Source organism: Dendrobates tinctorius, unplaced genomic scaffold (assembly GCF_039654945.1).
Source record: "Dendrobates tinctorius isolate UK_male_01 unplaced genomic scaffold, ASM3965494v1 ptg000325l, whole genome shotgun sequence".
Taxonomy (NCBI): Eukaryota; Metazoa; Chordata; class Amphibia; order Anura; family Dendrobatidae; genus Dendrobates; species Dendrobates tinctorius.
Window position 1 is genome coordinate 56,707 of NW_027361992.1, and position 288,358 is coordinate 345,064.

At 44.0% G+C, this 288,358-nt stretch overlaps 1 protein-coding gene across 3 annotated transcripts; it reads left to right on the forward strand.

Annotated features, from left to right (window-relative positions):
* The first annotated feature begins 4,950 nt into the window (after positions 1–4,950).
* On the forward strand, positions 4,951–242,711 carry LOC141074138 (constitutive coactivator of peroxisome proliferator-activated receptor gamma-like). 3 transcript variants are annotated; one of them, XM_073561674.1, is made up of 12 exons: positions 4,951–5,075; positions 12,347–13,386; positions 27,680–27,854; positions 42,370–42,471; positions 57,968–58,140; positions 88,361–88,453; positions 160,138–160,344; positions 207,223–207,334; positions 221,912–222,031; positions 226,555–226,635; positions 229,089–229,178; positions 242,317–242,711. In XM_073561674.1, the coding sequence occupies exons 2-12, from the start codon at positions 12,367–12,369 to the stop codon at positions 242,349–242,351; spliced, it is 2,208 nt and encodes a 735-aa protein (XP_073417775.1). In that variant the 5' UTR covers positions 4,951–5,075; positions 12,347–12,366; the 3' UTR covers positions 242,352–242,711. The 3 variants fall into 3 exon arrangements, with proteins under 3 accessions (XP_073417775.1, XP_073417774.1, XP_073417776.1); XM_073561673.1 differs by lacking the exon at positions 4,951–5,075 and adding an exon at positions 5,082–5,440; XM_073561675.1 differs by lacking the exons at positions 4,951–5,075; positions 88,361–88,453 and adding an exon at positions 5,082–5,440.
* Positions 242,712–288,358: the final 45,647 nt, after the last annotated feature.

Below are 288,358 nucleotides of genomic sequence, written 5' to 3' on the forward strand. Positions count from 1 at the left end.
TCGGGTTTCACGAAACCCGATCCGACCAAAGTCGCTCAACTCTACTTCAAAGGCTTCCTAAGCGTTTAAAAGGTCTTTAGTCTGTTTTAGTAGGCTTCACAATCATGGGGAAGATAGCTGACTTGACAGATGTCCAGAAGGCAGTCATTGACACACTCCACAGGGAGAGTAAGCCACAAAAGGTCATTGCTAAAGAAGCTGGGTGTTCACAGGGTGCTGTATCCAAGCATAGTAATGGAAAGTTGAGTGGAAGGAAAAAGTGTGGTAGAAAAAGGTGCACAAGCAACCAGGATAACCACAGCCTTGAAAGGATTTTTAAGAAAAGGCCATTCAAATTTGGGGGAGATTCCCAAGGAGTGGACTGCTGCTGGAGTCATTGCTTCAAGAGCCACTACACACAGAGGTATCCAGCACATGGGCTATGAGTGTCGCATTCCTTGTGTCAAGCCACTCATGACCGATAGACAACACCAGAAGGGTCTTACCTGGGCCAAGGAGAAAAAGAACTGGACTGTTGCTCAGTGGTCCAAGGTGTGGTTTTCAGATGAAAGTAAATTTTGCATTTCATTTGGAAATCAAGGTCTCAGAGTCAGGAGGAAGAGTGGAGAGGCCACAATCCAAGCTGCTTGAGGTCTAGTGTGAAGTTTTGACAATCAGTGATGGTTTGGGGAGCCATGTCATCTGCTGGTGTAGGTCCACTGTGTTTTATGAAGATCAAAGTCAGCGCAGCCGTCTACCAGGAAAATTTAGAGCACTTCATGCTTCCCTCTGCCGACAAGCTTTTTGGAGATGGAAATTTCATTCTCCAGCAGGACTTGGCACCTGTTCACACTACCAAAAGTACCAATACCTGGTTAAAAAACAACAGTATCACTGTGCTTGATTGGATAGCAAACTTGCCTGACCTTAACCCCGTAGAGAATCTATGGGGTATTGTCAAGAGGAAGATGAGAGACACCATACCCAACAATGCAGACGAGGCGAAAGCTGCTATCAAAGCAACCTGGGTGTCCATAACACCTCAGCAGTGCCACAGGCTGATCCCCTCCATGCCACGCCGCATAGATGCAGTAATTGATGCAAAAGGAGCCCTGACTAAGTATTGAGTGCATTTACAGAACATACATTTCCGTAGGCCAACATTTTGGATTTTAAAATCTAATTCAAGCTGGTGTTATAAAGTATTCTAATTTACTGAGATAATGACTTTTGGGTTTTCATTGGCTGTAAGCCATAATCATCAACATTAAGGCCCGGTTCACATAGCGTTATGGCAGTCCGTTTAATGGATGTGTTAAATGGATTGCTCTAACGCTAGTATTCTTTTGATAGCGTTTGAGCGATCACGTTAGCGCAGCTGCTCCTTCTGAACTAGCTGTGTCGGACCCTCGAACGCGGTAGACCGCGTCCGAGGGTCCATCACAGCATAATGGGACATCGCTAACTCATGCCGATTATGACATACGTTAGCGATGTGCTAGGTGAACCTAGCCTAGCAGAAAGAAACACATGAAATAGATCACTCTGTAATGACTCCATATGATGTATGAGTTTCACTTTTGTAGAAAAAAAAATATATAAAGTGCTCCCAGTGAGAGAAACAAAACAGGAATCTTGTGGGTATGATACCTTTTAATGGCTAACAAATAACAGTAGAAGATGTTACAAAGCAAGCTTTCGGGACTACTTACGTCCCTTCATTAGGCTGATAGAACAAAATATTACCAAACCACTTTTTTCATTTTACTTTTTGTAGAAGGACTGAAATAAACTTTTTGATGATATTATTATTATGCATTTATATAGCGCCATTTATTCCATGGAGCTTTACATGTGAAAAGGGGGAAATATGTAAGACAAGGGACACACAAGTAAATAAGGAGATGGGACACTGCCCGCGAGGGCTCACAGTCTACAGGGATGGGTGAGGATACAGTAGGAGAGGGTAGAGCAGGTCGGGCGGTGGTTCAGTAGACCGAGGATCATTGCAGGCTGTAGGCTTGTCGGAACAGGTGGGTCTCCAGGTTCTTCTTGAAGGTTTCCATTGATGGTGAGAGTCTGATGTGTTGCGGCAGAGAGTTCCAGAGTATGGGGGAAGCACGGGAGAAGTCTTGTATGCGGTTGTGGGAAGAAGAGATAAGGGGGGAGTAGAGAAGGAGATCTTGACATGATCGAAGGTTGCGTGAGGGTAGGTACCTGGAGACCATGTCACAGATGTATGGAGACAGGTTGTGGATGGCTTTGTATGTCATGGTTAGGGTTTTGAATTGGAGCCTCCGGGAAATAGGAAGCCAGTGAAGGGCCTGGCATAGGGGGGAGGCTGGGGAATAGCGGGGAGACAGGTGGATTAGTCGGGCAGCAGAGTGTAGGTAGGATGGACTGGAGTGGTGCCAGAGTGCTAGAGGGGAGGCCAAAGAGTAGGAGGTTGCAGTAGTCGAAACGCGAGATAAGATGATATTCTAATTTAGTGAGAAACACTTGTAGACCTGTGAGCAGTTCTTTACAAAATGTATTGCAAAAAGTCAACTGCACTCCAGACCAGCGCAAATCTGGAAAATTATTTTAGCAACATCACCAATACCATCTAATAAAGGCCTGCACAATATACAGTACATCCAGTGCGATGTCTTTCAGACACAAATATTGTACATTTGAACAGTTTGTGATTAGGATAGGGGCAGAGCAGCGCTCCTCAGCACTGCTGACCTAATCATACTACTGCTGTCGCCGACGCCACAAAGGTGGTGACGTTGCGGGAAATGGTAAGCGCTTTATGGCATAGCAGAAGATTAAATATCCTATTACGGCTGTGGGGGAGTTTGGTGTTACTGTGAGTGTACATTATGAGGCAATGGGGAGAAAATTGTGAAGGGGCATAGTATAGTGAGGGGGAGAAAGGGGACATAATGGATAAGAGTAGTGTGCATGGTTATTTTGGAGAGGGGCAGTGTGGGGGAGATTTTTTGAGGGGAGAGGCAACATGGGGGGACAATATGGAAAGAGACAGTGTGGGAGGACATGAAGAGGAGAATGTGGGGGGAGGGATTTTTTTTGGAGAGGGGAAGTGTGGGGAAATAATATGAAAAGGGACAATGTTGAGGGGACAATATAGAGGGGTAGTTTAGGGTGGATTTTTTTTAGAGGGGGCATTGAGGGGAGGGACATTATGGTGAGGTGCGACATTATGGTGAGGTGCAATGTATAAGGGACACTTTGTGCAGGAAGCATAGTAAGAGGCAATTATTTATTCAGGAGCACAGCAAGAGATATATTTTTATTCATGGCACATTATAATGATGCTTTTATTTTTCAAGGAACTATGTTTGGCAGTGCGGAAGAAAACCAGAGAAGATGGAAGTCTGGAGAGATGAGCTGTGGGCATGAAACCTCATCATGGTGTCTGCACTCCAACAAAATGGTTGTAGACAAGAGATGGGAACCACTTTAGTGAAGATGTCACCTATATGGTATCTGGATGTAAATGTTTATTTGTAATAATGACTAAGTAATCAGTACTGTGATTCTTGTATGGGCCGCAGTCTGATGATGACTGATAACTCCCAGTATCTCCTAACCATTGCTTAGGACATACTGGGAATTGTAGGTTCATGCGATACAATTGTATACTGGGCTGACCTGACACTGCAATTCATCACTGTACTAAACTTGGTGTACTGATGGTGGTTTAGGTGATGTATTGTCCTGTACTGGTGGTGGTGGTGATTCTGGTGTTGCATTTGTGCACTCATGATGGCTCTCATCACTAGTAGCAATCCATAACATGCTTCATGTTAAAACTGAAAACTCCTCTGAATATAGTTTTAACATTATTATGAGGAGTTGGTTGAGCTTCTACTCCAGAAACTCAGTGTAAGTTTGGTCCACACTTATTTTTTTGGAGCAAAACTCTCCAAATCCTTCTCAAACTCTTAAAATTTATTGTGATGTATTAATAGCTGTTCTAGTGATGTGTTCATGTAAGTATGCCTTTAACATTTTTATCCAGGCCTTGGGATTGGTTCAATATGAAAAGGTCACTCTTGGACCAACCCAGACCTAAGATCACACGCCTCACCAAAGAGAAGCAGTTCCAGCCATCACATAGGGGTGAGGTAATTGTTTGACCACCAGCTATAGCAGGATGATTTAAGCCGATAATCTTGTATGGCCCAAGATTGATGTTATAAAAATTCAGATCGCCCTTGGCAGAAAAACGGTTCCCAATCCCTGTCGTGGGATCTGTTTCTATGGACTTTCTGGAGTTGGGGATGTTGGGGTAACATTCACAGGCCTCCAGTCCGGCGGTCACTGACCTGGACTGAGTCGATCTTCCCATAGTCACAACAGTTCTGTACCACCAAATATTCGCATGACAAGATGTAGTGCAAATGTTGAGGCTTGTGCACACGTAGCTTTCGGTGGTGCGGATTTTGGAAAAAACCGCAGGTCATAAAGACCTGCGGATTAGCCCTGCGGTTTCACACCCCTACAATGGAGATGTGAAACCGCAGCGGATTCAGCACAAACAATTGACATGCTGCGGATTGTAACCCGCAGAAATATCCGCAGCATGTGCACAGCGGTTTTGGTTTTACCATTGGAAACAATGGTACTGTACAACGCAGCAGAATCCGCACCGTGTGCACAGAGCCTTATGGCTGCACCTTCAGGCTCTTTTCAGTGTCCCCATGTGCTCTAAAGATGACAGCCAGGAGAAATCATACAAAACCCATCGCTACCGACCACCACCAATCCAGGAGACCGCGGGACCCCACAGTGGCATGGAGGAATGCCGAGGAGGGGGGGCATTTGTAACAAGTGGCTGGCATTTTATTATCTCTTCAAAGCAAAAGTGGACTAGACAGGAGAGTAAGGTGCCCTCCAATGCCACAACACTCGCAGTGCCAGACCTGGGCAGCTCCTTGGCATCGCGGGAGACACGCAGTGCCAATCCCCATCCTCATGGCAAGCCTCTCCTGGCTGCCACCCGCAGCACCGCGCTCTACAGAACGTGCGCCGTCACGTGATTGCCTGACGTCAGACGCTCCTGGAAGACGGCGCCGTGCTGCAGCAATGTAAGCTATACGGGGGGCGCCGGTGGGTCCCGCGGGCACGCTTATGTATGAGCTGACACAGGATTTCCCGGTGTCCCCGGGTCGCGCCCAGCACTGCTGTCCTGACTGATCCCAGGCCGCTGTCTATGAGGAGCCACTCTTCCTTCAGTCTCACACTGCAGTGCTTCTCCCCGAGCCTCCATCATATCTGTCTCGCCATTCTAATACTGTGTGCCCTCACTGGTCATCACCTGACGGCTGAGGCCTGTGATTGGCTGCAGCGGTCTAGTGCCTCTAATAGACTGTCACCGGATGACTGCCTGCAGCACCTGACCGTGCGAGGCCCCTACTAGGAGCCGCTGTCACGCCTGCGCTGTCTTTCCCAGGTGAGCTGTAAATGTCCAGAATGGTCATTAGTACGGCTGGGTTCACCTCACGTTTAACCAGCCCGTTCAACGCACAGCGATTGCATTATGCTATACCTGCTAGCGCAGATGAGTGACAGAGCCTCAGACGCTGCAGCCCGTGTCCGAGGCTCCGTCACTGAATGACGGCACGTCGCGAACACATGTCGCTCTGTGGCATGCGTCCCGATGGCAATGGCAGCGTTAGCAGACTGCCACAGCGCAATAAGAACCCGGCCTAATGCAGCCTTCCCATGCACTCTGTATACATCCAGCGAGTGCAGACAGGCCGGCTCTCTCGGCATCTCACTACTGCCTTTATTTCACTGTTACATGAACATTTTAAAGGGGTTTCCCATTGCAGAAAATCTTTGTTTCTGGGTGCAGTTCTAAAAAACAAACTGTGCTCTCACCCTTACTGGGTCCAGTTCTGAGTCTCCTCCGCTACTCCCAGTATTGGCTGCAGCAATGCTCTCACATCAACAGCGTGGTTGCCGATCCATGAGCTCAGCCGCTGAGCGGGGCATTCCATCTGCGTGGCAGACCTCACTGATTGGCTGTTGAGTTACCGTCAGCACTGACGCCAATGCCAAACACTTGGTGCAGCAGCAGAGACAGCACCAGACCTGAGGACGATTAGTAAAGCATGGTTTATTTTTATAGCAAACTGCAGTCGGGGATGGAGATTTTCTGAAAGGAGACGAGCCCTTTCCATGATCACGTAACTAATCGCCTATGTTCTGTCAGACACAAAAATGATGTTAGAAAGTTGCATATATAGGTTGCGGTTTTTGCCACCTTCTCTGAGAGTAGTGTAATGTGAAGGCAGAGACCCTGATTCCAGTGGTGTGTCTTACTGGGCTGCTTGCTGTAGTTTTGATTAAATCACTGTTTTATCATCGGGAGATTATCCCTGGAGGACTAGCAATCCTGCTGTCATGTTGTCCCCCATATTCAAGAGCTGTTTATAACATCACCACCACGACTGATTGGCAGCTTTCTGTGTACACTGTACATGGGCAGAAAGCTGCCAATCAGTGGTGTTGGCGGGACTATACAGAGCTCAGTATTCAGAGAACTGCTAGCAGGGCTGCCACTAGGAATTTCGGGGCCCCATACTGGCGCAATTTTCGGGGCCCACTTGAGACTCCGCCCAGCCTCCACCCCAGCCCCGCCTCCACTCCTCGAACTGTCCACAGTCCCACCGCTCTCTCTTGGAAAAACTCCACTTCTCGCCAATCACACATTAACAGTTCCCATCACCAGATCACACATATAGTCGGCAGCTTTTGTTTTGGCCAAAAGATTTTTTTAAACCGCCACCATAACAGGGTAGACACTTTTGGCCGTGCTCTACTCTACTGTAACCTATTAAATATTTGTTAAAATAGGCAATACAATTTAGGTATATTTTTATTTATTTTTCAATATTTAAAATGACCAATAATATCACATACAAGGGACAAATACCACCGCACCATGACCAGACCACATATTACCACTACATGGTGACTGAATAATATCACATACAAGGAACAAATACCACCACACCATGACCCAATCACATATTACCTCCACAGTGACCGAATAATACCACTTGCAAGGGAAAAATACCGCTACACCATGTCCAGACCACATAATACCATCACATAGTGAATGAATACTACAGTACTGATCAGTAATAGAAAAAACAATACTATCACCATAAGTGCCATTATACACAGGAGATCTGTACTTTGTAATACCTGTACACACACTGCATACTGTGATCAATGACATTATACACAGGAGCTCTGTATATAATGTATAAGTAATATAGTGATCACTGGTGACGTTATACACAGGACCGCTGTACATAGTAGTAACACACTGACTCACCAGTGACCTCTCTAGGTGAAGTCCTTCATCTTTGCTTTTCATCTTTCATCCAGCACAGATCGCCATCACATCTTCCAGCCAGGGCTCGTCTTTGCAGGAAATAACACAGATATCTAGAGCTCCACTTGCAGAACACATTACTTATTTTTTTCCCAACTTCTACATTACATCACATGAAGAAAAAATTGCGACATAGTATCACTCTACACAGTAAAAGGACCACCCCCCATTTAAAACAGTATACTCAAAAAATAAAATAAATACATCACTGCGGTAATAATATCCCTTAATTAGCCCCTATGGTAATAATATCCCCCATCCTGGCCCCCGTGTGTCTCATTCCTGGCTTCAGCCATATGTTCTCTCATCCTGCCTTCATGAGTATCCATTCTGCCCCATATGATCTCCCCATCCTGCCCAATCTGTCTCCATCTGTCTCCAACCCTGCCCCATCTGTCTCCAACCCTGCCCCATCTGTCTCCAACCCTGCCCCATCTGTCTCCAACCCTGCCCCATCTGTCTCCAACCCTGCCCCATCTGTCTCCAACCCTGCCCCATCTGTCTCCAACCCTGCCCCATCTGTCTCCAACCCTGCCCCATCTGTCTCCAACCCTGCCCCATCTGTCTCCAACCCTGCCCCATCTGTCTCCAACCCTGCCCCATCTGTCTCCAACCCTGCCCCATCTGTCTCCAACCCTGCCCCATCTGTCTCCAACCCTGCCCCATCTGTCTCCAACCCTGCCCCATCTGTCTCCAACCCTGCCCCATCTGTCTCCAACCCTGCCCCATCTGTCTCCAACCCTGCCCCATCTGTCTCCAACCCTGCCCCATCTGTCTCCAACCCTGCCCCATCTGTCTCCAACCCTGCCCCATCTGTCTCCAACCCTGCCCCATCTGTCTCCAACCCTGCCCCATCTGTCTCCAACCCTGCCCCATCTGTCTCCAACCCTGCCCCATCTGTCTCCAACCCTGCCCCATCTGTCTCCAACCCTGCCCCATCTGTCTCCAACCCTGCCCCATCTGTCTCCAACCCTGCCCCATCTGTCTCCAACCCTGCCCCCAGTGTCTCCAACCCTGCCCCCAGTGTCTCCAACCCTGCCCCCAGTGTCTCCAACCCTGCCCCCAGTGTCTCCAACCCTGCCCCCAGTGTCTCCAATAATGCCCCGTATCTCCATTCTGCCCCCTGTGTCTCCAATCATGCCCCGTGTCTCCAATCATGCCCCATGTCTCCATCCTGCCCGCAGTATCTCCAATACTGCCCCCGTGTCTCCAATCATGCCCCGTATCTCCATTCATGCCCCGTATGTATCTCCATTCTGTCTCATGTCTCCAGTCATGCCCCGTATGTCCATTTTTCCCGCTGTATCTCCAATCCTGCCCCCGTATCTCCAATCATGCCCCCATGTCTTTCATCCTGCCCCCATGTCTCTAATCATGCCCCGCATCTCCATTCTGCCCCGTGTCTCCAATCATGCCCCGCATCTCCATTCTGCCCCGCGTCTCTAATCATGCCCCGCGTCTCTAATCATGCCCCGCGTCTCTAATCATGCCCCGCGTCTCTAATCATGCCCCGCGTCTCTAATCATGCCCCGCGTCTCTAATCATGCCCCGCGTCTCTAATCATGCCCCGCGTCTCTAATCATGCCCCGCGTCTCTAATCATGCCCCCGTATCTCTCATTCTGCCCCCGTGTCTCTCCAATCCTGCCCCGTCTCCAATCTGCCCATGTGCCTTCAATTTGCCCTGGCAGGATGAAGACACATGGTCCATGTGTCTCCATCCTGCCGGGGAAACATATTGGACGCTTTCAATAATTAAATTAAAAAAAAAAAAACAACTTTCTTCTTACCTGGCCGCTTCTTGCAGTGAAGATGCAGCTGCTGCTTTAAGCTGAAAGACCTGTGGTGACGTCATCGTCATGTGATCAGGGGGCGGGGCTGATGACGTCACCATAGGTCCTTCACCTCTTCCACTATCCACTTCTGCACAGCTCTCATCTGATGTCAGCCGCTATTGCGGCTCTTCTGATATGTGCGCAGCACGCCGCAGCGCACAGCACTTAGGGCCCGGCCGCAACGCACAGAACTTGGGGCCCGGCCGCAGCGCACAGCACATAGGGCCCGATGACTTGAAGCACAGGAGGGTGGGCCCCTGACATGCGGGCCCCTCTTCTGTACTGCTGTTCACCAGGCCCCATACAGCAGTAAGGGCTGTCATGCCCTAATGGCGGCCCTGACTGCTACATCTGCAGCAGATAAGGCCTTCTTCACATGTCTGTTTTTTTGTGGCCGTATGCAGTCCATTTGTTAAGGGCCACAAATACAGACATACACATACCCAATGTATTCAGTGTTGGTGCGCACATGTCAGGGTTTTCATATGGACGTGTGTCCTTGTGAAAAATCCACAGACATGTCATTTTTTTGCGCAGCACGAACAAAATGCGTGCCAAACACGTGCACACTGATGACACAGACAACATTGATGTGTCATCAGCATGACACATACTGGCGCCTTGGAAGAAGCGGTACAATTCACGCTGATCCCAGGCGCCAGCAGTTGAAGGCAACTCTCATCATTGTTGCCTGGTTGCGCTGAGATAATGGGAATTGTCATCAGCGTGACACTTAGCGGCGCCTGGGAAGAAGCTGTACCGTTTGCACTGATACCAAGCGTCGTCCAGCTGCTGAAGGCAGCTCCCATCATTGTCGCCTGGTCGCACTGAGATCAGCGCAACCAGGCGACATTGAGGTGAGTTGTATTCAGCAGCAGCTGTGCACCTCCTCTGTAAAATAAAGAAATAAAAGAACCATGCAATTTTCATAACCAGCAGAGGGAAAGCACACAGCTCCCAATCTATTAATAGGAGCTCATAGCTGTTTACTTAGCCTCTCCTGGTGAATTTACAGGGACCCCAGAAAAAAATGATGTAGGGTCCGGCTATAAATTCTAACCAGCAAAGGCTAAACAGACAGCTGTGGATTGATATTAATAGCCTGGGAAGGGGTCAGAGATATAGCATACGCCAATTATGGCGCTTTGCTTCGCTCTTCCCACTTGCCTTGTGGCGGTGGCAAGTGGGGTAATAGGGTTGGGATTCATGTCACCTCTGTATTGTGAGGTGACGTCAAGCCTGGGGGTTACTAATGGAGAGGCGTTTGTAAGGCGCCCCCATTACTAACCCCATAGTAAGTTTGGAAATAAATACACATCAAGAATAAAGTAATTTATTTGAAATGAAACAAAACACCCTGTTTTACACACTTTTTTTTTAAATAAAAAAGCACAGTTATACTCCCTTTACACCTATTTTATTGAAGCTCTTGTACCCTGTAAAAAACATTAAATTATAAACAAAATTACCCACCTTACCCCTAATCTACCGATGCCCAAAAACTAAATCGACAACCATATCCCTCTCCTGTCCAAAGTGAAGATAAGCCATACTGTCCCACGCTGCAGTCCAGCTCTGTGACATCTGGTTTTCAACATGAACTGCGCCATGATGCGACCGCCAAGGTTGAAAACCATGAGACAATGAGGGAGGTGCTGCAATCACAGCATCAGTGATGAGCGATGGCATCATAGCGGTTACCACCGGTCACAGAAGGTGCATTCCCACCCGCAGTTCACTGTGAGTCGGGACGTTGAACTGCGGTGACCTCCATGGGATCACTGCAGGCACTTTGAGAAAAGTCTTACGATGCTCTCTGTGATCCCATGGAGGTCACCGCAGTTCAGTGGGTCGGCTCACAGTGAACTGCAATCGCAGCAGCTCATTGTGTCCTGGTTTTCGGCCTCGACGATTAGATCATGGCACCATTCATTTTGAAAACCAGATATCGCAGAGATGGATTACGGCGTGGGACAATTGCTAATTTTCACTTCAGACAGGTGATGGATATGCTTGTTTATAATTTATTTATTTTTTACAGGGGACATGTGTATCGGTGGATTAGGTGTAAGGTCAGTATTTTTGTTTATTATTTACTGTTGTACAGGGGACAAGGGCTTCAATGGAATAGACATAAGGTGAGTGTAACTTTTTTAAAATAAATGTGTAAAACGGTGTTTTTTTTTTTTTTTTCAAATAAAGGATTTTATTCTTGTGGTATATTTATTTCAATACATGTTATGGGGTTAGTAATGGTAGCGACCTCAACCATATTACCCCATCTGCCACTGCCACAGAGCAAATGGGAGAGTGAGGCTAAGTGCCAGGCTTGGGGTATCTTATGGATGCACCATTTCTGGGGTGGCTCTGATCAACCTGTTTTATTATCAACCCTGTTTGCTAGTTTGAATTTATAGTGGCACCTACTGTCATTTTTTTGAGGAGTCCCTGTAAATTCATCAGGAAAGGCTAAGCAAACAGCTGTAAGCTGTTATTAATAGCCTAGGAACCTTATGGGGTATTGTACCTTGTCCTAGGTAATTAACATCAGCCCCCAGCTGTGGGCTTTCCTTCTGCTGATCATGAAAAATTGCACTGGAGACTATACCATTTTTTTATTTAATTATTTTACCAGGATGTACACAGCGAGTGCTGAATACAACTCCCATCATTGTCACCTCGTTGCGCTGCTCACAAGGAGACCAGGCGACAATAAAGAGAGCTTCCTTCAGCAGCCGGCCGGTGCTTGGGAACAGCATGAACTGTACCGCTTTTTTCCAGGCGCCGGTCCATGTCACACGGGATGTGACACACAAACAGCAAACATGGATGTCACAATACGGACCACGGATTTCACCAGTGCCGTTTTCTCCTGTACAGGAATCACCGAAATGTGTGAAGGAGGCCTAAACCAGTGATTGTATCAAAATGACAGTAAGCAGCCCAGTAAGTGACAGATTGCTGCACCCAGAGTCTATGTTCCTACGTTATGCTGCTCTCAGATGGGGTAATAAAATCCTTCTGACAGATTCCCTTTAAGTACCTTTCTTAAGTTGGACAATCTCTTTTACACATAATATATTTCCATATGTTAAATATGTTTTTTAATGCATCTAGTTTTCAGTGTTTGGCAAGCCATGGGCATCAAAGGACTGCAGAGCTTTGCACAGAATTCGTGTCTCAATGTTTGCAGCATGGTCAGCCTGAGGACTATGGCCACAAGCTACAAGTCTTCTTATCCAGGCAATGTTCCCACCATTGTTGTAGATGCCATGGGCTGTCTACGTAGCTGGTACACACCAGATGCCTGGATTCACGGAGGACAGTGGAAGGAGTACCTTGCTAATTTACAGCACTTCATTGCCACTTTTCAGAGTGCCGGAATTTGTTTAGTGTTTGTTTTTGATGGGGTCATCGAACAAAAGAAACGCACAGAATGGGTGAGAAGACGAATGCGTGACAGCATTGAAATATCCAAAATATTTCACGTCCTCAAATCCAGGAGACAGCAGCCTGATCGCAACATGTTCTTTATCCCATCAGGAATATCTACGTTCACACGCTTCGCCTTGAAGGCTCTGGGCCAGGAAATCATCTGCTCACAGGTTGAAGGTGATTATGAGGTGGCAGCTTATGCTCTCAAACACAACTGTCTAGGAATTTTAGGGGAGGATAGTGACTATCTCATCTTTAACACAGTCCCATATTTTTCCATTAATAAGCTTCGCTTGGACAGGCTCGTCACTCTGATGTACTGCCGGGAAAGCTTCTGTGGAGAATTGGGGCTTCGCATAGTAGACCTACCACTCCTTGCTTGTCTTCTGGGAAATGACATCATTCCCGATAACATGGTGGCACAGTTTCACAGTAAATGTCTAGGTTCATACCGTTCACAAAGCAATGAACGCAACAAAAGGGCTAATGTCATTAGGGCTGTGGCTACTTTTATTTCTAAGATACAACTTGCGCCACAAGGTCTTAAAGAAGTGGAGAAGATGCTGCCTCCGGGATGTAAGCTGACTTTATTGGAGAAAGGAATCCAGTCCTATGTTCTACCACAGCAATTCTCACCTTGGCTTTCTAGGAGTCCCCAATCCTATCACTGCTGCCCCGACAAGTCAAGAACAAGCAGTTGTCAGGATCAAGAGGTTTTACAGGTAATTTATGCTTTGCGCTATTATTTTCTGGGACTGTAATATTAGCACATGCCATGCACTGTAATAAAGCCATACAGCTCACTCATAAGCAGGAAAACCCTTTTTATATGGAAGCCTGCCTAGCCCTCAGCAGATTGCCTGGCTGCGGCTTTACACACCTATAGCAGAAATTTAGCAAGTTTGGATTTCTGGCAACTTGTGATGTGGTGGCAATTTTCTGGTCGTAACTAGCTGTCCATAGCGCACAATGAGATTGTTTCGGAAATGGATTTCCCAAGAACAAATGCTATATTCTGTTAATATTCACTTTATAATATACCTCCATTTCCAGTCCTGATCGCAGGTATAGTGTTAGGTCCTGTTTCTTAGGATTCTCCATGCATTGCTCCCAGAATCCCTTTCCCATATAACTGTGATTCTACATTTTCAGGTACATCATGTACAATGGACCCAGATCACCAAGTACATCTGCTTAGCATGCACTAATGATTTTCAGATTACAATCATCTGACGTAACAGTATAAAGTCTTCACTATAACTAAGGACTCGTACAGTTCTATTAATGGCCCTGCTTGAACCCTTGCCCCTAAGCTTGATTCCTCTTCTTGGTAATTCCTACTCATTTCGATCATTTTCCAGATTTATTCCTGATGTTCTACTTATAGTGGCTGCAGTAGAGTGGGTTAAACTATAGCATGGTATGTCCTAAGGAAAGGTATTGTGAGCACCTTCACTTCCACTTCTTCGTCATGTTTGACAGGTTGTAAAGCTCTCCTGGGCTGGAAATGCCTTTCATGTCTTTACATGTATGGCAGCTTGAAAGATTAACAGGTGTCAGGAGTTAAAGATAGATGAAATCCCACATGAAAGCATGAAAAGAAATGAATCAATATTTCAGCTCCTACAAAACCTTTTGTGAATCAGGTTGCACATAATACATAAACACACATTGAGCTGGAATTCCCATTATTCTGGAGTAGGTGGTACCACCATGTAGGTCCTGGGGCACAGAGTAGGTGTATAGATTGTGCAACTTCTAAATATGTCTCATCAGTCAGGCCTTCATATTCCTTTACCCAGGAGCCAACCTGCCTAGAGGTTTGCTGCTGGCGCCTAACTTATTGGGCCTTTCTATTCATGTACTTTTTTTTGTTTTCTGACTTTAAGCTCTTGCATTAGTGGTTTGTACCTAGTGATCAATAATGGCAGAGACCAAGAAACAGCTAAAAGGCATCTATCAGCACGACTGCTGTCAGGAATAGCTAGGAGTAGATATCTGTTGAAATATGCCTGTACATAGCGTTTAGTTGCTCTATGACTTTTGAAAGCCAGTTTTACTTGAGTCTGCCATTTCCCAAGTGCTCTGGAGGTGAATCCTAGCTCTGGAGGTGCACCCTAGTTTTGTACTGAGCATTCCCCAAGCCTTCCCTCTCACCGCTTGATTGAAGGCTGAAGTGTCTAACTACAGTGGCATGTAAGAGTTTGGGCACCCTTGGTCAAAATTACTGTTATTGTGAACAGCTAAGCAAGTTGAAGCTATAATCTTATTAATTGATAAACTTTTAAAAGGCTTAAGGTTAAAGATGACACATTTCCTTTATATTTTAGGCAAAAAAAAAATTGTCATTTTTATTCATTTTAAAAATTACAAAAAGAGGAAAATGGGCAGATGAAAAAGTTTGGGCACTCAGGGAGATTTGTGTGCTCAGATAACTTTGACCAAGGTTTCAGACCTTAATTAACCTGACTTGTTCACTATCATCGTTATGAAAGGCCAGGTGATGCAGATTTCCCAGCTTTATAAAAACCCAACCACCATGGTTTCTTCTAAGCAGCTTCCTAGCACTCTGAAAATGAAAATCGTGGAGTCCCACAAAGCAAGAGCAGGCTATAATAAGATAGCTACTGTATATACTTGTACATAAGCCAAGTTTTTCAGCATATTTTTCTGTGCTGTACACGCCCCCCTCGGTTTATACACGAGTAATTGTCAAAGAAAGCCGGTGGGGGAGGTTGAGCGGTGGAGCAGCGGGTGACGGGGGCAGGAGTCGGCGGCTGCGACTGTAACTGTGCCAGCTGCTAAAGAGAAATTAATATACATTTCTCTTACACAGTGACACCCGCAGCCGCAGGCTTCCAGACGACAGCATACTCAACCACCAGCGTGCCCTCGGAGCATCAGCATCTCGTTCATTAAGGTAATGAATATGCACGCTTCTCCACTCCCATAGGCGTGGAGAGCATATTCATTACCTTAATGAGCGGTGCCACGTGATAGCTCAGCACAGGAAGCACTACTGGAAGCCGGAACGAGGTCCTGCGCCTGCAAGGGCACGCTGGAGGAGGGTGAGTAGGATGGTGTTTTTTTTGGTAATCGGAAGCATGCATACCAGGTCAGGACGGGAGAGCCACGCATACATGAATAGGGACGGTGGAGCCATGCATACCAGGATAGAGATGAGGGGACAATGCATACCTAGCTCATACTCGAGTCAATAAGTTGACCCAGTTTTTCGTGGCAAAATTAGGTGCCTCGGTTTATGCTCTGATCGGCTTATACTCGAGTATATATGGTAAGTGTTTTCAGGTTGCCCTTTCCTTATTTCTAAATGTAATTAAGAAATGGCAATTAATAGGAACAGTGGAGGTTAAGGTAAGGTCTGGAAGACCAAGCAAAATTTCAGTGAGAGCGGCTTGTAGGATTGCTAGAGAGGCAAATCAGAACTCCCACTTGACTGCAAAAGACTTTCAGAAAGATTTAGCAGATTTTAGAGTTGTGATACATTGCCTTACTGTTCAGACACCTGCACAAATATGGTCTCCATGGAAGAGTCATCAGAAGTAAACCTCTCCTACAACCTCATCATAAAACTCAGCGTCAGAAGCATGCAAAAGAACATCTAAACAAAACTGATGCATTTTAGAAACAAATCCTGTGGACTGATGAGGTTAAAATAGAACTCTTTGGCCACAATAATCAAAGGTAGGTGTGGAAAAAAAGGGAACACTTTTAGGAAAAGAAAATCTCGCCAACCATTAAGCATGGGGGTGGATCAATCATGCTTTGGGGTTGTGTTGCAGCCAGTGGCACGGGGAACATTGCACGAGTAGAGGGAATTTGTAAAAACAAAAAAACTAAAGTTGAAAAGAGAATGGCATCTACAAATAGATAATGATCATAAACGCATGTCAAAATCCACAATGGACTACCTCAAAAGGAGCAAGCTGAAGGTTTTACAATGGCCCTGACATTTCTGTGATTAGAACATCACTAGCTGAAGAGCCCGGCGCTGCCCGGGCATAGTAACCAACTACGGTTAGTTATAACAAATTATAATGATTATATCTACAGTTGTGGCCAAAAGTATTGACACCCATGCAATTCTGTCAGATAATACTCAGTTTCTTCCTGAAAATGATTGCAAACACAAATTCTTTGGTATTATTATCTTCATTTAATTTGTCTTAAATGAAAAAACACAAAAAGAATTGTCCTAAAGCCAAATTGGATATAATTCCACACCAAACATAAAAAAGAGGGTGGACAAAAGTATTGGCACTGTTCGAAAAATCATGTGATGCTTCTGAAAAATATTCAGGATTGAGAGTCCTCAGTAGTTGATACCTTTTAATGGCTAACTGAAAAGATGGTAACACATTGCAAGCTTTCAAGACTACTCAGGTCTCTTCATCAGGCTAGACAGGTGAAGAGACCTGAGTAGTCTCGAAAGCTTGCAATGTGTTACCATCTTTTCAGTTAGCCATTAAAAGGTATCAACTACTGAGGACTCTCAATCCTGAATATTTTTCTATCTACTGGCTAACACGGTACAAAGATATACATCTTTCCTGTATGTGATTCTTCTCTAATTTGTGTAATTAATAGCACCTGTAACTTACCTGTGGCACCTAACAGGTGTTAGCAATAACTAAATCACACTTGCAGCCAGTTGACATGGATTAAAGTTGACTCAACCTCTGTCCTGTGTCCTTATGTGTACCACATTGAGCATGGAGAAAAGAAAGAAGACCAAAGAACTGTCTGAGGACTTGAGAAACCAAATTGTGAGGAAGCATGAGCAATCTCAAGGCTTCAAGTCCATCTCCAAAGACCTGAATGTTCCTGTGTCTACCATGCGTAGTGTCATCAAGAAGTTTAAAGCCCATAGCACTGTGGCTAACCTCCCTAGATATGGACGGAAAAGAAAAATTGACAAGAGATTTCAACGCAAGATTGTGCTGATGTTGGATAAAGAACCTCGACTAACATCCAAACAAATTCAAGCCGCCCTGCAGTCCGAGGGTACAACAGTGTCAACCCGTACTATCCGTCGGCGTCTGAATGAAAAGGGACTGTATGGTAGGAGACCCAGGAAGACCCCACTTCTTACCCCGAGACATAAAAAAGCCAGGCTGGAGTTTGCCAAAACTTACCTGAAAAAGCCTAAAATGTTTTGGAAGAATGTTCTCTGGTTAGATGAGACAAAAGTAGAGCTTTTTGGGCAAAGGCATCAACATAGAGTTTACAGGAGAAAAAAAGAGGCATTCAAAGAAAAGAACACGGTCCCTACAGTCAAACATGGCTGAGGTTCCCTGATGTTTTGGGGTTGCTTTGCTGCCTTTGGCACTGGACTGCTTGACCATGTGCATGGCATTATGAAGTCTGAAGACTACCAACAAATTTTGCAGCATAATTTAGGGCCCAGTGTGAGAAAGCTGGGTCTCCTTCAGAGGTCATGGGTCTTCCAGCAGGACAATGACCCAAAACACACTTCAAAAAGCACTAGAAAATGGTTTGAGAGAAAGCATTGGAGACTTCTAAGGTGGCCAGCAATGAGTCCAGGCCTGAATCCCATAGAACACCTGTGGAGAGATCTAAAAATGGCAGTTTGGAGAAGGCACCCTTCAAATATCAGGGACCTGGAACAGTTTGCCAAAGAAGAATGGTCTAAAATTCCAGCAGAGCATTGTAAGAAACTCATTGATGGTTACCGGAAGCGGTTGGTCGCAGTTATTTTGGCTAAAGGTTGTGCAACCAAGTATTAGGCTGAGGGTGCCAATACATTTGTCTGGCCCATTTTTGGAGTTTTGTGTGAAATGATCAATGTCTTGCTTTTTGCTTCATTCTCTTTTGTGTTTTTCATTTAAGACAAATTAAATGAAGATAATACCAAAGAATTTGTGTTTGCAATCATTTTCAGGAAGAAACTGAGTATTGTCTAACAGAATTGCAGGGGTGTCAATACTTTTGGCCACAACTGTGTATATGTATGTGTGTGTGTGTATATATATATATATATATATATATATATATATATACACTCACTGGCCACTTTATTAGGTACACCTGTCCAACTGTGTGTTAAGACTTAATTTCTAATCAGCCAATCACATGGCGGCAACTCAGTGCATTTAGGCATGTAGACATGGTCAAGACAATCTCCTGCAGTTCAAACCGAGCATCAGTATGGGGAAGAAAGGTGATTTGAGTGCCTTTGAACGTGGCATGATTGTTGGTGCCAGAAGGGCTGGTCTGAGAATTTCAGAAACTGCTGATCTACTGGGATTTTCACGCACAACCATCTCTAGGGTTTACAGAGAATGGTCCGAAAAAGAAAAAAAATCCAGTGAGCGGCAGTTCTGTGGCCGGAAATGCCATGTTGATGCCAGAGGTCAGAGGAGAATGGGCAGACTGGTTCGAGCTGATAGAAAGGCAACAGTGACTCAAATTGCCACCCGTTACAACCAAGGTAGGCAGAAGAGCATCTCTGAACGCACAGTGCGTCGAACTTTGAGGCAGATGGGCTACAGCAGCAGAAGACCACACTGGGTACCACTCCTCTCAGCTAAGAACAGGAAACTGAGGCTACAATTTGCACAAGCTCATCGAAATTGGACAGTAGAAGATTGGAAAAACGTTGCCTGGTCTGATGAGTCTCGATTTCTGCTGCGACATTCGGATGGTAGGGTCAGAATTTGGCGTAAACAACATGAAAGCATGGATCCATCCTGCCTTGTATCAACGGTTCAGGCTGGTGGTGGTGGTGTCATGGTGTGGGGAATTTTTTCTGGGCACTCTTTGGGCCCCTTGGTACCAATTGAGCATCGTTGCAACGCCACAGCCTACCTGAGTATTGTTGCTGACCATGTCCATCCCTTTATGACCACAATGTACCCAACATCTGATGGCTACTTTCAGCAGGATAATGCGCCATGTCATAAAGCTCGAATCATCTCAGATTGGTTTCTTGAACATGACAATGAGTTTACTGTACTCAAATGGCCTCCTCAGTCACCAGATCTCAATCCAATAGAGCATCTTTGGGATGTGGTGGAACGGGAGATTCGCATCAGGGATGTGCAGCCGACAAATCTGCGCCAACTGTGTGATGCCATCATGTCAATATGGTCCAAAATCTCTGAGGAATGCTTCCAGCACCTTGTTGAATCTCTGCCACGAAGAATTGAGGCAGTTCTGAAGGCAAAAGGGGGTCCAACCCCTTACTAGCATGGTGTACCTAATAAAGTGGCCAGTGAGTGTATATATATATATATATATATATAGCTGAGTGTATAGCCCCGCCCACTCCACATAGTCACATTCACTATAATATCCCATCAGCCAGAGCCACAGGACTACTACCCCTAATATCCCACATCGTCCCGTCAGCCAGAGCCACCGGACTACTACCCCTAATATCCCACATCGTCCCGTCAGCCAGAGCCACCGGACTACTACCCCTAATATCCCACATCATCCCGTCAGCCAGAGCCACCGGACTACTACCCCTAATATCCCACATCATCCCATCAGCCTGGGGTCAGAGCCAGAGCGCTGAGTGGAACGGTCCTAACTTTCATACTGGAGATCCCTTTAAGAGAGGCCTGGCGTCAGAATCAGAGCACTGAGTGGATTTGCCCTAACTTCCATACCAATGATCCCTTTAATAGAAGCCTGGAGTGAGAATCAGAGCACTGAGGGATTTACCCTAACTTCCATACTGGAGATCCCATTAAGAGAGGCCTGGGGTCAGAATCAGAGCACAGAGTGGATTTGCCCTCACTTCCATACCAGGGATCCTTTTAAGAGGGGCCTGGGGTCAGAACTAGAGCGCTGAATGGATTTGCCCTAACTTTCATACCAATGATCCCTTTAACCCCTTCACGACCTTTGACGCCACGTAGGCGTCATGAAAAGTCGTGCCAGCACGACCCATGACGCCTATGTGGCGTCTTGACTTTAAAGCCCTCCTGCGGGTCGGGTGATCTAGGTCACTGAAAGGTCACCCGACCCGCAGATACAGGGGGCTTTGTTCTTCACCACAGGGGGCGTGGCTTCGCCCCCACGTGGCTACGATCGCTCTGATTGGCTGTTAAAAGTAAAACAGCGATAGTAATATTTCATCAATGAAAATTGATGAAATATTACAATCCAGCCATGGCCGATGCTGCTGTAGCATCGGACATGGCTGGAGACACCGATTCCACCCCCCCCACCGGCGATCGCCCCCCTGCAACTGAATGACAGTGGCGATCTGCCGCCGCTGTCATCATCTGCCCCCCTCCCATTCCCTCTGCTCCCCGCCAGCCTCCGATCCCCCCCTCACCCCCCCAGTACCTCCTGATTCCCCCCCGTCCCTCCTGGTGTCCCTCGGGTCCGGATGATGGGCGCCGCCACCTTGGAAAATGGCGGGCGCATGCGCAGTGCGCCCGCCCGAATCTGCCGGCTGCAGATTCCATTCTTTCATTTTGATCACTCTCACAGTGATCAAAATGAAAGAAAAAGTAAATAAACCCCCCGATTATCACCCCCATAGGTAGGCACAACTAATAAAATAAAGAAAATATTTTTATTTTTCCATTAGGGTTAGGGTTAGGGTTGGAAAGAGGGTTAGGGTTGGAAAGAGGGTTAGGGTGGAATTAGGGTTAGGGTTGGAATTAGAGTTTGTGTTGGAATTAGGGTTAGAATTAGTGTTAGGGTTGGAATTAGGGTTAGTGTTGGAATTAGGGTTAGGCTTGTGCTTAGGGGTGTATTGGGGTTAGGGTTGGAGTTAGAATTGAGGGGTTTCCACTGTTTAGGCACATCAGGGGGTCTCCAAATGCGACATGGTGCAACCATTGATTCCAGCCAATTTTGCGTTCAAAAAGTCAAACAGTGCTCCCTCCCTTCCAAGCCCCGACGTGTGCCCAAACAGTGGTTTACCCCAACATATGGGGTATCAGCGTACTCAGGAAAAATTGCACAACAACTTTTGGGGACTAATTTCTCCTGTTACCCTTGGGAAAATAAAAAATTGGGGGCTAAAAAATTATTTTTGTGGAAAAAAATGATTTTTTCATTTTCACGTCTCTGCATTATAAACTTCTGTGAAGCACTTGGGGGTTCAAAGTGCTCACAACACATCTTGCATACGTTCCTTGGAAGGTCTAGTTTCCAAAATGGGGTCACTTGTGGGGGGTTTCCACTGTTTAGGCACATCAGGGGCTCTGCAAACGTAATGACAACCGCAGACTATTCCATCAAAGTCTGCATTTCAAAACGTCACTACTTCCATTCCGAGCCCTGACGTGTGCCCAAACAATGGTTCCCCCCCACATATGGGGTACCAGCGTACTCAGGACAAACTGGACAACAACTTTCGGGGTCCAATTTCTCCTGTTACCCTTGTGAAAATAAAAAATTGTGAGCTAAAAAATCATTTTTTGAGGAAAAAAAAATTATTTTTTATTTTCATGGCTCTGCGTTATAATCTTCTGTGAAGCACTTGGGGGTTCACTGTGCTCACCACACATCTAGGCAACTTCCTTATGGGGTCTAGTTTCCAAAATGGGGTCACTTGTGGGAGGTTTCCACAGTTTAGGTACATCAAGGGCTCTGCAAATGTAACATGATACATGTAACATGTAACATGATACCCGTGCCATGACCATGCCATCAAAGTCAGCATTTCAAAATGTCACTACTTCCCTTCCGAGCCCTGACGTGTGCCCAAACAGTGGTTCCCCCCCACATATGGGGTACCAGCGTACTCAGGACAAACTGTACAACAACTTTTGGGGTCCAATTCATCCTGTTACGCTTGTGAAAAAAAATTGCGGGCTAAAAATCTTTTTTTTTTTGAGGGAAAAAAATGATTTTTTATTTTCACGGCTCTGCGTTCTAAACTTCTGTGAAGCACTTGGGGGTTCAAGGTGCTCACCACACATCTAGATAAGTTCCTTGGGGGGTCTAGTTACCAAAATGAGGTCACATGCGGGGGGTTTCTACTGTTTAGGCACACAGGGGCTCTGCAAATGTAACATGACACCCTCAGACCATGCCATCAAAGTCAGCATTTCAAAATGTCACTACCTCCCTGCTGAGCCCCGACGTGTGCCCAAACAGTGGTCCCCCCCCACATATGGGGTACCAGTGTACTCAGGATTAACTGTACAACAACTTTTGGGGTCCAATTTATCCTGGTACCCCTGTGAAAATAAAAAATTGCGGACTAAAAATATTTTTTTTAAGAAAAAAAAACATTTTTTATTTTCACAGCTCTGCGTTATAAACTTCTGTGAAGCACCTGAGGGTTCAAAGTGCTCACTATGCATCTAGATAAGTTCCTTAGGGGGTCTAGTTTCCATAATGGTGTCACTTGTGGGGGAGCTCCAATGTTTAGGCACACAGGGGCTCTCCAAACACGACATGGTGTCCGCTAACGATTGGAGCTAATTTTCCATTCAAAAAGTCAAATGGTGTTCCTTCCCTTCCGGGCCCTGCCGTGCGCCCAAACAGTGGTTTATGACCTCATATGAGGTATTGGTGTACTCAGGAGAAATTGTCCAACAAATTTTAGGATCCATTTTATCCTGTTGCCCACGTGAAAATGAAAAAAACTGAGGCTAAAAGATAATTTTTGTGAAAAAAAGTACTTTTTTTTTTTTTACGGATCAATTTGTGAAGCACCTGGGGGTTCAAAGTGATCACTATGCATCTAGATAAGTTTCTTGGGGGGGGTCTAGTTTCCAAAATGGGGTCACTTGTGGGGAAGCTCCAGTGCTTAGGCACACAGGGGCTCTCCAAACGCGACATGGCAAGCGCTAAATATTCCAGTATATTTTCCATTCAAAAAGTCAAATGTGCTCCTTCCCTTCCGAGCCCTGCCGTGCGCCCAAACAGTGGTTTATGACCACATATGAGGTATCGGTGTACTCAGGAGAAATTGCCCAACAAATTTTAGGATCCATTTTCTCCTGTAGCCCATGTGAAAATGAAAAAAAATAATGATAAAAGAAAATTTGTGTTGCAAAAAATAAAATGTCCATTTTTTCCTTCCACGTTGCTTTAGTTCCTGTGAAGCACCTGAAGGGTTAATAATCTCGAATGTAGTTTTGAGTAGCTTGAGGGTTGCAGTTTTTAGAATGGTGTCACTTTTGGGTATTTTCTGCCATATAGACCCCTCAAAGTGACTTCAAATGCGAGGTGGTCCCTAAAAAAAATGGTTTTGTAAATATTGTTGTAAAAATGAGAAATCGCTTGTCAACTTTTAACCCTTATAACTTCCTAACAAAAAAAAATTGTTTCCAAAATTGTGCTGATGTAAAGTAGACATGTGGGAAATGTTATTTAGTAACTTATTTTGTGTCACATAACTCTCTGGTTTAACAGAATAAAAATTCAAAATTTGAAAATTGCGAAATTTTCAAAATTTTCGCCAAATTTCTGATTTTTTTCACAAATAAACGCAAAAATTATCGACCTAAGTTTACCACTATCATGAAGCCCAATATGTCACGAAAAATACAATCTCAGAATCGCTAAGATGCGTTGAAGCGTTCCAGAGTTGTTACCTCATAAAGGGACACTGGTCAGAATTGCAAAAAATGGCCAGGTCATTAAGGTCAAAATAGGCTAGGTCATGAAGGGGTTAATAGAATCCTGGGGTCAGAACCACAGCGCTGAGTGGAACAGTCTTAACTTCCATACCGGGGATCCCTTTAAGAGAGCCTGGGGTCAGTACCAGAGCATTTGAAATCAATTACCCTGGCATCCATACCGGGGATCCCTTTAAGAGAGCCTGGGGTCAGAACCAGAATGCTGAGTGGAATTGCCCTAACTTCCATACCGGGGATCCCTTTAAGAGAGCCTCGGGTCAGTACCCGAGCATTTGAAATCAATTACCCTGACTTCCATACCGGGGATCCCTTTAAGAGAGCCTGAAGTCAGAACCAGAATGCTGAGTGGAATTGCCCTAACTTCCATACCGGGGATCCCTTTAAGAGAGGTCTGGGGTCAGAACCAAAGCGCTGGATGGATTTACCCTGACTTCCATACCAATGATCCCTTTAATAGAAGCCTGGGGTCAGAATCAGAGCGCTGAGGGATTTGCCCTAACTTCCATACCAATGATCCCTTTAATAGAAGCCTGGGGTCAGAGCGCTGAGGTATTTGCCCTATCTTCCATACCGGAGATCCCTTTAAGAGAGGCCTGGGGTCAGTACCAAAGTGCAGAGTGGATTTGCCCTCACTTCCGTACCGGGGGATCATTTTAAGAGATCCTCGGGTGAGAGCCAGAGCGCTTAGTGGAATTGCCCTAACTTCCATACCAATGATCCCTTTAAGAGACCCTGGGGTCAGAACCATAGCTCTGAGGTCCTAATTCCATACCGAGGATCACTTTAAGAGAGGCCTGGGGTCAAAACCAAAGCGCTGGATGGATTTGCCCTAACTTCCATACCAATGATCCCTTTAAGAGAGGCCTGGGGTCAGTATCAGAATGCTGAGGGATTTGCCCTAACTTCCATACCGGAGATCCCTTTAAGAAGATGTGCCTATGGAATGGAGGATGTGTGATGGGGATATGGGCACGGGAGGGGGGATTCATTTCTGTCATGTACTCACTGCTCCTTTCTGGGGGGCAGACAATGGCTGGGAGCTTATGTTCCCAGGGAAGCTAGATTTCTCCCACCATGTCAGTGTCTGCTGAGGTGTTGTCGAGTGGGAAAACTGTTGCTTATAGCAACCAATCACAGCTCATCGTCTTGGAAAGAATTTTCCAAGGAAGAATGGATGAAAATCCCTCAGGCTATGTGCCCACGTTGCGTGTTAAAACGCTCACTAAAAACCGGACTCCTTCCCAGAAATCGTGCGTTTTTTTCCACGCGATTCTGTTCGTAATTTTGCCGCGATTTTCTCAAGCACTTTCCAAGCGATTTGAAGCATCGCTTGGAAAGTGATTGACAGGTTGGTCACACTCGTCAAACATAGTGTTTGACAAGTGTGAGCAGCTTTTTACTATTGAGGCTGCCTATGCGGCCTCAATAGTAAAAGATAAAATGTTAAAAATGATAAAAAAATAAAAAATCGGGGTATATTTACCTTCCGACGTCCTGCACTGCCGTGCCGGGCCACAGTGTTCCCAGCGATGCCTTGCGAGACCTGTGATGACGTTGGTCTCGCGTTACTATAGCGATCTCGCGAGACCACGTCATCACAGGACCTTGCCGCAAGGCATTACTGGGAACGCTGAGACCGGGAATGCAGCGCGGGACATCGGAAGGTAAATATACCCCGATTTTTTTTATTTTTTATTCTTTTTTTTACAGGGGTATGGTACCCAGGGCCTGGAGGACAGTCTCCTCTCCTCCACACCGTGGGTACCAACCGCACATGAGACGCTTAACTTCCCGCATGGTGGGCATAGCCACATGCGGGAAGTAAGCGGTTCTCATGCATTCCTGTGGGTGCGGAATCGCGGCAATTCTTTGCGATTCTGCACAAAATGACCATGCTGCGATTTTTTTCCGCGATGCGATTCCGCCACGGAAAAAAACGCAGCATTAGCACAGCATGTGCAGAATGCCATAGAAATGCATGGGGGGCGTTCTGTACACGATTTTTAAACGTTTTCGCACCGAAAATCGCGGCAAAAACGCTTAAAAATCGCATCGTGGGCACACAGCCTCAAACAAGAATTGAAAGACTCTTGGCTGGCTACTAAAAGCATTTACAAGCTGTGATACTTTCAAAAGGGGGTGCTACTAGGTACTTAACATGCAGGGTACCCAAATTTTTGCATCTGCCCATTTTCCTTTTTTTTCATTTTTAAAATGTAAAAGATGAAAATATATATATTTTTTGCCTAAAATAAAAAGGAAATATGTCTTCTTTATCTTTAGGACTTATACAGATGATTTCATCTACAACTTGCTTAACTGTTCGTAATAACAGTCATTTTGACAAGGGCGGCTCACCTTGTACATGCCACTGTAGGGGGCACATTACAGCTGTTAATCAATCTGAGAGTCAGAGAAGTTAGCAATGTTAAAGAGTAAAGGCCCCTTTACATTTAGCGATGCACCAGCGATCCCGACCACGATACGACCCGGTCAGGATCGCTGGTGCATCGCTAAATGGTCGCTAGTGAGCTGCCACACAGGCAGATCTCACATCGACATAGCAGCGATACAGCGGTCGATACTTACCCTTCAGACACGGCGATCCTGACGTCCTCCCGTCCGCGTCCACACGTCGCTCGTCGGCGCCAGCAGGAAGCCCAGCAAGAAGCGCCCGACGAGAAATGGAGCTGCGCGATCAGCGATGGACAGCGGGGGAGCCGGTCGGAGGTAAGTATCACACGTAGCGATATCGCTGCTGCGTCACCAAATCGGTGATGCTTTAGCGATATTGCTATGTGTAAAACCCCCTTAACAGTCAGTCTAAATATTATTTAATAAATCAGTGAAAAATATCACTGAAACGAGAAATCTGCTTCTTTCTCCTCCTGTGCTGATCTTTCTCTTTCTCTGTATTAATTGAAGACAGCCATTCCCATTATGGAGATCTGAGTTAAGTTAGTGCTTTTAAAATTATAGAGGGGGGGCTAGAGGCAGAAACAGACCTTGTCAGAGATGGATGTTGGGGTTTTCTGCTCACCTCAGCTCTTACCATCCTTTTACTTCTTTCTCTCAATTTCATGTTTTCCCATTAGCTTTTCCTCTGTATAATGGGATTGTGAAATGTTACTTGCTAGCAGAATATTTTCATGTAGACATATTGTGTGCAGATCAGCTCATTTCCTCTTAAAGCCTACATTCCTATGTTATGATTTTGGATTGTAACTTGCTTGCAGAATATTTTCATGTAGACATTTCGTGTGCAGATCAGCTCATTTCCACATGAAACATATGTTCCTATGTTCTCATTGTGGATTGTAACTTGCTTGCAGAATATTTTCATGTAGAAATATTGTATGCAGCTCATCTCATATTCACATTAAGCCTACATTCCTATGATCTTTCATCTGTACAGATTGCCATAGAGGAACACTACAAAGGAGACAATGTCATGATCTGCAATGTTCTGTGTTTTGGAGAAAGTGACTGCAGTAACACCTTGGAAGATGAAACTGACCCTCATATCCCTTGTCAAGCGCAGGTCTACAGAATTGCACGGCAGCATATTTATGCCATCCTGCTTGGTACTGGTAAGCATGGCAGTCAAGATAAAGGTCCAGCTACTCTCTCTGTTTATATTGGATCCATTTTGTTGGCCTTGAGATTTGGAGAAAGGCAGTATCCATGTTACTCATGTGATGGGATTGGTAGTAGTATTCTGCGCTGTATATTTACATAGCATTTCTACTTATTCTCCATGATGTGTATACCGATCTCAGCATTTAACCCCTCAGCCAAAGCAGCAATGGATGCGGCTGTGGAGTTTGAAATCGGGAAAGTTCTCCTACCATCATCTGATGTATGTGTAGCTCCCACAGCACAGAGGTGGGATGCCACTGTTTGTACTATGGCAATTGGAGGCCTAACAAACACCTTTATGTCTGCCATATTCTCATGCTTATTATAACCTTCCAAAAGGTCCACTAAGCTGCCTGTTATTGTATGGGTGCGTTATCATAAACTTATTTTTTGACTGTGTGCTGTCCATATAAAAGAAACGTACCTCACAGCACACAAGGACCAATAGTACTGAATGTATACATTCACATGAAATGTGAAAGAATTACAGCATGCGCTGATCAGGTTTGATGTACGGACTGTCTAGCGCACATAAATAGCACACAGCTCCTGTACCTGTCAACCGGAATACGGAGCCAATCACATCTGCAATTTGTGGATGTGACTAATCCAATAAATTTAGCAGCCATGTAAACTTAGTCTAACACTTGGTTTGGATGATGCACTACATTACATTACATAAGCAGTGCAGTGTATTATCGTGGTGATCAAAAGATCATATATATTCATGTTATCTTGTAAGACTAATATATTATTAAAAAATGAAAAGGACCTTTTTTAAATCAGAACTTTCAGCAAACTTTGCATAATTCAAATACAGGCGAATATCTGTTTTGTATTATATGTTTCTTTCTAAAAGACCCCTTTTCTACTCCCCCTGCAAACTGAATTTATCATTCACTCTAAAAAGACAGTTCAATTCCATCTTGCCCAGATAAGAGGGATTGCTAGCTGTCAGCCGTGTCAGTTGACATGGCCCAATATAGTATACAGAGAGGGGAAGGAGGAGGAAGGGGGAGAGTGAGGAAATAAGCAGTACAGGCAGCGCTGCCGCATGGCTCCCCCGATCCCCTTGTTTTATGCATGGCTCCCCCGATCCCCTCGTTTTATGCATGGCTTCCCTCCCCGTCCCATCTTGTATGCATGGCGGGGCTCCCCCATCCCATCCTTGTATGCATGGCTCCGCTTGTCTCCCCCCGTCCTCCCCATCCTCCGTCCTCCTTGCGCTGCCTCTGCACGTCCCTGCATCTCCGTTGTCCCTGCGGTAGCGCTGCCTGTACTCAGCTCATTAACGTAATGAATATGCACTCTCACCTATTGGAGTGGAGACGCGTGCATATTCATTACCTTCATGTGTGGTACCACGTGACCGCTGAGCACAAGAAATGCAGCCGCATCGGATAACGGAGATGCAGGGACGTTCAGCGACGACGCAAGGAGGGTGAGTATGATGTCACAGCTGCCGGCTCCTGCTGCTGCTCCGCTGCTACCATACCCCGCTGGCTTTCTGGACAATGACTCATGTATATTCCGAGGGGGGGGCATTTTCAGTACAAAAAAATGTGCTGAAAATCTCAGCTTATACACGAGTATATACGGTAAGTCATATAATGGCTAGATATAGTTTTATTCCTCAAGTACAGTGCCTTGCGAAAGTATTCGGCTCCCTGGAACTTTTCAACTTTTTCCCACATATCATGCTTCAAACGTAAAGATAACAAATGTAAATTTTTGGTGAAGAATCAACAATAAGTGGGACCCAATTGTGAAGTTGAACGAATTTTATTGGTTATTTTAAATTTTTGTGGAAATTCAAAAGTTGAAAAGTGGGGCGTGCAATATTATTCGGCCCCTTTACTTTCAGTGCAGCAAACTCACTCCAGAAGTTCTTCGTGGATCTCTGAATGATCCAATGTTGTCCTAAATGGCTAATGATGATAAATATAATCCACCTGTGTGTAATCATGTCTCCGTATAAATGCACTTGCTCTGTGACAGTCTCAGAGTTCTGTTTGAAGCACAGAGAGCATCATGAAGACCAAGGAACACAACAGGCAGGTCCGTGATACTGTTGTGGAGAAGTATAAAGCCGGATTTGGATACAAAATGATTTCCAAAACTTTAAACATCCCAAGGAGCACTGTGCAAGTGATCATATTGAAATGGAAGGAGTATCATACCACTGGAAATCTACTAAGACCCGACGGCCCTCTAAACTTTAATCTCAAACAAGGAGAAGACTGATCAGAGATGGCAGCCAAGAGACCCATGATCACTCTGGATGAACTGCAGAGATCTACAGCTGAGGTGGGACAGTGTGTTCATAAAACAACAATCAGTCATACACTGCACAAATCTGGCCTTTATGGAAGAGTGGCAAGAAGAAAGCTATTTCTCAAAGATATCCATAAAAAGTGTTGTTTAAAGTTTGCAACAAGCCACCTGGGAGACACACCAAACATGTGGAAGAAGGTGCTCTGGGCAGATGAAACCAAAATTGAACTTTTTGGCAACAATGCCAAACGATATGTTTGGCGTAAAGGCAACACAGCTCATCACCCTGAACACACCATCCCCACTGTCAAACATGGTGGTGGTAGCATCATGGTTTGCGCCTGCTTTTCTTCAGCAGGGACAGGGAAGATGGTTAAAATTGATGGTAAGATTGATGGAGCCAAATACAGGACCATTCATGAAGAAAACCTGTTGGAGTCTGCAAAAGACCTGAGACTGGGACGGAGATTTGTCTTCCAACAAGACAATGATCCCAAACATAAAGCAAAATCTACAATGGAATGATTCACAAATAAACGTATCCCGGTGTTAGAATGGCCAAGTCAAAGTCCAGACCTAATTCCAATCGAGAATCTGTGGAAAGAGCTGAAAACTGCTGTTCGCAAACGATCTCCATCAAACCTCACTGAGCTCGAGCTGTTTGCCAAGGAAGAATGGGCAAGAATTTCAGTCTCTCGATGTACAAAACTGATAGAGACATACCCCAAGCGACTTGCAGCTGTAATCGCAGCAAAAGGTGGCGCAACAAAGTATTAAGTTAAAGGGGCTGAATAATATTGCACGCCCCACTTTTCAGTTTTTGACTTTCCACAAAAATTTAAAATAACCAATAAATTTTGTTCAGCTTCACAATTGTGTCCCACTTGTTGATTCTTCACCAAAAATTTACATTTGGTCTCTTTATGTTTGAAGCATGATATGTGGGAAAAGGTTGAAAAGTTCCAGGGGGCCGAATACTTTCGCAACGCACTGTACATACACAGAAGACCGCTTTTTCTGAAAGTTACTTGACAATAAATTTACCCTTCAATTTTTAAAAGCAAAACAAATCTTACAGCCCAGATTTTCTGACAAAAATTGTTTAGTTTGTTTATAAAGCACTTTCCCCTAAAATATTCAGATTTTGGTATTTCCTTGTTTGTAATAACATCTATTATTAATTATGTCAATATTTCTTCTAGAATTGCTGTTTTTGCTCATTCCGCCTTACAAAAATTTGAATTAAAAGGTTATTTTTAAAAAATAATTTTCTTGTGCAGAAGAAGTCAACCAACTATATACTGTAAATTTGGTATCATCATAATTATCGACCTGTGCAATAACATGGTGAATGTTGGAAAAAAAATCTAGATTTATTGCCAGTCTTTTGTTCATCTCTCCTACCAACAAATGGAATATAAAGTTGTATGTACCTCAAAATGAGATCAATGGAAAAAAAACAGCTTGTCCCCCCAAAAAGCAAGCCCCTTAGGGTGTGTGCACACGCTGCGGATTCTGTTGCGGTTCCGCAGTGGTTTTGGCCGCTGCGGGTCCGCAGCAGTTTTTCCTGCGGTGTACAGTACCATTATTCCCTATGGGAATAAAAAACCGCAGTGCAGACGGTGCGGATTTTTCCGCGGTTTTGAAACCGCAGAAAGAATTGACATGTCAATTCTTTCTGCGGATTCCGCTGCGGTTTGCCATCTCCTCCATTGTGGAGGTGATAAACCGCAGGGCAAAACCGCAGAGCAATCCGCAGGTAAAACCGCAGGTCTTTTGACCTGCAGATTTACCTGTGGATTTTACAAAATCCGCGCGGCCAAATCCGCACTGCAATCCGCAGCGTGTGCACGTACCCTTATTCCTAATACTTTCTGCAGAAAAATTAACAAAATGTTGATGACAGTCTAAGGCAACACCTAAAAAAATGATTTTGTTTAAAAAGTGATTTTTGTGTGCAGAAAAATGTAAGACATAAAAAACTATATACAGATAGTCTTGTGGTTGTGAAATTGAACCACAGAATAAAATGAACATGCAATTATTACTCATTCATTGGGTAGTTAGTTTCCCAGATGAGAAAAGCAATCAGAGTTTCTTCAGTGGTTTTGATCAGGCTGTCATCAGAGTTGGGCAGTGTCAGTTTTTACCAACATAGTTTGGTTAGAGTTTCATTAGTTTTACTCAAATGGAGAAAAAAAGTCTCCAGCTTCTATCAAACAGTGCATGAAAAATACACAGCACACGGATGGTATCTGAGTGCTACCGATATATTCAGTGACCTATAGACTTCCATTGGTGAGTAGGAATCGACATTTGGATCAATATCACGCAACTTTGTGTTTTGTGTTGTCCACTACCCCATAGAATATCATAAGCACATATTCTGTCTGTGAAAAATAAGTAAAAGCTGATGCATGAATGAGCTATTAAGCTGTCTGATGACTTGTGTGTTAAAAAAGGTAAAGAAGCAGTATAATGTGTACTACAAAATGACATAATTACAGTAAAGCTACAGCTTGCCATGCAGAAAATAAGTCACCACAAAGCTCCAAGGACCGAAAGATGTAAAACTTAAGATAGGACATCAACATTGGGTGGGTGGAAATCCAATACCTAGCATCACTATTTATCAGCTGTTAGCAGGTCCCCTGGCAGTATAGCGGCGCGACACCACAGCAGCACATATTGTGCAGTGGGTTCTGTATGATCTGCAAACCACCGATCAGTGATGGTCCTAGATGAGCTACACTAAGGATAAGCAATCAATATAAAAGTCCCGGACAACACCTTTTCACGACATGTGCCGTACATGTACTTCGCATGTCTTGACCCTCATTTTGATATGAGCTCCGACTCTGGGCATCTTACCCGGAACACGTTAGCTGTTTTGAACAGCTGACATGTGCCCCTAACAGCCGTGGGTGGAATTGCAATCCACCTGCGGCTGTTAACCTGTTAAATGCCGCTGTTAGTCTCTGACAGCGGCATTCAATGTAATTCCGCCGGATATGCATCACTAATCCCACCCATCGGGGCCCGTGTCACGTGACCTCGTGACGCAAATGGGTTGGCATGACAACCTGTGGTCAGCAGCATACCCCTGTGGTTGTCATTGCCGGATTGTTATGAGCGCCGCCCAGTGGTCGGCACTCATAGCAAGTGAGCATTTCTGCTACACACAGGCGATCTGATCATCGTCTGTGTGTAGCAGAGGCGATCAGGTTATCCCATCTTCTAGTCTCCCATGGAGATTATTGAAGCAAATGAAAAGTAAAAAAAAAAATTAAGTTCAAATCACCCCCTATTTGCCCCATTCAAAATAAAACAAAAAAAATAAAAATACACATATTTGATATTGTCGTGTTCAGAATTGCCCAATTTATCAAGATATAAAAAGAATTAATCCAATTTGTAAACGGCGTAGCAAAATAAAAGGTCAAAATGCCATAATTATTTTTTTTTTGGTCGCCGCAACATTACATTAAAATGCAATAACGGGCTATTAAAAGATTTTATCTGCACCAAAATGGTATCAGCCCTAACCCAACCCGAGATCACGAAAAATGGAGATGCTACGGGTCTCGGAAAATGACGCAATTATACACTGGGTGCAGAATTATTAGTCAAATGAGTATTTTGATCACATCATCCTTTTTATACATGTTGTCCTACTGCAAGCTGTATAGGCTTGAAAGCCAACTGCCAATTATGTAAATCGGGTGATTTGCATCCCTGTAATGAGGAGGGGTGTGGTCTAATGACATCAACACCCTATATAAGGTGTGCTTAATTATTAGGCAACTTCCTTTCCTTTGGCAAAATGGGTCCGAAGAAAGATTTGACGGACTCTGAAAAGTCAAAAATTGTGAGATGTCTTGCAGAGGGATGCAGCAGTCTTGAAATTGCCAAACTTTTGAAGCGTGATCACCGAACAATCAAGCGTTTCATGGCAAATATCCAGCAGGGTCGCAAGAAGCGTGTTGATAAAAAAAAGGCGCAAAATAACTGCCCATGAATTGAGAAAAATCAAGCATGAAGATGCCATTTGCCACCAGTTTTGCCATATTTCAGAGCTGCAATGTTACTGGAGTATCAAAAAGCACAAGGTGTGCCATACTCAGGGACATGGCCAAGGTAAGGAAGGCTGAAAAACGACCTCCTTTCAACAAGAAACATAAGATAAAACGTCAAGACTGGGCCAAGAAATATCTTAAGACTGATTTTTCTAAGGTTTTATGGACTGATGAAATGAGAGTGACTCTTGATTGGCCAGATGGATGGGCCCAAGGCTGGATCAGTAAAGGGCAGAGAGCTCCACTCCGACTCAGATGCCAACAAGGTGGAGGTGGGGTACTGGTATGGGCTGTTATCATCAAAGATGAACTTGTGGGACCTTTTTGGGTTGAGGATGGAGTGAAGCTCAACTGCCAGACCTACTGGCAGTTTCTGGAAGACACCTTCTTCAAGCAGTGGTACAGAAAGAAGTCGGTATCATTCAAGAAAAACATGATTTTCATGCAGGACAATGCTCCATCACATGCATCCAAACACTCCACAGCGTGGCTGCCCAGTAAAGGTCTAAAAGAAGAAAAAATAATGACATGGCCCCCTTGTTCACCTGATCTGAACCCCATAGAGAACCTGTGGTCCCTCATAAAATGTGAGATCTACATGGAGTCAAAACATTACACCTCTGGGGACAGTGTCTGGGAGGCTGTGGTGGCTGCGGCACGCAATGTTGATCGTAAACAGATCAAGCAGCTGACAGAATCTATGGATGGAAGGCTTTTGAGTGTCGTTGTAAAGAAAGGTGGCTATATTGGTCACTGATTTTTTTTTTTTTTGTTTTGTTTTTGAGTGTCAGAAATGTTTATTCCTAAATTTTGTGTTGCTCTATTGGTTTACCTGGTGAAAATAAACAAGTGAGATGGGTATATATTTGGTTTTTATTAAGTTGCCTAATAATTCTGCAAAGTAATAGTTACCTGCACAAACAGATATCCTCATAAAATAGCCAAATCTAAAAAAAAAACCCACTCCAACTTCCAAAAATATTAAGCTTTGATATTTAAGAGTCTCTTGGGTTGATTGAGAACATAGTTGTTATTCAATAATAAAAAGAATTCTCTCAAATACAACTTGCCTAATAATTCTGCACAGTGTGTGTGTGTGTGTGTGTGTGTGTATATATATATATACAGTCATATGTAAAAGTTTGGGCACCCCTATTAATGTTAACCTTTTTTCTTTATAACAATTTTGGTTTTTGCAACAGCTATAATATACACAGTGACACCATCTGCAGCAAGATGATGCTGCAGGTCTTTGGAGATGGTCTGTGGATTGTCCTTGACTGTTCTCACCATTCTTCTTCTCTGCCTTTCTGATATTTTTCTTGGCCTGCCACTTCTGGGCTTAACAAGAACTGTACCTGTGTTCTTCCATTTCCTTACTATGTTCCTCACAGTGGAAACTGACAGGTTAAATCTCTGAGACAACTTTTTGTATCCTTCCCCTGAAAAGCTATGTTGAATAATCTTTGTTTTCAGATCATTTGAGAGTTGTTTTGAGGAGCCCATGATGCCACTCTTCATAGGAGAATCAAATAGGAGAACTACTTGCAAGTGGCCACTTGAAATACCTTTTCTCATGATTTGATACACCTGGCTATGAAGTTCAAAGCTCAGTGAGGTTACAAAACCAATTTAGTGCTTCAGGGAGTCAGTAAAAAATAGTTGGGAGTGTTCAAATCAAGAAAATGATAAGGGTGCCCATACTTTTGCACTGGTCAAATTTTGTTTAAATGCAGATTGCACATTTTCTGTTAGTACAATAAACCTCATTTGAATCCAGAAATATAACTGAGTCCATCAGTTATTAGATATATGAAACTGAAATAGTTGTTGCAAAAACCAAAATTGTTATGAAGAAAAAGGTTAACATTAATAGGGGTGCCCAAACTTTTACATATGACTGTATATGTATATATATATATATATATACACAGTCATGGCCAAAAGTATTGACACCCCTGCAATTCTGTCAGATAATATTCAGTTTCTTCCTGAAAATGATTGCAAACACAAATTCTTTGGTATTATTATCTTCATTTAATTTGTCTTAAATGAAAAAACACAAAAGAGAATGAAGCAAAAAGCAAAACATTGATCATTTTACACAAAACTCCAAAAATGGGCCGGACAAAAGTATTGGCAAACTCAGCCTAATACTTGGTTGCACAACCTTTAGCCAAAATAACTGCGACCAACCGCTTCCGGTAACCATCAATGAGTTTCTTACAATGCTCTGCTGGAATTTTAGACCATTCTTCTTTGGCAAACTACTCCAGGTCCCTGATATTTGAAGGGTGCCTTCTCCAAACTTGCTTTTTAGATTTCTCCACAGGTGTTCTATGGGATTCAGGTCTGGACTCATTGCTGGCCACCTTAGAAGTCTCCAGTGCTTTCTCTCAAACCATTTTCTAGTGCTTTTTGAAGTGTGTTTTGGGTTATTGTCCTGCTGGAAGACCCATGACCTCTGAGGGAGACCCAGCTTTCTCACACTGGGCCCTAAATTATGCTGCAAAATTTGTTGATAGTCTTCTGACTTCATAATGCCATGCACACGGTCAAGCAGTCCAGTGCCAGAGGCAGCAAAGCAACCCCAAAACATCAGGGAACCTCCGCCATGTTTGACTGTAGGGACCGTGTACTTTTCTTTGAATGCCTCTTTTTTCTCCTGTAAACTCTGTTGATGCTTTTGCCCTAAAAGCTCTACTTTTGTCTCATCTGACCAGAGAACATTCTTCCAAAATGTTTTAGGCTTTTTCAGGTAAGTTTTGGCAAACTCCAGCCTGGCTTTTTTATGTCTCGGGGTAAGAAGTGGAGTCTTCCTGGGTCTCCTACCATACAGTCCCTTTTCATTCAGATGCCGACGGATAGTACGGGTTGACACCGTTGTACCCTCGGACTGCAGGGCAGCTTGAACTTGTTTGGATGTTAGTGGAGGTTCTTTATCCAACATCCGCACAATCTTGCGTTGAAATCTCTTGTCAATTTTCTTTTCCGGCCACATCTAGGGAGGTTAGCCACAGTGCCATGGGCTTTAAACTTCTTGATGACATTGCACACGGTAGACACAGGAACATTCAGGTCTTTGGAGATGGACTTGTAGCCTTGAGATTGCTCATGCTTCCTCACAATTTGGTTTCTCAAGTCCTCAGACAGTTCTTTGGTCTTCTTTCTTTTCTCCATGCTCAATGTGGTACACACAAGGACACAGGACAGAGGTTGAGTCAACTTTAATCCATGTCAACTGGCTGCAAGTGTGATTTAGTTATTGCTAACACCTGTTAGGTGCCACAGGTAAGTTATAGGTGCTGTTAATTACACAAATTAGAGAAGCATCACAAGATTTTTCGAACAGTGCCAATACTTTTGTCCACCCTCTTTGTTATGTTTGGTGTGGAATTATATCCAATTTGGCTTTAGGACAATTCTTTTTGTGTTTTTTCATTTAAGACAAATTAATTGAAGATAATAATACCAAAGAATTTGTGTTTGCAATCATTTTCAGGAAGAAACTGAGTATTATCTGACAGAATTGCAGGGGTGTCAATACTTTTGGCCATGACTGTGTATATATATATATATATATATATATATATATATATATATATATATATAGATGTAGATATATATATATATATATATATATATATATATATATATATAGTATACAGACCAAAAGTTTGGACACACCTTCTCATTCAAATAGTTTTCTTTATTTTCATGACAATGAAAATTGTAGATTCACTCTGAAGGCATCAAAACTGTGAATTAACACATGTGGAATTATATAATTAACAAAAAAGTGTGAAACAACTGAAAATATGTCTTATATTCTAGGTTCTTCAAAGTAGCCACCTTTTGCTTTGATTACTGCTTCGCACACTCTTGGTATTCTCTTGATGAGCTTCAAGAGGTAGTCACCAGAAATGGTCTTCCAACAGTCTTGAAGGAGTTCCCAGAGATGCTTAGCACTTGTTGGCCCTTTTGCCTTCACTCTGCGGTCCAGCTCACCCCAAACCATCTCGATTGGGTTCAGGTCTGGTGACTGTGGAGGCCAGGTCATCTGGCGTAGCACCTCATCACTCTCCTTCTTGGTCAAATAGCCCTTACACAGCCTGGAGGTGTGTTTGGGGTCATTGTCCTGTTGAAAAATAAATGATGGTCCAACTAAACGCAAACCGGATGGAATAGCATGCCACTGCAAGATGCTGTGGTAGCCATGCTGTTTCAGTATGCCTTCAATTTTGAATAAATCCCCCACACCAGCTCACCTCCTCCTCCATGCTTCACGGTGGAAACCAGGCATGTAGAGTCCATTCGTTCACCATTTCTGCGTCGCACAAAGACACGGTGGTTGGAACCAAAGATCTCAAATTTGGACTTATCAGACCAAAGCACAGATTTCCACTGGTCTAATGTCCATTCCTTGTGTTCTTTAGCCCAAACAAGTCTCTTCTGCTTGTTGCCTGTCCATAGCAGTGGTTTCCTAGCAGCTATTTTACCATGAAGGCCTGCTGCACCAAGTCTCTTAACAGTTGTAGAGATGTGTCTGCTGCTAGAACTCTGTGTGGCATTGACCTGGTCTCTAATCTGAGCTGCTGTTAACCTGCGATTTCTGAGGCTGGTGACTCGGATGAACTTATCCTCCGCAGCAGAGGTGACTCTTGGTCCTTTCCTGGGGCGGTCCTCATGTGAGCCAGTTTCTTTGTAGCGCTTGATGGTTTTTGCCACTGCGCTTGGGGACACTTTCAAAGTTTTCCCAATTTTTCGGACTAACCTTCATTTCTTAAAGTAATGATGGCCACTCGTTATTCTTTACTTAGCTGCTTTTTTCTTGCCATAATACAAATTCTAACAGTCTATTCAGTAGGACTATCACCTGTGTATCCACCAGACTTCTGCACAGCACAACTGATGGTCCCAACCCCATTTATAAGACAATAAATCCCACTTATTAAACCTGACAGGGCACACCTGTGAAGTGAAAACCATTTCCGGTGACTACCTCTTGAAGCTCATCAAGATAATGCCATGAGTGTGCAAAGCAGTATTCAAAGCAAAAGGTGGCTACTTTGAAGAATCTAGAATATAAGACATATTTTCAGTTGTTTCACACTTTTTTGTTAATTATATAATTCCACATGTGTTAATTCATAGTTTTGATACCTTCAGAGCGAATCTACAGTTTTCATTGTCATGAAAATAAAGAAAACTCTTTTTGAATGAGAAGGTGTGTCCAATCTTTTGGTCTGTACTGTGTGTGTTTGTGTAAATATATATAATTTTTTTTTTTTGACAAATTTTAGATTTTTTTTTACCACTTAAATAAAAAAAGAACTTAGACATGTTTAGTATCTACGAACTTGCAGTGACCTGACCTGGAGAATCATAATGGCAGGTCAGTTTGGTGAACATGTTAAAAAAGCAAACAAACACAAAAACTTATGGAATTGCACTTTCTTGCAATTTCACCGCACTTGGAATTTTTTTCCCGTTTTTCATGGTAAAATCAATAACGCCATTCAAAAGTACAACTTGTCCCGCAAAAAAAAACAATCCCTCACATGCCCATATTGATGGAATAATAAAAAAGGTATGGAGAGCAAAAAACAGAAACACAAAAACGAAAATGGGCTGCGGCGTGAAGGGGTTAAAAACAGTGCCAGTTTTTATTGGACTTTGTTTTGTATTGCACAAAAGCTGCATTCACTTACATGGGGATGTGCTGTAATAGCTGTCACAGCCAATGGGCTAGGTTTCTAAGTGAAGCGTTGCTTAGTCGCTTGCTGCTCCTGCATTATATAGGGGCAGAGCCCCAATTCCAGATATGTATAACTTGATAAGCTGCTTGGTGCAATTTTGATAAAATCCCTGTTTTCTCTGCTGCAGATCTAGCAGTTCTCTAAATGCTGAGCGCTTTATAACCCCACCTACACCACTGATTGGCAGCTCAGTGTACACAGAAATCTTCCAATCAGTGGTGTGGGCGGGGTTATACAGAGCTCATGAATAGGGAGGACAACATGGTATCAGGTATGCTAGTCCTCTAGTGTTAATCTCCTACTGACAAAATTGTTGTCTTATCAAAACTATAGCAAGCAGCTCAGTAAGTAACAGATCGCTGGAACCTGGGTCTTTGTCTCTTCTTTACGTTGCTCTCAGATTAGGTGGCAAATACCTGGTGACAGATTCCGATTTGATGTATATTTACATCCTTCCACGTGAGATGTTTTGAAGTCATACCTGACAAGGAAAGGTTGTTCTCCTGTATACATGTGAAGCAATGCCCTATTCTACGTATGCACCTGGTCGTGCCATAGTCATGATGTGTAGAGGTGGCAGGGCCTAACACAACAATCTGAGAGGAAACTTCTGCATGCTTGATGGGAGCCGTGCATTTCTTTGCACTTACATCAGTGTTTTCTTATTATGTCTGCGGAGCTGGGACTCACTTTACTGATGTATAGGGGATTGTTGTATTGTTAAGTAAACCCTTCAGCAGGAAAATGTCTTATCTTTCATCGGTGTAACACAGGCGTTAATGACTCGCACTGTAAGTTAAACATGTTCGTTTTATGTTTTTCCTCCCACAAGAAATTGAGGAATATTCCGAGGTGTTTTCATGGATGTGTTAGGCTCAGCCGTGTTTCCAGCAATTGTTGTCAAGACTCCACTGAAATGTACAATTAGTGTTGATGGGGCTACAATAACATTAAACCATCTGTCTATTTGGATCGGAAATCTAGAGGACTGGTCAAATAAACAGAGCAAGTAGACTAAGGCCCCTAATCATCATTTGTGGAGGTTGTTAAATCACTTTTCTTTTTTGCCTTTGGTGTTCATTGTCGTTTTTTGTGCCAAATTCTTCAAAATGGTTCAACAGGGTTAAGAGTTCTGCCGAAGTAAAAATGTTTTTTATTGCCTTTAACTACCTTTGAACTGCCAAAAAAAGCTAAACATCCAGGCAGTCCTCATTCTATTCTGCAGTGACATTCTAAAACATCTATGCATAGTGGGAGATGCATGCACCTGTACAGCTGTGGGAGGTGAGCACTATATCGAGAAGAAAGATACGGTTTATTACCATCTCTGACTTCCTGATCGCTATGTAAACAGCACTGAATAAGCTCTGTGCATACAGTAATGGGAAGGACTAGCGGCGCTTCCTCCTCTGGACTCAGTGGTCATGCGATCGCTGGGTATAGGAAGGAAGCAGGAGCTCATCGGTTCTAGGAGACCCGGTCAAGTCATCTATGAGGAGGCTTCATTTCCCCTCTAACTGGGTCTAATATACCAGTTACAGGAGAAAACTGATGAAAAAAAGGATTTAATTGATGAAATAGCCACCACAAGGTATTTTATGATCTTCTAGGAACCCCAATATGTGAAATAAAAGAAAAATAAAAAGGAGATAAAAATAATAAAAAAAACTCACTGCCAATCAAAAGCGCTGTTACGAATGCAGCCCACATCATAAAAAACTGTGTTGAATGTATAACAATAATTGTTACAGAAAGGAGTAAAATGTTAAAATGTATTACAGTGGTATTTTGTGGTCATAAAAAATGAGCAAAATGGATACTTATTTTCCCACCGATATCAGCTAATTGTGCAAAAAAATGAAAAAGAGAGCATGAATATAGCATAAAAATTAAACCCCACGCGAAGAAAAAAATGCAAAAATGATTTGAGTATTCAAACAAGAAACAGCTCTTTAAACCCCGTGTGCGAATTAACAAAAATGGGCCTGGTCCTTAAAGGATAACTGTGGTTTACAATTTTATGTCATAAATCAATAGTACACGTGAAAATAAGCAACTTTATAATATATCTTATCAGAGAAATCTGCTTCTTTCTCTGCCAGAATTGATCGGTCATTATCAAAATTCTCAATTCTGAGGTAAAATCTGTATTCAGTGAAGACACTCTCCCATTAGAGAGGAGATGTCGGCTGGTGCTGGTGAGATTCTACCACTCATAGTGGTGGGATTAAGCATTAGTGGGCCCATCGTAATAAGCCCCTGCCATGACCACAGCTTCTCGAGCACTACTAGTAATAATAGTTACTGCTGTTTGGTATCTGTCTGTTTGATCAGTTCTTGTATTTCTCTACTTCTAGGTTCTCCAGATAAATGTGCTGGGGTCCATGAATGGTATGTATACCACGGAAATATGCTGGAGAAACCAGAGTTTGTTCCCGCAGTTCCACTTTCCATAGCAGGTGAGATATCACAATTAGTTTTTTCCCCTCTTTTTTTAAAAGTAATGGTAAAGTGATTGGAACACTACAGTGACCAAAAAGTGGTCCTCTAATGATCCTCTGATTTGGAGTCTTCTGAGAAGCTGCCCGCTGACTTAACAGCTCTTTTTTCTAGCAATCTCTACAAATGTTATGTACGTGTCTGTATTTCATGAGTATTTTACATCAGTATGTCTAAGGGTACCGTTACACTTAGCGATGCACCAGCGATCCCAACAACGATATGGATCGCTGGTGCATCGCTAAGTGGTCGCTAGTGAGCTGCCACACAGGCAGATCTCACCAGCGACATCGCAGGGGTCGGGCGTCGCTACTTACCTGTCACACCAGGCGATCCTGACGTCCTCCCGCCCGCGTCCACGCGTCGCTTGTCGGCGCCACAGGAAGCGCCCGACGACAAATGGTCCAGGACCTTCTCGCGCGATCAGCGATAACCAGCGGGGAAGCCGGTCGGAGGTAAGTATCACATGTAGCGTTATGGCTAGCAATATCACTTCTACGTCACAAAACCAGTGACGATACAGCGATATTGCTCGCGATATCGCTATGTGTAAGGGTACCGTTACACTTAGCGATGCACCAGTGATCCCGACAGCGATATGGATCGCTGGTGCATCGCTAAGTGGTCGCTAGTGAGCTGCCACACAGGCAGATCTCACCAGCGACATAGCAGGGGTCGCTACTTACCTGTCAGACGCGGCGATCCTGACGTCCTCCCGCCGGCGTCCACACGTCGCTCGTCGTCGCCACAGGAAGCGTCCGACGAGAAATGGTCCAGGAACTTCTCGCGCGATCAGCGATAACCAGCGAGGGAGCCGGTCGGAGGTAAGTATGACATGTAGCGATATCGCTAGCAATATCACTGCTACGTCACAAAACCAGTGACGTTACAGCGATATCGCTATGTGTAAGGGTACCGTTACACTTAGCGATGCACCAGCGATCCCGACAACGATATGGATCGCTGTTGCATCGCTAAGTGGTCGCTAGTGAGCTGCCACACAGGCAGATCTCACCAGCGGCATAGCAGGGGTCGGGGGTCGCTACTTACCTGTCAGACGTGGCGATCCTGATGTCCTCCCGCCCGCGTCGGCGCCACAGGAAGTGCCCGACGAGAAATTGTCCAGGACCTTCTTGCGCGATCAGCGATAACCAGCGGGGGAGCCAGTCGGAGGTAAGTATCACACATAGCGATATCGCTAGCAATATCACTGCTACGTTGCAAAACTAGTGACATTACAGCGATATTGCTAGCGATATCGCTATGTGTAACGGGCCCTTAAGCCAAAACCAGGAGAGGAACAATCAGAGGAAAAGTATAATAGAAACTCGTCACCACTTCTGCATTTATCACCCACTCCTGGTTTTGGCTCCCAAATACTGAGGTAAAAAACTCACATAATACTCCATGTGTGAACTTGGCGTAAACTCGAACTCGCCAAGTTTTTCAAGCGGAAGCCGTTTCAGGAAACTCTGGTGTCTTTTTTGGTCGTTTCCTGAGCGTTTTTCCAACTATTTGGCGATTGGCGAGTTTTTGGAATGTTTTCCTGTGGTTTCTGTGAGGTCTATTTTACTGTTGTTTTACAGTAATTTTTTCACTCCATTGAATCATGAAGAAACCACTAACATTTTTTCCTAAGCAAAAGTCATGTCAAAATGCTCCAAAAGATTTAAGGACATCTTCTGTGTTTTCCCATAGACTTGTGTCACATAGTGCAGAGTGTCTTCTGAGCAGAAAACGCAGAAAGAATAAGGCTAAGTGCACACGTACCGGAACTCTCGCGGAAATTCCCGCGAGAATTCCCGAATTCCATTCCGCGGGAAAATCGCATTTTAAATTCCCGCGATTTTCCCGCGGAAAAACTAGCATTTTGCAAGCGTAATTAGCTTGCAGAATACTAGCGTTCTCCAAGCGATCTGGAGCATCGCTTGGAGAACTGATTGACAGGTTGGTCACACTCGTCAAACAGTGTTTGACGAGTGTGACCAACTTTTTACTACTGAGGCCGCCTATGCGGCATCAATAGTAAAAGATAGAATGTAAAAAAAAAATAAAAAATGGTGTTATTCTTACCCTCCGACGTCCCGCGCATCCGTTCCCAGTAATCCTTTGCGAAAATGCCCGCGATGACGTCAGTTCTCGCGAGATCGCGACGTCTCGCGAATGACCGCGAGACTTCGCGATCTCGCGAGAACGGACGCCATCGCGGGCATTTTCGCAAAGGATTACTGGGAACGGGAGCGTGGAGAGAGGCGGGAATGCTGCGCGGGACGCCGGAAGGTAAGAATAACAATATTTTTTATTTTAAAATTCTATTTTTTACAGGGATATGGTACCCAAAGCCCGGAGGACAGTCTTCTCTCCTCCGGACCGTGGGTACCATCCACAAATGTTCTGCTTACTTTCCGCATGTTGTGCACAGCCACATGCGGAAAGTAAGTGGAACAATGCATTCCTATGGGTGCGGGATCGCCGCGATTCCGCAAATTAATGAGCATGCTGCGTTTTTTACCGCAAAGCGATTCCGCCGCGGTAAAAACCGCAGCATTAGCACAGCATTGCGGAATCCCATAGGAATGCATGGGATGCTTATTTTTCACGTTTTCGCGGCAAAATCGCGCGGTTAAAACCGCCGCGGAAACGCGAAAAAAACGCCACGTGTGAACTCAGCCTAATTGTGGTACTTCTTGGCGTTTTTAGAAATCTGAAGTGGTTTAAAGCCTGATCATATGCAGAGCATATAGAAATGTATATGTTCATTCTTTTAAGCATTTTCTTTAATTTTGAAAACTGTACATATGTTCTGATTTCAGTTTCCGTTGTCTGATTTCAAACCAACAATATCATATCAGAAACTTCTCTTGTGTAAGCAGTAATAGAGATGTTGGATTCTGGCTAGGATCTTTAGCTAAATCAGCATCAGCCATTGCAGGTGATTTACGAGCTGTGGATAGTCTGATCAGCTGTTGATTGACAGCTTTCTGGTGACTGGCTGCCACTGTCAGGTGACATGAAGAGCATGTCATCAAGGAACCATCCGAGGACATACTCTTCTAGTCAACTGATTGCTGCAGCCAAACACTGGTTACAGACCTGCTCTGACTACAGAACGGAGCAGGCATCGCTTCTGAAGCTGTCAAAGACCTACAGAGCGGCCTACACTAGTCCCTTTTTTATTTTAAGCTTATCCATGCCGTGAAGTGGCTATCCAATACTTAGACAACGCTTTTGAAATGTTGTTGAACCCCTTTGTAGAAAGGCTTCCACACTGGCGCCATTTCAGCATCTGGTCTCCCGGTGCTTGCATGACATTGTTATGCAATTTGAGCACTGCAGCCAATCAGTGGCTACTAATGGGCTGCAGCGCTCACACTTCCCTTGTATGAAATTCTGATGAGCTATAGAAGTGTGAGTGAAACGGCCCACTAGCAGTTACTGATTGGCTGAGAGATCCGACACCTACATCGCTGGTACGACTCCGGTGTGGAAGGGTAGTATAAGGTTTTTTTTTTTATTTTACACTGGGGAATACAGTATATAAGAAGAGGTTGTTGACTAGTGGACAATCTCTTGAAAATGTTTTTCTCTATGTCAGACAACCCTTTTAAAGCAGATCTGTCATCTAACATTGCTGACCTGTGTAAGGGCAACATATTACAAGCAAAAAGTAATTTCTAGTAGGCAAAACAGCCTAAGATATTGTACAATGATAGTAGTACTTGTAACATTGATGACACTCTGCACAGGAGTCATTAGTTTATGTAAATTGATTTAGAATAGAAATATAAGGCTCTGTGGAAATTCAAAAACTGAAAAGTGGGGAGTGCAATAGTATTCGGCCCCTTTACTTTCAGTGCAGCACGCTCACTCCAGAAGTTCATTATGAATCTCTGAATGATCAAATGTTGTCCTAAATGACTAATGATGATAAATATAATCCACCTGTGTGCAATCAAGTCTCCGTATAAATGCACCTGCTCTGTGATAGTCTCAGGGTTCTGTTTGATGCACAGAGAGCATCATGAAGACCAAGGAACACAACAGGCAGGTCCGTAATACTGTTGTGGAGAAGTTTAAATCCGGATTTGGATACAAATTGATTTCCAAAACTTTAAGCATCCCAAGGAGCACTGTGCAAGCGATCATATTGAAATGGAAGGAGTATCATACCACTGCAAATCTACCAAGACCCGGCCGTCCCTCTAAACTTTCATCTCAAACAAGGAGAAGACTGATCAGAGATGCATCCAAGAGGCCCAACATCACTCTGGATGAACTGCAGAGATCTACAGCTGAGGTGGGACAGTCTTGTCCATAAAACAACAATCAGTCATACACTGCACAAATCTGGCCTTTATGGAACAGTGGCAAGAAGAAAGCCATTTCTCAAAGATATCCATAAAATGTGTCCGTTTAAAGTTTGCAACAAGCCACCTGGGAGACACACTAAACATGTGGAAGAAGGTGCTCTCGTCGATTAAACCAAAATTGAACTTTTTGGCAACAATGCCAAACGATATGTTTGGCGTAAAGGCAACACAGCTCATCACCCTGAACACACCATCCCCACTGTCAAACATGGTGGTGGCAGCATCATGGTTCGGGCCTGCTTTTCTTCAGCAGGGACAGGGAAGATGGTTAAAATTGATGGGAAGATGGATGGAGCCAAATACAGGACCATCCTTGAAGAAAACCTGTTGGAGTCTGCAAAAGACCTGAGACTGGGACGGAGATTTGTCTTCCAACAAGACAATGATCCCAAACATAAAGCAAAATCTTCAATGGAATGATTCACAAATAAACGTATCCAGGTGTTAGAATGGCCAAGTCAAAGTCCAGACCTGAATCCAATCGAGAATCTGTGGAAAGAGCTGAAAACTGCTGTTCACAAACGATCTCCATCAAACCTCACTGAGCTCAAGCTGTTTGCCAAGGAAGAGTGGGCAAGAATTTCAGTCTCTCGATGTACAAAACTGATAGAGACATACCCCAAGCGACTTGCAGCTGTAATCGCAGCAAAAGGTGGCGCAACAAAGTATTAAGTTAAAGGGGCCGAATAATATTGCACGCCCCACTTTTCAGCTTTTGAATTTCCACAAAAATTTAAAATAACCAAAAAATTTTGTTCAACTTCACAATTGTGTCCCACTTGTTGATTCTTCACCAAAAATTTTCATTTGGTATCTTTATGTTTGAAGCATGATATGTGGGAAAAGGTTGAAAAGTTCCAGGGGGCCGAATACTTTTGCAAGGCACTGTACATATATTGTTATAGACATGTTTATTTTCTTTCTTTGTATTGGAACAGCACAAAAACAGAGAAAAAAAATTCAAATTGGACATAATTTCACACAAACTCAACTTATATTTGGTTGCACACCCTTTGGAATAAATAACTGCAGTCAATCACTTGTGTGCATTTGAACAACAGAAAAAAAAAACAGAGAAAAAAGGCAAATTGGACGTAACTTCACACAAAACCCCCAAAATAGGCCATACAAAATGGTTGACACCTTTCCAAAATTGTGGGTAAACTACTATTTTTCAAGCATGTAATATTTGTTCAAACTCATCTGTGGCAAGTGACATGTGAGGGCAATATGAAAATCACATCACAATAATGTAATAATAATAATAATAATAATTTTTATTTATATAGCGCCAACATATTCCGCAGCACTTTACAATTAAGCGGGGACATGTACAGACAATAAATTCAATACAAGTTAAGACAATTCAAACAATGACATTAGGAGTGAGGTCCCTGCTCGCAAGCTTACAATCTACAAGGAAATGGGGGGACACAGTAGGTGAGAAATGCTTGTTAATTCAGGTCTGGCAATTATAATAGGGATTTTCATATAAAGCTGCATGATCCGGTCATCAGCCCGTGTGTTTAAGTGCAATAGACAAGTATCAAGTGCAGTTATCATGTGCATGAAGGGTGTGGAGACAGATGAATAGTAGGGTGCAGATTCAGAATAATATTTGGAAGGAGGGAACAGGGCAAAGTTAGCTTGCTGAGTAGTTGATGTGATAGGCTTCTTTGAAGAGATGGGTTTTCAAAGCGTGCTTGAATAGGTCAGGGCTAGGTATCAGTCTGATCGTCTGGGGAAGTGCATTCCAGAGAGCTGGAGCAGCACGAGAGAAGTCTTGGAGACGGAGGTGCGAGGTTCGGATTACGGGGGATGTTAGTCTTAGGTCATTTGTAGAACGGAGGGCACGTGTAGGGCGATAGACAGAGATGAGAGAGGAGATATAAGGCGGTGCAGAACAGTGGAGAGCTTTGTGGGTGAGAGAGATGAGTTTATACTGGACCCTGTAGCGAATAGGTAGCCAGTGTAATGACTGGCACAAGATGGAGGCATCGGTGAAGCGGCTGGACAGAAATATGACCCTGGCTGCCGCATTCAAGATGGATGTACAAGCCATCCCGCCACATCACGGCAACCCTTGTGGGATTGCCCTTTTTCTTTTACTGAAAACAGAATAATGCCTACAAAGAAATGAACACAGTATCTACGGGCAAATATGGTGGAAGGTTACAGATGTTTTGGGGTTGTTTTGCTGCCTCTGAGACTGCGAGCCTTGACTATGTGCAAGGATTCATGAAATCTAAAGATTACCAAAGGATTTTGGCGTTGCAATGTAGTGCCCAGTGTCAGAAAGCAGGGTTTGCTTCCTAGGTCATGGGTCTTCTAGCAGGAAAATGACCCTAAACATATTTGTAGAAGCACCCAGAAATAAATGGAAACAAAGATCTGGACAGTTGTGACGTGGCCAATAATGAGTCTGAATCTAAATCCCATTGAACACCTGTGGAGAGGTCTTAAAATTGCTGTTAGGAGACGGCGCCCTTCAAATATGAGAGACCTGGAGCAGTTTACAAAAAATAATGGTTCAAAATTCAAGTTGAGAGGTGGAAGAAGCTTGTTGATGGTTATAGGAAGCGATTGATTGCAGTTATTTATTCCAAAGGGCGTGCAACCAAATATTAAGTTGAAGGTGCCAACAATTTTGTCTGGCTCATTTTTGGAGTTTTGTGTGAAATTATGTCCAAATTGCCTTTTTTTCTCTGTTTTTTTGTGGTGTTCTAGTACACACAAAAGAAATAAACTTGTGTATTGCAAAACATGTGTAATTGCAGTAAATTTCTGGGAGAAATGCTTCATTTTCTGGAACAATTTCAATGTCAAACATTTGAGAACGGTTTTCGTTCTTGTAATTTCAAAATATTTGCAAGGACAGGTAATTACCTACTCGAAAACAATCCTCTGTCATGTGGTCATTGTCAAAATTGATCTTTTATGTTTCCCCATGTTTGGTTTCCACCAGTACAAAGCCTCATAGCTTCAACAATGCATCCCACATTCCTTAAAAGCATGAGCTTTACACAAGTTCACTGTCGTGGGCAGACATTCGGCCCGAGCCTGCCTCATGAATGAAACCAAACTGACTCCAGGTATTTCAGACACCGAAATAAACACCTATCTTTAACCTTTCGAAGGCTGGTTTCACACTTGCGTTTTTTGCGCTGTTTTTTAGCGCAAAAAAGCATGCATTTTTCCCCCCTATCTTTTACATAGGTGCGCATACACATGCGTTTGTACGCGTTTGTATGCGCATGCGTTTTTTTGTAGTGTGCGTTCGGGCGCACAAAATGCATCCTGTTGCATTTTTTGTGCGTCCGACTTGCCCCAAAAAATGCATGCGCACGCATTGCGTTTTTTTTACAGCAAAACACCCATTATAGTCTATGGGTGCGCATACGTGCGCTTTGTAATGCGCACAAATGCGTAAAAAAAACTCACCAAAACCCGCAAAAAAACGCACACAAACGCATGATGCGTTTTTTCATGCGTTTGTGTGCGCAAAAAACGCGCAGCAAAAAAGCGCAAGTGTGAAAATAACCTAAGGCTAATTTCACATTAGCGTTTTTTTGTGCATCGTGTGCAATAGAAATGCATGCAAAAACGCATCATGCGTTTTTGCATGCGTTTGTGTTTTTATGCACATGCGTTTTAACAAGTTTCTAGCCATATAAAACAAATAGTTTACAATATACACGGGCGCTACCTAGCTATAAAAAGTAGCTCAGATGCAGCAGGTAGGGAGACAGGGCTGTGTCGGTTCCTGTTTGAAACTAAAAACTGTAAAATTGTATACCTTACCGCGCTATACTGAGCAGGTGTATGGGACCAACAAGGTCTATAGTAGACAGAATACCAGAGGGGGGGGGGGGGAAGAAAGGGTGGAGATTATAAACCAATACCCCCTCTGGTATTCTGTCTACTATAGACCTTGTTGGTCCCATACACCTGCTCAGTATAGCGCGGTAAGGTATACAATTTTACGGTTTTAAGTTTCTAGCCATGTTTACTCTTAAAACGCATGCGTACGCAAACTGTAATGCGGTTTTTTTACGCATTCCGTGCGCAAGCGTACACATGCGTTTTTTTGGACAGCCCCAAAAATGCAACATGTTGCATCTGGCGCGTCTAGACGCACATCTGAAAAAAAACGCATGTGCACGATAACGCAGCCGAACGCATGCAAATACAAGACCATGCCCACGCCATGTTAAACGTAGGTGCGCATGATGGATGCACACGATGCGCAAAAAAAGGCTAATGTGAAAAAGTCTTAGGCTATGTGCACACGTTTCGGAATTGCCGCAGAAATTTCCTTGGGAATTCCATTCCGCGGGAAATATGCGAGAAAACCGCATTTTAATTCCCGCCTATTTCCCGTGGAAAAACTAGCGATTTGCAAGCGTAATTAGCTTGCAGAATGCTAGCGTTTTCCAAGCGATCTGTAGCATCGCTTGGAAAAGTGATTGACAGGTTGGTCACACTCCTCAAACATAGTGTTTAACGAGTGTGACCAACTTTTATTCGGTTGTCCATGACAGCACCACCTGAGAGAGGGGATCCGCCCTTCAGGAACAGGAAATCCTACAGATACATAAGGGCGGCACCTCTCCCACGCATCAGTTGGTTTCCTGTTCCTGAAGGACAGGATTCCCTACAGATCGTATCATCATGGACGAGGAATCCCCAGGCCGGCTGTCCGACTCAGGTAGCGGGTGGGTCTCCTACCTCGGTCAGTGCGGGGTCCCTGGAAGTGCCACGGTGGGTCCGGGTAGGGCTCCACGACAGTGTGCGGAGCAGGTGGGAGCGGGGTCCGGAGGATGCCCGTCTCCAGGGCCAGCGCCGAAACGTGAGTATGTGCCCCCGAACCCCCGTCCTGGTCCTGTTGTTCGCCGCTGGGTGGTGGTGGTGCAGGTGCCGGCAGGAGCAGCGGGGAGGCGTGGAGGGGGGGAGGGAGGAAAATGGAACCCCTGGCATATCGCCTGTGGACCCGGATTTCCGGGGGGAGGAGCATAAAAAGCCACAGAAACGCTGCAGGGCTACTTTGGGCCCATTTGCAGCAATGGATGAGCTGGAAGCTCCCGTGGCCCAGCTGGACCGAGAGCAGGAACGTACCTCTGAGAGGTCCCAGACAATCTCCCAGCAAAAGAAAAAACGAACTGGACAATCCGGCCACAGAAGTTCCTCCAGGCCGAAGGATCCAGCTCGCCCCCCCCCCCCCCGTGATTCGTTACCTACGCCTACTGCTCAGGGTAAGAGATCTTAGTGAATGTGCCCTGATGCAGTGTTCCCCTTATGTTTTTTCCTCCTATAGGGGAAGAAGTGCGCTGACAAAGCGAAAAACAGGGAGTGTGCCCTTTGCAATTGCCCCTTGCCGGATGCCTACCCTAAAAAACTGTGCCAGTCATGTATACGGCAGACGGTGGCAGAAGAAACCCCTGACTTCTTTTTGAGTCTAAGGGAAATTATCAGGACGGAAGTTAAAGCTCTAAAGTCTGTATCCCAGGGGGAGTCATCTAAGAAAAGAAAGAGAGCAAGCTTCTCAGGGTCAGACCCTCAGCTGACCCTAGAGGGAAGGAAGATTCCTCAGAGCTCTCCACTTCTTCGTCTGCGTTCTCTTCAGAGGAGGACACCAGTCGTTTCTGCTTGGGTCTAGGACAAGTGGATAAATTAGTCAAGGCAGTTAGGGCCACCATGGGGGTAACAGACGCCAAACCAGAACGGTCAGCACAGGACCTAATGTTCGGCAGTTTAGACCCCAGGAAGCGTAAGTCGTTCCCGTTAAACGACAAGGTCCAAAACCTGATCAATAGGGAATGGAAGAAACCAGAAAGGAAAGGCTCCCTACCACCGGCTTTTAAACAGCGATATCCCTTTGAGGACCCTTGGTAAACAAATGGGACAAAGCCCTGAAATTGGACGCAGCAGTGACTAAAGCGTCCAAAAAATCCGCTATTCCCTTTGACGACATGGCTTCTTTAAAAGACCCACTAGATAAAAAGGCAGACTCCTAACTGAAAGGGACATGGGAAATGTCAGCTGGCGCCCAGATCTATGATGGTTTGAATAGACCAGCAGGAGTCACAATTAGAGGACAGAGCCTCGAGGGAATCTATCTTGAAGACCCTACCTACCATCCAGAATGCGGCAGCCTTTTTTACCGACGCTTCGGCAGATTCTGCAAGAATGGCGGCCAAAGCCGTGGTTCTATCAAATGCAGCCCGAAGGGCTATATGGCTGAAATGCTGGCCCGGGGATATCCAGGCCAGATCCAGGCTTTGCTCCATCCTGTGTGAGGGGGAATATCTATTCGGTCCAGTCCTAGATGAACTCCTGGAGAAAGCCGGCGACGATAAAAAGAAATTCCCTTCCCTGCCCACCCCTTCCTATAGACGTCCCTTCGCTAGGAAGAGATTTTTCCATAGAAGATCATCCAGAGACCGGGGCAGATGGGAAGATAAGAAGTAAAAAGGTACCGGGTTTATGTTTGGAGGGTGACGCCAGGAAGCATCCTATGAGACCAAGAAACCTCCCCAATGACTAGCGGCTCCGGTGGGAGGTAGACTATCAGCCTTCTACCAAACCTGGTCACGGATCTCAAACAGTAACTGGATCCTGGGGTTGATAGCCTCAGGTCTAAGGCTAGAATTTTCCTGTGCCCCCCCCCTCGAACAGTTTTAAGGTCACCCCGCTCAGGTCTTCCCTGTCGGAACAGGCTGCCCTAGAGACCAAAATCCATGACCTATGCAATTTAAAAGTACTGATAAAAGTACTAGAGGCAGAGAAGGGCGAAGGCTTCTACTCCCTGCTATTTTTGGTCTGTAAACCGGATAGTTTTTACAGGACCATAATAAACCTGAAGGCACTCAATAGATACCTAATCATTCGGCCATTTAAAATGGAAACGATCAATTCCACAATAAAGTTACTGTTTGAAAACTGCTTTATGGTGGTGTTGGATTTAAAAGACTCCTACTACCATATACTCATCCATGCGTCTCATCAGCGTTTCCTCAGGGTGGCGGTTCATTTAGAGGGGTCGGTACCGCATTTCCAATATGTTGCCCTTCCTTTTGGTATAGCAGTCGCCCCCCGAGTGTTCACTAAAGTGATAGTGGAGGTTATGGCCCATCTACGAGAAGCAGACATCCTAGTAATCCCCTACCTGGATGACTTCCTTATTGTAGGCAGAACAGCAGACCATTGTCTGGATCAATTGCAAAAAGCAAAATCAGCTCTGGAACGGTTAGGGTGGCTACTAAACATTAAGAAGTCCCGTCTACAGCCCATGAAAGTTCAGCAGTTCTTGGGCCTAATCCTAGATTCGCAGAATCAGGAGTGTCGTCTTCCACCCGAAAAATTAGTTCGCCTACGACATCAGGTCTTGAACGCCTCCAATGTCCCTGAGGAAGGCAGTGTCCCTCCTGGGTTCTCTCTCGTCCTGCATCCCCACGGTCCGGTTGGCCCAGTTCCATACAAGGGTGCTACAGGGCGAGGTTTTACGTCATCAAAAAATCCTGGGCGGTTATCTAGAAGGCCAGTTGACTTTGTCCCAACATGCTATAAGATCCCTTGGTTGGTGGCTAGACGAAAACAATCTAGCCAGAGGGGTGCCCTGGGAATATAACGTAACCCGGGTAGTCACCACAGACACAAGCCCTACGGGTTGGGGGGCTCACATGGGGGAGGTCTTAATCCAGGACCTATGGGATTACCATCAGTTGGAAATGTCCTCCAACCTGAAAGAACTAACAGCTGTAGAGCAGTCAGTTAAAATCCTCTTGTGTATCTACAGGGTCACCATGTTCGAATATTCTCCGACAATCAGGTCACCGTGGCTTACATCAACCACCAAAGTGGGACTCGTTTCAGACCCCTGATGAAGGTAGCAGAACGGCTGTTTCAATTGGCAGAGCAACATCTTCACCTGTCTTTAACAGCTCTGCACATAAAAGGAAGAGAAAACACCACAGCGAACTTCCTAAGCCGCAACCTTCTAAGACAAGGGGAATGGTCCTTAAAAACCTCCATCTTCGACCTGATCGTACAAAAATGGGGGCAGCCAGAAGTGGACCTCTTCGCCACCAGAGAGAACAGGAAAGTGCCTCAATTTTGCTCTCTGAATCTCAGAGAAAAGCCACTGGCAGTAGATGCTCTTCTGATCAAATGGGACTTCAGGCTAGCATATGCCTTCCCTCCCCTGTCTCTACTACTCCTGGTGATGAGGAAAGTCAGGAAGGACAAAGCGAGGATTATTGTGATCGCCCCGTTTTGGCCCAGAAGGGCATGGTTCTCATGCCTCAGGACCATGTCTGTGTCCGACCCATGGGTCCTACCAAACATCCCAGATCTCCTATCCCAGGGCCCAGTTTACCAGCCTCAGGTGGCTGGCCTACATCTGACGGCGTGGATTTTGAACAGTCACTACTAAAGGAGAAAGGTTTCTCCCCAGCCCTAATTAACACCCTGCTCAAAAGCAGAAAACCAATTACAACCAAAATCTACGTTAGGATCTGGAAAAGTTTCCTTCAGGGGTAGTAGCTGGGCAGTCCACACTGATAGCGCAGATGCTAGAATTCTTACAAAGAGGTCTTGACATGGGGTTTTCCACCAGCACCCTTAAGGTACTGTCACACTTAGCGATGTACCAGCGATCCTGACCAGCGATATGACGCGGTCAGGATCGCTGGTACATCGCTAAGTGGTCGCTAGTGAGCTGCCACACAGGCAGATCTCACCAGCGACATCGCAGGGGACGGGGGTCGCTACTTACCTGTCACACCAGGCGATCCTGCGTCCTCCCGCCCGGCTCCACGCGTCGCTCGTCGTCACAGCAGGAAGCGCCGCAGGAAGCTGACGACGAGAAAAAGTCCAGGACGTTCTCGCGCGATCAGCGATAACCAGCGGGGGAGCGGGTCGTAGGTAAGTATCAGACACAGCGATATCGCTAGCAATATCGCTATAACGTCACAAGTTATAGCGATATTGCTAGCGATATCTCTTAGTGTGACATGCCCTTTAAAGTACAGGTATCAGCCTTAGGGGCCCTGTTTAACTGCAACATCGCCAGTAACTATTGGATGAATAGGTTTATTAAGGCAACAGGCAGGTCCAGACCGGTAATAAAAGATATATTTATGCCATGGGACCTAAACCTAGTCCTCACGGACAAAAAAACCTGTCTCTTAAAGTGGCTCTTCTAGTAGCGTTGACATCAGCCCGTAGAGTAAGTGACATCCTGGCACTATCTAGACTTCCTCCTTACATACAATTCAGGGACGACAGGGTAATTATTACACCCGATCCAGCATACCTGCCTAAAGTAGCCTCCAGTTTCCATAGAACTCTGGAGATAGTCCTTCCATCCTTCCTCCCTAATCCCACGAATGATAAGGAAAGGAAACTACACACTCTAGACGTTAGGAGATGTCTCCTAGAGTACCTGGCAGTTACCGACCCCTGGAAAAAAGATAATGCCTTGTTTATCTCCTATCAGGGCACTAGAAAGGGCCTTAGGGCTTCAAAAAGCTCGCTAGTGAGGTGGATTAGGGAGGCCATTTCATTAGCATACACGTCAAAGGGCAAACCGGCTCCTGGCAAGCTGAGGGCGCATTCCACCAGGGCCATGGCAACCTCGTGGGCAGAGAGATCAGAAGTCTCGATCGACCAAATATGTAAGGCAGCTACTTGGTCCTCTCCGAGCACCTTTTACAATTATTATAGACTAGACCTGGGTGCTTCCTCAGACCTCTCCTTTGTTGTCAGGGTTCTGCAGGCTGTAGTCCCTCCCTAAAGTAATTATTATTCTCTGTAATTCTCTCAGGTGGTGCTGTCATGGACGACTGAACGGTATTTTTCGGAGTCCATGACAGCACCCGTATATTCCCTCCCTTTAGTTTAAATTTGGGTGTGCACTTCTTCCGCTTATATGTACACTGGTAATGAGTAGTTGTGTAAAGTATTGTACATAAATTATGCTACTAACCTTGGTGGTCCTCTTGTGCTCTGAAAACCAACTGATGCGTGGGAGAGGTGCCGCCCTTATGTATCTGTAGGATTTCCTGTTCCTCAAGGGCGGATCCCCTCTCTCAGGTGGTGCTGTCATGGACTCCGAAAAATACCGTTAACTGGTGAGTAACTATGACTTTTACTATTGAGATTGCCTATGCTGCATCAGTAGTAAAAAGATCTAATGTTAAAAATAATTAAAAAAAAATAAAAATCGTGTTTTTCTCACCTTCCGACGTCCCACTCAGCGTACCCGATCATCACGATGCTCCCGGAAGGTCCCGTTCCCAGTGATGCATTGCGCCAATGACCTTTGATGACGTCGCGGTCTCGTGAGACCGCTACGGTGTCGCGAGACCGTGACGTCATAAAAGGTCATTGGCGCAATCCATCACTGGGAACGGGACCTGCCGGCAGCATCGCTGAGGCCTGTTGACGCTGCGAGGGACATCGGAAGGTGGGCACAGTCACATGTGGAAAGTAAGCAGAACAATGCTTTCCTATGTGTGCGGATTTTCCTCGATTCGCACAAAGAATGAGCATGCTGCACCGCGGAAAAATCCGCAGATTAGCACAGCATGTGCGGAATGCCATAGGATTGCATGGGATGCTTTTTGTTTTGCGTTTTCGCGGCAAAATCGCGAGTTTAAAATCGCCGCGAAAACCCCCAAAAAAGCTACGTGTGAACACAGCCTTAGAGGCAGGGTCAGATTGCAATCAGGTATGGGATTGAATTGTTAGGAAGGCATTTAGCATGCTTAGTACACAGCCATTCAGCTCTTGACAGTTCCCGCCAGCATTCACAGCGCATGCATTGTACGTGAAATGTCCTTAAGTATTGTGTTATTAATTTTTGTAAGGTAGTTTTTCCCTGTGCTTTAGAGTTTTTCCAAGTTTTGGTCGTATCTTTGACCTTTCTTTGGCCGTCCTTTAAACACTCATAAACAGGCATATTCATGATGATGTACTTTGTAGATTGAGCAATTTTTTTTCTGTGTTTTTGATGATATTGACTCTACTAAAGCAAATGTATTTTGTGTACATACTGTAAGCTTGAGCATTTCTCTTCCATGTGTAGGTGGAACTCCGACTGCTCGGGAGCTTTGGCTTTCTAAGAACCCTGACATTCAGAGACAGAGATTCTATACATGTATGGCATGCTTCCATGTGGAGAGATGGACAGAGGGACTGAGGAGCTTGGACAGCCAGCTTGCTGCAACCTGTTGCCTGCTGATATATTTGACAGTTCAGGTAATGTCAGCATTATAAAACCTATAAAAGACAAAATGAAAGGAAAAAACCCAGCTATAATTAAATAAGTAAAAAGCAAAAGTGCATTATGTACGTAACAGTTATTATTGGCTAGTTGTATAGTGTTGATGGGATCCCCCCTCTTCACAAAACGTAGCCAACAGTTCTACACCGTGTTCGAAATTATTATGCACACCAGAGTTTCCAATCATTTTATCAGTTGTAAAAAACTGAAAATGGTCATTTGTAGGATTTGCACACTCCCTCTCCATTTGATCCTGGGGAAGATGGTGGGGGTTCACTGCATTTGGAAGGGATGCTAAAGACTATCCAGTGCACAGAATGGTCATTGAGAAGGCCCATGGTACTGAGTCCCAGGAGGTCGGCGTGGTCCAGGATTCATTGCACCCAATTATCAAAGGCCGGAACTTTGAGTTTTTTTGGAACTTGTGGGGGAGGGGCGAAGACCTTGATTGCACGGGTAAGAAGCAACTTGGCTCCAAAAAGTTTCATCAACTCCAGAGTCTGACGGGTTTCCCTTTTGTGTGATGGAAGAAGAGGAGAAAGTAGGCCACACACACTACTAAGCATCATTTCCTTTTCTTGAGGCATTTCAACTGAAGTTGGATCAGCCTGTAATTTGATTTTCTACTTTGATTTTGAGTATGATTCAAATTCCAGACCTACATGGGATATTGATTTTGATTTACAGTGATCATTTTTCTCCTTCGTCTCATTGGGGGACACAGAGACTGTGGGTGTGTGCTTCTGCCGCCTGGAGGCCGACACTAAGTGTACAAAAAAAGAGTTAGCTCCTCCTCCGCCGCATACACCCTCGCCCCTAGGCCGGGCGTAACTCAGTTTTTGCTTAGTGTCTGATGGAGGCACACGCAGTCTGGAGTTCCAGACTAGATTTTTTTTTTTTTTTTTTTCCCTTCCTTCTTTTCTATGAAGATAAGATAGGGGCGACGGATCCTATAGAGAGGATCCGATCTCCCCAAATCACCAACGGGCGACCACGTGTGAGTAACCCTCCACGTGTCCTCTCCCGCACCGAGGGACACATCTGGGACTTTTTTCCAGACATCTATTTTTTAACGAAAGAGGGGCAACGCGTCCTGATTAGAGGACTCGGTTTCCCCACAAACTTCATCAGGCGCGTGTGAGCAGAACCAGTGGTCAGCCTCCACGTTGTTCCTCTCCTACAGCAGCAGTGTATGGAGGCCCCGTCCACCCCTTGGTTGTGAGTCCAGGGGGTTGAATCGGAGGCGCAGGTGAGAGCGCCCAGGAGCGGGGGTTCCGGTACAGGGGAAGAGGCCGCGAGTAAAACCGACAGAGCCAGACCCCCCCCCCCTGCACGGCGAATGGTCCTGCTCACCTATTTAATATATGGGTCCGCTCCGGGAGCGCACCGCAAATTGGCGCTGGTGAGTAGCGGTAGCCAGGGCGTTGCACCCGGGCTCCGCACGCCGCGTGTATCGGAGCGGGCCGCGGCCCCGCTGCAAGAGGAGCCGCGAGTATCGCGCGAGGCCGCGCGCCGACTTCCGGTGGTAGCCGGAAGTCCCGCCCGCTGACTTCCGGTGGTAGCCGGAAATCCCGCCCGCTGACGCGGCGGTGGCGGCGGCGAATGCGGAGACGTGCGATATAGGGCAGGAGGTCAGAGAAACGGCGGGCGCACAGATCCCAGAGACTTCCGCCCTAACACCTCGCATCCACGCAGGGGTACTGCAGACAGGAGCCGGTGGGTGAGTGTAACTCCGTGTGGAGAACCACGCTGCTTGTCAAGGAAGAGGTTACCCTCCTCCTCCTTCTACTCTGCCTTCAGCCTGTGCAAGTATGTCTGCCAAAGGGAAAGCTCACTCTTTCCTTTACGCGGTTTGCGTGTCCTGTGGGGTCAGGCTGCCAAAGGCACAGGCGGGTAAATATTGTGAAGCCTGTGAGTCGGAGCGCGCCCAGGAGCCCCCCACTGTTTCTGAACCCAGGGGTCAGGACCCCCCGGAATGGGCGGTGTCCTTATCGCAGTCTATGCTGTCCCTTACAAGGGCAATTGAATCCCTTCAGGGCCCGGGCAGGAACAGGGAGGGGGGTCTGCCAGCGGAAGAGAGCTCGTCCTCGTCTCAGGACCCTCCAACCATTAGAGGTCGCTCCAGTACCAGGCAAGCTCATATCAAGAGGGTTCGTTCCCCGTCGGCCGGACCCTCCGGGGCTTCGGCGGCGGGTATTAGGGCATCCCGTTCCCCGTCACTAAGCTCTGGGAGCGATCAGGATGAAGGAGCGGAGGAAGAGGCCTGGAATCTAGAGAGTCTGGGGTTCCAGGATTCGGTGGACAGTCTCATTGAGGCAGTCAACCAGACTTTAGAGATCGAGGACGATTTGCCCACAGCCTCAGGTCACAAGGTCTCTTTTAAGAAATCCAGGCGACCACATAGAAGATTTGCCACGCATCCGGAGTTTGAGGAGCTAGTCCAGAAACATAGAGATCACCCGGATAAGCGTTTTGCAATGCAAAAAGCGCTGCAGGCAAAGTATCCGTTTCCTCCTGAGCTCCATAAGGCTTGGGTAGAGTCGCCAGTAGTGGATCCTCCGGTGTCACGTTTAGCATCAAGATCGCTATTGTCGATACCCAGTGTTTCCTCTATAAAGGACCCAACTGATCGCCTCATGGACGGACTTGCCCGCTCGGTATATGAGGCAGCAGGGTCGGCTCTGGCCCCCTCCTTTGCGGCGACTTGGGTGGCTAAGGCCATGGTTTCGTGGGGGGACGCTCTGTATAAGGCCCTCCAGGACAGGGATCTCCCCGCGGAGGTCTTAGAGGTGGCAAATCAGATGTCAGGAGCAAGTGATTATCTTGTCAGCGCCTCACTGGACGCGGCCGAGTGTTCGGCGGTGGCGGCGGCGAATGCGATCGCCATTAGGCGTGCATTATGGCTGAGACTGTGGAAAGCGGATTCTATCTCTAAAAAATCCTTAACCTCATTGCCGTTTCAGGGCAATCGACTGTTCGGTGAGAAGCTGGATAGGCTTATCTCAGAAGCCACAGGGGGGAAGAGTAGTTTCCTTCCGCAGCAGAGAAGTCGCCCGGCATTCAGGCAAACGCAAAGGCGTTTTCGACCCTTTCGTAGCCCCTGGGGGGGGACTTCGGCCAGGGCATACTCCTCCGCAAACGATGGCCAGAGTAGGGAAAGACAAGTCTCTTACAGGGCCAATCCGCTGGGTAGAGGCCGAGGCCATTTACCCAGAGCGAAGGGGGCCAAGCCCCAAAAACCTCCAGCTAAATGACTGGAGGCACTCCGTACCTACGGACGACAGAGTGGGCGGACGCCTACTAAGGTTCAGCCACGTTTGGGTCGCAGTGACACGCGACTCTTGGGTGGCAGAACTTGTATCGTCCGGGTACAAGATAGAGTTTGTCGGACGGCCACCTCAGCGATTCTTCCGTTCGCGACTTTCCATAACAGATTCGCAGGCGAAGAGTTTGTTACAGGCTGTAGCGTCGCTACAGCACAAAGGGGTCATCGCCCCAGTGCCGCAGAGCGAAGAGTCGCAGGGGTTTTACTCCAATCTTTTTTCGGTCCCCAAAAAAGACGGGACTGTGAGGCCGGTTCTGGATCTAAAGATCCTAAACAGATTCATCAGGGTCAGGCGATTCCGGATGGAATCCCTCCGCTCGGTCATTGCAGCCATGGATCCAGGGGAATTCCTGGCCTCAATCGATGTGCAGGATGCATATCTGCATATTCCGATATTCCCCCCACACCAGAGGTTCCTGCGATTTGCGATCGGAGGACGTCACTTCCAATTCGTGGCTCTGCCCTTCGGTCTGGCCACTGCCCCCAGAGTCTTTACAAAGATAATGGCGGTGGTTATGGCCATCCTGCATGCACGGGGCATAACGGTGTTACCTTACCTGGACGACCTTTTGGTAAAGGGGCCGTCGTTTCAGGAGTGCCAGGACAATGTCAGTATTACTCTGGATACCCTGGCCCGTCTGGGCTGGCTGATCAATTGGAGCAAGTCGTCCTTGGTTCCAGCCCAAAAAATTGTGTTCCTAGGCATGATTTTCGACACCTCCCGGGGGCTGGTGATCCTCCCTCAGGACAAGGCGCAAAAAATCAAGCAAGGGATACGGAACCTTCTACAGCCGGGCTCCAGGTCCATCCGGTATGGCATGAGTGTTTTGGGCAGAATGGTGGCGGCGATAGAAGCAATCCCGTTTGCCCAGTTCCATCTCCGTCCGCTTCAGCATGCGCTCTTGACAGCATGGGACCGGAGGCTGCTGTCTCTCAGTCATCGGTGCAAGTTGTCTCCGCTGGTACGGAGTTCTCTCCGGTGGTGGACTCGCGACTCGTCTCTGGTCCAGGGGAAACCCTTTCCCCCGGAACAATGGTTGGTGGTGACGACCGATGCAAGCCTGCAAGGTTGGGGAGCAGTTTTCCAGAGTCACATAGCCCAGGGGCGGTGGTCCGTTCAGGAGATAGTTCTCCCGATCAACATTCTGGAGATACGGGCAATACGATTGGCCCTACAACATTTCCAGTGTTTCCTGAGACACCAGCCGGTGCGCGTCCAGACGGACAATGCTACAGCAGTAGCATATGTCAACCATCAAGGGGGCACGCGCAGCCAGGCAGCCATGCGCGAGGTCGGACTGGTACTACGTTGGGCGGAGAAGAACCGCGTGGTAATTTCAGCGGTGCACATCCCAGGAGTCGAAAACTGGGCGGCAGATTTTCTCAGCCGACAGGGGGTCGCGGCAGGGGAATGGTCCCTGCACCCCGAGGTCTTTCAGCAGATCTGCCAACGGTGGGGGACACCAGACGTGGACCTTATGGCATCCAGAGAGAATGCCAAAGTACTAAGGTTTGTTGCTCGATCCCTCGATCCGCAGGCAATCGCAGCAGACGCGCTGGTGCTCCCGTGGAGCCAGTTTCGTCTCCCGTACTTGTTCCCCCCGCTGCCGCTGCTTCCAAGAGTTATCAGGAAAATAAGGAGAGAGAAGGTTCCAGCAATTCTGCTGGCCCCGGACTGGCCCCGGCGGGCCTGGTACGCAGATCTGGTCCAACTAGTGGTGGACGTACCCTGGCGTCTTCCAGATCGGCCGGACTTACTGTCCCAAGGGCCGATCTGCCATCCGAACTTAGGGGCCCTGTGTTTGACGGCGTGGCCATTGAATCTTGGCTGTTAACACAGGCAGGATTCAGACGCGATGTGGCGGCCACGATGGTGAGTGCCCGAAAGCCTTCCTCGGCGAGGGTGTATCATCGAACTTGGGAAGTTTTCTTCCGTTGGTGTAGGGATCGTGAAGTGGCTCCTCTGGTTTTTTCGATCCCCAACGTACTGGCTTTTCTACAGGCAGGGCTGGACGCAGGGTTGGCCCCGAGTTCCCTCAGAACGCAAATCTCGGCCCTGTCGGTACTTTTCCAACGAAAAGTCGCTTCCGTCTGGCAGGTTAGGACGTTTATGCAAGGGGTCGCACATTTAGTACCCCCCTATAAGGCGCCGACGGAATCATGGGACCTGAACTTGGTGCTCAGAGCCCTTCAGGAGGCCCCTTTCGAACCATTGCAAGAGGTATCCTTGCCTTACCTGTCCAGAAAGGTCGTTTTTCTAGTAGCCATAACGTCTATTAGGCGGGTTTCGGAATTGGCGGCCTTATCTTGTAAACCACCGTTCCTAACCTTTTATAAGGATAAGGTAGTTTTAAGGCCAGCTCCCCCCTTCTTGCCGAAGGTTGTGTCTGCATTTCATATCAACGAGGACATCGTCTTACCTTCGTTTTGCCCGGCACCGGTGCACAGGGTAGAGAAGGCTTTGCACACCCTGGATCTGGTAAGAGCTCTTAGGAGGTATGTGACAAGGACGGCGCCATTCCGCCAGACAGATTCTCTATTCGTGGTTCCAGAGGGACGGCGGAAGGGGCTCGCTGCGTCCAGAGCGACTTTGGCCAGATGGGTTCGCCTGACGGTCCAAGAAGCTTATCAAATCAGTGGCACGCCGGTTCCGGCAGGGATCAAGGCTCACTCGGCACGGGCAGTGGGTGCCTCATGGGCACTACGACACCAGGCTTCAGCGGAGCAGGTATGCAAAGCAGCTACCTGGTCCAGTTTACATACGTTTGTCAAACATTATAACGTACATACCCAGGCATCCTCGGATGCAAGCCTGGGAAGAAAGATTCTCCAGGCAGCAGTTGCGCACCTCTAATCAGGGGCGCAAATTAGCATGGATTGGGTGAGCTAAGATCCCGCCCAGAGGACTGCTTTAGGACGTCCCACAGTCTCTGTGTCCCCCAATGAGACGAAGGAGAAACATGGATTTTTGTGAGTACTCACCGTAAAATCCTTTTCTCCGAGACGCTCATTGGGGGACACAGCACCCACCCTATCAGCCAGTTGGCATTTACTTATTTTGAGTTTTACAATTCCTTGTACAAGGTTTAGGGTGGCCCCCTTTTTCAGACATATAGTTTCTTGCCTGAGTTTAAGGCGCGTTCTCCTACTGCTTATGCACTAAACTGAGTTACGCCCGGCCTAGGGGCGAGGGTGTATGCGGCGGAGGAGGAGCTAACTCTTTTTTTGTACACTTAGTGTCGGCCTCCAGGCGGCAGAAGCACACACCCACAGTCTCTGTGTCCCCCAATGAGCGTCTCGGAGAAAAGGATTTTACGGTGAGTACTCACAAAAATCCATGTTTATGTTTCATTGTTCTCAATGCATTCCATTATGTAATGCATAAAGATTTGCAACTGGGATTTTCTATTCAGTGATATCTAGGATGTGGTATTTTAGTGTTTCCTTTAGTTTTTGAGCAGTGTGTGTGACTGTGTGTGTGTGTGTGTGTGTGTATATATATATATATATATATATATATATGTTGAAAAAGGGATAAAGCAGCACAAACAATATAAGAAAAAAGGGGGTGCACGCTCCCAGGTATATACCAAACCTTTAAAGCATCAATCAAAAATTGAAAGCAAAGGCGTGCTGCTTTCAATTTTTGATGGATATATATATATATATATATATATATAGTCATGGCCAAAAGTATTGACACCCCTGCAATTCTGTCAGATAATACTCAGTTTCTTCCTGAAAATGATTGCAAACACAAATTCTTTGGTATTATTATCTTCATTTAATTTGTCTTAAATGAAAAAACACAAAAAGAATTGTCCTAAAGCCAAATTGGATATAATTCCACACCAAACATAAAAAAGAGGGTGGACAAAAGTATTGGCACTGTTCGAAAAATCATGTGATGCTTCTCTAATTTGTGTAATTAACAGCACCTGTAACTTACCTGTGGCACCTAACAGGTGTTAGCAATAACTAAATCACACTTGCAGCCAGTTGACATGGATTAAAGTTGACTCAACCTCTGTCCTGTGTCCTTGTGTGTACCACATTGAGCATGGAGAAAAGAAAGAAGACCAAAGAACTGTCTGAGGACTTGAGAAACCAAATTGTGAGGAAGCATGAGCAATCTCAAGGCTACAAGTCCATCTCCAAAGATCTGAATGTTCCTGTGTCTACCGTGCGCAGTGTCATCAAGAAGTTTAAAGCCCATGGCACTGTGGCTAACCTCCCTAGATGTGGCCGGAAAAGAAAAATTGACAAGAGATTTCAACGCAAGATTGTGTGGATGTTGGATAAAGAACCTCCACTAACATCCAAACAAGTTCAAGCTGCCCTGCAGTCCGAGGGTACAACGGTGTCAACCCGTACTATCCGTCGGCATCTGAATGAAAAGGGACTGTATGGTAGGAGACCCAGGAAGACTCCACTTCTTACCCCGAGACATAAAAAAGCCAGGCTGGAGTTTGCCAAAACTTACCTGAAAAAGCCTAAAACATTTTGGAAGAATGTTCTCTGGTCAGATGAGACAAAAGTGGAGCTTTTAGGGCAAAAGCATCAACATAGAGTTTACAGGAGAAAAAAGAGGCATTCAAAGAAAAGTACACGGTCCCTACAGTCAAACATGGCGGAGGTTCCCTGATGTTTTGGGGTTGCTTTGCTGCCTCTGGCACTGGACTGCTTGACCGTGTGCATGGCATTATGAAGTCAGAAGACTACCAACAAATTTTGCAGCATAATTTAGGGCCCAGTGTGAGAAAGCTGGGTCTCCCTCAGAGGTCATGGGTCTTCCAGCAGGACAATGACCCAAAACACACTTCAAAAAGCACTAGAAAATGGTTTGAGAGAAAGCACTGGAGACTTCTAAGGTGGCCAGCAATGAGTCCAGACCTGAATCCCATAGAATACCTGTGGAGAGATCTAAAAATGGCAGTTTGGAGAAGGCACCCTTCAAATATCAGGGACCTAGAGTAGTTTGCCAAAGAAGAATGGTCTAAAATTCCAGCAGAGCATTGTAAGAAACTCATTGATGGTTACCGGAAGCGGTTGGTCGCAGTTATTTTGGCTAAAGGTTGTGCAACCAAGTATTAGGCTGAGGATGCCAATACTTTTGTCCGGCCCATTTTTGGAGTTTTGTGTGAAATGATCAATGTTTTGCTTTTTGCTTCATTCTCTTTTGTGTTTTTTCATTTAAGACAAATTAAATGAAGATAATAATACCAAAGAATTTGTGTTTGCAATCATTTTCAGGAAGAAACTGAATATTATCTGACAGAATTGCAGGGGTGTCAATACTTTTGGCCATGACTATATATATATATATATATATATATATATATATATATATATATATATATATATATATATACATACATATATATACATATATATATATACACTCACTGGCCACTTTATTAGGTACACCTGTCCAACTGTGTGTTAAGACTTAATTTCTAATCAGCCAATCACATGGCGGCAACTCAGTGCATTTAGGCATGTAGACATGGTCAAGACAATCTCCTGCAGTTCAAACCGAGCATCAGTATGGGGAAGAAAGGTGATTTGAGTGCCTTTGAACGTGGCAAGATTGTTGGTGCCAGAAGGGCTGGTCTGAGTATTTCAGAAACTGCTGATCTACTGGGATTTTCACGCACAACCATCTCTAGGGTTTACAGAGAATGGTCCGAAAAAGAAAAAAAATCCAGTGAGCGGCAGTTCTGTGGCCGGAAATGCCTTGTTGATGCCAGAGGTCAGAGGAGAATGGGCATACTGGTTCGAGCTGATAGAAAGGCAACAGTGACTCAAATTGCCACCCGTTACAACCAAGGTAGGCAGAAGAGCATCTCTGAACGCACAGTGCGTCGAACTTTGAGGCAGATGGGCTACAGCAGCAGAAGACCACACTGGGTACCACTCCTCTCAGCTAAGAACAGGCATCTGATGGCTACTTTCAGCAGGATAATGCGCCATGTCATAAAGCTCGAATCATCTCAGATTGGTTTCTTGAACATGACAATGAGTTCACTGTACTCAAATGGCCTCCTCAGTCACCAGATCTCAATCCAATAGAGCATCTTTGGGATGTGGTGGAACGGGAGATTCGCATCAGGGATGTGCAGCCGACAAATCTGCGCCAACTGTGTGATGCCATCATGTCAATATGGTCCAAAATCTCTGAGGAATGCTTCCAGCACCTTGTTGAATCTCTGCCACGAAGAATTTAGGCAGTTCTGAAGGCAAAAGGGGGTCCAACCCGTTACTAGCATGGTGTACCTAATAAAGTGGCCAGTGAGTGTATATATACATATATATGTGTGGATATATATACAGTGGGAAAAAAAAGTATTTAGTCAGTCAGCAATAGTGCAAGTTCCACCACTTAAAAAGATGAGAGGCGTCTGTAATTTACATCATAGGTAGACCTCAACTATGGGAGACAAACTGAGAAAAAAAAATCCAGAAAATCACATTGTCTGTTTTTTTTTTCATTTTATTTGCATATTATGGTGGAAAATAAGTATTTGGTCAGAAACAAAATTTCATCTCAATACTTTGTGATATATCCTTTGTTGGCAATGACAGAGGTCAAACGTTTTCTGTAAGTCTTCACAAGGTTGTCACACACTGTTGTTGGTATGTTGGCCAATTTCTCCATGCAGATCTCCTCTAGAGCAGTGATGTTTTTGGCTTTTCGCTTGGCAACACAGACTTTCAACTCCCTCCAAAGGTTTTCTATAGGGTTGAGATCTGGAGACTGGCTAGGCCACTCCAGGACCTTGAAATGCTTCTTACGAAGCCACTCCTTCATTGCCCTGGCGGTGTGCTTTGGATCATTGTCATGTTGAAAGACCCAGCCACGTTTCATCTTCAATGCCCTTGCTGATGGAAGGAGGTTTGCACTCAAAATCTCACGATACATGGCCCCATTCATTCTTTCATGTACCCTGATCAGTCGTCCTGGCCCCTTTGCAGAGAAACAGCCCCAAAGCATGATGTTTCCACCACCATGCTTTACAGTAGGTATGGTGTTTGATGGATGCAACTCAGTATTCTTTTTCCTCCAAACACGACAAGTTGTGTTTCTACCAAACAGTTCCAGTTTGTTTCATCAGACCATAGGACATTCTCCCAAAACTCCTCTGGATCATCCAAATGCTCTCTAGCAAACTTCAGACGGGCCCGGACATGTACAGGCTTAAGCAGTGGGACACGTCTGGCACTGCAGGATCTGAGTCCATGGTGGCGTAGTGTGTTACTTATCGTAGGCCTTGTTACATTGGTCCCAGCTCTCTGCAGTTCATTCACTAGGTCCCCCCGCGTGGTTCTGGGATTTTTGCTCACCGTTCTTGTGATCATTCTGACCCCATGGGGTGGGATTTTGCGTGGAGCACCAGATCGAGGGAGATTATCAGTGGTCTTGTATGTCTTCCATTTTCTAATTATTGCTCCCACAGTTGATTTCTTCACTCCAAGCTGGTTGGCTATTGCAGATTCAGTCTTCCCAGCCTGGTGCAGGGCTACAATTTTGTTTCTGGTGTCCTTTGACAGCTCTTTGGTCTTCACCATAGTGGAGTTTGGAGTCAGACTGTTTGAGGGTGTGCACAGGTGTCTTTTTATACTGATAACAAGTTTAAACAGGTGCCATTACTACAGGTAATGAGTGGAGGAAAGAGGAGACTCTTAAAGAAGAAGTTACAGGTCTGTGAGAGCCAGAAATCTTGATTGACTGTTTCTGACCAAATACTTATTTTCCACCATAATATGCAAATAAAATGAAAAAAAAACAGACAATGTGATTTTCTGGATTTTTTTTTCTCAGTTTGTCTCCCATAGTTGAGGTCTACCTATGATGTAAATTACAGACGCCTCTCATCTTTTTAAGTGGTGGAACTTGCACTATTGCTGACTGACTACTTTTTTTCCCCACTGTGTATGTGTGTATATATATATATATATATATATATATATATATATATATATATATATATACACACTGTGTATGTGTGTGTGTGTGTGTGTGTGCGCGTGTGTGTGTGTGTATGTGTATGTATATATATATATATATATATATCTACAGTATATATATAGAAACGCCTTATCGTATCTGTCTGTAACCGAAATCGCGGGCCGCTGATTGTAACGGTAAGCTGCGCCTGCCACTGGCGTCCGCGACCAATCAGCGGCAGGCGCAGGCCTTAATCTGTAAAAAAGAGAATTAACTAAAAAAAAAAAGTTATTCTCGCCTTCCGACGGCCTCCTGTCTTCTTTACATGCGCCCGACTTCGCGTTCCCAGCAGGGCTGTGGAGTCGGTAAGCCACAGTTGCGACTCCGACTCCTGGATTTTATCAGGCTCCGACTCCGGCTCCGACTCCGACTCCTTCATAAATGGCCAATTCATAACAACAAATTTACTGTTGTAAAATATTAAACATCGTGCTTATTCAGTTTCTCACCATCATATAAGTAATCAGACCACTTAGAGCAAAAACTACATTTATTAGAATACAATTAGAATATAGCAAATAACTTTTATAAACTTTTCTAAACTGTAAGTAAATATGCAATAAACACTTTTATGCAGTTAATAAGAAGAAATCTATAAACTTGTCCTCAGAAAAAGTATTGCCTCTGTCAGATCCTCCTTCACGGATGCCCTCAAATCTGATCTAATTATTTTGAGAGCAGAGAACAACCTCTCTACACTAACTTGTGTTGGTGGCAAAGCAGTAACCACTCGGGCAACATCTCTGACAATGTCAGGATACAGAGGAATCGCTTGTTGCACTGTTATTTTTGATGAACGGTCAAATTTCTCAATTTCTTTTAGTGCACATGAAAAATTCTGCTGAAATGTACTGGCTGTGTTCCTTGATGGGGATGACTCTTCTATGCGGGAACGCTTTGCACGGTCCTTGTGATCCAAATATTTTTCAAAATTAAATTCTTCATCAGTTGATGATGAGGGTGAAGATGTGGCAGGACGACCAAATTCTTCTTGTTCCTCCTGACTGTTCTGCAACCCTTTCATCCTTACTGCTGTTTCAAACAGAGCTTCTTTTCCTTTACTTAGCTGTTGATCATCTAGAAGAATCCGATGCATTGAGTCTACATAAACAGCTGCCAAAAGAATGTTATTTCGTAATAGTAGCTCCTCTCTCCGTTTCATTGATGTAGCAATGCCACTTGCAATTAACCCTCCTCTTTGGGACAGGCGAAACATCAGGTTCTTCCACTCCTTTAAGAAAATATCTGGAGTTAAGTCCTCTGCTTGTAATTTTTTAGTCACTGTAAATGGATGCTCTAGCAATTTTTCCAGCTCAGTCACCTGATTCCACTGACTTTCATTTAGCGTCAGTTGAGGGTTAGCCATGTCTACAAGAAAGGTTTTCAGTTCAACCAAGCGCTGAATCATTAAGTAAGTACTGCACCATCGTGTGGCTTGATCAATAATTGCCCCTTTTCCAGCACGTCTCTTCAAAATTGAGTCAACTTTAGGGGTTCTGGCAACAGTAGCCAATTTTCTCACCTTGCCAATCAGTGCAGCAGCATGTCCTTCTTGCAGACTGTCTCTTATAGCCAGCTGTAGCGTATGCACAACACAGCGCATGTGATGAATGAAAGAACATATTGACACAGTTTCAACAAGATCATCTAAACTATCATGTTGCTGTTCATCTGAAGCAACTTCAGTTTGCTCCTCAGTTACAATACTGTGTTCCTCTATTTCAAGCATTTCTGTGTCTGTGGACCCAGAATGTTCTTCTAGCTGCTGGTCACCATCATTACTCTCATTCATTAGCTTAATAGTACTTATCATATTTGAAGCATTGTCAGTTATGACAGAAAGAACTTGCTCTTTTTTAAGTTCATAGTCTTGCAGAACCTTTTCCACCAAGACCTGGAGAAACTCACTGGTGTGATGAGCTTTTGTGTCTTTTACTGCCAATGTCTTGGTAACTACCGTATTTTTCGCTTTATAAGACGCACCTGATTATAAGACGCACCCCCAAATGTGGTGAAGGAATAGAGAATTTTTTAATAAATGGGGTCCGTCTTATAATGCCAGTGTCCGTCTAACAAATCATATAGGGTATATGTCCCTCATAGCCCCCCCACCCTAAAATTAGCCCCCTTAATCTGGATATGGCCACCTTATATTGAATATAGCCCCCTTGTGCTGGCACACGGGCCCCCTGTGGCTGGCACACATCACCCTGTGGCTGGCACACTGGCCCCTGTGGCTGGCACACATCACCCTGTGGCTGGCACACTGGCCCCCTGTGGCTGGCACACATCACCCTGTGGCTGGCACACTGGCCCCCCTGTGGCTGGCACACTGGCCCCCCTGTGGCTGGCACACATCACCCTGTGGCTGGCACACGGCCCCCAGTGGCTGGCACACATCACCCTGTGGCTGGCACACTGGCCCCCCTGTGGCTGGCACACATCACCCTGTGGCTGGCACACTGGCCCCCCTGTGGCTGGCACATTGGCCCCCCTGTGGCTGGCACACATCACCCTGTGGCTGGCACACTGGCCCCCCTGTGGCTGGCACACATCACCCTGTGGCTGGCACACTGGCCCCCCTGTGGCTGGCACACATCACCCTGTGGCTGGCACACATCACCCTGTGGCTGGCACACTGGCCCCTGTGGCTGGCACACATCACCCTGTGGCTGGCACACTGGCCCCTGTGGCTGGCACACATCACCCTGTGGCTGGCACACTGGCCCCCTGTGGCTGGCACACATCACCCTGTGGCTGGCACACTGGCCCCCCTGTGGCTGGCACACTGGCCCCCCTGTGGCTGGCACACATCACCCTGTGTTAGATATCGCCTCCATGCTGCTGCTTTTAGTAAAATAAACTCTTTCCTTACCTTCTCAGCGCTGTCCCTCCTCGTGTCTCCCTCAGTGTGGTTGAGCTCCTCCTCCACTTCCTGGTTCTCAGAGCCGGTCATGTGATCAGCACAGCAGAGTGCTGATGACAGCAGCAGCAGAGACACCGGGAGATCAGCGCTGGAGGAGGTAAGGAAAGAGTTTTTTATTTTACTATGGGCAGCAGCATGGGGGCGATATCTAACACAGGGGATCATGTGCGATCAAAGGAGGGCGCAGGCAGCTATAATATGCACCGCTCCCCCAGCCAGTCACCGTGGTGCGGTTTCAGCACCATGGTGATGGACAGCGGCAGTGCATATTATATGAGCGGGAGCAGGAGATCAAAGGCTCCCTTCGGCAGCTTTTACCAGCTCACAGCACCGCTCCAAAGCTGCCCCCACCTCCCCTGGACCCTGCAGTACATATATATATATATACACCCCCTCCCCCGTATATTCGGATTATAAGACGCACCCCCTACTTTCCCCCAAAATTTGGGGGAACAAAAGTGCGTCTTATAAAGAGAAAAATACGGTATTTCATTTTTGTCACAAACAAATCGGACATTGATGGCAAAATAGTTCACTCTGTGATGTGTGCAGGCATCCATTTTAAGAAACAGAAAGCGTCCCTTGAGAGTTTTTTTAAGTTCTTCCTTTTGTTTAAAAGCTTCTTCGATTACTAATTTTCTAATACTCTCTCTCTCCAGAGAAACACCAAGCTTGCGGGCCATTTCCCCATTCAGACACATAAAAGCTGATCGTGAAAATAATGAAATAGGCACACTATCCTTTACAAGAAGCTCTATGATCTGTTTTTTAAATGTATCTACTGTCATTGTCACAGTATCTTTGTCACTGACAAAATATCTTGCAACTGATGGCTGCAAAGTTCTCTGCTCCTTTGTTTGGCTGGAAGAGCTGGGCACTGGTTCATTGGTTTGGATGCAGTCTTTCTCATCCACTGCTTTCAGTACTTCTGGATGAAAGCGCTGTAAATGTCTCTTTAGATTAGAAGCTCTGGTAGGAGCATTTTTATCTTTGCCTGAATATGCACTCATCTTGGCTTCACTGCATTTGTTTTCGTCTGGATCATTTGTCATACACTGACAGACATAATGTTTTCTATCTTGAGTGATGGTGAAATGTTCAAATACAGCTGATTTAATGTGATGCTTCTTTGACATTCTCAGGTTTTTAATTCTGCATTCACAATCCAAATGACAATTGTTTTTCCTAAAAACAATTGCACAAAATTATTGCCAGGTCGTACAACTGATATAGTGGTCAGTAATACTGTTATTATTCCTCATGTACTCACAGTTAACTGATGCAAAGTTTGTTGAAAGGATAATACTTCTTACAGTCTTCCTCTTCTGAGTAGCAGGCAGCTGTGAGATGCTTGGAAGACGCACACCTAGTATGATCTAGTCTAGAGGAGGAGCTTTACTACTAAGAATTTGCAACACATTTTCACTTTCAGTTTCATACATTGTAAGTAGGGGGGTTGGGGCAGCATGAGGTTAACCAAGTATAAGATTAGATAAGGGCAGTGGAGAACAGTGACACACAAGAAGTAAGAAATGTCTCTATCTCCAGCAGAACTGCTTATCACTGTTGTTCATAGTTTGATAGAACATATATATTTGAGTAACATTTATAAAATTCATATGAAAGTTCAATTATGAAATATCAATACATTTTTTTTAAAGCTGGAGTCGGTACATTTCTACCGACTCCGCCTCCGACTCCAACCAAAACTAACTCTGACTCCGACTCCGACTCCACGACTCCGACTCCACAGCCCTGGTTCCCAGTAATGTTTTGCGGCTTAGACTGCTGATGACGTCACTCTCGCGAGAGCGAGAAAGAAGGCCGACGTCACTTGGTCACGGCTATAGGGCCGCTTTGCTGATTGGTTGCGGACAGAGGGCCACGACGCTGATTGGTCGCGGACAGAGGGCCACGACGCTGATTGGTCGCGGCTACACGGAAAGGGGGGTGAGGGGACCGTGCATACCAGGAAAGGGGGGTGAGGGGACCATGCATACCAGGAAAGGGAGGTGAGGGGACCATGCATACCAGGAAAGGGGGGGTGAGGGGACCATGCATACCAGGAAAGGGGGGTGAGGGAACCATGCATACCAGGATTGGTGGGTGAGGGGACCATGCATACCAGGATAGGGGGTGAGGGGACCATGCATACCAGGATAGGGGGTGAGGGGACCATGCATACCAGGATTGGGGGGTGAGGGGACCATGCATACCAGGATTGGGGGGTGAGGGGACCATGCATACCAGGATTGGGGGTGAGGGGACCATTCATACCAGGATTGGGGGGTGAGAGGACCATGCATACCAGGACTGGGGGGGTGAGGGGACCATGCATACCCCCAAAAGGGGGGTAAGAGGACCATGCATACCAGGTTTGGGGGGTGAGGGGACCATGCATATCAAGAAAGGGGGGTGACGGTGAGCATACATACCAGGATTGGGGTGTGAGAGGGCCATGCATACCAAGAAAGGGGGGTGAGTTGACCATGCATACCAGGATAGGGGGGTGAGTTGACCATGCACACCAGGATTGGGGGGTGAGAGGACCATGCATACCAGGACTGGGGGGTGAGGGGACCATGCATACCCCAAAAGGAGGGTAAGAGGACCATGCATACCAGGATTGGGGGGTGAGGGTACCATGCATATCAGGAAAGGGGGTGAGGGGACCATGCATACCAGGATAGGGGGGTGAGGGACCATGCATACCAGGAATGGGGGGTGAGAGGACCATGCATACCAGGATTGGGGGTGAGGGGACCATGCATACCCCGAAAGGGGGTAAGAGTACCATGCGTACCAGGAAAGAGAGGTGAGAGGGCCATGCATACCAGGATTGGGGGGTGAGAGGACTATGCATTCCAGGATTGGGGGGTCAGGGGACCATGCATACCAGGATAGGGGGTTGAGGGGTAGCACGCATATCAGGATTGGGGGTGAGAGAACCATACATATCATGATTGGGGGGTGCATTATTGCATTATTATTAAATCTTCAGAAATAAACTGCATATACTAGAATACCAGATGCGTTAGAATCGGGCCACCATCTAGTGTATATATATATATGTGTGTGTGTGTGTATATATGTATGTGTGTGTATGTGTGTGTGTGTGTGTGTGTATATATATATATATATATATATATATATATATATATATATATATACAGTGCCTACAAGTAGTATTCAACCCCCTGCAGATTTAGCATGTTTGATAAGATGCAAATAAGTTAGAACCTTCAAACTTCACACAAGAGCAGGATTTATTAACAGATGCATAAATCTTACAAACCAAAAAGTTATGTTGCTCAGTTAAATTTTAATAAATTTTAAACATACAAGTGTGGGTCAATTATTATTCAACCCCTAGGTTTAATATTTTGTGGAATAACCCTTGTTTGCAATTACAGCTAATAATCGTCTTTTATAAGACCTGATCAGGCCGGCACAGGTCTCTGGAGTTATCTTGGCCCACTCCTCCATGCAGATCTTCTCCAAGTTATCTAGGTTCTTTGGGTGTCTCATGTGGACTTTAATCTTGAGCTCCTTCCACAAGTTTTCAATTGGGTTAAGGTCAGGAGACTGACTAGGCCACTCCAACACCTTGATTTTTTGCCTCTTGAACCAGGCCTTGGTTTTCTTGGCTGTGTGCTTTGGGTCGTTGTCTTGTTGGAAGATGAAATGACGACCCATCTTAAGATCCTTGATGGAGGAGCGGAGGTTCTTGGCCAAAATCTCCAGGTAGGCCGTGCTATCCATCTTCCCATGGATGCGGACCAGATGGCCAATCCCCCTTGGCTGAGAAACAGCCCCACAGCATGATGCTGCCTCCACCATGCTTGACTGTAGGGATGGTATTCTTGGGGTCATATGCAGTGCCATCCAGTCTCCAAACGTCACGTGTGTGGTTGGCACCAAAGATCTCGATCTTGGTCTCATCAGACCAGAGAACCTTGAACCAGTCTGTCTCAGAGTCCTCCAAGTGATCATGAGCAAACTGTAGACGAGCCTTGACATGACGCTTTGAAAGTAAAGGTACCTTACGGGCTCGTCTGGAACGGAGACCAGTGCGGTGGAGTACGTTACTTATGGTATTGACTGAAACCAATGTCCCAACTGCCATGAGATCTTCCCGGAGCTCCTTCCTTGTTGTCCTTGGGTTAGCCTTGACTCTTCGGACAAGCCTGGCCTCGGCACGGGAGGAAACTTTCAAAGGCTGTCCAGGCCGTGGAAGGCTAACTGTAGTTCCATAAGCCTTCCACTTCTGGATGATGCTCCCAACAGTGGAGACAGGTAGGCCCAACTCCTTGGAAAGGGTTTTGTACCCCTTGCCAGCCTTGTGACCCTCCACGATCTTGTCTCTGATGGCCTTGGAATGCTCCTTTGTCTTTCCCATGTTGACCATGTATGAGTGCTGTTCACAAGTTTGGGGAGGGTCTTAAATAGTCAGAAAGGGCTGGAAAAAGAGATAATTAATGCAAACATGTGAAGTTCATTGTTCTTTGTGCCTGAAATACTTCTTAATACTTTAGGGGAACCAAACAGAATTCTGGTGGTTTGAGGGGTTGAATAATAAATGACCATCTGAATAAACTTTTCACAATTTAAAAAAAAATTAAACAAAGAAATAACATTCTTTTTTGCTGCAGTGCATTTCACACTTCCAGGCTGATCTACAGTCCAAATGTCACAATGCCAAGTTAATTCCGAATGTGTAAACCTGCTAAATCTGCAGGGGGTTGAATACTACTTGTAGGCACTGTGTATATATATATATATATATATATATATATATTATATATATATATTAATATTCTATAAGGGGTCAAGTATTGGGAGACATGTCTTAGGCTAGGTTCACATTAGCGTTTGAGTCCGCAGCGTATCATCCGCAAATGCATGCAAAAATGCATGTAAAACGCATGTTTAAGCATCGTTTTTTATTCGCATCATCTTACGCATGACGGTAAAAAAAACGCTGTGTGTGCATGCGTTTGCATGCGTTTTGGCATGCGTTTGCGTTGTTTCTGCGCATGCGATCATAGAATCATAGAATCGTAGAGTTGGAAGGGACCTCCTGGGCCATCTGGTCCAACCCCCTGCTCAAAGCAGGATTCGCTAAATCATCCCAGTCAGATGTCTGTCCAGCCTCTGTTTGAAGACTTCCATTGAAGGAGAACTCACCACTTCTCGTGGCAGCCTGTTCCACTCATTGATCACTCTAACTGTCAAAAAGTTTTTTCTAATATCTAATCTGTGTCTCCTCCAATTCAGTTTCATCCCATTGCTTCTAGTCTTTCCTTGTGCAAATGAGAATAAAGTTGATCCTTCTACAATGTGACAGCCCTTTAGATATTTGTAGACAGCTATTAAGTCTCCTCTCAGTCTTCTCTTTTGCAAACTAAACATTCCCAAATCCTGCAACCTTTCCTCATAAGACAGGGTTTGCAGACCGGTCACCATTCTGGTCGCTCTTTTCTGAACTTGCTCCAGTTTGTTGATGTCTTTTTTAAAATGTGGTGCCCAAAACTGGACACAATATTCCAGATGAGGTCTGACCAAAGAGGAGTAGAGGGAAATAATGACTTCACGTGATCTAGACTGTATGCTTCTGTTAATACATCCTAGAATTGCATTTGCCTTTTTTGCTGCTGCATCACACTGTTGACTCATATTCAGTCTGTTATCTATTAGTATACCCAAGTCTTTTTCACATGTGCTGTCACTTAGCCCTATTCCTCCCATTCTATATATGCTTTTTTCATTTTTATTGCCCAGATGTAGTACTTTGCATTTCTCCCTGTTAAAAACCATTCTGTTAGTTGCTGCCCACTTCTCCAGTTTATTTAAATCTTTTTGAATCCTCTCTCTCTCTTCTCTAGTATTAGCTATCCCTCCTAGCTTTGTGTCATCAGCAAATTTAATCAGTTTACCCTCAATTCCTTCATCGATGTTTCCAATTCTTTTCCTGTAGTTTCCTTGACACCAGACACCCAATAGGCGTGTCTCATGGGATTTTCTACACATATAGACACACTGCACTGAGGAAATCCTCGTCTTTTGCTGCTGTATCCAGCTGCAAGATGGATCTTAGCGTGGAGAGCTTCCTTCTTCATCTTGATTTGTCATTGAAATTGGCTCTTGCCATTGCTTTTGCTTGTAAAAGAGAAAGAAGAAGAGAAAGACGGAGAAGATGTCGTCATCGCTATTGGCAAGACCCCATCTTTGAAGTCCAAGAGGGCCGTGGAGCCTACCACTCTTTGTACACTGAGCTGCGTGAAAACACAGAAGTTTTTCGAGTACACAAGAATGTTGGAACAGAGCTTCAATGACTTGCTGCATCGTGTCTGAGGATCCATCACTGGGCAGGACACACAGCTACGTCGAGCAATTCCTGACCCTGAGGTACGTAATTTTGAAAAACAAACACATGCCGTTGTTATTATTATTGTTCTGAAAGCCATGTACTTAATTTTTTTTTTTTTCTATTTTCTGTTCGGCAGATTCCTGGCTACCGGAGAGACCTTATCATCTCTACATTTTCAATTCTGGATTGGAGTGTCCACGCTTTCTGGAATTGTTGAAGACACCTGCCGTGCTTTGTGACATTCTGCATGAAGAATTCCTCCCCCAACCCACAACTGAACTCTGGCTGGAAAATGCTGCAAAATTCCAGGAAATTTGTAATTTTCCAAACTGCTTGGGGGCTGTGGACGGCAAACACATTCGGATTATGAAACCGGCTGGAAGCGGATCCGAGTATTTCAATTACAAAAAATACTTTTCCATTGTTCTCATGGCGATTGCAGATGCTGACTGTCGATTTGTCGCTGTGGACGTTGGCTCGTTTGGACGAGGAAATGACTCACAGACTTTCAAAAGCTCTGACATGGGCCAATGTTTGTATAGTAATGATTTCAATTTTCCACAGCCACGACCTCTTCCGAACACTGAAGGCCGCCAATGCCATTTGTTGTGGTTGAGGATGAGGTGTTACAAATGTGTGCCAACCTGATAAAACCGTACTCAAGTAGGGACTTGAATCACACCAAAAGGATTTACACCTACCGACTGACAAGGGCACGAAGAACTGTGGAGTGTGCCTTTGGATTGCTGGTCTCTAAAAGGTGCATTTTGGGAACAGCCATCAATCTAAAAATTGAGACAATTCTTGAGGTTGTAAAAGCGTGTGGTGTTCTGCACAATTACATCCTTGCAAAAGAGCGATAACAATTAGAACTTGACAAACGTGTTCATACCACATTGCAGGATTACCAAGATCAGCCTCTGAGGACTACAGTGGAAGTTGCACAAATGAGAGATAAATGTGCTGCCTACTTTGTTTCTGATATTGGACATGTGGCATGGCAAGACAAAATGGTTTAAGCCGCTAAGTAAAATGTACCTGTAATGTTTGCTGACGTTAATACTAACAACTTGACTGTAACTTTAATAATAAACACCTTTACTGTAACACCTGTTAATTCTTCACTCAACAATACACACATGTTTAAAGAAAACACAGGGTAGCAGATATTGTGAGCTAAAATATTTTTTATTAACAAACATAACACCAAGAGGAAATTTGACAAATAACAAAAAAAAAAAAAAAAAAAAAAAAGCTTTACTTTTGGGATCTGTGGGAGGGAGTTACATTGTAGACCTGGGGGGTGTCGGGCTGTGAAGGTAGACTAGGAGTGGTTGGGGAAATTGTTACAGGGGAAGTGGCAGTCAATTGGAGGATTGGGTCAGAAACATTGGCAGAGGACACATTAGGAGGTGGATACAAGTTGGAAGGGATTGACACATTGGATGGGATAGAACCAAGGGAGGGTGGGGAGAGACTTGGAAACAGAGACACATTCAGAGGTGATTATGTTTCGTTGCTACTTTTCTTTTCCTGGCCTTCGTTGTGCTGGTCCCTCTGTTTTTTTCCTGTTCCTGGGGTGCTTAACTCTGCTGCTTGGTGGAAGTGGAGGGCTGGGCTACTGCACTCGGCTGCGTGGTGGAAGTGGAGGGCTGGGCTACTGCACTCGGCTGCGTGGTGGAAGTGGAAGGCTGGGCTGCTGCACTCGGCTGCGTGGTGGAAGTGGAAGTCTGGACTGCTGCACTTGGCTGCATGGTGTAGCTTGGATACTGTTGGAACAGTGCTAATGGCCAGCGGTGGTTGTGGTGGTGGATAGGTCACTTGGTGAGTAGATTGGTATCCAAGCCCTTGTGATGTTGGGAAAGGTGCTGGCGGATTCTGCCACTGATGCTGTGCTGAAGCTTGTTGGAGGTGTGGCTGAAAACAACTTTCTGGACATGTTCAGTCTGAAGTACGCATGCTTTTCGAATGCATGCGTACGCATTTCCTTGCTTTCCAAGGCGTTCCTATAGACAGTAATGCGTTGTTTTGACCCACTTATCCGCATGCCTGCGCATATTTGACAGATTTTTTACACCGCAATGCAACATGTTGCGTTCACTGCGCACCGCCGCACACCGCGAAACAACACATCCGCATGCAAACGCATGTTCCTGCGTATTCCTGCGTACACCATAATAAAGATCAGTACACATGATGCATGCGGACCTGTGCAGATCATATGCTGCGCGCCAAAATGGAATTGTGAAACCAGCCTAAGTCACTGAATTCAGGTTTTTCTTTCAGTCTCATTACCACAGTGTATAACGTCAGTCCCTCACCAAGCAATCTGCCTGACATATACGTATGCATTTATCTTATAGTATTTTTTAATAAATGGTTATATTGGGTCTTTACTTACTTCATGAGGTTTTCCTGAATGTTATAGATCTTTAACCTCTTGGCTACATGCACTATACATGTATAGATCTGTGAGCAGCATAATGTAACAACAGAGATCCTGATTCCAGCGGTGTCACTATGCTGCTTGCTGTAGTTTTGATCAAATCACAATTTTATCAGTAGGAGATTATCATTAGAAGACTAGTAAACTTGCTGCCAGGTAGTCCTCCATAGTCATGAGCTCTGTATTATCCCACCCCACCACTGCTTGGCTGCTTTTTGCCTATTAACATTTGACACAGAAAGCTTCCAATCAGTGGTGTGGGAGGGGTTATATATAGCTGAACATTCAGAGAACTGCTAGATCCGCAGCAGATAAAATAGGTATTTTATCAAAACTGATACAAGAAGCCCAGTAATGTTAACTTCACACTTGTGTACTGGAGCTCTGCGGATGGCTGCGTATGTCTTCCTTAAAGCTCTGCCCACTTCCACACTTCTTCCGTTTAGGTCCATCTACTTCTGCATGCGTCCTGCGTACCCATCTTTAACATTGGGTACGTGAGACATGTGGATGTATGCGGATGCGTTGTTTTGACACGGCCACCGACCGTACGGGAAAGTAAAGATGTTAAAGATAGGTACGCAGGACACATGCAGAAGTAGGCGGACCTAAATGGAAGAAGTGCGGAAGTGGGTGGAGCTATAGGGAGGAAGTACGCAACTGTCCGCTGAGCCCCGGTATGCAAGTGTGAACTTAGCCTTAGTGACACACTGACGAATAAAACGGTAACAATGTTTGAACATTTGACTTTAATATCTCACCATCCACTGTTGCTTCAAGCATGAGACTGTCATCATTTTATAGACAATCTTGGCTATCTCTTACATAAATGTGACTTCCAACTATTTAGCATATGATTAGTTATGCAGATAATAATATTTATTTATATAGCACCAACATATTCCGCTGCGCTTTACAGTTTAACAGTTTCAAAACACAAGTCATTAGTAACAACGTTAACAATACAATAATTAAAGCAAAATTAGCCAACTCTGTTCGTGAGAGCTAACAATCTACAATGAGGTGGGGGAGATACAAAGTACAGGTGTGTATTTACAATGATGGTCCAGCCATCTTGAGGGAGTGAGGGGATAGATGGAGATGGTGAATGGGCTACACACACACACTTACACATAAAATGACTGATTAGTGACCGTAATAGGCCGCTCTCAACAAATGTGTTTTGAGGGAGCACCTAAAGCTATGCAATTTGTGTATAGTCCTACTTTCTTGGGGTAGAGCATGCCAGAGGATTGGCGCTGCGTGGGAGAAGTCTTGGAGTCGAGAGTGGGAGGTACAGATTAGTACAGAGCTTAGTCTAACGTCGTTTGCAGAGCGCAGAGGTCGGTTAGGCTGATAGACAGAAATGAGAGAGATGTAAAGGGGTGCCGCACTATGGAGACCTTTGTGGGTGAGAACAAGTACTTTGAATTGGATCCTATAATGAATGTGCAGCCAATGTAACGATTGGCGAAGAGCGGACGCGCCCAAGTACCAATTAGCCAGATGGATGACCCTGACTGCAGCCTTAACTATGGACTGGAGAGGGGAAAGTCAAGTAACGGGGTGGCCGATTAATAGAGCGTTGCAGTAGTCCAGGCGGGAGTGGATCAAGGCGACAGTGAGGGTTTTTGTTGTTTCCATGGTGAGAAAAGGGCGGATTCTAGAGATGTTCTTTAGGTGTAAGCGGCAAGAGATTGTATAAGGGATGTGAAGGAGAGATTGGTGTCAAACATAATACCCAGACAGATTCTTGTCATGTCACTTCATTGTTACTGTTTTGCTCCTGGTGATGGAAAAAGCTTCCTGTATACTACAAAATAAAACTTGTTCTCACATTCCCTAATAACTCAGTGTGTTATTAGTTTGATTTCAAAACAAAAAGTCACTGGTTCATATCGAGGAGCAGCCATGAAGAAGATTTCCCAAGAAAAGAGAAACGGCATCATCCAGTTCACCAGTAGCGGTCTCTTGGCCAAGAAAATAGGCAAACTGCATCATGTGAGTACCAGGACAGCTGGAAGAATACGAAATGAAGTCTGTCCATCCATTCAGAAGTCAAGAGGTGGACATCCTGGCAAAATATTGGAGTCGAAAAGTCGGCTCATCACAAGGTCTATCAGTTCTTGCACGACAAACATGGCAGTGGAGGTGGTTCTTATTCTTAATAGTGAGATCACAGATGTCCATGCAAGCACTGCTCGGCGCACCATACACAAGTCAGAAATGGTGGCTCAAAAAAGGTGAAGAAACCTCGACTTCAATATCATAAGAAGTGTTTGTTTTTAGAAGATTGGAAATCGGTGTTTTGGAGCGATCAGACAAGTCAGTGAACTAGGCTCTGAAGGGTGCAAAAGGGTTTGGAAGAAACAAGTGAAAAAGGGGCTAACATATCAAGAAACTGAAGGAACTGTCAAGTTCAGTGAAGGAAGTTGATGATATAGGGTTGTTTCACAGCCAAAGGCTTTGGATTCTTGGCCATGTTTGATGGTGGTCTCAATGCTGAGCTATATGTGAGTATCCTACAGGACGAGATACTTTTTACACTTTAGTACTATGGGTATGAGAAGGATGACATCATATTTCAGCAGGACAACGACTCGAAGCATACGTTGAGGTTGGCAAAGAAATGGGTCAAAGACAATGAAATAGAGGTGCTGGATTGGCCCCCACTGTCTCCAGAACTCAACCCAATCGAACACTTGTGGGTAGAGTTCAAGAAAAAATGTATACAGTACATACTCAAGTGATTCGACTGATATGCACCAACTTTGGGAAGAAACCTGGGATCATATTTTGGTTGAGACATGCTTGAATCTAATTGAGATCATGTCCAGAAGGATTCAGGCAGTGTTGAAACCCAAAAGGTTGCCTTACAAAATATTGATAAAATGATAAAAATGTAAATTTAGATTACATATTTTTGATAAAAAATGACAAAGTACCTCATTTTTTTCCATGTGTAGCAAAAGTGGAATTCATAAATTGCAGACTACTGTTGCATATGAGTTTAGCCTATTCATAACTGCTTTCATAACGGCTTCAAATCATAGAATCATAGAATGTTAGAGTTGGAAAGTACTTCAAGGGTCATTGTGTCCAATCCCCTGCTCAATGCAGGATCCACTAAACCATCTCAGACAGACGACTGTCCAGCCTCTGTTTGTAGAACTCCATTGAAGGAGAACTCAACACCTCTTGTGGTAGCTTGTTCCACTCATTGATCACCCTCACTGTCATTTTTTATTCTAATATCTGATCTGTATCTTCCTCCTCTTCAGTTTCATTCCATTGCTTCTCTTGTTTCCGTGTGCAAATGAGAATAATGATGATTCCGTCTTCACTGTGGCATCCCTTCAGATATTTGTAGACAGCTATTAAGTGTCCTTTTAGCCTTTTTTGCAAGTTAAACATTTCCAGATCCTTTAACTGTTCCCCGTAGGACATACTTTGCAGTCCGCCTACCATCCTACTAGCTCTTCTCTGAATTTGCTCCAGTTTTTCAATGTCTTTTTTTAAAATGTGTTGCCCAGAACTGGTCACAGTATTCCAGATGAGGCATGACCAAGGAGGAGTAGGGGGGGGGATAATTACTTCACCTGATCTAGACTCTGCTTCTCTTAATACATCCTAGAACTGTGCTTGCCTTTTTTTGCTGCTGCATCACACTGTTGACTCATGTGCAGTCTGTGATCTATTAGTATACCCAAGTCTTTTTCACATGTCCTGTTGCTTAGTACTATTCCTCCCATTTTATAGATGTAATTTTTGTTTTTCTTGCCCAGATGTAGAATCTTGCATTTCCCCCTGTTAAATGCCATTCTATTAGTCGCTGCCCATTGTTCAAGCTTATTTAGATCCTTACCTCATCCTTTCTCTGTCTTCTCTAGTGTTAGCTATCCCTTTTAGATTTTCATTGTCTGCAAATTTGATTATTAGTTTACCTTCAGTTCCCTTTACCTTAAGTTCCCTTATCTATATCATTTATAAAAATATTAAACAACACTGGGGTCAGGACAGGGCCTTGTGGTACCCCACCTGAACATTTTTTCCAATAGGATGTGCAACCATTTATTACCACTCTTTTAAGTATGATCACTGAGCCAGTTATGAATTCATCTAACTGTAGCCTTCTCAATCACATACTTGGTTATTTTTTCAATAAGGATAGTATGAGATACTTTATCAAATACTTTGCTGAAGATGAGATATACTATATCTACCGCATTTCCCTGATCCACCCAATCGGTGATTCCATCATAGAAGGAAATATTCTGGCATGACTTGTTTGCTACAACCCATGCTGGCTCTGGTTAGTTACTGTATTCTTACATACTTGTGTACTTACATACATGCTGTTTAATAATTTGTTCAAATATCTTTCCTGATATAGAAGTAAAGTTCATTGGCCTGCAATTTCCTTGCTCTGTCTTCTTTCCTTTTTGAAGGTAGGGACAACATTTGCCCTTGGCCAGTCTTCTGGGACTTTTCCTGTTTTCAAGGATTTTTTTAAAGATTCTGGCTAGTGGTTCTGCAGTTTCCTTTGCTAGCTCTTTCAGTACCCTAGGATGTAATTCATCTGGACCAGGAGATTTAAATTAGCTAACCGTTCCCTCACCATCTCTCTGTTTTTGGATAGAGTGGATTCTTTTATTCCTTCAGTGTCACCGTGAAGATCAGTTGATGTTACAATTGCTTTCTTAGAGAACACAGATGCAAAATAGGAATTTAAAAGTTCGATCTTCTCAACATCATTTTTGACCACTTCACCCTTTTCATCCTGTAAAATTCCTATAGTAGCTTTGACTTTTCTTTTGCTTTTGACATACCCCAAAATCCTTTTGCTGCTTTTGGTCTCCCTTGCAAGCCTTAACTCATTACTGGCTTTAGCTCTTCTAACTCTTGCCCTGCATTCACTGCAAACACCATTATATTTTTCTTTAGATATGTCCCCCTCTTTCCATTTGATATACATTTCTTTTGTCCTTGTTAACAAGAGATTAAGTTCTGTATTCATCCGCTCTGGTCTCTTTAAATGCTTCCATTTAATTTAAACTTACATCGTATGGTTCACGTGGAGCTGCCAGGTTATCATGGCTGCTGAGGCCTGATGAAAGCCCCGGCTGCCATCTCCATCCTCATGTGAAGCTCTGCCAGTGTCTGGCCTTTATAAGAGAACTGCAATTACACTGCCTACTCTGATACAGCAGTGTAAAGTTCACACAATCAAATATAACAGGTTTATATTCCATACAGAAGACTAAAAAATAAAGTATAAATTAAAAAAAATATAAAAAATAAAATATGAAAAAAATAAACAGATGTGGTATTGTTGTGTTGGGAAAAGTCCACTCTATCAAAATGTAAGCATTTTTTAAACCATGTGTCAGACTGAAAAAATAATGAAATGCCAGAATTGCTATATTTAGGTAGCCGCAATTACTTACAAATAGACAGTAAAATGTAATCAAAATGTCATATGTACCCTAAAATGGTATCCGTGAAAACTACAGCTCAGAGTGTAAAGAAAAATTACTCCTCATCTGCCCCATGGACAGGAAAATGAAAGCGTAAATGAAAAGGAATCTGTCATGTTAAAAAGGGCATCTGATCTGCTGGCAGAAAGTTATACAGCAGGATGAGCCAATCAGATCAATAACCAGTTTTGTTTCTAAAGTCTCAGTAAAGCCATCATCTTTTTCCTTGATATTTCTGGTGCTTCTATGTATACTAGATGTAGCAGTGACATCACGATGGGTGCAGCTCTGTCGCTCTGGGGGTGGCGGCCCACCCACCTACGTGCAGTCACAGCCGGCAGGAAAGATGGTGGTTTGCGGCCTGTGCTGGAGATGGGGTGCTGCACCACCAGAGGACACCCGCACCGCTTCTCCAGCACAGGACGCAAACCCCCATCTTTCCTGCCGGCTGTGACCGCACGGAGGTGGGTGGGCAGGCAGCGGTGGGATCCGGCGCGTGTAGTCAGGCGGCGGGTCCTAGCGGCGTTCCGATGGCGGGTCCTGGCGGGGGTTCGGCGGCGGGTCCAGTGGCGGCAGCGGGGGAGGGTCCGGCGTGGGTGTCCCAGCGGTGACCTGCTGGTGGTACTGCGCAAGGGCCTGGTACCACCAGCGTGTGCCATATTGGAATACCCATCACTTGGGTATTCCAATATGGTGGTCGGCGTACTTCCAGTGCGGTGCGGTGGATTGTGGGATTCAAGGCCGTCTGGATGGAAGTGGATGACGGACCATTTTAGGTAAGTATCTATGTATATGAGTCCAGTGGGCGGTCCTACTCAGTGATGGACAGTCTTCTCGGTGACTGTGCATGCAGAGATGGCAGTCATACAAGCCCCACAGGTTTCACTGCATGCGATACAAGTTATTCTGAATCTTTTCTAAGAAAACTATGTATCATTCTGCTCAGCTTGTCCCCTATTATCATGCTGTCCACAGTTCGAGCGTGACACAGTCCCTATAAAGGTCTCAGAAAATGGGGACACAAAGAACATTTTTATTACAAGGTTCAAGACTTTTTTAACCAATAAAAAACCTAAATGTTTGTTATCGCCAAAATTGTACTTACCTGAAGAATCATAATGCCATGTTAATTTTAGCGCACAATGTACCCGTAAAAAGAAAATCCAGAGAACAATGATGGAATTGCATTTTTTTCAGCATTTCACCACACAGTTTTTTTTCTCATTTTTCACTACATTATATGGTAAAATTAATGTTGTCAATCAAAACTGCAACTCACAAAAAAAAAATATTTAGATGTAAAAATATAAAAGTTATAGTTCTTGGAGCAAGGGGAGAAAAAAATAAAAGCTAAACATTAAAACAAATGCTCAGGTCCTTTAAGAGTTAAAGTGAAACCTGCCGGATTCTTGATTGAATCCATTACAGTGGATTGTCACAGACAGAGTGTAGTTGGGTGTGGACAGGCCTCGGCTTATCTCCATTCATGAAGGTAACCTTTAGTGATATCTCAAGTGCCTTCCCCTGCAGCTATGAATTCGCTATGCTGGAGGGCTTCTGTCTGGTGCCCACACAACAATGGCGGGTTTCTTTTCCTTGGCTTTGGCTCACAGCAGTGTTTTTTTGTCTCTTCTCATCATCAGGTGGAGAGTCTGACTCTAACAGATGTGGAAGCATTTCTAGCCCAAGCCTTGTGCCTTCCAGGGACATCTGCATCACAGCTCTGTAGCCTGCAGGTATAGACACAACATAAACCCTAGATAGTATTTATTATAACCTCATGTTGAACTTTGCTGCGACACAGGGCGCTTTGTGGCATTTAGACATCTCCAGCCTTCACAATGATCATATTTTCTTCATAGACCAGTGCCATGATCTTCCATGTCTTTTCCATGTTAATTCAGGACTAGATATAAATACAGAACAGTGTCTACTCCCCTCCTGCGGCAGCGCTGTTCCAGTGAAGGCGTAGTGTCTCATACAGGTGCTGCACCCAACGAGCGGCCGCTCATCAGCTGTAGCCTCTAGTATTTAATGAGAGCGGACGTCCACCCAGCTGGACTATGTGGAGCTGAAGCCACAGATCGGCCGCTCATTGCCTGGAGTCTGTACGAGTCACAAGTCACATCGCTCTCCAGGAACAGTGGTGCAGACATCACTGGATCAATGCCATTAGAGAAGTGAGAATACACTGTTCCTACTTTAGTTGGAGTCCTGATTTGATTAAGCTGTAGTGCAAGCACCCTTTAAGGGAATTTCCATGATTTGGACAACCCCTTCTCAATCCCTAGGTTCCCCCAAGTAAACTAATAACAGCTGTACTCCCCTCTGATGTCAACACTGTCTCTTCCGGGCCTTCTGAGGCATTGTGTCTTGTGAACCCTGTGGCCAATCAGTTTTCGACACAACAATGCCCCAGGAGAGCCAGTGCTGTCACTGCTGGCATGGCGTCGACACCTGAGGTGAGTATAGCTGTCAATATTTTACAGTGGGATTCATGGGATTTGGGAAGGGGAAGTCCGAGTAGTGGACAACCTTTAAGTGTTTACACAACCCGACTTGTAGCACTAAACCACCTGATGGAAAACGTCTTTGCTGATTGCCAGTCAGTTAGTAGCCTGTTTAGACACAGACCACATTTATTACTCACAGAACGGTCAGAAATAAGTCGCACAGTGTGCATGGGCTGCCATTGTTTTATACGGACCAGTGTGTGTGCTGAGAAACTGATTTTTTAAGCAAACCAAAAGGTCATTAGTTCTGACCAGTTCACACCAGCGTTTCTATCTTTCCTCTTGTAATCAGCGACTTGTTTTTACATGGAACAATTTTGAAGAAACCTGAGTTCCTGAGAATGCTCATTCGGGATAATCATGCAGTGTAATGCAACTTTAATTGTATAAAGCCTAAAAGATATACAGAGGCGTGAACACTTTGTCATCTGACAGTCTGTGCAAATTGCCACTGATCTGGTGTAGATTGCTCTTCCAGATGTCCACTAACAGAAATCTCTAATCAGTGGCCTTGTGGCTTGTGGTGCTGTCCGTACTGTCAGTGAGTGTTTGCCAGACAGACATACATCACGAAAGCTAACCATATATCTGTGACATGTAAGAAGAACACTTTGGCCAAAATGGTGATGGAAAGTATTCGCACACTCAGTATGAAGCAGGCCAGTGACCTCATGTTTCCAGGTGTAGTGATAATGGACACTAGGGAGCTTCTAGGATACACTGTCTCTGGCTGACTTCCATGTGGCCTTCTGAAAATCATCCTTTGTCTGTGAATGTGGTAAGTGTTTGGTATGGTGGCAACCAACACCACTGTAGAAAAACTCTTATTGAAGTTTTGTAAATTCCAAATGATTCAATGAGGGCTTCTTTTGAGTGTTAAGGGGGTTGTACACTAAGCGATATCGCTAGCAATATCGCTAAAACGTCACTGGTTTTGTGACGTTATAGCGATATTACTAGCGATATCGCTATGTGTGATACTTACCAACGACCGGCTCCCCCGCTGTCCATCGCTGATCGCGCGAGAATGTCCGGCTCCATTTCTCGTCGGGCGCTTCCTGCTGAGACTTCCTGCTGTGACGACGAGCGACGCTGGACGCGGGCGGGAGGACGCAGGATCGCCGTGTGTGAATGGTAAGTATCGTGCGCTGCGTCGCTGCTGCATCGCTGTGAGATCTTTCTGTATGAAAGCTCACTAGCGATCATTTAGCGATGCACCAGCGATCCTGGCCGGGTGGGATCGCTGGTCGGATCGCTGGTGCATCGCTAAATGTAAAAGGGCCTTAAGCAATATGTGTGAATATGAAAGGTGTTGGTAATGCAGCTTATTGTGACAATACAAGGGCATCAGATGTCTGGAGAGCTCATTGACTATACATGCCCTATTGTGCACACACCATATACATTTAGCTGAAAAGTCATTGAGATGTAAATGGTGAGTGCCCACACCTCTGTATACAGATAAGTGCCTGACACAAAAGACTGGCCCTACTGGCCCCTGAGCCAACCTCTTAAGCTCACTGACTTCAGTGCATTGTTCCTGGAGTTTGCACAGTGTCATACCTTCTTACCTTCTGGTAGTTTTGTGTCTTGTGGTTTGACAGGCTATATCTTTATGTGTCCATATCCACTGCCTGTTGACACCTACACTAATTGTTCCCATAAAACAACAAAAGTGTAATTTCCTCTACTCTCTAGTTGGTGTGCAGGTTAGATATGTGTGTGTATACATCTGTTTAATGATAGAACACATGTCTTTTGTATTATAATGTTATCCCATCCTATAAGAGGGAGATGTGAAGAGTAACCGTCGGTTTAATTTTTATTACATAAATCAATAGTACACCTGAAAATAAGTAATTATGTAATATGTCAGAGAATCCTTATTATCTCCTGGACTGTCAGTTCTTGGGTAAGATCTGAATTCAGTGAAGACAGACATTTCCATTACTGAGATAGGAGATGAAGTTAGTGCTTATAAACTTCCATCGAAAGAGGAGGAGGGAAGAGTTAAAGGCAGATGAAAATATTCTGCTGCAAAAGGGTATTCCCATCTTCAAGATCCTATTCCAATATATAGTAGGTGTAATAATAATAATATTAACAAACACCTCCAATTAGAAATTAAATCTAATGCTTCTGATTCACTATGTTGCTTACCTCATGTACTCAGGGCATTGCAGTAGTTTAGGTAGCCATTGTTTCATGATGTTATGTCCCCCTCCGGGAACAGCAGCGCCATCATCACTGGAACGACACTGCTTCAGGAGGTGAGTATACATAATTTTGTATTTTTTTGTGGCCACTGAATTGATTAAGCTTGGGTTGTCTATAGTGGATAACACCTTTACCCCTGAGCCTGTTTTCACCTTCATGACCTGAACAAATGTTACAATTCTGACCACTATCCCTTTATGAGATAACTCTGGAACGCTTCAACGGATCCCGGTGATTCTGAGATTGTTTTTTCGTGGCATATTATACTTCATGATAGTGGTAAAATTTGTTCAATATGACTTGCGTTTATTTGTGAAAAAATTAAAAAAAATTGGTAAAAATTTTGAAAATTTTGCAATTTTCACCTTTTAATATTTATGCCCTTAAATCATAGTCATGTCACACAACATAGGCAATAAATAACATTTCCCACATGTCTAATTTACATCAGCACAATTTTTGAAAAATATATTTTTTTTGTTAGGACGTTTATAAGGGTTAAAAGTTGACCAGCCATCTCTCATTTTTCCAACAAAATTTACAAAACCATTTTTTTAGGGACCACATCACATTTGAAGTGACTTTGAGGGGCCTATATGACAAAAACTACCCAAAAGTGACACTGTTCTAAAAATTGCACCCCTCAAGGTGCTCAAAGCCACAGTCAAGAAGTTTATTAACTTTTCCTTCCACATTCCATTAATTGCTGTGAAGCACCTGAAAGGGTTAACATTTTAAATTTTTTCACAAAAATGTTACTTTAGATCAAAAAAATGTATTTTCATAAGGGTCAAAGGAGAAAATTTACCCCAGAATTTGATGTGCAATTTCTCCTGAGCATGCCGATACCCTATATGTGGGGGAAAACTACTGTTTGGGCGCATAGCAGGGCTTGGAAGGGAAGGAACACCATTTCACTTTTTTAATGTAAAATCTGCTGGCATAATTAGCAGACGCTATGTCATGATTGCAGAGCCCCTGATGTTCCTAAACAGTGGAAACCCCCCACAAGTGACACCATTTTGGAAACTAGACCAATCAGAGAACTAATCTATGTGTGGTGAGCACCCTGAATCACCTTTATTGTGAGAGCTATAACTTTTTGTTTTTGCGGGACAAGACAACGTTTTCAGAGATACCATATTTATTACATTCTTCTTTTTGATCGTGTGTTATTCCACATTTTGTTTGGCGGTATGATGACAAAGCATTGTTTTTTGTCTAGTTTTTTTTTTGTTTGTTTTTTACAGTGTCCAGGAAAGGGGTTAACTAGTGGGATAGTTTCATAGGTTGTCGTTCTGGACTCGACGATACCAAAAATATGTACTTTTGTTTTTTTTGTCATAAAATCTTTATGGGTAATATATATATGCAATAGTGCAATAGTGATTTAATAAAGATGGCTTATGTATTTATTTAGGTACTTAAAGAGAATCTGTCAGCAGGTTATTGCTATGTATGTAATAATACAGCAGAAGGAGGTAGGAACAGAGACCCTGATCATAGAGATGTCACTTAGTTTACTGGTTACAGCAGTTATGATAGAATCATAGATTTTTCTGCTGCAGATCTAGGAGCTGTGTATATCCTCACCACACCACAGCTTTCTGTGTACATTATGTAGTGACAGAGAACTGCTAATCAGTTCTGGGGTGTGGTGGACTAGGATGCATGATTACAGTTGTCTTGTAGTGATAATCTCCTGCTGATAAAGCACTGATTGTGACAGGAAGTGACACATCACTGGATTCATGACTGGATTCAGTGTCTCTGCTCCTACTTTCTGGTGCTCTCAAATTACATAGCAAAAACCTGGCGACAGATTCCCTTTAAGATCATAACAGAAAAGATAGAGTATTTCATACATTCCCCATTTCTAGCAGTCAGTGGTCAGTGAAGAGTTTTAGTTCTTATGTGATGGACTCCAGACTTGAGTCTGACAGTTTGATGGACTATGTGTTTACTTAGCAGCTTAGTAGCATACATGTCAAATGAATATCTACATCCAATATTGACTTTTGTTTTCCTATTGTGAATACATTAATGGAAAAGTGACATACTCCACCCTCTGCCTATCCGCCATCATGTTTCCCTCTTTCTTGTGCATTGAAATTGCTCTTGAAATAAAGCAGCTGTGACAAGTTTCTGTTCTGGCAGATGATATCACAGTTTATTTGACGCTTTGATCTAATTTATTGCTGAAGGTATTAATAACGAATATTATTATTGTTCCCGGTTCATTAAAAAAATATATTTCCACTATATTTACATATATGACCTAAAAAGGAAAGCTATCATCAAATAATGACCTATGGCTTAAAGGGAACTTGTCATAATGATTTTATGCCGCAAACTAATGCCACGTTGATTTTATTCTAAATAAATTCTTACTTGTTGAAAAGCAAGCTAATATGCAGTGGGGTGGATCAATGTTCTCCTGCCTCTCCCCCCCTGTCTCTGACACGTTACTGTTATTTCAGTGACTCACTTTCCCTGCAGAGATTTCTCCTCAGCGCCATCAGTGCCTGGGGCAGGACGGGCAGCAAGGCCCTCCCGCCAAGACCTAATGCATTGATCTGTGCATGCGCTGCCCCAAGCACAGACCGTTCGGGCGAGAGACCTTACACTGGCTACTGGGGCTTTTATAGACTCTCAATTCCTGTACTTCCAAGAAGAGTTTTCAGCAAGGCTCCTTGTTATCCAGAGGTAGGTCACAATGACAGGTGCCATCTCTATACACAGCTGATAACACAGAGGATCCACCATTCACAACAGGCGATGTCACACCTCACCCTCACCTCCTTCCCTTTGCACACTCTTATTAGACCTTTCAATATAAAAGATGGGATAGGGGTCTGCGGATGATGTACCTGTGGATTTCCTCAAACAATGTTAGAACCTTTAAAAGTCTCGGTGACCAGTGTGAAAATTGCAAGAGTTTCGCTGTTTATTTTGAATAAAGATTGTGCTGATATGGGAAAAAAACATTGCTAAATTAGAAAAAAAATCACCCCAAAACTTAAGTTAGAAGAACAGGTATTATCCTGATTAATAGCTTCCCTTTAAAGGGGTTGTCAGGCCTTAGGGTACAAGTCTGCTGTCACTCTATGTACTGCATGCTGTGAGGTTTTGCGTTGGGCGCATGACCAGAAGTTCAGGCTAGTGTCAGGTCATGGATGGATGAAGGAAAGGTAGGGGAAGAATTCTCAGGTGACTAAGTGGTTTTTAGCGCTTCAGGACTTTAGTTTTCATGTGGAGCAAAGGCCCAGGAAGCTACACAGTAATGCAGATGCTCTAGACTTCCCTCTTTGGTGACTGAATGGGCCACCAAACGGGGGGAGGGGGGATTGTGACAAAGGAACTGGCAAACTACTACATGTGCATCTCACAAAATTAGAATATTGCCAAAGAGTTAATTTATTTCACTTCTTCAATATGAAAAGTGAATCTCATATTATATAGAGTCATTATAAACATTGTGATCTATTTCATGTGTTTATTTCTGTTAATGTTGATGATTATGGCTTACAGACAACCTCAGTAAATTCGAATAATTAACCAAAAACACATGCAAAGGCTTCGTAAGTGTTTATAAAGGTCCCTGAGTCTGTTTCAGTAGGCTCCACAATCATGGGGAAGACTGCTGACTTGACAGATGTCCAGAAGGCAGTCATTGACACACTCCACAAGGAGGGTAAGCCACAAAAGCTCATTGCTAAAGAAGATGGCTGTTCACAGAGGGCTGTATCCAAGCATATTAATGGAAAGTTGAGTGGAAGTAAAAAGTGTGGTAGAAAAGGTGCACAAGCAACCGGGATAACCGCAGCCTTGAAAGGATTGTTAAGAAAAGGCCATTCAAAAATTTTGGGGAGGTTTAAGAGGAGTGGACTTCTGCTGGAGTAATTGCTTCAAGAGCCACCACACACAGACATATCCAGGACATGGGCTTCAAGTGTCACATTCCTTGTGTCAAGCCACTCATTATCAATAGACAACACCAGAAGCGTCTTACCTGGGCCAAGGAGAAAAAGAACTGGACTGTTGCTCAGTGGTCCAAGGTGTTGTTTTCAGATGAAAATAAATTTTCCATTTCATTTTGAAATGAAGGCCCCTGAGTCTGGAGGAAGAGTGGAGAGGCCACAATCCAAGCTTTGAGGTCTAGTGTGAAGTTTCCACAATCAGTGATGGTTTGGGGAGCCATGTCATCTGGTGTAGGTCCACTGTCTTTTAACAAGACCAAAGTCAGCTCAACCGTCTACCAGGAAATTTTAGAGCACTTCATGCTTCCCTCTGCCGACAAGCTTTTTGGAGATGGAAATTTCATTCTCCAGCAGGACTTGGCACCTGTTGACACTGCCAAAAGCACCAATACCTGGTTTAAAAACAACAGTATCACTCTGCTTGATTGGCCAGCAAACTCGCCTGACCTTAACATCATAGAGAATCTATGGGGTATTGTCAAGAGGAAGATGAGACACCAGACCCAACAATGCAGATGAGCTGAAGGCTGCTATCAAAGCAACCTGGGCTTCCATAACATCTCAGCAGTGTCACAGGCTGATCGCCTTCATGCCACGCTGCATTGATGCAGTAATTGATGGAAAAGTAGCCCAGACCAAGTTTTGAGTGCATTTACTGAACATACATTTCAGTAGGCCAACATTTCGGATTTTAAAATAATTTTCAAGCTGGTGTTATAGAGTATTCTAATTTACTGAGATAATGACTTTTGGGTTTTCTTTGGCTGTAAGCCATAATAATCAACATTAACAGAAATAAACACATGAAATAGATAACTCTGTTTGTAATGACTCTATATAATATGAGTTTCACTTTTTGTGTTGAAGAACTGAAATAAATTAACTTTTTGATGATAAATTTAGTGAGAAGCACCTGTACATACACTTGCGACATTCCGACTAGACGTGTCCAGCCTTGCTTAATACTTTTGCATTGAGAGAGGCCATGCACGTCTAGTGGAAATGTGACTGGAAGTATGCAAATCACATACGTGCGGTCACATGCAGGACGTTCATGGCGTCTGCAGACTTGTACCCTAAGGCCGGACAACCCCTTTAAACCCTTGGGTAATGTTAACTGATTATCAATTATGTAAAAAATATAGTATAAAAAACCATTAACTTTGGTAATTTCTGTATATTAATTACTTTGCCCAGGGCAACAATTATTTCTATTTTAACCTGCAGTGTCTATGCTGCCCTCAGCTTGGGTGTGTGCTTGACTGCTCAGTATTCATACCTTTGTGCTGTAAACGAGGAGTCCAGTGTGTTTGTGAAATGCAGACTCCTCACACATCGCACACTCCACTCCCACTGCCGATTGCCAACTTTTTCCATATTACAGTGCATAGGCAGAAAGCTGTCAATCAGAAAGAATCTCCATCTTCAGGGGAGTCTGTGTTTCAGTATTACACTGGAGTCATTTGCTGCGCAGGCAGTATGCTACAAGCGCTGAACCGTGAGTTTTACAAAACTGCTGAAATCAGCCTGTCTTACACTATTTTATGGTCTGGACTGGTTTGGTTAAGGTGTGTATAAGGATGGCCTACCTTTGACTATAATTGATCCTGTGCTTAACAGTCTATGGTAAACTGATAAACGTTTAGGCCATGCTCATATGTACATGTGAGTTCTCAGGCCAGTCAAGTCCACAAGTGTATACATGACTATCTGTCACAATTGAAACTGTATGGATGAGTTTCGCATGTGCCTCGATTTTCCGTTCACGTGAATCGACCCATGAAATCACAGTGCTCCGTCTGCACACAGAATCGGGCTCTGTTCAGATGTGAGTCATTTCTGTCTCTGTGCAGGCTGACAGTGGCCTGTGATTTCCCAGGACTGCTCAGTTCAATAAATGTGATCTCAGCATCACTGGAATATCAGACTGTAGAGCCGACACTGAGCGTCTGAAGCCACATGATGCCAATGAGTCAGGGGTCAGACTCCTAATGATATCATCCATCTACAGCAACTTGGTGACAGGTATGACAGGTAGCAGGAGATATTCTGTCTATTGCACAGGGCAAAACGTTAGAGATGAGTGACAGCAACCAAAAAAGTAATGACGCTTCCGCATTTTACAGAAAATAAGATGCCCTGGAGATAATGTACATCCATGTCCTGACAGAGGAAAACAGGAAAAAGCTTGCGGTGGCCTTCAGCCTCTCAGATTCACTCATACTTTCGCAATTCTAAAGTCATAAAAAGTGGTAGTAAAGTTATAGTCAAGAAAATGCAATATTACAAAGATACCACATTCGTAGACTCTTGAGGCAGTGGTAATTGAGGGAAAGCTTGTTGTTACACATCTTGAAGAAGTTGTTGCCTTTGCAGCCACTTGCTGCTCTCTGGGGGTGGACTACTTGGACCCAAACTGCTGGGAACTAAAGCAACCCTGATATCAAAACTTTTTAAAGTGCATGACTTGGCTTTTTCCATAGACAACATACGCACCTCCACTCCATTCAGGAAGGGATCGTAGATCCACATGTGTAGTATTCTAAAGACTCAATCTTTGGATCACTGTGTGGGGGGTCCATGTGATCGGATCGGACCTCCAGGGATCAGCAAGTTATCCCCCTATACCGTGTATTGGGTATAACTTTTTTTCCAGGGAGAGTGGGTGAAATAACCCTTTAATAAAAACTTGTGTTATATGTGTGATACACTAGCAAAAGGAAAACAAATTAACAAAGTGCCAAGATGGCTGCAGTATTGATTGACCGCCTCTGTATGACATTCACTGTTGCCATTAAAGGGATATTACAGTTATAGCAAATTATCCCCTAGTGGTTAAGTGAAAACTTAGCTCAGTGGTAGTCCATCGGCTGGAAACTCCATAATAGCTAGAACATGGATCCTGTTTCCTCATGTCGAGTGGCAGGGCATTAGCATTCCTCGCACTCAGCCGATCGGTGTGGGTCCTCCACCTGTTTTATAGTTATCACCCATCCAGGTAAAAGATTATAATTGGCTATAAATCGGAACAAAGTTTTAAATTGTTGATTTTAAGATCATTGGAATTTTGTACAACTTTATGAATGGATCACAGCACTACTATACAAGCTTTACAATACTATCTAATGATCAGATTCCATAACTTCTGGGAGAAACCTTATTCAGATGTCTAAGTATAGTGATCCATACACCAACCATGTTACATGGACATCTGAATGAGGCTCTATACAGATGCTTTTTACAGTTTCACACTGTGTGCACATTTATTAGGCAATTAGAATTTTTTTTTATTCATTTTGTTATTGAACAACTCCAGTGCTGTTGGTTAATCCAAAAGGCTAATAAACCCCAAATCTAAATATTTAAGAAAGAAATATTGAGTTTTTTTTCTTTCCTATGAGAATATCTGTGTGTGGATCATTATTGGGAAACTATCAGAATTATTATGCAGATAAATGAAAAACCTAAATTTTCCCATCAATTGTTTATTTTCATCTGTTACAGTGAGAATAATAACCAAACAACTCACAATGTACAATAATGAATTTCTGACATTACAAACAAAAATATCAGTGACTAATATAGTCGCCTTTCTTATCAGTAATAAGTCATAAACCTTCCATCCATGGAGTCTGTCAGTTTCTTTATCTGTTGATTAAATTTTTGGGTGGCACCAACCACATCCTCCCAGACACTGTTCACAGAGGTGTACGGTTTTCCTTCACCGTAAAATTCTTGTTTAAGAAGAGCCCACAAGTTCTCAATAGCGTTTATGTCAGGTGAGGAAGGGTCTGCGTCATTCTTTTTTCATCTTTAAAGCCTTTACAGGCAGCCAAGTGAGGAGTACTTCAAAGTTGCAGTGGAGCATTGATCGAAGTAAAAATCATGGTGAAGATGTCCTCAAAAAAAGGGCAGTAGGTTTGGGAATTGATTTTCACTCTCATGTCAACAGTCGTTAAAACCTTTGAAAAATCTGTCTACAGATATTACTTTACGAGTCTTGACATTTCAACTTCTATGTCTTGTTCAGCGGTGGTCTGTGTCTCTGAGCACTGAACACCTAGTACTTCTCTGTCTTGTCCAGTGATGGGTTGGTTTCATTGGACACTTTGTTCTTCTGTGTGTTGTTCAGTGGTGGTCTGATTTCATCCTTCCTCTCCTTGGCCATGTCTCTGAGCACTGAACACCTTGTACTTCTGTGTCTTGTTCTGTGGTGGTCTGGGGTTACAGCCTCCCTTACCTTGGCCATGTCTCTGAGCATTGAACACCTTGTACTTCTGTGTCTTGTTCTGTGGTGGTCTGGTTTCAGATTCCCTTACCTTAGCTGTGTCTCTGGGCACTGAACACCTTGTACTTCTGTGTCTTGTTCAGTGATGGGCAGGTTTCAGCCTTCCTTACCTTAGCTGTGTCTCTGGGCACTGAACACCTTGTACTTCTGTGTCTTGTTCAGTGATGGGCAGGTTTCAGCCTTCCTTACCTTAGCTGTGTCTCTGGGCACTGAACACCTTGTACTTCTGTGGCTTGCTCAGTGCTGGTCTGTTTTCAGCCTTCCTTACCTTAGCTGTGTCTCTGGGCACTGAACACCTTGTACTTCTGTGTGTTGTTCAGTGATGGGCTGGTTTCAGCCTTCCTTACCTTAGCTGTGTCTCTGGGCACTGAACACCTTGTACTTCTGTGTCTTGTTCAGTGATGGGCAGGTTTCAGCCTTCCTTACCTTAGTTGTGTCTCTGGGCACTGAACACCTTGTACTTCTGTGTCTTGCTCAGTGCTGGTCTGTTTTCAGCCTTCCTTACCTTAGCTGTGTCTCTGGGCACTGAACACCTTGTACTTCTGTGTGTTGTTCAGTGATGGGCTGGTTTCAGCCTTCCTTACCTTAGCTGTGTCTCTGGGCACTGAACACCTTGTACTTCTGTGTCTTGTTCAGTGATGGGCAGGTTTCAGCCTTCCTTACCTTAGTTGTGTCTCTGGGCACTGAACACCTTGTACTTCTGTGTCTTGCTCAGTGCTGGTCTGTTTTCAGCCTTCCTTACCTTAGCTGTGTCTCTGGGCACTGAACACCTTGTACTTCTGTGTCTTGTTCAGTGATGGGTTGGTTTCAGCCTCCCTTACCTTAGCTGTGTCTCTGGGCACTGAACACCTTGTACTTCTGTGTGTTGTTCAGTGATGGGTTGGTTTCAGCCTTCCTTACCTTAGTTGTGTCTCTGGGCACTGAACACCTTGTACTTCTGTGTCTTGCTCAGTGCTGGTCTGGTTTCAGCCTTCCTTACCTTAGCTGTGTCTCTGGGCACTGAACACCTTGTACTTCTGTGTGTTGTTCAGTGATGGGCTGGTTTCAGCCTTCCTTACCTTGGCCATGTCTCTGGGCACTGAACACCTTGTATTTCTGTGTCTTGTTCAGTGGTGGTCTGGTTTCAGTCTCCCTCATCTTGGCTGTGTAACAATGTTTGACTTTTCAGAGTCAGTTAAGGCTATGATCACACGTTGCGTTATTGCAGTGGTTATTTTTACAGTTTTTTATGCAAGTTTTCAGCTGTGTTTCACAGTATCAGCAAAGTCTTTGAGATTTCAGAAATCTCATGCACACTCTTTGTTTTCTTTTTCCCTGACTGTTTTGTCAAAGAGCTGTATTTTAATTCTTTCAGCGTTTTTTTTTTATCGTTTTTCACCCATTAAAAGCAATGGGTAGTGCAAAAAACACTTAAGAAAAAACAGGTATCAGGTTTTTGGTGCCAAAACCTGATGAAGTTTAATTAGATTATTTTTGTATGCACTAAACTTTATCAGCATTCACAAGAAACAAATGTACCTTGACAAAAACGCAGTAAAAACTAAGCAAATGCTTCAAAAACTAAGAAAGTCCTGCTTTTTGTAAGCAATTTAAATGCAGCTTAAACTTTGTATAAAAACAGCAAAAAATGCAACGTGTGAACATGGCCTATATCTTTTTTTTTTTTTTAGGAAAACAAGCTGCCTAATAATTCTGCATACAGGGAGTTGTATCCTTAGGCCTCACTCTCCCTCAATACACAAATACACATTACCTAATCAACTTCATCTAAAAAGCATTCAAGTTTATACAGCTTGGAATTGGAGATTCGGCACCAAAATGATGAAATGGTTTAAAATACTCATTTGCCTAATAATTCTGCACACAGTGTATGTTGCTCCAATGTAAGCTTATGAAAGCATCCTAGTATAAGCTTTTAAGCTGGTATACTTTTTTATGTATAAATGCAACTTGGCCTCAGATTTGCCACCATTGCTGCTTACACATTTAGATCAAGCCATCCCACCCATTTTTATGTGGAAATTAGTTTAGCAGTGGAGTTCAAAAAAAGGAATATGAGAAATTCTGCACTCGGTTTGCTTTTCGCTCCTTCTCATCCTGTGAGCTCTCTGAATTGTTGAGGTTGCTGTAGAAAAATAATTTCCGTGGGAAATCCTTTTCCTGAAAAGTAATGTAGACCGGGTAGAAGCTAGACTGTTAACCCACAGAAGGTTACACTGTGTTACTTATTCTAAATTCTGTTTTTCTTATTGTAAGTTTTTAATTTTTTCTTTCTTTATGTTTGATGTTAGTGTTCTGGAAATTGTGTTTGAAAACGTTAATGTTTCCTTCCCAATAGTCATTATAAAGAAAGAAGGAAATTGTTAAAATAAAATAGATTAGATTTGTATATGAATACTCAGGTGGTGTTGTTGGCAGAGAATTTACCACACTCACATATACAGGAGAGTGGCCAGCTGTCACACCACTTGCAACCGGCACAAGGCAAGTGGGAAGAGCGAGGCTAAGCGCCAAATTTGGTGCATCTTATGGATGCCCCATTTCTGGGGTGGCTGAGGGCTGATGTAGCCTGGGAGGGGGGGGGCAGTATCCCTGGCTCCTTCCCAGGCTCTCAACCCCTTCACTTCCAAGCCTGTTTTCACCTTCGTGAATGGGCCAAATTTTACAATTCTGACCAGTGTGACTTTATGAGGTAATAACTTTGGAACTCTTCAATGGATCCCAGTTATTCTGAGATTGTTTTTTGTGACACATTGTACTTTATGATAGTGGTAAAATTTCTTCTATGTTACTGGCCTTTATTAGTGAAAAAATTGGAAATTTGGCAAAAATGTTGAAAATTTAGCAATTTTCAAACTTTTAATTTTGATTCCCTTAAATCAGACTGTTATGTCACATAAAATAGGTAATAAATATTTACTACATGTGTACTTTTCAGCAGCACAATTTTTGAAACATAATTTTTTCCTGTTATTAAGTTATAAGAGTTAAACCTTGACCAGCGATTTCTCATTTTTCCAACATAATTTACAAAACCATTTTTTTAGGGACCACATCACATTTGAAGTGACTTTGAGGGGTCTATATGACAGGAAATACCCTAAAGTGACACCATTCTAAAAACTGCACCCCAAAACTCAAATGCTCAAACCCAAATTCAAGAAGTGTATTAACCCTTCAGGTGCTTCACGGCAATTTTACAATGTGGAAGAAAAAACATTTAACTTTTTTTCACAAAAAATTAACTTTACACCCAAATTATTCTATTTTCAGAAGGGTAAAAGGAGAAAATAGACCACAAAAGTTGTTTTGCAATTTCTACTGAGCACGCCGATGCCCCTTTTTTGGGGGAAAATCACTATTTGGGTGCATGACAGGGCTTGGTAAGGAAGGAGCGCAATTTGACTTTTTGAATGTAAAATTTGCTGTAATCATTAGCGGACAACATGTCGCGTTTGGAGAGCCTGATGTGCCTAAACAGTGGAAACCCCTCACAAGTGACACCATTCTGGAACCTAGACGCCTCAAGGAACTTACCTAGATGTGTGGAAATCACCTTGAACCCCCAGGTGCTTCACAGAACTTTTATAACATTGAGCCGTGAAAGTATAAAAATAACTAATTTCCTAAAAAATTGTTTTTCAGCCCCAAATTTTCCATTTTCACACGGGTAAAAGTACAAAATTAGCCCCAAAATTTGTTGTTCATTTTCTCCTGAGCATGCAGGTATCCGATACATGAAGGAAAACTATTGCTTCAGCGAACGTCAGGGCTCAGAAACAAAGGAGTGACGTTTTGAAACTCTGATTTCAATGGAATAGTCTGTGGGTGTCATGTAGCGTTTAGAGCCACTGATGTGCCTAAACAGTTGAAAACCCCCACAAGTGACCCCATTTTGGAAACTAGACCCCTTCAAGGATTTTATTTAGATGTGTGGTGATCCCCTTCAACCAACAGGTGCTTCACAGAATTTTACAGCATGAATCTGTAAAAATGAAAAGTATGTGTTTCCCACAAAAATGTTGTTTTAGCCTCAATTTTTTTCATTTTCACAAATATAGCAGGAAAACATTGGACCCCAAAATTTGTTGTGCAATTTCTCCTTTGTACGCTGATACCCCATATGATGTCGAAAACTTCTTTTAAGGGACAGTGCAAAGCTCAGATAGGAAGAAGCACCATATTGGAGTTTAGATTTTGCTGGACTGGTTTGTGGGTGCCATCAGGGCCGACGTTAGGGGCAGGCAGACAAGGCAGTTGCCTAGGGCCCCCGCTCCCCCAGGGGCCCCCAGCTAGCGGCACATCACGCTGCCGCTATGGGGCCCCTGTGAGGCAGGGGGGCCCGCCTGGCCCTAGCGCCAACTGCCGCCGCCAGCCCCCAGCGCCAACTATCCCCCGCCGCCGCAATGATGGAGGATAGCGTCAGCTGACGCTCCCTCTCCCATCATTCTCCGCTCTGCCTCTGAGACAGCGGGTGCGCGATGACGTCATCGCGCTCTCACTATGTGCCAGGCAGAGCAGGAGACTGAAGCCGGGAGCAGCCAGCAGCACGGGCACGAGCAGGTGAGGAGTGTTTTTTTTTTTTTTTAAATATATCAGTGTGAGTACTGGACTGTGGGGCCATTCTCGGGGGGGGGGGGGGGGGCTCTATACCATGGTGGGCTGTGCTGCTATATACTATGGTGTGTGCTGCCTATATACCATGGTGGGCTGTGCTGCTATATACCATGGTGGGCTGTGCTGCTGTATACCATGGTGGGCTGTGCTGCTGTATACCATGGTGGGCTGTGCTGCTGTATACCATGGTGGGCTGTGCTGCTATATACCATGGTGGGCTGTGCTGCTATATACTATGGTGGGCTGTGCTACTATATACCATGGTGGCCTGTGTTGCTATATACCATGGTGGCCTGTGCTGCTATATTCCATGGTGGGCTGTGCTGCTATATTCCATGGTGGGCTGTGCTGCTATATACCATGGTGGGCTGTGCTGCTATATACCATGGTGGGATGTGCTGCTATATACCATGGTGGGATGTGCTGCTATATACCATGGTGGGCTGTGCTGCTATATACCGTTGGGCTGTGCTGCTATATACCATGGTGGGCTGTGTTGCTATATACCATGGTGGGCTGTGTTGCTATATACCATGGTGGACTGTGTTGCTATATACTAAGGTGGGCTGTGCTGCTATACACCATGGTGGGCTGTGCTGCTATATACTGTACCATGGTGGGCTGTGCTGCTATATACCATGGTGGGCTGTGCTGCTATATACCGTTGGGCTGTGCTGCTATATACCATGGTGGGCTGTGTTGCTATATACCGTGGTGGGATGTGTTGCTATATACCATGGTGGACTGTGTTGCTATATACCAAGGTGGGCTGTGCTGCTATACACCATGGTGGGCTGTGCTGCTATATACTGTACCATGGTGGGCTGTGCTGCTATGTACCATGGTGGGCTGTGCTGCTATATACCATGGTTGGCTGTGCTGCTATGTACCATGGTGGGCTGTGTTGCTATATACCATGGTGGACTGTGTTGCTATATACCATGGTGGACTGTGTTGCTATATACCATGGTGGGCTGTGCTGCTATATACTGTACCATGGTGGTGGGCTGTGCTGCTGTGTACCATGGAGGGCTGTGCTGCTATATACCATGGTGGGCTGTGCTGCTATATACCATGGTGAACTGTGTTGCTATATACCATGGTGGGCTGTGCTGCTATATACCATGATGGGCTGTGCTGCTATATACTGTACCATGGTGGGCTGTGTTGCTATATACCATGGTGGGCTGTGTTGCTATATACCATGGTGGACTGTGTTGCTATATACCATGGTGGGCTGTGCTGCTATATACCATGTTGGGCTGTGCTGCTATATACTGTACCATGGTGGGCTGTGCTGCTATGTACCATGGTGGGCTGTGCTGCTATGTACCATGGTGGGCTGTGTTGCTATATACCATGGTGGACTGTGTTGCTATATACCATGGGGGGCTGTGCTGCTATATACCATGGTGGGCTGTGCTGCTATATACTGTACCATGGTGGGCTGTGCTGCTATATACCATGGTGGGCTGTGCTGCTATATACTGTACCATGGTGGGCTGTGCTGCTATGTACCATGGTGGGCTGTGCTGCTATATACCATGGTGGGCTGTGCTGCTATGTACCATGGTGGGCTGTGCTGCTATATACCATGGTGGGCTGTGCGATACCATGGTGGGCTGTGCGATACCATGGTGGGCTGTGCTGCTATATACCATGGTGGGCTGTGCTGCTATATACTGTACCATGGTGGGCTGTGCTTCTATATACTGTACCATGGTGGGCTGTGCTGCTATATACTATGGTGGGCTGTGCTGCTATATACCATGGTGGGCTGTGTTGCTATATACCACGGTGGGCTGTGCTGCTATATACCATGGTGGGTACACTTTACATTATATTCTATGGGGGAGGCTGTGTTATATAATGAGGTGCTACATTATATTCTATGGGGAGGTGGGCTGTATTATATTCTACTAGCTGAAGAGCCCGGCGCTGCCCGGGCATAGTAACTAACTGTGGTTAGTTATAACAAATTATAATTATCCTCCATCCCATAGTCCCATGCCCATATACCCATCATACATATCCTCCATCCCATAGTCCCGTGCCCATATACCCGTCATACATATCCTCCATCCCATAGTCCCGTGCCCATATACCCGTCATTCATATCCTTCATCCCATAGTCCAGTGCCCATATACCCATCACACATCCTACATCCCATAGTCAACCATTATGACATCATAATGAGCGGCGGGACTTGCAACCTATGATGACATCAGCGTAGCCATGGCAACCATTGTGACATTATAATGAGGGGCGGGGTTTGATACGCACACACTTTTTCCCCAGTATGTAGATAGGGGCAAAATTGTTTGGTGAATTGGAACGCGCGGGGTTAAAATTTTGCCTCACAACATAGCTTAGGACACTCTTGGGGTCCAGACGTGTGACTGTGCCAAATTTTGTGGCTGTAGCTGCGACGGTGCGGATGCCTATCCCGGACAGACACACATACACACACTTGAGCTTTATATATTAGACTAGCTGAAGAGCCCGGCGCTGCCTGGGCATAGTAACTAACTGTGGTTAGTTATAGCAAATTATAATTATCCTCCATCCCATAGTCCCGTGTCCATATACCCATCATACTTATCCACGATCCCATAGGCCCTTGCACCCATCATACATATCCTCCATCCCATAGTCGAGTGCTCATGTACCCATCACACATCCTTCATCCCATAGTCCCATGCCCATATACCCATCATAATTATTCTCCATCCCCTAGTCCCATGCCCATATACCCATCATACATATTCTCCATCCCATAGTCCCATGCCCATATACCCATCATACATATTCTCCATCCCATAGTCCCGTGCCCATATACCCGTCATACATATCCTCCATCCCATAGTCCAGTGCCCATATACCCATCACACATCCTACATCCCATAGTCAACCATTATGACAACATAATGAGCGGTGGGACTTGCAACCTATGATGACATCAGCGTAGCCATGGCAACCATTGTGACATCATAATGAGGGGCGGGGCTTGATACGCACACACTTTTTCCCCAGTATGTAGATGGGGGCAAAATTGTTTGGTGAATTGGAACGCGCGGGGTTAAAATTTTGCCTCACAACATAGCTTAGGACACTCTTGGGGTCCAGACGTGTCACTGTGCCAAATTTTGTGGCTGTAGCTGCGACAGTGCGGATGCCTATCCCGGACAGACACACATACACACACTTGAGCTTTATATATTACACTAGCTGAAGAGCCCGGCGCTGCCCGGGCATAGTAACTAACTGTGGTTAGTTATAGCAAATTATAATTATCCTCCATCCCATAGTCCCGTGCCCATATACCCATCATACATATCCACAATCCCATAGGCGCATGCCCATATACCCATCATACATATCCTCCATCCCATAGTCGAGTGCTCATATACCCATCACACATCCTCCATCCCATAGTCCCATGCCCATATACCCATCATACATATTCTCCATCCCATAGTCCCATGCCCATATACCCATCATACATATTCTCCATCCCATAGTCCCATGACCATATACCCATCATACATATTCTCCATCCCATAGTCCCATGCCCATATACCCATCATACATATTCTCCATCCCATTGTCCCGTGCCCATATACCCATCATACATATCCTCCATCCCATAGTCCCGTGCCCATATACCCATCATACATATCCACCATCTCATAGTCCCGTGCCCATATACCCGTCATACATATCCTCCATCCCATAGTCCAGTGCCCATATACCCATCACACATCCTCCATCCCATAGTCCCGTGCCCATATACATATCTGCCATCCCATAGTCCCGTGTCCATATACCCGTCAAACATATCCTCCATCCCATAGTCAAGTGCCCATATACCCATCATACATATTCTCCATCCCATAGTCCCATGCCCATATACCCATCATACATATTCGCCATCCCATAGTCGAGTGCCCATATACCCATCACACATCCTTCATCTCATAGTCCCATGCCCATATACCCATCATACATATCTTCCATCCCATAGTCCCGTGCCCATATACCCATCATACATATCCGCCATCTCATAGTCCCGTGCCCATATACCCATCATACATGTCCTCCATCCCATAGTCCAGTGCCCATATACTCATCACACATCCTCCATCCCATAGTCCCGTGCCCATATACATATCCGCCATCCCATAGTCCCGTGCCCATGTACCCGTCAAACATATCCTCCATCCCATAGTCAAGTGCCCATATACCCATCACATATCCTCCATCCCATAGTCCTGTGCCCATATACATATCCGCCATCCCATAGTCCCGTGCCCATATACCCTTCATACATATCCTCCATCCCATAGTCCAGTGCCCATATACCCATCACACATCCTCCATCCCATAGTCAACCATTATGACATCGTAATGAGCGGCGGCAGGGCTTGCAACCTATGATGACATCAGCGTTGCCATGGCAACCATTGTGACATCATAATGAGGGGCGGGGCTTGATACTCACACACTGCTTCCCCAGTATGCAAATAGGGGCATTATGACATCATAATGAGGGGCGGGGCTTGACGCGCGCACACTTTTTCCCCCAGTATGTAGATAGGGGCAAAATTGTTTGGTGAATTGGAACGTGCGGGGTTAAAATTTCACCTCACAACATAGCTTAGGACGCTCTCGGGGTCCAGACGTGTGACTGTGCCAAATTTTGTGGCTGTAGCTGCGACGGTTCGGATGCCTATCCCGGACATACACACATACACACACACACACACACACACACACACACACACACATACATACACACATACATACACACTTTGAGCTTTATATATTAGATTTGGTGATACATTATATTCTATGGAGGGGCTGTATTATATTATATTCTATGGGGGGTGATTGCATCATACTCTATGATGAGGCTACATTATGCTATATGAGGAGGCTACATTGTATTCTATGTGGGGCTGCATTATATTGTATGGGGGCTTCATTATACTTTTTGAGGGGGCTACATTATATTCTATGGGGGCTGCATTTTACTATATGAGGTGGGCCACATTGTATTCTATGGAGGGGCTACATTATACTATATGAGGGGGGCTGCATTATATTCTATGGGGGGGTTACATTATATTCTGTGGAGTGGCTGCATTATACTCTGTGGAGTGGCTGCATTATGCTCTATGGGGTGGCTGCATTATACTATGTGTGGACTGCATTATACTGTATCGAGGACTATGGGGAACACATATGAAGAACTATGGGGTGCATTATACTATGGGAAGTGAATACATACATGGATGACTATGGCAGGGCATTATACTATATGGAGCACTATGAGGAGTGTATTATACTAAATGGAGGACTGAGCAGTGTATTTTAATATATGGAGGACTATGAGGAGTGTATTTTACAATATGGAGGACTATGGGCCACATTATATGGAGGACTATTGGGTTTAAACTGTAGATGTGCTGCTGATAAAATGACACTGTATGGTGATCCATTAGTGATAGTTCTTTCCTCGTCATTCTTCCTCAGATGGTGGATCGAGGCCGGGAAACAAGTGTTGAACGATTTCAATACTGTCGATCACACTCATTTAGCGATTTGAAATCAGCGCATGTAAATACAATCGAAATGCTTCTGTATGATGTGCAATATGTTAGCATTTGGGGCCTCATTTTAAACTTTGCCTAGGGCCCCACTTTGCCTAAAATCGGCCCTGGGTGCCATGTCACATTGGCAGAGCCCCTGAGGTGCCAGAACAGCAGAACTTCCCATAAGAGACACTTTTTTATAAACTACGCCTTTCAATGAATTCATCTACGAGTGCAGTGATTATATTGACACAACAGGTGGGTCACAGAACTTCCATTGGGCAATGAATAAAAAAATAATTACATTTTTAACACCTAAATTTTGTTTTAGCCCCAGATTTTACATTTTCACACTGGGAAATAGGTAAAAATGGCACCATAATTTGTCCCACAATTTCTGTTGAATGTAGAAATGCCACATATGTGGATGTACATTACTTCTTAGCCACACGGCAAGACTTGGTAGGAATAGAACGTTATTTGCCTCCTGGAGCGCAGATTTTCCTTTAATAGTATGCAGACTCCATATACAAAGCCCCTAAGTGCTAGAATAGCAGAATCCCCCTCAAGTGACACCATTTTGGAAATTACACAAGCAGCAGTGGATGTTGCTGAGTGAAAATTGCAAATTGTTGGAGTGACCAGTACGTTATAGTGATCAGTATGTTGTAGTGACCAACTTGTGGTTCTGGAGACGTGCATCCATAAATCATGCATTCCCTCATTACGAAAGGAATGCCAACCATGTGGACACTAACTGCAGTTTAGGGACGCTGGCGCTCAGAAGGAGGCGGGACATTTGCATTTGGGAGCACAGAATTTACTGAATTTGAGTTGGGGGGCAAGGAGCCATAGCGCTTTTCCAGAACCTTTGTGCCACCCGTAATGAGGAAACCCCTATATTTCCATTAACAGATGATGGACCTGAGTGGGGACTTGCTTTTTGGTGGATTGATTTGAAGCTTTTGTTAGGAACATTTTACATAACATTTGGGATCACATTTATCCAGTGCTCTACTCTGAGCTCTTATATCAGTGTTTCCATCTAAATCTCAAGGGACGTGATTCAGATGAAACTCCCGAGGGATATATTCTCTATGAGGCAGCAGAGTCACTCTGGACTCCATTTGGCCTCTGTTCAGTGGTGTCTATTCAGAGATGCACAAAACTGCTGTTGACGTCACTTATATGCATACCTAAAGAGACATTCACCCCAGGATCACAGGTCAGACGGCGTCCACAGTGCCTCCATTTGCCTCATTATAGGGAATCTTCTACGGGGGTTCCGTCTGAATCATGTATTTCAAGTCCCGGGGTAAGCGCTCAGCATAGAGTGCAGGATAAATGTCCGCCGAGCCTTACTGAGATCTTTGGGAGGCAGACTGAAAAAATCAACAGCAGGTGCAGAATTTTTACTTTTTTTTTTTTTTCCATCTGTGTTGCTGGTAAAAAATGGATGTCTGTCGGTTTTCACATGGACACATGTGCGCACACCATTGAATACTATGGGTGTGCGTGTGTTTGTATTTGCGGTCTTTAAAAAACGGACTGCATGTGATCATGAAAAATAGACGTGTGAAGGGAGCCTAAGGCTGTGATTGTGCTTTCCGCTTTTCATTCTTGCCAGCATTCAAAAATGCAGTGATTAAGAACATGTCTACTCTTTATCCTAGCTGTGCTTGTCACAAAGTGATTATTTGGTCTTTCCCTGTCTCAGCTCGTCTTTCCCAATTGCATCAAAGTACACTTATGTGCTCAAAGTGTGAGGCTGCTTTCACACATTGTGGCTGCATGGCGAGTTTTGCCACCATTGTGATTAGAACTGCAATGCTTTTGACACAATTTTGGAATGCAATGCTGTATTGGAAATAAAGATGCAGTACGGCTGCAACCCTTATTTCAATACAGAGTAGCATTTTTGGCGTAGTCACAGTACTGTCTTGAAGCACTCTGAATTTAGATTTGCGTTGCACATCACAATCCACTTTTTGTTTCATTAATCTTCTGTGGTTTTGGCATAGAGCCTAACTTGGAGGAAGCCAGTACTCCATAAGTCTCGTCTAGTACAACCATAGCAGCTTCTCCCAAGCCATCTTGTGTGGTGTCTGTAGTTCAGTAAGGGCTCTGGTTATTGCTTACAGAAAGTTGCCATTTTTTCCTTACACAGATTAAATGATGTAAAACTACCATATTTTTCAGACTGTAAGACGCACTTTTTCATCAAAAAATTTTGGAGGAAAATGGGGGGTGCGTTTTATAGTCCGAACGCAGGCTTAACGAGGGGTTGTGGCAGTGGTGTAGCAGTGGAAGCGGCGGCAGCAGACATGTGGAGATGCTGAGGCTTGGTGTTGGCTTTGGACGTTGGTTATTGCACCTGAGCAGGGTCCCTTCTTCAGGATGCCGGTGGCAGAAATGTGGCGATGACATGGCCTGGTTTCCACGGCGAGCAGCATCACCAATTTCCCTGCGGCCATCTTCCTGAGCCATGAGCTGCTGGAGGCGGCATGTGCGCAGATGGAGATCTCTGCGGCCCTTGACTTCTGGAAAATGGCCACCGGAGGCCGCGCGTGCGCAGATTGAGATCTTGACGGTTATTTTCATGAAGTCCAAGACCGCCGAGTCGTCAGTCTGCGCACGCGTGACCTCAGGAAGATGGCCACCGACAAACCGATGATGCACTTGGTTCTGTTCGCCGTGGACACCGGGCCGTGGCGTCGCCACATTTCTGCCTCCTACATCCTGAGGAAGGGACGCTGCTCCATGCTCTGCCTCACCGCCGACATCTGAGCCGCAGCATCGAACCCCGGGACTGCAGCATTGCCCCACTTCTGCTGCTGCCGGCTTCCTGAGGAAGGGACCATGCCTCCTGTTACCCCACTCTACCACCACCGGCCCTCAGGTAAAATACCTTAAATTCGGACAATAAGACGGACCCCATCTTACAAAAATCTTTTTTTCTGCTATTTTCCACCCCAAAATTTGGGGTGCGTCTTATGGTCTGGTGCATCTTATAGTCCGAAAAATACGGTAAGTTTGTTGTATTATACTGATATGTGTATAGGATTATATCCCTAACTCAATATAGCACCAGAACATTACATAAAGTGCTTAAAATTTTCTTTGGACTAAAACGTAAAGGGAATCTGTCAGCAGGTTTTTGTTGTGTAGTCTGAAAGCAGCATGTTGTAGGGATTAAAACACAGATTTCCGCAATTTCACGTCCTCCTGCTAAATCAGGGGTTAGACTATCTTTCAGTACTGTGAATCACAGGTCTTCCATTTAGCCTGTGTGTTGTTTCTCATATTAGATGAACTTCGTTTCCTTTGGCGCTGAAGAGGTTAACCACTCTTTGTATGCTCGTTAGAGACATGCAGATCCATCTCACAGCTGCTCCTCACCTGCTAGTTTTCTCTCTTTATAATACCTGGCCAGACCTTTTCATCCCTGCCTGTGAAAGTTTTGCTTCGTAGCTTGCTGGTGTTGGTGTTCTGAGTTCATAGTTGTTAGGGAAGGGGGCAACTTAAGATATTAACAAGAGCATAGTAAGGTCGGAGACTCGGGCCTCTCTACCTTTAAGAGTACTCCTGGGACAGGGATAGTTAGGGTCCCAGTTACAGGGACAGTTTGAGCCCCCCCTTCCTTACCGAAAACCGTCACCTCGTGAAACAAGCTGCATTTGTTTACAATGATTGTTTTAGCACCAGGAGCTTACCATTTCTAGGACACAGCAGCACGTGCATGCTAGTCTAAAACTCCCCCTCCTGTCATAGGCACCTCACTGTGTATTGACTTTGTACATAGAAGAGCCTGGTGTGGGTGGGGCTAGCTTTCTCACCTCTGCTTTATTGCTAAATCTAAAAGCTTATGCTAGTGTCAGAATGGCTGCACCCAGTAAACTAAGTGATACATCTTTGAATTCAGCTTCTGTTTGCTTACATTACACAGCTCTCGAATGAGTTAGCAAAACCCTTCTGACAGATTCCCTTTAAGTTTAGATATAACTTCTATTTGTGGTGTTTAGTATAGACAAGTTAATACATAACTTCTCCTTGTGAAATAATACTATTATTTACAATGTTACATGAAGAATATTGAAAAAGGTGTTTAAAATTCCGTCAGGAAGCTAATCCTGACACTTACCGAGAAGTGCCAGTGTGCTATTGCTCTGGCATCATATCTGTGCTTTAGTAGCATCTGAGTTGGGATTATTATTACATTCAGGTAGAGCACACTATGCTTGAAACAACTTTTTCTTGTAATTTTATTAGGCTATTTTATATTAAAGGATTGTTTCTGCTTTCCATGGTTATGATTTAATAGAAATAGGCCCGATGCTATTGCATCGGGAGTGCGGTGAAATGAACATCCGCCGGCGGGCGGCTCAGCCAATGAACAGTGCCACTCGGCTTTGGCGGGGGATTTCGCCGGCTGAGCCAATGAGCGGTGCCGTGCGGGATTTGGTATGCATGGTCCTCTTACCCCCCTATCCTGGTATGCATGGTCCTCTCACCTCCCTATCCTGGTATGCATGGTCCCCTCACCCCCATTTCCTGGTATGCATGGCCCTCTCACCCCCCTATCCTGGTATGCATGGTCCACTCACCCCCCTATCCTGATATGCATGGTCCCCTCACACCCCTATCCTGATATTCATGGTCCCCTCACCCCTCTATCCTGGTATGCATGGTCCTCTCACCCCCCTATCCTGGTATGCATGGTTCCTCTCACCTCCCCTAGCCTGGTATGCATAGTCCTCTCACCCCCCTATCCTGGTATGCATGGTCCTCTCACCCCCTATCCTGGTATGCATGGTCTTCTCACCCCCCTATCCTGGTATGCATGGCCCTCTCACCCCCCTATCCTGGTATACATGGCCCTATCACCCCCCTATCCTGGTATGCATGGTCCTCTCACCCCCCTATCCTGGTATGCATGGTCCTCTCACCCCCCCTATCCTGGTATGCATGGTCCTCTCACCCCCCTATCATGGTATGCATGGTCCTCTCACCCCCCTATCCTGGTATGCATAGTCTCCTCACCCCCTATCCTGGTATGCATGGTGCTCTCACCCCCCCCATCCTGGTATGCATGGTCCTCTCACCCCCCTATCCTGGTATGCATGGCCCTCTCACCCCCCTATCCTGATATGCATGGTCCTCTCACCCCTATTAAACTGCACACATGCAAAAATAAACATTTATACTCCCCTTTCTTCCCTGTGCTCCAGCGCTGTCACGTTCTGCTGGAGGCGGGGGGGGAGGAGTGTGGCGCCGGAGTACGCGCATGCCCATACTATGCTGTCCTGCGCCATATTGCTGAAGGCACACTGCAAATGTGTCTTCAGTAAAATGGCACCGGATAGCGCTATGCGCATGCACGATTCCGACACCGCACTCCTGCCCCGGTGTCACGTGAGAAGAGAAGCACTGCGGCAACGCTCCTCCCGGTCAGGTAAGTATGTAATCCCCTGCCCCGCCGGCTGAGCCAACTGTCATGATCCAGGTTGGATTATGACAGATTTTGCACAAGTAACCTTTTTTTTCTCCTTTAAGCTGTTGGCTTAAAATTAGTTTTGCCCCCGATGGCCGTTAGGGTCATTACACTGTGGTTGTTTTAGTTCTAGTTTTGCCCCCGGTGGCCGTTAGGGTAATTGCACTCTGGTTACTTTAGTTGCCCCCGGTGGCCGCTAGTGTTATCGCACGTGATTATGAAGCCGGTGTGATTCCCTGGCTCCTACCTATAAAGGAGTTGCAGGTGTTTCCCTTAACTCTGTTTAAATTCGCCCTGCTGGAGGCGGTGTATCTAGGTTCACAGGTGTTATAGAAATTCGCCCTGCTGGAGGTGGTGTATCCAGTCACACGTGACCTTACATTATCACCAACCTTAACATTTTTCTCTGGTGAGCCATGGGCCAAGTTCAGACCGGGGAGCAGTTGCTGCTGGTCCTCACTGAGATGAGTGAGGAGCTGAATGATGTTTTAAGCAGCACCTGCAGCGGAATTATGGGTCTGAGGCCTATCCTCTGCCTCAATTGGTCCATTTGCGGCTTTGGCGAAGATGCGCCTTGGAGTCCCTGCTGGGGAGCAGGACTGGCTTATACAGGCGGACGTACCCAATCAGGTGGGAGGAGTTGGTGTCCCCAAGGTGCTGCCTGGTGTTCCCCAAGGTGAAGTGGTACGTGCCTGTTGTGAGCAGACTAATGATTTAGTCCTTGGCACTCACGCCGAAACTTCGGTAATATCAGAGAAGCCGTGTCCCCCTGGTCGTGTGGAAGAAGATGACCTGGGAGTGTATATTTCCTCCTCGCCCTTAGACGGTACTATGTCAGCAGAGGTGATGGTTGGCGAGGTACCTGAGGGCATACCGGTGCTTGTTAACAGTGGAGCAGAAGTCAGTCCGGTGGATGCTCAGTTTGTCCAGACTCATGGTTTGAGGTGTGAGGCGCCGGACAAACTCATAAGCGTCCAAGCCATTTACTCTGTCCCACTGAGCCATGGGGGGGTTAAACCAAGTTGTAGAGGACATTGTGCTGCATAGTGGACATCAGGATGAGTCCCAGTCATACTACTCGAGGGAAATCCAGCACATCGTTTTGGGTCTCCCTGGGTCTAAAAAACAACCCGGTCTTAGATTGGCGGACTAGGGAAGTAGTCAGCTGGGAGCAGTCGTGTGAGGGCTGCTGCCTAGGGGCTACTGTTGTGAGTTCATTCTCTGGTTCACCACTTGTGAGTTCTCCTTCCAGACTCCCTCTGGTGGTAACAGGAGGTAGAGAGGCTGATTTGATCGGTGGAGATCTGCCACCTGAGAATGAGGATGACGATTGGATCTCAGGAGTCTCAGATTGGATTTAAGACAGCCGACGCCCTATTCAGTTGCTGGTGATTCCTTCTGGCTTGTCAGCTCTTGGTTTTCAGCTCTGTTCCAGTCATCTTAAGCTAAGTTTTTCTGCTAATGTTCACACTTGATTTTGTTGGTCTATTCAGTTTTTTGGTGTGGTCAGCCAGCCCCTGCTGGGGGCTGTGCTGAATTCATCAGTATTTTGCCAATTGGCTTTTTGTCCCTTACTAGTTCGGTCTCTTTTTGCATAAATGAATGTGTGGCAATAAATTTTAAGGTCCGGACCAGTGTGTGAACGAGCATGTATGGGTGGCCACCAAAAACATCCAGTGGAAGTGTGTTGCGGGGGTCTGGAATTCTCAGGTGATTGGGCCGTATTTGGTGTCGGCCATCATCGGCCCGGAGACTTACCAGCTGGACATACCCACAAACTTGCCCATACACCACTCGTTCCCCTGATTGGCGCTTTGGAGATGGGTGGTGCCTCCGGAACATACATTGCAATACCAGCGGTGCTCGTTCGTCATAAACCTGCAGTTCAGGTAGTTTTTGGGGTGAACTCTGGATCTGGGCGTCCCCACTGTAGGTGTTTTTTTTTTTGGTGAAGAGCTGTCTTGAGGGTCCAGAGGCCCCTCATTGAGGGAGGGTACTGTCATGATCCAGGTTGGATTATGACAGATTTTGCACAAGTAACCTTTTTTTTTTCCATTAAGCTGTTGGCTTAAAATTAGTTTTGCCCCCGGTGGCCGTTAGGGTCACTACACTGTGGTTGTTTTAGTTTTGCCCCCGGAGGCCTTTAGGGTCGTTGCACTCTGGTTACTTTAGTTTAGTTGCCCCCGGTGGCCGCTAGTGTTATTGCGCATGATTATGAAGCCGGTGTGATTCCCTGGCTCCTACCTATAAAGGAGTTGCAGGTGGTCTCACTCACTTTTGGTGATATTGCTCATTTCCAACGAAGTCTGGTGAAGGAACGAACTACAGAGAGGTGTTCCTGGCAGCTCAGGGGAGCTCTGGTGTAATAGCTTCAGGCGGAAGCTGAATTCAGGTGTCGAGCTTCAGGGCTGAAGCTGAACTTTTGTGTTGTACTCTGTTGCTGGGAGCAATAGCAACAGAGCAAAGCTAAGTGGTGTTTTTCCCTGTTTGTGACTTTCCTTGTGTGTGTATTAGTACAGTGGTGGGTTTAGTTTCTGCACCGTCCAGTTCACTAGAAAAGGATAGGTGCAGGGCGAGCTAGGGATTTGAGGTATCCAGCTCGTCGCCAGGTGCGGAACCTGCCTAGGGATCGTCAGGAGTGTAGGGACACTGACTCAGGGGAGTGCAAGAGGTCTCCACGTCCCCGTTCCCTATTGCAGGGCCCTCCATTGTAACGGTTTCCCCGGTGTTTCCCTTAACTCTGCTTAAATTCGCCTTGCTGGAGGCGGTGTATCCAGGTTCATGGGTGTCACGGGTGACATTACACCAATAAGCGGTGCCGCACAGGATTTGAATCCCCCGCCATGCCTCAGCCGGCGGGTGGCTTGGCGGGGGATTCAAATTCCGCGCGGCAGCGCTCATTTGCTCAGCCGGTGGGACGGGGGATTTGAATCCCACACCGTTCATTGAATCCCGGCCGCCATATCGGAATACCCATAACTTGGGTGTTCCAATATGGCGGTGCCGTTTTTGTCACAGCTTCCGGCCGCGGTGGATTGTGGGATAGCGACACAATTGCCGTAAGCTGTGACAGAGCCGATTGGCAATTTTATATTGTGTCAGTCCTGTCTGTCACAATGTGTATCAGTAGTGTTATACAGCATAAAGACTAGTTACAGTATATTAGGTAAAAAACAAACAAAGCTGTGAGTGGTGTTCACAGTGCTTGTGCAGAAGGTCTCCCTACTGCTGATGGTCTTATAGAGGACCTGTCATTAGGTCAAAAGGGACCAGTTTTTGGTTTTCTTTTCCCACAGCTCACGGAGTATTCTGTTTTTTTAAAATCCACCATATGCTTTCAGAGATATGGGCCTTTATATTCATTGCAAATTTTTATGGTCTTTTACAAGGGGGCAGGGCTCACAGGGGCGTGTTGTTCGGCTGCGCTGTATAATTGCTCTTTAAGCAACACCCCCTTGGTAAAGACCACAAACATTTGCACTAAGTATAAAGGCCCACGTCTCTGGACCCATGTGGCGGGCTAGGAGAGCAATGAAAATAAAACGAGCTAAAACTGGTCACTTTACCTAGTGACAGGTCCTCTTTAAAGTAGATCTGTCACCAAGTTTTGCTATGCAAGCTGCACACATTAATACATCGATCTCTTAAGCCTGATGTTTGAAAATCCATGACAGAGTGAACATCCTCTGCGTCCAAAGCGCTGCCACTTCCGGATTGTGTGCACCCCGCCTTAAGCTTCTATTTTTTTTTCCAGATTTTTGAAAACTTTTAACGGAATTTGTAGTCCTCATAGTGGACTTGAACCTGTTACAGTATATTGCTTGCACTCTATACTGCAACTCTTCAGCATTACGGTATGTAATAAATGTCATGATCTCCTATATGCATAGAAGCATGAAGATCAGGGCCTTCAGCAGAGCCACAGAAATCTGAGTATTGGGCACCCGAACAGTGGTGCCTAAGCAGGATTGCTTGACTGTCCGAGATTGATAGCGGCATTTATGTAGTTATAAAGGTAGAGAGCAGCGCCAGTAGAGGCAGTTACTAATGCAGCAGTTAGAAGCATGTACTGGCTGTATAACACAGCCAGCGCCTGCTCTGTTTGGGGTGGGATCAGCTTCTGAGCGCCCGCCAGACACCCATACCTGCATGATGCCTACATACAGTATACTGTAGAGTGGGAAGGGGTTAAAAGGAGCTGTAATCTCATACTTCTGTTTGCTGGCGCTTTTCTTATTTTGACCCCAGTTTTTAGCTGTTTTTTAAGAGTGAATAATAATCAGTTCAGAAGACACAAGAATGAGAATTGCCTGATAAATGAAGAAAGAAGCAGATTTCTCTGATATGTGTTCCAAAATGTTTCTGATTTTCGCTTGTACTACTAATTTATGCAAAGTTTGTTAAAATGACTATGACGATTTAGTGGTAAAGTTAGCAGTGGTGTGCTGACGCATAGGCTGGTCCTAGGTTGGCCAGAAGTAGACATTTGGAGGTGGCTTGGTTTCAATTAGTTTATTACACTTTCTGCTGCCTTGCATTAGATTCTTGTGTTGGTCATTTATTGGTATCGTACAAGACTAGTAATGGTAAGTGCTGATTCTGTGATTAATATTGTCCACGCAATGCTTGTGGTCCCACCCAAACATTCATTTCTTCAGTTTCCGTTCTTATATTAAGAAATAAGCAGAGCAGCATTTATCACATTGTCATGTGTGTGCCCAGAACAAAAGGAAAAAAGTGTGCAACAGGTCATTTTTAACAGGAGCCATCCACATTCACATACTATTGTGCGTGTCTTAATTGTGGTTCTGTCTTCCTAGAAAACCTAACCTGGGAACAATTCATCAAGACTCTATGGGCCCAATTCATCCTTGCATTTCCCCCAATTGAGAGAACCTTCCGCTGAGAATACCCCTCCATGACTTTATGATTAGCAACAAATTCATCAAACAATTTGCACCTTTTTCAAGTCAAATTTTCGGTTTTATTTTACCGTGGCTTTTTTACATGTTTAAGACTAAGTCATGAAATGCAGCAACTTTTTTAAAGAGTTGTAAAATTTGGAGCATATGTACTCCAGCTTTCCACCTTAACCCAGAGTGATTTTATTTTCGCCAGGTTAAAAAAAAAAAATCGCAGTTTTGACACATTTTGTGAAACCTGAAACTTTTTCTCTGAAAGTGGCAAAAATGATGAAAGACAGAAAAAATAGACAATCATGAATCGTGTGCGTTTTAACAATTTGTCACAAAAATGAAAAGTAAAAATGACAAGTAATATTAAAAAAATAAAAGTGATGAGTCAGGCCCTGCTGTGGCACATAAAAGTTTGGGCCCCCATGGTCAAAATAAAAAAAAGTTCATTTTTTTCTCATTAATGTACACTAGGGTGACCACAAAAAATCGATGTCGGAATTTTGTCCGTCTGGACCCCACAAAACGATTCCCCTTTCCAGATATTGAGATAGCCAAAATTTGAGCTCGATCAAACGACGTTAACCCTTGCCGCTCGTCGCTCAAAGTTTGAAAAAATCCAAATTGAGGTATTTTAAGATTTAGGTATTTTGCATAGTCTGTTAGACTATAAAGAATGTGACAACAACATTGCAGAAATAGCCCTGACCAAATTTTCGAACCATTTGTGGAATTTGAATGCAGAGTTGGTGGGATTATCGTTTTTTGATCCCACCATTACAGACAATGAAAAGTTGTTAATGGCTAATAAATTGCTCAGTAGCACAGATGAACCATCAGAGCACGCTAGGGGTGTAAATCCAAAAGTTAGGAAAGAAAAATTAAAAGAGGTAGGAAGTAACCGACTTTAACGACCTTCTGACAAAAGATGAAGAACAAAAGCAATATGTCCTGCAAGTTGTAAGCAAATGCCGAGCATTATATTCTGACGTTTCAAAAACTACTTTAACAAAAGCTCTAGAATAGATTAGATAACTATGTAAAATTATCAACTCATGTAGGTTAGCGTGCTCTGATGGTTCATCTGTGCTACTGAGCAATTTATTAGCCATTAACAACTTTTCATTGTCTGTAATGGTGGGATCAAAAAACGATAATCCCACCAACTCTGCATTCAAATACCACAAATGGTTCGAAAATTTGGTCAGGGCTATTTCTGCAATGTTGTTGTCACATTCTTCATAGTCTAACAGACTATGCAAAATACCTAAATCTTAAAATACCTCAATTTGGATTTTTTTAAACTTTGAGCGACGAGCGGCACGGGTTAACGTCGTTTGATCGAGCTCAAATTTTGGCTCTCTCAATATCTGGAAAGGGGAATCGTTTTGTGGGGTCCAGACGAACAAGATTCTGACATTTCCCCCCCCCCCCATATGAGATCCGGTCACCCTAATGTACACTCTGCAACCCCATCTTGACTGGAAAAAAAGCAGAAATGTATAATTGTTTACAAATTTATTAAAAAAGAAAAACTGAAATATCCTATGGTCATAAGTATTCAGGCCCTTTGCTCAGTATTGAGTAGAAGCGTCTTTTTGAGCTAGTACAGCCATGAGTCTTCTGGGAATGATGCAACAAGTTTTTCACACCTGGATTTGGGTATCCTCTGCCATTCCTCCTTGCAGATCCTCTCCAATTCCATCAGGTTGGATGGTGAATGTTGGTGGACAGCCATTTTCAGGTCTCTCCAGATCTCATTTGGGTTTAGGTCAGGGCTCTGGCTGGAATGGTCAGAGTTGTTCGGAAGCCACTCCTGTGTTATTTTAGCTGTGTGCTTCGGGTCATTGCCTTGTTGAAAGGTGAGCTTTTCAGCCAAGTCTGAGGTCCAGAGCACTCTGGAAGAGGTTTTCATCCAGGATATCTCTGTAGTTGGCCACATTCATGTTTCCTTCGATTGAAGCTAGTCGACCTGTCCCTGCAGCTGAAAAACACCCCCATAGCATGATGCTTCCACCACCATGTTTCACTGTTGGGATTGATATTGGGCAGGTGATGAGCAGTGCCTGGTTTTCTCCACACATACCGCTTACAATTATCAACGAAAAGTTCTATCTTCGCCTCATCAGACCAGAGAATCTTATTTTTCATAGTCTGGGAGTCCATCATGTGTTTTTTTAGCAAACTCTCTGCATATGTATGGCACTGAGGAGAGGCTTCCCTCGGGCTACTCTGCCATAAAGGCCCGACTGGTGGAGGGCTGCAGTGATAGTTGACTTTGTGGAACTTTCTCCCATCTCTCTACTGCATCTGTGGAGCTCAGCCACAGTGATCTTGGGGTTCTTCTTTACCTCCCTCACCAAGGCTCTTCTCCCACGATTGCTCAGTTTTCCTGGATGGTCAGGTCTAGGAAGACTTCTGTTGGTCCCAAACTTCTTCCATTTAAGGATTATGGAGGCCACTGTGCTCTTAGGAACCTTGAGTACTGCAGAAATTCTTTTGTAACCTTGGCCAGATCTGTGCCTTGCCACAGTTCTGTCTCTGAGCTCCTTGGCCAGTTCCTTTGACCTCATGATTCTCATTTGGTCTGACTTGCACTGTGAGCTGTGAGGTCTTATATAGACAGGTGTGTGCCTTTCCATATCAAGTCCTATCAGTTTAATTTAACACAACTGGACTCCAATGAAGGAGTAGAACCATCTCAAGGAGGATCACAAGGAAATGGACAGCATGTGACTTAAATATTATTGTCTGAGCAAAGGGTCTGAATACTTACGACCATGTGATATCTGTTTTTCTTTTTTAATAAATTTGCAAAAATTTCTCTCTCTCTATATATATATATATATATATATATATATATATATATATATATATATATATATATTGGTCCGAAATTGGGTGAACAGTATGTGTAATAGGGTAATGAAACATCATTTCCTAATAAATGGATTGGCCACAGAGGCCCATTTGATTGGCCGGCACGTTCACCAGACTTGACCCCAAAGGATTTTTTCTTTTGGGAGTACTCAAGGACAAAGCTTATAGTCGAAAACCAAAAAGTGTCAGTGATTTGAAAAATTGCATAACAGATGCATTTCAAGAAATTAATACCCAAAGAGACTTGTGCAAAAATGTTTGTCGAAGCGTAAGAGGCAGAGTTCAAAGCTGTGCAAATTGTGATGGAAAACAGTTTGAGCACCTGCATTGATAAAAAATGTAAGGTCTTTTGTATTATTGTTCAGAATAAAATTTAATTGTCAATGTTATGCTTGTGTTAGTAAATATAATTTTATTTATAAATCAAAATAAATGTTAATATTTTCAGTCCACCTACTTTTGGACCACCCTGTGTGTGTGTATATACAGTGTGTGTGTATGTATGTGTGTGTGTGTGTATATATATATATATATATATATATATATATATATATATATATATATATATATATATATATATATACTGGGCGCCCTTGGAGATTTGTGTGCTCGGATAACTGTGACCAATGGTTCAGACCTTAATTAGCCTGTTAGGGTTATGGTTTGTTGACTATCATCATTAGGAAAGGCCAAGGGAATCAAATTTCCTAGCTTTTTAAAAACCCAGCCTCCTAACCTTGTTACAAAAAACAGCAGCCATGTGTTCTAAGCAGCTGCCTAATACTCTGAAAAGCAAAATGTCAGAGGCCCACAAAGCAGGAGAAAGCTATAAGAAGATAGTAAAGTGCTTTCAAGTTGTCCTTTACTCAGTTTGAAATGTAATTAAGAAATCTTAATTAACAGGAACAGTGGAGGTCAAGATAAGGTCTAGAAGACCAAGAAAAATTTCAGTGAGAGCTACTCGTAGGATTGCTAGCGAGGCAAATCAGAACCTCCACTTGAATGCTAAAGACCTTCAGAAAGATTTAGCAGACTCTGGAGTTGTGGTACATTGTTCTACTGTTCAGAGACACCTGCACAAATAATGGCCTTCATTGAAGAGTCATCAGAAGAAAACCTCCCCTGCGTCCTCACCATAAAATTCACCTTCAGAAATATGCAAAAGAACATCTATACAAGCATGATGCATTTTGGAAACAAGTCCTGTGGACTGATGAGGTTAAAATAGAAATCTATAACCACAATGATCAAAGGTGTGTGTGGAGAAAAAAAAGGGCACAGAATTTCAAGAAAAGAACATCATGCCAGCCATTAAGCATGAGGGTCAATCATGCTTTAAGGTTGTGTTGCAACCAATGGCACGGAGAACTTTTCATGGGCACAGGGAAGATTCAATGAAATTTAAACAAATTCTTGATGCAAACATAACGCCATCTGCAAAAATGCCGAAGTTGAAAAGAGGATGGTTTCTACAGCTGGATAATGATCCTAAACACAAGTCAATATCCACAATAGACTACCTCAAAAGGTGCCAGCTGAAGGTTTTACAATGGCCCTCATAGTCCCCTGATCTGAACAACATTGAAAATCTGTGGCTAGACCTCAAAATAGCAGTGCATGCAAGATGACCCAGGGATCTCACAGAACTGGAAGAAATTTACAAAGAAAAATTGATGCAAATCCTTCAAACAATAAAAGGAAATGTGTCTTTAACTTTAGGCCTTTTAGAGATCATTTCATCTTCAACTTGCTTAACTGTTCACAATAACAGTAATTTTGACCAGGCGTGCCCAAACTTTTACATTCCACTGTACGTGTTGTGTGCTTGTAAAGAGAAATAAAGTATGGCTCCCCAACCCATATAGTGAATGGATCAGTATATTCTTGACCACCTGTGGTATTGAAGGTGGTGGTGCCTTAGGGCTTGTGTCGGATGCCACTTTTGGTCCAACTTCTATCTGATAAAAAAAAGGACAGCACTTGGGCCAATGTTATTCAGTGGGGTAGTGCAGATGAACGCTTTTTTTTTTCACTGACTGAATCTGCATGTCAAAATCAATCGCAGCCTGCACAATTTTTCTCTGAACATTGCATGAGACTCACCCATTCAAGGCTATGGGTGTGAGGAAAAAATATCAATGCCATACAGAACCACAGTAGAGCATCTGATGTTTACAGTTACATTACTGGAAACTGGAAACAGCAGCTGTAAATGATTAATAGCTGCTGTAAAAAAAACTTTGTACATGGACTGCACACAGATGACAAGTGAAATAAAAAGCGTCCTACTTTTCTGGATGAAACTGAAAGATTTTTTTATACTGTCGTCTTAATCTACATCCATGAATCATATACATGATTTTTACAGATAGAATTCGTAAGTACCCATTATAGTTTGTTCATATATCCGTTTTTTTGCAAAAATAGAAAAAATCGTCAGCTCAACACCAAGTCATATGTCTCGATCCATGTTGCATGCCGACACTCTGCAGGATCCAGGGTGAAGCAGCCACCGCAGAATCTAACAAGTACAAATAGTGTCCAGCGGTAAATGAAAGTAAAAATTAACTTTTAATTTGTCATACGTTAAAATATGGTACAATGACAATCCAGTACTTAGTACACACTGGCTCAGAAACTGAATAGATCGACGCGTTTTGACATTACGTCTTAGTCATGATCTGACAAATTAAAAGTTAATTTTTAAGTTCATTTACCGCTGGACACTATTTGTACTTGTTGGGCATGTTTTTTTGCGGGTCGTTTATCCACAAAAAAATCACAGAGACATGAGTGACAGATACAAGTCTATGGATTTGTGAAAATCATGGACAGCACATGAATGACATAAGTGTACAATCCATGATATGTCCATGATTAACACTGCACAGAATAGGAAATGATTTGCAATTTATTTAATTATTATTATTTATTATTATAGCGCTATTTATTCAATGGCGCTTTACATGTTAGGAGGGGTATACATAATAAATACAAGTACAGTAGTCTTAAGCAATACAAGTCATGACTGGTGCAGGATGAGAGATGACCCTGCCCGCGAGGGCTCACAATCCACAAGGGATGGGTGAGGATACAGTAGGCGAGGGTAGAGCTGGTCATACAGCGGTTTGGTGGATCAGTGGTTACTGCAGGTTGTAGGCTTATCGGAAGAGGTAGGTCTTCAGGTTCTTTTTGAAGGTTTCCATGGTAGGCGAGAGTATGATATGTTGTGATAGAGAGTTCTAGAGTAGGGGGAATGCGAGGGAGAAATCTTGTATGCGATTGTGGGAAGAGGAGATAAGAGGGGAGTACTGAAGGAGGTCTTGTTAGGATCGAACGTTTCGTGCAGTTAATTACTATGAGACTAGGTCACAGATGTATGGAAGACTCAGGTTGTGGATGGCTTTGTATGTCATGGTTAGGGTTTTGAACTGGAGTGTTTGGGTAATGGGGAGCCATTGCAGGGATTGACAGAGGGGAGGGGCCAGGGAATAGCGGGGAGACAGCAGAGTTTAGAATGGATTGGAGGGGTGCCAAAGTTTTAGAGGGATGGCCACAGAGCTGGAAGTTGCAGTAGTCAAGGCAGGAGATGATGCGGGCATGGACTAGGGTTTTTGCATATTCTTGGTTGAGGAATGTACGGGTCCGTAAAATATTTTTGAATTGAAGTCGGCAGAAAGTGGAAAGGGCTTGGATATGTGGTTTGAAAGAGAGATCAGTGTCAAGTGTTAATGGCCACCTTCATAATTTCCAAAGCTAACATCCATCATGTTGTTTCTATTGGTGATGGTACCTGCTGAACGTGATTGTGGATCTGCTCCTCGGTGCTCCCCTTCCCTCCTGGGACGCTACGTCACAGATCAGGGGGAATGGCCTACTACCGCCTTCTTGTAACAGCCAGCCGCTTGATGACATCTCCTTTTACTCAGTCAGTGGCCAGCCCATGCCAAGCTGTAGTTAGTTTACATGGTTGCCCTCCCCTCAGGATCCATGCCTGCTTATTTCACGGTTTCTTTATAACAGTCATAGCTCTCGCCACACTTCAGGGCAAGCCATAAAGAAGCTGCAAATACAGGCTGTGATCCACTGCTGTACAAGCCATGACATTGCAAAATGTCTACGGCCATGTCACAGGCAAGGAGCAGAGGCGGTCCAGCCAGCTTCAGTGCCCCTGAGCTCCTCCAATACTGCAGAGAGTACGCGGTACTGGTCAGGGGCACAACAGTTCTGTCAATCAGGAAGCTGGGGAGCATAGATAATGACACAACCCTATTAAGCTTCCTTTTTTTGTATATATACAGAAGCAGGATGAGTCTCTAAATAAAATATTCTGGGAATTCTTCCACCTGAAGGGAGTGATTCTGATCAGGAGTGTATTTTAGGGAATTATTGCACTTGCTGTTGCCTGATAAAGATGAACTGTAGACGTAAACACTTACACGAGGATTTTTAGAATAGCTGAACACAGGCAGCTGCGGTGGAGCACGTTGTTTCTTCTAACTAGTGAATATTTCTCTTTTGGTACTTAATATACTGTATTTCCATTCACTGATATAACAAGTGTCATTATTTCCCAGTATGGCCTGACAAGAATTGCTGGGTGTAAATGTATGTCAATTAGCAGTACAAAGCCACAGATAAATAGTTGCCATTGGTGGTGCTGAATAGGGCAGACAATTGTATGTATAAGTTGTAGAAGCCAACCTTTGCCTCATTAAATCTCTATTCTCCCTCTCCTGCGTGTTTGACACAAGTGATTGTTTAGTTTACTGGGAGGTAAGTAGCAGAGCCCAGGTAAGGACCTGTATGTTAGTCCATACTGGGTGCGGTCAGAGTTTACAATGTCTTGGAGCTGACCTGTGTCCACAAGCGGCAGGTGTTGTCCAAAGGGCGGGACAACATTGAGAAAGGCTGCAAGAAAGTAAGCAACGGCACGCGCACCTGCCTGTCATCTGCTCCTGGCTGACTGCACCTGTCAGCAAAACCATTGTTATCTCCTAGGTTGGTATGCAGGCCACAGATCTGCAGAGCTTTCACTACAATGGGCAGATGGCTCTGCAGGAGAGCTGGGGGAAGGGACACATACTTCTATTTCCCTCCGTTTATTGTTTTTTCCCCCTAAAATTGTGACCAATTTCCCAATCTTACATCACAATGGCTATGAGTATCTAGTATGTGTATACACCGCCTATAAATATTACACATTTTCATATCAAAATACAGTATATGTAGGAAAAAAAATACAGTTTAAAACTTCATTTTTAATAGAAAAGTTGCCAAAAATTCCCAAAAATAAGTATTACAAAATATTTGTTGACTGCACGGAGCATATCGCAATACAGTATACATAATATGTCGGTCGAGATCTTAAAAAAATTGTGCAATGCGTTTCCCCTGGGAATCAGCCGGCTTACCAGGGACCCACTTTGAGGTAAAATATTTTGGCGTATATACTAATGTCAGTCTGATCGAGTAGTCATAAAGGTCCCTTTATGTTAGACACTTCAGGTCACACAGCAAACCACCTAAACTATAGCACATGGGAGCCAAGGTAAAAGGTGAGTATATAAACCCTGTAAGGATCACACGCTTTCTGCCAGTGCTTCAGGTATCCACAGGCACAAAGTTTCTCGGTTCAAACAGGTAGATTTATATTATTAAAGTTCATAAATCTCCCTCATAAATGAATCAAACAGCCTTTTCTCCAACATAAAGATAAGCAAAAATAAACAGTCCACAGTGCAATACAGGATCACAAAGTGAGCTCACCTGTTCAGAATTAAGTTCAGCCTTAGTCAGCCTCTGAAGAGATGGACCAGCATAAAATAGGTCCCTCCACTTCCACAGACAGACACCATTGATGCCTTAAAGGGAACTGTCATGTCCTTTGTAGCACGTAAAGTGTCCCCAGTGCGTCATTAGTGCTGCAATGTGCATCACTAGCCCTTTTTTCCCATTAAAATCACCACTGTAATCCTTATAAAATAAACCACATTATATAGTTCTATCTTACCATGTCGTTTAATCATAGCGATGTGCTTCATTATGCTCAGTCAGGTTTGTCTCCCCCCCCCTACATAATTTGAATTGTTCCTGGGGTAGCGCCAACGTCACTGAATATCTATATATGTACAGTGGGTACGGAAAGTATTCAGACCCATTTAAAGTTTTCACTCTTTGTTTCAGTGCATCCATTTTGTAAATTCAAAAAAGTTCATTTTTTTTCTCATTATTGTACACTCTGCACCCCATATTGACTGAAAAAAATGACAAGTAGAAATTTTTGCAAATTTATTAGAAAAGAAAAACTGAAATATCAAATGGTCATAAGTATTCATACCGTTTGCTCAGACAATCATATTTAAGTCACATGCTTTCCAATTCCTTGTAATCCTCCTTGAGATGGTTCTCCTTCATTGGAGTCCACCTGTGTTTAATTAAACTGATAGGACTTGATTTGGAAAGGCACCTGTCTATATAAGACCTCACTGCTCACAATGCATGTCAGACCAAATGAGAATCATGAGGTCAAAGGAACTGGCTAAGGAGCTCAGAGACAGAATTGTGGCAAGGCACAGATCTGGCCAAGGCTACAAAATAATTTCTGCAGTACTCAAGGTTCCGAAGAGCACAGTGGCCTCCATAATCCTTAAATGGAAGACGTTTAGACCACCAGAAGTCTTCGTATACCTGGCCGTCCAGCCAAACTTAGCAATCGTGGGAGAAGAGCCTGGTGAGAGAGGTAAAGGAGAACCCCAAGATCACTGTGGCTGAGCGCCATAGATGCAGTAGGGAAATGGGAGAAAGTTCCACAAAGTCAACTATCACTACAGCCCTCCACCAGTCGGGCCTTTATGGCAGAGCAGCCCGACAGAAGCCTCTCCTCAGTGCCAGACATATAAAAGCCCGCATAGAATTTGCTAAAAAACACATGAAGGACTCCCAGACTCTGAGAAACAAGATTCCCTGGTCTGATGAGACAAAGATAGAACTTTTTGGTGATAATTCTAAGTGGTATGTATGGAAAAAAACAGGCACTGCTCATCACCTGCCCAATACAATCCCAACAGTGAAACGTGGTGGTGGCAACATCATGCTATGGGGGTGTTTTTCAGTTGCAGGGACAGGATGTCTTGTGCAAAGATCTACAAGGAAGAATGGTAGAGGATCCCCAAATCTATGTGTGAAAAACTTGTTGCATCATTCCCAAGAAGACTCATGGCTGTACTAGCTCAAAAGAGTGCTTCTACTCAATACTGAGCAAAGGGTCTGAATACTTATGAACATGTGATATTTCAGTGTTTCTTTAATAAATTTGCAAATATTGGGGTGCAGAGTGTACATTAATGAGAAAAAATGAACTTTTAAAATTACCAAATGGCTGCAATGAAACAGAGTGAAAAATTTAAAGGGGTCTGAATACTTTCCGTACCCACTGTATATCTATGTATATACAAGTGCTTCTTACAAAATTAGAATATCATCAAAAAGTTAATTTATTTCAGTTCTTCAATACAAAAAGTGAATCTCGTATATTAGTCATTCCAAACAGAGTGATCTATTTCAAGAGTTTATTTCTGTTAATGTTAATGATTATGGCTTACAGCCAATGAAAACCCAAAAGTCATTATCTCAGTAATTTAGAATACTTTCTAACACCAGATTGAAAAATTATTTTAAAATCCGAAATGTTGGCCTACTGAAATGTATGTTCAGTAAATGCACTCAATACTTGATCGGGGCCCCTTTTGCATCAATTATTGCATCAATGCAGCGTGGCATGGAGGCAATCAGCCTGTTGCACTGCTGAGGTGTTATGGAAGCCCAGGTTGCTTTGATAGCAGCCTTCAGTTCGTCTGCATTGTTGGATTTGGTGTCTCTCATCTTCCTCTTGACAATACCCCATAGATTCTTATGTGGTTAAGGTCTGGCGAGTTTGCTGGCCAGTCAAACACAGTGATACTGTTATTTTTAAACCAGGTATTGGTACTTTTGGCAGTGTGGTCAGGTGCCAAGTCCTGCTAGAGAATGAAACTTCCATCTCCAAAAAGCTTGTCGGCACAGGGAAGCATGAAGTGCTCTAAAACTTCCTGGTAGATGGCTGCGCTGACTTTGGTCTTGATAAAACACAGTGGACCTACACCAGCAGATGACATGGCTCCCCAAACCATCACTGATTGTGGAAACTTCACACTAGACCTCAAGCAGCTTGGATTGTGTGCCTCTCCACACTTCTTCCAGACTCTGGAACCTTAATTTCCAAATGAAATGCAAAATTTACTTTCATCTGAAAACCACACCTTGGACCACTGAGCAACAGTCCAGTTCTTTTTCTCCTTGGCCCAAGTAAGACGCTTCTGGGTTTGTCTATTGGTCGCAAGTAGCTTGACACAAGGAATGTGAAACTCATAGCCCATGTCCTGGATACGTCTGTTTGTGATGACTTTTGAAGCAATGACTCCAGCAGCAGTCCACTCCTTGTGAATCTCCCCCAAATTTTTGAATGGCCTTTTCTTAACAATCCTTTCAAGGCTGTGGTTATCCTGGTTGCTTGTGCACCTTTTTCCACCACATTTTTTCATTCCACTCAACCTTCCATTAATATTCTTGGATACAGCCCTCTGTGAACAGTCAGCTTCTTTAGCAATGAGCTTTTGTGGCTTACCCTCCTTGTGGAGTGTGTCAATGACTGCCTTCTGGACATCTGTCAAGTCAGCAGTCCTCCCCGTGTATGTGGAGCCTACTGAAATAGACTAAGATACCTTTTTAAAAGCTTAGGAAGCCTTTGCAGGTGTTTTTGTTAATTATTCTAATTTACTGAGATAATGACTTTTGGGTTTTCATTGGCTGTAAGCCATAATCATCAACATTAACAGAAATAAACACTTGAAATAGATCACTCTTTAATGACTCTATATAGTATATGAGCTTTACTTTTTGTATTGAAGAACTGAAATAAATTAACTTTATGATGATATTCTATTTTTGTGAGAAGCACCTTTATGTTCTCCATCGGCAATCCTTGCATGCACCATGATGAGCGGCTACTCACACATACACACTGAAGCTGGTTTTGGTTCCCAGCTTCACTGGCGGTGTGCACATGTGCCTGAGCCACTGTACTCCTCACAGACAGTGATAGACATGACATGCATGCTCACACAGTCAGTGAAGCTGCAAACTAAAATCAGCTTCAGTGCGCACACGCGGGGAGCCGCTCATCCTAGTGCATGCGTGGATTGCCGATGGACAATGCACAAGCGCGAGTCAGCAATTACTTATTTGACAAGCGAGACTCCCCCCATAAACACTGCGCAAGTGCTGCAAAACAATAAACACTGCACAAGCGTGGGATGTACAGTGACATCAGTGCAACCCCGGGAACAATTCAAATTGCGTAGGCGGGGACAAGCCTGACTGAACGCAATGAAGCTCATCCCTATGACTAAATGAGCTGGTAAGATATAGCTATAAGTGTTTTCTTATAAGGATTACAGCAGCTATTTTAATGAGAAAAACAGGTTAGTAGGTTAGTGATGCACATTGCATCACTAACAACGCACTGGGGACACTTTACATGCTACAAAGGACATGACAGGTAAGACGTTCAAATCCCAGAGTGGAAATATGGGAGCGACCAGTCCCACCTAGCTTTTCTGACCACTCCTAAAACGTAGACCCCAAACCCAGGCCTTTTAAAATACCCTCACAGCAATTAATCGTTGGTTGAGCTTTCTTTTCCGGGACTTGCATCACTGAGGCTAGCCACCCCAGTGACACATGCCTCCCATCGAGGACCTTGCCAGCTGCTTTCCTACAATCCCAAAATGTTACATCTCATGCATTTACCAGGTCTCTAGTTGACAATACTAAAACATTATGTCTTTGTAGATTAGTAAAGGCCCCTTTTTCTATAGACAGTCCACAGTCAGTAGAAAGCCATTCTGACATAGTCTTGCAATATTAAAATATTAAGTAGGAGGCCACTCTCATTCATAGTGTCCACAATGCTCCTTAAGTTGTTTTGTTAGGCCTGGCCTCACTTACATGCAAACATGATGGTGATATTTAGGATGTAACCTTTTACTTTGGTCCTAGTGTACTTCGATTTCTGTTATTTTGGTGAGGAGCATTCTGAAGTATCTCCCATTCCATAAGGACCTTGTGAACAATTAAACTCTATGGATCAATCAGATTTGGGGAGGACCTGCTTGTTTCTAATCTATCCTTGCATAGTTCTTGATGTGCAGTGTATTGTTTTTGATATACCTTTCACCTTTCTAACATTGAATGTTATGACTACACAAGCAGACTGACAAAATAATATTTATGTTGTAGGATTTTTGGCTCAATGTGGTTCCCTGAAGAACAGGAGAAACGCATTGGAACAATTTTTTAAATCTTACCAATGGGACTGACTGACAGACATTATTATGCATATTGTCCTTCTATGTTAACAAATGTTTTGTAAAACCATTTTTTTTTTTTTTTAAGTACTTTTTTCATTAGAAGTGCTGGGGTTTTTTTTAATACAGTTGTTTAGCTATGTGAATATTATGTATTATTTTTCATGGAAATTAGATGCACAACACCTTGCTATTGTCGTATTCTAGACACAAAAAACTGCTTGTTCGGTAAGTAGCGATGATTATTTAGAACATCCACATTGTAGCTCCTCCATGAAACATCTTGTTTATCCAGACTAGATTTTTTTTGGGGGGCAGATATTCAGTTCCATCACATACTGTGTATAATGGCTATCTTCGTTTGAGAAGACCACTTCTCAAGAAGACCATTTTTTTATGACATTTTGGGTGGTTGTCGCAAGATGGTTTGACAATAAATCTATACAGTCGGTATACTTATCTATCATTTTTACTGCGTACAGTGTTTTACTGCAGACTAATTCACAGATCAGTTTTTCACATACTAGTGCTATCCTTATTTTTCATGGATAGCATTTGTATCAATGATGTCAATCACCAAAGATGGAGAGTAAAAAAGCCTCATCTGATTAATTTTTTTCTCTCCCGACCATCTTTTCAAACTGTTTGTTGCAACTTTTCAGAGAAAAACATACCTGGGTGCAATTGTACAGCCCGGCTGTAATTCCTGCTCACTGGGATTTGGGCAGGATGAATGAAGAGACAGGTTCCTTCAGTTACACAGCAGCGAGAACACTGTGCTGTGTTCATTGTGTTTTGCTTTATCAGCATGGAGCTGAAACATGGGACAGAAGGTAGTGCCAGCTATTACTGTGTTTGGGCAAATATGGAGTTAAGTCATGGTAAGGAAGTGCCCCTAACAGTGGAGAGTGATGTTTCACAGGAAGCTTTGTAGCTAGCGGTGCTCACTGAGAAAGCCAGGAAGGGCTAGATGCCTTTGTAATGAATTAGGGCAGGGTGGCTCCTTTTCTCAGGAAGGGAGGTCAAAAGTTGACGTCAAGTGCAGTAACAAGGTTTATCATACCGACACTTGTGCCAGAACAGGCTGGGCGGCAGCCTGGTGGCGGTCATGTCACCTGTACAAGTTAAGCGTTTCCTTATTCAGCATGCCTTATTTCAGATCATGTTATCTACAACTCACACCTTATTCATTTTACAAACGAGAGGATTGGTAGCTCGGAAATATACACATAATAATGAAAATATGCTGCTCAAATGAACATTTTAGCCAAAAAAAATCTCTACCAGAAATGTCTACCAACAGCCTGTTTCCCTTGTCCTGTTGATGAAAAAATAAACACTTTGTCCCCAATGTATCAAGATTGGCATTGTTCACACAGGTCTTGATGAGGGAGTACATCAGAGGCGCCTAATTCATCAAGACGCACACACCTTTTAATGAATCCAGTGGCGTTCGCTCTTGCCATAGATCTTACTCTAGTCGGGAGCTGCCGTAAGATTTTGGGTGTAAGGCACCATGAATTAGAAGGGTTGTGGCATTACACCCCAGTTCTGACCCCATTTCGCTTCAGCTCAGCTGGGAAAAACAAACGTGAGAAGTCCAAAATTCACAAAATGTTTGCGCAACCTCAATTTCTGCAAACATTTGTGCAAAAGTGTTTGTACAACACCCTTCAATGATTCAAGGTCTCTGTTTATTGGGAAGGTCAAGGCAGATAGGTTGTATATGGTAGAGGATTAATTGAGAAGAAATTCCACTTCCTATTATACCCGTCTACCCTAAATAGACTTACACTGGCAGTGAAAAGTAAAAAGGACCGTACATACTTTCTGCTATTTGCAATAGCGCAATCAAGAACAATTTAAATAGCTCAACACAACTTATACATCAAGTGATTTCCCCAAAAGCAACACAAAATGACCCTTTTATCCCCTTAAGGACGAGGCGTTTTCTAATGTTCTTTGTTTTTCCTTCCACATCGCCTAAGACCCATCATTTTTTTTATTTTACCATGAACATAGCCATATGAGAGATGAGGACTAATTGTTTATAACAGCTGACATGTCGCGGCTTTGAAGTGGGCTCACCGCCGGAGCCCACCTCAAAGAAGGAGACACCAACCGCTGACGTACTATTCCGTTAGTGGTCAGAAAGAGGTTAAGCTCCATGGGACTGTAGCCAACCTCCTTGGACATGGCCGCAGGAGGAATTTTGATGACAAATCAAAGAGACAGATAATACAAATGGTAACAAAAGAGCCCAGAAAAACTTGTAAACCGATTAAAGGTGAATTTCAAGTTCAAGGAACATCCGTGTCAGATCGAACCATCCGTCGTTGTATGAGCCAAAGTGGACTTCATGGGAGATGACCAAGGAGGGCACCATTGTTGAAAAACAATCATATAAAAGCCAGACTAGAATTTGCCAAACTACATGTTGACAAGCCACAAAGCTTCTGGGAGAATGTCCTATAGACAGATGAGACAAAAATGGAACTTTTTGGCAAGGCACATCAGCTCTATGTTCACAGACGGAAAAATGAAGCATATCACGAAAAGAACACTGTCCCTACTGTGAAACCTGGAGGAGGAGGCTCTGTTATGTTCTGGAGCTGCTTTGCTGCATCTGGCACAGGGTGTCTAGAATCTGTGCAGGGTACAATGAAATCTCAAGGCTATGAAGGCATTCTAGAGAGAAATGTGCTGCCCAGTGTCAGAAAGCTTGGTCGCAGGTCATGGATCTTGCAACAGGATAATGAGTCATGGCCCAACTCACACAGCTAAAAACACCCAAGAATTGCTAAGAGGAAAACATTGGACTATTCTCTGATATGGCCTTCTATGAGCCCTGACCTAAATCCTATTGAGCATCTTTGGAAAGAGATGAAACATGCCGCCTAGAAATGGCTACCTTCAAACACGAGACAACTGGAGCAGTGCTCTTGAGGAGTGGGCCAAAATACCTGTCGAGAGGTGCAGAAGTCTCATTGACAGTTACAGGAATCGTTTGATTGCAGTGATTGCCTCAAAAGGTTAAATATTAAATATTAAGTTAAGGGTACATCATTTCTGTCCAGGCCTATTTCATTGGTTTTATTTTTATTTTAAATTCTGTGGAAGCATGGTTGAAAAGCAATGTCTGACTTTCATTTGTTCTTTTTCATAGATTTTTGATTTATTATTACTTTTGTCAGATTCAAGTTATTTCTGTCACCATTGTGGGTTTTTCTGTCATTAAACGAGGGGTACCAACAATTTTGACCACGTGTATATATCAATACATGGTACATATGTTTTTTTAATGCTTTTTATTAAGTGAGTGAGCCAATTTTGACCTTAATGACCAGGCAAATTTTTGAAATCTGACTACTGTCAATTTATGTGTTTATAACTCTGGAATGCTTCAAAATATCCCAGTGATTCTGAGACTTTAGTTTCGTGACACATTGTACTTTGTTAGTGGTAAATTTAGTTGGATACTTTTTGCGTTTGTGAAAATATCAAAATTTTGCCAAAAATTAGGAAAATTTAGCAGTTTTCAAACTTTCAATCTTTATTTTCTTAAACCAGTAGTAGATTGTGTCTGGGTGCCTGCCTCAAGTAGGCATATACATCAGAAAATGATGCACGGCAGAGCGCATGTTCACTCTGTTGTCACCATTATAATCTATGGCTCCATCGCTGCATACATCTTAATCCCATTTTAGGCTACTTTCACACATCAGGTTTTCAGCGTCAGGCGTGATCCGGCGTCGTGCCGGAATGCCGGATCCGGCAAATGTTTTGTAAAACCTGATGTGCCGGATCCGGTTTTCTGCCGGATCCGTCTTGTTCTTGACAGACAAAACCGGATCCGTCTCATCCGGTTCATCTGTTTTTCTATCCGTTTTTCGACGGATTACGCCGGATCTGGTTTTTAAAATTGACCCTTGTGGCCTTCCGAACGGGATTGGCTACTGGAAAACTATATATAGCATGTTCCTACAGCCCTTCTTTGACAGGTTGTAGAGGAGAAAGTGCAGGTTGGAGAGAAGAGCAAGTTACTGGCGAAGATGGATGTTGTCATTGGAAATATTACCACTAGAAGTTCTGTGACGGTTTCAGTAATGAGGGACAATTTTGCACTATACTTTATGTCACCTCAAGGCAGAGTACACTGGCAGGATGACAGAGTGTGAAAGATTTGTGCCCTAACCAAACTTGTGTACCTTCTGGACCAACAGTATATACCTTTGCCAACCAAAGTTGGCTATCTTGTCATAGTCTTACTATTTTTAGCTTTAGGCCACAGGTGTGTACCTGGTTGTGCTTTATGGAAAGTATTTCACCTTTTTTACAAAAGTTGTGTACATTGTTCGGAAATCACCAACAATAAACACAACTTTTCAGGTGAAATACTTTGCTTCAAACACAACCAGGAACACAACTGTGGCAAAAAGCTAAAATTTACCCACAGTTATATACCTGGTTTTGAATACCTTTTTACCTTTTAAATACCCTGTATTTAACCTTTTTTTTAAACATATTTCGCCGCAGAAAGAAATGACAGACAACCAGTGTAAACAATAATTTAACTTTTATTTAAAATATTTTTTTTTGTGTAAACTGTTTTTAAAGTTAAAAAAACTTTTTTAATAAAGGTTTGAAACCAACCAAATGGGCATTTTTATTACAAAAAAAACATTATAACTCGGTGTAGTGTGGGGTGGAAATACTGCTGGAGGGGCTGCGGGACACTTCGACAATGGGAGTGTGGAGAGAGGACTGGGATCGTGGTGGGGAAGGAACAGTTAGAGGTGATGGTGTGGAAAAAGCTACAGAATGGGTGGACATGTGGGAGGCAGAAGAGGAGGTGGGCGGTGGAGTGGAGGGTTGGGCAGGGACTGTAGGAGCAGATGATGTTGATGGAAAGTTGTATGGGGAAGGAGTTTGGTACGGGGAAGGAGTTTGGTACGGGGCAGGTTGCTGGAAGTGGGGAGATGTCTGGTACTGGGGAGGTTGCTGGTACTGGGAAGGTTGCTGGTACTGGTGAGGTTGCTGGTATGTAATAGGAGGGGGAGGATGGAAAGTGGCTGGAGGGGGTGCAGATGTAATAGGAGGGGGAGGATGGAAAGTGGCTGGAGGGGGTGCAGATGTAATAGGAGGGGGAGGATGGAAAGTGGCTGGAGGGGGTGCAGGTGGAGGAACTACAGTGGTGGGAGGTGGAGGTTGGGAGGTAACCTGCTGTAGAGCACCGTGGCACGAATGCATTACATGCATCTGCTGGGTAGGAGATAGTGTTGCCATGCGCTCCACAACAGACCTGAAAAAGGTGTGGTTTGGCGAAGATCTTGCTTCTGAATGCATGGTTTGCAGAAGTGTCTTCACCTCCAGAATGCTGGAGTTGATCTGCTGAAAGCCTGCGGAGATTTGCTCTGACAAGACTTTTAGACAGTTCTGGAAAGATGCATTCAGATGCAAGAACTCTGGCGCATAACTCTTTTCCTGACCCCTCTGCCGCTGCCGCCCAGTACCCGCAGGTGTACTAGAGGTGGCAGGGGCAGAAGGGTGGGGTAAAGGGAAAGCGATCTCCTCACCAGCAGCTTCATGTAATGTAGGCGGCCACGATGCTCCTGTGCTGGTGGATGGGACAGATGGGTCGAATGTGTGGGAAGGCTGGGAAGGTGCAGATGTACCGGGGCGGTCGAAGTGTCCCTCGGTGCCGGTCTCCTCAGGGATCGCCTCAGAAGGGTCCAATCGTGCAGGCTCCCGAGTGCTGCTCACCGTGCTGTGGAATAAAGAGAAAAAAAAACAATTAAAATACTGACATGGTATGGCCCTGGCTGAAAAAAAAAAGTTACATCTAACATTTTTTTTCACATGTGGTGTGTAATATTTACCTTCTAGTGACCATTGTTTCCCGGAGGAACGACAGGGCTCGTGCGTACTTGTACTTGCTCCTGCGTTCTCCAGATCCACTCGGAGCCCGCATCTCTTTATTGAACTCCTTCTTGAAACGATCCCTCACAGACCGCCACCGATTCACAATTCTGTTCCCTGAAACGAGAAAGGAGTGGTTAGTATACAACATCAGTGTTTCACAAACTCCAGTCCTCATGGTCCCCAGGGGTCATGTTTTCAGGATTTCCATAGTAAATAGAAATCCTGAACACATGATCCGTGGGGACCACGAGGACTGGAGTTCGGGAAACACTGGTTTACATCAAGCAACCGGTACTGTATATACTTACGCTCTTTAATCTGGGCCCGAACATCGAGGTCCTCCCAGCGGCCCACAAGGAGCGAACAGATTTCCTCCCAGAGTCGTCGGGTAACGATAAGGTCAGCGTGGCGGCGGTCAGCCATATTCCAGAGCGGCTCCCTTTCTCTGACGAGATCGATGAGGTGGTCCACATCGAGTCCTCCATCCTCACCGTCAGAGTCGGGAGCACGCTGTGAAGGCTGTTAAAGAAAAAGACAAAAATAACATAATTAGCCTCCACAAAAGAAATGAAATAAAAAGTGCAAAAAAACAAAGCAAAAATATTTATACTTACACGCTGGTGACCGCCGCGTTGCTGTCGCCGACGACCCTGGGAGGCACTGCGAGGACCTCTTGGCCGAGCACCAGATTGGGAAGACTAGAGAAGAAAACAAAAAATGTTATGTCTTTGGATGTAGGCATTTGTTTGCTGTGTGTGGTCTGCAGAACATTGTTTTCTATGTGTTGTGTGTAGTGTGATGTTGTGTTTCTGCGTTTGATGCAAAAAACTTACCAATTGTGAGCCCACTCCAAGTGTCTGTCCACCCCTTCCTTCTTCTTCTGGGAGCTCCTCTTCATCTTGTGAATCCTGTTTTGAAATAAAAGGCAATGAATAGACACATATTACAGAGATGATGGATTTTGGAAATAAAAACTTACCGTCAAACGCTGACGATGCGAGGGAGGGCTCCCAGAAGATGATGTGCTGTCTTCCTGGTGGCCACACTCCATGCCTGTGGGTGGTGTTCCAGCTGCTGCCATTGCTGCTGCTGCTGCTGCTGCATCTATTGGGCGGCTGTTGAATAAAGAGAAACAAAGGGCCAATGAATATCTTGATATTCAATAGCCCTAGTTTGGAGGAATGGGGGATTTGATAATTACCGTCTCTCATCTGCTGCTGGCCTCCCCTCCTCAGCATGTTCCATTTGCTGCTCCATTTGGGGTGGTGGTGGTGCTGATGGTGCTGCAGTGGTCTCCTGCCTTCTCCTGCTGCGCTTGGTTGCTTTCTTGGGTGGCATGTTGGGTGTGGCTGTGGGTCCCACTGTCTTGCTTTTATATATGTCTTGTGGGCAGAGCTACTGAGCATGCTCAGACCAAAAAACCGGATCCGGCCACCGGATCCGGCTTTCGCCGGATCAGGCGCATTGCGGCGCTCAGGCTTTCATTGTGTGAAAAAGCCGGACGCGCCGGATCCGGCGTGTCCGGCTTTTTCGCCGGAGACAAAAAACGTTACAGTAGCCGTTTTTTCCAGACGCCGGATCGCGACACATTGCCGGATCCGGCGAAAACCGGATGAAACGCATGGCCATCTGGCGCGATCCGGCGCAAATGCAAGTCAATGGGGGGGAAACCGGATCCGGCATTGCATTTCGCCGGATCCGGTTTCTGTCAAAAGCGCCGGATCGCGCCTGACGGCGAAAACCTGATGTGTGAAAGAGGCCTTACAGGGGAGTTTGGATGCAAGCCCCAACAGGACCCATGGTTGTGAAAATAAGAGCAATTTGAAAGCACTCTTAGCCCTACTGTGGGACATGAATATTTTTTACTTTGACCATTGGTTTCATACACTGCAGTAATCGTGTACTGCAGTGTATGAAACCTGTCAGTGTCTCACTGCAAAACCTGTTAGACTCTGATGAAAGATGGCTCTAACAGGCCACAGTGTCCTGGGATTATCATATGACTTTAGGGTACCAAATGGCAACGATTGTAGCGTTCATTTAACCCTTTTTTAACCATTTAGATACTGCTGTCACAGTTGACAGCAATATTTTAGGGGTTATCGGCTCCTGTCAGTTTCAAAACCGTTCAGGGCAGATACCACAGGGTGTCAGCTGTCATTTACAAGTGTCACCCATGGGATTTGTGCCTGTTGGGGAAGGCTATTCACTTATTATTTAGCGCAGTTAAAAGGCACATCAGCGGTAGTCAACGGGTTAAAGAGTAATTACAAGGGAATGATTTACAGTAATTTTTTAAAAGAATTTTCAGTTGCCTTAGGGAGCTTTAATCAGATTTCGTCAGATCACTTGTTTTATACTCAGTAATACCAAAGTCAGACAACTGTGGACGACGGTCCAATGACGCCCTGGGTTCAGCTTCCTCACAACAGAATACATGACATTTTCTCCTAGCATTTTCTGATTGAACCCAGTTGTGAAATCTGTGCGAAGCCATTGGCTCAAAAGGGCAAACTCAAACAGACTTGTCGCTAACCACTTTTTCTAGGTGATCCCAGAGGAACGATGACTTTCCCTCCTTAATCTCTAGACATATCTTGGTACGGATATAATTCCATCTTGACCACCATACCCTGCACCTTCCAGTGCTAGAGGAAGCAAAGCAATACCAGAACATAACTGAACCATCTTCATGCATTACTGCAGCAGGGTATTATTTTTTAAGCATATACTTTAGTCTTTCTCTTCCTGACAAAATGATAATAAGCCCAAAATGTTGGCTATCTTGGAGTTCGATAATGTAGACCAGGGTTCCCCAAATCAAGTCCTCAAGGCCCACCAACAGGTCAGGTTTTCAGGATTTCCTTAGTATTGCCCAGGTGATAATTGCATCACCTGTACAATAGCAAGGGAAATCCTGAAAACATGACCTGTTGGTGGGCCTTGAGGACTGGAGTTGGGGAACCCTGATGTAGTCCTTCAATATTTAGTATGTTCCTTAATATGAAAACTGAAACCACTGTTCCTTCTGCCACCAAATCTTGTTGCCCTTGATTATTTGTATAAGATATGATTGAGACTCCACCCGATTTGTAAATGTGTTCTCTTATAAGGTATTCTATTCTGAGACTGCTGTAGTCACTAAAAGTTGCATATTTCCGTCTTTTATTTTGATTAGTTTTGTGCCTTATGTGCACCAAATTCATTATTATATGTGTGCCTTTTTTAAAGTCCATTTCATATGTGCTGGTCTGCTTTTTTTGTTTTCCGCTTTGTGGGCAGAGTTTAGCATTTCTAGCTGATTTTGAAGAGTTTGGGTATGTTTTCACTGTCAGTATTGGCAGCGCTTTGGGCGTAGCACATGTCCGCTCTGTCCAAAGCACTGCCAGCTTTTGTACACGCAGTGATTCCATGCATGTGTTCATTGATACATAGGATGGTGATATTTATCTTGCATACATACAGTTACGTCATATGTCGTATTCCTGAGTTTGATGCAGGCTCACACTAGAAAGTTAGCATTTTTCCCAGCAGTTAATGGTTAATTTAATCAGCCATCATATGCCTGTAACAACCGCGATTGGAGCATAGCTCCTCCTTAGGCCTTAAACTTGTTAAATGCCGCTGTCAAAATACTGCTGTCAATTTCTGAGAGCGCGCTGTCTGGCGGACGCGTCATTCCATGCACGTTATGTGATCGCAGTGCGCCGATGGGTTGCCATGACAGCAAAAGGTCTACTGAAAACCACCTTGCTTGTCATGACAGTCCTGTGAAATCCATTCTGTAGCTGGTGTTCATAGGAGATTGTGATTTCTGCTATACATAGCAGTGATATGTATAGTACAAGTGATCTGACAATCATCGCATCTTCAAGTCCCCTAAGGGGACTATTAAATATAGTAAAAAGTGAAAAAAAAAATTGTAAAGATATGAAAAAATAAAATAACACAAGTTCAAATCACCCCCCTTTGCAGCATTAAAATTAAAACAATAGAAAAAAATGCACATATTTGGTATTGCTGTGCTCATAACAGTCTGATCTATCAATATATACAATAAATTTGATCCCCTTAGAAAACCCAATGTATTCTTGGTATAGCCGTAATCATACTGACCTGGAGAATCATATTGCCAGGTCAGTTGTTCTATTGAACATGGTAAATAAAAATAATAATTTTGAAATTGCACTTTCGATGCACTTGGAATTTTTTTTCCTGCTTTCTAGTGCACCACATGATAAAATGAATGTGATATCAATCAAAAGTACAACTCATTCTTCAAGAAAAAAAACAACCCCTCATGGCAATGTGGACAGAAAAAAAGATACGGCTCTTAGAAGGGGAGGAAAAAACGTAAAATCACCCTTGGGTGAAGGGGTTAACAAGATCGCTTTATGTGCATTGAATGCCACTGTTTTTGCTGCACTTGCTTGGTTTACACCAGATGGATCATGTAATGCTAAGAATAATGCCTTGTTACCTGACGAACACCCTAGGACTTGCACTGCGAAAATATTGGCAGCCTGTGCACTTCATTTTTAATGATCTTTTAGAAATTGTTCAGTGTTTATCGTGTAGAGCTGCCTGTGTAAACAGGTTTTTAACCACTTAATGACCGCCGATACAGGCAGTTAAAGGTACTTATTCCTCTGCCCCGCTTTTTAATGGCACTGAGAAATAAGTGTATAGTGCCCCCCCATCATCCGAAAATAATTCTGGTCGGTTTTTACTATCACTAGTCATGTGATCGCTGTTATTCACCGAATAACGGCGATCACAAAAAAAAAGGAAGATTTTCCATTCATTTCCCTCTCCTCTTATATGATCTAGCATATTAGAGGAGAGAGAAATGGTGTCCCCCAAGAACCCCTGATACTTCTGCCATCCCAGGACCCTCCTGCTCTGTCCCCCAGCCCTCCACGTCATGTTCCTGGAAGAAAAATGGCGGGCACATGCGCAGTGTGCTCGCCGACATCAGCCAGTTGGTACCCGGCAACAATAGAATATTTTTCCTATTTGTTCATTTTTATCACTGTGATAGACCCTATCACAGTGATCAAAATAAAAAAAATCAAACCCCTCTTTGCCACCCCCTTAGTTAGATAAAAATAATAAAATAAAAAAATTGTAAACTTTTCCATTCTTTGCAGTTAGGGTTAGAGCTGTGGTTAGGATTTGTGTTAGGGTTAGGATTGGGGTTGGGTTAGGATTGTGTTGGTGTTAGGGTTTTGTTGGGTTTAGGGGTTAGGGTTACGGTTGTGGTATTGGTGTTAGGGTGGTGTTGGGGTTAGGGTTGTGTTATAGTTAGGGCTGGGATTAGGGTTAGGGTTGGGTTGGGGTTAGGGCTGTGTTAAGGTTGGAGTTAGAATTGGGGGGTTTCCACTGTTTAGGCACATCAGGGACTCTCCAAAGACGATGGTGCCATCGATTCCAGCCAATTTTGCTTTCAAAAAGTCAAATGGTGCTCCCATCCTTCTGAGCCCTGCCATGCTACCAACAGTGGCTTTTCCCCACATACGGTGTATCAGCGTACTCAGGTGAAATTGCATAACAAATTTTGTGGTCCATTTTCTCTTAATACCCTTGTAAAAATAAAAACATTTGGGTCTAAAGTAAATTTTTTTGTGGTAAAAGTATAATGTTCATTTTTTCCTACCACATTGCTTTTGTTCTCGTGAAACACCTGAAGTGTTATCAGACTTTTTGAATGTGATTTTGAGCACCTTGAGGGGTACAGTTGACCCCTCAAAGTCGCTTCAAATATGAGGTGGTCCCTAAAAAATGGTTTTGTAAATTCTGTTGGAAAAATGAGAAACCGCTGGTCAAATTTTAACCCTTACAACTTCCTAATGAAAAAAATGTTTCCAAAATTGTGCTGATGTAAAGCAGACATGTGGGAAATGTTATTTATTAAGTATTTTGTGTGCCATATCTCTCTGATTTACGGGTACAAAAATTAAAAGTTTGAAAATTGCTAAATTTTCCCCACTGCCTCCTCACCATCCCTGGAGCTGCTGCAACCCCCCAACTTACTGGGTCCTTCCCCACCATCCTGTAGCATGTAAGCCCGAAAGGGCAGGGTCCTCTCTCCACTCTGTATCAGTCTGTGATTGTTAGTTTGTTTACTGTAAGTGATATCTGTACTTTGTATGTTACCCCTTCTCATGTACAGCATCATGGAATCAATGGTGCTATATAAATAATAACATTTTTGCCAAATTTCCAATTTTTATAAATGCAAGTCATATTGAAGAAATTTTACCACTAACATGATGTACATTATGTCTCGAAAAAACTATCTCAGAATTAGTAGATTCTGTTTGTGTTCCAGAGCTATAACCTCATAAAGTGACAGTGGTCAGAATTGAAAAAATTGGCTTGTCATTAAGGCCAAAATTGGCTCGGTCACTAGGGGGTTAAACTACCAGTCGGTAAATATTTATTAATCAGTGGTTGCTTTATTGCCAGAAAACTGATCTTTACTCCACCCGTACACAAAAAAGTAAATAAGCGATCAAAAAGTCATATGTAAAATAAATGCCAACCCGTCCCACAAAAATCAAGCCCTAATATGGCTCATTTGTCAAAAAAATAAACAAAGTAACAGTTTTCAGAATATAATGATGCAAAAAGAAATTCATTTTGCTAAAATATTGGTTTAGTATGTAAAAATAGCAAAGCATAAAAAAATCAATATATAAAAAGCAATATAAATCTGGTATCGCTGTAATCATACCGACCCAACAAACAAATTAGTCTTATTTCTTTTAGTCCATGTTGAATGGCCCAAAATAAATAAAATAAACAATGACTGAATTGCTGGGCTTTGTTAATTCTGTGTCCTAAAAATATGAATAAAAAGTGATAAAAAAATATTATGTACCCCAGAATGGTAGCAAAAAAATCTGCAACTCGTCCCGCAAAAATTAAGCCTCCATACAGTTCTGTTTGCAAAAAAATAAAGTTACAGCTTCCAGAATGTTGACAAAAAAAACCCCTACTATTTATTTTAAAAAAAAGCATTTTTACTATCTGGTATCACTATAATCGCACCCACCCAAAGAATAAATCCGCCTTATCACTTGACCCGTGCAAAAATAAAAAGAAGAACTATTCTTGAACTGCTATTTGTTCATTCTACCTCCCAAAAATCTGAATAAGGATTGGCTCACATTTATGGTTAGGGTTTCTGTGTAAATTCTCCAAAACCGCGATTCAGACAAGGCAGATGGAGTCACTTTGGACCGGTCTGTGTTCCAGCAGTGTCCCATCATTTAGACATCTTTTTAGTGCACAAGTGTGGACATGTACAGATCTGTTCACGCCTAAAACAATGGATATCACTGCAACAAACGCTAAAAGGAGTACGATGTGTACATTAATGAGAAAAAATGAACTTTTTTGAATTTACCAAATGGCTGCAATAACAGAGTGAAAAATTTAAAGGGGTCTGAATACTTCCGTACCCACTGTATCCTGCACAAAACCAGCCCCCACTCATGTCCGTCATCTGACACTGGAACTATAGGGGGTTACCACTTTACTGCTAGAAAAAAGACTCTGGAAAAGCGACATGGCCCAAATCCAAATGCCCCCCTCCTTCTGATCCCCTCTGTGCCTAAACCACAGTAAGCTGCCACATGTTTGTCATCATTGTAATGGAGAGAAGGCACTTAATTTATGGGGTGCATATCGCCAGAAGCAAAAGTTGGGCAGAATGTATGAGGGTACTATAGTATATGCAGTCTCTACACTGTATGGGGATACATTGGTCTCTACACTGTATGGGGACACAATGTATGGATACTAGACTGGCAGATTTGCAATTCTCCCCAAAAAACGCCTAGCATGGATGTTACAAAATGGTCACTACAGCCGTAGATGGGTTCATTGAGAGGTGCAGTTTCTACAATGGGGTCACTTTTGTTTTTTTTCTGATGTTCACAAATGTCACCCATAAACTATTCTAGCAAAATCTGTGTTACAAAAGCAAAATAGCACTCCTTCCTTCTCAGCCCTAACGTGTGGCCAAACAGTAATGTCTGACAGCATGGGGTAGCACCACGTTCGGGAGAAATTGTGGGGTCTAGTTTCTCCTATTAACCCTTGTGTCCCTGACAAATTTGCAGCAAATCAAAAAATTACATTTTTACCACAAACCACGTCTCAATGTTTCTAAAATTCTGGGAGGCACCTATGGTTCAAAATACTCACTACACCCCCTAGATGAGTTCCTTGAAGGATCCCAGAATGGGGTCACTTATGGGGGGTACTGCTGTTTTCACATCTTAGGGGCCCTTCAAATGCGACATGGCATTCACAATTTATTCCAGGCAAATAGTGCTCTTTACTTTCCCAGCCCTGCCATGCGTCCGAGCAGAAGTTTTTGACCACATATGTATATTCGCTTTCTGGACAAATTGCTCAACAAATTATGGGATCTGTTTTCTCCTATTTTTTTGTGAAAGTTACAAATTTGGAGCTAAAACAACACTTTTTTTGTGGGGGAAAAAAAATTCAATATATCGACTTAAAGGGAATCTGTCACCCCTTAGTTCGAATATGAGCTGCCGGCACCGACATCAGAATGCTGTAGATAAGCCCCTGATGTAACCTGAAAGAGAAGAAAAAAGAGTTAGATTATACTCACCCCGGCGTCCGTTTCGGTCCGATGGGTGTTGCGGTCCGGTACGGCGCATCCCATCTTCATACAATGCCATCTTTCCTTCCTGTTGTGGCTCCGGCGCACTGCAGAGCAGAGTCCTGCAGTGCGTAGGCACCAGGAGAGGCCCGCGCCCGTGCACTGCAGTATTCTGCTCTGCCCTCAACAGGGCAGAGCAGTGCGCCTGCGCCACGACAGGAAGGAAAGAAGATGACGGCATCGTATGAAGATGGGAGGCGCTGGACCGCAACACCTGTCGGAAAAAAAAAACGGACTGCCCCCCGATGAGTATAATCTAACTCCTTTTTCTTCTCTTTCAGGTTACATCGGGGGCTTATCTACAGCATTACAGAATGCTGTAGATAAGCCCCTGATGGCGGTGCCGGCAGTTGATATTCGAAAAAAGTCGTGTCAGATTCCCTTTAATGCTGTCAAATTCTGTGTGGTACCTGTGGGTTAAAAATGCTCACTACACACCTGAATAAAATCCTTGAGGGGTGTAGTTTCCAAAATGGGGTCACTTGTGGAGTTTTTTTTTTTTTTACTATGTAGGCACATCAGGGTCTCTCCAAGCGCTACATGACTCCAGCAGACCATTCCTTCAAAGTCTGCGTTCCAAAATGTCACTCCTTCCTTTCCTAGCATTGCCGTGCGCTGAAACAGTGGTTTTCCTCCACATATGGGGTATTGGCGTACTCAGGAGAAATTGCACAATAAGAAGTTTGGGACTGAAAGTACATTTTTGTGGGTAAAATGTGATTTTGTATTTTCACAGTTCTACATTATAAAAGTCTTTGAAGCACCTGGGGGTTCAAGGTGCTCATGACACATCTAAATAAGTTCCTTGAGTGGTCGGGGTCACTTGTGGAGGTTTCCACTGTTTAGACACATCAGGGGCTCTCCAAACATAATATGGGGTCCGCTCTCGATTCCAGCCGTTTTTGCATTCAAAAAGTCAAACGGTGCTCCTTCCATTCTGAGCATTGCCGTGCGCCCAAATAGTAGTATTCTCCCACATGTGGGGTATCGTTCTACTCAGGAGAAATTGCACAACACATTTTGGAATCCATTTTCTCCTGTTACATTTGTGAAAATAAAAAAATTTGGAGCTAAATTGAAATTTTTCTGAAACAAAAATGTTAAATGTTCATTTTTAACTTCCAAATTGCTTTAGTTCCTGTGAATCACCAGAAGGGTTAATAAACTTGTTGAATGTGGTTTTTAGCACCTTGAGGGGTGCAGTTTTTAGAATGGTGTCACTTTTGGGTATTTTCTGACATATAGGCCCCTCAAGGTCACTTCAAATGTGATGTGGTCTCTAAACAAAAATGGTTTTGTAAATTTTGTTGGAAAAATTAGAAATTGCTGGTCAACTTTTAACCCTTCTAATTTCCTAACTAAAAAAAAAATTATGTTTCAGAAGTGATGCATGTGTAAAGTAGACATGTGGGAAATGTTATTTATTAACTATTTTGTGTAACATAACTTTCTGATTTAACCCCTTAACCCCCGGAGCTTTTTTCGGTTTTGCTTTTTTCGGTTTTCGCTCCCCTTCTCAGATTCATAACTATTTTTCCATCAGTATGGCCATGTGAGGGATTACTTTTTGCAAGACGAGTTGTACTTTTGAACGACACCATTGGTTTTTACCATGTCTTGTACTCGAAAACGGGAAAAAAATTCCAAGTGTGGTGAAATTGCAAAAAAAGTGCAATCCCACAATAGTTTTTTGTTTGGCTTTTTTGCTAGGTTCACTAAATACTAAAACTGACCTGCCATTATGATTCTCCAGGTCATTACGAGTTCATAAACACCAAACATGTGTAGGTTCTTTTTTATCTAATTGGTGAAAAAAAAAATTCCAAACTTAGCTAAAAAAAAATTGCACCATTTTCCGATACCCGTAGCATATGCATTTTCCGTGATCTGGAATTGGCTGTAGGCTTATTTTTTGTGTGCCGAGCTGACGTTTTTAAGGATACCATTTATGTGCAGATACGATCTTTTGTTCGCCCGTTATTGCATTTTAATGCAATGTCGCGACGACCAAAAAAAGTAATTCTGGCATTTCGATTTTTTTTCCCGCTACGCCGTTTAGCAATCGGGTTAATCCTTTTTTTATTGATAGAACGGGCGATTCTGAACGTGACGATACCAAATATGTGTATGTGTGATTTTTTTCTTTTATTGTTTTATTTTGAATGGGGTGAAGGGGGTGGTTTAAACTTTTATATTTTTTTATTTTTTTCATATTTTTTTTAAAACCTTTTTTTTTTTAAATTTTGGCATGCTTCAGTAGTTTCCATGGGAGGCTAGAAGCTGCCACAACTTGATCGGCTCTGCTATATATAGGTGATGAGCAGAATTACAGCATTGCTATGAGCGATGACCACCGGGTGGCGCTCATAGCAATGCCTCATCAACAACCATAGAGGTCTGTATGAGACCTCAGGTTGTTATGGCAACACATCGCCGACCCCCGATGCGCTCATTTCCGGCCGTGCGGCTGGAAGCTCTAGTTAAAGCCCACTGTCAGCATTTGACAACAGGAATTAACTAGTTAACAGGTGCGTGCAGATCGTGATTCCGCTTGCGCCTATTGCGGGCACATGTCGCGGCTTTGAGGTGGGCTCACCGCCGGAACCCACCTCAAGGCGGGGGGATACTGACAGCTGAGGCAATACTATGTCAGCGGTTGTTAAGGGGTGTGGTGTAATGACCACTGTGTCCACTAGGGGGCGCTGTGTGGATGTCCCAAGAGAGAGGATGAGTGGCAGAATACTGAGTGGCCGTTGTGTATCTCAAAGTGGGTGGCTTTGAGATGAAGGCTTGGTTATGTGCTGATCTTTCGTGCCTATGTGTTAGGGAGAAGCCTTCTGGCAGCTGGAGAGATGGGCGGGTTCTAGCTGCCTACAAATCCACCCAGGGGTGTGTCTGATAACACCTATAGTATAAGGCTATGTGAGTATGTGAAGGACCTGTGATGAGGTCATATCCATGTGACCCGGTGGGCGTGGCTATGGACCATATATGGTGGCCAGGGTAGGTCACATGGAGTGAATGCTGGGACCTGATTGGTCCAGCCTGTGGAGCGGCTGTGTGTGTAATGGCGGCCAGTGTCTGAGAGTCCCTGAGGAGTGAGTGGATTTCTGCAGCCTGGAGAAACAGCCATGTGGGAACCATGACGTGGGTGAGATAAGGATGAGGCTGAATAGCCTGTAGAATGGACGCTATCCTGTAATGCTGTTTATATTGCTGTGGTTTGTGATGACAAATAAACCTCATGGACTGTGATGGTATATGAAAACCCGAGCTGGATCTGATTGTGTGGCTGCCAAGCGAGTGTTCCCCAACCTTGAAGGACAGCGCTTCCTCACAGGGGTTAAGGGCATAAGAATTAAAAGGTTGAAATTTGCAATTTTTTTGTACAATGTGTTGCAAAAAAACTTTCTCAGAATCAGTAGGATCAATTTAAGTCTTCCAGAGTTATAACCACATAAAGTGACACTGGTCTATCCAGTCTGCAATATGTCGAAACGAGCATCCGGCAGACAACACACTGTTCCGTATTAACCGTCTTGGCGGCAGATTACCTTGTCTGTCCGCCTAATTATAGAGTCCTCTACCACCAACACCTGTCTGGCCTTTTGCTGCTCTCCTATGTCTCTCCTTCCTACAGCAGTCATTTTCCTGGTTGCTAGGAGCAACGTCCTGGGCAGTGTTCCCAGACCTGGGCCTGTATTCCTAATATCAGCCAAACAGGCGTCTGTACTAGGTTGTGCCAGATCAGGACTGGGCACCCTGGCACTTTTCCCCTACCGCTTCTTCCAGCTGTTACCCATCTATTGCCTCTGTTTCCTGATCTTCCCCACCTCCACCCTCCTCCATATACTGGCCTCAGCCAGAGCTGCTCAGTGAGCGCTAAACTCCTCCAGGTTGGCAATTCTCGTTAGTGCTATAAGCTGCACATTTAGAGCCGAAGCTTCAACACATATAACCCTCTGAGATCTGGACATAATGGCCCTGTAATGGCTGTTCAAGGCATGCGAACATCTCATAAGATGCACCGTCCATGGAGCACATAGAAAATGTTGCTTTTGCAATCAGCGGAGTTGAGCTGAGCTCTTAGTATCTGCTCTAAATCTTGGAACACAAATAATGCCATGACGTGTTGTGTAACATTGCTTTTAACCCAGTGAAACCTAGTCAGCTATTTCGTGACACAAATGATAAATATTCCGTACTGGAGGCCATTGTCAGGAAAACGCCACATGGTTCATAGTCAGAGAAGTTGTCGGTTCTCTCATTCCAGTCATTCTATGGAGCACAATATTACCCGCTCTACATAAAGGCGGGATTTGAAGCATTTACTATTTTTACCGCCAAAATAAACGCACAAGCTTTTCTATGCTGAAAGATATCACTCTGGGCTTAAAAACATGTAGTCATTCACTTTCACTAACCTTCCGCATACCGAGAGTAACGTGTCCGACACTACAGTGCCAGTAAAACCAGTCATGGCAGCTGTGCACAAGCTTGTTGGCTTACGGCCCTTTCATCTTCTATGTTATTACCTCTCTAGAAATGAACACGCAGTTTCTGAGGCCGCTGCTCTCCATAGTTTTGTTCTAGTTTCCCCCTAGCAAAACTGCTTCACTGAATACATCTAACAAAATGGAGACCTCAGGAACCACCGTCTCAAGTGCACATGAAGTACAGTTTCGTATGTTTACTAGTGGCCGCACCAGACTAGAAATTCTCAGGGGAACAGGTTATAAACAGAGCAAAAAATGTTCCCAAAACATACCTGTCCTTTCACACAAAGGGCACAATTCTTTTAGTCTCCCGTTGAGGGCCGAAGGGTTAACTTCAAGTTGCACAAAAATATCTGTAACCTTTCTAGGTGTTATCAACAACAATTGTGGCGCACACATAAGGCATGCGACAACTGAATGTCTCAGGATTTGACTTGAGGTAAATGTCGCCTCAGAAGAACATGCTGACTCAAGCTGCAGCCGAGGCCTTTCTGGGTGTTCGCTTTTCCTCCTCCATGATAACAGAAACCGCTCCCTGCTCCGGCCCTATGACAGAAAGCGAGCGGCTCCAGGGAGAATAGAAGTCCATTTCCTCCCAGTAGCTGTGTGTTCGGTGAGGCGGCCTGGCAGCATATTAGCGCCATTTACCTACAGACTAACCACATGACATCTGTAAATGTTGTGGGATTAATGGCTTTAAATAAGCAAGTAAAATAAATAAAAAACTTCATGTAAGAATTGCAATTGCCTATGCTTTTAATACAAGTGTATTCAATAAAACAAGGTCGGCGCCTACAGAGAGGAGGCGTAAATGAGGATTGTATACCTCTTCTTTCATCATTTGTGTAGGCCATAGGGAACCCTGTAAGCTGCACTGGGGAAAGACTGCGTGTATTGGGGTCCTGGGAGAGCATGGTGGGCTTTGTTAAGTAAAGCGTCATAGATAATGATGAAAGCCATGACACAGACTATATGGACCGAAATCTAAAGTATTGATGTTTGCATTAAAATTGGTTCCTCTGTGTTTCCACAAGTAAGGTCACCGCTTGCACCTCTAGATGGGACACGCTGCCGTCAGCACTCGCTGCCTGCTTGTGGTGGGTTATTCCTGGGCCCAATTGCTGTTTATTTTCATAACACTCCAAATAGAGCAATGAAGCAAAAGGCAGCAATATCTGTCAGCAATTGCACAAAGTTCACTTAAACTGTTTTTTTTGTTGAAAGAGATCACTTTACACACAAGAGCCTATAAAACTCTACAGGGCTGGGTATAAACAAAAACAGGCCGCCTGTTTACCGCTAAATATTTACTGTGCTGCAGGAGTAGCCAAGATAAAAAGGAGGTAAAACATGTCCTACTGGTTTTCTGTGCTTTTTGAGACCATGAGGAGGCTTCACAGCCGCACCAAGGCAGGAGAGCGATCCACCATCCCAAATGTTTCTAAAGTATGTTTTGGAAATACTGACTGGCACAGACCCAGACGCACCATTAGGAAAATGCATATCGCTCATCGTGCTGAGGGCGATGCTGAGTGAGGACAAAGTCTTCACCTGCTGTAGGAAGCCGAGAATGAAATGGACACACACTTCTACAATGAAAGCAAATTGGATAATAACGAAACCTTGATAGTCTAGATTAAGAGTTAAAGTTTAATCTGATTTATGGCGCCCATTTTCAGAGAAAATAGCCTTTGAACATACAGCCCAGATCCATGGCCAGTGACTACACGAGTCTGGCAGCACATCTGGTTGGCTCTTCCCAGCACCGATAGCGGTGACTGACAGGCCTCTCCTTATGTACACATTAGACCTATTAAAGGGAACCTGTCACTCGATCCTTCCCATACCACAAGCAACATGACACGCAGCTTGGTAGCACCATTGCACCCAGGTATTTTTTCCCTGAAACACTTCTGCATTTCAGAGAAGGTATAGTTTGATGAGCCAGGACAATAGTCATAGACTTGACTAGTCAGGCGCTTCTCCCCATGTGTGTACTTAGTGACAGATCGATCAGAGGTGGACCATTGTTGCAACCTGTGCAGGCGCACAGCTGCCCACATGGTAAGGGGCCTTCTACCCAAAAAGCTGCAAGCAGCACCTATCACCGAGATATAAGCTGGTGTATTAGATGCTGCTTGCAATTTTGTGGGTAGAAGGCCCCTTACCATGTGGGCAGCTGTGCGCCTGCACAGGTTGCAACAATGGTCCACCTCTGATCGATCTGTCACTAAGTACACACATGGGGATAAGCCAACTGGAGGCAGCGCCTGACTAGTCAAATCTATGAGTGCAGGCATCATATATGGCCCTTAGCAGCCCAATAGTTTCTTGTATCACAGAGACATAAACTGGTGTATTACAAGAAACTATTGGGCTGCTAAACCCCATTTTATGATGCCTGCACAAGGGCTGTCTTCTGTCTGCGTCCGCTCCTGCTCTCAATCAGAGTGGTGTGTTTCAGACAAAAATCTACCTTGCTGCAATTGGTTAGCCAGGCTCTAATTTCTGTTTTCTGTGGTTTATGCAGTATGAATCGACTGACGGGTTCCTTTTAACTACTTATTCACACAACTGAAATATAAACAGGGTCCAGGAAATGTTTTCCACTGTTCGCCGTTTCCTCTAATCATTGCAGTGTAATGTGTTTAAAGGAGCAGTGTGATATTTACTGCGATATAGTGCAATCAACACTTATTGTCCTGCTGATTTTGGTTATCTGGGTAAAATATGTTAGATGTCTGCAGTGTAAATAGCAAGGAAACATTGTGTTTAAATTCCTATGTAATAATGGAAAGCGGCTGATGTCATTAATCCACAGGGGTACCTAAGAGGTGTGGGCTTCACATTTCCAGAAAAAAGCATTTTGATTTTTAGGGTGTATATACTGGGATTAGGAATGCACCATGTTGGAAACATGCTGGGGAAGACTATACCGCACTGTAATCTCTTTTTATGTATTTGAAATAAAACTGTTTTTCAACAGTTGAACTGAGCTGGACCACTTGTAGCTTTTTTTCCATGTTGTTACTTGTTTCCAAAGAAGTCACATGAGTCCTATCTGACATTTGTAGATTTACACTGCTGTTCAAAAGTTTAGGGTCACTTAGAAATTTCCTTATTTTTGAAAGAAAATCACAGTTTTTTTTTTCCAATGAAGCTATCATTAAATGATTCAAAAATACACTCTATACATTGTTAATGTGGTAAATGACTATTCTAGCTGCAAACGTCTGGTTTATAATGAAATATGTTCATAGCTGTATAGGGGCCTATTTCCAACAACCATCACTCCAGTGTTCTGCTGGTACTTTGTGTTTGCCAACTGTGTAAGAAGGCTAATGGATGGTTAGAATACCCTTGAAAACCCTTGTGTAAGAATGTTAGCACAGCTGAAAACAGTTTGGCTGTTTAGAGAAGCTATAAACTTGACCTTCATTTGAGCTAGTTGAGAATCTGGAGCATTACATTTGTTGGTTCCATTAAACTCTCAAAATGGCCAGAAAAAAAGAACTTTTATGTGAAACTCGACAATCTATTCTTGTTCTTGGAAATGAAGGCTATTCCATGCGAGAAATTGCCAAGAAACTGAAGATTTCCTACAACGGTATGTACTACTCCTTTCAGAGGAGAGCACAAACATTCTCTAAGCAGAGTAGAAATAGAAGTGGGAGGCCCCGCTGCACAACTGAGAAACAAGACAAGTACATTAGATTCTGTAGTTTGAGAAATCGACGCCTCACAGGTCTTCATTAAATAGTACATGCAAAACGCCATTGTCAACATCTACAGTGAAGAGGTGACTCCGGGATGCTGGCCTTCAGGGCAGAGTGGCAAAGAAAAAGCCATAGCTGAGACTGGCTAATAAAAGGAAAAGATTAATATGGGCTAAAGAACACAGACATTGGACCGAGGAAGATTGAAAAAAAAAAGTGTTATGGACAGACAAATCCAAGTTTGAGGCGTTTGGATCACACAGAAGAACATTTGTGAGATGCAGAACAACTGAAAAGATGCTGGAAGAGTCCCTGACTCCGTCTGTCAAGCATGGTGGAGGTAATGTGATGGTCTGGGGTTGCTTTGGTGCTGGTAAAGTGGGAGATTTGTACAAGGTAAAAGGGATTTTGAATAAGGAAGGCTATCTCTCCATTTTGCAACGCCATGCCATACCCTGTGGACAGCGCTTGATTGGAGCCAATTTCAACCTACAACAGGACAATGACCCAAAGCACACCTCCAAATTATGCAAGAACTATTTGGGGAAGAAGCAGGCAGCTGGTATTCTATCTGTAATGGAGTGGCCAGTGCAGTCACCAGATCTCAACCCCATTGAGCTGTTGTGGGAGCAGCTTGACCGTATGGTACGCAAAAATTGCCCATCAAGCCAAACCAACTTGTGGGAGGGGCTTCTGGGAGCATGGGGTGACATTTCTCCAGATTACCTCAGCAAATTAACTGCTAGAATGCCAAAGGTCTGCAATGCTGTAATTGCTGCAAAGGGAGCATTCTTTGACGAAAGCAAAGTTTGAAAGAGAAAATTATTATTGCAAATAAAAAATTTTTTTTCGAACCTTGTCAATGTCTGGACTAGACTTGGCAACTCATTTGATTACTAAAAGTATGAGTTTTCATGGAAAACACAAAATTGTCTGGGTGACCCCAAACTTTTGAACGGTAGTGTACATTTTGCCCAGACATCAGTGTGGGGAACTAGCAGCTAAAGCTACATCTCCCAGCAGACCTCATGAGAAGGAGATGAGGTAGGGCTACATTCCTATATAATGGATGGATTAGAGAAACAGTTCTATAAAAAAAAAAAAATCAGCCGATCATGATTCGTAAATTATAGACCATTGTGTTGATACAAACTGTAGCTATTATGTAAAACAATATTAAAATTTAATTAGATTACTGTAACAACATAACTCAAGGAGGCTGGTAGAAAGGTTGGAAAATCATGAAAAAAATGGGAAAAAAAAGTCTGCAGACAGGTTTGATTCCGGTATGTCTTTTACAACCACATACCTTATATCCATACTCTGCAATTATGGCTGATAGACGTCGAGGTTTGGGTCTTTCATAAAGCAATGGGTTATAACTCACAAAGTATGATTACATGGCGTGTTTTTCATAACAATACCACTGGGAACCAGCCTGAAAAAAATGCCATAAAGAATGAACGTATGCACAGAAATGTATAAACGACCTACTGTGCACATGTTCCATCTTCTGTAACTTCTTCTAAGTTCTTCAGGCTTTGAGTGATGTGACGTGGCAAAATGAACTGACCAGTCCATTCTTCTGCTTGGAACTCGCCATTATATTATATAGGTTTTATAAAAAAAAACACCAGTGGCAAAGCCGCCTCAAAAGATGTCCAAAGAGATGTCAGAAAAGAGGCTTTGGTGAAAACACCTCTTGCATTTCCCTAAAATGTCTTCTGCTTCAAAAACAGTGTTGGAATGCCGATGTTTAAAAGACTGGATCTCAAAGAGGTTTCACTATATGTGTGGAAAGTAATATGGTTAGAAATGTCCTGACTAATAATGAGTTCCTGATCTGATATGCTAGACTAAGTTAGATGGCAACTTGAGATGTTGGCCAGTGAATCTTGTAATTTGGGTTGGATCCACCAACATTTCTGTCTGTGGCATCAGCCCAATTGTAACAGAATTGTGTGCTGTCATCCGGATTCTGTTTTGCTTCATAGCTATCTCTGCTGTTGAAATTCAACTTACTGAGAGACCCCAATAAACATCAGATGGCGAATGTGTCCGCCAAAAATTCAGCAGTATCAAACAACATTTCTCTAACACGTGTGGGATTACTCGATGGCTCAGTATACAAAATACCTATTCCAAGTAGGCCAAGATCAGAGTAGACCTTGGCCTCTTCCATTCAATCATCAGGTCTGTGGAGTCAGACGGGTGGCGTGGAAGCAATGTACCTTCTCCAGCTTCTAAAATAATATTATCTGATACTAATATTGTATAATTAGTTTATTAACTTTCAAAGTAATTTTGAATAATTTAGAAATGTTAATATTTGAAATGTACAGTATTTTATGTTCTTTTTATCTTTGGCACCTATTGATTAAAAAATGCTATCCAGGGTGTTGTACTGATGCCTTGTGCTACATTGTTACTACAGTAAATTTGGTATTACTAATTATGAAGGAGCGGACGCCACAGCCCAGACAAGCTCTGACAGACCAGTACACAGGAGACATAAGCATATTGCACAAGGCTGGAGCAAACAATGGATAAGATTCCAGAGACTCATACCTGCAAGGTGTGGCGAGGAAAGAATGGTGGCCCTTGTGTGGTTTGTGTGCAATGACTTTGAAGGAAAACACCTGCTTTTCTGTAAAGTGTGTAAGATGTGCAAAGGAAATGGATGAAAGAAGTGCAGTCTGATTCCCGAGTTTATCTCTAAACATACATGAATTTAGCTTTTATATGCAGAGTCCACAGTTTCTCCTTTTTTAAAGACCGAAATCTTGACTTCTACAAGTGAAGCCATTTATAATAAACTAGATGTGTGCCCGATGCTATCGCATCGGGAGGGAGGGCAGTAACATCATGATGGGGCAGCTTTGTGGCGCTGGGGGTGGCGGCCCACCAACTTCCGTGCAGTCATAACCGGCAGGAAAGACGGTGTTTTGCGGCCTGTGCTGGAGATGGTTTGCAGCGCCACCAAAGGGTGGCCGCACCTAGTCTCCAGCACAGGCCTCAAGCCGCGGTCTTTCCTGCCGACTGTGACTGCACGGAGGTGGGTGGGCAGGCAGCGACGGGATCCGGCGCATGTAGTCAGGCGGTGGGTCTTGGCGGGGTCCGGCGGCTTCCCTCTCATTACTCCCCCCTCTTTACACCCACTCATTATACCCCCTTCATTACTCCCCTCTCGTTATATATCCCCTCATTACACCCCTTTCACAGCCTCGTGATCGCAGTGGCGGCCTGGATCTGAGCAGCAGCTGGGATCTGAGCGGCGGCTGGGATCCAAGCAGTGGCCGGGATCGCAGCTGCGTTCGGGATCGCAGTGGCAGCCTGGATCCGAGCGGCAGCTGGGATTCCAGCGGCGGCTGGGATCGCAGCGGTGGCCTGGATCCGAACGGCAGCTGGGATCCCAGCGGCGGTCGGGGTCGCAGCGGTGGCCTGGATCCGAGCGGCGGTCGGGATCGCAGCTATGTCCTGGATCAGAACTGCATCATTTGGGTGTTCCAAAATGGCGGTCGGCGTACTTCTAGTGCAGCGCAGTGGATTGTGGGATTCGGGGACATCTAGACGGAAGTGGATGACAGACAATTGAAGGCAATTATATATATATATAGATGCACATTTTGAACCCTTGATAAATAAAACCGACACTTTTCTTATCTCTTTATTTCCCCATTTATAGCTTCCTTATGTGGACTCCAGAGCTGTCCACCTGGCTTTTCTTTTTCTCCGTGGACTGATTACATTGATGGCATGTAACAGTGCCTGTGGCTACCCCTTTAACATGTTGGATTTGATGCCTTGGAAAACATTTGATGGAAAGCTGTTTCATCAGAAATACCTGTTGTGTCATGACCACAGACCTGTGGATGTGATCTTTGAGAAAAACGTAAGTAGATGCTTGATTTATTGTGGCATTACAACGCAAGGAAATTCCTTGGGTATTAGTGTATATGTTAGCGCTGTGATGGTTACAAAGAAGCAATCTCTGATTCACCAGCTATTAGCCAAGTTTACCTTATTGGCACATATTTACGAGCTGGGCAGTGGCGCAACTAGTTTCTGTAGGGCAATGATACAACATTTGGACTGGGGTCTCCTCATCCTGATAAAATTTTATCTATACAGTGGGGAAAATAAGTATTTGATACACTGCCAATTTTTCAAGTTTTCCCACCTACAAAAAATGGTACAAATAGGTACACTTCATCTGTGCGAGCCAGAATTTAAAAATGGAAGCCAGAAAATCACAGTATGATTTTTACATAATTTTTTGCATGAAGTATTTGACACAAAAATAAAAACAGAACTTAAAGTGAACTTGTCATCAGGATTTTGCTCAGTAGCCTACAGGTTGGTGTCGTTATACTGATTACATTGATACCTGGGATGATGAAATCAGTCTTGTGGTTGTTGTTTAATCTTTATTTTCAGTTTTGAGTTAATGATATGCCCGGCCTGTGGGGGGGGGGGGGGTCTTCATGCGGTGCTTTGCTTAGGAATTCATACTGATGGCTTTTAACATGATTCTTTAATGACCTACCTCCGATTTTACATGGTGCATAAAATTTGCTGGCTTAGAAAAAAAATTAACATCCAGCAAAATAGCTATCTTACCGATAGATACAAGTGTGCATGCGCTGCTGCCAGCATCATTTTGCTGGAGGAAAAAAACATTTGTCTGCAGCAAAACGGCGGCAGCACTTGCACAGTAGCATCTATCGGTAAGATAGTTATTTTGCTGGATGTAATTTTTTTTTTCTAAGCCAACAACTTATATGTATTATGTAAAAATAGGAGGCAGGTCACCTGTCATTATGAATATGAGAACAGAGCATTACATAAAGAGAAACCCCCCCCCCCCCCCCACAGGCCGCCATGAAGCACTAGAATCTCATTAACTGAAAACTACAAATGCAGATCAAACAACAACCACAAGACGGATTTCATCAGCCAAAGCATAATTTTAATCAGTATAACGGCACCAAACTGACCCTGTCTATAGCTTACTGAGCACAATCCTGCTGACAGGTTCACTTTAATATTTAGCACAGAAACCTTTGTTTGCAATTACAGAGGTCAGACGTTTCCTGTAGTTCTTGACCAAGTTTGCACACACTGTAGCCGGGATTTTGGCCCACTCCTCCATACAGATCTTCTCCAGATCCTTCAGGTTTTGGGGCTGGCCAGGGGCAATATTGAGTTTCAGCTCCCTGCAACCTCTTGGGTTGAGGTTTGGAGACTGGTTAGGCCACTCCAGGACCGTGAAATTCTTCTTACAGAGCCACTGCTTTCTTGCTCTGGCTGTGTGTTTCGGGCCATTGTCATGCTGGAAGACTCAGTCATGACCCGTCTTCAATGATTGTTACTAAAGGAAGGAGGTTGTCCAAAATCTCACAATGCATGACCCCATCCATCCTCCCTTTAATATGATGCAGTCGTCCTGTCCCCTTTGCAGAAAATCACCCCCAAAGTGTGATGTTTCCCACACCATGCTTCACGGTTGGGACGGTGTTCTTGGAGTTGTACTACTACTTCCTCCAAACATGGCGAGTGGAGTTGATGCCAAAAAGTTCTATTTTAGGCTCATATGACCACATGACCTTCTCCCATGCCTCCTCTGGATCACCCATATGAGCATTGGTGAACTTCAAATGGGCCTGGACATGTTCTGGCATGAGCAGAGGGACCTTGCCTGCCCTGCAGGATTTTAATCTGTGACTGCGTAGTCTGTTACTAATGGTAATGTTTGAGACTGTGGTCCCAGCTCTCTTCAGGTCAGCTCCCTTCCTGACCTCTCTCAGAATCATCCTTACCCCACAAGGCGAGATCTTGCATGGAGCCCCAGACCGAGGAAGATTGATATTCATCTTGTGTTTCTTTCATTTTCTAATCATTGCGCTATCAGTTGTTGCCTTATTACCAAACTGCTTGTTTGTTGTCTTGTAACCCATCCCAGCCTTGTGCAGGTCTACAATGTTGTCACTGGTGTCCATAGATAGCTCTTGGTGGAGAGGTTGGAGTGGGATTGGTTGAATGTGTTGGCAAGTGTCTTTTATACAGGTAACGAGTTCAAACAGGTACTATTAATACATGTAATGAGTGCAGAGTAGGAAACTAACAGGTCTGTGAGACCATTGCAATAAAATGCAGTTTAATTATTTAACAGTCATACAATATGATTTTATGGTTTTTATTTTTAGATTCTGTTTCACATTAGAAGTATACCTACGATAACAATTACAGACCTTTCCATTCTTTGTAGATGGGAAAACTTGCAAAATTGTCAGTATGTATGTGTGTATGTATGTATGTATATGTGTGTATATATATATATATATATATATATATATATTTACATACACACTTGTGGCCAAAAGTATTGACATCCCTGCAATTCTGTCAGATAATACTCAGTTTCTTCCTGAAAATGATAGCCAACACAAATTCTTTGGTATTATTATCTTCATTTAATTTGTCTTAAATGAAATAAAACAAAAAGAATGGTCCTAAAGCCAAATTGGATATAATTCCACACCAAACATAAAAAAAGAGGGGGGACAAAAGTATTGGCACTGTTCGAAAAATCATGTGCTGCTTCTCTAATTTGTGTAATTAACAGCACCTGTAACTTACCTGTGGTACCTAACAGGTGTTGGCAATAACTAAATAACACTTGCAGCCAGTTGACATGGATTAAAGTTGACTCAACCTCTGTCCTGTGTCCTTGCGTGTAGCACATTGAGCATGGAGTAAAGAAAGAAGACCAAAGAACTGTCTGAGGACTTGAGAAACCAAATTGTGAGGAAGCATGAGCAATCTCAAGGCTACAAGTCCATCTCCAAAGACCTGAATGTTCCTTTGTCTACCGTGCGCAGTGTCAACAAGAAGTTTAAAGCCCATGGCACTGTGGCTAAGCTCCCTAGATGTGGATGGAAAAGAAAAATTGACAAGAGATTTCATCGCAAGATTGTGCGGATGTTGGATAAAGAACCTCGACTAAATCCAAACAAGTTCATGCTGCCCTGCAGTCCGAGGGTACAACCGTGTCAACACGTACTATCCGTCGGCATCTGAATGAAAAGGGACTGTATGGTAGGAGACCCAGGAAGACCCCACTTCTTACCCCGAGACATAAAAAAGCCAGGCTGGAGTTTGCCAAAACTTACCTGAAAAAGCCTAAAATGTTTTGGAAGAATGTTCTCTGGTCAGATGAGACAAAAGTAGAGCTTTTTGGGCAAAGGCATCAACATAGAGTTTACAGGAGAAAAAAAGAGGCATTCAAAGAAAAGAACACGGTCCCTACAGTCAAACATGGCGGAGGTTCCCTGATGTTTTGGGGCTGCTTTGCTGCCTCTGGCACTGGACTGCTTGACCGTGTGCATGGCATTATGAAGTCTGAAGACTACCAACATATTTTGCAGCATAATGTAGGGACCAGTGTGAGAAAGCTGGGTCACCCTCAGAGGTCATGGGTCTTCCAGCAGGACAATGACCCCAAACACACTTCAAAAAGCACTAGAAAATGGTTTGAGAGAAAGCACTGGAGACTTCTAAGGTGGCCAGCAATGAGTCCAGACCTGAATCCCATAGAACACCTGTGGAGAGATCTAAAAATGGCAGTTTGGAGAAGGCACCCTTCAAATATCAGGGACCTGGAGCAGTTTGCCAAAGAAGAATGGTCTAAAATTCCAGCAGAGCATTGCAAGAAACTCATTGATGGTTACCGGAAGCCGTTGGTCTGAGGGTGCCAATACTTTTGTCTGGCCCATTTTTGGAGTTTTGTGTGAAATGATCAATGTTTTGCTTTTTGCTTCATTCTCTTTTGTGTTTTTTCATTTAAGACAAATTAAATGAAGATAATAATACCAAAGAATTTGTGTTTGCAATCATTTTCAGGAAGAAACTGAGTATTATCTGACAGAATTGCAGGGGTGTCAATACTTTTGGCCACAACTGTGTAGGTCCATATATATTTGATGATGTGCATGAGTTCAAGACTTCAGGCAGTCATTGCCAACAAAGGGTTTTGAACCAAGTACTAGAAATGAACATTTTGTTTACAATTATTTAATCTGTCCAAATACTTTTGGTCCCTTTAAAAACAGGGTGGCACATGTTAAGGAGCTGAAACTCCTAAACCCTTCATTCAATTTTAATGTGGATAATCTCAAATGAAAGCTGAAAGTCTGAACTTCAACTGCATCTGAATTGTTTTGTTTAAATTCATTGTGGTAATGTCTAGAACGAAAATTAGAAAAATGTTGTCTCTGTCCAAATATATATGGACCTAACTTTATATATACATATACTAGCTGAAGAGCCCGGCGCTGCCCGGGTATAGTAACTAAGTATGGTTAGTTATAACAAATTATAATGAATATATATATATATATATATATATATATATATATATATAGTGCCTACAAGTAGTATTCAACCCCCTGCAGATTTAGCAGGTTTGATAAGATGCAAATAAGTTAGAGCCTTCAAACTTCACACAAGAGCAGGATTTATTAACAGATGCATAAATCTTACAAACCAAAAAGTTATGTTGCTCAGTTAAATTTTAATAAATTTTAAACATACAAGTGTGGGTCAATTATTATTCAACCCCTAGGTTTAATATTTTGTGGAATAACCCTTGTTTGCAATTACAGCTAATAATCGTCTTTTATAAGACCAGATCAGGCCGGCACAGGTCTCTGGAGTTATCTTGGCCCACTCCTCCATGCAGATCTTCTCGAAGTTATCTAGGTTCTTTGGGTGTCTCATGTGGACTTTAATCTTGAGCTCCTTCCACAAGTTTTCAATTGGGTTAAGGTCAGGAGACCGACTAGGCCACTCCAACACCTTGATTTTTTGCCTCTTGAACCAGGCCTTGGTTTTCTTGGCTGTGTGCTTTGGGTCGTTGTCTTGTTGAAAGATGAAATGACGACCCATCTTAAGATCCTTGATGGAGGAGCGGAGGTTCTTGGCCAAAATCTCCAGGTAGGCCGTGCTATCCATCTTCCCATGGATGCGGACCAGATGGCCAGGCCCCTTGGCTGAGAAACAGCCCCACAGCATGATGCTGCCATCACCATGCTTTACTGTAGGGATGGTATTCTTGGGGTCGTATGCAGTGCCATCCAGTCTCCAAACGTCACGTGTGTGGTTGGCACCAAAGATCTCGATTTTGGTCTCATCAGACCAGAGAACCTTGAACCAGTCTGTCTCAGAGTCCTCCAAGTGATCATGAGCAAACTGTAGACGAGCCTTGACATGACGCTTTGAAAGTAAAGGTACCTTACGGGCTCGTCTGGAACGGAGACCATTGCGGTGGAGTACGTTACTTATGGTATTGACTGAAACCAATGTCCCCACTGCCATGAGATCTTCCCGGAGCTCCTTCCTTGTTGTCCTTGGGTTAGCCTTGACTCTTCGGACAAGCCTGGCCTCGGCACGGGAGGAAACTTTCAAAGGCTGTCCAGGCCGTGGAAGGCTAACAGTAGTTCCATAAGCCTTCCACTTCCGGATGATGCTCCCAACAGTGGAGACAGGTAGGCCCAACTCCTTGGAAAGGGTTTTGTACCCCTTGCCAGCCTTGTGACCCTCCACGATCTTGTCTCTGATGGCCTTGGAATGCTCCTTTGTCTTTCCCATGTTGACCATGTATGAGTGCTGTTAACAAGTTTGGGGAGGGTCTTAAATAGTCAGAAAGGGCTGGAAAAAGAGATAATTAATCCAAACATGTGAAGCTCATTGTTCTTTGTGCCTGAAATATTTCTTAATACTTTAGGGGAACCAAACAGAATTCTGGTGGTTTGAGGGGTTGAATAATAAATGACCCTCTGAATAAACTTTTCACAATTTAAAAAAAAATTAAACAAAGAAATAACATTCTTTTTGGCTGCAGTGCATTTCACATTTCCAGGCTGATCTACAGTCCAAATGTCACAATGCCAAGTTAATTCCGAATGTGTAAACCTGCTAAATCTGCAGGGGGTTGGATACTACTTGTAGGCACTGTGTGTATATATATATATATATATATATATATATATATATATATATATATATATATATAGAGAGAGAGAGAGAAAAAGAATACAGCAGCACATCCATGAATCTAGGCCTTGTGAAAACACAGAAAAACATTACAACCATTCAATTTAGATAATAATCCTCAAAAATATTTTTTTAAAAAAAATTTTTTTACTTAGAGTAATATGAAAATGAAAGTTCTTGGTGCACAAATTGGCCAATTCATGTAAGCCCATCAACCTTGGCAAGGTGACCTCCCTTGATGGGTCCCTGCTCTACCGTACATAAGCCACTTCTGGGCCACCAGCCTACAATTTTGGACAATCATGTCACTACCGGGCTAAGCCTACAATTTATGGGCAACTAGAGCTGATTGCGGCCACCTGCAAGGCCAATGGGAGGGGTGCAAGATCAGGCTGGAGGCAGCCAGCATCCAGCAACTAAATAGACAGAAAAAAACCTGACCAGCACCTCTTAGTGTGAACACATGCAAGCTGCAAAAACTGCACGATATAGAGAAAAAGAATACAGCAGCACATGTACATGAATCTAGGCCTTGTGAAAACACAGAAAAACAAAATAAAATTCATTGTGGTAATGTCTAGAACGAAAATTAGAAAAATGTGTCTGTCCAAATATATATGGACCTAACTGAATATATACATATACTAGCTGAAGTGCCCGGCGCTGCCCGGGCATAGTAACTAAGTACGGTTAGTTATAGCAAATTATAATGAAAAAAAAAATAAAAAATATGTGTATATATATATATATATATATATATATATATATATATATATATATATATATATATATATATATATATATATATATATATATATACTGTGTATATATATATATATATAGCTGAGTGTATTGCCCCGCCCACTCCGCGTAGCCACATTCACTATAATATCCCACATCATCCCGTCAGCCAGAGCTACCGGACTACTACCCCTAATATCCTGCATCATCCTGTCAGCCAGAGCTACTACCCCTAATATCCCACATCATCCCGTCAGCCAGAGCCACCGGACTACTCCCCTAATATCCCACATCATCCTGTCAGTCTGGGGTCAGAACCAGAGCGCTGAGTGGAACAGTCCTAACTTCCATACCGGAGATCCCTTTAAGAGAGGCCTGGCGTCAGAACCGGATCACTGAGTGGATTTGGCCTGACTTACATATCAATGATCCCTTTAATAGAACCCTGGGGTGAGAATCAGAGCGCTGAGGGATTTACCCTAACTTCCATACCAGAGATCCCTTTAAGAAAGCCTGGGATCAGAACCAGAGCACTGAGTGGATTTGCCCTGACTTGCATACCAATGATCCATTTAATAGAACCCTGGGGTCAGAACCACAGCGCTGAGTTAAACGGTCCTAAGTTCCATACCGGAGATCCCTTTAAGAGAGCCGGGGGTCAGTACCAGAGCATTTGAAGGCAATTGCCCTGACTTCCATACCGGGGATCCCTTTAAGACAGGACTGGGGTCAGTACCAAATTGCAGATTGGATTTGCCCTCACTTCCATACCATTGATCCACAGGAGGGGGGAATTCATTTATGTCATGTGCTCTGTGCTCCTTTCTGGGGGGCAGACAATGGCTGGGAGCTTATGTTTCTGGGATGCTAGATTTCTCCCACCATGTCAGTGTCTGCTGAGGTGTTATCAAGTGGGAAAACTTGCTCATAGCAACCAATCACAGCTCAGCTACTTTTAACCAGCTCTGGTGAAATGAGAGATGCTTAGTGATTGGTTGCAGGGAAAACTGTTGTTAATAACAACCAATCACAGCTCAGCTTCTTTTGAACAGCTCTGGTGAAATGAAAGATACATCGTGATTGTTTGGTGATACACACATACATGCATACATTCAGATAGAGAGAGATATATATATATATATATATGCATACATACATACAATGCCTTTGGAAAGTATTCGGCCCCCTGGAACTTTTCCACCTGTTCCCACATATCATGCTTCAAACATAATGATACCAAATGTAAATTTTTGGTGAAGGATCAACAACAAGTGGGACACAGTTGTGAAGTTGAACAAAATTTATTGGTTATTTTAAGTTTTTGTGGAAATTCAAAAGCTGAAAAGTGGGGAGTGCAATATTATTCGGCCCCTTTACTTTCAGTGCAACAAACTCACTCTAGAAGTTCATTGTGGATCTCTGAATAATCCAGTGTTGTCCTAAATGAATAATGATTATAAATATAATCCACCTGTATGTAATCAAGTCTCCATATAAATGCACCTGCTCTGTGATAGTCTCAGGGTTCTGTTTGATGCACAGAGAGCATCATGAAGACCAAGGAACACAACAGGCAGATCCGTGATACTGTTGTGGAGAAGTATAAAGCCAGATTTGGATACAAAATGATTTCCAAAACTTTAAACATCCCAAGCAGCACTGTGCAAGCAATCATATTGAAATGGAAGGAGTATCATACAACTGCAAATCTACCAAGACCCTACCGTCCCTCTAAACTTTCATCTCAAACAAGGAGAAGACTGATCAGAGATGCAGCCAAGAGGCCAATGATCACTCTGGAACTGCAGAGATCTATAGCTGAGGTGGGGGACGGTCTGTCCATAGGACAAAAATTAGTCGTACACTGCACAAATCTGGCCTTTATGGAAGAGTGGCAAGAAGAAAGCCATTTCTCAGAGATATCCATAAAAAATATCATTTAAAGTTTGCAACAAGCTACCTGGGAGACACACCAAACATGTGGAAGAAGGTGCTCTGGTCAGATGAAACCAAAATCGAACTTTTTGGCAACAATGGCAACACAGCTCATCACCCTGAACACACCATCCCCACTGTCAAACATGGTGGTGGCAGCATCATGATTTGGGCCTGCTTTTCTTCAGCAGGGACAGGGAAGATGTTTAAAATTGATGGGAAGATGGATGGAGCCAAATACAGGACCATTCTTGAAGCAAACCTGTTGGAGTCTGCAAAAGACCTGAGACTGGGATGGAGATTTGTCTTCCAACAAGACAATGATCCCAAACATAAAGCAAAATCTATAATGGAATGGTTCACAAATAAACGTATCCAGGTTTTAGAATAGCCAAGTCAAAGTCCAGACCTGAATCCAATCGAGAATCTATGGAAAGAGTTGAAAACTGCTGTTCACAAACGATCTCCATCAAACCTCACTGAGCTTGAGCTGTTTGCCAAGGAAGAATGGGCAAGAATTTCAGTCTCTCGATGTACAAAACTGATAGAGACATAGCCCAAGCGACTTCCAGCTGTAATCGCAGCAAAAGGTGGTGCAACAAAGTATTAAGTTAAAGGGGCCGAATAATATTGTACGCCCCACTTTTCAGTTTTTGAATTTCCACAAAAAAACTAAAATGACCAATACATTTTTTCAACTTCACAATTGTGTTCCACTTGTTGATTTTTCACCAAAAATTTACATTTGGTATCTTTATGTTTGAAGCACGATATGTGGGAAAAGGTTGAAAAGTTCCAGAGGGCTAAATATTTTCGCAAGGCACTGTATGTATGTGTGTGTATGTATGTATGTATGTGTGTATATATATATATATATATATATATATATATATATATATATATATATATATACACATATATATATTTATATAAAGTACAGACCAAAAGTTTGGACACACCTCATTCAAAGAGTTTTCTTTATTTTCATGACGATGAAAATTGTAGATTCACTCTGAATGCGTCAAAACTATGAATTAACACATGTGGAATTACATAATTAACAAAAAAGTGTAAAACAACTGAAAATATGTCTTATATTCTAGGTTCTTCAAAGTAGCCACCTTTTGCTTTGATTACTGCTTTGCACACTCTTGGCATTCTCTTGATGAGCTTCAAGAGGTAGTCACTGGAAATGGTCTTCCAACAGTCCTGAAGGAGTTCCCAGAGATGCTTAGCACTTGTTGGTCCTTTTGCCTTCACTCTGCGGTCCAGCTCACCCCAAACCATCTCGATTAGGTTCGGGTCTGGTGACTGTGGAGGCCAGGTCATCTGGCGTAGCACCCCATCACTCTCCTTCTTGGTCAAATAGCCCTTAGACAGCCTGGAGGTGTGTTTGGGGTCATTGTCCTGTTGAAAAATAAATGATGGTCCAACTAAACGCAAACCGGATGGAATAGCATGCCGCTGGAAGATGCTGTGGTAGCCATGCTAATTCAGTATGCCTTCAATTTTGAATAAATCCCCAACAGTGTCACCAGCAAAACACCCCCACACCATCACACCTCCTCCATGCTTCACGGTGGGAACCAGGCATGTAGAGTCCATTCCTTCACCTTTTCTGCGTCGCACAAAGACACGGTCGTTGGAACCAAATATCTCAAATTTGGACTCATCAGACCAAAGCACAGATTTCCACTGGTCTAATGTCCATTCCTTGTGTTCTTTAGCCCAAACAAGTCTCTTCTGCCTTTTGCCTGTCCATAGCAGTGGTTTCCTAGCAGCTATGTTGCCATGAAGGCCTGCTGCACAAAGTCTCCTCAGATGTGTCTGCTGCTAGAACTCTGTGTGACATTGAGCTCGTCTCTAATCTGAGCTGCTGTTAACCTGCGATTTCTGAGGCTGGTGACTCGGATGAACTTATCCTCCGCAGCAGAGGTGACTCTTGGTCTTCCTTTCCTGGGGCGGTCCTCATGTGAGCCAGTTTCTTTGTAGTGTTTGATGGTTTTTACCAATGCACTTGGGGATACTTTCAAAGTTTTTCCAATTCTTCGGACTGACTGACCTTCATTTCTTAAAGTAATGATGGCCACTCGTTTTTCTTTACTTAGCTGCTTTTTTCTTGCCATAATACAAATTCTAACAGTCTATTCAGTAGGACTATCAGCTGTGTATTCACCAGACTTCTGCACAACACAACTGATGGTCCCAACCCCATTTATAAGGCAAGAAATCCCACTTATTAAACCTGACAGGACACACCTGTGAAGTGAAAACCATTTCCGGTGACAACGTCTTGAAGCTCATCAAGAGAATGCCAAGAGTGTGCAAAGCAGTAATCAAAGCAAAAGGTGGCTACTTTGAAGAACCTAGAATATAAGACATATTTTCAGTTGTTTCACACTTTTTTGTTAATTATATAATTCCACATGTGTTAATTCATAGTTTTGATGCCTTCAGAGTGAATCTACAATTTTCATCGTCATGAAAATAAAGAAAACTCTTTGAATGAGAAGGTGTGTCCAAACTTTTGGTCTGTACTGTGTATATAAATATATATATATATATATCTCCATCCTGGTATAGATGTCTGTTGTGAATTTGCCTTCTGGCCTACCTCTGGTTACTAGTGAAGGTAGTGCTGGTTATATTGACAGAGGGATCGCGAGTTCTCTTTCTGGGCTCCCTCTGGTGGTTACTGGAGGTAATGGAGCTGATCTAATTAACAGAGGCCTGCCACCTGATAATGAGGAGGATGACTGGAGATCTGGAGTTTCTGATTGGTATTTAAGACAGCCGAATCCCTCTATCCCTGCTGGTGGTTTTTTCCTGCCTCCTGAGGTCAAAGTTTCCAGTTCAGTCCCTACATGCTCAGCTAAGTGTTCTTTTGCTTCTGTTCACATTTGATCTGGTTTTGTCTATTTCAGTTTTGTGTGTTCAGCCAGCTCAGGCTGGGGCTGTGCTGAATTTCCATCCTTATGTTACTGCTTGTGCCAGTTTGTTTTTGTCCCTTATTAGATTGGCCTCTTTTTGCTCTGCTTTCAGAATATACAAGAGTGCTGATATGGTGGGCGAAGTCTAGTGACTTCAGTATTTTTCTATCAGATGTGTTGGGCATTTTTTGCAGGGTTTTTTGCGTGATTGCAGACAGAGTCTTTCCTTTCCTGTCCTGTCTAGTTAGTGTGGGCCCCATCGTTTGCTCAGTCTATTTTCCTACCTGCGTTTGTGTTTTCATCATGTCTCACCCACAGTATTTGTTTGGGGGCTATCTATTCCTTTGGGGTCTGCTCTGGGGCAGTTTAGATTTCCCCTTCCTTGCTTTAGGCTTATTTAGTTTTCCGGCTGTATCGAGGCATCTAGGATCATCGTAGGTACGCTCCACGGCTACTACTAGTTGTGTGGATAGGATCAGGGGTCTGCAATCCGCTTAGTTACCAACCTCTCTGGTTTTCTGTGGCTTAGCTTGGTCTTGCTTTCCTCCTCGGTGACCCAATCATAACAGATGTCCCTCATCCTGGTATATATGTGTCTCATCTTGATATATATGCCCCTCATCTTGGCCCCATCCTTGTCTATATATCGCACATTTTGCTATATGTCCCTTATCCTTTGCCCCATCCTTGTATTATATGTCCCCCATCTTGGTACTGTTTATGTCCCCCGTTCTGCTACTGTTTTTTAATGTATAGAAGAAAATAAATCATTATACTCGCCAGGGGCGTACATAGAAGTCATGGAGCTCCATAGAAGAAGTAATTAATGCACACCACATAATCCTCCATACAGTATAATGCATCCCATAGTCCTCCATATAATATACTGAACAGCTCATAGTCATCCATCTAGTATAATGCACAGCCGATAGTCATCCATAAAGTATAATGCACCCCATAGTCATCCATAAAGTATAATGCACAGCCCATAGTCATCCATAAAGTATAATGTACGCCATAATCATAGTAATATGGCCAGTGAAGTAAAAAAAAACAACAACTTCTTTTCGCTCCCCCAATGTGCGCATCCTCTTATGAAGCCAGCAGCTGACTTCAGTATGTGACGAGACTGCACGATATCACTGCCATGCTCCCCGTCATGATGTTGGGTCTTAGAACATAGGCAGGTGCAGAAGGTTGTATGATACCAGTGAGGATAGTATTCAATAGGGGCGCAATAACATTTATGCATTTTAAAAGGGTACACTCAAGTTTACATAGATGTTGCTGCTTCATTCTGTGCTGTTTTTCTATGTTTTGCATTGCCAATACTATTCATGTATCTAATGGTTTAATTAGATTGGCTATGATTTTGTACAAGTATATTCAGTAATCACAATATGTAGTAGCTGTAATAATAATAATAATAATAGCAAATACCTCCAATTAGAAATGTAGTATATTTCTTCTGTTTCATGGATATCTAAGTTACTGAAGTGCCCTGCTTGGGGAAAATGACATATCGAATCAGAAGAACTATACAACATTTCTTACTGGAGGTATTTGCCAATGTTATTATTATTATTATTATTATTACATCTATTAAATATTGTTATAAGATCTTGGAGATGGGAATACCCCTTTAAGTGTGACCTCTTGGAAAGGTCGTATTAGGGTATGTTTCCATGGTCAGGAAACGCTGCGTGTTTGGCACTGAGTACAGCCGCAACGTCAAACACGCAGCGTCCAGATGTTACAGCATAGTGGAGGGAATTTCATGAAATCCCGTCTCCACTATACGTTAAAAGACGCAGGCGGCAGACCCGCGTAAACGGACACGCGGCGTGTCTTTCCAGAACGCATCATGTCTGTTTACAATGCGGCGACGCTCCGTCTCTGCATCGTAAATTTACCATAGACTATCATTAGATACGGTAAAACCACATCTAATGATTACTCACATGCGTAATAATTGCGTAAACGCAGCTTACTACGCATGTCTGTTAATTTAAATAAAGTTCTTACCTGTCCCGCTGCCGGAAGTCCGCGTCCACTGCAGTTTTCGCGATAACACGGCAGTTCTCGTGATAAGGTAAGTTATCGCGAGAACTGCCGTGCACGTGACCGGGGGTTATCTCCGGTCGCTATGCTAGTTCTCACGGTCAGCTGACCATAAGAACTACAGTGTAGATGATCGCCGGGGATCTCCGGTGGTCATCTACAAGCTCTGCTATATCTGGATGTCATGCATCCAGATGTAGCAGAGCTGGACTCGTCGTTGGACACTCGTGATTAAATGGACTACGTCAGAACAGGGAGTATTTTTGGTGTTTTGTTATTTATTTTTTTTTTTTCAGGAGATCGAGGGCTTTGCTTGGATTTGGGCATGCAATAAAAATATGGAAATGTCATGATCCAGGATGGGGTTTTGTCTTTGGCCCGTCCTGGTCAGACAGGGGTTAATTGTTTCTGCCTCTCTCTGGCAGAAGGCGGCTATTTAGTGGCCACTCGACCTAGGTCCGGTGTCAGTTATACTCCTGCCCTCGGCTGAGTTAGTTGACCTTGCGTACGTGTGCCTTGTGCCTGTTAACTTGTTGCTTGTTTGGTGTTGATCCGGTTCCGTCCCTGTTACGAGTTCTGCCTGTCCCTCTTGTACTGCGCTACCCTCTCTGTGTTTGACTCTCTGCCTGTGACTTGACTATTCTCTGCTCGTCCCTCTGGTACCACGCCGCCATCTCCGTTTATGACCTCTGCTTGTCTGACCTGTGTTTCCCTCTCCTCTACTACAGTATCTCTGCAGTAAGTTTATTATATCATCTGCAGCAGTAGGACGCTAAGCCCCGCCCCCTACAGTCACATGATCGTAGGTCCTTGTACTCCTTACTACTTTCAGTGTCGCAGATCCTGTCTGCTTGAACTTTCACTGTAGTATCGGACCCCGGGTCCACCCATAGTGTGGATAAGTCACCCTGCTCAGCCGTGGCAGTTTGCTGACAGGATCCTGACAGGAAAACTGTGTAGTGTTTTATTTCATTAAAATACTTTTTTCTGGCTGTGTCTTTTTTTTTAACCCTTTAACTATAGGATTAATAATGGAGAGGTGTCTTATTGACACCTCTCCATTATTAACTGGGCTTAATGTCACCTTACAATCAAAGGTGACATTAACCCCTTATTACCCCATATGTATTTCTGTGCAGTCGCATGCTCCAGTCCGAGTGCAAGCGGCAGTGCCAGGTATTGACATGCGAGACTCGTGCGAGCTTTCTCGCATGTCTGACTCCGGCCTAACGCAGATTTTGTGTGTGTGTCTCTTTAATTCTTTATGTACAATTTTATTATGTTTATTACTAAACATTGTGCTTGTTATTATCTATAGATAGATTGATCTATCTATCTATAGATATAGCTATCTATCAATATATTTATCTATCTATCTATCTAGCTAGCTATCCCATATCTATCCCATATCTGTCTGTCTATGTATTCTTTTATGGAGTATGTAAGATGTTGGACAAGGAAATGATATCACGATTCTTTCTTTTTTTGTTAAATAGTATATCTTTATTTAGCTTACAAAAACGCATCAAAAATGCAGGAGAACTGCCAGTGACCTCAGGTGCAGATTTGTTGCAGATTTCACCTGCGTCAAATCCAGAGCAAATCCTGAGCCATTCCTGACTGTGGAAACATACCCTTACAATAACAAACCAAGAGAAGGTTACCTATACTTATCTAAAAGGGGTCAGGATTACCCCTTTTTACTTCCCATCCATTCCACCAATCTCAATCCTGTATTACCAGCCAGTGCACTGACATAAACAATGTCACGTGACCACTATAGCCAATCCATGGCAGTGTTTCTTCCACTCTGACAGAATACTAAAGTCGGCAGCAAATCAGCAGCCACATGACATTGGTTATGTCAGGATCCTGATAGGGAGCACAGGGCTGAGATCGGTGGAAATGGCGCAGGTATGTGAGGGAAGTATACAGTTTATTTTATACTACATCCTAGGGCAGAGCCGGACTGGGACTAAAATTCAGCCCTGGCATTTGAAGTTACACAGGCCCACTAGTCACATGGTGACTATATAATATCTTTGTACACTTGTAGGTTACAAGAAGTGAGAGATTAACACGACTATATAACATGTAGTCACAGCTGTGCCCAGTATTTCTGCTCAGTCCTATTTATTGCTTTTAGTCGCAGTACTCCTCTCAAAGCTCTGTCCCCTTTTGTACGCGTGGTGACAGAATTCCTGGCAAAACTGCTATCAATTGGGCAACCAGACCCCCTGGTCATAGCCGCTCCTATCATACCTCCCAACATTTGAAGAAGGGAAAAAGGGACAAAGACTGCAGCAAATTTTAGGTCACGCCCCGGCCACACCCATTTCACAACTAGTCACACCCATGTCCACGCCCAACCGCACCCATTTAGCACTGCTGATCACACTGACTGGTACTGAGGGCACAGTGGCTGGCATGGGCACATTTGCTGGTACTGTGGGCACACTGACTGGTACTAAGGAAGAGAGAAAACAGAGAGAGAGAGAACAGAGAGAAAGAAAGAGGGGAAAGAACAGAGAGTGCGAGAGAGAGAAAATAGAAAGATTAGAGAGAGAGAACAGAGAGAGAGAAAGAAAATGAGGGAAAGACAAAACAGAGAATGAGAAAGAAAGAACAGAGAAACAAAAATAAAGATTCTATAAAGATACTATAGCAGCCCTGCTCCCATTGTAGTGCCCACCTGAGCCTCCCGGTGCAGGACATATGATCCGCTCACATGGCCGGCATCCCCAATTCCAAGGCGATCCTGCTGTCTGCGCTGTCGGAGGACATGGTCATGGATCTGAAGCATTCCTAGTTCTGTCACAATCTCCTCATTAAATTATCTCATTTCCGGTCAGCTTCCAACAAATCACTTCCGGTGGAACGTCATGTGCGAGTTTTAAAATGCTCCTCGGGGCTTCGCTGTGTACTCCTGTGTCCGTGGGAAAAGCCCGCTTTGTATGCCTCGTACACACTTGGCTCCACTCCGTACATCCCGTACACATATGGCTCTACTCCGTACACATACAGCTCCGCTCCGCATACCCCATACACACGCAGCTCCGCTCCGTACACCAAGTACACGCGCAGCTCCGCACGCCCCGTACACACACGACTCCGCTCCGTACACCTCGTACATGTGCGGCTCTGCACGCCCCGTACTCACGTGGCTCCGCAAACCTCGTACACGCGCGACTCCGCTTTGAACACACGCGGCTCCGCTCACATTCACCTCGTACCCATGCGGCTCCGCTCCATACACTTCATAAACACGGCTTTGCTACATCCACCCTGTAAACCCCTCCTGACCCCACACAGAAACTTACCCACATACAGTAGTGCACCATGACAACCAGCATGGCAGAGTCCTGCATACACACGGAGGCTCCTGATCATGTGACCCCTGACTCCTCCCCTCCTGTGACCTCATCACAGGTCCTGTGCGCACAGAGCAGCCAAATGCAGCCTGAGAACGGAGCTGCCTGCGGTGGGGTCAGAAGTGCCGTGCAGCGTCTCATCCTGTCTTTGCAGGAGGGGGACCCCGCATTTGCGTGCAGTGCCCTGGAAGGAGGAACGGATCGAGCGGCCCACTACAGGCACCGGCCCTTCTGGCATTTGCCAGAAGTGCCTGATGGTCAGTCCGGCCCTGTCCTAGGGCTATTAAGAGGGGTCCTGTTGTGAATTCTCTCTCTGGCTTCCCTCTGGTGATTACTGAAGATAGTGGAGCTGGTCAGATTGAGAGTTCTCTTTCTGGGCTCCCTCTGGTGGTTACTGGAGGTAGTGGAGCTGTTCTGATTGACAGAGGCTTGCCACCTAATAATGAGGAAGACGATTGGAGATCTGGGGTTTCTGATTGGGATTTAAGACAGCTGACTCCCTCTATCCCTGCTGGTGATTTTCTTCTTGTGCCTCCTGAGGTCTGATGTCTCCTGCTTTTTCCCTGCATGTTCAGCTAAGTGGTTCATTTGCTATTTTGTTTGCATTTGATCTGGTTTTGTTTATCTCTGCTTTTTGTGGGTCAGCTAGCTCCAGCTGGGGCTGTGCCGAATCACCGCCCATATGTTATTGCATGTGCCAGTTTGTTTTGTCCCCTTTTATAATGGTCTCTTTTTGCTTTGCTTTCAGAATATACCAGAGTGCTGATTAGTGGGGGCGAAGTCGTGCGACTTCAGTGTTTTTGTGCATCAGACGTGTTGGACTTTTTTGCAGGGTTTTTTGCGTGATTGCATACAGTGTCTTTCCTTTCCTGTCCTGTCTAGTCAGTGTGGCCCCATCGTTTGCTCAGTCTATTTTTCTGCCTGCATTTGTGTTTTCATCTTGTCTCACTGACAATATATGTTTGGGGGCTATCTGTTCCTTTGGGGTCTACTTCAGGGCAGTTTAGATTTCCCCTTTCTTGCTTTAGGCTTAGTTAGCTCTCCGGTTGTGCCGAGGCATCTAGGATGATCGTAGGTACGCTCCACGGCTACTGCTAGTTGTGTGGACAGGATCAGGGGTCTGCATCCGCTTAGTTACCAACCTCTCTTTTTGTGGCTTAGCCTGGGCCTGCTATCCTCCTCGGTGACCCATTCATAGCAGGGTCCCTCCGGTAAGGGATAAACCTTTTAAAATAAGAACAGGAAACTTTCTTTTGTTTTACTTTTGCAGTTCAGCCTTTTCACATTTTTTACACTAAGGCTGTGTACACACATAGTGTTTTTGCCGCTTTTTGCCATACAGATTTATCACAACACCTGCAGGGAATCCTGATGGCAGCTAAGTGAATGAAAATCCTGAAGTCTCATACACATGTTGCTTTTTTGTGACTTGCAGATTTAATGTAGATTCAGATCTGCAGCATGTCAATTCTTTCTGCGTTTTTTCAACCAATGACTTCAATGAAGGCAGTCAAAAACGATAGAAAAACGCAAGTCTAAAAATAATTGCAGATTTGTTTTGTATTTGCTGTGTTTTTGTAGCATTTTTTTCTGGTGTATTTTGCTGGCGTTTTTAGACAAAACGTATGCAGTGTATGCAGTAGGTAGATAGAGAGATATAGACATATAATTGTACAACCTTCCGACATATAATAGAATTGCATCCTGTGGAGCTTATTGGTCAACTTTTTATGACTAAATAAATTAATTATTGATGTGGGGTACACTCCCTATTTTTGATAACCAGCAAAGGTAAAGCCGACACCTTGGCGCTGATATATCAGGCTGGGACGGTCCCTGGTTATTTGACCCTTCCCAGCCTAAAAATACAGCCCTTGGCCGCTCCAGGAGTGGAGCATCACAGTAGATGTGCCAATTCTGGTGCTTTGCCTTGGCTCTTCCCGATTGCCCTGGTGTCGTGACAATTTTGTAATGGTGTTGGGGATTGAAGTAAGCTGTATAGTGTCCAAAATCACAAATGACATCAAACCCTAGTGATAGTAATGGAGAGGTGTCTATCAGACACACCCATTACTAGCCCAGTAAAAAAAAAAGAAAAACACACAAAAAATACTTTTGAGATAAACAAACCCCACACTATCCCTCATTCAGAAATTTATTAGAAAAAAAATTCCCATACAAGCCCGAAGTAGTCCACCAAATCCAAAGTAATGTAGAGTGAGCAGGAATGTCTGAAGAGCAGTGACATTACTGTCATCGCCACTCTTCAGTGGCACTGTCACACCTCCCTCTAAAGAATGGTGATGTCAGTAATGAAGAAATGCATTGAAAATGTGTCAAAAATGCTCATTTTTGCAGCTGCGTTTTTCCTGCCAAGAGATGCATAAACAGTTCAGAAATTTCTCCATCCAAATACTCAACGTGTGAACGTAGCTTAACTGTCTATCAAAGAGGTTTTTGCTTTTCAAGATTGTCTCCTGGATAGGCCAGCATTATGTAAAAAAGATAAAATCAGATGGTGCGCACCTTCCCTGTGTCCAACAGTGGTCCTCCATCACGGATGCAGCCAATCCAGTAAGACGCGAGCAGCTGGTACTGGATGTGATGAATCCATCTGATTTTATTACTTATTTATTACTTGTTAATTTATTTTACACACTGCCGGCCCGTACAGGGAAAATTCCTAAAAGTGGAAAACCTTTTAATAGTTGGAAGCAGGTGTACTTGGCCATGATTGCTCAGTTTGGCTTGACGGCCAGGTCTAGGAAGACTTCTGATGGTCCCAAACTTCTTCCATTTAAGGATTATGGAGGCCACTCTGCTCTTAGGAACCTTGAGTACTGCAGAAATTCTTTTACAATCTTGGCCAGATCTGTGCCTTGCCACAATTCTGTCGCTGAGCTCCCTGGCCAGTTCCTTTGACCTCATGATTCTCATTTTGTCTGACATGCACTGTGTGCTGTGAGGTCTTATACAGACAGGTGTGTACCATTACAAATCAAGTCCTATCAGTTTAAACACAACTGGACTCCAATGAAGGAGTAGAACCATCACAAGGTGGATCACAAGGAAATGAACAGCATGTGACTTACATACGAGTGTCTGAGCAAAGGGTCTGAATATTTATGACCATGTGATATTTTGGTTTTTCTTTTTTAATAAATTTGCAAAAATTTCTACACTTCTGTTTTTTTTTCAGTCAAGTTGGGGTGCAGAATGTACATAAAAAATGAACTTTTTTGAATTTACCAAATGGCTGCAATGAAACAGTGAAAAATTTAAAGGGGTCTGAATACTTTCTGTACCCATTGTATACTGTAGTCAGCAGTGAAGTCGTCATTTTTGTAGAGATCTGCAGGTCATGGCACCTTAACCTTATGATATTATTATAGAACAATGGCTTACAGATTTTTTTTTCTGAAAAGAGCAAATTTCCTCTAGGGGGTCCCATCTATTAGAACAGTATTCACAGCTCTTACTACACTTTATGAAGATAATGTACGTTCACGGGGGGAAATTCAAAACTTACCGTAGATAATATTGTTCCAAAAGGTTTACATATTGAAAGCATTCTGGCTAGGAGAGCATGTAGACCAGAATTTTTGTAAAAGTGGATGAGAAAGGCCACCAATAGCTCAGTTTGTTTTATGTGTTTAGTGGTAGATCTTGGAACAATTTACAATTAATATAAAGGAACAAATTGAGATCATCAAAAATAATAAATCAAAGTTGCTTTTGCCAGATGTGAGGTCTATTTGCAACAAACAATTGAGAAATGATAGTTCTCCATTAAAGGAAGAAAACATAACCAATTTTCTTGGAATTTAGGGAACTTTGGTTGTAATTTCCATGAGCAGACTTCTCAGTCACCCAGTCTGAGGTTTCATCATCTGGGGTGAAATATCAGACTCTGAAAGGACCGGCCATGTATCTCCTCAAAGTAGATTCTTTGTCCCTAATGCAAGATCTACAGGTTTAAGCCAGGGTATTTGAACAAATTTTGACCAAAGAGGGAGTTCAGAAACTAGAAGATTTTAGATCAAGAACCATCACCAATCCCAACATATCGTATTCAGACCAAGGGCACCCAGAACAAATAAAGACACCGTATAATACTGGCTGACGTCAGATAGGGGGTACAGTTTTGCTGATAATACTACATGTTAAACAAATATCATAAATCTATCCTCACGTGACATTGCAAAAGATGAAAAAAGCATTTGTCCCTAAAACTCGGTTTAGTTTGATTGCATTTAAGACATTAAATTTATTTGCCTTTAAACTTAAGCGTGCAAACATTTTTAAAAATCATAATGTGCCCTAATGTGATGAGTTATTTATACAAGAGGAGAATTTTTCAGAATTCCTCATTTTGATGCAACTAGCCTAGGAAGGTGAACGTGAGATAGGAAAAGGTCCCTTCACAATTTTAAAGGGAATATGGTAGTAGGATCAACCCTCTTAAGCCGCCTACATGGGCATGCAGGTCATTAGCTAAATACAATTATACCTTGATATCTGCAATCCGAAGTATTATTTCAGACAAATTCACATTTTTCTTCTATGTAAATGAGCTGTTAAGATCTATGTAATGGTTACCAGTGTGAGACATGTAATGGTTACCAGTGTTACCAGTGTGAGACATGTAATGTTTACAAGTGTTATCAGTGTGAAACGTAATGGTTACCGGTGTGAGACGTGTAATGGTTACCAGTGTGAGACATGTTATGGTTGCCAGTGTGAGACATGTTATGGTTGCCAGTGTGAGACATGTAATGGTTACCAGTGTGAGACATGTAATGGTTACCAGTGTGAGACATGTAATGGTTGCCAGTGTGAGACATGTAATGGTTACCAGTGTGAGACATGTAATGGTTGCCAGTGTTACCACCATGAGACATCTAATGGTTACCAGTGTGAGACATGTAATAGTTACCAGTGTTACCAGTGTGAGACATGTAATGTTTACAAGTGTTATCAGTGTGAAACGTAATGGTTACCGGTGTGAGACGTGTAATGGTTACCAGTGTTACCGGTGTGAGACGTGTAATGGTTACCACTGTGAGCCATGTAATGGTTACCAGTGTTACCACCATGAAACATGTAATGGTTACCAGTGTGAGACATGTAATGGTTACCAGTGTTACCACAATGAGACATCTAATGGTTACCAGTATGAGACATGTAATGGTTACCAGTGTTACCACAATGAGACATCTAATGGTTACCAGTATGAGACATGTAATGGTTACCAGTGTGAGACGTAATGGTTACACTGCGCAACAAATATCAGGGAAGTTCTTGTCCCCTGAGAAAATTTTATTGTATCTTATAGATTTTGATATGCTGAACACGAATATGTGCTCCAAAAGACTGTATCACGTAATGTTTTTAAGAAACAACAGTTTATAGTCTACACTATGAGCATTGTATTAGGTCCATTATTCTGTATGGAGCTCCACATGGGATCCATTATTCGGAGTGGCTCTGTAAGAAGCATTTCAATGTCCTGGAGTGGCTTAGCCGGTCTTCAGACCTAAACCCAATATAAAATCTTTGGAGGGAGCTGAAACTCCAATTTGCTCAATGACAGCCCCAAAACCTGAGAGATCTGGAGAAGATCTGTATGGAGGAGTAGGTCAAGAACTACAGGAAACGTCTGGCCTCTGTAATTGTAAGCAAAGGTTTCTGTACTAAATATTAAGTTCTGTTTTCTATTATATCACTTATTTCATGAAATAAAGTGTAAATTGGTGATGTTAAAATCATTCAATGTTATTTAGTCTTATAGTAGTTATATTCTTGAACATAGGAGGCAGTATTATAGTCGTTTTATTCTTTCACTTAGGAGCAGAATTAGAGTAGCTATATTCATGTACATAGTGGCAGTGTTATAATAGTTATATTCCTGCACATAGAGGCAGTATTTTCGTAGTTATATTCTTGTACATAGGAGCAGTATTATAGTAGTTACAGTATTTTCTTGTACATAGTAGCAGTATTATAGTCGTTTTATTCTTTCACTTAGGAGCAGAATTAGAGTAGCCATAGTCATGTACATAGTGGCAGTGTTATAATAGTTATATTCCTGCACATAGAGGCAGTATTTTCGTAGTTATATTCTTGTACATAGGAGCAGTATTATAGTAGTTACAGTATTTTCTTGTACATATGAGCAGTATTATAGTCGTTTTATTCTTTCACTTAGGAGCAGAATTAGAGTAGCCATATTCATGTACATAGTGGCAGTGTTATAATAGTTATATTCCTGCACATAGAGGCAGTATTTTCGTAGTTATATTCTTGTACATAGGAGCAGTATTATAGTAGTTACAGTATTTTCTTGTACATAGGAGCAGTATTATAGTAGTTATATTCCTGTATATAGGGGGCAGTAGTATAGTAGTTATATTTGTGAACATTTGGGTAGTATTATAGTGGTTATATTCTTGTACATTGTAGACGGTATTATAGAAGTTATATTCTTGTACATATGGTCAGTGTTATAGTATTTATTTTATTTTACTCATTTATAGTAGTTATATTATTGTACGTAGGGTCAGTATTATAGTAGCTACATTATTGTAAATTGGAGGCGGGATTATGGTAGTTATATTCTCACATATAGGAGGCAGAATTAGAGGAGTTATATTTTTGTACTTATGGGCAATATTATAGTAGCTATATTATTCTACATAGAGAAGTATTTTATTTTAGTTATATTATTGTGCATGAGGACAGTATTATAATAGTTATGTTATTCTACATAGGAAGTATGCTAATTATGTAAATTGTCTCTTCAGAGAGGAAGAGGGCTAGAACTCTAGTGCCACCTATTGGAAGTAGCAATCCTAAAAGTCAATGTCGACCCTTTAACGAGCCTTGTTACATGACAGGAGCATTGCGGCTTTAAGTCTCCTCATCTCGACATGCTTAGCATGTCATTCTCCGCAAGGAGAAATGATACTTCTTGGACATAGGAAGTAGTATTATAATTGTTATATTCTTGTATATAGAGTGCAGTATTATACTAGTTATATTCTTGTACATGGGAGGCGGTATAATACTAGTTATATTCTTAAACTTATGTGCAGTATTATAAGAAGTATATTCTTGTACATAGGAGACAATATTATAGGAGTTATATTCTTGAACTTATGGGACAGTTTTATAGTAGTTATGTTCTTCATATAGGAGCATTATTATTGAAATGTATTGTATTCTTGTACATATAGGGCAGTACTATGGTAGTCATATTCTTGTACATAGGGAACAGTATTATATTAGCTATATTTTCGTACATAGGAGCAGTATTATAGTAGTTGTATTCTTGCACATAGGAGCAGTATTATAGTAGTTGTATTCTTGCACATAGGAGCAGTATTATAGTAGTTGTATTCTTGTACATAGGAGAATTATTATATTAGGTATATTCTTGTACATAGATGGGCAGTTTTTAGAATTATAGCAAAATATCGTAATGTTTCGTATCATTTCTCAAAAACCTTACATGATAGGAAAAATCTGAAGTCATTTCTGAAATCAGCATGAAAAAAATCTATCAGGAACACTCAAAATTGTCCAAGGGACAAAACCTTGGTAACACAGTGTTACCACTGTGAGACGTGTAAGGCTGTGTGTCCACATAAGCATTTGTTTTTTCGCGTTTTTTAAGCGTTTTTCCATGCAAAAACGCTTAAAAAATGCATACATTAAGCATCCCATTCTTATAATGCATTCTGCAATTTTTGTGCACATGATGCGTTTTTTCTGCAAAAAAAAACGCATCGTGGTAAAAAACGCAGCATGTTCATTCATTTTGCGGAAAAAAACGCATTAACAACTATATTCTATGAGAATGTGGATGCTCCAGAAAAAAAAAAAAAGGTTTTTCCTGGAAAGGAGTCCAGTTTTTAGTCATGAATTTTCTGCATACGTGGGCACATTGACTTCTCTGTGCTCTCCTGATCTCACTGCAGAACTGTGCCTGGTTATAACTGACGCAATGTGTATATGGTAAATATCTCTCTCTGTTTCCTCATCTGGCTGTTTCTCTTTTTTTATGTGCCAGTTTGACTCACTGGGAGAGCAGAGAGCTTTATATTATATAACAGTGGGGTACAGCTGGGCCAACTAGGGGCGACCCTGATTTGGTGATGCATAGTGGCACGAGTGCATGTGCTATTGTAAAGTGATATAGGGCATTGGATCATTTATTTTCATCCAACTTTACTATGGAGCTATCTTTACGATGCATTATGTAATGCGCCATACTTTCAGCACTAGGAATATGTACAGCTTTACAGATCACTGGGTTTTGCAGGGCGCGTGGGGTTGGTGGGCTCCAGGGGTTAATGGTTGGTATACTTTATAGGGAATATTGTTCTATGTTTGCAGCCTCTACCCTTGTGTGCGAGTGTCTTGCATCTTATCCAGTAATACTAAGTCTGGGTTCCAGGCATGTAGGCTTTTCCCTTTCCCCTCTTTTATATCTGTCACTTAGAGGCTAAAGTTATATCATAAGGGAGAGGAAGGTTTCTCATGTTAACTGTTATCTGTCTTGTTAGAATATTAGGATAATAGGTTTTGAAATACAATAGTGTATTAGTTTTGGGTTAAATGGGTATGTCGGCCTGGTGGTCAGCAGGGAGGCTTCTTTGTAGAAAGAAAGACCTGCAAGAAACAATTTTTAAAAAGGGACTCTTCCAGCACAGAATGACTGTTCAAACCAAGAACAGGCGCTCGGTGCCCCCTTGGCATGGCCAAACATTCCAGTACGCCTTCCCACCTGCTTGATTTCCATCTGTCTCCACCCTTTCCTGACTCTATGAAGCCAGAGCTGTCAATCAGAGAAGAGGTGAGGTGGAGATAGAGGGAAAGCAAGCAGGTGGGAAGCTGTACCGGAATGTTTGGCAACTCCTTTGTGCACCAAATGCATGTTCTTTGTTTGAACAGTCATTCTGTGCTGACAGAGTCCTTTAAAACAGATCATGTTTCTAATTTCAGAGACAGTTATTACTCTCATTGGCTACTTAGCATCAATCTGGATTTACATTCAAAAGCGGGTCTTCATAGTCTAAAAAAGTCTTTAGCTTACACAATTTGTATTTGCAGATTTATTCCCAGGGCAGATTCTTTTTTCTTAAGAATATTTAGTGACATTTTTACAATCGCTAATTGGTACTTACCTAGTCAAAATGAAATGCCTGTCTGCTGTTCTCTACATACTTATTTATCTGAATTTGTATACAAGGTTCTAATAATTGAGACGTCAACTTCACACTAGTTCCTTTAGAAGGTAATGCCACAAGGCTAAATGCCACCTCTTGGAGACACCTATCTATCTTAAGGCGGGACCTCCATGTGCTCCAACTGGCTGACTGGCATGGTGGACACAAACCTGCAGGATAGGGTACTACTCCCTCACATAACTCATAGAGCACTACAGATTTCTTCATATCTAGTTTCTGTGCTCGTTCTGGGGAGGCCACAGTTAACAATATCATAACATCAGATCATGCCCCAATTTTTCCAGCTGTCTTTTTTTTGTCCTATCCATGTTGTACATGCGATTGGAATTTAAATGCCAGCCTGTTTAATGACCCAATCTGTACTGCACATTTCACTAACAACAATCAGTCGTTCTTATCTTCTCTCTCAGACCCTACAGTGTAGCCCGCCCATGAGGAGCCTTGAGATACTCTTTACATGGGGCAAGACCGAAGAAGGAATAAGTAGCAAGTAGTGATGGGCCTGTTTGTTTGGAAATCCCCACATGTATTCAGGCTGTCTAGCAGCCACATATTATGCAGCTACAGGCGTCAGAAACGAAATCTCCGAGCACATCCAAATACTCGGAGATCACCCGAGCATGCTCGAGAAATCTTGAGTAACGAGTATACTCGCTCATCACTAGTAGCAAGTATATTAAAGTGTGCAACCGGGACCCGATTGCGCACCTATGCTTGGGTAATAACCTTTATCTGCCTCTGTTTGCATTTGCACTTTACTATACTTACCAATTCAGCAATGTATGGACTAGAAAATTGCACCTTACCTTCAGACTTTTTTGTTGGTATTAACTCGTTATTGTGTCATACTAATTTAAATACCAATACATATAAGCTGGCTCACCATTTTTATATTGTCCTGTGTGCTGTACTTATACTGTATATAGAGGTACTACTATTACATATTGTATCCCAGGCATTATGTTTTTGTTGTGCACCTCTGCATTGGTTCAGCTGGGCAATCTTTCTTTTGAAATATTTTGATATTCATTATTCAATAAAATGTTTGTATTTTTATACACGTGGTATTGTTTACACATTTTTTGCTTATATGATCCATGTTTTCATTTTTGTACATAACCTTTTTGCCCTATACCTTACCTCTTAGTCGCACACTTTAAATCGCTCTTGGTGTCCAATCCAGGTTTAACGTCTTCTGTATTAGCAGATCTTACCGAGGCTTAGGAGGAGCATGGAGCTTTTATTCTTCAAAAATTCTTACAATTTTTGTGCACAGGTTCAGTGCTTCCTTTATGATCACCCAAATAAATGTGGCTGACTATGTCACATCTACTACACTGGCGCCTTGCTTTAAAGGGGTTGTCCGGGCTTTTCACATAATCTCAGTACATATCTGGGCTGCAGAATTATGACAATAAGTAATTTACTTTCTGTCACTAGTTTGCACGGTTTTCTATATATTCTGAACAGAACGTCCAAGGGGGGCGGGGGGGTGTTATGGCATTGAAATGAGAACTAGTCGTAACCTCCTACTCTACTCCAAACATGCCCTCTATAGCAACAACCCCACCCTCCATAGCTACAGGCCCTCCCCGTCCACATGAAGCAGCCCTCATCACACAGTAACAAATCCTCCCCCTCTAGCAGCCTCAGTGCAGAGAGCAGCTGCTCCTGCCCCAGACACACATCATCCTGTATTCTGGGACAGGCTGCTCGTATCAGTATTTGTGTAATTAGAGACACAGTGCTCACACATACACTGCACCAAACTGTCTCATTCACACAGCAGAGGCTTTGTCACACAACAGATTACATCAGTGACTGCTATCCCCTGTGCAGACCCCCATCACTGGCCATCACACAGTCTGTTCTCACTGCTGCCAGCAGCCTGGGACAGTGAGGGAAGGAATTACTGATAATGAGTTATGTATTGTAATCATGGCGTGGCCCAGAATACAGGACGATTTTCCCTCCTCACTAGTTTCACTTTCTATAGATCACTGTTCAGCGTGTGTCTGGGGGAGCAGCAGCTGCTCTCTGCACTGAGGCTGCTAGAGGGGGAGGATTTGTTACTGTGTGATGGGGGCTTCTTCATGTGGACGGGGAGGGCCTGTAGTTATGGAGGGTGGGGTTGTTGCTATAGAGGGCATGTTTGGAGTAGAGTAGGAGGTTATGACTAGTTCTCATTTCAATGCCATAACACCTCCCCTTGGACGTTCTGTTCAGAATATCTAGAAAACCGTTCAAACTAGTGACAGAAAGTAAATTACTTATTGTCATAATTCTGCAGTCCAGATGTGTATTGAGATTATGTGAAAAGCCCGGACAACCCCTTTAACCTATATACGTACACGGATGAGAGGCGCGAGTTAATACCAACAAGACGCTTATTCTCAGAGAATGTCTTGACCTCCCTCTCCGCTTGTTGTCAGTCGAAGCAAAGAATGCCTTTGATCGAGCTTTGTGCTGGCAGTACTCAAGAAATTTGGTCTTGGCCTGCTTTTCCATCGAGGTATAGCCTTGTAGTCTTGTCCTGCGGCACCTGTTAAAGTCAATGGAGCCTTGTAGCCACCCATACACATACAAAATGGGATGAGACGAACATATGTAATAACAATGGAGAATTTTGTGTGGCAATTGGGAAAAATGAACATCCACATAGGGGCGCATCAGAATAAGGCGTTGTTTGTGGATGACCCCTTGTTATAGATCTCCGGCCTCTTGTGTCATTTCCTTCACTTCTACGTGAGTTTGAAAGATAGAGCCAGTTGAGCAATTTTAGTCAATATCATGTGAACAGAGGCTCTCAATGTCTCAGCACTGGAGGAGGTCACACATCCTAAGGAAAACTTCCATTGTAAGTGGAGAAAAGTTCTTGTCCTGTTACATGGAACCTCTAAGAGCAAGGCTTTCGTTTGCCTCAGTCATGTCTTGGATCTATTTTGGACTTTAATTCTGGTTATCTATTCCCAAAAAAGGAAACAAACAAAAGGAATGTCCGAATTCATGAATCAATCTACCTGTAAAGAGTAACACAATAATATATGTCAAAATAAGAAACTGTTATATATATTTTATCAAAGCAATCTGCTTCTTTCTCCTTCTGGATTGTTTACTTATTCACAAAATTCTAAATTTACATGTAAAATGTGTCTACAATGAATACAGACTTTCCCATTGCTGAGATAGAAGATCACAGTTGGTGCTCATAAAGTTCAGTGGAGAATTGTTGCTGTGGTTTCAGGAGAACTTGCAGTAGAAAATCTGTATCTGCCTCTAGCTTCTCTTCCTCCCCTTTCCATAGAATTTTAAAAGCACCAACCACCATTTCCTGTCTCCATAATGGGAATAACTGTCTTCACTAAATACAGATTTTACCTGTGATTTATGAGTGAAAGATCTGTTCTGGAGGATAGAAGCAGATTTCACTGATAAGATATATTACAGAGTTCCTTATTTTCGTAAGTACTCTTAATTTACTAAATAAAAACTAAATTGACGGTTTCTCTTTTAATAGTTACTTTCTGCTGCTTATCATTTCCTGGAGAACCTGTTTATTAGGGTTTCATTCTTGGAAACAGGCGTGCTGTTTTTCATGTGAGATGAATACATTATAAATTTAGGACAAATGTACAGAAGACTTGTTTAGTGTTTTATCTAAAAACACAGCTTTTGTCCTGGGGTGTAATAATCCAGTGCGATGATCTTTGTGCTGACTGCACTGCATAAAATAGACTCTGGCTATTCTTAAAAAGTATAAACAAATAGTGGTAAACATAACACATGTGGATAGGAAAAGATTTCAACAATATCAAGGCAAATTGCCACCTACCACTCACTCATGTGTATTTCACGGACACATTAAGGGAAGACTGCAAAAAAGCATGCTTAGAAAAAAGACTGAAAACAGTCATAGAATCCCATAAAAAATGATCTCTTTATTGAATACAAATTTTAAAATACATCTACTACAATACATAGGGGCAAGAAATTGCACACAACAGGTGGTCACACAATATATAGAGGCATACAGTCCGAACCCTCCGCAACAACATATATTTACCTACATTTACAAAAATTTGGTGTGGGCAGATAGAAATAGAATAAAGTGCACATGGCACGTAGGTAGGATGAATATGGGTATCAAAAAATGTTATGATACTTAATAATCAATCAGCTAGTGCCCATATACCAAAATATGGAAATTACTATAACATAGAATTAGACTCCCATATACCATTGCTCTGGCCATTATAGCATATGGTATATAAATAATTGTGTGCCGTATGAATAACGGCATTTCATCTGTGCATTTGTATTGCTATGGTTAGTGTATGTGAGGTATATGGGAGTCTAAATTCTATGTTATAGTAATTTCCCTATTATGGTATATGGGCACTAGATGATTTTTAAGTATCATAAATTTTAGCAAACCCATATTCATCCTACCTACGCGCCATTTGCACTTTATTCTATTTCTATTCTCAAGAAGAGAGGAGGCATTGGATCAAGACCAGAGACGCCCATCAGACTGGACCGTGGCGTAGGGGAGTATAATAAAAGGTCTCATTGGGGATATACAGTTAGGTCCATATATATTTGGACAGAGACAACATTTTTCTAATTTTGGTTCTAGACATTACCACAATGAATTTTAAACAAAACAATTCAGATGCAGTTGAAGTTCAGACTTTCAGCTTTCATTTGAGGGTATCCACATTAAAATTGGATGAAGGGTTTAGGAGTTTCAGCTCCTTAACATGTGCCATGCTGTTTTAAAAGGGACCAAAAGTAATTGGACAATTGACTCCAAGGCTATTTCATGGACAGGTGTGGGCAATCCCTTCATTATGTCATTCTCAATTAAGCAGATAAAAGGCCTGGAGTTGATTTGAGGTGTGGTGCTTGCATTTGGAAGGTTTTGCTGTGAAGGAAACAAGTAGTCAACGGAGCTCTCCATGCAGGTGAAACAAGCCATCCTTAAGCTGCAAAAACAGAAAAAACCCATCCAAGAAATTGCTACAACATTAGGAGTGGCAAAATCTACACTTTGGTACATCCTGAGAAAGAAAGCAAGCACTGGTGAACTCATCAATGCAAAAAGACCTGGGCGCCCACGGAAGACAACAGTGGTGGATGATCGCAGAATAATCTCCATGGTGAAGAGAAGCCCCTTCACAACAGCCAACCAAGTGAACAACACTCTCCAGGAGGTAGGCGTATCAATATCCAAATCTACCATAAAGAGAAGATTGCATGAAAGTAAATACAGAGGGTTCACTGCTCAGTGCAAGCCACTCATAAGCATCAAGAATAAAAAGGCTAGACTGGACTTTGCTAAAAAAAAAAACATCTAAAAAAGCCAGCACAGTTCTGGAAGAACATTCTTTGGACAGATGAAACCAAGATCAACCTCTACCAGAATGATGGAAAGAGAAAAGTATGGCGAAGGCGTGGTACAGCTCATGATCCAAAGCATACCACATCATCTGTAAAACACGATGGAGGCAATGTGATGGCTTGGGCATGCATGGCTTCCAGTGGCACTGGGTCACTAGTGTTTATTGATGATGTGACACAGGACAGAAGCAGCCAAATGAATTCTGAGGTATTCAGAGCCATACAGTGTGCTCAGATCCAGCCAAATGCAGCCAAACTGATTGGTCGTCGTTTCATACTACAGATGGACAATGACCCAAAGCATAATGCCAAAGCAACCCAGGAGTTTATTAAAGCAAAGAAGTGGAATATTATTGAATGGCCGAGTCAGTCACCTAATTCACTTTTGTTAAAGACTAAACTTCAGACAGAAAGGCCCACAAACAAACAGCAACTGAAAACCACCGCACTGAAGGCCTGCCTGGCAGAGCATCAAAAAGGAGGAAACACAGCGTCTGGTGATGTCCATGAGTTCAAGACTTCAGGCAGTCATTGCCAACAAAGGGTTTTTAACCAAGTACTAGAAATGAACATTTTATTTACAATTATTTAATCTGTGCAATTACTTTTGGTCCCTTTAAAAACAGGGTGGCACATGTTAAGGAGCTGAAACTCTTAAACCCTTCATCCAATTTTAATGTGGATACCCTCAAATGAAAGCTGAAAGTCTGAACTTCAACTGCATCTGAATTGTTTTGTTTAAAATTCATTGTGGTAATGTCTAGAACCAAAATTAGAAAAATGTTTTCTCTGTCCAAATATATATGGACCTAATTGTATACAGCATTCTCGAAAGATATGACAGAAGGTTAACCGGTGCTGGCCCTACTTTATATGGGAAAAACCTGGTGACAGATTGCTTTTAAATTGCAGACTCTTTAATTAAAGGGTATTCACTGAGATGAATGGGTCACCGAGGAGGAAAAAATAAACAACAAGCTAAGTCTCAGAAAACCAGAGAAGTTGGTGACTATGCAGATTGCAGATCCCTGAACTTAACCGCACAACTAGCAGCAGTCGTGGAGCGTTCCTACGTTGGTCCTAGACACCTCATCACAACCGGAGAGCTACATAAGCCTAAAGCAGGAAAAGAGGAAAACTGCCCCAGAGCAGACCCCAAAGGAAAGACATCCCCCCACATGTATTGACGGTGAAACAAGATGAAATTACAAACAAAGGCAGGAAAATAGGCTGAGCAAACGATGGGGCCCGGCTAACTAAAAAGGACAGGAAAGGAAAGACACTGTCTGCAGTCTGCCAAAAAAAACCTACAAAAATATTGTCCAACACTTCTGATAGCAAAATTAACCCTGAAGTCACTAAACTTCTAAACCTATATCAGCACTCTGAAATATTCTGAGACAGAGCAAAAAAGAGGCCAATCTAATAAGTAACAAAAAGCAGATTGGCAAATACTGATTAATAGTGGAAATTCAGCATAGCCCCAGCAGGGGCAAGCTGATTACACAAAAAACTGAATTGACCAACAAGCACAAGTGTGAACATTAACAAAAAACAAACTTAACTTGAGAAGACTGGAAGAGAGCTGAAGTCCAGGACCTGAGAAGCAGACTGAATCACCAGCACCCGGATAGGACGTCGGCTGTCTTATATCCAGTCTGATACTCCAGAGATCCAATCGTTATCTTCCTCATCAGGTGGCAGATCACTACCACTTAAACCAACAGCACTACCTCCTGTCACCACCAGAGGGAGAACGGAAGGGGAACTCTCAACTGGTGGAGCAGAAAATGAGTTCCTGACAGTACCCCCCCCCTGAGGAGGGGTCACCGAACCCTCACCCATGCCACCAGGCCGATCAGGATGGGCCCAGTGAAAAGCACGAACCAATTTATTGGCATGAATATCAGAGGCAGAGACCCAAGAATTATCCTCCTGGCCATTACCTTTCCATTTGACCAAATACTGGAGTCTCCGTCTAACCAAACGAGAATCCAATATTTTCTCTACCTCATATTCCACATTGCCTTTAACCAATACAGGATCAGGAGGTGCCACCACAGGAACTACTAGCTCAACAAACCTCTTCAACAGTGACTTGTGAAATACGTTATGGATTTTGAACGTAACTGGAAGAGCCAATCGAAAAGAAACAGGATTAAGAATCTCCAAAATCTTATAAGGTCCAATAAATCTTGGCTTAAATTTTGGAGATGCAACCTTCATAGGAATATTCTTAGACGACAACCAAACCATATCACCCACTTTAAACCGGGGACCAATGGTCCTACGCCGGTTGGAAAAACGCTGGGCCTTTTCCTAAGAGAGTGACAACTTATCCACCACTTGGTCCCATATCTGCTGCATTCTCACAACCACAGTGTCCACACCTGGGCAGGACGAAGATTCCTCTTGCCCTGAAGAGAATCGAGGATGAAACCCAAAATTACAGAAAAAGGGTGACATCAGAGTGGCAGAACTAGCTCTATTGTTCAGCGCAAATTCGGCCAAGGGCAAAAATGAGACCCAATCATCTTGATCTGCAGATATAAAACATCTTAAATAAGACTCCAGGGTCTGATTTGTTCTCTCAGTCTGCCCATTGGTCTGGGGATGAAACGCGGAGAAGGATAACGGCATTCCCAGATTGGAACAAAAGGCTTTCCAGAATCTGGAAACAAACTGGACCCCTCTATCGGACACAATGTTCTCAGGAATCCCGTGTAACCGAACCACCTGTTGTAAAAACAAGGGCACCAACTCAGCGGAAGATGGCAACTTTGGGAGTGGTACAAGATGCACCATCTTCGAAAATCTATCACAAATCACCCAGATAAGTCATTCTCTGAGAGAGAGGAAGATTAGAAATAAAATCCATTGAGATATGGGTCCATGGCCTCTTGGGCACCGGCATGGGCATCAGCAACCCACTAGAACGAGAACAGGGTTTAGACTGAGAACAAGTCCCACAGGACTGTGCAAAATTCCTGACATCACGAGATAAGGCAGGCCACCAAAACGACCGACTCACCAAATCTCTGGTACCAAAAATACCCGGATGACCAGCCAATGCGGAGTAATGGACTTCAGACATCACTCTCTTTCTCCACTGGTCAGGAACATACAATCTTCCCATAGTGCAACGCTCAGGTTTATCCTCCTGAAATTTCTCCAGGGCACGTCTCAAATCGGGCGAAATGGCAGAAAGAACTATCCCTTCACAATCAGCAAAGAAACTCCTAGAAAGGGCGTCTGCCTTAACATTCTTAGTGCCCGGAAGAAAGACCACAAAATTAAAACGCGTGAAAAACAAGGCCCATCTAGCCTGTCTAGGATTCAAGCGTTTGGCCGACTCCAGATAAATCAGATTCTTGTGATCGGTGAGGACCGCAAATTGATGTCTAGCTCCCTCCAGCCAATGTCTCCACTCCTCAAATGCCCATTTCATGGCCAACAATTCCCGATTCCCCACGTCATAGTTGCATTCAGATGGGGAAAACTTTCGAGAAAAGAAGGCACAGGGATCCATCTTAGAAATCACAGGGTCTTTTTGGGACAACACAGCTCCTGCACCAATCTCAGAAGCGTCCACCTCCACTTGAAATGGAAGTGAGACATCAGGTTGCCGTAAAACTGGAGCTGAAGTAAATCTCCGCTTAAGCTCCTGAAATGCTGAGACAGCCTCAGGAGACCAATTTAGCACATCAGCTCCCTTCTTGGTCAGATCAGTCAGTGGTTTGACAATACTAGAAAAATTACCTATAAATTTACGATAGAAATTAGAAAAACCCAAAAACTTCTGGAGAGCCTTCAAAGAAGTAGGCTGAACCCAATCATAAATGGCCTGTACCTTGGCTGGGTCCATTTCAATAGTCGATGGAAACAAGATAAATCCCAAAAATGAAATTCTCTGTACACCAAAGAGGCACTTCGATCCCTTAACAAACAGGGAATTCTCCCTCAAAATCCGTAACACAGTCCGGACATGTTCCACATGGGATTCCCAATAACTAGAAAAGACCAAAATATCATCCAGATAGATGATCACAAACTTATCCACAAAGTCTCGGAAAATATCATTCATAAAGGACTGGAAGACAGAAGGGGCATTAGAGAGCCCAAAAGCCATCACCAGGTACTCAAAATGTCCCTCCGGAGTATTAAACGCCGTGTTCCATTCATCCCCGTGTTTGATGCGAATAAGATTATACGCCCCCTGAGGTCAAGCTTAGTAAACCAGCAGGCACTCTTAACTCTGGAGAATAAATCAGACATCAGAGGTAACGGGTACTGATATTTAACCGTCATCTTGTTAAGGGAACGATAATCAATACACGGTCTTAATGAACCGTCTTTCTTGGCCCCCCAAAAAATACCAGCGCCTAAAGGTGACGAGGTTGGTCTAATATGACTCTTCTCCAATAACTCCTTAATATAGGATCGCATAGCATCATGTTCGGGTACAGATAAGTTGAAAAGCCGACCCTTGGGAAATTTACACCCAGGCAAAGACGCAGACTTACTCTCACTAAAAACATCAGAGAAATCAGCCAGATAATCAGGAATATCATGAGACTGAGGAGAGGTGGAGAAAACAGGAGTGTCCCTAAGAACACACTGACAACCCCAACTCGCCACATGCACAGATTTCCAATCCAAAACTGGATTATGAGTTTGCAACCAGGGGAACCCCAGAACAATAGTATCATGCAAATTATGCAGCATGAAAAATTTACACTTTTCTTGGTGGTCTGGGGCAACTCGCATTATCACCGGGGTCCAAAACTGAGGTTTATTCTCCGCCAAAGGAGTGGCATCAATACCCCTCAAAGGAATAGGCGTCTGCAGAGGCGTCATGGACAGACCACAATGTTTAGCAAAGTCCAAATCCATCAGATTCAGAGCTGCTCCTGAATCCACAAAAGCCTTAGTGGAAAATGTGGACAAGGAGCAGATCAGAGTAATTGCCAAAAGGAACTTAGGTTGTATACTGCCCACAGCAAATGTGTGTGCAAAACGTTTCTCTCGTTTAGGGCAGAAAGAAATAGTATAAGAGGCGTCTCCACAGAAAAAACACAGCTTATTACGCCTTCTAAACTCCCGACGTTGCGCCCTAGACAAAACCCCATCATATTGCATAGGTTCAGACATTTGTTGAAAAGGTGGCAGCGCCTCCCATGTAGTTTTACGTTCACGTAAACACCGATCAACTTTAATGGCTAATGACATAGAGCCATCCAGACCAGAGGGAACAGGAAATCCCACCATAACATCTTTTACGGTCTCTGACAAACCTTTCCGAAAGAGAGCTGTCAATGCACTATCATTCCATGTAGTAAGGACCGCCCACTTTCAGAATTTTTGACAGAACAACTCTGCAGGATCCTGACCCTGTTTTAATGCCAACAGGGTTCTCTCAGCTTCATCAACGGCATTAGGTTCATCATACAACAACCCCAAGGCCTGAAAAAATGCATCCACATTAGTCAGAATAGGATTTTCAGGTGTCAGAGAAAAAGTCCAATCTTGGGGATCGCCGCACAGCAAGGAGATGACAATTTTAACCTGCCGCACAGAGCTCCCCGATGAGTTAGGCTTCAAAGCAAGAAATAATTTACAATTATTCTTAAAATTCAGAAATTTAGACCGATCCCCAGAAAACACATCAGGAGAAGGAATCTTGGGTTCAGCAGCATGTGACTGAATAAGGTAGTTGGAAATTCCCTGTACTTCAGCAGCAAGCTGCTCCACACGATCAGACAGTTACTTAATCTCCATTAGGAAAAAAATCCTCCTACGGCCCCAGAGAAAGAGGAAAAAATACATAATAAAAAAAAAAAAAAATTCTGACACTTTTTTTTCTTTTTTTTTTATCTTCTTTAACAATTCTTTCCTGCTTTTGAGTACCCTAGAATCTGCGGTATGGCTGGTGATAGCTTGTTTATTTTTTCCTCCTCAGTGACCCATTCATAACAATGAATGGGTCACTGAGGAGGAAAAAATAAACAAGCTAAGTCTCAGAAAACCAGAGAAGTTGGTAACTATGCAGATTGCAGATCCCTGAACTTAACCGCACAACTAGCAGCAGTCGTGGAGCGTTCCTACGTTGGTCCTGGATGCCTCGTCACAACCGGAGAGCTACATAAGCCTAAAGCAGGAAAAGAGGAAAACTAACTGCCCCAGAGCAGCCCCCAAAGGAAAGACTGCCCCCCACATGTATTGACGGTGAAACAAGATGAAATTACAAACAAAGGCAGGAAAATAGGCTGAGCAAACGATGGGGCCCGGCTAACTAAAAATGACAGGAAAGGAAAGACACTGTCTGCAATCTGCCAAAAAAAAAAACTACAAAAATATTGTCCAACACTTCTGATAGCAAAATTAACCCTGAAGTCACTTGACTTCTAAACCTATATCAGCACTCTGAAATACTCTGAGACAGAGCAAAAAAGAGGCCAATCTAATAAGTAACAAAAAGCAGATTGGCAAATACTGATTAATTAGAGTGGAAATTCAGCTTAGCCCCAGCAGGGGCAAGCTGATTACACAAAAAACTGAATTGACCAACAAGCGCAAGTGTGAACATTAGCAAAAAACAAACACATAACTTGAGAAGACTGGAAGAGAGCTGAAGTCCAGGACCTGAGAAGCAGACTGAATCACCAGCACCCGGATAGGGCGTCGGCTGTCTTATATCCAGTCTGATACTCCAGAGATCCAATCGTTATCTTCCTCATCAGGTGGCAGATCACTACCACTTAAACCAACAGCACTACCTCCTGTCACCACTAGAGGGAGAACGGAAGGGGAACTCTCAACTGGTGGAGCAGAAAATGAGTTCATGACAATTCACATCCTAATTGAAGTAGGAGTTTAGGAAGCTTTTTAATATGTTGCCATCATTACAGCTTGCTATCTTCAAAACAGACTGCCAGGTAAAGCCACAAATAAAACTCCACATGAGCTATGGAACTGTGAGAAGCCTAACCTGAAGCACCTCAGGATATTTGAAAGCAAAATATTTGTGTATGTTCAAAAAGAAAAACGTTCCAAGTGGGAATCACATGCAAAGCAAGGAGTTCTGGTGGGCTATAGCAAAACTCAAAAGGGATTCAGAATCCTGCACCCAGAGACCAACACAGTAACAATCAGCAGAGATGTAGTGATTGATGAAATCTCTGTATCGCTTAAATTTCATGAAGTTACACCAATTATTTAACCTAAGAAGCAAGAACAAAAATCTTAAAGAAACTCAAAGGCTAAATCTTAAGATATCTGCATCAGGAGATCTCACTCTCAGAGGTTATGTACATGCAGATTGGGCTGGAGATTCAAGTGATTGGAAATCAACAAGTGGTTACTTGTTCAAGTTAGGAGAAAATTCAGTTTCTTGGTCCAGCAGAAAATAAGTGTCAATGGCATTATCTTCTACAGAAGCAGAATATATTTCTGCTGCTTATACAAGTCAAGAAGTAATTTGGTTGAAACAACTTTTGGAAGATTTTGACAAGCCATTAGCTCAACCAACAGTTATCTATGAGGACAACCAAGGATGCATTCAACTTGCCAGAAGTGAGCTTAGTGGAACGTGGTGTGCTTGAGTTTGTTTATTGCGAGTCTAACAAGATGATAGCTGATGGTATGACAAAGCCATTATCAAGAGCCAGGTTTGTGGACTTCAGAACCGCAATGGTACTAAGGCTGGGCTCACACACAACGTCAAAAAAATCGGTCCGATTTTGACGGACCACAATCGCACAAATGTTTCATGAACAATGGTTCGTCTGTCATCCAATTTTCATGCGAGCATGCGATTTTCTCGCAAGTCACACTTGTCCGTTTGTAATCCGATTTTTTTATCGCCCCCCCCATAGACTTGCATTGGCGAATCCGATAATCGGTGACAATCGCAGCATGCTTGAATTGTCTCGGCCCGAGGAAAACGGCCGAGGAAAAATCAGCTGCTGGGAGCTGCCCCATAGATTAGCATTGGGACGATTGCAATGCGATTTTTTTATCGCATTGCACTCGTCCGTTTTTGTAGCTAGTGTGACTCTGGCCTTAACAGGATAAGTAGTTGTTTAGTGGGGGTGTTGGAATATGTTTGGTGCAACAATTCCATTCCTGTCTGAGTGTTCAGTTGCTAGATTTGTATGCTGTTTATAAAGTTAGAATAAAAAAACTTCCCAGAGGCTCACATAGGGAGAGCATGTGACTGTATTTCCTGTGTCTGTGTATGAGAGAAGCAGCCTGCTGTAGATGCTGCACAGATAGAGATACGCAAATGATTTATTCCTGATCCATTACGCTTATTACATATATTGTGCCTGTTTGTTCCTGAATAAAGAAACTCTGTTGTCACACGCTTGGAGACTGTCCTGAATAATCCGCTGCCAATATTGAACCTGGCAAGGTGAGTAGCACATAGCCAAATTGTACCTGCTGTATAAAAGATTTCCCTCTAAAAGCCATGTATAACTTTGCACGTATTTCTTTTTATTAGTCCAACTTTGCAAATAGTCTTTGCCAAAGATTCTCTATCATTTTGTATCTACAGTTGCTATGAAAACCTGTCACCGTGAGCAGGTTGCGGGATGCAGTGACAGGCAGGAGACAGAGGGTTAGCTGGGTTTTAATCAACAGTGGGATACTCCACACAGGGAGGTAAAGGGTTAAACAGGGAATAAAATAGTTCAATGATGAAATTGTGGGTAGGGGTAATGAACAGTGAAAACAGTAGGGACAGTTCTTGTGAGGTTAACTTATCCTATCCGCTGATCCTCAGGCTGTAGGTGTTGTGAAGCGATGATGGTGCCAACAACGGCTGACACGACGCTTGTCCACGTAGGTCCTGGAAATAATGGTGGTCCGTCTTCTGGCAGCAGCGGTTGGTTTCCGGTACCTTCCACTGAGCCCCTAGTCCATGTACCAGTGTGACTGGAAGGATGGGAGCAACCGCATGGTCTGAGACCAACGTGGTCCGGAAAAGTATACTGGGGAAGCAGAGCGCTGTTAGCAGTTTGACTCTAGGTGTCTCTCACGTGGCACCCGCACAGTGCTCATGGGCCCGGAGCGCTCAGCTTCTTGCTTATTCATGATCAGCGGGCGCACTGCATGTATTTTCTCACAAGTTCTGCTGGCAGCAGCGGGGAGGCTCCAGCGCGGACCTGCGCTGTGGCGGTGCTCAAGGGAAGGAGCGCTCGCCCATGTCTGCTGTACGCAGTCCCTTCCTGCCAAGTCTCCCTGTTCCCGCATGCTCTGTAGCCTCAGAGACTTAGCCACGCCCCCTGCTACTAAGTGCAAAGGTTGGTCCGGTTCTCTAAGATCTCCCCCGGGAAACAGAAGAGACAGCCCCGACAGTTCCGGACCCGGCGCAAAAAAGGTACCCCTGGTCCGGTCCTTCTTGTTACAACCGCGCTAACATGCAACAAACTCTGTGAAGTGTGATCCTGCAGACATTCTCTTCCGTGTGCCCCTTACTTATTACCAGTCCATTGAATTCAACCCTTATTACACTTTAACGCTGAAGAAATAGTGGACAGGTGGAATGGACTGTGACTGCAGCATCAAACCACACGGGGCTTGATTGTAGTCTGCTACCATGGATACCCGTACGTTTGCATATAATTGTAGATGCCAAATGCTAGCAAACGAATGATTCATTTTATATTTTCTGCATTTCATAAAAATTTTTACAAACTCTCTGGTAGCTGAGAGCTTAGTAAAGGGGTATTCTCAAGTTTGAAATGTTTTCCCCTATCCCGAGTATAAAGAATAAGGTTCCGACTGCTGGGTCTCCCAGCGATCCTGAGAATCTGGGTTCCAAAGAGCCTCATGTGAATAGAGCAGTGGTCGGACATGTGCACTGCTACACCATTCACTCTTAATGGCAGTGTTGGAGATTGCTAAGCCCTGTGTTTTGCTGATCTTTGGCACTCCAATTTGAATGAATAGACCGACAGAGAGCATGATCAACTTCCATTGCATTTCCACAGAGCTCTTCGGAGCCCCGCTTTTTGGAATCACTGGAGGTTTCAGCAGTTGAACCCGTTGACAATCATAAAGTTATCCCCTATCTCATGGATAGGGAATAACTTTCTTTCGGACTTGAGAATATCCCATTAAAGATTGTCATGTAGATGTGGCTGCCCTTTTTATTAAAATAGCAGTGGGCAACCACTGACAGATCTTTTTACTAAATATCACTATCAAAAATTTACCCGACCATCCCTAATGCCAGGCTAAAGGATCCAAAAACTCTTACTGTTTCTCTTATTCATTCTCGTCTGGACTATTGTAACTCTCTTCTAATCGGTCTCCCTCTTACCAAACTCTCCCCTCTCCAATCTGTCTTGAATGCTGCAGCCAGGATGATATTCCTCACCAATCGTTACATCGATGCCTCTACCTTGTGCCAGTCATTACACTGGCTACCCATCCACTCCAGAATTCAGTATAAACATATTACCCTCACCCACAAAGCCCTCCATGGCTCAGCACCACCCTACATCTCCTCCCTTGTTTCAGTATACCACCCTACCCGTGCCCTCCGCTCTGCTGATGACCTGAGGTTAGCATCCTCAATCAGAACATCCGACTCCCGTCTCCAAGACTTTACACGTGCTGCGCCAATTCTTTGGAATGCACTTCCCAGGTCAATACGATTAGTCCCCAATCCCCACAATTTTAAGCGTGCCCTGAAAACGCATTTATTCAAACTGGCCTATCGCCTCAACATATTAACCTAATCTATCCCTGTGTGGCACAGCCAAAAGTTTTACCATAACCAGGTTCCCCGCATCATGTTCCCACATGCTTTATGCATCCATTAGCCCTCTGTGTCTGTACTGTTACACACTTAACATTATGGCTGGTCCATACAATCAGGGCAATTGTTACCACCCACCTTTCGTGTCTCCCTTTTTTCCTCATAGATTGTGAGCTTGCGAGCAGGGCCCTCATTCCTCTTGGTATCTGTTATGATCTATGTGATTATTGTTATGCTGTAATGTCTATCGTCTGTACATGTCCCCTCTGAAATGTAAAGTGCTGCGGAATATGTCGGCGCTATAGAAATAAAATTTATTATAATTTGGTTGATATTTGTTCTGTACGACAAGAAGTTAATGGACTGCAGCTTGTAATATGGGTCTATTATGTCATGCCCATTTATCTATTCTCATTAATGCTCAGTATGGAAGGTTGAGTGACACATAAAAGTACTGCATTTTCAGGTTTTTTTTACAGAACCTGGTTTGGGCTTCAACGCTATGTTTACCTGTTTTCACATTAGTTTCATACACGGCAACTCAGAAATCAGGAACAATGCAAAACATATTTTAAACTTGTATAAAAGGGTATTTGTCTTTCTTGGCCGTGATTGGTTCTGCATTCCAGAGGCACCTGTGCAAATACATTTCTGCATGGCATTATGATTAATGGTTTATCATCACAAAGCTTGTCCACCTTTCTGCGGTGGCCCAATAGAACAGTTCTCATATACTTCGTAAGACCTTTTTGGTGCCACTGTGTGTCAAATACTGATAGACATGCAAAAGCTTTGACAGAGGCATACGGAGCCCAGAGTACAGAAGGCCTTTCAAGTAATTCAAGTTTAGGGTATGTCGGACCCTTGCTACAATGTCCTTGTATGGCTAAGTGTTATTAATCCACAGCCAAAACGGTGAAGACAGCTGTAGCTAAAAAGTCTCTGAGGAGTACCCCAGATCGGACCATTATACTGCTCTCATTCCCTTCTTCCTCGCTCTTTTTCCGATTTTGTATTAATCTCTCTTTCTAAATTCTTGGCTGATTAAACATTTCCAGGGAATCAAGTAAAAAATAGATTAGTTTGCAAGAGATCACCCATGTCAAAATATTAGCATTCCCTGCTTGGTCTTGAGCGTGGCCAGGTAGATGGTTGAGTCCAGCGTCGAAAGATAAAATATTCCCATGTTATTAGTAACTCAGTTTAACATGCAAAGTGCAAAGGTATCATCTTGGTTCTGCTTACATGCATTGGGCGATACCTCAGGCTTACTTATAACAAATAACATTCTCCATGATTAAGCCGAACTTAGCTTATACCTTTAGCGTTTGGATTTTAAACTGTGTTCCTAATTAAATGGGATTTTTTTTCCCAAAATTTGCCTGAACTCTCTGCCTTCTATTTGTTTCACTTATTTAGCGGCATCTTATTCCACATCACATTAAAAATGCCATCAGCACTGACCCCATTGGGGAAAACATTTCAAATTCCCTATCAGTATGTCCATGGAGTGTGGGAGGAAACCCACGCAAACACAGGGAGAACATACAAACTCCTTGCAGATGATGTCCTTGCATTGCTGCTGTGCTTCCCCCCTGTTTTGTTTCCCTAGTCGTGTCACTACTCTATATGTACTTAATCATTGAATAGGACACTTAACACCCATCTCTGCATGGTACAGCGAGAGGCCAGGTACTAATTCAGACCTCCTAATGAACTCCTAGGCATAAAAAGACCAGAAACATAAAAGTATAGAATACTAGTTACATTCCAAACTTTCATATAGCAGACAACATCTTGTTCAGCTTCCCCTGGCTATAACATGCTGTAACCTGACATTGGATTTCCCAGTTGTAAACTGCTGCCATCATGTTGTGTTTCACTTAGTTTGGATCCTTTGGGCCAGTGTGTTTCATATTTCAAGAGGTTTTTTTTAGGAAACTAATTTTAGTTCCTGTTGAGGTCAATTGTAAGCTTTATTTGTCCAGTTACTTCGTAAAACGCTCTTTACCTGCAGATATTGGCGTCACAATGCTGCCTGGTCACCCTACTGAAAGTGTGGCTACTGGGAGAAAATGAATTTTTATCCTCCTGGAAGCCGTTGGACTTCAAACATGGGGTCGTGCGCGGCACGAATACAATTATCGCTCATTATATTGTGAGCGGCGTTGTAAGCACACCCCAGCACTTTGATTGACAGCTCAATCTGCAGAGCCAGTCAAGGCATACCCATTTGTGTTTTTTAAGTGTTTTTTTCTTTTTGTCTTGTGATATTTTCTGACATTTTTGCACTGAATTAATCAAAACGGTGAACTCATATCATGAATTTTGTGCAATGTCAAAATTGGTCTTTTTTCATGTAATTAAAGTACTTTCTTTTTTCAGAGCAATTTTTGCAGATAGTTCACACTAGTTTAGATGTGCAGGTCCTTTTTTACTTTTGAATTATAGCCTTTTGGACATGTGCACTCCCACTCTCATCAGCCACAGGTGATTTTAAAGGGAATCTGTCACCTCATTTTTGGCCTATGAGATGCGGCCACTGCCATCAGGGGCTTATCTACAGCATTCTGTAATGCTGTAGATAATCCCCCGATGTAACCTGAAAGATAAGAAAAACTAGTTAGATTATAATCACCCGGGGTCCGGTCCGATGGGTGTCGCAGGCCCTGTCCGGTGCCTCCCATCTTCTAGCGATGACGTCCTCCTTCTTACTTATGCCGCGGCTCCTGCACAGGCGTACTATATCTGCCCTGTTGAGGGCAAAGTAAAGTACTGCAGTGCGCAGGCGCCGGGAAAGGTTAGAGAGGTCCGGCGCCTGCGCACTGCAGTACATTACTCTGCCCTCAACAGGGCAGATAAAGTACACATGCGCAGGAGCCGCGGCAAAAGAAAGAAGGAGGATGTCATCGCTAGAAGATGGGAGGCGCCGGACCGGACCACGACGCACACCGGACCAGACTGGACCCCCAGGTTGAGTATAATCTAACTAGTTTTTCTTATCTTTCAGGTTACATCGGGGGCTTATCTACAGCTTTACAGAATGCTGTAGGTAAGTCCCTGATGGCGGTGGCCGCATCTCATAGGCTAAAAATGAGGTGACAGATTCCCTTTAAGCAGATTAGCTGGTCCATTCCTGCCTCATAAATTGTAGGTGTTTTTGCCCAGGAGAGGTGACATATCAGGTCAGGGACCCAATTTTCGAATGATGCCTTGACTGGCAATTGGGCTCACATATATTGGCCAGTCTGCGCAAAATACCTTCTTTTTTCAGAGCAATTTTTGCAGATAAATATTTCATGTGTACATTATATAGCGCTTTTCTCTATTTTTTCCCATTTTCTATGGCAGCAGTGCAGTTTCAATGTCCTAGAGTAATCCTTCTTGGTATATTATGGTGCAACCCTACCATTTGTTGATTAAATAATTTGTTAGTTTTGAGCAAAAGTTCACATCTTCTTCAAAATGTTGGAAAAGATGGGACTTATTACTTAACGTTCAGAAAATCACTCCAAGACAGGACTGGATTATTGTTGCGCCAAATTTGGCAACTTTTTAAAAAGTCGCACGTAAAGAATAAGCCAAAATTATCTGGAATCACTAAATTCTGCCCACAAAATGAAAGAAAAAACAAAACAGGCGAACACATGAAAGAGACTTTAAAAAAAAGGCAAGTAGAATAATGAATGGGGAGCAAACAGAATAAAAGGCGCAAAACACAAAAAAGGTGTAAAAGTAAAGATGAATCAGGGCTATAATGTGGTGGCAGCAGTTCAGAAGTGTGAAACCTGCCACAAAACATTCAGGCTCATGGTAGACGCTTCTGACAGTCAATTGCTGCTTCCAGAAGAGCAAATACTAAGGGACAACAGTTACAACGCCAGAGGGATAGGGGGCTTGTTCCAAATAAGCGGTCACCGTCTCCTCTCCGGTGGGCAATGCTGTAGTGCAAAATCTGCAGGTGGCGGAATTCCACTAAGTGTATGTCTATGCAGGCCACTGGTTACCAGGAATCACAGTGTGAACAAGTAGTAATTCAGTGGAATATGTAGGTTATTTTTACAATAGAATTCTGAATTGTTAAAATGAAGGGGAATGCTATTGAATTCCTGACAATTTGCCAGTTCTGAGGCCATAGAAATGACATGGCAAACAAGTGCCAGCTGAACTCACCTTTAAATATTCCATCATGCAAAGCATCACTCCGTTATTAAGTGAGTCATATGATAAAATGTAATACATGAATTCTTTTGATTGCAGGAGACTTTAATAAATCAGTTTAAGAGACTGAGAACAATGATCACTGAAGCCTGCGCAGCACAAAACAGGATATTACTTCCTGAGCCGACGAGACCCAGTGGATCCTTACCAGGTAAGCAGTAAGGCCAGCGCAGAGACCAGAGGTAGTCCATGTAGGTGGCTGCCCAGGTCGCCATATGAGAGGGAGTCACCGGACTGCTATGATACTGATTATTAAGGACTGGGGAGCCTTCTGGGGTGATTCAACCGATGTGTCACTTACTGGGCTGCTTGCTGTCATTTTTTATAAAATCACTCTTTTATCTGTTTATCTGCTGCAGATCTAGCAGTTCTCTAAATGCTGAGCTCTGTATAGCCCCGCCCACACCACTGATTGGCAGCTTTCTGCGTACACTGTGCATAGGCAGATTACTGCCAAACAGTGGGGGGGGGTTATACAGAGCTCATGAATACAGAGGACTGCATGGCAGAAGGATTCTAGTCCTTAAGTGATAATCTCCTGCTGATAAAATTATGATAGAAAGACCTGCACTCAGATGTATAGAAGGTTTATTCCATCAGATCATCAAATGTTTTTTTTTATTAAGGATTCATTTTGGTTCTAACTGAGCCTTTATCAAACATAATAAATGGAATAAAACTAGGAAAAACACTTCAATACACGAGTGCTGGTCTTTCTACTATTGTTTATAGGTGGGAAGCCATCCTATGACAACAGCACCGCAATTTTAAGAGTGCCAACTGGATTTATTTATGGACTGCTGTTAATACAGTGATTTTATCAAAATTACAGCAAGCAGCCCAGTAAGTAATACATCACTGGAATCATCGTCTCTGTCTCCACAACGTTTTGCTCTCAGATTAGGTGGCAAAAACCTGCTGACAGATTCCGTTTAAGCAGTAGCAGCAGAATTTCTCCAAACCAGTGATGTGTAAGCACCTACACTATACACAGACCAATGTTTACAATAAAGAAAAATAAGAATAATAAGCTCCCGTACATACTGCCTGTGGCTACCTACAGTGTTGGGGTGGTTGCCTCTGACAGCTCTTGACAAACTGCTTTGACATAACACTTTGGCAGCCTTATTGTAGCGAAGTCTGTGATTAATTCTCTCCATTTGTACAGAGTGTAAACACATTATTTTGCGACCCATAACAACAACACTGTCATTTCATCCATTGTATATGTAGCAGAGCGTGTGCTGTAACAACTTGCTGATGGGACACTGACACATGGTATTGTGCTCGGTCACTGCCATATTTAGGATTCTGCCCACTGAGCTGTCCTTCTGTGCCTTCTTACAAGTTCAAGTAACTTCATGACATTATCACGCCAACAGTAAAGTGTTCTCATGATGTTTCTCATATACTCTGGTCCTCACCGCCCCCAATAGATCAGCATTCCCTTAGTACTGCGCAAGTGCGAGAACCTGGGGCAATTCCTGATGCCTGGCTAATAATCACCTGTGCAATGCTACGGGAATCCTGAAAGCATGCTCTGTGGGGGGCTGTGAGAACTGGAGTTTGGAAGACAGGTTATCACTCCAAGCTGTTTTACAACCGTTAAATATGACCATTGTTTTCTTTGCTCCATGTTTTAAAATTGGTGTCTCAGTGGTGTTTGTACAGCGAGTATTTCCACAGCTCATTCCAAGCTGGGAAGAAAAATGCACTGTTTGCAGAATTATTAGGCAATTTGTGTTTTTCATGACTAATTTTATTATTGAGCAACTCCAGTGCTGTAAGTCCAAAAGGTTAATAAACCTGAAACCTGAATATTTCTTGGAAGAATACCTGTGTGTGCCTCATTATTAGAAAACTATCAGTGCGCAGAATTATGCAGCAAAATGAAAAACGTAAATTTTCCCATCAATTGTTTATTTTCATCTGTTACAGTGAGAATAATAACCAAACAACTCAAAGTATATGAAAATAATTATTTTATGGAATGTCAGAAATGTATCAGTGACCAATACAGACACCTTTCTTTTCAATATCAGTAATAAACCATCCATCCATGGAGTCTGTCACTTTCTTAATATGTTAATGATCAACTTTTTGGGCAGCACTAACAACAGGCTCCCAGACACTGCTCAGAGGGATGTGCTGTTTTCCTTCACTTCCCATTTAAGAAGGGTCCACCAGTTATCAACAAGGTTTAGACCAGGTGAGGAAGGGCGACAAGTAGAGATGGGTAAACCCGAACAGTAAAGTTCGGCGTCTGTACCAAACACCTATTGTTTGAGCATAGACACGGACTTCACCGTATTACTGTTCAGGATTGGCTGCCCGAACACCGGATGTTTGTTGTGCTGTCATGTGCATTACAGCGTGGCAAACACCGCTTCTGATCGGCAGGGAAATCATCCCCGCCGGTCAGAAAGCCGCGGTTCCCACACTGTCAAATGACAGCTTGAGTGCGCAGCTGTGATTAGAGGTATAAAGTTTACCTCCGGTCACTGGTGTCAGCTGATGGCACTACCGCTCCCATGAGCTGATGCCTGCTGACGTTAATAACAGTGAGGGCAGAAGCATCTGATGGGAGTATTTATCAGTCGGCTCCTGCACTGTAAATAAATCATTAAGAAAAAAACGGCATGGGTTCCCCCGTATTTTTGATAACCAGACAGTCAAAACTCACAGCCGGGGGCTGAAACCCTGAGCTGTCAGCTTCAGCAAGACTGGTTAACAAGAATAAAGGGGTCCCCACGCTAATTTTTAAATTATTTACATAGATAAAAAAAAAAGGCGTTGGTTTCCCCCCCCCCCTATTTTTGACAGCCAGCCTTGCAAGAGCAGACAGCTGGGGGGTGGTTTCTCAAGCTGGCAAGGTGCCATGGATATTGCTTCCCCAGCCTTTAAAAAAAAAAAAAAAAAAAGGAATCCGCAGCCACCCACAAAAGGTGCATCTATTAGGTGCGCTAATTCTGGCTCTTTGCCCAACTCTTCCCACTTGTAGCGGTGACAAGTGAAGGTGCATCTATTAGATGCGCTAATTCTGGGTCTTTGCCCGACTCTTCCCACTTGTAGCGGTGACAAGTGGGGTTCGTATTTGTGGGGTTGATGTCACATTTGTATTCTTAGGTGACATCAAGCCCACCGATTAGCAATGGAAAGGCGTGTAAAAGAAACCTATCCATTACTAATCCTATACTTGTATTGTAAATAAAGACACAGCCAGAATAAAGTCTTTTATTTGAAATAAAACAAAACACAGTTTTACTTTTTAATTTAAAAATAACAAATATAGTTATACTCACCTAACGCCTAATTCCACTGAATCTTTTGTATCCTGTAAGAAAACAAAAATAAAAAACAACAATATCCCTCACCTCTTCATTGTTCTGTCCCACGCCATAATCCATGTCTCGGGGAGAAATAGTTTTCAACCTGGATGGTGGAAAGATGCGACCCAGCTGAGAACCACAGGTAACTGAGCTGCTGCGAGCACAGCCTCAGTGACTAGCATTGACATCAAGGTTACTGCCGGTCACTGAGTCTGCGTTCCCAGCCGGCCTGAACTGCCATGACCTCGGTGAGACCCTTGCTAGCACTGTGAGATTTTACTACCAATCAGAAGCGGTGTTTGCCTCGCTGTCATGCACATGATAGAGTGGCAAACACTGGATGTTCTGGTCCACTATTCAAGTTAATGGGGTCCGGGTTCGGGTCTAGGTACTGTTCTGGTATCCAAACTTTTTGTAACTGTTCGGCCGGACCCCTGGATCCATCCATGGGTCTGCCCATCTCTAGCAACAACTCGTTATTATTTCATCTTTAAAAGGAACCTCTCAGGTCTGATAACGCTATTAATCTGTAGATCATAGTCACCGCTCACGGCACTGAGAGTGGCCGCTGTAGGCACGCCCTGGCACTGACCGACAGCTGGCTTTGCAGTGGTGTACTGTAGAGCTGGCAGTCAGTCAGTGCCAGGGGGTGCTTACCGCAGCCACTTACAGTAGCGCCACTCTCACTGCTGTGAGTGGTGACTGTATTTTCGCCAGGCCTGTATTACTGAAAGCCAGAGGATCCTGGAAGGAATACAGTTCATTTTCTCCCAGGTGCCAAACTTTCAGTACAGCGTATATGCACCTCTATAATGCAGGTTAATAGTTTATTGGACATGACAGCTTCTCTATCAGGCCTTTACTAGCTAGCCAAGCTAGGAGAGTGCTTCAATGCACGCGATGGAGCATTGTCCTGCTTAAAAATCATGTATTAACACTGTCAGACCAGAAGAGATTCCAACTAAAATAATACATAAAAAATAAATATTTATTAATGATAAATCAATACAATATAAAAGAAGGATAAAAGGACAGTGAAAAAAACTCCAAAAAAGGGGGGAAGGGAGACGCAAAATGTTAAGGCATGTAATACATGAATAAGGGACCGAAAAACAGAATATGACAAGATGGTGATTAGACCACTAGAGCCAGTATCAAACCTCCCTTTTTTGGAGGGGATATATATATATATATTTTTTAAATATTTATTTTTTATATATTATTTTAGTTGGAATCTCTTCTGGTCTGGCGGCTATCAACCGCAACAGACTGTGTTGATATAATAACGATTACAGATTTTTTTGGACACATAGAACTTAAAAACCATGCTTGAAAGATACAGATATTTTCCTTTACCAATGCTTGAAGAAAGCGTCTTCTAAAACTGGCAGTAGGTTTATAAGTTGAGTTTGAGACCATCTTTAACCAATAAAGGTCCAACTAACTAATTTTATTCTAATATCAACTCATAGCAGTACCCCACCTCCACTTTGCTGGTGAGGAGTTGAAGTGGGGTGTGTGCCCATTACTGATTAGGCCATGAGCCCATTCATCTGGTCCATCAAGAGTCACTCTCCTCTCATCAATCCATAAAACCTTTCAAAAATCTGTCTTCGGATATTTTTTTTTTTGCATGGTCCCTCACCTTGGACATGTCTTTGAGCACTGAGCATCTTGTACTTCTGGGATCTCCTGGGTGGTGCAGTCCTGGAATGTGACAGCAGAGTTTAATCTGCGATGAACCAGGCATGGGTTTGTATCTTCCATTTTCTGGGACCACGAACTCTACAATCCTTAGCACCCTAGTAACTCTAGAAAGCTTGGTATATCATCCTAACACAAGCTATTCACTGTAGTACAAGACATCTAGTTATTGTCCTATACTCGGTAACTTGTCCCCCTAGCTTTTTTCATGTGAGCAATATTTACTACATTTTTCCCCATAAATCAGACATTCTATAATAAAAAAAATTAGTCAAACATTTACTAGAATGTACCAGCAGTTTTTTCCAAAATACTGTGCCTTGGCATACATTTTTATGGTTTGTTTCATTACACGTTGGGTTTTTTTCTCTTTACAATATTCTGAAAGGTGGACTTGCTATACTTTTAAGTATTGGCAAAAAAAGTTTATTTTTTTACCTAATAGTCATATTCTACAGGCAAATAACAACTTGTGCTTTATTTTACTGTATGGGCCGAAGAGTGTGGCTAGAGATGTGTATCGCCCATTCAGGGCTCAATCAAACTACAGTAATTTTTATTGTACACCAAAAGCTGTCCTTGTTTCATCAGTGGTTTTGATCGGGCGATCATCAGAGTTTGAGCAGTGTCAGTTTATACCGTCCAGGTTTCATTAGTTTTTCTCACATGAAAGAAATAAAACTGATAGAGGTTTTCAACTTTATCGTATCAATCAGTCGATGAAAATCAGACACCGCAGTTATGTTCGATTTTTTAATGTGTCCACAAACTTAGCATTGGCGAGTTTGATTCGACACTCGAGTCAATATTTTAACAAGTCTCCGAGCTTTTGTGTGGATAAGCCAGGCCAAGGAATATTCAGGCATGTAAACTACCTGATAGAATATGATAGCTACAAGTGCTTCTCACTAAATTAGAATATCATCAAAAAGTTCACTTATTTCAGTTCTTCAATACAAAAAAAGTGAAACTCATTATATAGAGTCATTACAAACAGAGTGATCTATTTCAAGTGTTTATTTCTGTTAATGATGATTATGGCTTACAGCCAATGAAAACCCAAAAGTCATTATCTCAGTAAATTAGAATACTTTATAACACCAGCTTGAAAAATGATTTTAAAATCCAATATTTTGGCCTACTGAAATGTATGTTCAGTAAATGCACTCAATACTTGGTTGGGGCTCCTTTTGCAACAATTACTGCATCAATACAGCGTCGCATGGAGGCGATCAGCCTGTGGCACAGCTGAGGTGTTATGGAAGCCCAGGTTGCTTTGATAGCAGCCTTCAGCTCGTCTGCATTGTTGGGTCTGGTGTCTCTTATCTTCTTCTTGACAGTACCCCTGTGATACTGTTGTTTTTAATCCAGGTATTGGTACTTTTGGCAGTGTGGACAGGTGACACACCCTGCTAGAGAATTAAATTTCCATCTCCAAAAAGCTTGTCAGCAGAGGGAAGCATGAAGTGCTCTAAAATTTCCTGGTAGATGGCTGCGCTGACTTTGGTCTTGATAAAACACAGTGGACCTACACCAACAGATGACATGGCTCCCCAAACCATCACTGATTGTGGAAACTTCACAATAGACCTCAAGCAGCTTGGATTGTGTCCTCTCGACTCTTCCTGCAGACTCTGGGACCTTGATTTTCAAAGGAAATGCAAAATTTACTTTCATCTGAAAACCACACCTTGGACCACTGAGCAACAGTCCAGTTCTTTTTCTCCTTGGCCCAGGTACGACACTTCTGGTGGTGTCCATTGGTCATGAGTGTCTTGACACAAGCAATCCAACACTTGTAGCCCATGTCCTGGATATGTCTGTGTGTGTGGTGGCTCTTGAAGCAATGACTCCAGCAGCAGTCCACTCCTTGTGAATCTCCAAATTTTTGAATGACCTTTTCTTAACAATCCTTTCAAGGTTGCGGTTATCCCAGTTGCTTGTGCACCTTTTTCTACCACAATTTTTCTTTCCACTCAACTTTCCATTAATATGCTTGGATACAGCCCTATGTGAACAGCCAGCTTCTTTAGCAATGACCTTTTGTGGCTTACCCTCCTTGTGGTGTGTGTCAATGACTTCCTTCTGGACATCTGTCAAGTGAGCAGTCTTCCCCATGATTGTGGAGCTTACTGAAAGAGACTGTGTCTTTTTTAAACGCTTAGGAAGCCTTTGCTGGTGTTTTTGTTAATTATTCTAATTTACTGAGATAATGACTCTTGGGTTAACAGAAATAAACACTTGAAATAGATCACTCTGTAATGACTCTATATAATACATGAGTTTCACTTTTTGTATTGAAGAACTGAAATAAATTAACTTTTTGATGATATTCTAATTTAGTGAGAAGCACTTGTATCGGTGAAAAACACTGATACCATTCGTTTGACAAAAATCACTTTTGCCTGCATTTTCACTACTGATCCAAATGACTGACTCAGAAACTGCTCCATAGAAAGCAAGAGTGATGCATCGGGGAGAGTGGCCGATGAATGACTGCCAGTGCCAACACTTGCTTTGTTAGATAAATGCCTAATAAAGTGGGGCTTATCTGGTGATGGATCACATATAATGTAAAGGGGGTTTTACACTAAGCGATATCGCTAGCAATATCGCTAAAATGTCACTGGTTTTGTGACGTTATAGCGATATTGCTAGCGATATCGCTATGTGTGATACTTACCAACGACCGGCTCCCCCGCTGTCCATCGCTGATCGCGCGAGAATGTCCGGCTCCATTTCTCGTCGTCTGCTTCCTGCTGGGGCTTCCTGCTGTGTGAGACGAGCGACGCTGGACGCGGGCGGGAGGACATCTGGATCGCTGTGTGTGAAAGGTAAGTATCGTGCGCTGCGTCGCTGCTGCATCGCTGTGAGGTCTTTCTGTGTGGCAGCTCACTAGCGATCATTTAGCGATGCACCAGCGATCCTGACCGGGTCGGATCGCTGGTGCATCGCTAAATGTAAAAGGGCCTTAAGACTATGTTATCCACCAATTGAGCAGATGTCGTTCATCTGTATGCAGTCAGTAAGGCTTTGTGAACATTTATCACAGAATTAGAACCTTTCCTGTCTGCACAAATGATACAATAAGAACAGGTTTTTGCATTCTCTTTACTGTAAATGAACACGCCCATTCTCCACAGCATGGTGGGCGCTGGAATCATGATCGGTGATGGCCTTTTAGATATTATGAAATTAACGGTTGACTGACCCAATCTATTCTTTCTCTTCTCTCATGCTGTTTGTTGAGGTGACATGTATAGAAAGTTGCTGAGCCATTAGTTCACTCTCTGGAGGTGTGCGGTGAGTGAAGATGTCAGCGCTGTGCATGAGTTCAGTGTGTGCGTTATCACCATAGAAAGAACTGTTCCCTTTCTGGTTTATGACAAGCAGTTCTTTTGGCTTCTTGGTCTGTCCTGTATTAACATAATTTATGTCTCCCTATTCTTTACACACATGAAACTACTATGTTGTCTTTGACTACGTATTTGTCGTATCACAAACTTGACAAAATGTAGGATGACACACGCATACACAATGCATCAGGACACTGAGACTAATAAATACATGAACTCTAATATTGCTGCAAACATTAAAAATGGAAAGACGCTTAGCATATTTGTTCACCTGTACATTACTGTAAATCTAAAGGTGTGCAGGCCCTATTTTTTCTTTTTTGTGTAGTACATATCAGGGGGGGGTTTCCCTGAAAAATGCCCACAGGAAAAATCCCCACAGGAAAATTGCCCACACAGAAAATTGCCAAATGCAGCATCACAAAGTTTAAGATCTATGATTTTTGAGGTGCAAGGTGAGGATGTTCACATGATATGTGATTAACCTGTGATTTACAGTTGATCTAGTGCAAAACTGCAAAAATGACGAACATCTGTAGTTTGTAGCAGTCTGTCATTATCAGCAATAGATAGATATAGTCTGCTCTCATCTCTCACTGATTCTGCCTTACTCCTCCCACTAGCCCAAAACAGCAGCACATGCAGAACCAGCAGCAGTGTGATCCAGAGGAGCCATCACTGCTATCAATACTCACAAAAGTATCACTGTGTTATCTGTGGAGTTACATGGGACTGCAGGTCACATCTAATACATTATCATCTCAGTGGGAGCCCACCAAAAGCAGGGTGCTGCTGGCAGAGATAGTCGTTCCTGGAAGCCCATAAGGTACAGCAGATAGGTGAAATTCTGCCACTTGTACCACCTTGTGTACTTGCTGAGAATGTATATGTTTTTGCAGTGGTGAAACTGGAGTCCGATGGACCCCAGTGCGAAATTTGGACCTGCCCCACACACACGTTGGTCAGATGTATGGGCCCCTGTATTGTTCTAAATTCTATAAAGACATGAATTGCCCCCTTCATTATGTAGTAAAATGTCCCCCATCCTGGTATATATGCCCATCATCCTGGTGAATATGTCCACATCCTGGTATACAGTATATGTCCCAGTGCAGGTATATATGGTCCCCATCCTGGTATGTATGGTCCACATGGTCTCCATCCTGGTATATATGCCCACTTCCTGGTATATATGTCCCCATCCTGGTTTACATGGTCCCCAATCCTAGTGTATGTGTCCCTGTTCTGCCCCTAATGTATAGTCAAAAACAAAAACATTCTACTCACCTTTCCTCTGCTCCCACATTGCCCAGTGTCTTTTGTAGCCACCGCACTGTCCAGCAACTGACACCGGAGTGTACGCCATTGTCATGCGCCGCTCCGTGTGGCTGCACCTCCAACGTCAGCTCATAGTCACTGCATGTATCGCAGTGTAGCATGTATCGCAATGCAGGGACCCGAGGGATCTCTGCAACACGATGCATGTCATCTGGATCTGCGTCTTCAGTGAGGATGGAGATCCAGCAGAAGCAGGCACCTGTACCCCCATGCCTGGTCTTACACTTCATCCCTGTGACCACAGTCTTTACACCTCTGTGTTTTTTTCTGTTGGTGAACAGATAGTTTTACCAATGTGTGTTCCCCTCACCCTGTGTGGTCTGAGTGGTGTTCTACCCGCGGGGATCGAGTGCGGACGTTCAGTGGGATGAGCCCTGGTTCTTGCAGGCTCTCAAAAGACAGCCAGGTCAGCAGACAAGAGCTCCCACTGACCCGTGTGTCTCCATAGTGATGTCACTGACCAACAGAGGAGCCGGAAGTGCCAGAACAGCGCCGTTCTCCCATTGATTTCAGTGGCAGAGAATCTGGCACGTGTACTTCCTTCCCTGTCCACTTATGACTACCAAGAGAATAAGAGTGAACAGATCCTACATAGTTATGTATCATACACATATACTGCAGGTGTAGGCAGGCATAGGATGAATGAAAATGCAGAATGGATTTGAATAAGGGACTCTAGGCCCATACACATCACACTGAGTGGAATGACAACTCGTAAGAACAGAATCTGTCCTCTGGGACTAGGTATGAGTGGACCGAGCCTGTAGAGCCCAGAGAAGTAAGCTGGGCCCAGAGACCTGTGGTGAAATCCATTCTGCATTTTCTTTGCTGTCTGTGTTGTATATAAATGGAGCCCATTGAAGTCAACTGGCTTTCCTAGATGACACTTCAAATGTTCCTTCCAGCGCTTCCCTACCCCCATTGTTTCCAATTGGCAATCTTGTCATTCCTTTTGGTACAACCCCAGTGAACATTGGTTTCCTGCTGTGCCAGCTAATTGTGTTTTGGTTAGTTAAAGCATGTACTTTAATAGATCTATCCCCATATTTGTTAATTTCTTTTCAATAAAAGTGTATTTTGAGTTCATCTAAAGTATTCTAGTCAGAGGAACAACAAAGTTATGATTTACTTGGGGTTTGAATATCTTGCATTTCATACTATCAACGCAGTGGTGACTTGGAGATGCCGACTGCATCGCTCTTCAGAGTGCCATTCAATTCTCAAAACAAAAGATGACAACGTAGTTCAAGAACCAACAGAACATTAGCATGACTCCTGCCCTCAAAAAGCCGAAGCAAATGTGCTTCTGTGCTGCAGAGGATCTCCCCTAGAATTCTAGATTATTCTTCTGGGCTGCAGAGCATCTCACCTATACCTGTATACTATCCCCCTGCCCTGCAGAGCATTTAACCTATAATTATACTATTCTCTGTCCTGCAGAGCATCTCACCTATAATTCTAGATTATCCTTCTGGCCTGCAGAGCATCTCACATATACTTGCATGCTTATCCCCCTGTCCTGCAGAGCATTTAACCTATAGATCTATGCTACTCTCTGTCCTGCAGAGCATCTCACCTATAACTCGCTACTGTTTTCCTGTGGGTATTCATGTCTGTGGGCATTTTTCACATATCATGTGAACATCCTCACCTTGAACCTCAAATATCATAGATCTGAAACTTTGTGATGCTGCAATTGGCAATTTTCCGTGTGGGCATTTTTCTGGTCACCATCGGGGTGTGCCCACTCAAGGGCTCAGCACCCTTATCCACCCATCTTTCACACAACAGATTTTAATTGCAAGCTATACCTGGTTTTCTTTTCACTCTCTATTAACATGAGGCTGTTTTGGCACATAGAGAGTTGAGACATTAATTGGCTAGGGACCATCCATATTAATAGGTCACCTTGATGTGTAAAATCATAGCATGTTAGATTTGGAAGAGACCTCCAGGTCATCGTGTCCAACTCCCCCGCTCATTAACCATCTCAGACAGACGTCTGTCCAGCCTCTGTCTGAAGACTGCCATTGAAGGAGAACTCGCCACCTCTCAAGGACAGCCTGTTCCACTCATTGATCACCCTCACTGTCAAAAAGTTTTTTCTAATATCTAATCTGTGTCTCCTCCCATTCAGTTTCTTTCCATTGCTTCTCGTGTGCTAATGAGAATAAGGGTAAGTTCACACTGTGCGTTTTTGCTGCATTTTTTCTGTAGCAAAACCTGATATTTTGGCAGGAAAGAAGCTGCGGTGAAAACGCAGGTTTAGGTGCGTTTTTGCTGCGTTTTTTTTTGCTAACTTGTGTCTCTTTGTGCATAAGTGCCCCTGCAAATAATGATACCTGTGTTTTTGCTGCTTTTTTTCAACACACATTCAAGCTAATGGGTGAAAAACGCTGCAAAAAGTCCAAAAGAAGTGACATGCTCTCTGTCCAAAAAAAGCATCAAAGCACAAAATTCTGATGACATAAAAAACCATTGTGTGTGCATGAGATTTCTGAAATCTCATAGACTTTGCTGGTACTGTTAAAAGCAGCTGAAAATCAGGATGATTTTCTCTACACTGTGACAGCCCTTCAGATATGTGTAGACAGCTATTAAGTTTCCTCTTTTTTGCATAGGACATAGTTTGCAGTCCGCTCACCATCCTGGTAGCTCTTCTCTGAACTTTCTCCAGTTTTTATATGTATTTTTTTAAAATGTGGTGTCCAGAATTGGACACAGTATTCCAGATGAATTCTAACCAAGGAGGAGTAGAGGGGGATAATTACTTCACGTGATCTATGCTTCTCTTAATACATCTCAGACCTGTGTTTGCCTATTTTGCTGCTGCATCACACTGTTGACTCAAGTGTAGTCTGTAATCTATTAGTATACCCAAGTCTTTTACTATTCCTCCCATTCTGTAGATGTAATTTTTGTTTTTCTTGCCCAGAAGTAGAATCTTGTGTTTCTCCATGTTAATTAACATTCTATTAGTCGCTGCTTATTGTTTAAGCTTATCTGGATCCTTCTGGATCCTTTCCCTGTCTTTTCTAGTGTTAGGGTGTGTGCACACGCTGCGGATTTTGCTGCGGATCCGCAGCGCTTCTGGCCCTGCGGGTCCGCAGCAAAATCTGCTGTGTTGTACAGTACCATGTCACTCTATGTAAAATGCTGCGGTTTCAAATCCTCAGAAAGAAATGACATGTTGAACATGTTAAAAATGTTGAACAACACTGGGACTCTTGTTCTCCAGGAATTTTCAAAGATTCTGGCTAGTGGTTCTGCAGTTTCTTTTGCTAGCTCTTTCAGTACCCTAGGATGTAATTCATCTGGATCAAGAGATTTAAATTCATTTAAATTAGCTAACTGTTCCCTCACCATCTCTGTGTTTATGGATATCCTGGATTCTTTTATTCCTTCAGTGGCACCGTGAAGATCAGTTGATGTTACAATTGATTTCGTATAGAGAACAAAGATGCAAATTAGGAATTTAAAAGTTCAAGCTTCTCACCATCATTTTTGACCTCTTCACCCTTTTCATCCTGTAAAAATCCTATAGTATCTTTGACTTTTCTTTTGCCTTTGACACACCCCCAAAATCCTTTTTTACTGCTTTTGGTCTCCCAAGCACACCTCGCTTCATTACAGGCTTTAGCTCTTCTAACTCTTGTCCTGCATTCCCTGAAAACAGCATTATATTCTTTTTTAAACTATACCCTCATCTTTCCATTTGATATATATATTTTTTTTTTTCTTTTTAACAAGTGCTTAAGTTCTGTATTCATCCGCCCTAGTCTGTTTAAATGCTTCCAATTCTTCCTTCTTTTCAGGATTGTTAATTGTGCAGTAAGAATTTCATTTAGCAACATCTCCCATCCTTCTTGGACATTTCTGTCTTTTAGAACATCCAGCCATTGGATGTGATTTGATCAAAAAACGTCAAGTACCTTTATGTTTTTAATGTTTGCAGCAATAGTTCATGTATTCATTAGCCGCAGTATGTTAGTACATTGGCCACATAGCGTATTTATGCACCTGTGCATGAATTTAATACTATATGTGTGTGGGCCCCATTTTTTCTTTTTTTAGTATGTAGGCCGAGTTAGTAAAACAGATGCTTTACACTTTGTTTCCTTCTGATATCTTAAAGTGAAAGTGGAGAGAACTGTATATAGCTTATTAGAAGTGTCAACTAAACCTTAAAGGGAATCTGTCAACATGTTTTTGCTATTCCATTTGACAGCAGAATAATATAGGGGCGTAGACCCTAATTCCAGCGATATGTTGCTTACTGAGCTTTCTCTTTGTCTTCTTCCTCTAGATTGAATCTCCTAATTATTGCCCTTTAAACTAAGATTAGAGCTGTACGGCGACTTTCACCACAACTCCTATCTCACTGCCAAAGTTCACTATTTGTACATTGCCAGTGTGCTGCGACCGCAGCAAGCAAGTTGCAAAAAGTCCAACCGTGGGGTCATTTGCAAGTAACTTGTTGCCGCTGCAGTATCTTGGGGGTCACAGTGCGACCACATTCAATTGTATTGCGCTTCAACATTGCAGCAAACAATAGTGGCATAATAGATGTCGGGGAAAGAGTCACCACGTAGCGTCACCACTAGACCACACCGAAATTAGCAACTGGTTAGTGCCTTTCAGCCTTGTCAGTAGGGTGCATTCCTGCATACTCTGATTCTGATAAGTCCGTGCGGGCACACGCAACCGATGAAGGGAATGGTACAGTCCAGCTGATCATTAATTGATACGTTTCCAGGAGGAATATCAGAGGAACGGTGCAATGTATAGTTCTCAGAAAAGATATACTACATTTCATTTTTATTTCATAAGAAATACTAGTATATACTTAAACAGACATGCCAGGGAAGCTGAGAGGTCCTCTTCATTATCCACAATGGGATAAAACAGAAAATAGGGTAGAGGGCAATTTTGTGGACCTGTGAATTTGTCAGGTTTATTTCCTGCGATTCTAATTGATTCATTCTTCTTTATTGCTTGTAGGTTTGTCCAGCTGCTCATTTACCCATAACGACCAGGCTCCTTTTAATCCTCAGTATGGTAACATGGGAAGTGAAAGAAATGAGCGGCCTTTTGTTCCTCATCAGCAAGCACCTAAAGAAGGTACGTCTGAGAACCTTTCTGGTCGGCGTTATATACACTCCTCAACATTGGAAAAGCAACACCCAGAAGGAAAAGTTGTGGATTTCTGGAAATCATAGGATCAATAGACGTGTTAATGGTTTGCAGATAATGGAAAGATAGACGCAATATTTTCAGAATATCTCGACTTATGCAATATCAAACATGAGCGCCACATGCAGAAATCCCCGCACTCAAACGCTCGGCTGCTGTCTGAGGAATGTCCTGCCATGCTGAATGCATAGGGGAAGTCATCACGATCCACAGCTGGCAGCTCCTGTACCAGTTACTGACCAATCACGTCCCAGGAGTGCTTGGTGAGAGCAAGTCCGGAGGTGCTGCAGGCCATGGTGGGACATTTAGATCTCATAGGTTTATCACAGTAGCGCTAGTATCATGTGGCCTGAAAAACAGCTACTGGGACACTGGAGATGCGGCTACACCTCTGGTTTCACAATCAAATCATTGTAACACCAAGCTGTTAGTGTACCTTGAATGAAGACTCCCGGCTACTATAATTATGCCACACCACTCCATAATCCTGTTCTGTAAGGCCAGTGTGATGTTCATTTGTGCCAATATAACTCATTTTTAAAGCTGACCAGCATTGCACATAAGATGCCCCACTAGGCTGCATTTTCACTCTAGTGCTGGGCAATTCATTTTCCTGAGGGGCCACATGAGAGACCATGACCTTTGTGGAGGGCACACAGCCTCCCTATATACACTGCATGAGCCCCACACAGCCTCTTCATGTACTGCATGAGCCCCACACAGCCTCCCCCTATATACTGCATGAGCCCCACAGTCTCCCCATATACTGTATGAGCTCCTCACAGACTCCCTATAAATACTGCATGAGCCACACACAGCCTCCCCCATATACAGCATGAGCCCTACACAGCCTCCCTATATACAGCATGAGCCCCACATAGCCTCCCCATATACAGCATGAGCCCCACACAGCCTCTCCGTATACTGCATGAGCCCCACACAGCCTCCCTATATATTGCATGAGCCCCACCCAGCCTTCCCATATACTGCATGAGGCCCCCATAGCCTCACCATGTGCAGCATGTCACCCCCATAGCTTTTCTGTGTGCAGCATGACACCCCCATAGCCTCCCCATATGCAGCAAGATAACCACAAAGCCTCCCCATGTGCAGCATATCACCACCATAGCATCCCCTGCACGACAGCTCCATATCCTCCCCATGTGAAGCATGTCACCCCCATAAAATCCCCCATGTGCAGCATGTTACCCCCATAGCATCCCCATGTTCTGCACGACAGCCCCATAGCCTCCCCGTGTGCAGCATGTCACCCCCATAGTTTCCTCATGTTTTGCACAACAGCACAATAGAATCTCCATGTGCTGTCTGTCACCCTCATACAATCCACATATACTGTCACCCCCCCATAGAATCCCCATGTGCAGTCTGTCCCCATAGAATCCCCATGTGCTGTCTGTCACCCCCATAGAATCCCCATGTGCTGTACGTCACCCCCTTAGACTCCCCATGTGCTGTCTGTCACACCCATAAAATCCACATATACTGTGTTACCTCCATAGAATCCCCTTGTGCTGTATGTCACCCCTATAGAATCCCCATGTTCATACACGGGGAAAAAAAAAAAAGTCCACCACATACATACTCACCTCGGTCCCGCTCCCAGGCGCTCTGCTCTTTCCTCTGCCTCCGGTGCGCTGACTCTCTGGTGGTACACAGTTGACGCGATGAGATGACGTAATCACGTCAGCTGTTTCACACGCTCATTGGTGGAGGAAGTGGCCGGAGGCCCCTCCTCCAATTCTGACTGCGCCTAGGGAGAAAATGGAGAGGGCCAGACTGAGACAGCCAGAGGGCCAGTTGTGGCCTGCGGGCCGCACTTTGCCCAGGTCTGCTCTAGTGTATTCTATCCTTAGAATATACTGTATGCTCTTATGCACTGTATGCTCCTGTTCACTGTATACTCCTGCGCACTGTATGTCCCATGGACTGTATGCTCCCATATACTGTATGCTCCTGTGCACTATATGCTCCTGTGCACTGTATGCACCTGCGCACTGTATACTCCTGCGCACTGTATGTCCCATGGACTGTATGCTCCCATATACTGTATGCTCCTGTGCACTATATGCTCCCGTGTACTGTATGCTCCCGTGTACTGTATACTCCTGTGCACTGTATGCTCCTGCGCACTGTATACTCCTGCGCACTGTATGTCCCATGGACTGTATGCTCCCATATAATGTATGCTCCTGTGCACTATATGCTCCCGTGTACTGTATGCTGCTGTGCACTGTATGTTCCTGTATACTGTATGCTGCTGTGCACTGTAGGTTCCTGTGCACTGTATGCTGATGTGCACTGTATGTTCCTGTATGCTGCTGTGCACTGTATGTTCCTGTATGCTGCTGTGCACTGTATGCTCCTGTATACTGTATGCTGCTGTGCACTGTAGGTTCCTGTATACTGCAGTGCACTGTATGTTTCTGTATGCTGCTGTGCACTGTATGCTCCTGTATACTGTATGCTGCTGTGCACTGTATGTTCCTGTATACTTTATGCTGCTGTGTACTGTAGGTTCCTGTACACTGTATGCAGCAGTGCACTGTATGTTCCTGTATGCTGCTGTGCACTGTATGCTCCTGTATACTGTATGCTGCTGTGCACTGTAAGTTCCTGTATATTGTATGCTGCTGTGCACTGTATGCTGATATACAGTACTCTGCAAGAGAGATTTTACCTTCTGTCATCAGTACAGGTTGTGTGTTTTTAAATCAGCGCTCAACTCTCCTGCACTCCTCCACTGTGCAGCATGTACGGTAATAACAATAATAAAGGCAGTGCAGAGCTGAGCAGTGTTAGTTGCCTGCAGCCGACAAATCACTGATGGGAAATTGTAAATGCTTCTTTGTTGATGCATATATCAGAAGATAATCCATTGTCATAATGTTTTTTATATTCCTAAACATTTTAATGAATTAGTAATTTACACCAAGTTTATTGAACAAAGTGAGGTGCAGTGATCCTAGAAAATTTGATTAAAAAATGATTTATTTTACCAGAACATATTATGTTACCAAATAGTTTAGTACATGCAATCTGTCCCGTGCTCACACAGTTTTATGAGTTTTCTGTCGCAAATCAGTTGTTTAGGGAAATTGCAAAAAAAAAAAAAAACATTCTAGTGGCCATTCTGTTTATTATGCGTTTATTATAGTTAAATGGTTTGTATGACATTACGAGAGGGGGTGATTTCATTTTTCAGGAACTGTTCCATTACTGACGTTTGTCTGTATCTAGTATACCAGTCACAGTACATGAAGCAGTGCAGTCTCAGGAAAATGCATCTTATTAAAGTGTTAATTTAATTGGTACATCTGCATACTGTACAGAATGCAAAACCAAATTTTCTGACCAGATACGTTACCTGACATTGGAGAAAACCTGTGCTTAGTTATTTGGCATCACTAGAAGTAATTTCAGGCCTGTAGATTGGTTAAAAAGGGAACCTGTCACCAGAAAAAAAACACTATTAACCTGCAGATATGGGGTTAATCTGCAGGTTAATAGAGTTATTAACCTGCCTGCCTCACGCACTTAGCCGAATGCTAAATTAACTTTATTCTCCCCGGCAGCGTTCCGGTTTCAGTCACGGGGGCGGCTCTGGATCAGTTACTGCTCTGGCGACTGTAACCGCGCCCCCAGGCCTGCCTGACACTGTCTGTGCATTGGGGCAGGCTGTCAGTCAGGGTCAGGGGCGCGGTTACAGCCACCAGAGCTGTGACTTACCCCACGCCAGTGCCGCCCCCGTGGCTGAAACCGGAACGCTTCAAGTTAATAGCAGCTTTAAAAGGAACCTGTCAGAGAAAAAAGCTAACACACAGGCCCCCCCTCACAGTACTCCTCCGCCCAAGTGTCCTTTTACATTGAAACCAAGCACATTATATAACTTTCCCCCAATTTGTTTAGTGAGACATGTAGCTGGACATGTATTTATAATATAGGTCATCAATATGAAATCTGTTTGTTCTGACATCTCCAGTTCTCCGCCAGTCACCAAGCAGCTGCCAGATATAAGCCATGTATGGTGTGGCAAACAGCCGCTCTGTACGTTGCCTAGTAGCTACTGCCAGATACTGCAATTTCTCTCCTCTTCCCTTTGTTAATCCACCCATACACATTAGGTGGCGGTTGGCTAAGCGATGCTCTCCTACACAAGAACACTTGTTCGGCCCAGCGCTCCTGTGTTCTCTATGAGTAAGATGCTGGCAGCTTATCTCTGGGAGAATGAAGTCCAAAAATCAGACATGGTCAACATCTTCCCTGACTGTCAGTTGTTAGGGGCCTCCATACATATTAGATTGTCGGATAAACCTGTATCGGTGGGTTCAGCCAACATTAGTCTAATGTAATGGCCCCAATATATGAGAAAGATATTTGTTTTTCATTATTGTGACTAAATTCTAAATAATTCATGGTTTATTTGTCCCTAGCACATTTCTATCCTTATCATGGACAAAGGGGAAGAAATACTTCTTGGCAGAGTGATCCAGATCAGCAAGCAAGTCATCAAGGTAATAAAACATATTAGTGACATCGGCAAATGTATACAGCTGCAAAATACAGAACAAGAGAGAAATAATGTTTGGGTAGGGCCAGACGGTGTCTCCAACAATAGGCCACCAAAACTCCAACTTGTTGACCTGTGGTGGGTAAGCAGAGCTTCAACCACTCTGCCTCCGAACCACCGCTCAACCTTCTGGCCATACCCTCTATGTCAGACCTTCAGACCGCCGTAATCTGACATAAAGCACATGGTTCTAGAACAAGGGTGGGCAATTAATTTTCCAGAGGGGCAACATGAGAGACCATGACTGTTGTGGAGGGCCGAACTAATAGCTTGAAATGAATTCTACTCAATATTAATTTATTAATATTAATTGTATTATTTAATATTGAGCATAATTAAGTATGCTGACACCCCCCCTATATATCTTTGAATCCCCCCCACAGCCCCTTATATACAGCATGAGCCTCACACAGCCTACAACATATGCGGCATGAGCCCCATACAGCCTCCCTATATATGGCATGAGCCCCATACAGCCTCCCTATATATGGCATGAGCCCCAAACAGGCTCCCTATATATGGCATGAGCCCCACACAGCCTCCCCATGTACCCCATGTACAGCATGAGCCCCACACAGCCTCCCCATGTACAGCATGAGCCCCACACAGTCTCCCCATGTACAGCATGAGCCCCACACAGCCTCCCCATGTACAGCATGGGCCCCACACAGCCTGCCCATGTACAGCATGAGCCCCACATGGCCTTCTTATATACAGCATGAGCCCCACAGTCTTACTGAATGAGGCCCCACACAGCCTTCCCACCCATGTACAGTATGAGCCCCACAGCCGCCCCATATACTGCATGAGGTCCCCACAGCCTCCCCATATACTGATTGAGCCCCACACAGCCTCCCCATATATTGCATGACAGTATACCGCATTCCCATAGCCTCACCATATGCAGCATGTCATCCCATAGCCTCCCCATGTGCAGCATGATACCCCCATAGCCTCCCCATGTGCAGAATGATACCCCCATAGCCTCCCCATGTGCACCATGTCACCCCTATAGCCTCCCTATGTGCTGCATGTTCACCCCCATAGAATCCCCATGTTCACCCCTATAGAATCCCCATGCTCTCCCCAATAGAATCCCCATGTTCTCCCTCATAGAACCCTCATGTTCACCCCATAGAATCCCCATGTTCACCCCCCATAGAATCCCCATATTCACCCCTATAGAATCACCATGCTCTCCCCCATAGAATCCCCATGTTCACCCCATAGAATCCCCATGTTCATACACATGAAAAAAAAAACACCACATAGTCACCCCGGTCCCTTTCCCAGGCGCCCTGCTTCTGTTGCTGTCTCCGATGCGCTGACTCTCCAGCGGTACACAGCTGACGCAATGAAATGATTGGTGGAGGAAGTGGCCGGAGGCCCCTCCTCTACCAATGCTGACTGCGGGAAACAGCAAGCGGGCGGGCACGGTGCAGCCCGCGGACCTCAGGTTTTCAGCCCCACGGCCGCATTTTGCCCAGGTCTGTTCTAGAGTAATCTAACAATTGACCATATAGAATGTGCCTGTATTACAGCCATCTCAAAGAAACCGAAGACCTCCTTCACACATGCCTTTTTTTCTGCACCATTCAAGCTTTTACAAACCGCCTTACATTTCTTGAATTTGTCCCAGTGTTTTTCTATGGCCATGTGCACACGATGCAGATATCCAGCGGATCTGCAGCGGATTTTACCGCGCAGAAACGTTGCATATCCGCATTGTGATGTACAGTAGCATGTTAGTCAATTGAAAAAAAAAACGCTGTGCAGACGCTGCGGATTTTTCCGCGCGGTTTTCTTGTGGTTCAAAATATCCAGCATGTCACTTCTTTTGTGCGGTTTTCTGCCTGCTCCATTCTCCAAATCTGCAGGGAGAAATCCACAGGGGAAAACCGCAAGAAAAAAGGAAGAAATCCGCAGGAAAAATGCAGGTCATTTGATCTGTGAATTTCTTCAATTCTGCGCGGAAAAATCCGCAGGGCAGAAAAGTACGTCTGCACTTAGCCTAAATGTATTTTTGGTGGTTCTTTATTTTGTGGCTTTTTGTACTTATGATTTTGCTGACATTCTTGGCCAATGCCAAATGCCATATCTAGAGCCTGCAGTACTTTATCTGTATCTAGCCATTCTTATATTTCATAAATGTTTTTCTAGCATATGGCTGCCACATTTTTGGAGGGAGCAAAAACTTTCAAATCTAGCGACCTAGGATTGTTTTCAGACTTTGGAGTTGCTAGTTATGTTTTTTCTTGTCAGATTTGTGAATACATGTAAGAAATGGGCCATTTTACTTAATGACAGTCTTTCTATACGTATATATATATTTGTGTGTGTTTGTACACAAGTATACTTGTCAGCTTTGCCATACATCTGTGACTTGATTTTACGTAGGACAGTGGTCAGCCTTTAACCCTTCACATGAGCATGATGGCAGAGGAAATATGCATCGTAGGGGTCCTGGACGTGGCAGATACAATTCAGGTAAAATAACTATTGCATTGGTATGTAGTTTATTGGACATAAATTATTGAACACTGTGTTATGTCGGTGCTTGAGCTTAAATGACAGTCCATGACTTTTAAATATACACAGAACACTTTTGTATTTCAAAATTACTTTATTGGGATCTTTCATAACAAATGCATTAATTTATTATAAAATGAACAAACAATTGTAAGAGAAGGGGGACGGGTAGAAGTAGGGAAAGTGTATTGTGATAATGGTTGAATTTTATTAATAGAGGAAGGTGAGGGTGGGAGAATGAGGTAAAGGGGAAGGGTTAGGGGGTAGGGAATCAACATAAACTGTACTATTTCCTTTCTTCAAAAGTTTTAAAATTGTATTATATAACATTGATGTAAGGATTTCTCTGAGTAAAAGTAACATCTAGGCTTGTTCTCTACTGTTATTATTTGACTGGTGATGAGTAGAGATGGGCAAACCTGAACAGTAAAGTTCGGTGTCTGTACCGAACACCTACTGTTCAGGCACGGACACCGAACACGGACTTCACCAGAAAGTCTCCGTGTTACTGTTCGGGTTCAGCTGCCCGAACACTGGGTGTGCATGTGCATGGCAGCGCGGCAAACACCGCTTCTGATCAGTGGGGAAATCATCAAGTGACTGTGTGAGCGCTCAGCTGTGATCGGAGGTATAAAGTTTACCTCCGGTCATTGGTGTCAGCTGATGGGACTATTACGCCCATTATCTGACACCTGCTGCCGCTAATAACAGTGAGAGCAGGAGCGGCTGATGGGAGTATTCATTAGCCGCTCCAGCGCTGTAAATAAATAAATAATTTTTAAAAAAAAACAGCGTGGGTTCCCATGTATTTTTGATAACCAGCCAGGCAAAACTTACATTGGGAACTGCAGCCCTCATCTTTCTGTTACCATGGCTGGTCAGGTGAGGAAAATCTCCAGGAGTGGACCCTCTGGATCGTGGCACCGAGGGACCCCGGGCGAGCTGCCAGGAGGAGCCGACCCCTATACAGGGATCGTTAGGAGCAGGCCCAGGGGTTTGGGTACCACGATAGCCGGTACCGAGAGGGGCGGCTCAGAACGGACTGGAGTAGGGGCACGAGACTGCAGAAGGTAGAACCAGAGTAGGATTGCAGGGCCGGAACACGGATAGCAGGACGAAGCAGGATCTCTGGAGAAAGGACCAGAGTAGTACTGCGGGACTGGAGCATAGACAGCAGGACGGAGCAGGGACACGGGAGGCAGGACCGGAGTAGGACTGCGGGACTGGAGCATAGACAGCAGGACGGAGCAGGAACACGGGAGGCAGGACTGGAGTAAGGCTGCAGGGCTGGAGCGTAGATAGCAGGAACCACGGAATGCAGGACTGCGGGAGACAAGATAGTACACGAGGAAGCAGGGCCCAGTGTGCTAGCAAACACGATGATCAAGTGCCTTCCTCAAAAGAGGACTGTATGATATGCCCCTGTCTGGTCTGCCATTGGTCTGACGGTGCTTCCGGGTCAGGGCATTGCCGGAGCACAAGTGACAGGAGGGAGGCGCGCCCTACAGCGCAGGCGCATTTCATGCAGAGACACTGTCGGCCGCGGACCTGTCAGTAGGGACCGCCGTGGCTGTCGGGCGGCGGGGGGCTGCGGCGCGGGAGCGGAGGCCGGGTGAGCATACAGTGGCGGCATGACACTTTCAGCTTCAACAAGGCCATTTTGAAATGTTTTTTTTTCCTCTAGCTGAATAACATGAAAAAAATGTATTATTGGCACACAAAAAAACATGCAATTTTGCTGTAGAGCAAAAGCACCTGCCTGCAGAAGTGTTTTTTTTTTATAAAGTATATACACATACTCATTATGCAAATTAGGGGGCGTGGCAGTGAGGGATCAGTGACCTGTAAGCAGTCTGCATTATGAACACCTAATCAGAGCACCACATACCCCAGCCCCGCCTTAGGGCACGAGAACCTCATTAACACAAAACTGAAAATAAAGATTAAAGAACAACTAGAAGACGGATTTCATCAACCAAGGTATCATTTTAATCAGTATAACGGCGCCAACCTGACATTGTGTGTAGGTTACTGTGCACAATCCTGCTGACAGGTTCCCTTTAAATAGAATGTGTTTTGCTATTCTGGGAGTCTTATTTTTCATATAAATTTGGCCTTTTGTTGCTGTAGCTTTTTTTTAGCCAGGTGACCGGGATGATCAGTGGGATTGTGTGGAATGGAATATGTAGAATATTCTGGGTAGAATCTACATTTTGTATAAAGTTATCTTTCCTAGCCAGCTATTATCAAAGATGGATAGGTATGCTAATTTGCCTTGACTGGTCTTAAACACTGATCAGAAAAATAAAGTGAATACTAAAATATCAGATCCTAGATTTCACTGAATTGAATAATCCCTTTGCAAATCTTTATTCATTACATAGTGGAATGCGTTGAGAACAATAAAACATAAAAAATGTAAATCAAGATCAATGTAAATCAACATTAATATCTCATGGAGGTCTGGATTTGGAATGATACTCAAAATCAAAGTGGAAAATCAAATTACAGGGTGATCCAACTTCAGTGGAAATGCCTCAAGACAAGGAAATGATGCTCAGTAGTGTGTGGCCTTCACGTGCCTGTATGACCTCCCTACAATGTCTTGGCATGATCATGATGAGGCGACAGATGTTCTCCTGAGGGATCTCCTACCAGACCTGGATAAAAGCTTCAGTCAACTCCATGACAGTCTGTGATACAACATGTCTTTGGGGGATGGAAAGAAGCATGATATCCCAGATGTTCTCGAGTGGATTCAGGTCTGGGTAAGGGGCAAGCCAGTCCATAACATCAATGCCATCATCTTGCAGGAACTGCTGACACACTTCAGCCACTTGAGGTCTTGCATTGTCATGCATCAGAAGGAACCCCGAGCCCAGTGTACTTACATATGGTCTCACAATGGATCTGTGGATTTCATCCCAGTCCCTAATAGCAGTCAGCGTACTGTTGGCTAGCACATGGAGGGCTGTGCAGCCCTCGAAAGAAATGTCTCCCCACAACATTACTGATCCACTGATAAAGCAGTCATGCTGGAGGATTCTGCAGGCAGTACAACGTTCTCCACGGCTTATGCAGACTCTGTCACATGTGCTCAGTGTGAACCTGCTGTCATCCAGGAAGAGCACAGGGCGCCAATTTCAAGTCTGCCATTCTTGGTGTTGTATGGCCAATGCCAATCGACCTATACGGTGTTGGGCTGTAAGCACAACACCCACCTGTGGACGTCGGGCCCTCATACAATCCTCATGGAATCTGTTTCTGATAGTTTGAGCGAACACATGGATGTTAATGGCCTGTTGGAGGTAATTGTGCAGGGCTCTGGCACTGCTCTTTCTGTTCCTCCTTGCACAAAGGAGGAGATGCAGTTCTGCTACTGGATTGTTGCCCTCCTACAGCCTCCTCCACGTCTCCCGGTGTACTGGCTTGTCTCCTGGTATGTTCTCCATGCTCTGGACACTGTGCTGAAAGACACAGCTACCCTTCTTCCAACAGCTAACATTGATATTCCATCCTGGATGAGCTGCACCATCTGAGCAACTTCTGTGGGTTGTAGACACCGCCTCATGCTACTGCACAGTACTTCTAGGGGTGAGAGCAAAGACAAAATGCAAAAAGAGACCAAAACAACAGCCAAAATGGATAAGATTAGAGAAATGGTTTGTGGTCACCACCTGCAGAACCACTCCTTTATAGGGGTTGTACTGCTAATTACCTATCATTTCTACCTGTTGTCATTAGCACAGAAGCAGGAGAAATTGATTCACAGTCGATATTGCTTCATAACTGAATCGGTTGATTTCATAGAATTGTAATTTTTGCAAGCCTTTGGGCTAAAAGTTTAGCATATACCTTTACATCTGTGTTTAGAAATGATATAGGCCTATAGCTGGTAACTTTGGTTGGATCTGCAACACTTTTAGCTATAGCTGCAACTGTGGCCGTTAGCATCTCTTTGGAAAAACTTCCATCTATTGCGGCTTTATTTAAGATATCAGTTAATGGAGAAATAAGTTCTTCAAATGTTTGTAGGTATTCATTAGAATAACCACCAGGACCTGGACTTTTCCTCTTTTCAGTGTCCTGACAACGTAGCAGACTTCATTTTCTGTAAAAGGTCTGTTTAGGTTGATTAGTTCTTCAGATATTGTGGAGAGGTTGACTTTTTTAAGGAAATTTCTTGGGCTGTGGAGTCTTTGTATCTTCTTTTAGATTATAAAGTTGGGTATAATAGGAGGAATTGTTTTCGGAGAGTCTGCAAGGTCCAGCCAGGCTTCGTTGTGTTCTTTTTGCAGTGCTATTGGCGGAGACTCAGCACCTTTATCCTTCTTCCTGGTTTTAATCATCCCAGTGCCTGGAGTGTTCCGGAGTAAGATGGGCATGGGTGTGGGTGGAAATTATTCTTTTTAGGGCACTTTCAGTCGCTTTTTATGGGCTGATCTGTGGAGCCTCAGCACAGTGCAACCATTCAGTAGCACGTCAAGCCACGTCCCTCGCATTGGAAAGGAGTCCAAAATGTCATACGTTGTCTCATTGAAGTTATCGGTGTTGTTGGGGAATATCTGAATGTCTGAGCCATGAGCGGCCAACAAAACATGGTCTGAACCTAAGGTTCTCTTTACATTATCACGATTTGCCATTGGATCAAGGTTTTGGTATGACAACAAGAACAGTTTAGTACAGGTGTTATTTTTAAGACTCCCAACAAAAATCTTACTCCCATTTTACAAGGAACCTGTCATGTCAGAAAATGCTATTTATCTGCAGATATAGGGACACTCTAGTCTGCATGTGAATAGCATCAAAACCATGCCTGGCTGCCATGCAGGGCGCGGTTACAGTCACAGCTCACTATACAGTCAGGGCTCTATAATCAATCGCCAGCATTTTGATGAAACCTATCAATCAAATGATCACCCTTAGAAACCCAGCTTACTAAATAAATTACGTTTCACCTTTTTGTCAGTGGTATGTGTCTGAAAAATATCCTGACATATAGCCACAAATAGAAAACTCTGATGTATGTCATTAAAAGGAAAAAAACTACAGTAGCCAATGTCACCCATAGTCAGCCCGTTATAGGAAATGGTAAGCGACTGTGATTGACTTAGCTGAGCAAACACAGTGCAAATATCGCATTATATGACTGAAATGTGCCACTGGATGTATTCTGTTATTTCTGCTCTGATTAATACAGAATCATCATAAGCACAAAGACAAACAGATGAGAGAGGAAATCCCTTCTCTTCAGAGGTATATCCCTAAGCTTTTTAAAGATATCAGCCCAATCAGTTGTATTGGGATTAGCCTAAATTCCTGCAATACTTTTCCTGTCTTGATGGCTGCTTGTCTTCTAGAAGCCGAGGAATGACAGAGATGCAGAATAGCTTTTATTGCTTATTATTTTATATTCTACTAAAAGTCAGAAAATTGATTTTGCTGTTAATTGCATTATCTTTCCCCCACTTTTGTACAACATGCATACATCTACAGTGATCTATGTGCTCTTACTGCAGATAAAAAAGTGGTTCTCCATAAGGGTATGTTCACACGTTGGGTTTCTCCAGCGTTTTTGCTGTTTTTTTAGTGCTAGTTATCCTCTGCGTTTCACAGTACCAGCAAAGTCTATGAGAGTTCAGAAATCTCATGCACACACCTTGTTTTGTTTTGTTTTTTCCTGACTGCTTTGTCAAAGAGCTGTGTTTTTGCAAAATGCAGCCTGTCACTTCTTTCAGCATTTTTTCACCCATTGAAATCAATGGGTAGTGCAAAAAAAAACCATCAAAAAAGCAGGTATCAGGTTTTGCTGCATTTTTTATATCAAAGCCTGATGAAGTTGAATCAGATAATTTTATGCCCTAAACTTTATCAGTATGCAAAAGAGACTAATACACCCTGACAAAAAAACTCAGCAAAAAATGCAGCAAAACCTTCTTTTTATAAGCAACTTAAACTTTGCATAAAAAAATGCAACAAAAACTCAAGGTGTGAACATAGCCTTAGTAAATGTGTTTTATGGAGGGAAGAAAGCTAAATTAGTGTTATGGTTTTGTGTAAACAGCATCTTTTTCAGGCGGGTCCTGTTATGAATGAGTCACCGTAGGAGGCAAAAACAGAAATACTAGCTAAGTCCAGAAAACCAGAGAAGTTGGCAGCTATCGGATTGCAGACCCCTGAACCTATCAACAACAACTAGCAGTAGCCGTGGGGGGTTCCTACGGTGCCCTAGGCCACTCGATCACAGCCGAAGAACTAAATAGCCTAAAGACAGAAAGGGAAATCTAAACTGCCCCAGAGCAGACCCCAAAGCAATAGGCAGCCCCCAACATATAATGACGGTGAAGCAAGATGAAAAAACACTCACACAGATAGAAAGATAGGCTGAGCAAAAGATGGGGCCCAAGCTAACTAAATAGGACAGGATAGAAAAGCTGCTGTCTGCAATCCGCCAAAACCCTATCAAAACAAGAGCCAACAGACTGATAGGGAAAAAAAGCCCTGAAGACGCTAGGCTTCAAAAAGACTATATCAGTACTCAGGTATTTTCTGAAGACAGAGCAAAAAGGAATTCAGCTCACCCCAGCAGGGAATGGCAGAAATCCAGAAAAAAAAGGCAAAACAAAACCAAAACACAAATGCAAAAAGCAGAGCAGAAAACTTAGCTTTTGAGGAGCTAGAATCCCTCTGAGAAATCACCAGCAAGGCAGAAGAGCGCCGGCTGCCTTATATCCAGTCAGCAATTCCAGTCACCCAGTCATCATCATCCCGCTCAGGTGCTTGGTAATCAGCCTCACTACCTTCACCAGAAGAGGGAGTTCATCAGACCTCAATGGTGAAGGGGAAAATGAACTCACAACAGTACCTCCCCCTTGAGGAGGGGTCACCAAACCCTCATCCACGCCACCAGGGCGATCAGGGTGAGCCCGATGAAAGGCACGCACCAATCTTTTGGCATGAATATCAGAGGCAGAGACCCAGGAATTATCCTCCTGACCATAACCCTTCCACTTAACCAAATACTGGAGTCTCCGTCTAGCCAGACGGGAATCCAGTATCTTCTCTACCTCATATTCCATGTTACCTTCAACCAATACAGGGTCCGGAGGTGCCACCCCAGGAACAACTGGTTCAACAAACCTCTTCAACAAGGACTTCTGAAACACATTATGGATTTTAAATGTGACAGGAAGAGCCAAACGAAAAGAGACCGGATTAATAGTCTCCAAAATCTTGTAAGGTCCAATAAATCTAGGCTTAAACTTAGGAGAAGCCACCTTCATAGCGATATTTTTTGATGATAACCAAACCATATCACCAACCTTAAACTGGGGACCAATGGTCCTATGTCGGTTGGAAAACCGCTGGGCCTTTTCCTGGGAGAGAGATAACTTATCCACCACTTGGTCCCAGATCTGGTGCATTCTTTCCACCACAGTGTCAACACCTGGGCAGGCAGAAGGCTCCACCTGCCCTGAAGAAAATCGAGGATGAAACCCAAAGTTACAAAAAAAAGGTGACATCAAAGTGGCAGAACTAGCTCTATTATTTAAAGCAAATTCGGCCAAGGGAAAAAATGAAACCCAATCATCCTGATCAGCGGACATAAAACATCTTAAATACGACTCCAAGGTCTTGTTTGTTCTCTCCATCTGCCCATTGGTCTGAGGGTGAAAAGCAGAGGAGAAGGACAACTGAATTCCCAGCTTGGAACAGAAAGTCCTCCAAAATCTAGACACAAACTGAACTCCTCTGTCAGATACATTGTTCTCAGGAATCCCGTGCATGCGAACCACCTGTTGCCAAAACAGGGGCACCAACTCAGAGGAAGATGGCAACTTAGGGAGTGGTACAAGATGAACCATCTTAGAGAACCTATCACAAATCACCCAAATAACAGTCATTCTCTGAGAGACAGGCATATCAGAGATGAAATCCATTGAAATATGGGTCCATGGCCACCTGGGGACCGGCAAAGGCATCAACAACCCACTAGAGCGAGAACAAGGTTTAGACCGGGAGCAAGTCCCACAGGACTGCACAAAATTCCTGACATCACGAGACAAGGCGGGCCACCAAAAAGACCGACTCATCAGATCTCTAGTACCAAAAATACCTGGATGACCAGCCAATGCAGAGCAATGAACTTCAGACATCACTCTCTTCTTCCACTGGTCAGGAACATACAACTTTCCACTGGGACAACGCTCAGGTTTGTCCTCTTGGAACTCTTCCAGAGCATGTCTCAAATCGGGCGAGATGGCAGAAAGAACTACCCCTTCGCCTAAGATGGTAGCAGGCTTGGTCACCACAGGAGAATCAGCAAAGAAGCTCCTAGAGAGAGCGTCAGCCTTGACATTCTTAGTGCCAGGAAGAAAAGAGACCACAAAATCAAAACGTGTAAAAAACAAGGCCCACCTAGCGTTTGGCCGACTCCAGGTAAATCAAATTCTTGTGGTCAGTGAGGACCACGACTTGATGTTTAGCTCCCTCCAACCAATGTCTCCACTCCTCAACAGTTCCCGATTCCCCACATCATAGTTACGTTCAGATGGAGAGAACTTTCGGGAAAAGAAAGCACAGGGATTCATTTTAGATGTTACAGGATCCTTTTGGGACAAAACAGCTCCTGCACCAATCTCAGAAGCGTCCACCTCTACCTGGAACGGGAGTAAGACATCAGGTTGCCGCAAAAGCGGGGCAGAAGTGAATCTTCGCTTCAGCTCCTGAATGGAAGAAACAGCCTCCGGAGACCAATTCAACACATCAGCACCCTTCTTAGTCAGATCAGTCAATGGCTTGGCAATACTAGAAAATTTTGCTATAAATTTCCGATAAAAATGAGCAAAACCCAAAAACTTCTGGAGGGCCTTCAAAGAAGTGGGCTGAACCCAATCATAAATGGCCTGTACCTCGGCCGGGTCCATTTCAAAAGTTGACGGAGACAAAATAAATCCCAAAAATGAAATCCTCTGTACCCCAAAAAGGCATTTCGATCATTTGACATACAGGGAATCCTCCCTCAAGATCCGGAACACAGTCCGAACATGTTCCACATGAGAATCCCAATCCTTGGAGAAGATCAAAATATCATCCAGATAGATAATCAAAAATTTATCCACAAAGTCCCGGAAAATGTCGTTCATGAAGCACTGGAAGACAGAAGGGGCATTAGTGAGCCCAAAAGGCATCACCAGGTACTCAAAATGTCCCTCCGGAGTATTAAACGCCGTCTTCCATTCATCCCCATGCTTAATGCGGATAAGATCATACGCCGACCTGAGGTCAAGCTTGGTAAACCAGCAAGCACCTTTAACTCTGGAGAATAGATCCGAAATCAGGGGAAACAGATACTGATATTTAATAGTAATTTTGTTGAGGGCACGATAATCAATACCAGGCCTTAATGAACCATCCTTTTTGGCCACGAAAAAAAAAACGGCACCTAAGGGTGAAGAGGATGGTCTAATATGACCCTTCTCCAGCGCCTCCTTAATATAGGATCGCATAGCCTCGTGCTCGGGTACAGATAAATTGAAGAGCCGACCCTTGGGAAATTTACACCCCGTGCTCAGTTCAATTGCACAGTCATAACTCCTATGAGGAGGCAAAGACGCAGTCATTCTCACTAAATACATCATAAAAGTCCGCCAAATAGTCAGGAACATCATGCGGCTGAGGAGAGGTGGAAAAAACCGGAGCCTCACTAAGAGCACACCGACAACCCCAACTCACCACAGACACAGATTTCCAATCCAAAACTGGATTATGAATTTGCAACCAGGGAAACCCCAGAACAATGGTATCATGCAAATTATGCAACACCAAAAATCTGCAATTTTCTTGATTGTCTGGGGCGACCCGCATTACCACCTGGGTCCAAAACTGAGGTTTATTTTTCGCCAAAGGAGTAGCATCAATCCCCCTCAAAGGGATAGGCGTCAGCAGAGGTGTCATCAGAAATCCACAACGTTTAGCAAAATCCAAGTCCGTTAGGTTCAGGGCTGCTCCCGAATCCACAAAAGCCTTGGCGGAAAATGTGAACAGGGAGCAGATCAGAGTAATTGCCAGAAGAAACTTAGGTTGAACACCACCCACAGAAAACGTGTGTGCAAAACGTTTCTCTCGTTTAGGACAGACAGAAATAATATGCGAGGCATCTCCACAAAAAAACCACAGCTTATTACGCCTTCTGATCTCCTGACGTTGCTCCCTGGACAAAACTCTATCACATTGCAAAGGTTCAGACACTTGTTCAACAGGTGGCAACACCTCTCGTGCAGTCCTGCGTTCACGTAAACGCCGATCAACCTGAATGGCTAATGACATAGAATCGTCAAGACCAGAGGGAACAGGAAATCCCACCATAGTATCTTTTACGGCTTCTGACAAACCCTTCTGAAAGAGAGCTGCCAAGGCATTATCATCCCAGGTAGTAAGGACCGCCCACTTTCGGAATTTTTGACAGTACAATTCTGCAGAATCTCGACCCTGGCTCAATGCCAACAGGGTCTTTTCAGCCTGATCAATAGCATTAGGTTCGTCATACAACAACCCCAAGGCTTGAAAAAATGCGTTCACATTAGTCAGAATAGGATCATCAGGTTTCAAAGAAAACGCCCAATCCTGGGGATCGCCACGCAGCAAAGAGATGACAATTTTAACCCGCTGCGCGGAGCTCCCTGACGAGTTAGGCTTTAATGCAAAAAATAATTTACAATTATTTTTGAAATTCAAAAATTTAGACCGATCCCCAAAAAACACATCAGGAGTAGGGATCTTTGGTTCAGCAGCATGTGAATGAGCAAGGTAGGCGGAAATTCCCTGCACTTCCGCAGCGAGCTGCTCCACACGATCAGACAATTGCTTTATCTCCATTGAGGAAAAAAAAAATTCCCCCTACGGCCTCAGAGATATAGAGGAAAAAATATACACCTTTTTTTTTTTTTTTTTTTTTACAATTCTTTCCTGCTATTGAGTACCCTAGGATCTGCGGTAGGCTGGTGATTCTGTTATGAATGAGTCACCGTAGGAGGCAAAAACAGAAATACTAGCTAAGTCCAGAAAACCAGAGAAGTTGGCAGCTATCGGATTGCAGACCCCTGAACCTATCAACAACAACTAGCAGTAGCTGTGGGGGGTTCCTACTGTGCCCTAGACCCCTCGATCACAGCCGGAGAACAAAATAGCCTAAAGACAGAAAGGGAAATCTAAACTGCCCCAGAGCAGACCCCAAAGCAATAGGCAGCCCCCACATATAATGACGGTGAAGCAAGATGAAAAAACACTCACACAGATAGAAAGATAGGCTGAGCAAAAGATGGGGCCCAAGCTAACTAAATAGGACAGGATAGAAAAGCTGCTGTCTGCCATCCGCCAAAACCCTATCAAAACAAGAGCCAACAGACTGATAGGGAAAAAAGCCCTGAAGACGCTAGGCTTCAAAAAGACTATATCAGTACTCAGGTATTTTCTGAAGACAGAGCAAAAAGAAATTCAGCTCACCCCAGGAGGGAATGGCAGAAATCCAGAAAAACAAGGCAAAACAAAACCAAAACACAAATGCAAAAAGCAGAGCAGAAAACTTAGCTTTTGAGGAGCAGGAATCAGACTGGTCTCCTAGAATCCCTCTGAGAAATCACCAGCAAGGCAGAAGAGCGCCGGCTGCCTTATATCCAGTCAGCAATTCCAGTCACCCAGTCATCATCATCCCGCTCAGGTGCTTGGTAATCAGCCTCACTACCTTCCTTCACCAGAAGAGGGAGTTCATCAGACCTCAATGGTGAAGGGGAAAATGAACTCACAACAGGGTCCACTCCAAAAGCCAATTGAAAAAGTGCTTAAAAATGCTAAAACTAATGATCACCTGCTACTTTCTGTCGTCATTTGAGCTTATTTTATCTGCTTCAGTCTACTAAATGGTTAAAAGAAGTGACCTGACCATCCTTCAGATGGTGCGATACCAAAAAATACACTTCAAGAAATACATCACTGGCATTTACCTGAAGCCTCTTCTTGCAAAATGTATTTGGAAGGTTGGGATATAAAAGATGTCTTGTGCATATTCCCTTAAAGGGGGTTAGTGGGTCTTAAGCTACAAGTCTGCAGTCACTCTATGTGACTGCAGACTTGTGATTCCTCAAATTGCGCATTGCGAGCTATGAGAATTCTCCATTGCCGCAAGCGGGAAGTCATGTGATCTCAAATATGGAATATGCATACTGCCGCCACATTCCCACTAGATGGGCATGGCACTCAATGCAAGTGCAGTCTAGTCGGAGTGTGGCAGAGTATATGCATATCGCATACTTGCCACCCCTGCCGTCAGAGAATCTAAACAGCGTGCAATGTACACGATGTAAGGATTCACAAGTCTGCAGTCACATAGACTGGACGAACAACATCTTTCAAGATGAAAACTGTTTTACTAATGCTACAGAGTTGAGCTTCCATCCAAGAAAGTTCCATTGAGCACCAGGAACTACGTTAGTTAGGGAGACTGGAAACAGAACAGTCTAAATTCACTCTTTATTCATAGAATATTATTAGTATTATCCTGACAACCACAATTCAGTCCATGGAGTGCTGCTCCTCCGTACACACTACTTGTGTGCTAGTTATACATATAGTTTATAAATTAAAAGCCTAATTTGGTATCCACATATCCATGATAACCCATTCAATATACAACACTTGCATGATGATCACTTAATGATCAGAAACACTGTGGCCTAAACGTTTTTTGGGAAATTGTTGCACTATTGCATTTCATCTACATTTTACAGAAAATGGTTCCTAAAAAAACTGCAGCTCATCATTCAAAAAGAAACCCCAAGGCTTCACATGACTGTATCCATGGAAAAAATAAGTTATTTGCAATCAAGTGTAGACACAAAAATTGTGCCACTAATCAGGTGTTAATGCAAGAAGAGGGCCAGAATAATACACCAACTCTTTTAAATGTCTTCCAAAAAATAACCATTTCAGCTTTATTTTGTTTTCTTTTTTTTTTTCATTTTTGTGTTTATTTGGGGTAAGGGTGTGCAAAATATAAACGGTACTAATATATTGATTTTTTCCCTGTTACTTCCGTTAGGACAAAGATTGTGGCAACCACGTCAGAGAAGATGACATCAAGTTTCTAATCTGTTATTGAAAAACTTATAACCAATAGTAATCCTTATGCAAAATATATGATCCCTTCAAACCTGCATGTCATATACCCATAGCGACATAGAAGGAGCGACAAGATCAATAGTAGTAAAATATACACATTTTATTACCTATGCTGATAAAGTGAATACAGTGAAAAAATGACTGGAACGGTATACTCCCTGTGATACATGGAACATTCAAATGACAGAAATACTAAGAGATCAGACCATTATATCCTACTAAAATAAATGATCAAATAGCACTATGAACCTGAAGATATACACACTTGGTCAAAATTCGTGGTACCCCTCGTGTAGTGACAGAAAAACCCACAATGGTCACAGAAATAACTTGAATCTGACAAAAGTAATAATAAATAAAAAATCTATGAAAATGAACAAATTAAAGTCAGACATTGCTTTCCAACCATGCTTCCACTGAATTTTATAAAACATAAAAATCATGAAATAGGCTTGGACAGAAATGATGGCACCCCTGAAAATAATGTGACAAAAGGGACATGGTAAAGCAAGGTGTGTCCACTAATTAGCATCACAGGTATCTACAATCTTGGAATCAGTGAGTGGGCCTGTATAGAGGGCTACAGATACTCACTGTGTTTGGTGACATGGTGTGTATCACACTCAACATGGACCAGAGGAAGCGAAGGAAAGAGTTGTCTCAGATTAGAAAGAAAATTATAGACAAACATGTTAAAGGTAAAAGTTATAAGACCATCTCCAAGCAGCTTGATGTTCCTGTGACTACAGTTGCACATATTATTCAGAAATTTAAGCTCCATGGGACTGTAGCCAACCTCCCTGAACGTGGTCGGAGGAAAATTGATGACAAATCAAAGCGACGGATAATACAAATGGTAACAAAAGAGCCCAGAAAAACTTCTAAACAGATTAAAGGCGAACTTCAAGCTCAAGGAACATCAGTGTCAGATCGCACCATCCGTCGTTGTATGATCCAAAGTGGACTTCATGGGAGACGATCAAGGAGGACACCATTGTTGGAAAAAAAAAATCATAAAAAAGCCAGACTGGAATTTGCCAAACTATATGTTGACAAGCCACAAAGCTTCTGGGAGAATGTCCTATGGACAGATGAGACAAAAATGGAACTTTTTGGCAAGGTACATCAGCCCTACTGTGAAACATGGAGGAGGCTCTATTATGTTCTGGGGTTGCTTGGCTGCATCTGGCACAGGGTGTCTAGAACCTGTGCAGGGTACAATGAAATCTCAAAACTATCAAGGGATTCTAGAGAGAAATGTGCTGCCCAGTGTCAGAAAGCTTGATCTCAGTCGTAGGTCATGGGTCTTGCAACAGGATAATGACCCAAAGCACACAGCTAAAAACACCCAAGAATGGCTTAGAGGGAAACATTGGACTATTCTGAAGTGGCCTTCTATTAGCTCTGACCTAAATCCTATTGAGCATCTTTGGAAAGAGCTGAAACATGCCGTCTGGAAAAGGCAACCTTCAAAAGCGATTCTACTGGAGCAGTTTGCTCTTGAGGAGTGGGCCAAAATACCTGTTGAGAGGTGCAGAAGTCTCATTGACAGTTACAGGAAACGTTTGATTGCAGTCATTGCCTCAAAAGGTTGTACAACAAAATATTAAGTTTAGGGTACCATCATTTCTGTCTAGACCTATATCATGAGTTATATCTTTTTTTAAATTCTGTGGAAGCATGGTTGAAAAGCAATGTCTGACTTTCATTTGTTCATTTTCATAGATTTTTGATTTATTGTTACTTTTGTCGGATTCAAGTTATTTCTGTCACCATTGTGGGTTTTTCTGTCATCAAACGAGGGGTACCAACTATTTTGTCCACATGTGTATATAATTGCGGTGATCTAATGATCACAATAAGCTAACACATATAACCAAAGTGAAGTATTATCAATAGACCTAAGATCCGTTACCTGTGGCCACGATGAGAAGGACAAATGGTCTGTGACCGCACCTCGACGAGCGTTTCACCGCCTCTGCAGTTTCGCCAGGTGCAAGTGGAAGTATTTGTATATAAGATCATTGTTTTTTTCTGCTTGTTCCTGTTACGTAAAATGATTGTTAAAAAAAATGCAAGAATTAAAGTGAACCTTACAGTTTACCTAAAAGCATGGTCTTGCTGCCATTAATCCCCATAATAAATTATGACTGGTTTTGGTGCATAGCAGACTAATCTGTTCATGATTGTTGTGCTTCTTAAATTACTATTTATTCTTTGTGAGTGCATGATTTCCCCTGATAACACTTTTGCCAGCACTATAGGTCCTAGAACTGTCTTTCCTTCACTTACCAGAATACATTGTGCCTGGCATTGTTTAGTGGCTTACTTGCTCTGAAGATGAAGGCATACTTCCATAATATGTAGTTTGACAGGCAGGAGACTAGGAGGGCGAGTAAGACCTGGCTCGACTTCCTGTAACCTGCTTCAACATCTATGTGGATTACACTTGATCATAGGCTGTGAACAGCAAGTGAGACATCTGGTGGCTGACACTTTGGCGTTAGACCCAAGGGTTTCTTGGCAAACAGCTAGATCTAAACAGAGTACTTCATAATGCAAAACAATGTTATCAAGAAGTTCCATTCAAATTGTGTTTAAAATAGAACTTAAATTATAGACCTCAACCTGAAACGTCTATTTGAAAAGTATGATAAATGCTATGTAAGTTATATTACCCTTATAATTAATGCATGACAGTGAACAATAGGCTACAAACGTGACAAAACACATACTGAGATCCCCTAAGTGGCCATTGTGAGGGAAATAGACTGTATGTACTTTATAAGGCAGTGTATAATAGATCCCACTTGTGTTAAGAAATATAGTAAAAGATCTTATGATATTTACATTACAGTCTTTGGAATATTTGATATAATATACAGTTTAAAAATTATTAAAAGGAATTTGTTAATATGGTTTTTGCCACCTAATCTGCTTGTATCATGATTTAGACACAGAGAGCGTGATTCCGGGAATTTGTCACTTACTGGGCTGCTTGCTGTAATTTTGATAAAATCACTGTTTTATCAGCAGGAGATTATCACTAAGGAGCCTGCTGCCATGTAGTCCTCCATATTCATGATCTCCTCTCCATATAACCTAGGCCCCACCAATGATTCACAGCTTTCTGCCTATTCTTAGTGTATACAGGAAGGAGTCAATGATTGGTGTTCACAGGGTTATATAGTGCTCAGCATTCAGAGAACTGGTAGATCAGCAGATAAAACTGTGATTTTATTAAAACTACAATTATATTATTGACACCATTCATTAACTATTTTTGCAGTGTTAGAGGCTGCATTATTCTAGCCATTGCTTTTACGGATGCCATTGCCATTAAAGTGTGTACTTGGTTAGCAGCCACGCTTAGGGAAGTGATTCTTGTCAATATCCAAACAATTAATATGAAAACGAAGGGCAAAAAGGGGGTGAAAGGAATATTCAGCTCAATATGTGTGGGAATATCAAGCCTCCATGAAAAGCATGCGGTGCAAGGACTCCGGACCGGAAGCTGGACAGCACGCAAAAAGAAAAAGGGAAGGCGTTCCAGAATCCGCCTTGAGGTGTGAAATTAAAGCATTACTGTTAATTCTTTTAATTACGGTATGTTGATTAAAATAGTAAGAACAAATCCATGGTGATAAAAAAAGAGGTGGAAGAGGGGCGGCAAAACCTGGGGATAGGGGAAAAATTAACAAGGACACGGGTCTATGCTTTTCGAGCTCAGAACTCTAAAGGCCCCTTTACATTTAGCGATGCTCCAGCGATCCCGACAATGATATGACCCGGTCAGGATCGCTGGTGCATCGCTAAATGGTTGCTAGTGAGCTGCCACACAGGCAGATCTCACAGCGATGTAGCGACGCAGCAGCGGTCGTTACTTACCTTTCAGACGCGGCGATCCTGATGTCCTCCTGCCCGCGTCCATGCGTCGCTCGTTGGCGCCAGCAGGAAGTGCCCGCCGAGAAATGGAGCTGCACGATCTCGCGCGATCAGCGACAGACAGCGGGGGAGCCGGTCGGAGGTAAGTATCACACATAGCGATATCGCTGCTGTGTCACAAAAGTGGTGACGCTTTAAAGATATCGCTATGTGTAAAGGCCCCTTTAGTCCTGACTAAGCTCAGATCCAGATCTTAAGAGTTCATTTACTTATAAAATAAAGTGGATTTCTCTGAAATAAGACGTCGGAGCACAGATATCAAGGTATCACTTTATTCAGCTTCCTATGACTTACTGTACATGCCCATACACTGTAGACGGCTTAGGAGGGTTGATCTTCCTGACAGATTCCCTTTATCTAGTTATTTGATTGGTCCTCCCTATTTTTCTTCACTGTACTTTTTCACATAGCTATCTCTTTTTAAACATTTAAATGCTATGATCGGTCCCTTTCTCTTCTGTTTGTTAATCTTCTGGGTGATCAGCTGTCGGTAAGGGAGAGAGTACTAAAGCAGGGACCTAGTGACAGCCCTCAAAATGAAAATAAATATTATGCCTGCAACAACACAGAACAACTGTTCAGAGTAAATAAGAGAATCCAATTTCATATACATTTACCAAGCACTTCACCCCCAAAAAAAGAAAACACCTTTGTATTAGTTTTCGCCATATGTCACAGTGCCTAGCACAAACATATAGTTGGAGAGGGGTGAAAATCGTCTCCTTCTCATTTGCCAACTAACCTGCAAAAATATTTTGAAGCAAGGAGTAAGTAGCGTGCAGCTTATATTGGTGGATGGATTTAGCCCCAACTGGGTGGCGGAAATGTGCAAGAAGGTCAAGAAGTCGTCTTTGTACAAAGAGATTATTAATGATGATAAACATTAACTTATTTCATATTGGCCAAGAAAGGGAAAGGCAATCGGCACATCCAAAAAATCTTCAAATTTTATTCCAAAAGTATCAAACAGTTAAAATCCAAATGCTGGTGAAAGAAAAAAACACCGACCCGTCTGATGATGAGTGGCGTTTATTTTAATGACAGTTGTAAACTTTTTGTAGAAATAGACATATTCATTGTGGCAGAAAATTGTATGATGTGTTGTATACATTATAAATATCCATGCACCCGCTGCAGAAACAAGCCATTTATGCGTGGGACTGATTTTCAGTTTAAAGAATTGTCTAAGGTCGTGCAGACATATCCTTTGGTTGCATTTACGAACTAAGAGCCCCATACACATTAGGTGGCTGTTAGCGGAATGATGGCCTTCTCTGCGTCTCTCCCATGCACAAGAGCACTCAGTTGGCCAAATGTGACAAGTGAGATCAACATCTTACCCAAAAATCGGTAGACTGCCGCCCTTATACACATTAGTGTGCCAGCCTCACCCATTAATATCCACAAGTGTGGCCGATATTTGGCTAAGGCCGGGATCACACATGCAAGATACTCGGATGAGTCTTGCATGTTAATACCCGGTACTGGCGCGGGTACTCGGGAGCGGCGGGTACTCGGGAGCGGCGCGTACGGCTGCATGTTTTGCTATGCGGCCACACGCTCCGATCCGAGTGCTGGTGGCAGTGCCGGGTATTAACATGCAAGACTCATCCGAGTTTCTCGCACGTGTGATCCCGGCCTAATGTGTATGCCAGCAATTATGCACTGCTGATGTAATAGTTTGTGTTTGTGTCTGGCAAGTCCTCAATGAAATAGCAATTGTAGCCACATGGTACAGGTGGCACCCAGACTGTAAGGCTGATGTAATTACTAGGCAATGTAGTGATTGCACCTAAACAGAGAAATGTGCAGATCTCACTTCTGAGAATGGTGGCTAACCTGAAGATCCATCTTAACCCATTGAAGCTTCAGTTGGACGTTGTCCCGGAGGTGACCCTCTCCCCTGCATCCATGTTTTAATCTTTTTAAATAAGGAACAGTTTTTATTGGACACTGAGCACCACCCATTCACCTACTTAGCTGGATTCCATTAGATGCTGTTTGCCTGGGGTGAAGCACCTGAAGCTGATCGGCTGCAATTATTTTGTGGGTTGCAATAAGGTACGCTTGTTTGAATGGTGCCTGTGATTTTCTTTATTTTGCTAACCTGAAGATCAGCTTTGGTATGTAAATTGGTTATGTCTGTTGAGCATATTGATAAAGGCACGTGTAGACTGAGTATACCGTGTGTTACTGTAGGCAGAGTATAGCGTGTGTTACTGTAGGCCAAGTATACCGTGTGTTACTGTAGGCCGAGTATGCCGTGTGTTGTCGGCCGAATATGCCGTGTGTTATAGTTGTTATAGTAGGCCTAGTAATCCTGTGTGTTGTCAGCTGGCTGGTAATGGCGGACGAACAGTGACTGCTGCAGTACATCCGGCAGCTGGAGGGCAGGTTGGCGGCTCTAGAGCATTCAACCACAGCTGCGGATGTTACTGCGGTCGCTGCCCAGGCAGCCGCGGAGGCTGTTTCACGTGTCCCCACTATCATCCCTGCACCGATGTTATCCCGCCTCCCGCTGCCCGAAAGTTCTCGGGCGATAGTGCCTCCTGCAGGGGCTTCGTGAGCCAGTGCGCTATTCAGTTAGAGCTGCTGGCTGCGCGATTCCCCTCTGAGCGGGCTAAGGTGGGATTCATCATTTCCCTTTTGGCTGGCAGGGCTCTGGAGTGGGCCACCCCACTCTGGGAGCGTGGTGACCCCGTGGTACAAAGCCTCTCAGTTCCTAGTCTCTCTGAAGCAGGTTTTTCTGGGACCACGGGTCACACAATACCGCGCTCCAGTTGTTGGCTCTGACACAGGGTTCGTCTCCGGTCAGCCAGTATGCCATCCATTTTCAGACACTGGCTTCCGAGTTGGAATGGTCAGACAAGGCCCTTATACCAATTTTTTGGAGGGGTTTGGCTGACCACGTTAAGGACGCTCTGGCCACTCGGGAGATTCCCGTCACTCTGGAGGAGCTTATTACATCTCCACCCGCATTAATCTCCGATTCTTAGAGCGAGGGTTGGAGCGCTCCCAGTCCAGACAGAGGTTTAGGTTGGCTCCAACTTTCTAAACCTCTGGAACCACCCGATCGAGTGTCCGAGCCGTCGGTGGCTATGGAGGTGCCTCGCACGGGCTCTAAGTCCCGCTCTGCTCGAACTTCCACAGCCCGTTCCCATTGCCGACAGTCTGGTCACTTAGTGAATAGGTACCCACAGCGCTCGGAGAAACGCCCGCGTCTAGTGGCAATAGGAGGAGGTCTATTAGACACTACACCATTCCCCTCCAAGCTAACCTTCAAGGGGATGCTAGAGTTAGGCTCCTCCATTCTGGCGGTAGAGGTTTGCGTAGATTCCGGAGCGGAAGGTAATTTTATGTCCTCAGCCTTCGCTCTCCAGCACGCAATCCCCTTGGTTATGCTACCTCAGCCGGTCACCATCAGAGTGGTGAACGGCTCGACACTACCCTCGCAGATTACCAATCAGACTGCCCCACTCAGGCTCTCGCTGTCTCCATCCCATCACAAGACAGTGTCCCTCCTTATAATGCCTGAGGGTATCGATCAGGTTTTCTTGGGAGTTCCCTGGTTGCGTTGCCACTCTCCCCATATAGAGTGGTCCTCGGGGAGAATTCTTAGTTGGAGTAAGTCCTGTGAAGGTAGATGTCTGAGCGAGTGCATACAGGTTGCCTCCAGTGTGGCCCCCGCAGATCTTTCTTCACTCCCTAAACACTATCAGCAGTACGCAGACGTGTTCTCCAAGAGAGCGGCAGAGACTCTTCCACCGCACCACCCCATGACTGTCCTATAGACCTCTTGCCTGGTGCAGAGCCTCCCTCGCGTCTTGTGTATCCCCTGTCTCTCCCAGAGACGGAGGCCAAGTCACAGTATATCAGGGAGAATCTGGCAAGAGGATTTATTAAGAAGTCTGTGTCACCAGCAGGGGCGGGATTCTTCTTAGGTCAAAAGAAGAATGAAGAATTATGTCCTTGCATCGATTACAGGGGTCTTAACGCCATTATCGTTAAGAATAAGAACCCTCTGCCCCTGATATCGGAACTGTTTGATGGGTTGCGTGGAGCGAGAGTGCTTACCAAGCTCGATCTGCGGGGGGGGGCTTACAACCTGATACGCATACGTGAAGGAGACGAGTGGAAGACTGCTTTTAATACCAGGGATGGCCATTAGGAGTATCTGGTCATGCCCTTTGGCCTCTGTAATGCCCCGGCCGTCTTCCAAGACTTTGTAAATTACATCTTCCGAGATATGCTTTCCTCTTCGGTGGTTGTCTATCTGGATGATATCCTCATCTTCTCTCCAGATATGGAGTCCCACTGGAGAGAGGTTTGCAAAGTCTTTGATCTCCTATGGAAAAACTCCCTATATGCCAAGTTGAAGAAGTGTGTGTTTGAGCAGGAGTCCTCGCCTTTCTTGGGCTATATCATCTTGGCCCAGGAATTGGCCATGGATCCTGACAAACTACAGGAGGTGATGGATTGGCAGGATCCTCTCTCCTTCAAAGCGGTGCAGCACTTTATGGGATTTATTAACTATTACTGCCAATTCATCCCGCACTTCTTGACTTTGATAGCTCCCTTGGTTGCCCTCACCAAGAAGGGAGCGAATCCTAAATTGTGGTCAGAGGAGGTCTCCAAGGCCTTCCTCTCCATCAAGTCCCACTTTGCTAGTGCTCCCATTTTACATCGCCCCAATGTGGATAAGCCATTTATTTTAGAGGTGGATGCCTCATCCCTTGGTGCTGAAGCAGTCCTGTTCCAAAATGGATGCTCAAGGTCAGAAGCATCCTTGCTTCTTCTTTTCCAAGACCGTCTCGCCGGCGGAGGGGAACTATTCCATTGGGGACAGGGAGTTGCTAGCCATGAAGTTGGTCTTTTCTGAATGGACACACCTCCTGGAGGTGGCTCCCTATCCCTTCCAAGTTTACACTGACTACAAAAACTTGGACTATCTCCAAACCGCCCAGCGGTTAAATTCTCGCCAAACCCGATGGTCTCTCTTCTCCCTGTTCCACTTCACCCTACATTTCCTTTCTGGTGAGAAGAATGTCCGGGCCGATGCGCTTTCTCGCTCCATGGTGTCAGCGGAGGAGAGGGAGCCTTGGTTAATTGTACCATCTGAGAGCCTGAGGACAGTGGCTCCAGTTGCCCTATTATACCATCTGAGAGCCTGAGGACAGTGGCTCCAGTTGCCCTTGAGTCTGTACCCCCGAGCTCTGTCCATTGCTCAGTATTGAGCTGAATCTCTCCTCGGCCTATCATCCGAGACGAACAGGTTGGTAGAGAGGGCCAACCAGACCCTGGTCACATATCTCCGACATTTTGTCTCGGCCAGACAGGATGACTGGGCACCCTTGTTGCCGTGGGCAGAGTTCGCCTTGAACAACACTGTGCCCAATTCCACCGGCCAGACCCCATTCCTCCTTAACTACGGCCAACATCCTCGTGTTCCTGTGCCCATACCCATGTTATCCACCGAGTCTAGGGTGGCAGACTGGGAGGTGGAGGCACGTGATATTTGGGACCGCACCTAGGATGCTATTTGGGCCTTTAAGGAGAGAATGAGGGTCTTCGCGGATGCACACCAGCATCCTGCTCCCACCTCCCCTGGTGACTTAGTGTGGCTCTCCGCCCGTAACATCAGGCTGCGAGTCAAATCCACTATGTCCGCTCCCCATTACATTGGTCCCTTTAAGGTACTCGAACAGATCAGTTCTGTGGTCTATCGTCTGGCCCTTCCACCACACTTGGCTGTCTCTGACACCTTCCACGTGTCCCTCCTTAAACCTGTGCACATGTCCCGGTTCTCCGAGTCATCTGCCGGGACATCAGACCTGTCTTCGGACGAGTTTGAGGTCAATGCCATTGTGGGATGCAGGGTGGTACGTGGTAAAAAGTTTTATTTGGTGGATTGGAAGAGTCATTGTTATGATTGGGTCACCGAGTAGGAAAGCAAGACCAAGCTAAGCCACAGAAAACCAGAGAGGTTGGTAACTAAGCAGATTGCAGACCCCTGATCCTATCCACACAACTAGCAGTAGCCATGGAGCATTCCTACGATGATTCTAGATGCCTCGACACAGCCGAAGAACTAAATAAGCCTAAAGCAAGAAAGGGGAAATCTAAACTGCCCCAGAGCAGACCCCAAAGGAATAGATAGCCCCCAAACATATATTGTTGGTGAGACAAGATGAAAACAAACGCAGGTAGGAAAATAGTCTGAGCAAACGATGGGGCCCAAACTAGACAGGACAGGAAAGACTCTGTCTGCAGTCACGCAAAAAACCCTGCAAAAAATGCCCAACACATCTGATAGAAAAAATACTGTAGTCACTAGACTTCGCCCACTATATCAGCACTCTGGTATATTCTGAAAACAGAGCAAAGAGAGGCCAATCTAATAAGGGACAAAAACAAACTGGCACAAACAATAACATAAGGATGGAAATTCAGCACAGCCCCAGCCGGGGCTGGCTGACCACACAAAACTAAAATAGACGAAACCAAATCAAATGTGAACAATAGCAAAAGAACTCTTAGCTTGAGCATGCAGAGACTGAGCTGGAAGCTAAGACCTCAGGAGGCAGGAAAAAATCACCAGCAGGGATAGAGGGAGTCAGCTGTCTTAAATCCAGTCAGAAACTCCCAATGTCCAATCGTCCTCCTTATTATCAGGTGGCAGGCCTCTGTTAATTAGATCAGCTCCATTACCTCCTGTAACCACCAGAGAGAGATCGGAAAGAGAACTCGCGACCCCTCTGTCAATACAACCATCTCCACTACCTTCACAAGCAACCATTGGTAGGCCAGAAAGTGAATTCACAACAGGTCATGGTCCAGAGGCTCGGAACTGGGAGCCAGTGGAAAACATCCACGCTCTGCTCAAACCAGCTCTGTGGGTTTGGTTGCTGCTGCCTCCTCTAGCCCAGCTATAGCAACGCAAGCTGGTCAGCAGCGAGCTACTCCAGAGACTAAGTCCTCCTTTCGGTCCACTGAGCATGACCGTGGGACGATGTTATGGATGAGTCCCCGAAGGAGGAAAAAACAAAAATAATAGCTAAGTCCAGAAAACCAGAGAAGTTGGCAGCTATCGGATTGCAGACCCCTCAACCTATCCACAACAACTAGCAGTAGCCGTGGGGGGTTCCTACGGTGCCCTAGACCCCTCGATCACAGCCGGAGAACTAAATTAGCCTAAAGACAGAAAGGGGAAATCTAAACTGCCCCAGAGCAGACCCCAAAGCAATAGGCAGCCCCCAACATATAATGACGGTGAAGCAAGATGAAAAACACTAACACAGATAGAAAGATAGGCTGAGCAAATGATGGGGCCCAAGCTAACTAAATAGGACAGGATAGAAAAGCTGCTGTCTGCAATCCGCAAAAACCCTATCCAAAAATGTACCAACAGACTGATAGGAGAAACTGGCCCTGAAGTCGCTAGGCTTCAAAAGACTATATCAGCACTCAGGTATATTCTGAAGACAGAGCCAGAGATCAACAGATCAAAGACAAAAATGGAATTCAGCTCACCCCTGGCCGGGGATGGCTGAACTCCAAAAAACAAGGCAAACAAAACCAGAACTAAAGTGTACAAAAGGCAGAGCAAAACTTAGCTTTGAGAAGCAGAAATCAGACTGGTCTCCAAGAATCCAGCAGGAAAATCACCGGCAAGGCAGCAGGGCGTCGGCTGCCTTATATCCAGTCATCAGTTCCTGTGACCCAGTCATCATCTACCTGCTCAGCTGTTTGGTAATCAGCCTCACTACCTTCCTTCGCCAGAAGAGGGAGTTCATCAGACCTCACTGGTGAAGGGCAAAATGAACTCACAACAGGATGATCTTTCATTGGAGATCGGAGGTCACATGCTCAGGTCCTTCTCCAGCTTGGATTGGACCATCAGAAAGGTCAGGAAGGTCCCTGAAGGACGCGGCTATAAAAGGTTCGCATGGCCGCTCGGCCATGCGCTAGTATAGACTGCATTATCAGACTATGACGAGTGAATGTCGTATGCATGTATGAATGTCTCTGGTGAATGACTCATTAAGAAACCCCTACCCTTGGTATGCATGTGTTGTGCAGCCTAGCCTGTTAAGCGCCCAGGCTTAGGTGTAGGTGGGACAGTCTGAGGCAGGCATCAGTGTCCACGGTGCACGTGCTTGACACTCCATAGCGTCTATAGTGGCGTCCGCAGGTGCGACGCCGCGCACTCACAAGGTCTAGAGGGATTCTGACCCCGTGTACTTGGGGCAGAGTTCTGTGACCACTTTCTGTGCACTCCGTGGCCAGGCTCTGTGAGCTAAACAGGCACCGGCATTTATGTTCTGCGGTAGCGTGGCTCTGTGAGTTAACAGAGTTCGCTTCTGTTCACACTGGGTGACGTTTACCCATGTGTGCCTTTGGTACACCGCTTTATACTTCTGCCATTACTAAGCAGCAGTTTACCAACCCTGCACGGTGGACCCCAGGCTGCGAACGCACCTACTATTATTTTATTTGGTGCATTCCGCCAGCCCTAACAACTTGTGGTAGTACAGGCCATAATCTAACTGTAAAGAACTTTTTCCAATATAGTCTAAATCACCTTTCCTCCACATGTAATGAATGTTCCTTCGTCTTCTGTAAGGTCCTTGAAAGCAATAAATTATGTACCTTGCATAGACAACAGGCGCTGATTAACTGCAGTGGTCACATAACATACCAATGTCATGTGACCACCGTGGGACAGAGTACTGACATCACTGTGAGGCCGGAGTCACACTAGCGAGAAATACGGACGAGTGCTATGCGAGAAAAAATTGCATAGCACTCGGACCAATGTTAATCTATGGGGTAGCTCCCATCATGTGTTTTTTCCTTGCCCGTATTATACGTGCGGAGGAAATCGCAGCATGCTGTGATTTGCACCGTATTACGCCCGAGACTCACCAATGCAAGTCTATGGGTGCGAGAAAAAATGGATTACACACGGACCATATGTGTGACTTGCGAGAAATACGCACCGGTGTCCTTTAGAAAATCCGGCAATTCACTGCACTATACTGTAAAATCACACTGACAGGTTAATAAAGAATAGACAGAATACATGTATACACATAGTATAGGTTTATATATATATATATATATATATATATATATATATATATATATATATATATACTGCTCAAAAAAATAAAGGGAACACTTAAACAACAGAATATATCTCCAAGTAAATAAAACTTCTGCGAAATCAAACTGTCCACTTAGGAAGCAACACTGATTGACAATCAATTTCACATGCTGTTGTACAAGTGGAATAGAAAACAGATGGAAATTATTTGCAGTTATCAAGACCCCCTCAATAAAGGAGTGGTTCTGCAGGTGGGGACCACAGACCACATCTCAGTACCAATGCTTTCTGGCTGATGCTTTGATCACTTTTGAATGTTGGTTGTTCTTTCACACTCGTGGTAGCATGAGACGGACTCTACAACCCACACAAGTGGCTCAGGTAGTGCAGCTCATCCAGGATGGCACATCAATGAAAGCTGTGGCAAGAAGGCTTGCTGTGTCTGCTAGCGCCTCCAGCCTCTGGACACTACGCTGACAGACACAGCAAACCTTCTTGCCACAGCTCGCATTGATGTGTCATCCTGGATGAGCTGCACTTCCTGAGCCACTTGTGTGGGTTGTAGAGTCCGTCTCATGCTACCATGAGTGTGAAAGCACAACCAACATTCAAAAGTGACCAAAACATCAGCCAGAAAGCATTGGTACTGAGGTGTGGTCTGTGGTCCCCACCTGCAGAACCACTCCTTTATGGCGGCCATTTTGAAGTCGGCGATTTTGGATCCAACTTTATTTTTCAATGGGAAGAGGGTCATGTGTCACATCAAACTTATTGAGAATTTCACAAGAAAAACAATGGTGTGCTTGGTGTTAACATAACTTTATTCTTTCATGAGTTTTTTTTACAAGTGTCTCTTTGTTTACAGCCATTGACATGTTGCAGAGGTTAACACGTGAGGAGTGGATAGAAATTGTGTTGATGTCTGGTGAACGCAGTACCCGGGACATTGCAACAGATTTCAATGCAAGACACCCTACCCAAGAAAACTGTCACCATTACAATTTTATTTAGGTGTATCCATATAAATGGCCCACCCAAAAAAGTTTGCCTCATCACTGAACATAATGTTCTGTGTAAACTGAGCGTTCTGTTCCAATTTTTGTTTTGCCCATTCTGCAAATTCAGCGCGCCGCCTGGGTCACCAACTTCCCATTTTATTTAGGTGTATCTATATAAATGGCCCACCCTGTACAACTCATCCCGCAAAAAACAAGCCCTCATATGTCTATGTGGACAGAAAAATAAGAGTTATGGTAAAAAGAGAAAATGGGCTGGCTGTGTGAAGCGGTTAATATTTAGTTTTGTATTTTATTACAATTATTATTTTTGTCGACTTATTTAATACCACCGAAACTTTTTCCAATCGGTGATCATTTCAATGCCTATTCACACAGGCAGACCAAAGCAAAAGGCTGCCGTAATTCTCAGCAGTGCGAGTCCTGACTACACGGGACAATGCAGCGCCCAGAACGATGATCTTTTGCTTTTTGCTCGTTCATTGTGTGATCGGCAGCCTGTTTACATTTCAAGATAATCGTGAAACCAGCATCTTTAACCACGTTGTTTCATGAGTATCTTACAGTGTAAATGCAGTTTAAAATCTTTCAAACACTATAATCGTACAATTTGCCAAAAGTTATCATAAATATTTTGATAACATTTTCTTTAATTATTTTGCTGCAGTATTGGATTGATGTTATGGTGCGTTCAAATAGCAAATACTCAGTAAATGTGAATTAGGGCCCAATTACTCAAACAACCTTCACCAGAATTCTGGTGTAAAACTGCATAAAATGTAAAAAAAACAAAACAACTGCGCAACTTTAAGTTGCACACATAGTTTTAAGCTTTTGGTGTTTTTACAACATTTCCATCCACCTCCACCAATTTTTTTTAAAACTGGGCAAAGCTCTGATGGGACAGCACAGTGTTCCTGACAAATGCATCATAATTTATATATAACATAATGCACTCCCCATAGACCTCTATATACAATGGGTACGGAAAGTCCCTTTAAATTTTTCACTCTTCATTGTAGCCATTTGGTAAATTAAAAAAAGTTCATTTTTTTTCTTATTAATGTACACTGCACTCCATCTTGACGGAAAAAAACAGAAATGTAGAAATTTTTGCAAATTTATTAAAAAAGAAAAACTGAAATATCACATGGTCATAAGTATTCCGACCCTTTGCTCAGTATTTAGTAGAAGCATCCTTTTGAGCTAGTACAGCCATGAGTTTTCTTGGCAATGATGCAACAAGTTTTTCCAAATGAAATGCAAAATTTACTTTCCTTGTGGAGTGTGCCAGTGACTGCCTTCTGGACATCTGTCAAGTCAGCAGTCTTCCCCATGATTGTGGAGCCTACTGAAACAGACTAAGGGACCTTTTTAAATTCTTAGGAATTCTTTGCAGGTGGTTTTGTTAATTTTTCTAATTTACTGAGATAATGACTTTTGGGTTTTCATTGGCTGTAAGCCATAATCATCAACATTAACAGAAATAAACACTTGATATTGATCACTCTGTAATGACTCTATATAATATGAGTTTCACTTTTTGTATTGAAGAACTGAAATAAATTAACTTTTTGATGATATTCTTTTTTTGTGATAAGCACCTGTATAGTATATTGCACTCCTCATAGGCCTCTATACAGTGTAATGCACTCCCCATAGGCATCTATACAGTATAATGCACTTCCCATAAAAAAATTCAATACTCGCCTCTCCTCTTTCCCCCCACACATCTCAGCACAGCGGGCACCATGTAGTGACGCCATCGTGCCCGCTGTCAGTGTCTGTCATTGACGTCAGACTCAGAGGCGGAATGATAAGAGAGGGAGCGTGACTCTCTCTCCCTCATCATTGATTTCAAATGTACTCCCCCGGCTCACTGGCCCCCATCCATATTGGGGGGTGGCAGTTCAGGGAGATCGAGTCTCCCTGCTCAGCCGCTGAGTTCAACTGCATGGGCGCGCTGTGCATGCTGATACAGTTACCAGTCAAGTAGCTCCAGATGGGCCCCTAAGTGTTTGGAGCGACTGCCCTTTCTGAGCCCTACTGCTTGGCGGTAAAAACCCTTAAAACACTCACGTTTTTGCATACAGTTTTGACATATTACAAAAGGTGAAAAACGCTGCATAAACACTGGAAGAATTGACATGCTGCACATTTGAAACTGCTTCAAAACTGCATGTAAAATGATGCAATATGTTCATGGTGTTCTCAAAAATCTCATTCACTTTTTTGGCACAGTAGAATTATTTATTTATTTTTTTTCCTGGGGAAAACAAGGCAAAATGCAACAGTGACCAATCCCTGAATGTGCGACTGGCCATGATTGGCGGTGGTTTCTGACAGTAATGCACGACAGATAACAGATGCACCAAATTTACTAACAGGCATGCATCTCTAGATGGAATTGGCGCATCTTACCCCAGAGCTCCCTTCACTAAAACTGACGTACAAAATTCTTAATGAATCGGGGCTTTGGTGCATTATAAGTCTTCCATAAAGATTCAGGTTTTAGAAAGGCCATTGATGTTCCTGCTCCTCGGTGATGCTCCTGGCCTGTATCAGGCAATTTGTTTCTGCTGGACTGTAGGATACAAACAGACGTAGCAGGAGACAGGGGGGCTTGTAAAGCACGGTTACACCCTGCTGGCTCATGCTACACCTCCTTTGTTTTCTCAGACAGATGGCAAGCTGTTTGTAAAAAAAACCCACCATTTCCAAAGCTGACCAGACGCTGGTTTCTGAGGGGGCACAAGTGAAATTGCAGTTTGGGGTGACAGGCAGCATCATTTCCATGTGGCAGTAGGCAAATGCATGTAATACACTCAATGTTTTATCGGAAAAGAATATCAGTAAAATAACGTGTATGAGAATTTATTTTACTGATAAAGTATCAATATTAATACGGGAATTCCAATGATTGTGCTTGGTCTACATGAGAAACAGACGGATCACTGTGGCCATAGAGAAGGTGAGATCAGATACATGTCCGTCTTCACTCTCATAGAATTGCAGCTTGTGTACAAAATACAGGTAACATTCCTTATGGGGGTCCTTGTCATGGGGTCATTACTGCCGGAATGGAGTCTGGTTTCCAGGACTGATCCATTTTTGTGCCATTTAAATTCCTGACATATCAATTCTTCGAGCACGGTACAGGAGAAAATCAGAAGATGGGAATGTTATTGTATATTTATCAGAAGTAACTGGTGCCATATCCTTTAGTATTCCTAATACAGAACCGTGCGCACAGCCTCTTCTACTAAGTGTTTAGTGTGGGGGGGACGATCGATGCTGGTAACCTTCCCTAAAAATAGGCCAGTGATATTAAAGGCTGAAAACTAAGTTTATCTAACGCACCATTTAGACCTACCCAATCGTACAGGAAAAATTGCTACTTTCAAAGAACAGTTTATTGTGATTTCCTGATCACAGGGGTTTATAATGCTGTTAATTCTGGCCATTATACCTGTGAATGATCCAGCCAGTACTCTGGCCTTATTATGGTAGCAAAAATATGCCCACATTGCATTTGCCTGAAACCAGTGAAGCAATTTTTTCGTGTTAACTGCCTACATTTGATGCAAATGGGAAAGCAGTATTTATTTTCAGATTACCCTTCACAATCGGGCTGCTGATTCATCTGTGACTAGATTAAGAAGTAACCATGTGCTGCAATGTTTTAGAAAATATTGGCAGATATTGGAAAGCATAAAAAGGCCAGTTCAGTTCTGTTGCGTAAAGGGAACTGTGACGACTCCTGGAGTGGACCCTCTGGGTCGTGGCACCAACCCGCCCAGGGCGAGCTGACCTAGTGAGGACCACCCCCTATACAGGGAGTGTCAGGGGCAAGCCCCAGGGGGTAAGGTACCACGACTGCTGGCACCAGGCGGCCGGCTCACAGGAGACACGAATGTACGGAGGCACTTGTACTGGAGAACACAAGGCGTGTATATGGGAGTGCGTATGGTGCTTACTGGCTAGCACGCCCGGGTGCGAGCAAAGCAGGATGCGTGCAAAGGAGCATGCCAGAATACAGAGCTAGACAGCAGGTGTGCCAGGAGGCACAACAGAGGACTGGAACGGAGTTCAGGATAGAGTGAGTGCCAGGAGGCACAACAGAGTACCAGGCAGAGTGCAGGATCAGAGCGTGTGCCAGGAGGCACAACGGAGTACAAGACAGAGTGCAGGATCAGCACGTGTGCCAGGAGGCACAGCAGAGTACAAGGCAGAGTGCAGGTTCAGTGTGTGTGCCAAGAGGCACAACAGAGTACAAGGCAGAGTGCAGGTTCATAGCGTGTGCCGTGGCACAATAGAGTACAAGGCAGAGTGCAGGTTCAGAGCGTGTGCCAAGAGGCACAATAGAGTACAAGGCAGAGTGCAGGTTCAGAGTGTGTGCCAAGAGGCACAATAGAATACAACGCAGAGGACCCGAATACAGCGCACAGCCAGGCAGGGACACGGCAGACCAATCCAGGAAGTACAACAATAATAAGGCACCTCCCATAGGAAGAGGTAGCCTGATATAGCACCTGAGTCCTAGAACTTCCGGGTCAAGTCCTCCAGTATCATAGAGAGGACAAGACCAAAGACAGCTGGGCAGAGCGCGAGTGCTCACTGGAACATAGCGCAACCACGGAGCTAGGAGCGAGAGGTGCGCGTGCGCACCCGACGGGATCCTCGGAGCGGCCGCGGCACTGGAAGTGGTGATGACGAACCCGGGGTCCCGCCCCAGTTGGGAGTGGCGTGACAGTACCCCCCTTTACGCCTCCTCTTTCTAAGGCTGGAAGGAAACAGACAAAATCAGAGGAGCATGGATATTCTCTCTGGGTTCCCATGACCTTTTTTCAGGACCAAAACCCTTCCAATCAATTAGGAAAAGAGATTTCCCTCTTACCTTTTTCATGGCCAGAATGTCGTTTACCTCAAACTCGTCCCCCATGCCAGCCCCCGGGTGGAGAGTGGCCAGTAGAAGGATGGAACCGGTTCAGTACCACAGGTTTGAGGAGTGACACATGGAAGGAATTGGGAATACGGAGCGAAGGGGGTAATTTCAGTTTGTACGAAACATCATTAATGCGCCTGATAACCTCAAAAGGACCAATGTAACGGGGACCCAGTTTGTAAGATGGTACCTTAAGGCAAATGTATCTGGAGGAAAGCCACACCTTGTTACCAGGAAGATATGGGGGAACGTCCAGGCACCTCTTGTCAGCGAGTTGGTTCATCCTGTCATGGGCTTTCTCGAGAGCGGTTTTGGTCTCCTGCCATACCCTGGAGAACTCCACAGATAGAGAGTCGGCCGCAGGTACCCCCGAGACAGGAAGTACCGGAAGAGGCACACTGGGATGCTGTCCATAAACGATGAAGAAGGGAGACTTGGTGGACGATTCGCTGGAGTGGTTATTGTAGGCAAATTCGGCCCAGGGAAGTAGACCAACCCAGTCGTTTTGATGAGTATTAGTAAATGCCAGAGATAAGATGTAAGGATCTGGTTTGTGTGTTCCACCTGCCCATTGGTTTGGGGGTGATAAGCAGAAGAGAAGTCCAGTGTCACCTTCATGAGTCCACAAAGAGTTCTCCAAAACCGGGACGTGAATTGAACCCCCTCTGTCAGATATGATGTGCAGCGGGAAACTGTGGATTCTGAAGATGTGGGAAATGAAGATCTTCGCCAATTCAGGAGCCGAGGGTAGGCCGGGAAGAGGAACGAAATGAGCCATTTTCGAGAATCAGTCTACAACCACCAGAACCACCGTGAAACCGGAGGAGCGAGGCAAATCGGTAATAAAATCCATGGCTATGTGCTGCCATGGAACCGAAGGTACAGGAAGCGGAAGCAGAAGACCGGAGGGTGGCTGCCTGGGTACTTTGTTCTGAGCGCAGGAAGGACATGAAGCCACAAAGTCTTTGACATCCTGGGAAAGGGATGGCCACCAATAGTAACGGGAAATCAAGGAAAGAGTCTTCTTGACACCAGCGTGGCCGGCAATCTTGGACGAATGTCAACAGTTCAACAGTCGTCTCCGGTTGTTCTCAGCCACAAAGGTTCTACCTGGAGGTAACGTGGTCAACCTGATAGGAGCCACAGTAATCACTTTAGACGAGTCGATGATATGGGAAGGCTCTTCTTCAGCCTCAGTCGCCTGGAAAGACCTAGACAACGCGTCCGCTTTAACGTTTTTATCGCCGGGCCGAAAATGAAGCTCAAAGTCAAAGCGGGCGAAGACCAGGGACCACCTAGCTTGCCGGGGGTTGAGTCTCTGAGCGGACTGGACGTACGCCAGGTTCTTATGGTCCATATAGATCTTGAACGGATGTATGGCGCCTTCCAGTAAGTATCTGCATTCTTCCAGAGCCAATTTAATGGCCAACAGCTCTTTGTCACCGATGGAGTAATTTCGCTCAGACAGGGAAAAAATTTTAGAAAAGAAGCCACAGGTGACTAGGTGTCCGGAAGATGACCTCTGCAGAAGTACTGCGCCGACCCCGGCAGAAGATGCGTCCACCTCGAGGGTGAACTGTTTATTAACCTCAGGACAATGAAGCGCTGGAGCTGAGGCGAAGGCTCTTTTCAAGGCCTGGAAAGCTTCTTCTGCCTCTGGGGACCAAGCATTCGGGTTAGTCCCTTTGTGGATTAGGGAAGAGATAGGGCGAACCAACGAAGAAAAATGGGGGACGAACTGCCGATAGTAGTTCACAAAGCCGAGGAAACGTTGGATCACCTTCACTCCATGGGGCCGTGGCCAATCGAGAACGGCAGACACTTTCACCAGATCCATTCGTATACCGGAGTCTAAAATAATGTACCCCGAGAATGGCAAGGACGTCTGTTCGAAGACACATTTTTTGAGCTTGGCGTAAAGACGGTTCTCCCTTAAGCGCAAGAGGACTTGGCGCACGTTTTTTCTGTGAGCAGACAGATCAGCGGAAAACACGAGAATATCGTCCAAGTAGACTACCACACAGGAGTACAGCATATCCCAGGAGATGTCATTCACGAACTCATGGAATACCGCTGGGGCGTTGCAAAGGCCGAAGGGCATGACCAAGTACTCATAGTGACCGTCGCGGGTGTTAAAGGCGGTCTTCCACTCGTCACCGGAGTGAATGTGGACAAAGTTGTAGGCCCCACGAAGATCCAACTTGGTAAAAATTTGTGCTCTTCTTAGTCGGTCGAAGAGCTCCAGGATCAGTGGTAGTGGTTACTTATTCTTGACTGTGATATCGTTCAGCCCTCGATAGTCTATGCAGGGATGGAGGGAGCTGTCCTTCTTTTTTACAAAAAAGAATCCCGCTCCTGCGGGTGAAGAGGACTTGCGGATGAAACCCCTGTCAAGATTTTCTTGGATATAATCTGACATAGCTTGGGTTTCAGCAGGCGAAAGCGGGTAAATTCTGCCCCTGGGTGGGGTAGCGCCAGGAACGAGGTCAATCGGGCAGTCGTATGGACGATGAGGAGACAGAGTCTCAGCCTCCTTTTTATCGAAGACATCCGTGAAAGACCAATAAGCCGACGGCAGACCTGCAGATGCCAAGGACGGACAGGTAAAGTTCATGGGATGGACGGACGACAAGCACTTCTCACAAGATGGCCCCCCAGCGGAGTATGTCACCTGACCACCAGTCCAGGGTTGGCTCATGGGTCCATAACCAGAGAAGACCAAGAAGCAGTCCATCGGACATAGTCGACAAGACATGAAAAGAAATCTTCTCCCGGTGCAGAGCTCCAATCTGCATCTCAATGTCCTCGGTGATATGGGTAACGGTCTCCTGCAAGAGTTTACCATCGACCGAAGCAATTACCCGAGGAGTCTCCAGGGATCTGACAGGAATCCGATATTTTTTAATCGTCTCGAGCCTAATAAAGTTCCCTGCCGCTCCAGAGTCTAAGAAAGCCTCTTCAGAATGGCGCTTAGAGTCCACATGCAACAGAACAGACACGATCAAGGGGGGAGAGGAATCACGTATACCCAGGGAGGCCTCTCCTACCACTTCTAGGTGGAGAAGTTTCCCGGCTTCCTGTAACAGGAGCGCAGAAGATGGGAAGGACTGCAAGTAGACGGAGAGACACGGGGATATCCTCTCTCTCTGGCTGCCTCACGGGTACGTTCCTGGAAACGCAGGTCAGTGCGTGTGGCGAGAGAGATCAACTCCTCCAAAGAGGTGGGGGCATCCCGACCCGCCAGTTCATCTTTAATCCGACCAGACAGACCACGCCAGAAGGCCCCCACGAGGGCCTCATTGTTCCAACTGAGTTCGGAGGACAAGGTGCGAAACCGGATGGCATATTGTCTTATCGATAGAGTACCCTGGTGGAGGTTAAAGAGGGACTCGGTGGCGGAAGCAAGACGACCCGGCTCATCGAACACCTTGCGAAAGGTGTCCAAAAAGGTGGAAAGCTGAGAGATGAGGGGATCATCACGCTCCCAGAGAGGGTTTACCCATGCTAACGCCTCTCCCTCTAAGTGGGAAACAATAAAGGCTATTTTAGTGCACTTGGTGGGATAGTGCTGCGGCAAAAGCTCAAAATGTAACCGGCATTGGTTCAAAAATCCTCGAAAAAGCTTATGGTCACCACTATATCGGGGTGACTTGCAAAAGCGCGGCAGCGGGTGCGGGGCCGAGGACTGAACAGATACGGATTGTATGGAATGGAGCCGATTATCTACAGACGCCATATAGTTGAGGATATGGGCCTGGGTGTCGCGTTGCTGTGTGAGTTCTTGCAGGAGGCTGGCCAACTGGGAAGCGTTCCCAGGGTCAGAGGACTGAATGGCCGACAAACGGGACTCCATAGATTTCAGAGAGGACACGATCCTAGTCTGACTCTCCCGTAGGAACACCAGCTCCTTTTGGATGGGTGCCGCGGTACCAGCGGAGTCCATGGCCTGATTATACTGTGACGACTCCTGGAGTGGACACTCTGGGACGTGGCACCAACCCGCCCTGGGCGAGCTGACCTAGTGAGGACCACCCCCTATACAGGGAGTGTCAGGGGCAAGCCCCAGGGGGTAAGGTACCACGATTACTGGCACCAGGCGGCCGGCTCACAGGAGACAGTGTACAGAGGCACGTAGTGTACTGGAGAACACAAGGCATGTATACGGGAGTGCGTATGGTGCGTACTGACTAGCATGCCAGGGTGCGAGCAAAGCTGGATGCGTGCAAAGGAGCACGCCAGAATACAGCGCTAGACAGCAGGTGTGCCAGGAGGCACAACAGAGGGCTGGAACGGAGTACAGGATAGAGTGAGTTCCAGGAGGCACAACAGAGTACCAGGCAGAGTGCAGGATCAGAGCGTGTACAAGGAGGCACAACTGAGTACAAGGCAGAGTGCAGGATCAGTGCATGTGCCAGGAGGCACAACGGAGTACAAGGCAGAGTGCAGGATCAGTGCATGTGCCAGGAGGCACAGCAGAGTACAAGGCAGAGTGCAGGTTCAGAGCGTGTGCCAGGAGGCACAACAGAGTACAAGGCAGAGTGCAGGTTCAGAGCGTGTGCCAAGAGGCACAATAGAGTACAAGGCAGAGTGCAGGTTCAGAGCGCGTGCCAAGAGGCACAATAGAGTACAAGGCAGAGGACCCAAATACAGCGCACAGCCAGGCAGGGACTCGGCAGACCAAGCCAGGAAGTACAACAATAATCAGGCACCTCCCATAGGAAGAGGTAGCCTGATATAGCACCTGAGTCCTAGAACTTCCGGGTCAAGTCCTCCAGTACCATAGAGAGGACAAGACCAAAGACGGAGCTGAGCAGAGCGTGCGTGCGCACTGGAACATAGAGCAACCACGGAGCTAGGAGCGAGAGGTGCGTGTGCGCACCCGACGGGACCCTCGGAGCGGCCGTGGCACCGGAAGTGGTGACGACGAACCCGGGGTCCCGCCCCCAGGTGGGAGCGACGTGACAGAAACCCATCACCAGGATTGTCCCATATGAGGTATAGCCACCACCTTTCAGCCCTGATATACAGCATTCGAATATTCTGTATATGTAAGTGTGTGATAGATAGAGACTGTTGTATTCCTGCCCCTGAAGACAACAATTGTAAAGTGTGTACTGTGACATGTGGTTTCATTGCAGTATATGGTGTAATCTTTATCTTTATTTTTTATATAGCGCTAACATATTCCGCAGCGCTTTACAGTTTGCACACATTTTCATGTCAAATGTGAAATGCATAGAGTGTTACAAGTACTGATGCTGCCGTGTGGGTACTGTATGGGTAATGCCTAAGGTAAACTGGTACACTCAGCTCAAAGGTAGGAACATTAGGGCATATAGGCCAGTGGTGAGAATATTCATGAATAAGTGATAGGTTTAGTATAAGTATTGTTAGTATAGTGTTAATGTAGGAAAGTAATGCAGGTGGTGCACTGGAATGGAAAGGTTAGATAATCCCAGCAACAGACTTCAGGAACAGATAGAGTTAAATATTTGGGGCCAGCCCAGCTTGGGAAGGGGATTTGTGAGGCAAGAAGGGTAATCTTTTCATGTTTTAGTCAGTCTGAATTAGTGAGAGGTTAGTGTGTGAAGTTTAGTTTCAATGTGCTGTGAGCTTGAGGCAAGTGGTGTACATATCGTTCTAACAGCATTAGGTCGTACCAAATTTCCTGTGGACCTTCCTATAACATCTGGAGCCTACAGCCCGAACTAGGCACTGAGGAGTGTGCTTTAATCCCGTCCATACCGAGGAAGCCGGACGGAGAACCACTTGAGGGAAACATAGTGGATCTCAGTAGTTCTGTGGTTCTGGATGGGAAATCTCTGGGACTGACAGGAGGATCAATCATAGGGATATTCCAAGCTGAATGTAAGCAGAGGCTTGAAATATATTGTATTGGTGAAACTGGAAATGGAGGGTTCTGTGCCCGATACTGCATGTTAAAGACTGTTGTATCCGAACAGTCCAGTAAAGTTGAATTTGTTATATTAACCGGGTGTCCCTGATGTGTATGCGACTGATCCTGAATCAAAGGATGTGGATGCAGCGGAGGCCTCTGGTCTGAAAGTGAGTACAGTGCATTGTACACAGCACAAAATTGATGGACTGGGAGACTGTTTATTTGTGGGGTGCCAGGGTGTGGAGAAGCAGCAGCTCGCCCCATCTACCACCCTGTGTGTTTTTATTTTTTCATATTTTTCAAAAACTTTTTTTTCCCACTTTTTACTGAATTTAATAGTCCCCTTAGGGGACTTGAATTTGTGATCGTCTGATCGACTGTACTATACATCGCCGTGCATCAGCACAGCTATGTAAAGAGAAAATCATGATCTCGAATGAACGGAGGCCACAGGCATGACAACCCATCAGCACCCCGTGATCCCATGAAAGACGTACTGATGAGAGTGTGCAAAGAATTTCGTCCCTGTTGACACTTGATAAATGCCACTGTCAGAGATTGTAAATTGACAATAATACGACATAAATTTAGTGTCTGACTCCCAGAATAACGCTTTATGTGTGCAGCACATGAAAAGCATAACACTGCTGTTTTTCTTTCTCTTTCTCGCAATGAAAAGATAGATATTAAGGTAAAATGTTCCCAAAAACTGTGCCACTGTGACAAGTACAACTCATTCCACAAAACAAAGCCTTCAGTGACGATGATTAATAATAATAATAATATGGCTCCTGGAAAGTGTCGATGATTACAGATATTTGCATCGTAAGGCCAAATTAGGCCTGATCATTAAGGGGTTAAGTAGCTTTATATAGCAGATTTTCTTTAGTAGTGTGCAACCAAAAGATCATTGACTGCCGAATGTTAGGATAACTAGTGGTTATGTATTAATATGTTAATGCCTCCTTACACTTGACTAACTTTTCATTGGTTTGACACCTAAAAGTTGGGGTCATGCTATTCTCTTGCCCTTCTCTTCCTCTTCAGCATTGTCTGTATTGTTACTTCCTTGGGATTCTCAGACAATCTAGGAAAATAATGTGTGGGTAATCCACAAGTCAGTGCTGTGAGACTGTACAGTAAATGAAATCCAAACAATGTGGAAGAAGCCTATAATTGCTTTTCTACAAGAACTAAAGTAGCAGTGGTCCTAAAGTAAACAGCACGAGCAGCTGGGGATAGGGGCGAGCTTGGCCCATTATGGACATTAGCCTCGCTGATGGCGATAGTGATAGTGTCTTGTGAGAGCCTTGATCTTTCAAGTTCTGGGAGAGCGCTGTGTCTGAGCGCATCACTGTCAATGAGGTCTCCATGGATCACCTCAGAAGGAAGTTTTATGTGCAGGATTAAACCCAATTAGGATTACTGCACAGTTCATCCAAACAAACAAAAACTGTTTATATTATGAATTACAATTAGTAAATCGTTGACCAAGTAAATATACCTTCTAAGAATTAAATAATGAACACACTGAAATTTTTATATATCTGCAAGCATAAAACGAATAATTTGGCACATTTTTTTGGTAATAAGAGATGTTCAAGTAATGTCTTCTTTATTGTTTCCCATGGGTTACTACATTCACTATGATGGGATTTCTGTAGATAAACTCTACTCTGATAGGAAAAATGTATCTACAGAAATGTTAACAAATTTCCTTTTGAATAATTTGAGGTGCGTCACTGGAATTAACACAAATTGGACTAAAAAAAGAAAACATTTCATTTTTTTCTACTAAAATATTACTTTAGCCCTAAGTTTTTCAAGTTTTCCCAAGGTATAATAGGAGAAAATGGCCACCACAAGGTCAAGGATTACCCCGAGGCAGTGAGCTTGTGGGACTGGGGAGAGTGAGCAGCCGTTTACTTTAATGGATAAGGGGGGTCGATTGACATGGGGGGAAAGATGATGAATTCTGTTTTGTCCATATTAAGATTTTAGAAATGAAGTGGAAAAGAAGGATGAAAAAGCGGGCAGATTCTGTGAGATTCTGGTTAGTAGGGAGGTGATATCTGGTCCAGAGATGTATATCTGTGTCTCATCAGCATAGAGGTGATACCGAAAGCCGTGAGAATCTATGAGCTGTCCCAGGCTGAAGATGTAAATGGAGAAGAGCAGGGGCACTAGGACTTAACTTTGCAGGACTCTGAGAGATAGGGGGGCGCGGTGAAGAGGTGGTGTGCGAGTGGGAGACGCTGAATGTCCGGTCTGTTAGGTATGACAAAATCCAAGATAGGGCCAAGTCTGTGATGCCAAGAAATGAGAGGGTCTATAATAATAATAGGGAATGGTCCACTGTGTCAGAGAGGACAGGTCCAGGAGGAGGAGGAGGATATAGGAGTGTCGCTTGGCTTTGCAGTTAGTACTTCATTGGTGACTTTAGTTAGGGCAGTTTCAGTGGAGTGATGCAGCTGGACGTCAGATTGCAAGCGGTCGAAGAGGGAGATGGAAGAGAGGTGGGAGGACAGTTTGAGATGAACGTGTTGTTCCAGTAGTTTTGAGGCATAGGGGAGATGTGATATGGGGCGATAGCTAGTTACTGAGGATGGACCAAGAGAGGGCTTTTTGAGGATGAGTGTGATTGAGGCATGTTTGAAGCATGAGGGGAAAACACCAGTTGTTAGTGATAGGTTAAAGAGATGGGATAGGGTTGGAATGAAGACTGGTGAGGTTTGGGATGAAGTGGGATGAATCGGGTCAAGTGCACATGTGGTGAGATGTGATCTTGAGACTAGAGTGGAGAGTCGATCTTCTGTTATGGTGGAGAAGATGATTTTGAAGAAGGAGGTCTGATCAGTTAGGAGGAGGGGCTCTGAGGTTTGTAGACCAAAGCTTTCTCTGGTGTTATCAATTTTCTGCTTGAAGAATGAGGCAAAGTCTTTAGCTGAGATGAGTGGAGAGGGAGGAGGTGTTGGGGCACGGAGGAGAGAAGTTATAGTGTTGAATAGCTGTTTAGGGTTGTGAGAAAGGGAGGATATGAGAGATGAGAAGTAGGTTTGTTTTGCTCCGGCGAGTGTGGTCTTGAAAGTAGTGAGGAACTGTTTGAATGCGATGAAGTGCTCATTGGAGTGGGATCTTTTTCATCTCCACTCAGCAACCCTAGAATCCTGTCTCTGTTCTTTGGTCAGGCCGGTGTGGCAGGGTTGTTTGTTGATTTTGTGAGCTTTGGTATGTGTGAGAGGGGCGACCAATTCCAGATCTGCAGCTATTGTGGTGTTATATAAAGCGGCAGCAGTATCCACATTGTGTAAGGAACTTACAGTGGGGGAAATAAGTATTTGATCCTTTGCTGTTTTTTTAAATTTGCCCACTGACAAAGACAAGAACAGTCTATAATTTTAAGGGTGGGTTAATTTTAACATTGAGAGATATAATATAAAAAATAAAATCCAGAAAATCACATTGTATAAATTATATAAATTTATTTGTCCTTTGCAGTGAGAAATAAATATTTGATCCCTCTGGCAAGCAAGACTTAATACTTGGTGGCGAAACCCTTGTTGGCAAGCAAAGAGATAGGCCACTCCATGACCTTAATGTGCTGCTATATTTTGTGCTACTCCTTTGTTCCCTTGGCTGTATGTTTTGGATCATTGTCTTGCTGGAAGACCCAGCCACGGCTCATTTTTAATGTCCTGGCGGAGGGAAGAAAGTTGTCACTCAGGATTTTATGGCACATGGCTCAATCCATTCTCCCATTCATGTGGTGAAGTAGTCCTGTGCCCTTAGCAGAGAAACACCCCCAAATCATAATGCTTCCACCTCCATGCTTGACAGTGGGGATGGTGTTCTTTGGGTCATAGGCAGCATTTCTCTTCCTCCAAACACGGAGAGTTGAGTTAATTCAAAGACCTCAATTTTTGACTCGTCTGACCACAGCACCTTCTCCTAATCACTTACAGAATCATCCAGGTGTTCATTGGCAAACTTCAGACGGGCCTGCACATGTGCCTTCTTGAGCAGGGGGACCTTGCGGGCACTACAAGATTTTAAACCTTTACGGTGTAATGTGTTACCAATGGTTTTCTTGGTGACTGTGGTCCCAGGTGCCTTGAGATCATTAGCAAGTTCACCCAGTGTAGTTTTAGGTGGATCTTTCACCTTCCTTATGATCAAGGATACCCAACGAGGTGAGATTTTGCATGGTGCCCCAGATCGATGTCGATTGATAGTCATTTTGCATTTCTTCCATTTTCTTACTTTTGCACCAACAGTTGTCTCCTTCTCACCCAACGTCTTACTTATGGTTTTGTAGCCCATTCCCGCTTTGTGCAGGTCTGTGATCTTGTCCCTTACATCCTTTTAAAGCTCTTTGGTCTTGTCCATGTTGTATAGGATAGTCTGACTGATTAATTGAGTCTGTGGACAGGAGTCTTTTCTAAAGGTGACTATGTAAGACAGCTGTCTTTAATGCAGGTAACGAGTTGATTAGGAGCATCTAACTGGTCCGTAGGAGCCAGAACTCTTAATTGTTGGTAGGGGATCAAACACTTATTTCCCACTGCAAAATGCAAATAAATTTATATAACTTATAAAATGTGATTTTCTGGATTTTATTTTTGATATTCTATCTATCAATGTTAAAATTAGCTTACCCTTAAAATTATAGACTGTTTATGTCTTTGCCAGTGGGCAAACTTACAAAATCAGCAAGGGATAAAATAATTATTTCCCCCACTGTATGTCTGTAAGAGCAAGGAGAGATTCATAGAGTGAGTGTAGATCGAGGTGTTTAAGATTTCTGCGAGGGTGAGCAAGTTTGTGGAGTGGGGATTGTGGACAAGTAGAAGAGAGGGAAGAGAATGTAAGTAGGTTGTTGTCAGTAAGAGGGAGTTGCGATGTAGAGAGGCTAGAAAGGGAGCAGAGGCGGGTGAAGATGAGGTCCAGTATGTGGCCATCTTTGTGCGTGGCTGCAGAAAACCATTGAGCGAGGCCAAAGGAGGAAGTGAGAGATAGAAGTTTAGTGGCAGCTGAGTGGTAAGTGTCAATGGGGATGTTGAAGTCCCCCATGATGATAGTGGGGATGTCAGCGGAGAGGAAATGAAGTAGCCAGGAAGTGAAATGGTTGAAGAAGGTTGTGGCTGGCTCTGGGGGGGTGATAAATGACAGCCAGTTGGAGGTGGGAGGGGGAGTGATACCCAATATATGGTCGGATACTATTGTTTGGTCTCACTATTGTTTGGAAAGTACATTTCTTAAGGAATTCCTTTAAGGATATGGTAAACCCTTTGCACTAACAGGTGCTGAACAGCATTTTATAATACGGGACCCTGAAAACCAATTAATATTTTTCTTTCACAATAATATTGCCTAAGTCACAAATTTTTCATTTTCACAATGGGTAATAGGAGAAAATGGACCGCACAACTTGTTGAAAGCAACAATACACCATATGTTGTTGTACACTATTGATAGGACACATGGCAGGGCTTGAAAGGGAAGGAGTACCATTTAGCTTTTGGAAAATAGATTTTGTTGGAATAGATTATGGTCGCCATTTACAGAACTTTGAGGAACACCTCCCTAATCATTTTTTATTGTTAGCTGCCAGACCCGAGTCTGGGCTTGTTTTTATTAATGGGATAAGTTGAAGTTTTTATTGGAATAAAAAGTTTTTGCAGTCAGCTCACCTGTTGGGCAAATAGTAACAGGAGCTTCAGGAGCCGCACATGGATCAAGACAGAGTGGCTTTCATGGAGACAAGTAAGGAAGGAAAAGTTATCCAGCGAAATTAATGCTTGTAATTATAAATATATAAGACATAGCATTTATTACACTGATTAAAAGAAGTCTCCAGATATATGGGCAACAGTGGAAGTTCAATATTAATGACAGGACCTACGCTTTTCGACGTTAGTCTTATTCATGGTCCTTCCTTACCTGCCTCCATGAAGTTTTTATTGGTTGCATTTTGCGGTACATAAGATTGCTTGATCACTTTTAAAGTAAGATTCACATTTGTCTTCTGCTCTAAGCTGAGCACTTACAGTATGTCAGGGTTCTCTTTAAAATCTCAAATAAGCCTGATTTAGACTAAGCTCAGTGGAACTAGTCACAATAATAATCTCTTCCACTCTCGTACTTTCCTCATCCAATCGCCTTCAAGACTTCTCCCGAGCATCCCCAATCCTCAGAAATTTCATACCCCAATATGTTCAATTGTCTACAACATTTGGAACCTTCAGGTAAAACTTGAAAACCAATCTCTCAAAGAAAGCTTGCATTGACCCAATTGTCACCTTTCGACCACCGGAGCCGCTGCAACCCTCCATCTTACTATCTCTTCCCCATTTCTCTGTAGACTGTAAGCCTACAAGGGCAAGGCCCGCTTCCCTCTCTACCAGTCTGTCATTGCTATGTTGTTCATTGTGATTTACATACATATATTTTTAGGGAAATGCTTTTCATATGTACACACCAAGAAATCAATGGTGGTCTAAAAATAAATAATAATAAATAATAATGAGGCAGATGGAGCTACCTTGGACTCCATGTGACATCTGTTTCGGCAGTGTTTCGTCTTTTTAGGCATGCACAAAAGAGTGCTCGACCACACTTTTTGTGTGTTAAAATAAGCCTAATGAAACATACACCACCAGAACAGAGGACATACGGAGTCCAAAGTGTCTCTCTCTGGTCAGGTGAGGAAGTGGCCATGTCATTATTCCTTCATATTTAAGGCCTTTACTTGCTGGCCAAGCAGTTGTGTTCTTCAATGCATGAAATGGAGCACTCTCCTGCATAAAATTCATGGTTTTCTTGAAATATGCAGACTTTTTCCTGTACCACTACTTCACACAAGTGTCTTCTAAATACTGGAAATAGGCTAGGAGCTCATTAAGCCTTACTGGCAAAGAGTTAAAGTAGAAGTCTGTGCCCATCAATGATACAGCCATGGACCTATCCATTTGGTCCATCAAGAGTAACTTTCAATGCATAAAATCTTTGAAAAAGCTGTCTTAATATATTCCTTGGCCCAGCCTTGACATTTCAACTTGTGTGTCTTTTTCACTGATGATCAGGTTTCACCTTTCTAACCTCGACCATGTCTCTGAGCACTGAACACTTTGTACTTCTGTGTATTGTTTGTTGGTGTTCTGGTTTCAGACTTTCTAACCTCGACCATGTGTCTCAGCACTGAACATCTTGTAATTTTACATACTGTAGATTGTAAGCTTGTGAGCAGGGCCCTCATTCCTCGTGGTATCTGTTTTGATCTATGTTTTTACTGTTATGCTTAATGTCTACTGTCTGTCCCCTCTAAAATATAAAGTGCTGCGGAATATGTTGGCGATATAGAAATAAAATTATTATTATTATTATTACTTCTAGACACTCCAGAGAGGTTGTAGTTCTGGAATATGACAGCACTGGAGAATAATAGCTTCCTGGTAACTTCACATTAGATTCTTTTCAAATCTTTGGCAGTTAATTTCCCAACATGTTTCTGTGATCCTTCTTACTATTTGCAACAAAACATTTGATGGATCTGTGATCACACCCCAGTATATAAGCAATTTAAAGAGTGCTGCATCCATCTGTAAGACTTGAGGCCCACAAGCTTCAAGTTACGCCACTGCAAATACATATCACCTTATCTGCTTCACCCAATAATCATGCAAGTTTATGTAGCTTGAAGTTGGGAAATCTGCATAAAATGATGATATGATCAAATTGCTTACTAATGTAATAATTCTACACACATTGTAGTGGTGACACAGTTTTCCGTAATTTTTTCATGCCATTTTGCGTGCTGTTTTTTAGATTTGTGTAAATGTTATTGACCCTTTTTAATTTTTTGCGTAGTCACACTATGGGACTTGAATTTATTACACTTTGATTTATAGTCTGATATACCACTATACTGCATCAGACCTGTAAATGTTACTCTGATACTTGGCCTGTTAGACCCAGCATATGGCAAGTCCTAACAAACCATTGTACCTAGATGTCACTAGGATTTGGTTTGCAATAAAAATCATCGGGACAATTAAAAAGGGAGTCCCCTGCCTTGAGATGCTGGTGTCGCTATTGACACCGACCATGGCAGAAATAGCTGACACCAACTGCAATTTTGCTTAATGAAATGCACTAATTATTTATTCCTGTAGAAGGGCAGCATGGAGAAATAAGGGAGGACACATAATGACCACTGTAAAAAGGCAAAGTCATTAAGGGCTTTTTACAGCAGGGTTGGACTGGGGTGTCTGGGGCCCATAGGGGGAACTGACCCTAGGGGCCCCTTCGTACAGCGATATGCAGATATCTGTTAGCCATTATTGTGGAGCACTGACTGAAAAACACAGGCGACTCCTGCATATCTACTGTGCGCCACCATAACTAGGATGTACAATTACAGTAGTTTGCATTAAAGGGCTTCTTTGGTTAAAAGAAGATATAATAATACCACATACAAGGGAAATACCACCACTCTGTGACCAGACCACATATTACCACCACATTGTGACCTAATAATACAACATACAGGGAGAAATACCACCACACCAAGACCATTCCACATATTACCACCACATAGTGACCGAATACTGCAATACTAATCATGATTTACACACAGCAATACTAACAACACTGTTATTACTACCAGTGACATTATACACAGTACAGTGTAGTTTATAGTGTCAATGTCCAGGTAATAAAGTGAGAAAATGGAAAACGATCTTAGGAGCGCAGGAAAGAGACTCAAAAGAGAGATGGGGTTAAATCACAATACATTTTGATGGAGGATCCATCTTCATCAGGTAATAAAGTGATCACAGATGATATTATACACAGTAACCCTGTTTATAGTGTCAGTGTACAGATAATACAGTGGTCACCAGTGACATTATAAACAGGAGCTCTGTATATAGTGTCAGTGTACATGTATACAGGAATTACCAGTGACATTATACTCCGGAGCTCTGTATATCGTGTCAGTGTACATGTATACAGGAATCACCAGTGACATTATACTCTGGAGCTCTGTATATCGTGTCAGTGTACAGGTAATACAGTGATCACCAGTGACATTATAAACACGAGCTCTGTTTATAGTGTCAGTGTACAGATAATACAGTGATCACCAGTGACATTATAAACAGGAGCTCTGTATATAGTGTCAGTGTACATGTATACAGGAATTACCAGTGAAATTATACTCCGGAGCTCTGTATATCTTGTCAGTGTACATGTATACAGGAATCACCAGTGACATTATACACAGGAGTGTTATGAATGAGTCACCGAAGGAGGAAAAACAAAAATACAAGCTAAGTCCAGAAAACCGGAGAGGTTGGTAGCTATCGGATTGCAGACCCCTGATCCTATCCACAACAACTAACAGTAGCCGTGGGGGGTTCCTACGATGCCCTAGACCCCTCGATCACAGCCGGAGAACTAAATAGGCCTAAAGAAATAAAGGGGAAATCTAAACTGCCCCAGAGCAGACCCCAAAGCAATAGGCAGCCCCCAACATATAATGACGGTGAAGCAAGATGAAAAGACTAACATAGATAGAAAGATAGGTTGAGCAAACGATGGGGCCCAAGCTAACTAAAAAGGACAGGATAGAAAAGCTGCTGTCTGCAATTCGTAAAAAACCCTACCAAAAAATGTCCCAACCGTATGATAGGAAAAACAGGCCCTGAAGTCGCTAGGACTTCAAAATGACTATATCAGCACTCAGGTAAATTCTGAAGACAGAGCAAAGAGACAAACTGATCAGAGACAAAAATGGAACTCAGCACACCCCCGACCGGGGATGGCTGAACTCCAAAAAACAAGGTAAACAAAACAAAACTAATAAGTTCAATAGCAGAGCCAAAACTTATCTTTGGGAAGCAGGAATCAGACTGGTCTCCAAGAATCCAGCAGAGAAATCACCAGCGACTCAGAAGGGCGTCGGCTGCCTTATATCCAGTCAGAAGTTCCTGTTACCCAGTCATCATCTACCAGATCAGGTGTTTGGTAATCAGCCTCACTACCTTCCTTCACCAGAAGAGGGAGTTCATCAGACATCGACAGTGAAGGGGAAAATGAACTCACAACACAGGAGCTCTGTATATACAGCTCTGGCAAAAATTAAGAGACCACTTTCAAATGTTCACTTTGTCAGATTTTTCTCTTTATAGGTATATTTTTGAGTAAAATGTAAATTGTTCTTTTAGTCTATAAACTTCTGACAACATGTCTCTGAATTTCCAATCATTAAATTTAGTATTTTTTTTCTAACAAAGAAAAATGGTCAAAATTAAGAAAAAAAACCAGTGCTTTCAGACCTCAAATAATGCAAAGAAAACAAGTTCATAATCATTTAGAAACAACAATACAAATGTTTTATCTCAGGAAGAGTTCTGAAATCAATATTTTGTGGAATAACCATGATTTTTAAAAACCGCTTTCATGCGTCTTGGCATGCTTGCCATCAGTCTTCCATACTGCTTCTGGCGCAAAAATTTAATCACTTCTTCTTTGTTTGATGGCTTGTGACTATCCATCATCCTTTTGATTACATTCCAGAGCTTTTCAATAGGGTTCAGGTTTGGAGAATGGGCTGCCCATGGCAGGGTTTTGATGTGGTGGTCTCTTAATTTTTGACAGAGCTGTAGTGTCAGTGTACAGGTATACATGAATCACCAGTGACATTACACACAGGAGCTCTGTATATTGTGTTAGTGTACAGGTAATGCAGTGATCACCATTGACATTATACACAATGGCTCTGTATATACTGAGAGTGTCAGTGATCACTGACATTATACAAAGGAACTTTGTATATGGTGTAAAATGTGCGTGTAGGGGTAACACACTGACTCTCCAGTGGGGCACTAGTTGCCCCTGATGAGTCATCCCTCTTTCCATCTCATCACACCAGCCCCTGCACATCTTGCACATGCGCGCAACACATTTCGGCAGCATCACTGCACCTCTGTAGGTGGGTGTATGCTTCCTGGCTTCAGAGGTGCACTGTGCATGACCGTAAGCCATCTTCTGAACTTCCAATCATTCACAGTGCCCCTCTGAACCCCGTGATAACATGGAAAGAGAGCTGACTGTCAGGGGCAGCTAACACCCCATAGACTAGTCAAAACCCTTATTAGCATAGGAAATGGGGACAATATAAATGCTTTTTTCTCCTTCGCCTCATTGGGGGACACAGATACTGTGGGTGTATGCTTCTGCCGCTTGGAGGCTGACACTAAGTGAAAAAAAGAGGTTAGCTCCTCCTCCGCCATATACACCCTCGCGTCTATTGCGGGCGGAAATCAGTTTTTAGCTTAGTGTCCATGGAGGCACACGTCTGTTTTTTGCTCCAGACTTTTTCCATGAAGATTAGACAGGGGCAACGGATCCTATTGAAAGGGTCCGATTTCCTCAAACCAACATTGGGCGAGCACGTGCGGGTGTCCCTCCATGTATCCTCTCCCACGATGTGGGACACGATGCCGGACTTAGCCCTGGCCACCACTAGGTATTGAAACCATGGGCTGTACAGAGGCACAAGACTAGTCTGTGTGGCCCCCACTGCTCCACCAATGCTTAGACTGCGGTACTGCAAAGCGGCAGACGGTCCCTCTCCTCACTCCCTGAAGGGGTTAGATGGAGCTAGGGTGCCTGCACCGTCCTATTTTTCAAGGCCCCCTCACATACCTGAGCTGGGAAGCCGAAGAGGATCGTCAGTGAGGAGAGGGCCTGGGAGGGCTCCTGCGCGAAGATCCGGAGCTGGAGCCCTTAGCCAGCGGATGCCACCGGCCATTCTTGGCTGAGTGTGGCTGCAGTTGGAGAGCACGGTGCGGAGCAGCCCGCGCCAGTAAGTAGTGCCAGTTTTTGTGGCGCCATGGAAGGTCCGTGCCCCCCCGGGCAGGGGATAAATTGAGGCCGCGGCTTTAGCCGGAGCTAGGCCATGGCCGGAAGTTCCGCCTCCGGGCCGTGCCTCACTTTTGGTGGCCCACCCCCCAGGCCTGGGCGGCGGTGGATAAATTTAGTCCCTGGCTTCGGAGCGTGGCTAGGCCGCAGAGCCAGAAGTACCGCCCCTGGAGCGGTTTATATGCTGGTGGCCCGCCCCACAGCTGGTGGCACGCGATTTTGGTGTGGAGGCGTCCAGGAACGTTGGGGCACAGGACTGGGGTAAGTGCTGCCCGAGAGGCCACGCTACAGGGAAGATGAGGTGCTACCTTCTCCCCCCCTCCCCAGCAGCGGACAGATATAGCATGTCCGAAAAAGCAAAGATGCACACTTTTTTTACGCTGCATGCATCTCTTGTCGGGCTGCGTTTCCGCGGGCACAGAGCAAGCGATTATGCGAAGCCTGCGAGTCCAAACGCGCCCAGGAGCCCTCTCCTGTGACTGCGACCGAGGTCCCGAACCCCCCGGAGTGGGCCCTATCACTGTCACAGTCCATGGCGTCGCTTACGAGGGCAATCAAGTCCCTTCAGGCCCCAGATAGGGGCAGGGACAGTGGCTCGCCGGCCTTAGAGGGAATTTCCACCTCACTAGAGCCTTCGGCCTGCATGGGCCGCTCTCATTCCAGGCAGACCCGGGGGAAGAGAATCCATGCGGTGTCGTCCAGTCCATACGGTGCTTTGGCATCCGTAAATTCTGCTTCTCGCTCCCCATCGCCAGTGATTGATAGCGAGCAGACCTCAGATTTCGACTCAGACGAGCCCCTTGACCTGGATGCTCCAGAGTCACGTGAGACAGTCAACAGCCTCTTAGAAGCCGTCAATCAGGCCTTGTGGATTGAGGATGATCCCGCAGCGGCTACAGGGCATAAGGTTAAGCGAGTGAAGCGGCCGCACAGAATTTTTTCCTCACACACTACGTTTGAGGACATAGTTCAGCGACACAGGGAATGATCAGACAGGCATTTCTCGGGTCAAAAGGCACTTGAAGCAAGGTATCCATTTGCCCCAGACCTCCGTAAAAAATGGACGGAATCTCCGATGGTGGATCCACCTGTGTCGCGCCTAGCCACTAAAACTCTGTTAGTGGTTCCTCTATTAAGGATCCCACGGATCACCTCATAGAGAGCTTAGCACGCTCAGGATATGAGGTGTCAGGATCAGCGCTCTCTCCCTCGTTCGCAGCAACTTGGGTAGCCAAGGCCATGATCTCATGGTCAGAATCATTAAACAAGGTCGCGCAGGAGCAAGAGCTACCTGCAGAGATATCGGAGATCACGAGTCAGATCGCGATGGCCGGAGACTATGTAATCAATGCATCTTTGGATGTGGCCAATTGCTCGGCACTTGCTGCCGCTAGCGCAATTTCTATCAGAAGAGCTCTATGGTTAAGGACATGGCGGGTCGATTCTACTTCCAAGAAGTCCTTGACTTCCCTGCCCTATCAGTGCGGCCGTCTATTTGGGGAGAAGTCAGATCAACTTATCTCCGACTCCACAGGAGGAAAGAGTGGTTTTCTTCCTCAGCAAAAGGTCAAACCACCTTTTCGCCACCCTTTTCAGGCACGTTTTCGGGCCTTTTGCAACCCCGGGTGGACCACAGCGGCCAATTCCACCGCTTCAGGCCGCCCCAACCAGGATAGGGAGTGGCAGGTCTCATATAGAACCAACCCATTGGGGAGAATGCATACTCAACAGCCCAGATCGAGGGGATCCAGATCCCAAAGATCGTCAGCCAAATGACTCGAGGCGTTTACCAGACGACACCAGCAAGGTGGGCGGCAGACTACTCTGGTTTCGCCATGTCTGGTTCAGTGTTGCAGACGACGCATGGGTATAGGAGTTGGTGGCCTCAGGTTACAAAATAGAGTTTGTCAGAAACCCTCCAAAACGTTTTTTTCTTTCTCGTCTTTCCAGGGTGGATACCCAGGCAAGAGCTCTGTTGGGATCCATCGAATCGCTCCAGCGCAACGGGGTCATTGTTCCCGTGCCAGAGCACGAAAGGGCTCAGGGCTTCTATTCCAACCTGTTTGCGGTTCCCAAAAAGGACGGGTCTGTCAGACCTGTTTTGGACCTCAAACTTCTGAACAAATTCATCAGGGTCAGATATTTCCAGATGGAGTCTCTCCATTCAGTCATATCGGCCATGGAGCAGGGAGAATACTTGGCCTCGGTCGACATCCAGGACGCATATCTGCATATTCCCATCTTTCCTCCTCATCAAAAGTTCCTGCGTTTCGCCATCAACGGTCGGCATTTTCAGTTCGTGGCGCTATCTTTCGGGTTAGCCATGGCTCCCAGAGTGTTCACAAAGGTTATGGCAGTTGTCATGGCCATATTGCATTCTCGAGGCATAGTCGTCTTGCCTTACTTGGATGACCTATTGGTCAAGGGCCCTTCAAGACGGGCATGCGAGGGAAATGTCAACATCAAGCTAGATACTCTTGCCCGCTTAAGGTGGTTGGTCAATGCGAAGAAATCATCCCTTGTGCCAGCTCAGAGGATTTCCTTCTTAGGAATGGTCTTCGACACTTGCCGAGGGTTGGTGATTCTCCCTCAGGAAAAAGCCCTAGCTCTCCGGCAGGGAGTTAGGACTCTTCGCCAACCAGTCCCTCATACCATTCGTTTCGGGATGAGGATTCTAGGAAGAATGGTGGCAGCAATGGAAGCAATACCATTCGCCCAGTTCCATTTTTGCCCCCTGCAGCACGCTCTCTTGTCAGCCTGGGACAAGAATCCTTTCACGCTTGATCGGCGGTGCCGACTGTCCTCTCAAGTCAGGCAGTCGCTCGGATGGTGGATAAACAGTTCCTCTCTGACCCAGGGGAAACCCTTCCCCCCAGACCATTGGTTGGTGATAACAACCGACGCCAGTCTCCTCGGCTGGGGAGGGGTGTTTCGCCACCACACGACCCAGGGACAGTGGTCCCCACAGGAGGCACACCTCCCGATCAACTTATTGGAGATACGAGCAATTCGGCTGGCTCTGCAGCAGTTTCATCACTTCTTAGCAGGCTGCCCAGTCCGGATCCAATCAGACAACGCCACGGCGGTGGCTTACATAAATCACCAAGGGGGCACCTGCAGCAGAGTAACCATGCACGAGGTGGGGCACGTTCTTCAGTGGGCCGAAACAAACCACTCAGTGATTTCGGCAGTCCACATCCCGGGCGTGGAAAACTCGGCGGAAGACTTTCTCAGCCGGCAGGGTCTTGTGTCCGGAGAGTGGAGACTACATCCCGAGGTCTTCCAGCAGTTTTGTCAACGGATGTAGACCTGATGGCGTCCAGAGTGAACGCCAAGGTGCCCACGTTTGTTGCTCGGGCCAGGGACCCGCAAGCAATCGCTCTGGATGCGTTGGTTCTGCCATGGAACCAGTTCCGCCTCCCATATCTATTTCCCCCACTGCCACTACTCCCTAGAGTCATCAAAAAGATCAAGATGGAAGGGATTCCAGCGATTCTGCTGGCTCCGGACTGGCCCCGTCGAGCGTGGTACGCAGATCTAATGCAGCTGCTCGCCGGCGTTCCTTGGCGACTGCCAGGGCTCCCAGATCTACTTTCTCAAGGGCCAATTTGCCACCCAAAGTCAGGGGCCCTGTGTTTGACGGCATGGCCATTGAATCTTGGATTCTAACCCAGGCAGGGTTCGGGAGCAAGGTGGTCGCTACAATGGTTAGCACCCGGAAGCCTGCTTCAGCACGAATTTACCACACCTGGAAGGTGCTCTTTGCTTGGTGTCGAGGCCGGAGTATTTCTCCACTGAGATTCTCGGTTCCCAACATCTTGGCCTTTCTCCAGTCGGGCCTAGACTCGGGCTTGGCCCCAAGTTCCCTCAGGAGACAAATATCGGCCTTATCCGTCCTGTTCCAGCGCAGAATTGCTACCAATTTGCAGGTTAAGACTTTCATCCAGGGAGTCTCCCACTTGGTACCTCCCTATAAGGCGCCTATGGACGCCTGGGACCTTAACCTGGTCCTAAGTGTTCTGCAGGAAGCTCCATTTGAACCACTTCAGGATGTCTCTTTGAGGTACCTTTCCTGGAAAGTGGTGTTCCTATTGGCCATCACTTCTATCAGGCGGGTTGCAGAGCTGGCGGCCTTATCGTGCCGAGCTCCGTTTCCAAAAGGATAAGGTGGTGCTCAGACCAGCCCCTCCTTTTCTGTCGAAAGTCGTGTCCTCATTTCTCATTAATGAGGATGTTGTCTTGCCTTCATTTTGTCCAGAACCAGTGCACCGTGTGGAAAAGGCTCTTCACATGTTAGACCTGGTAAGAGCCCTCCGGAAGTACGGGTCAAGGACGGCAGCCTTTCATCAGACGGACACGCTGTTCATGCTCCCCGAAGGGCGCAGGAAGGGACACGCTGCCTCGAAATTGACCATAGCCAGATAGATTCGTTTGACTATTCAGGAGTCCTACCGCATTAGAGGTACGCCGATTCCAGCAGGGATCAGAGCGCACTCTACTCGGGCAGTGGGCGCCTCTTGGGTGCTTCGGCACCAGGCTTCGACAGAACAGGTTTGCAAGGCAGCAACCTGGTCCAGCCTGCACACATTTGCCAAACATTATAATATCCATACTCAGGCCTCGGTGGATGCGAGCCTGGGTAGAAGGATTCTCCAAGCAGCGGTGGCGCACCTTTAAACAAGAGGTGCATGTAGCTTGGATCGGTGAGTCAATCTCCCACCGAGGGACTGCTTTAGGACGTCCCACAGTATCTATGTCCCCCAATGAGGTGAAGGAGAAACAGGAATTTTTGTGATAAACTCACCGTAAAATCCTTTTCTCCGAGACGCTCATTGGGGGACACAGCACCCACCCTATTAGCCAAGTTGGCTTTTATTTTGTTTAATTTATATGCATTTATTTATGTGATATAAGGGTGGTCTTTTTTCTGGACATGTTGTACCTGTATTAAGGCTGATTTTGTTGTCCTCCTACTGCTTTGGCACCAAACTGATTTCCGCCCACAATAGGGGTGAGGGTGTATATGGCGGAGGAGGAGCTAACCTCTTTTTTTCACTTAGTGTCAGCCTCCAAGCGGCAGAAGCATACACCCACAGTATCTGTGTCCCCCAATGAGCGTCTCGGAGAAAAGGATTTTACTGTGAGTTTATCACAAAAATCCCTGTTTTAAGCCTATTTTTTACAGAAAAATGTATTAAAAGGCTGGTTACATAGGGAATTTAGTCATAAATAAGTGAATGCTGCTGGTTTGGAGGGCATGGGGGACCCTCATACTGCCCCCCTATAGTTAACAATGTGCCCCATCATCACCTCCTATGTCCATTGGCTGTGGTTGTGTCCCTGAGGTCCCTGGACCCTAGCTGTGACCCCTAGATCCACTATCATAGGGTAGACAGCCAGGGCCAAGAGACAAAGGAGGCACAACCAGGGCCAAGGTACCTAGGGGTAGAGCTAAGATCAAGTGACCTAGGGGGCACTGCCAGGGCCAATTAACCTGGAGGTCACAGCCAGGGCTAAAGGACCTAGGGGGCACAGCCAGGGCCAATGGACACAGGAGGCACAGTAAGAGCCAAGGGACCTAGGGTACAAAGCTAGAGTCAAGGAATAACAGCCAGGGCCAAGGGACCACAGCCATGGCCAGGGGAAATAGGGGCCAGAGCCAAGGGACCTAGGAGGCACAGCCAGGTCCTAGGGACCTAGGGGGCATAGCCAGGGCACTTATGTGGCCAATGGACCTAGGGGGCACAGCTAGGGCCAAAGAATATAGGGGGCATAGCCAGGACTAAGGGGCATAGAGGGCACAGCTATGGCCAAGGAATATAGGGGGCACAGCCAGAGCACATAGGGGAACAGCCAGGGCCAATGGATATAGGAGGCACAGCCAGGGCTAAGTGACACTGGGGGCACAGTCAGGGCCAAGGGATCCAGGGGGCAATGCCAGGACTAAGGAACCTAGGGTTTCACCTAAGGCCAAGGGACCACAGCCAGGGTCAAGGGATCTAGAGGGCACAGCCAGGGCCAAGGGACCTAGGGGGCACAGCCAGGGCCAAGGCTCCACAGGGGGCACAGACAATGTCCAACGGACCAAGGGGGCACAGACAATGTCCAATGGACCTAGGGGACACATCCAGGGCCAAACCCAGGGCAAAGGGACATAGGTGGCAAAGTCAGGGCCAAGGGATATAATAGTCACAGGCAGGGCCAAGCGACATAGGGGGCAAAGCTAGGGCCAAGGAATATAGGGGTTAGTGCCAAGTGACATAGTAGACACAGCAAGGGCCAAGGCACCACTGAATTCTCCTGTGTCCCAGTGGGTCAATCTGACCCTGGCTCTGAGCATCAATTATAGGTAGGTTATTGCTAATCTGGCATTGCGATTATGATTATGTTTATCCCTTGTTTTACTGGAAACTCTGGAGCATTGGGGGTTTGGTCACTTTGAAAAGAACAGAGTATTACCATAATAATTCCAATGAATCAGTTTGTTCTCTGTAACATTTTAATGCAAAGCTTATTTTTTTAAAATAATTTACAATTTACTAGGCTTGTACACGGATTCAGGTTTGCCAAATTTTCTTTTTCTGTTTGTTTTTTCATTTTGTGATATTTGAATATGTTTTTGCAGTAATTGTTTAACAAACAAACCAACTAAAGTTTAGCAAAGTAAGTAAAAATGTTAGATCTGGTAAAACTTGATTGTTCATTTAGCGATAAAAGCCTTCTGCTGAAGTTTCTGGTAAACTATTTTTGAGCTTAATATCGATCACTTTAATAGTATGTGTGCAAGCAGCCAGAATTCAATGTGCGCAGCAGGGGTAACTAGATGCACTATGCATGCAATCCGATTGGTCCCTGCTGTGTGCAGACGCAACCTGAGGATTAGAAGATGTGTGTCTTTAATCTTTCTTTAAGCTTCATTTCCTACCATAATGATCGATTGGAGCGCAACAAATTGATACAAAAGCTTCTGGGAAGAAAATCTTTGCAGCTGTGCTTTTTATTCCACAGAACTAAAATCTTCTCAATGATGCCACTTGTAAATCACCGTTAGTTAATTTTAGAGTGATCTTTTAGAGGGAAGATTGAGGCAGTCTGAAAAAATGCAATATATTTTGAAAAGTAGATCTTCCTACTTGTCTTTTGCATAAAACATCTCTAAGGCTATGTGCACACGATGCAGATTTGCTGCGGATCCGCAGCGGATTTTTCCGCGCAGAAATGCTGCAGATCTGCACTGTGATTTACAGTACAATGTAAATCAATGGAAAAAAAAAAGCTGTGCAGATAGTGCAGAAAATTCAGTGTGGAATTGCTGTGGCTTTAAAAGAAGTGCATGTCACTTCTTTTGTGCGGTTCTGCAGCGTTTCTGGACCCCTCCATGATAGAAATCCACAGTGGCAAAAACTGCAGAAAATCCGCACAAAATCCGCATCAATTCCGCGGCAAAACCACACAAAAACCGCATAAAAACAGTGGCAAAACCGCAGCTGCGGATTCTGCCAGGAGATGCGGATTTTGTGCAGAAAATTCTGCACCACTTTTCCTACGTGTGCACGTAGCCTAAGGCTACGTGCACACGCTGCGGATTCACCCGCGGATTTGTATCTGCGGATCCGCAGGTAAAACCGCAGGTAAAATGACCTGTGGATTGGCCTGCGGTTTGACACCTGGACAATGGAATAGGTGGCAAACCGCAGCGGAATCCGCAGAAAGAATTGACATGCAAAGGCTAAACAGACAGTAGCAGGCTGATATTAATAGGCTGGGAGGGGGCTATGGATATTTGTACCCTCCAGGCTAATATCATAAGCCCTCAACTGCCCCCAAAATGATGTATCCATTAGATGTGCCAATTCTGGTCCTTAGCCTTGGCTCTTCCCGCTTGTCCTAGTGTGTTGGCAAGTGGAGGTAATGATTTTGGGGTTGAGTTTAGCCTGTGTAATGTCTGTTGACATCAAGTACAGGGGTTAGCAATGGACAGACATCAGTCAGACTCCCCTATTACTAACCACATAATCAAAAGTAATACACACACACACACACACAGAAAAGTCTTTTAATTGTAAAAATCACTCCCCGACACACTTTTACCCTCTTATTGCCATACAGAACAAAAATAATTCAAAGTGGTCCGCCGTAAATCCATCCCACACCTCACAACGATCTCCCACTCTGCTGCTTCTGGATACTGCGTTGAGTGGTGACATCAGTAATGTGACTGGTCAGCTCAATGTCCAGAACACACTGACCGGAGCATGAGAACGCTCCTGCAGTGATGAGCGGTGACGTATTTAAGGTTGTCGTCTGTCACCATAACGAGTACTGTACCTAAGCCAAGTGATGGTGCCACTTCCCCTACGTGCTTTTCAGCGGGCGTGCCTCTTTCAGTACGTAGGTGAAGTGGCACCATCGCTTGGCACTGTACTCAGTTTTAGATTTACAGCATGTATCCCACTGACTTATCGTGACTTACTGTATGTGCTTACTTATATTGTAACCCATGTATGTTTTATACCCTGCATAATGCACTCTAGCGTGTATGAATAGTCTGAAAAATCATGCACTTTACCAGCATGATTGGTTAATGGCAATTTATTAGTATTAAACTGGCTTTATTTATTCCATGCTATACTAATTGTAAACCTTTCCAACCTGTGGTGCAACAATTTTATTGGCTTCTTGCCATACAGCACCTGTCCATCTTTTGTATTCAATAAAAATTGATAGTTTTAATTTAGTTATTTGTTCGTTTTTTTCTTATATGCTCCTATAGTCCTCAATTGCGCTAAACTGTTTGTTGGTCTTATATATAGGTACCAGATAATGTTTATTTGTCAGCTTTACTAACATTTATAGACTGAGTACCATAACCAGTTGCTGTACTTTGATTTCTATAGAAATATTAGCTTGTAAAGTTTAGATTCCAGTTTTCACTAATATCAAGAGCTCACCAGTGATTCTGTACTTTTTCTTCTGCTTGTTGTTGACCAATTATAAGCAAGAGGTGTTATGCAGGGTGAATAAAGAAACACATCCTCCAGAGAATGTCAGACCGCTGAAAACGTAATGACACACAGCCTTGTTCTCCCACTGATCTCACTGCTGGCATCTAATGTGATGCAGCAG

Bases quoted from the DNA above. Each gene is read 5' to 3' on its own strand.
- LOC141074138 (XM_073561674.1), top strand. From the start codon at position 12,367: ATGGGCATCAAAGGACTGCAGAGCTTTGCACAGAATTCGTGTCTCAAT. The intron at 13,387-27,679 runs GTAATTTATGCT...TCATCTGTACAG, and splicing joins AGGATCAAGAGGTTTTACAG to ATTGCCATAGAGGAACACTA. The intron at 226,636-229,088 runs GTAATAAAACAT...GATTTTACGTAG, and splicing joins TCAGCAAGCAAGTCATCAAG to GACAGTGGTCAGCCTTTAAC.